This window comes from Pelodiscus sinensis, chromosome 20 (assembly GCF_049634645.1).
Source record: "Pelodiscus sinensis isolate JC-2024 chromosome 20, ASM4963464v1, whole genome shotgun sequence".
Classification (NCBI taxonomy): Eukaryota; Metazoa; Chordata; order Testudines; family Trionychidae; genus Pelodiscus; species Pelodiscus sinensis.
In genome coordinates this window covers 27,584,521-27,843,128 of record NC_134730.1, presented here as the reverse complement: position 1 = coordinate 27,843,128, position 258,608 = coordinate 27,584,521, and the positions used below count along the sequence as shown (strand labels likewise).

General features: G+C 58.9%; 5 protein-coding genes and 1 long non-coding RNA gene across 11 annotated transcripts; 2 read left to right on the top strand and 4 right to left on the bottom strand.

Annotated features, from left to right (window-relative positions):
• Nucleotides 1-45,294: 45,294 nt before the first annotated feature.
• Nucleotides 45,295-52,321, top strand: PVALEF (parvalbumin like EF-hand containing). Its single transcript, XM_075904066.1, has 5 exons — nucleotides 45,295-45,372; nucleotides 47,431-47,541; nucleotides 48,678-48,813; nucleotides 48,971-49,086; nucleotides 51,142-52,321. Exons 2-5 carry the CDS (start codon nucleotides 47,439-47,441, stop codon nucleotides 51,183-51,185), a joined length of 399 nt encoding a protein of 132 aa, XP_075760181.1. The 5' UTR covers nucleotides 45,295-45,372; nucleotides 47,431-47,438; the 3' UTR covers nucleotides 51,186-52,321.
• A 2,360-nt stretch (nucleotides 52,322-54,681) lies between these two features.
• On the bottom strand, nucleotides 54,682-65,796 carry LOC142819179 (alpha-N-acetylgalactosaminide alpha-2,6-sialyltransferase 2-like). The gene is given in 10 exon segments (XM_075904269.1): nucleotides 54,682-54,912; nucleotides 55,588-55,814; nucleotides 56,574-56,673; nucleotides 56,969-57,052; nucleotides 57,891-58,018; nucleotides 58,964-59,127; nucleotides 59,471-59,485; nucleotides 59,488-59,635; nucleotides 60,851-60,983; nucleotides 64,919-65,796. Coding segments are annotated over 9 exon segments (1,101 nt in total). The 5' UTR covers nucleotides 65,035-65,796; the 3' UTR covers nucleotides 54,682-54,912; nucleotides 55,588-55,601.
• A 4,175-nt stretch (nucleotides 65,797-69,971) lies between these two features.
• Nucleotides 69,972-103,712, bottom strand: CEP131 (centrosomal protein 131). The gene is made up of 26 exons (XM_075904065.1): nucleotides 103,295-103,712; nucleotides 100,957-101,158; nucleotides 95,874-95,968; nucleotides 92,784-92,898; nucleotides 92,233-92,360; nucleotides 90,682-90,795; nucleotides 89,641-89,793; nucleotides 88,953-89,070; nucleotides 88,031-88,150; nucleotides 87,163-87,331; nucleotides 86,905-87,005; nucleotides 86,339-86,521; nucleotides 83,797-83,988; nucleotides 83,153-83,296; nucleotides 82,422-82,547; nucleotides 81,802-81,918; nucleotides 78,324-78,426; nucleotides 77,098-77,299; nucleotides 76,618-76,725; nucleotides 75,866-75,983; nucleotides 75,545-75,619; nucleotides 73,207-73,349; nucleotides 72,168-72,345; nucleotides 71,869-72,065; nucleotides 70,409-70,469; nucleotides 69,972-70,300 (listed from the first exon to the last, which is right to left on the bottom strand). The coding sequence occupies exons 2-26, from the start codon at nucleotides 101,131-101,133 to the stop codon at nucleotides 70,226-70,228; spliced, it is 3,312 nt and encodes a 1,103-aa protein (XP_075760180.1). The 5' UTR covers nucleotides 101,134-101,158; nucleotides 103,295-103,712; the 3' UTR covers nucleotides 69,972-70,225.
• A 3,365-nt stretch (nucleotides 103,713-107,077) lies between these two features.
• On the top strand, nucleotides 107,078-109,750 carry LOC142819143 (uncharacterized). Its single transcript, XR_012896928.1, has 3 exons — nucleotides 107,078-107,479; nucleotides 107,581-107,861; nucleotides 109,209-109,750. It is a non-coding gene; the product is annotated as an uncharacterized LOC142819143 (long non-coding RNA).
• A 138-nt stretch (nucleotides 109,751-109,888) lies between these two features.
• Nucleotides 109,889-121,451, bottom strand: TEPSIN (TEPSIN adaptor related protein complex 4 accessory protein). Of its 2 annotated transcripts, none has more exons than XM_075904074.1 (13): nucleotides 121,349-121,451; nucleotides 120,233-120,305; nucleotides 118,529-118,620; nucleotides 118,121-118,214; nucleotides 117,799-117,866; nucleotides 117,564-117,642; nucleotides 116,742-116,813; nucleotides 115,807-116,010; nucleotides 115,218-115,392; nucleotides 114,058-114,159; nucleotides 113,641-113,719; nucleotides 112,605-112,739; nucleotides 109,889-112,134 (listed from the first exon to the last, which is right to left on the bottom strand). In XM_075904074.1, exons 1-13 carry the CDS (start codon nucleotides 121,388-121,390, stop codon nucleotides 111,592-111,594), a joined length of 1,758 nt encoding a protein of 585 aa, XP_075760189.1. In that variant the 5' UTR covers nucleotides 121,391-121,451; the 3' UTR covers nucleotides 109,889-111,591. The 2 variants fall into 2 exon arrangements, with proteins under 2 accessions (XP_075760189.1, XP_075760190.1); XM_075904075.1 differs by lacking the exon at nucleotides 121,349-121,451 and adding an exon at nucleotides 120,858-121,325.
• A 5,409-nt stretch (nucleotides 121,452-126,860) lies between these two features.
• Nucleotides 126,861-182,984, bottom strand: SLC38A10 (solute carrier family 38 member 10). Of its 5 annotated transcripts, none has more exons than XM_075904071.1 (16): nucleotides 182,483-182,984; nucleotides 178,746-178,863; nucleotides 175,009-175,054; nucleotides 172,025-172,118; nucleotides 167,714-167,857; nucleotides 164,446-164,570; nucleotides 160,740-160,842; nucleotides 159,561-159,743; nucleotides 157,297-157,408; nucleotides 156,465-156,571; nucleotides 145,503-145,659; nucleotides 136,700-136,873; nucleotides 135,921-136,379; nucleotides 135,249-135,365; nucleotides 130,766-130,942; nucleotides 126,861-130,099 (listed from the first exon to the last, which is right to left on the bottom strand). In XM_075904071.1, exons 1-16 carry the CDS (start codon nucleotides 182,585-182,587, stop codon nucleotides 128,931-128,933), a joined length of 3,390 nt encoding a protein of 1,129 aa, XP_075760186.1. In that variant the 5' UTR covers nucleotides 182,588-182,984; the 3' UTR covers nucleotides 126,861-128,930. The 5 variants fall into 5 exon arrangements, with proteins under 5 accessions (XP_075760186.1, XP_075760184.1, XP_075760185.1 ...); XM_075904069.1 differs by having other exon boundaries at nucleotides 135,249-135,389; nucleotides 182,483-182,983; XM_075904070.1 differs by having other exon boundaries at nucleotides 130,766-130,945; nucleotides 182,483-182,983.
• Nucleotides 182,985-258,608: the final 75,624 nt, after the last annotated feature.

Below are 258,608 nucleotides of genomic sequence, written 5' to 3'. Positions count from 1 at the left end.
GGCAGGCTGGCCCCCTCCTCATCTCCGCCCAGCCAGGCTGCGCCCCCCCCATCTCCCCAGCCTGGTCTCTCCCTCCCCTCATCCCCCCCAGCCAGGCTGCCCCTCCCATCCCCCCAGCCTGGTTTCCCCCTCCCCTCATCCCCCCCAGCCAGGCTGCCCCTCCCATCCCCCCAGCCTGGTTTCCCCCTCCCCTCATCCCCCCAGCCAGGCTGCCCCCCCATTCTCCCAGCCTGGTTTCCCCCTCCCCTCATCCCCCCCAGCCAGGCTGCCCCTCCCATCCCCCCAGCCTGGTTTCCCCCTCCCCTCATCCCCCCCAGCCAGGCTGCCCCCCCATCCTCCCAGCCTGGTTTCCCCCTCCCCTCATCCCCCCCAGCCAGGCTGCCCCTCCCATCCCCCCAGCCTGGTTTCCCCCTCCCCTCATCCCCCCCAGCCAGGCTGCCCCTCCCATCCCCTCAGCCTGGTTTCCCCCTCCCCTCATCCCCCCCAGCCAGGCTGCCCCCCCATCCTCCCAGCCTGGTTTCCCCCTCCCCTCATCCCCCCCAGCCAGGCTGCCCCCCCATCCTCCCAGCCTGGTTTCCCCCTCCCCTCATCCCCCCCAGCCAGGCTGCCCCCCCCATCCTTCCCAGCCAGGCAGGAACCCTCCTTCCTTGAATCCACCCATGCAGGCCGGGACACCCTTGTCTCCCCACCCCCCAGTCAGTGGGGTCCCTCTTTCCCCCAGCCGGCAGGGACCCTCCTCCCCACCCCCGGCCGGCGGGGAGCCCGCGTGCAGCGCTCACCTTGAAGCCAATGTCTCCCTTCTTGCAGCACAGACAGGCCAACATGAGGAAGATGAAGGTGAAGAGGCCGGAGAAGGAAAGCGCCACCACGGCGAGAGACGAGGACCAGGAGAGCTCGCTAAGGGGGGTGCCGTCTGCAGGGGACAAAGGCGGGCGGAGAGCTTAGGGGGCAGGAGACAAACGCCCAGCGTCTCCTGGGGGGGCTGAGGCGAGACAAGGAGAGGGGGCAAAGCCAGGGGCCCACGAGCACCCCACAGCCAGTCCAGGAGGGAGCAGGGAAGCGTGGGGAGGCCACGTTGCTCCCACAGCCCACAGGGTGGCACTGCTGTAGCACAGCGGGCAGCTGCCTGCCAGTTTGTCTAGGGTCCATCCCCTGGCCCAGGGGGGCGGGCGTGGGGCACAGTCACCCGCTCCACACAGAGAGCGGAAAAGCCTCTTTGGAAAAGCCTGAGCACAACTGGAGGGATCACAATTAGTTGCAGAAAAGCAAAGCAAAGCAAAGAAAAGAAAAGCAGCGTCCGAAGCCCAGCTGAGCAGCACCCAGCTGAGCGGGGCAGGAGACGCATTTAAAGAGCTGATTGGTCACTGGGGGGTCGGGGCGCAGTTGGCTGGCTTCCTACATCCGTGGTGCGCAGAGGGGGCGTGCGTGCATCGGAGTGTGTGCACGCCCTGGGGTGTCCACGTGCACATGCGTCCGTGTGCCTGCTCACAAAGGCGTGCATGCACCCACACGCACCTGCCTGTGAGTGCCCACTCGTGCGTGCGCGTGCGTCTGGGTGCACGCCCACCCATCAGGCCCACGCACGGGGGGAGAGAGAGATGGGGCAATTGCCCGGGGCCCTGGCGATTCTAAAGGACCCAGCGCCTCGGGCCCTTTCAGTCACCAGCGGAGCACTGTGTGGTGTGCTCCAGGCAGCGCTGAGGCCTAGGAGAGAGGGGGGCACAATATGGACTGATGGCCTGCTGTCCGAACTCCGCCCCTTCCACCTGAAGCTCCACCCCCCACCTGTGGCCCCGCCTTTCCAGGAGGACGGAGTCACTCTCCCCCCACACAGCTTGCCCAGAGGCCCGGGAGGCTGACAGCTCCCCTGCTTTCCAACACGCGTGTGCACCCATGGGCCTCTGTCCACGTGCGTCTGCCTGTGCGGGCGCCTGCCCGAGGGCGTCTGCGTGCACCTGTGTCCATGCGCCGCCCTGCACACCCCCGTCGCCAGCCCTGCGCTACACACCCCCTGGAAGGCCCAGCCGGGCCCGGGCGCTGCGCCGTTGCCATGACAATAACGCTCAGCGTTGCAGAAGGCCGTGCGGCCCAGCGCAGGCCAATCGCCAGGACTGAGCGTTCAGACCGTCCCCTCGGCCCTTGGCAAGCTGGCCCTGGCTGTGCCCAGTCGGGGCACCAGGGCTGGGCCGGAATGTCTATCATCTGCCACGTCCGCCCAGGCCTGCCGAGCAATCCCAGCACGACCCAGTTCCCCAGAGGACGAGGCAAAGAGCAGAAGCCGCCCCAGTGGCCACACAGCTCCTTGCCCCCCTGGAGCCAGAGGGGGTGTCTCCGCACTCCATCGCTCGCTGGCACCGGCTCCATGCGGCGTCAATCCTGCCAGGACGCCACGGAGACGCTGCTCATCGGGGCCCCACGGCTCTGCGCCAGCCGCCAGCCTGGTGGCTGTGGCCTGAGGGATGGCCGGACACGTCAGGGTTTGCAGCCGAGGGCTCTGCCACGCTATGTGCCTGCATCGATTGGGTGTCTCAAGCCACGTGTGTCGGTTCTGGGCTTGCATGCCATGTGTTTGCTTCTGGGAGACACCCCAGGAGGCCTGGCCAGCTACAGGGAAAGGGCTGCTAGCCACGTGGCCCCCAGGACGTGGCCGTGGCCTGGGGGGATGCTAGCCCACATCTCATGAGCGCTCCTGTGAATGTTCAAACGACCCTCGGGACAACGGCTCCTGGGCGTGACCATGCGCCATGTGACCAACTCCATCTTGGAGCTGTACTTTTCCACAGCCAGAACAACGGGGCCCCCTCCACGTGGCCCTGGGAGCCCCTCCAGTGGGTCTTCCCTCCCGTGGCTCACCTCCGGAGCCGCCTTGCTCTGGATGGATGTTCTAAACCAGGGGTGGGGAACCTCAGGCCCGGGGGACAGATGTAGCCCCTGGCTTGCCTGGATCTGGGCCCGTGACTTGGGGCTCCCCCCCAGCATTGGGGCGCCCGTGCTGGTGCCCCAGTCTCCCTGCTTCCCCACCATGAGGCTGGAGCACTCAAAATCTACTAGCCTGGGCCCCCCAAGCTCTGCTGTGGGAGGGGAACGTGGGGAGCGTCTTTCTCCTCCTCAGGGGCCACGCCAGTGAGGGCTTGTTCTTTGCTTTTGGGTTTTGGGGGGAGGGGCTCTTTTGCGTCTCACGTGTGTGCGGCCCCCGGCTGATTTTTCGGTGGGTCCCGGCCCAAAAGAGGTTCCTGCCCCTGCTCTACACAAAGGCCCAAATGACCCAGGCAGGGCCAATGTCCCCCAGAGACTTGACTTGAGCCAGAAGTGTATTCCATCTCCGCCACAAGCCCGAACCCAGGACGCTGCAATTGCTGGACTGGATTCCTTTCGTCGCTCACCCCGTCTTCCTGGCTGGCCCTCCCCCTTTCCCCCCTCCCGCCCTGCGTTTTACAGTCGAAAGGCCTGGCAACCGTGCACTTTGGGGGTAAACATCTACGTCCGAAATTGACCCGGGGCTGGTCCTTTGGGATGGGAAGAGCCTGGTATGTGGTGAGCTGGGTTTGCCCAGCCTCTCACCTGTCCAAGGAGGGGCTGGGGTTGGCCTAGAGAATGGGAGCATCTCAGGCAAAGGCCTGTGATGTCCTGGGAGCCAGTGCGGTGACCAGCAGCGCTCGGTGTGGCTGCTCTGGTGCCGGAGAGAGGTGGCCCCGCAGCCTTGGGCTGTAAGTAGCCCCGGCTCCGAGCAATTCGCCCTGGATACGCTCAGAAGTGCCTCCCTGTGCTACACCCACGTGGCCTGACACGGGCTGGGTCCTGTGTGATGTGAGGGGACAGTCCACTCGCTGGGCGCTAGGCTTGGGCTGGGGTGACCCCTACTGGCCTCGGTCTGTAAGCACAGCCCAGCCAGGGGGTCGCCCTGAGGTGTAGACCATGGCCCAGCCAGGAGAGGGAAGGAGTTGGAACAAAGGAAGGGGGAGTGTGGGGAAGGGTCAGTCTTGGCTGGGAAAACATGGAGAGAAGAGACTAAGCTGAGTACTGGGGGTTCGGGGGCCTGTGGAGCCCACCCCAAGGGGTCTGAGGCTGCCTGGCCCCTCACTTCAATGCCACATCGAACCCGGGCTGTGCTGTACCTCACAGAAGCCATGAACCCTCCCTGTTCTACAGGCTGGCCGACTCATCTTGCTGTAGACGGGTGCAGGACCGGGGGGTCCCCGACGTGCCACCACATCCTGCATGCCCACGGGATTTTTCTAATGCCCTCCCTGTGCGCCGGGGCTGGGGCCTCCCTGTAGTGTGTGTGTGGGGGGGGGGCTTGGCCTGGGCCCAGCGCCCAAGCTTCCCCTCCCCCAGCGCCCAAGCTCTCAGCGAAGTAGCCAGCGCCATGGCGGTACACACACAGGAGCCCGTGGAGCAGAGGGGAGGGGCGTGGGGGGAGCTGAGAGGCGGGGGGCTGCAGGATGTGCTGGGCCCAGCTCCTGTGGGCAGGCAGGTCCTTTGCTCAGGCGCCCACAACTCCAGACAGAGAGGCGGGAGAGCCCAGAGGGACAGAGACGAACGTACGTGAGGGGGCCGATGCGGCTGCCTCTGGGGTTGGCCACTGCAGCCGTTCTGCTCCGCCAGCACTGCACTGGGCAAGAGGGGGGAAGGAGAAGGACACGGCCTCCGACTCAAACCACAGGGGACATTCCAGGCTGGCAGAGCACAACAGCTGCAACAGGAATCCGGGCAGGGCCCGGACAGGGTGTTCTTCCAGCTGGAAAGCCCCATGCTGGTACACAGTGCTCCCGGCCTCGGGCACCCGCCCAGGGTCAGCTGCAAGGCCCCCTCCTCCAGGAAGGAAGCCTCTGCCCATCTCCACAGGCCCCGGATCCTCCTCCCGCCCCACGCAGACCCGGGCTGAAGATGGCTGGATGGCGCCGCAGCCCTGGGGGGCTGAGGAGAAAGAAGCCGGGGACCCAGGCACGGGCGGAACCAGGGCAGCAAAGAGCCGGGGGAGAGAGACGAGCTGTGGCTACAGGCCACGGGCCAGCCCCAGCTCTCCCCTCTGCTGCAGGCAAGTCACCAGGGCGGCCCCGGCCCTGTGTGTGGCTTTTCCCAGGAGGGTTCGGAGTCCCTCCAAAAAGCCCAGGGAGCCGGAGCATCGCTGGGGGCAGGGGGTAAGAGGCAGTGTCCTGCAGCCACCCAGGGAGCCCAGCTGAGCCCCCCAGCCCCTGCTGTGTCAACGGCAGATGGAAGGGCTCTTCGTGCACCTGTGGCCGGAGCATCGGTGGCTTTCGTCACGAGCTATGAGCTCGCTTTGTGCCCGCAGCTCGGTCACAGCCCCCTGCCCCCCCAGCCCCCACCCAGCAAGCTGAAGCTGAGCTATTCCGGTGCCGCTCCAGAGCCGCAGGGAACAAACGGCGCAAGGAGACCAGGAGGGAGCAGCAGGCCGGCCTGGGGCTGCTGGGGGGAGCAGCCGCGACTCGGAGCCCAGCTGGCTGAATTCAGGTGACGGGCACGGAAGCAAAACGCCACTGTGCGGAGGCTGGAGAGCGTGGGCACAGGAGCCAGGCCCCTCACCAGCCCAGGGTGCCCGGCGGGACCCACCTAGGGGGAAAGGCTCGGCCATGGGGCACTCCCCAAAGAGCACAGGGAGCCAGGCTGCAGGCCGACGGCCCTGGCAAGAGAAAGCTCCAGCCACGTTGGGAACAAGGAGAAGCTGGACTGGGCGACTCAGCAGGACAACAGCTCAGACTGGTTCCTGACTGGGAATGAGCAGGCAGGGCCGCCTGGAGCACCCGGAGACGATGGGGCCTGTTTGCTCTTTGGCGCCTAGGTCATTTTGCCTCAGGGGAGCTTTGGGGAAGGAGCGGGGCCCATGGCATCACTGTGGGGCAGTACCCACGGGACCAGGGACCCAGCTCGCTGTGGGGCAGTACCCACGGGACCAGGAACCTGGCTCGCTGTGGGGCAGTACCCACGGGACCAGGGACCCAGCTCGCTGTGGGGCAGTACCCACGGGACCAGGGACCCAGCTCGCTGTGGGGCAGTACCCACGGGACCAGGAACCCGGCTCGCTGTGGGGCAGTACCCACGGGACCAGGGACCCAGCTCGCTGTGGGGCAGTACCCACGGGACCAGGAACCCGGCTCGCTGTGGGGCAGTACCCACCGGACCAGGAACCCGGCTCGCTGTGGGGCAGTACCCACCGGACCAGGAACCCTGCTCTCTGTGGGGCAGTACCCGTGGGACCGGGGATCCGGCTCTCTGTGGGGTAGTACCCGTGGGACCAGGGACCCTGCTCTCTGTGGGGCAGTACCCGTGGGACCAGGGACCCTGCTCTCTGTGGGGCAGTACCCATGGGACCAGGGACCCTGCTCTCTGTGGGGCAGTACCCATGGGACCAGGGACCCTGCTCTCTGTGGGGCAGTACCCGTGGGACCGGGGACCCTGCTCTCTGTGGGGCAGTACCCGTGGGACCGGGGACCCTGCTCTCTGTGGGGCAGTACCCGCGGGACCGGGGACCCTGCTCTCTGTGGGGCAGTACCCGTGGGACCGGGGACCCTGCTCTCTGTGGGGCAGTACCCGTGGGACCGGGGACCCTGCTCTCTGTGGGGCAGTACCCGCGGGACCGGGGACCCTGCTCTCTGTGGGGCAGTACCCGTGGGACCGGGGACCCTGCTCGCTGTGGGGCAGTACCCGCGGGACCAGAGAGAAACCCTTCCTGAGATACATTTAGCAAGAAAACATTCTACAAATATATTAGAAGCAGGAGGAAGCCCAAGGACAGGGCAGGCCCATTGCTCAATGAAGAGGGGAAAATAACAACAGAAAACGTGAAATGGCAGAGGTGCTTAACGGCCTCCTTGTGTCGGTTTGCACCAGGAAGGTGGGTGATGATTGGATGTCTACAATAGAGAATGCTGGAGAAAAGGAGGTAGGTTCAGAAGGTAACATAGGAAAAGAACAAGTTAAAAATGACTTAGGGTTAAACCTCGTTCCAGGAGGAAGAACAGCGCATTCGAGTTAGGGCTTTACTTCGAACTCCCGTTTCACTGCCGCGTGTAGACACAGGCAGTTATTCCAGGCTAGTCAATTTCCAAAATGGCGACCGCCCGAGAACATGCTAATGAAACGCGGGATATTTAAATCCCACGCTTCATTTGCAATTTTGGTCGCCCACATTAGCCTCCCTAGTTCGAACTGGGGGCTAGTGTAGACATACCCGTAGAGAAGTGAGATGTCTGCAAGTCACCAGGGCCTGATGAAAGGCCTCCTAAAATACTCAAGGAGCTGACAGGGGACATGTGTGAGCCATTAGCTAGCATCTTTGAAAAATCATGGAAGACAGGAGAGAGTCCAGAAGACTGGAAAAGGGCAAACCTAGTGCCCACTTATAAATAGGAAAATAAGAACAACCAAGGAAACTATAGACCAGTCAGCTTTGCTTCTCTGCCAGGAAAGTTAATGGAGCAAATAATTAAGGAATCCATCTGCAAACCTCTGGAAGATAAGATGGTAAGTATTAATCAGCATGGATTTGTAAAGAACAAATCATGTCAGACCAACCCTATAGCTTTCTTTGATAGCATAACAAGTCTTGTGGATAAGGGGAAGCGATGGACGTGGGATACCGAGACTTTAGTAAGGCATTTGACACAGGCTCGTATGACCTTCTTATCAATAAACTAGAGAAATACAACCTAGACGGGGCTACTATAAGGTGGGTACTTTACTCTCTGAGAATGGTTATCCAGCCAGTTGTTATTAACGGTTCACAATCCTGCTGGAAGGGAATAACAAGTGGGGTTCTGCAGGGATCAGTTTTGGGACCAGCTCTGTTCAATATTTTCATCAATGATTTAGATATTGGCACAGAGAGGATTTTTATTAAGTGTGCAGATGATCCCAAGCTGGGAGGGGTGTGACGGCGTGTCGGGGTTCCCCCGTCTCCTGCACCCTCGTAGTGGCACGAACAGACTCCACTGGCCAGTAGAACAGAGGGAGTTTATTGCCTCTCCAGGATACAGCACAGCACAGATGGAATCTGGTTGCAGGGCAGGCCTAGGATGCCTCAGCCCCCCTTGAGATGGGGGAGTCTGGGCTCCTAAACCCCAGCCTGTTGCCTAGGCTGCCTCCTCCATGATACCAGACAGAGACCAACTAACTCTCTTCCAGCCCTGCCCCCCAGCCAGGGGCGGCATCCCTCTTCCTTTGTTTCTCCCCCTGGGGGGTAGCTGGTCAGACAGGTTTGGAGCCCCCTTTGCATAATGACTCACCCCCTGCCCTGCTGGGTCGTGCTACAGACAGCAGAGGTCGCCCACAGCCCCAGCAAGGTCCCCCCACTACATCACAAGGGGTTGCACGTTCTTTGGAGGACAGGGTCAAAATTCAAAATGATCTGGACAAACTAGAGAAATGGTCTGAGGGAAACAGGATGAAGTTTAATGAGGACAAATGCAAAGTGCTCCACTTAGGAAGGAACAATCTGTTCACACACAGAATGGGAAGTGACTGTCTGGGAAGGAGCCTGGCAGAAAGGGATCTAGGGGTCAGAGTGGACCACAAGCTAAATATGAGCCAACAGTGTGACGCTGTTGCAAAAAAAGCAAATATGATTCTGGGAGGCATTAATAGGTGTGTTGTGAGCAAGACACGAGAGTCATTCTTCCGCTCTGCGCCGATTAGGCCTCAGTTGGAGGATTGTGTCCAATTCAGGACAGATGTGGACAAACTGGAGAAAGCGTGGAGAAGAGCAACAAAACTGATGAAAGGTCTAGAGAACATGGCCTATGAAGGAAGACGGAAAGAACTGGGTTTGTTTAATCTGGAAGGGTACGTCTACACAGCAAAACTATTTCAGGCTACCGGAGTATCCCGAAGTAGCTATCTCGCGTCTTCACAGCAAGCCCGTTATTTCAGGCTCGCTATTCCGACGTCCCTGTAAACCTCATTCCACAAGGAGCAAGGGACGTTTCGGAATAACGCTTTATTTTGAAATTTGGCCAAGTCCAATGCCCTGCCCTCCCGCCCTGCCACACCATCTAGATTAGGGGTGGCCCACAGCTGCTCAAAATGTCTGACAGCTCCCTCCATGTGCTGCTCGCTGCTTCTGCCCCATGGGACTCGAGGACCTCTCGGGCCTTTCCAGTTCTAGGGCTCTGTGATTCCATGACCCTAAGCATGGAGAGGAGCTGGATGAGCCCGGTCCCACCCATGTCTCTCCCTGGCACTTTGTGGACCTGTCAGCCTATGCCCTGGGTTTCCTGCCGGAGTCACCAGCTGGACGAATTCCCAGTAGACAGCCCAGGTCTGGTGCGGCAGGAAAGCCGGGCAGGCGGTGGCCGCATGGTCCCTTCTCGGCTACACCAATGGCCCTGAAAATATCCCTCCTCCAAGGCTATTATCAGTCTTCGCTGTACGGGCCCAGAAACCGTCCCACTGAGGCAGAAACAGAGGGTCAGTTCCCAACCCTCCCCCCACAACGCTCCGCGATGGGGGGGACAGATACAAATGGGAGGGGGAAGAGCAGAAAACCCAAACCCGAGAGAGGAGCGAGGCTGCGGGGTCCGTTGGCGGCAGAGAGCCGGGCTTTTTGGGTTCTCATCCTCAGATCTCAGAACACCGTCAGCTTAAACAAAATTAACGCTTTTCCGTCCAAAACCTCTGGCACCAAAGGCTTTTGGAGACCCCTCGCGTGTGGGTGCCACAGGATTTTTTAATGGCTCTCTCGCCCACCCGTATGGGCAGGCCAAGTATCCCACTGTAAATGGGGAAACCGAGGCACAGCGAGGCTAAGGGACTTGCCCATTCTCACTCAGGAAGTCTGCGGTAGCGCAGGGTCCCCTCAGCGTCCTGACCCTGACCCACCTGACCCACCTCTGTCGCAGCATGTTATCTAGCGCCCTCTGACAAGGGGTATGTCTACACTACCCCGCTAGTTCGAACTAGCGGGGTAATGTATGCATACCGCACTTGCTAATGAAGCCCGGGATTTGAATTTCCCGGGCTTCATTAGCATAAGCGGGGAGCCGCCATTTTTAAATCCCCGCTGCTTCGAACCCCGTGTAGCGCGGCTACACGGGGCTCGAACTAGGTAGTTCGGACTAGGGTGCCTATTCCGAACTACCGGTACACCTCGTTTCACGAGGAGTACCGGTAGTTCGGAATAGGACCCTAGTCCGAACTACCTAGTTCGAGCCCCGTGTAGCCGCGCTACACGGGGTTCGAAGCAGCGGGGATTTAAAAATGGCGGCTCCCCGCTTATGCTAATGAAGCCCGGGAAATTCAAATCCCGGGCTTCATTAGCAAGTGCGGTATGCATACATTACCCCGCTAGTTCGAACTAGCGGGGTAGTGTAGACATACCCAAGGTGAGGTAACTCCACTGGCTCACAGCCGGCCTTGTCACTCCTCCCCTGCGGCCTGCCACCCCGGGCCCTTGGCTACCCCACGGCTTGCCCTGGAAGGGGCCCGGGGAGGAGCGCGCTCTCGCTCTCGCTTCTCAGCCTGTTTCCATGGAGAAGAGGCAGCACTTTGTGCCGTGTCGGTCACTGTGCACCTGGAGGGGGGGGGGGTGCATCCCACACACGCCCTGCTACCGCACCACGCTCCAGCACACGCCGTCATCGACAGGAGGGGCAGTTTGTCAGACAGGCCTGTCTCCTGTGGCCGCGCTCCCGGGAGCCTCACTTGCAGTGCCGCCTGAGCAAGGACTGCAGGATCGGGCCCATCATTTGCATTTTCATCTCGGACCAGCGATGGGTCGCTCAGTTACTAAACGGAAACGTTCCATGGAACGAGGTGAAAGGGCCCTGTTAGGGGCGGGCCAGGCCCTGAGGCCTCTGCCGGAGGCCCTGCCAAACCTGTCCCCAGAAAAAGGCCATAGACAAGTCCTCCCAGAGGCTAGAGTGGCGGTGGAGGAACTGGCCAATCAGAGCCAGGGACGCCTACAAAAAGAGCTGCAGGGCTCAGCAGCAGTTCAGTTGCAGTCCAGCCCTGAAGCAGAGAAGAGCAGGGGGAACCGACACGGACAGCTCCCAGGGGAGAGGTGTGACGGTAAAGCCCTGAGGTGGGCCAAGGGGAGTTGTCCCCACAAGCAGAAGGCCCCACTCTCGATCGGGGCAGGGTGAATGAACTGAGGGAATGGACTGAACTGAGAGAGATGGGCCCCTGGTAGAAATGCACCCCAGAGGGGTTGTAATTCACACAGGGTGGCGGAAAGGCTGACGAAGGAGGGCAGAGCAGGCACACGCCGTCGGGCAGATGGGGACGCTCGTGGGAGGGGAGGGCTGCCCCGTTACCCATGGAAACGGTGTCCCCACCCTCACAAAGCCCACGAATGCACCCTCCAGACAGGGCGAGCACAGGGCACGGAGCCCGGCACGTCGCTGGCTGCGGAATAACTCCTGAGGCCTTTCGCATTCACACCACCCCGGCCGGCTGCGCCTTCACGGCAGGGCGGCACAAGCCGAAAGAGCAGCTCTCCCACATCCCTCCCTTCCCCACTCAGCTCCCAAGCAGCCTGCTCAGGCAGCGGACGCGCATTCGACGGCCTCTGCGGCTCCCGTGCGCCCACCTCACGGCACGCTGGCCCGGGCAGCACGCACCGCCGAGGCGAGAGCTCCGATACCCCAGGCCTCTCCAGCACGCAGCTGTTCTCAAAGCCAGGCCAGACGCCTGGACAACAGGGCTACTGAGCACCGCAGCAAGACACCCTGCACGGCCCCATCCCGCCGCCCAAGCAGGGAAAGGTCGAGGCAGCCTGAGAACAGTCAGAGCCGGCTGCAGTCAGCACCATGGACAGGGGCCCGCGGGCCAGGAGGGGGAGCGGCTGAGCCCGGCCTAGCGCCTGCAGGGCTGGGGGGCTTTGGGCCTCGCCCTCCGTGCGCCAGTGGCTGGGAGAAGGCAGAGCCGGTCTCCTCCACGCTGCCTGGCCCTGGGGCGCCAGCCAGTGTGCAGGTCTGTGCCCCGGCCAGCCGCAGGGAGGGGAACAGGAAGGGGGACCCAACCCAGCTGCTCCTCAGGGCTCAACAGGGCCCTGGTGGGGATGGTAAGTATCCCCTCGATGGGCGGTGCTTACCGGGTCACGGTTAACCGTTACCTGGGAGCGGCCCCTGTCGGCAGCCCGCCGTGGGCTGGCTCTGCTCCAGGCCCACGCCGGCGCCCAGCTCCACACATCCTGCTGAGCTGCAGTCTCGGTGATTCTGTTCTGCCTCCCAGCGCTGCGCAGGCGGCACGTCCTCACTCCCCCTTCTCCCGTTGCCCTGAGCGCGGCCGCGCTTCGCACCAGAGCAGGCTGCATTTCTGAATCCCGGGGGAGGAGTGGCTTGCGACCGACGCCCGTGACCATGTGTGGCGCAGTGGGGGGGCTGTCTGCTCTGGAACCCGGGGTCGCCCTGCACCGTGCTGTGTGATTCCCACAGACTCACCCACACGTGCATTAACCCCGACACCCGGGCTCAGCCTGAGGCGATAACGGGATTCCCAGGGGGGGAGACAAAGGGAGGGAGGTGGAGACAAACATGAGGCTTCGGGGGAAGGGTCAGTTGCTGGCTGGGGAACAAGAGGGAGTGAGCCTAAGCTGAGGGCTGGAGGTCTGGGGGGGTGGACCCCCTAACCTAAGGGATCTGAGGCATTCTGGCCCAGACTCCTGTAGCGATCTCACGTCTGTGCGGGGCTGTATCCTGGAGGAGCAATAATCCCTCTATTCTCTGGCTGGCGGAGTCTGTTCTTGCTGCTACGGGGGTGCAGGATTTGGGGGAACCCCGACTCGGCGTCACACCATGCGACTGGCAGAAGCGTCTGGAGCTACGCCCCCAACGTGGGACAGCCTCTTGCAGGGACCCCCGTAAAGTGTCAGACCCACTCTTCCTCCAGGGCAGGCCTGCCTCCCGAGACTGACCCTCAGGGCTGCTAACCGCCGGGTCGCATGGTGCGCTCTGGGACACGGCCCTGCCATCGCCATGCAGCGTCTGCTAACCGCTCAGGGCGCTCCTCGCCCGGCACGCCGCCAGGGCCCCCCGAGCGTAGCACACCGCTGACGGGTAAAGCCTGGACCAGCCATTCTTGAATGGGGTCAGGACCCCAAAGTGAGTCATGAGCTCTTTGAATGGGATCCCCAGGCCTGGCTTTGACTTGCAGGGGCCCAGGGCAGCAGGACTCAGGGTGCAGGCCCCTGCCTGGGGTGCTGGGGCTGGAGCTTTGGGCTGTGGGGCTCAGGCCTCGGTTCCCCCTTCCTGAGGTGGTGAAGTGATGTGTTGTCAGAAGGGGGTGCAGAGCAAAGGCCTTTGAGACCCACTGATCACCCCAGAGCAACCTGCCCGCTACGCTGCCACCTCCGTGTGCAGGCTCGTCTCCGACGGCCCCCGGCTTCCTCCAGCAGCCGGCACTTCTCCCCCACCCCCAGCCCGTCATTCTCCCACTGGGGCCTCCGCACGGCCGCCTGCTGGGCCGCAGGGAAGCCCCCCTAGCTCAGCGACGGGCAACGTGGGCATGAGCAGCCTCCTTCCTCTCAGGCCGCCAGCTTGTCAGAACCAAGGCGCCTCCGGGTGGTTTTGCTCCCGGCGCTGGCGTAGCTAGACTGGTGCCGCTGGAATCGTCGCAGCGCTGGGACTGGCAGCGGAGGGGGCACCCGGCTCTCCCCATCAGTCCCTGCATGGACCCCAGCTTTACTCTTGTGATACAGAATGAACCTCTCTAGTCCAGCCCGCTCTGCTCCGGAAACAGCCGCAGTCCGGCACGAGCTGAGTGAGCCGGTTGCCCACGTCTCATGGGCGTGGCCAAGTTTCCCGCGGTCCCGTAAAGTTTGTTTGCAGCCACCAGGCCTGGCTCCATGCCCTCCAACAGCCCGGTACGCCGTGGCAGCGTCGGTCATGCTCCTAGACAACGTGAACCTCCATCGTCCGGCAAATTCTCTGGTTCGGCACCAGTCAGGTCCTGAGGGTGCCAGATTAGAGAGGTTCAACCTCTACCAGTCGGGAAAAAACGATGAGGACAAAACCCAGCAGAATCTGGCAACTCTGTGCATAGACAAGGGTGAACAAAATGTCTCGCAGGCCGCCCGCGAAACCCTGATGCCCGCAGGATGCTCGCCGCGGCTCTGGACGGCTGGTTGCTAGCTGTAGCTGTCAATGTTCTGGTGACTGGCCCTTCCCATTGTCTTGGATCTTTTTTTAGCCCCCTCTGAGTGCAAACGTAACCCTTTTCCCCCATGAGGAAGCCATACGAAGCATGGGGGAAACTGAGGCACACACCGCTGTCTTCAAAAGCATTACTAACCCTCGGTCCCGTGCGTTAGAAGCGCGATTCCCACCACCGCTGCTGGCCCGGCCTCCCCAGCAGGCACAGAGCCCACAGGCAAACAGCACGGCTCCAGAAGGCTGTTACCCCCGTGGCTCCAGTAACAGTCCGGCCCAATCCAGCCTGACATTTTAATCCCCAGGGAGATTAAGGGCCCAGAGCTGCTGGCTGCTTCCCAGAAATCAATTTTACACCTCGCCAGGCGTGATGACCGCCGGGTCCAGCCAGCCGGCAGGACAGCTGTGCCTAGCACTGAGAGGGCAGGTGGGGTAGGAGCCCGAGTCTGCTACCAAGCAGCTCCTCAGAGTCCAAAGGTGCATTCGAGACCCTCCAGGGAGCCTTGCAGCCCCCCCGCCTGGGCCCACAGAATGAGGACAGTGGCATTACCCCCACTGAACATATGGGGAAACTGAGGCAAGAGGTGATTCAGGACTAGAACCTAGAGAGCCTGGCTCCCTGTCCCGGCTGCAGTAGACACTCCCCTGTGCGGGGTGCCTGGAGGGAAGCCGTGAATGTCCCCTTACTGTTCCCAAGTTTGGCATGGGGCCCAGATGCCACGGTGAGGGGCCCGGGGTGCACCCCACCTCAAAGGTCACGCTCCCAAGCTTTGTTTCCCAGCCACTTCACTCCCATCCCAGCCGCAAGAACTGGCCGTGCTGGGGTTCTGCCGCGTGTTTCTTTCCCGGGAGGTTCTGAGGAGACTCTGGTTTCAATCCAGCAAGGCTGGGCCAGGGAAGGAGGCTGGTCAGAGTTAAGGGGGTGAAGCAACAAAGCCTCCCTCACCATCGAGCGCTTCCCCTCCCCCGAAAACCGCCTAATCCCCAGTGCACACTGGGAGGGGCCGGGGCTCTGCCTCGGAGGGAGGCGAGCGACCGGGCAGCAGGACCGCCAAGGAGCTGGTCCGACCCATCCCCCTCACACAGCAGGGCCACCGCTGCAGCCGGCCACGTGCACCTCGGCCCCCAGCCTGCTCCGTGGGCAGGGTGGGGGAGCAAAACCCCAGGGAGGACCAATGGATTTAACGCCAGCCCAAAGGCCCTGCCCCCATGGGCCACGTGGTCTCCCCCACGGCTCAGTCCTGTTCCCGGCCAGCAGGCGTCCGCACCTCGCAAGCCGCGCGGCTCGTCCCCTTGCCGCGGAGAACACAACCTTGGTGGCTGTGACTCGCTGTGCCCCTTCAGGGCTGTACTGAGCCCCCCGCCCCCCAGGGCCACCAGCGGCCCCAGCGTGGAACTAACACCCTGAGACGGCGCGTCGGGGTCCCCCTGCTCCTGCCCCCCATAGCAGCATGAACAGCCTCCGCCAGCCAGTAGAACAGGGGGGTTTATTGCTCCTCCGGGATACAGCACAGCACGGACGTGATGTGGTTACAGGAGTCGGCCAGGCAGCCTCAGACCCCTTGGGGGAGGGGATCCATCGCCCCCCTAGGCCCTCAGCCCCCAGCTTAGTCTGTTCCCTTCATGTTTCCCAGCCGGCAGCTGCCTCCCTCTCAGCCCTGCCCCCAGCCAGGTCTTCGTTTCTGCCTCCCTCCCTTTGTCTCTCCCCTGGGAAGAGCCTTGTTACCGGCCAGGCTGGGCCTAGGTGTCTGGGCCAATCCACGTGTGGGTGAGTCGGTGGGAATCTCACAGCACGGCACCGGGGAACCCCGGGTTACAGAGCAGCCAGCCCCACACCCATACAGACCTTGCTCTCTTGGCACAGAGAGGGGGTTCTGGAGACTGGCGAGATCTCTGCCTCGGGGCCATCTCTCTGCCCCCCCCCTGCCTTGGGGGCGTCTCTCTGCCCCCCCCTGCCTTGGGGGCATCTATCTGCCCCCCCCCCATGCAGCCACACGCTCAGGAGCACGCACCATTCCCGCAGGGGCAGGCCCCGACCTGAGACAACGGCAGGCCCTGTCCTGACCCAGGCAGTCAGGACAGGCCCCCCGAGTTTCCACGGTGCAGACTAAACTGGGCCCAAGCTGGGCTGAGGGAAAGGGCGGCTCCTGAAACGTGCTCTCTGGATTCTCAACATGTCCCCAAACAGCTACGGGCCTCCGACAAGCATGAGGGCAGCCCAACCACCACCTCTGCTCCCGTTCCAGAGAGTATGTAAGAGCCAGGCCTTCCCCATGCCCCAGCCAACTGCATGCAAAACAAACCAAAGGCAGAATTTCTTCATGAAACAGTCAACTTGTGGAACTCCTCGCCAGAGGATGTGAAGGCCGGGACTTTAACAGGGTTCAAAAAAGAGCTAGATACATTCATGAGGACAGGCCCGTCAGTGGCTACTAGGCAGGGATGGTGTCCCTAGTGTCTGTTTGTCAGAGGCTGGGACTGGATGACAGGCGAGGGATCACTTGATGGTTCCCTGATCTGTTCCGTCCCTCTGGGGCACCTGGCACCGGCCACTGTCGGCCGACAGGACACTGGGCTGGAGGGGCCTTTGGGCTGACCCCACATAGCTGGTACTATGTTCTTATTCCTATCCCTGACCAGCCAAGCCATCCCTCGGGGCCCAGACTCAGGGCTTGGACTCCAGTTCCCAACCGGGCAGTGTTTCGGGGTGTCGTGGTTGGGCCCGGCTGTGAATTCTGGGCGCACAGAGCCCCTGAAGAAATGCTCTGCGCAGCTCTAAAGCTCGTCTCCCTCCCCACCCGACGAAGGTCCGCTAGAAGCTCTGACCTCCCCCACCCCGGCTCTCCAACCACGAACCGTGGCTTTTAGCCTCGTGGCCCAGAGCAGAAGGCCCCTTGGCCGCTATCTGTGCCTCACTCCGGCTCCCAGCGGCACAGCTAAGCTGCAGACTCAGCCGGCGCGCTCCCCGCCCACGTCCCGGGTCTAAACCAGCTCCAGGAAAGGCCCGGGGGCCCCGGGGACGGGCGAGGGCAGAGTCTAAGGGCGACGGCCTTTGACACACGAGGTCCCGGAGTTCCCGTGCCCCTGCTCGATGCAAAGCGACGGCCGCTTTGGCTGGGGGAGATCAGGAGGAGGAGAACTGGCTGGCAGGAAGCAGGGCTGGCTGGGAGGGGGACAGGAGGAGTGCGGCTGGCCGGGAGGGGGTCGGGGGGAGCGGGGCTGGCTGGGAGGGGGTCGGGGGGAGCGGGGCTGGCCGGGAGGGGGTCGGGGGGGAGCGGGGCTGGCCGGGAGGGGGTTGGGGGGAGTGGGGCTGGCCGGGAGGGGGTCGGGGGCAGTGGGGCTGGCCGGTTGTGGGGACCAGGGGAGCGGGGAGAGGATCAGCCAGTGGGAAGTGAAACTGACCCGGGCACATGCAGATCCCAGGGCGCTGCCTGCCCCACGCCCGGTCCCGGCGAAGCACAAGTAGTCCGGCTCCGGCTCCACAACGCACTTGACCAGCGCTCAGGCGCATGGACGGGGCTTCTCCTCCTCCCCAAGGCGTCACTCCTACGGCAGATACAACCAGAGGCTCCCAGCGCCGATCGCGCCCCCTCCCAGCCACTCCCCCGCCCCCGCCAAGCTTCCGTCGGGCGCCCCACCGGAAAACCCGGAAATACCCGACATGGCACACGTCCGGTATTTTCTGAATTTTTTTACCGGACAGAGGGTCCAAAAAAAATTCAACCGGTTGAATCCCGGGCACCAGGCAACGCTGCCCATCGCCCCCAAATGCTGGAACTGAACCCCCCGCCCGGGGATCACACGCTGGTCCAGGCGCAGGGACGCTGGGAGGGACCCGAGGCAAAGGTCCGATGCAAACACCCATGGCTCCAGTGACTTACCTGACGAGCCCACCCCAGCCACGGGGCAGGGCCACGCCCCAGCCGCTCATTCGCCCCACTTGTCCAGCAGCTGCGTCTTGGCACTGACTTGGACCAATCTGGTTTATCTGTAGCCCTGTGGGAAGGCCTGTGCTAGGCCTGAACCAAAGCCGCCGTCTGCAGCCAGACTGACGAGCAGCAGCAGCAGCTGTAAGGCCTGGCCACATCCTCACATTCCACCTACATTGCATTCAAATAGAGACGGGGATTTTGTCCTAATAGCCCCCCCCCGTCACCAGATAACGCAACAGATCTCAAGATGGGTAAAGAAAACTGAAGTCCCGCCGTTCGGTCTGGCGAGAAACTGCTTCTCCATAGCTGTGGCTGTGGAATCCTCATTCGATGACCATTGTCATTACACTTTCCTATTGTCGACTGTGCGATCTCTGTCTGGTTTGTAACTGTTTCATTTTGCTAGGTGTAAATCAATTACGGTGGCGGGGTATGATTGGTTAGGTAATTTTGCTATGATTGGTTAGTAACATTAGACTAAAAGAATTGGTTACAGTCTAGCTAAGCAGCGCTCAGGTTTCATTATATAAACTGGGGTCCAAAAAGTACTAGAAGAAGAAGGAAAAAAGCCAAAGGCTGGAAGAAGATGAAAGGGAAACGCGAACAGGAAGAGACACCAAGAAAAAGGGAGAAGACCTGGAAGAACTACTCCCCTCCAACACGCAGCCTAACACCAGAGTGGCCAGGATGCTCCTGCACCACCCTGACGTGCAGCAGCTAAGATCCAGACACGCTGATCTTGCCTGGCCGACAGGGCAAGTCTGCCTGCTGGTATCGGGATTGGTGAGCATGACCCTGTGCGCTTAGCATGGGTATTCTGCTGGCTTGGGAACTGTCAATCAATAGAGGGTACGGATATTACTGGATGAGGCTCTGGTAGTGGCTCAAGAGCCTGCCAACCCATGGGAAGTTCCGCCCTGAGCCCTAGGAATTGGGTAGGGGTGGGTGTGTAAATTAATGGGGTTGCACCTCGAGCCCTAGGAACGGGGTAAAGGTGGGTGTGTCCCTGCAGAGTGGGAGGGATAGAGATATTTCTGCGGGGAACAGACTCACGGGGGGGAGGGGGACATAAAGCTGCCCCCTGGCACATGGCTGCCCACCTGCCACCATGCCCGCCCTTCGGGGGGAGAGAAGCCACCGTCAGGTCTAGGCTCCTGCAGCGGGAGCTCTGGCCCTGCCCGTCCTTAATGCACCGGCAAATCACCATCACGCCCCTCCTCCCCCACATGGGTTCCCCGTCCTGCCCCGCACCGTAGTGTCTGCGCTGCCCACGGCACACGGAACCTCAGCCCCCCAATGTACGCTGCTGCCCCACCCCCTCTTGTCTGAAATACCAGGGAAGGGGGTGTCAAGGTCCAAGAAATAAACCCCCCAGGGAGGCCCACCCCAGAAGCACCGTAGATCCCACGCTGCCTGGAGCACCGTGTGCCGCTGACTGCCGAGATCCAGGGGGCCAAGCCAGCCCTAGCAGCTTTCGAATGATGAAGCACCGGAAGGCCCCGAGCGGCCTGGACTCCCTCTAACATCTTCCTTCCGTGTGCGGATGAAAACGTGTTCTGTGCACCGCCACCGGCGCAGATGTGCACCACCCACAGAAGCACAGGCTGCTGGCTGGCGGCGCTGTGGGCGCTCTGCTAATCAGCTGGGTGGCACCTGAGTTTCTCCTGGGCGGCTTACAGGGACGCTGCTCCTGGCTGTCAGACGGGCGAATGATCCAAACACTGAGCCCCACGGCAGCGAGTGAGGGGGGAATCCCGGGGACAGGTGCTCACAGAGCATGGGGGGGGGGGGGTCGAGCAAATTCCTACCCGATTTCTAGCCCTCGCATCACCGTGGCCAAAGACTGAAAAGCACTGGCAGCCTCCCGAGCCAGCCCTGGCTGCTTCCTTGCGGGTGGCGAGGGAGCAATTTCACAGCCAGGAACCCGCAGGTGACAGAGCTCGGGGCCTTTCCAAAGGGCACCGTTGGCTCCTGAGTGAGGAGCGCTGGGGCTCCCGGGAGGGTGCTGCTTTGCTCCGGAGGATCACGGCACCCGGAGACAGCTGTGACGGGACCGTCACAAAGGCCAGAGCACGAAGAGCTGGCGGCACAGGCCGGCGGTGCTCTGCCCCGTGGACCCCCACAGACCAACGTGCATCCCCCAGTATCTGGACGCAGCTCTCGGCGCCTCAAGAAAATCCAGCGCACTCTCCGACATCCTCCGCCCCTCAGGCAGCGCTGCCCACTGCGCCCCGGAGCTCGTCTGGCAGCTGACCGACAAGAGGCTCCATCCAGCGGCTCAGACCTTTCTGCCGCCCATAAGGGTGTGGAACCTCCCGGCGCCAGAGCAAGGGAGCCCGGTCTTCTGCTGGCAGAAGCCACAGCAGCGCGCTTGCCGGGGAGTTTTTATGTAACATGCCGGGAAAAGCAGAGTGGAGGGGAGCAGCCTATGTTTATCAGACGTGATCAGCACAGTTACGAAACCAGCCCTGAAACAGAGCGGCGGAGACACGCAGGGGCCCGGCCAGACGCAAATCAAGCAGCAAACAGAAAATCTGGGTTAGAGGCCCAACCCCAGCCGAAGTCCCTGGGAACGGACACCCTCTCCCCCGGCATCCTGCACTAAAGGCTGCTGGCTACGGACAGAAGAGTGTGTCTGTGGAAACGGGTAACCAAGAAGCCTAAATCGCTACACGACTACACGCGGCTCCTGAGCCGGCTCCCGGGGATCTGGCTGCCTCCCCTCGCTGCTGCCCAGCGCAGGGCGGCAGGCGGAAGCTGTTACGCGTGGGAAGATGGCTTAAGCCGGCTCCCAGTGCACACCAGCTCTCAGGGAGCTGGCTGCTGCCCCGCATGTAACCGTGTAACGGCTGGAAGTTTCAGCTGTTCCACAGTTAGTCAATTACACACATTTGAACATCCTAGTGCTGGCCAGGGCGATGTGGCCCGTCCAAACGAAGGCTGCAAAGCAACACCCTGCTAGCCCCTTGGCTAGGGCATTGGGTCTATGTGCCATGGCAGCAGGGACAGTGTGACGGCGCGTTGGGGGTCCCCCGTCTCCTGCACCCCGAAATGGCACAAACAGACCGCACCAGCCGGTGTAATGGAGGTTGTTTATTGCCTCTCCAGGATACAGCACAGATGTAATCTGGTCACAGAGCTGGGCTAGGATGCCTCAGGCCCCCTTGAGATGGGGGAGACTGGGCCCCTAAACTCCAGTCCCCTTCCCTAGGCTGTCTCCTCCATGCTCCCAGACAGCCAACAACTAACTAACCCTCTTCCAGCCCTGCCCCCCAGCCAGGGCAGCATTCCACCTTCCTTTGTTCCTCTCCATGGGGGGTGTCTGGCCACTGGTTTGCATAGTGACTCATCCTGTTTTGCTGGGTCGTGGTACCCACAGCAGCCAGTGGGGGTTACCCCAGAGCCAGCAGCATAGAAACCAGCCAGGTACCCCCACTACGTCACAGACAGTCAATGGGTCGGGCACTGGATATGAATTAGATACATCCCTGGAGAACAGGCCCCTCAATAGCTATTAGCCAAACTGGGCACAGACACAACCCCTTGCTCCAGGCGTCCCCAACCCTCTGACGGCCCAAAGCTGGGAGTGAGTGAATCACTCGGTAGCGGCTTGTTCTGTTCCCTCCCTCTGCGGCACCTGGCACTGGCCACAGTCAGAGGCAGGCTGCTGGGCTGGCTGGACCCATGCTCTGACCCGCAGTGGCTGCTCTTATGGATTCCTGTTGCCTCTGCTTGCCCCTGCTCCGGAGCAGGCACGAGACTCACAGGGGCTCGCAGCCCGCTCTCCGGAAGGCGTCCAGCCCAGGGTCCCCACCGCCTCCTGGCTCGCCTGTGAAATGACCAGCACCGGCCGCCCCACACACCAGAGCGGATCCCCGAAAAGGAGGAAGGAAAAGGCTTTAGAGAGGGGCCAGAGGGACCTGGACAGATTAGAGGATTGGGCCACAAGAAATCGGATGAGGTTCAACAAGGACAAGTGCAGAGTCCTGCCCTTGGGACGGAAGAATCCCAAGTATTGGTACGGGCTGGGGACCGAATGGCTAAGTAGCAGTTCTGCAGAAAAGGCCCCGGGGATTATAGTGGATGAGAAGCTGGAGATGAGGCAACAGGGCGCCCTTGTAGCCAAGAAGGCTAGTGGCATATTAGGGGGCATTAGGGGCATGGCCAGCAGATCTAGAAGTGATTATTCCCCTTTATTCGGCTCTGGTGAGGCCACATCTGGAGTAGTGTGTCCAGTTCTGGGCCCCCCACTATGGAAAGGATGTGGACACATTGGAGAGGGGCCAGTGGAGGCAACCAAAATGCTGAGGGGGCTGGAGCACATGACCTACGAGGAGAAGCTGAGGGATTTGGGTTTGTTTAGTCTGCAGAAGAGAAGAGCAAGGGGGGATTTGAGAGCAGCCTTCAACTTCCTGCAGGGGGGTTCCAGAGAGGCTGGAGAGAGGCTGTTCTCAGTGGGGCAGGTGGCAGAACAAGGAGCAATGGGCTCAAGTTGCAGGGGGGGAGGTCTAGGTTGGATCTTAGGAAAAACTCTTTCCCTAGGAGGGTGGGGAAGCGCTGGGCTGGGTTCCCTAGGGAGGGGGTGGAATCTCCATCCCTAGGGGTGTTTAAGTCCCGGCTTGACCAGGCCCTGGCTGGGATGGTTGAGTTGGGCTGGTCCTGCTTTGGGCAGGGGGCTGGACTCGATGCCTCCTGGGGTCTCTCCCAGCCCTGGGATTCTAGGATTCTATGCCTTGCCCTAAGCCCAGAGGCCCCTAGGCCCCGCAGGGCCATGCTCTCTCTGCTTAGTGCGGGAAACGCCCCACCAGAGCGCAGCTCTCAGCAGGTAAATAGCAACGGAGACGGATTTTCAACTGTTTGGATGCAAATGGAGCAGCAAATGGGGGGGACACATTTTAAAAGGGGCCTGGGCCCGGCCTCCAATTTCATGCAACACCCAACGGAGGCACCCCGCCGCGGAACCTGACCACCTCATTGGCTGGCGGCCGTCAGACGCACGTTTAAACGAGGGCTTCAGCACGCCTGGCCCCAGGTCCACAGACCAACCCCGTCTGGCTGCAGAGCTCCTCAAAGCACTGAGCCACAAGGGCGGGTCACCTCTTCATCGGCTAAGCCTCGCGGCCCCGGGGTGCTGGGCAGCACCTCTCTGAGCACATGTCACACACAGATAACAAGACCGGACCTCCCCACGCCGCCTCCCAGGAATCCGAGCTCTTCGACACGTTATCCTTGTCACAGGCCCCCCAGTGATTTATGAAATTTGGCCATTCGGGATACTTCAGGAATACTCAAACCAACGACCCGGGACTAGTCCTGTATGCTCTATAAGCTGGTTCTCGAAAGACATGTGACCAGAGCCACTTGGTGTTGGACTTGGTGTTGGAGGCTAAAGCGACTGGGACTTTTCAGTTTGGAAAAGAGGAGACCGAGGGGGGATATGATAGAGGTCTATAAAATCATGAGTGGGGTGGAGAGGGTGAATAAAAAAAAGTTCTTCATTAGTTCCCATAATATAAGGACTAGAGGACACCAAATGAAATTAATGGGCAGCAGGTTTAAAACTAATAAGCGAAAGTTCTTCTTCACACAGTGCATAGTCAACCTGTGGAACTCCTTGCCGCAGGAGGCTGTGAAGGCTAGGACTATAAGGGTACGTCTAAACTACATGCCTCCGTCGACGGAGGCATGTAGATTTGTGTATCTGAAAAAGGGAAATGAAGCTGTGATTAAAATAATCGTGGCTTCATTTAAATTTACATGGCTGCCGCGCTGAGCCGACAAACAGCTGATCAGCTGTTTGTCGGCTCCGGGCGCTAGTCTGGACGCTCCCCTGTTGACATGAAAGCCTTTTATCGACATCCCCTGTAAGCCTTTTATCGGCATCCTACAAGGCATAAGGGGGATGTCAATAAAAGGCTTTCAGGTCGGCGCGGCACGTCCAGACTAGCGCGCGGAGCCGACAAACAGCTGATCAGCTGTTTGTCGGCTCAGCGCGGCAGCCATGTAAATTTAAATGAAGCCGCGATCATTTAAATCGCGGCTTCATTTCCCTTTGCCGATCAGCCTAATCTACATGCCTCCATCGACGGAGGCATGGAGTCTAAACACACCCTAACAGAGTTTAAAGAGAAGCTCGATAATTTCATGGAGGTTAGGTCCATAAAAGGCTATTAGCCAGGGGATAAAATGGTGTCCTTGGCCTCTGTTTGTCAGAGGCTGGAGAGGGATGGCAGGAGACAAATCGCTTGATCATTGTCTTTAGTCCACCCTCTCTGGGGCACCTGGCACTGGGCACTGTGGGCAGACAGGCTACTGGGCTAGATGGACCTTTGGTCTGACCCAGTACGGCCGCTCTTATGTTCTTATCTTGGATCTGGTAGTTTCCCGGGGAAGGGCAGTGCTAAACAAAGGGTTCCCACTCTGGGGGAAAGTCTGTTTAAGCCATGGGCAGCCATCGGGGCTTTGAGTTTGGCTGGCCTTTGAAGCTGCCTGGACCACTGTAAAAGGAGACACTTGTAGAAACCTGGCACCAAAGGACTCTGAAAAAGCTGTAGACCTGGTGCAGAGTAAAGATCAGCTCTGACTTGAAGCTATTACCCGAACAGCTGATCTTATCTGGGGTATGAATTTGCATGTGAGCAGTTAGTATATTCGGGTTAGCTGGCAGGGGGAGGGGGAGGCTATTTTAACTTAGTCACTTATTTTGATTTGACCATTTTCACTTCAATCCTACTTTTTATACTTAATAAAACACGTTTGTTTATTATCAAGCCCAGGTCATTGTTAGCTGGGTGGGGGGCGACCACCGTGCACCTCTCTCTTTCATAAAGGGGCAGACACGAGCTTGCTCGGTGGAAACACTGCCTCAGAAGAAGATGGATTTCTCTGGGGGGTTGGCCCGCTTGGGATCTGTGTTGCTCTGCCGGCAGGTGGAAGCCCCCACTCTGGGCCTTGCCGGGGGGAGACCAGAGGATCTGGCCCCGCAGGACAGGGTGGCGGGCGTCAGTGCCACGATCGGCACCCCGGGGAACAAACCCCAGGGGATTTCTGTGAACCCGCCCCCCACCCCCGCCACAGGCCTCTCCACACCCACCCAAAGCTGTAGGGCGCCTGGCCGGCACGCTAGAAAACCTGGTCCCTGCACCGCGGCGTTCCAGTGCCATGGACCTGTCAGATAAATGTGCTGGCATGACCCCGCCCAGCCACCGGACCCATGGGGGGAGGTTTTGCCTGTTGGACACCAGCCCCTCAGCTGGGACGCCCTGTGGACCATGCCAGACCCCCGGCCGGGCCCGCCCTCTGGCTCTCTCCTCTGATCGCGCCTCCTCCCCCCTCCCGCCGCAGCGCGTCCCCCTCGCCGGCCCACACGGTGCCACGGGAATGGGGGGTGTTTGGCGGCAGCACAGCGTGTCCGCGCCACGGGGCAGCCGGCTGCTGCCATTTGCCCCCAGGAGGGCAAATTCCTCAACAGCCAGGGAACGGGCGTGTGTGAGGCACCCTGGCCCGTGGGAACGGGCCCTTCCCTAGCTCTGGCTCCATTCACATGATACGGAGTCGAGGGGGGGGTCCCCATCTCCACCACCAGCCCAGGCCGGGCTCCGTGGGTGGTGGCAGAAGCAGCTTCGTTCCCACACTGCAGAAGAGAAGAGACTGGAGCCTGCACCTGCTGCACAGCCGGCCTGCTCCGCTTGCTCCCCCACCCCCCCCCAGGAGGGCCTGTCCCCACTGCAGCGATGTTCCCGGCCTTCCGTAGGGGCCTGCAGGGAGCAGAGCCGACGAACAACCAGGAAGCCTAAAACGCTGATGAACTCAGAGAGGTTTGTGCTGGAGAGAATTTCCATAGGCTGGATGCAGCTGGTCCCGCAGACAGAGGGGGCCACGGAGGGAGCCAGGACCCCTGGGTTCAAATCTCAGCTCTGCCATGGACCTTGCAGGAAATCAGGTTGGCACTCGTGCCTCAGTTTCCCCAGGTGTTAACTAGGGGCCCATGACACTAACCCCCTTTCTGAGAGGGCTGACGGTGCTGGATAACTGCTACGCAATACTGCAAGACGTCCGAGCTGCCTTGGGCCACAGTGTCAGGACTCCCCAGAGGAAAGCGCTCTCCCTGCCACACCAGCCCTGAGGGCAGGGGTAGGCAATCATTTTTGATGGGGTCGCACTTTTCTGTGGAGGGAGTTGCAGGGTCTGAGATGGAGGGTGGGTGCAGAAGGGAGCTCGGGGAGGGGTCTGGGGGGAGTTTGAGTGCAGGAGGGGGTTGTGATCTGGGGCAGGAGGGTGGGGTGCAGGCGGGGTGCTGATTTGGGGGTGCAGGACAGGATTCTGGCCTGGGGCAGGAGTGTGGGAGGGGGTGCAGGGTCTGGGTGGGAGTTGTGACCTGGGGCAGGGGGTGCAGGGAGTCTGGGTGGTGCCCTGGGGCAGGGAGTTGGGTGCCGGCAGCAATGGGGTGCCAGAGGCAGGCTGTGGCCGGGAGCCGCTTACCCGGGTGGTTCCCAGCCAGCAGCCCAGCGGGACCCTGCCGCAGCCCCAAGCCGCTCACAGTGGCTGGCTGCTGGGACCTTGTGGCTCTCTGCTCCGAGCACCCACCCCTGGCACAAGCATCGCAGCTCCCATTGGCCAGAAATCCCCAGCCCGCCCCCCCCCCCACACACGTGGCGCTAGCCACTGTGAACAGCCTGGGAGCCTGCCTGAGGGTCCCGGCAGGCCGAGGCCGGGCCCTGGCCTAGAGTCACGCCTGTAAGAGCCCACCGCCAGGCCCGGAACGCCCTGGGAGCTTCCACGGGCTCCTTCCCCCCCGGAGAAAGGCTCCGAGCTGCGTGTGCGCTGGCATGGCCCAAAGGGCAAACACCACACGCGTGCGAGCCCCACGACGTTGGTCCGCACAACCCCAGTCGCCATGCGCGTCGTGTACACGCCCAGTGCTGCCCGTGCAAACCCCAGTCGCCGTGCGCGTCGTGTACACGCCCAGTGCTGCCCGTGCAAACCCCAGTCGCCGTGCGCGCCGTGTACACGCCCAGTGCTGCCCGTGCAAACCCCAGTCGCCGTGCGCGCCGTGTACACGCCCAGTGCTGCCCGTGCAAACCCCAGTCGCCGTGCGCGCCGTGTACACGCCCAGTGCTGCCCGTGCAAACCCCAGTCGCCGTGCGCGCCGTGTACACGCCCAGTGCTGCCCGTGCAAACCCCAGTCGCCGTGCGCGCCGTGTACACGCCCAGTGCTGCCCGTGCAAACCCCAGTCGCCGTGCGCGCCGTGTACACGCCCAGTGCTGCCCGTGCAAACCCCAGTCGCCGTGCGCGCCGTGTACACGCCCAGTGCTGCCCGTGCAAACCCCAGTCGCCGTGCGCGCCGTGTACACGCCCAGTGCTGCCCGTGCAAACCCCAGTCGCCGTGCGCGCCGTGTACACGCCCAGTGCTGCCCGTGCAAACCCCAGTCGCCGTGCGCGTCGTGTACACGCCCAGTGCTGCCCGTGCAAACCCCAGTCGCCGTGCGCGCCGTGTACACGCCCAGTGCTGCCCGTGCAAACCCCAGTCGCCGTGCGCGCCGTGTACACGCCCAGTGCTGCCCGTGCAAACCCCAGTCGCCGTGCGCGTCGTGTACACGCCCAGTGCTGCCCGTGCAAACCCCAGTCGCCGTGCGCGCCGTGTACACGCCCAGTGCTGCCCGTGCAAACCCCAGTCGCCGTGCGCGCCGTGTACACGCCCAGTGCTGCCCGTGCAAACCCCAGTCGCCGTGCGCTCCGTGTACACGCCCAGTGCTGCCCGTGCAAACCCCAGTCGCCGTGCGCGCCGTGTACACGCCCAGTGCTACCCGTGCAAACCCCAGTCGCCGTGCGTGCCGTGTACACGCCCAGTGCTGCCCGTGCAAACCCCAGTCGCCGTGCGCGCCGTGTACACGCCCAGTGCTGCCCGTGCAAACCCCAGTCGCCGTGCGCGCCGTGTACACGCCCAGTGCTGCCCGTGCAAACCCCAGTCGCCGTGCGCGCCGTGTACACGCCCAGTGCTGCCCGTGCAAACCCCAGTCGCCGTGCGCGCCGTGTACACGCCCAGTGCTGCCCGTGCAAACCCCAGTCGCCGTGCGCGCCGTGTACACGCCCAGTGCTGCCCGTGCAAACCCCAGTCGCCGTGCGCGCCGTGTACACGCCCAGTGCTGCCCGTGCAAACCCCAGTCGCCGTGCGCGCCGTGTACACGCCCAGTGCTGCCCGTGCAAACCCCAGTCGCCGTGCGCGCCGTGTACACGCCCAGTGCTGCCCGTGCAAACCCCAGTCGCCGTGCGCGCCGTGTACACGCCCAGTGCTGCCCGTGCAAACCCCAGTCGCCGTGCGCGCCGTGTACACGCCCAGTGCTGCCCGTGCAAACCCCAGTCGCCGTGCGCGCCGTGTACACGCCCAGTGCTGCCCGTGCAAACCCCAGTCGCCGTGCGCGCCGTGTACACGCCCAGTGCTGCCCGTGCAAACCCCAGTCGCCGTGCGCGCCGTGTACACGCCCAGTGCTGCCCGTGCAAACCCCAGTCGCCGTGCGCGCCGTGTACACGCCCAGTGCTGCCCGTGCAAACCCCAGTCGCCGTGCGCGCCGTGTACACGCCCAGTGCTGCCCGTGCAAACCCCAGTCGCCGTGCGCGCCGTGTACACGCCCAGTGCTGCCCGTGCAAACCCCAGTCGCCGTGCGCGCCGTGTACACGCCCAGTGCTGCCCGTGCAAACCCCAGTCGCCGTGCGCGCCGTGTACACGCCCAGTGCTGCCCGTGCAAACCCCAGTCGCCGTGCGCGCCGTGTACACGCCCAGTGCTGCCCGTGCAAACCCCAGTCGCCGTGCGCGCCGTGTACACGCCCAGTGCTGCCCGTGCAAACCCCAGTCGCCGTGCGTGCCGTGTACACGCCCAGTGCTGCCCGTGCAAACCCCAGTTGCCGTGCGTGCCGTGTACACGCCCAGTGCTGCCCGTGCAAACCCCAGTCGCCGTGCGCGCCGTGTACACGCCCAGTGCTGCCCGTGCAAACCGGGGTCAAGCCACCCCATTGCCTCCTTGGCACGAACAATAAAAAAGACCCTCCCCCCCCAGGTTTGTATCTACGCCGCCCTACGCTGTGTCTAGAGCCAGGCCCGCAAGCACCCCCGGCTTGGGCTGCTTGCTGGTTTCAGAGGCGGGGGGCGGGGAGGCAGGGCAAGGCAATCAATGGATCAATTAAAAAAATAAATAAGGGGCTTCCCCCCTCCCCCACCCGCGGCATTTGCTTCTGATTCACACAGTTTGCTGCGCAAGAAATGCCAAGAAACTGGCGGTGCTGGATTCTGCGGCGCCAACGTGCAGGCAGCTCTCGGGGCCTAGCCGCCGGCCCAACCCAAGCACCAGCCAGAACATCTTGCACGAGGAACGTTCTTCCTCCTGCCCTCCGCAGCCACGTGGATCGGGCCCGGTTCCGCTCAGCCGGTGGTGAGAAATGCTTCCGACAATCCACTTGCCTGCCCCGGACTTTCTCTTCACTCCTGTCGCTGGGACGCCCCCGGCCCCAGGGAGTGACCAGATGTTACCAGAGAGAAACATTGTGGGTAGAAGGGAAGGAGCCGGAAAGCAGGACTCTGCTCCCAACAGCCTCGGCCCCTCTTCCCCTGCCGGCGGGGCTACGGCTCGCAGGGACGTCTGTTCCCCTCCCCAGCAGGCCCAAGCGGCAGGGTTTAAAGGCACCGACCGGGGGGACACGTAGCCCAAGTTTGCACCTTGAGCGGAACTGAATTCCCAGCCATGACGACAGAACCATCTGCGGCTCCCACCCCCGGCATCACCTGCCCATCAACCGTCGCCTCCCACGGCTGCCTAGCGGCACCCTGGCCAGCTGTCTGCCTGCTCACCTCCCCACGTGCCCCGAGAGCGAGCCCCACGCCGCACACGACCCCTGCGCAGGACTGGGAGAAGGCGGCGAGAGCCCCATTGACCGGAGAGGCTGTGAGCCGGGAGCTGCCATCCGACAGCCCAGCAGCGCCGCCCGACGGCCCTTCCCCCAGGCGAGCTCGCTGCTTCCGGCAGACTGAACGTCACTGGTTTCTTCCACGCGCGGATGTGTGCACCAGCCTGGACGGGGCAGGCGAGGCAGAGGCAGAGGGGAGCTTTTGCGGCAGAGACATTGGCTCCGAGCCCCACCCTGGCTAGGTCGGGGCATCATTGCGGGCACCCTGTGTCCTCCCCGGAAGGGGTGACCCCCTCAGGGTGGGCCCATGGGAGTCAGGCCTTGGTTCCATCTCTGTGCGATGCCATGGACAGGCTGGGGGAGGCTTCTGACCCTGTGTGATGTAGCGGGCAGGCCATAGCCTCTGGGCACCCACCGGTGGCTGTGTGTGAGCTGGGGGCAGGGCCGACGTATCCATTAGGCACAGCAGGCACAGTGCCTAGGGCCCACGAAAGTCATAATGCGGCCCTGGCTGGGGGTGACCCCTACTGGCTGGTACCTGTAGTACTGCCCAGCAGGACGGCTGCCTTAAGTCACTGTAGGCAAAAAGACCCAACCTGTCCGACCAGTTGAGGGCAGGCAGGGAACAAAGGAAGGGAGGTTTCAGGGGGAAAGGGCAGTTGTTGGCTGGGAAACATGAAAGAAGCAGCCTTAGCTGAGGGTCTAGTGATGACAATGGACCCCCTAATCCAAGGGGTCTGAGGCATCCTGGCCCTGACCCCTGAAACCACATCCCGTCTGTGCGGGGCTGTATCCTGGAGGAGCAATAAACCCTCTCTATACTACTGGTTGGCGGAGTCTCATCTTGCTGCAGACGGGGTGCAGGATCGGGGGGGTACCCAATGTGCCGCCACACCCTGCTCGGTAGGGGTGCTCAGTGGTACCCCCTTTATCCCCGTGGAGGTACCCACATGGGAGAACAGGATCAGGACCCAAATGAGCAGTGAGGGGCCGGGGGGGGGGGGGGAGGAGAATGACAGTGCAGCCCATCAGGTGGAAAACAAGGAGGGGAATCGTCACCCCAATTATCTGCCCTCTCCCCTGCATGGGGGAGTCGGCTTAAGGCTCCTTCCACCTCACAGAACACCCCACCCCGCAGTCAAACCTCCAGACTGGCACTGGCAGGGGCGGAGTGCCCCATGGACACGCCCAAGGAAGTTGCCGGCTGGGATTTGCAAAGGAGCCTGCAGTTCTCCCAGAAATCCAGTAGGAGGCAGGCACCGAACACCGGGGGCCCTGGGTCAGTCACAGCTTCAGCCTTGCTTGGTAAGAACCATCGAGTCCTCAGTATGGCGCTGAGTTTGCACAAAGTCTCTGCATGTCGACTGGGTGGGGCGTGATTACCGGGTCTGGCTTGGGGATGAGCCAAGCTAGAACGAGGGAGGTTTGGGAAGCCAAGAGGAGCGTGGGCGATACCTGAGCACTGAATCCCAAAGGGTGGAATATCTGCAGGCGACAGTAGGGGCCAGGGGAGAAGGGTCGTGGATCAAGAGCCAACAGTACAGGGAGCGGAATGGACAGAGGTATTCTGAGGCATTTCTGCAGCCAAACCGTTAGTGATGGACAAGCGGCATAACCCACCTGCAGCACATTCATAGGTGACAGCTTTAAGACAAACCAAAGGAGGCATTAACAGGGGTGTTGTGAGCCAGACACGAGAGTCGTTCTTCCTCTCTACTCTGCGCTGAGCAGGCCTCAGTTGGAGGATTGTGTCCAGTTCTGGGCACCACATTTCAGGAAAGATGTAGAGAAGGTCCAGAGAAGAGCAACAAAAATGACCAAAGGTCTAGAGAACAGGAGCTAGGAGGGGAAACTGAAGGAACTGGGCTTGTTTAGTTTAGAAAAGAGAAGGCTGAGAGGGGACATGAGAGCCGTGTGCAAGTATCTAACAGGGTATCACAAGGAGGAGGGAGAAAAATTGTTCTCCTTGACCTCTGAGGACAGGACAAGAGGCAAGGGGCTTAAATTGCAGCAAGCAAGGTTTAGGTTGAATATTAGGAAAAATGTTGTAGTTGTCAGGGTGGTGAAACACTGGAGTAAGTTGCCGAGGGAGGTTGTGGAATCTCCATCACTGGAGATATTGAAGAGCAGGTTAAACAGAGACCTGTCAGGGATGATCTAGACGGTGCTTGGTCCTGCCGTGAGGGGAGGGGACTGGACTTGATGACCTCTTGGGGTCCCTTCCTGTTCAAGGAGTCTATGATCCTTCACACAACACACCATCAACCTGTGGAACTCCTCGCAAGAGGATGTTGTGAAGGCCAAGACTATAACAGGGCTCAAAAAAGAGCTAGATACATTCATGGAGGATAGATCCATGGATGGCTATTAGCCAGGATGGGCAGGGATGGTGTCACGTGATGATTCTCGGTTCTGTTCACTCCCTCTGGCGCCCCTGGCATTGGCCACTGTCGGCAGACAGGACACTGGGCTAGATGGGCCTTGTCTGAGCCAGTCTGGCCGTTCTTATATTCACCGAGCTGGGGAGCCATAGTGAAGTTATCTGCTCAGGGAGGCCTGGAGCAGGAATACAGCCAGGCAGGCAAAACTAAAGGGGCAGTCCCAGCTGTGGCACGGCAGGTGCCCTCTGCCCCCGCAACGCCACCCTTCCCTCATCTGTGACGCAGTGAAACCAATGCCAGCGCTTAACTGCCCTGCCACGACCTCCCTCTGGGACCCGCTGATGACTTGCTTCCACCGGCAACCTCTTAGCTGTTTGCAAAGTTCTGACAGTCCTTGCTCCTGGGCCCAGTGCCCCAGCCTCCCAGCAACCCCTGGAGCTACAGCGCCGCATCCACCTGGAACCTTCCTGGGTTGGGGGCTGGTTTTTTAAAGGACCCCAAATTAGCTTCACCCAGCACCTCCCCTGCCAATTTTTGTGCGTTTACAACGACATTTGCTCACATGAAAGCCCTTTTATTCCCTCCCGTCCAGACCTAGCGAGACCCCTGGACCCCCCCGAGCCGGGGACTCTGCAAACTGACCAGACACAACAGCACCAAGCAAACAAACGGAAGGAACAGAGAACACGATTCCCCCCCCCCTTTAATGTCTTGCACTGACAGTAATTGTAGGTGTCATTTGTACCAACAAGCAAAACCGCTCAGACGCCAGCCAGGGTGCGATCGGTCTCCATGGTGAGCAGCGCAGTGCAGGGCGAATCCCCCAACCAGATAGATTTGGGAGATGACTGCATCCATTTAAGCTCGGCGGATGAGATTAGGGTCTCAGATGGGGCCTTTGCTATCACCAGCCGTACAATATTTCCGGTGCCAATAAAGGGAGCACAAATCAACCTCGACAAGAGGGTGCCGTCCCCTGGGAATCAACCTGCTTTTGTTTCTTTACAAACCCCCCAGCGTGGCGAGGGGAGGCATGGTTACAACTTGGGCTAGATGCACAGACATGTTATTTTCCAAGGGAGGGCGGGGGAGGGGGAGAGGGTCCCATTTGTAACAGGCAGGCTCTGGAGCAAGGCAGTCAGACCTGGCTGTGGCGATGGACCCTTTGCCAATACACTGGTTTTGCAGCTGCAGATGGATGAGCTCTTCGCACAAAGCCTGATGGGAGCCCATCTCGCCAACGGGTGGCTCGGTTGGGTACGTCAAGCGAACAGCACCCAGACGTGTTAGCCCCCTGGTTTGGTAAACGCAGCAATAGCTGCCCGGAGGGAGAGGCTGGTGCGTTGCTCCCCCGCCTGCTCCAAGCGCCAAAATCAATCTCTCCTGGCTGCAGAGTCGGCCCTGAGGCTGGGGCGGTTTCTGCCAGGCCCCCCTCGCTCCATCCGCGTCAACAACTCCCAGAGGGGCGACACGCACCACGGCGGGGGCAGCTTTGCGCGCTCCGCGGCCGGCTGGCTGTGCGCTCCCGCAGGCGGAACGCAGCCTCGGCCTTGGCACAGCTGCTTACATAACAGCCCACTCCCCAGCCTGCCTGCCGGCCCCGCCGCCAGCCCTGGGGCCGAGTCCCCTCCCGCACGCTAGCAAACGGACGCCAACTCACCGGCCTTTCCCTAGCGAGCCAGCCGCTCCTCGCTGCTCCTAGGACCCCGGCGACTGCCCGCGGACACCCCTTGGGAACCACATTCCTGGGGCTCCACGCGCGGCGCTCTCCGCCGCCACCAGCCCTTTCTAAACCCTCCAGAGGCAGCCCGGCCGCCCGGCTCCCGAAGCCCGGCTCCCTCCGGCTGCTGCAGACAGCGCAGGGCCGCGCCAGGCTCTCAGCGGCGCGGGGCGCGCCTGCCCGGGTCCAGGGGAGAGCATGGAAGTGGCACGGCAGGGGAGGAGAGGCCCGGTCCTGTTTCGTTCCTAGCGCGGCTGAGAAGCCCCGCACCAGCTGCAGCTGCAGCTCCGGCCGGGAACGCGCCCCCCCCCCCCCCCGTTCCGACAATACAAACAAATGCCCCGCAAGACTGTGCGGGGTGAAATCACGCGCACCGGACCCAGCCCGGCCCGCTGCGGGGAGAGCCGGTTTCTCCCTTCCAGCACCGACATCGCTCACCTGCCCAGGGGTCCGCGGGAGCCGAGCCAGCCCCGGCGCTGCTGGACCATCGCCCCCCCGAGAAGCAGGGACCCCGGCTCAAAGAAACCGAGGAAGGGGGAAGCCGCTGAGGTTGGGCTCCATCGCGGACAGAACGTCCCAGGGCCCCGGCTCGGCTCGAACCAGCCCCTCCCCTTAGGGCTGCAGAGCCACGCCACTGGGGGGGGGGGGGGGGGCGCTCCATGCCATCCCCCCCCCCGCGGCTCCCAGCCGTCGGGGGCAGAAACGCCCAGCTGCGCCCCGCACCGTCCGGCCAGGCAGCGCCCCGTGGCCCGCCGGGGAGCCCACCCTAGACACACGCCCGGGCTGCCCCGTTACCTCTGTCCAGGGAAGGCGCCCCCTCCCCGGAGGCTGCGAAATCCGGGGGGCCCCGGGCGGGCGCCAGCCCCGTAGCTCCCTAGCCCATCCCGGCCCGTCGCTGGCCCACTCGAGCGAGCGAGCCACAAACCAGCAATCAAGGCGCAAATAAAGAGCTAACGGGGGGGGGGGTCAGCGCCCCCGGGGTCTGCCGGGGGGTCAGGAAGGTGAATTGGGTGAAAGAAAAGAGGGGGGCCGAGCAGGCGGGGGGGGGGCTGAGCGGGGGGGGGGGGCGTGTGCCAAGCGCATGCACCTGCGGCGGGGCCAGGAGCCGGGCGGGGCGGGGCGCGGCGGGGGCACTCACCGGGCTCGAGGTGCGAGCTGAAGGCGAAGCCGGGGGGCAGGAAGGGGGCCGACATGGCCAGAGCCAGGCGCGCTGCAGCCATCGCGGGAGCCTAGCGGAGCCGCAGCGCCTCCTGCCCCAGCCGGGCCCGCGGGGGCGCGGGGAGCCGGGGCGGCAGCGGGGCCGCGGCGCGGGGCAGGGGCCGGGGCTGGGACCGGGATCGGCCGCGGGGCTGCTGCGGGGCTGACCCTGGGCGCGGCGGCGGCATCGCCATCTTGCTGCGCTCCCGGCCGCGGCTCCGCAGCGAGCGGGGCGGGGAGCGGGGGGCTCGGCCAGCCGCGGCCCGGAGCATCCTGCGCCCCGCCCGGCGCTGCGCGGCTGGGAGCGGGAGGAGGGGGCTGGGGCAGGGGGCTGGGGGAGGGGCCTAATGCAAGAGAGGGGGGGCTAGTGGAGGGGAGCTGGGGCAAGTGGGGGTTAGTGCAGGAGGGGGCTGGAGGAGGGGGCTGGAGGAGGGGGGCTAGGGCAGGAGGGGGCTGGAGGAGAGGGGCTGGAGGAGGGGGCTAGGGCAGGAGGGGGGCTGGAGGAGGGGGCTGGAGGAGGGGGGCTAGGGCGGGTGGGGGGCTGGAGGAGAGGGGCTAGGGCAGGAGGGGGCTAGAGGAGGGGGCTGGAGGAGGGGGGCTAGGGCGGGTGGGGGGCTGGAGGAGAGGGGCTAGGGCAGGAGGGGGCTAGAGGAGGGGGCTGGAGGAGAGGGGCTAGGGCAGGAGGGGGCTGGAGGAGGGGGGCTAGGGCAGGAGGGGGCTAGAGGAGGGGGGCTAGGGCAGGAGGGGGGCTAGGGCAGGAGGGGGCTGGAGGAGGGGGCTGGAGGAGGGGGGCTAGGGCAGGAGGGGGCTGGAGGAGGGGGGCTAGGGCAGGAGGGGGCTAGAGGAGGGGGCTGGAGGAGGGGGGCTAGGGCAGGAGGGGGCTGGAGGAGGGGGCTAGGGCGGGTGGGGGGCTGGAGGAGGGGGGCTAGGGCAGGAGGGGGCTAGAGGAGGGGGCTGGAGGAGGGGGGCTAGGGCAGGAGGGGGCTGGAGGAGGGGGCTAGGGCAGGAGGGGGCTGGAGGAGGGGGCTAGGGCAGGAGGGGGTGTACGGCAGGGGAGGGGTGGAAAAGCCAACAGCCCAGGTGACACCAGGTGCCCTGCAGACAAGCACTGACCCATCCTGCTCACACTCAGGGGCTCACTGGTGAGGGGCCACCCCCCGCCCCCCAGCATGGGTTTGCCCCCCTCTCCTAGGCCCACGGGCTGCACTCCCCCAACCACGTGCCGCGTCCCTCTCGCTGGCCCAGCTTTGCCCACCAAGCGCCGAGGCCCCTGCTGCCACCCAGCGCTCTCCCCCAGCCCCATGGGCCAGGGCTGCGCGTCCGCCGGCCCCCGGGCCACGTCTCACCCGGGCCTTGCCCGCGAGAGCCCAGCAGGGTCCAGGATTGGGGCCTCCGGGCCGTGCTCACACCAGGGGAGCGCAGCCCCCACTCCCCCCCCCCGGCGCCCCTCGCTGCGAGCGGACAGCGACAGAACAAACAGACGCCGGCGCCTGCATGCGCCCCTGCCCAGCGCCTGGGGGCTTTGGCTACAATGGGAGCTGGATCCCAGCAGAGCCCGCCTGGCAGCGTGCCCAGCACAGCCCTGGTTCGGAGCCGGAGGCATCTCCCTGCGGAGGGCGTCTCGCCGGGCAGAGCTGCACGGCTGCAGCAGCCCCAGACTTGGCTTCGGTGCCCAGACCATCCCAGTCTTGGCTGCTTCGGCCCTGCTGTGCGCCTCTCCCAGGGCGACTGGGCCTTTCCACTGGCTGTAAAACAAAACCAGGAGTCCGGGGGCCTGTTCCTAGCTCTGCCACTGACTTGGCGTGTGACCCTGGGGAAGTCCCTTCACCGGCCACCCTGCCTCAGTTTCCCTGACTGTGATGAGGGGGGCCTCAGTGACATCACAAAGACAGAGCAGGGGGGATCCCCCAGGTTCTTTCTCGTGGTGTCCAAAGTGCTTGGAGATGGCCGTGGCCACAGCTGGCGAGAGCGTTAGGAGTCATTTGAAAGCGGCCGCTTCCACACCCAGCAGCGCACAGGGCTGGGGTCCCCGGCATCACTCCCTCCACGGCCCGGAGCCAGGATGGCTTCCAGCACCCCAGCACCCACTGCCAGCTCAGCAAAGGGCCAGCCAGAAGCCAGCAATGCAGGGGGATGAGTTCCCATGGGGGGTGGCAGAAATACTCTCGTGTCACCCGGGCAGCCACAGGGCCTCCCTGGCTACCCTGTTCTCCCCTGGCGAGGTGTTGCAGCAAACCCAGGGAGAGGCTGTGACAGCACGTTGGGGTTTTCCCGTCTCCTGCACCCCCGGAATGGCACGGACAGACTCCACCAGCCAGTAGAACAGAGGGAGTTTATTGCTTCCCCAGGATACAGCACAGCACAGATGTCATCTGGTTCCGGGGCAGGCCTAGGATGCCTCAGCCCCCCTTGAGATGGGGGAGCCTGGCCCCCTAAATCCCAGCCCGTTGCCTAGGCTGCTTCCTCCACGATACCAGCCAGAAACCTAACTCCCTCCCTTCCAGCCCTGCCCCCGGCCAGGGCTCCACTCCCCTTCTTCCACTCCCTGGGAGATCACTGGTCAGACAGGTTCAAAGCCCCCTTTGCATAATGTCTCATCCCCTGCCGGGCCGTGCTGCAGACAGGGGAGGTCACTCACAACCCACTGCCCAGCATAGCAACCAGCAAGGTACCCCCCATTACGTCACAGAGGCTGTCTGGGAGGCAGCCAGAGCACACCTTCCCCTCCCAGCCTCCCAGGCATTTACGGAGGCAGCTGAAGGTCGAGGTGGAAACCACGCGGGGTTGTCACATGATGTAAGAACAGCCACACTGGGGCAGACTAGCCAGCCCAGCAGCCAATGCCAAGGGCCCCACAGGGAGTCATCACATGATTCCCCTCCTGTCACCCATTCCCAGGCTCTGACACACACAGGCCGGGGACACCACCCCTGCCTGGCTAGTAGCCACGGATGGGCCTGTCCTCCATGAATGTATCTAGCTCTTTTTTTTAGCTCTGGTCTTCACAGCATCATCCTGGATTTGAACCAGGGACCTCTTGATCTGCAGTCACAGGCTCTTCCACCCAGTTATGCTCCAGAATGGCCCCAAATGTTCCCTAGGTCCTGCCAACCCATCCCCAGGAGGTGCCCAGACTCACTACATCTCACATGCCCACTTGGCCCTGCCAGCCTGTGGCACAGTGGGGGGGTTGTCTGCTCTGAGACCGGGGTCCCCCTGCGCTGGGATGCGAGATTCTCACTGACTCTCCCAAATGTGGATTAACCCAGACACCCAGGCTCAGCCTCCCAGGGAGAGAGACAAAGGGAGGAGGGCGGAGACCCGCACCTGGCTGGGGGGCAGGGCCGGGGAGGGAGGCAGTGGCTGTCTGGGGAGCATGGAGAGCAGAGGCTAAGCGGGGGGCCTAGGGGTGATGGACCCCTAACCCTGGGGTCTGAGGCATCCTGGACCGGCCCCTGGAGCCACATCACGTCTGTGCTGGGCTATACCCTGAAGGACCAATAAACCCCTCTCTGTTCTACGACTGGCGGAGTCTGTTCTTGCTGCTACGCGGGTGCAGGAACGGGGGCACCCCGACTGCGTCGTCACACAGCCCCTGCTGATTGTCCTGTGCCAAGTTTGCTTTGGTCTGGTGCGGCCTGGCAGCCCTGGGGCAACCTGCAGCGGCACAGGGCGCTACTCAGCAGCTGCCCCAGCCCCATCCTGCTGCCCTGACCTGCCCCGGGCGAGGCGGGAAAGGCCACCACAGCCGGACACAGGACGACCACTGGGCCTCAGCCTCATCCGTGAGGTCAGACAGCTCCCAGGGCTGGAAGGAAGAACCCCCTTGCAAAGCCACAGATGGGCCCAAGCAACAGGGTTTGGTCCAGCCCAGTGTGGAGATGGAGGCATGAGAAAGGCCAGACCAGGTCAGCCCAAAGGTCCATCCAGACCAGTGTCCCGTCTGCCCACAGCAGCCAGTGCCAGGTGCCCCAAAGGGAGTGAACAGAACCGGGGATCATCAAGCGATTCCTCCCTTGTCACCCATTCCCAGCCTCTGGCTAACAGCTGATCGCCTCCGGGAACGGATCTGGCTCTTTTCTGAACCCTGTTCAAGTCCCGGCCTTCCCACGCTCCTCTGGCAACGGAGCTATTCCAACCCGGAGCAGGCTTCACCCACAGGCGTCCCTGGAACGTGGCGCAAGGCCGCCCCGGGTAGAAGCCTTCCCCGGAGGATGGCAAGTTTGCCCAGGCAGGTCAAGCACAGGCACCAGCCTCGCCTGCGCGTCCGGCACGGAAAGCCACATTTGCATCCGCTGTTCGTTGCTTGGAAGCCGGGGCCTTGCAACGCTGTCTGCACTGCAGCTGTCGCGCAGCCACAAATAGATCCTGCCTTGGAGGAAGGAGAGGCTCCTTGCAAATCAATGTTCTCCACAAAGGCAGCCGCCTCGTTTGCTTTCTGCCTGGGACGCGGCATGACCGTGCTTTGCCCCCAGCTCCGAGCAGCACGATCCCCCCTGTAAGCACCCGGGAGGAGCCAGGCGCCCCGCAGAAACCAGAGAGGGTTTTGAGTCAAATTCACCCCCATGTCCAAGCAGAGCTGCTGTGGAAATCGGTCACCCCCCGCTGCAGAGGAGAAGCTGTTGGTCTCGCACTCCCCAGGGTCTGCGCTCATAGAGCCGTGTTTTGAAAGGGCCTCTAGCCGCCGGCCCCCCCCATGCAGCCCTTTGCAGGCACAAATGAACAGCAGCTGCCCTTGCAAATGCAGAGGCGTTTGCAGCGGCTGACAGGGGAGGCTGCCACACCTGGGGTGTATCTGGCAGGTGCCCTTTGCACTGAGCTCAGGCCATGCGGCCGGAGAGTCATGGGAACACAATGTTCATAGGAACAGCCAGGCTGGGTCAGACCAAAGGTCCCGAGCCCAGCGTCCTGTCGGCCGGCAGTGGCCAATGCCAGGTGCCCCAGAGGGAGGGAATGGAGCAGAGAATCGTCACGTGATCCCTCCCCTGTCGCCCATTTCAGACTCTGACAAACAGAGGCCAGGGGCACCATTCCTCCCCGTTCTCGCTAATAGCTATTGATGGACCTGTCCTCCATGAATGTATCTAGCTCTTTTTTGAACCCTGTTCAAGTCCTGGTCTTTGCAGAATCCTCTGGCAAGGAGTTCCGCAGGTTTACAGTTTTGACTGCCCAGTGACAGGTTTTCCCCCACAATTCGTAAAGACAAAGATTGACAGCCTCTGGGCTGATGCTGGAGCAATTCACAGTGGCCTCGAGGGCACCGTTATCCTGCGCCGTGGAGTTGCATGGTGCTTTACAAACCTGAATGCAACCAATCCCCTCCCCACACCAAGTACATGCACTTTTGATGCTGCAGTTTTCGCTCTGTCCCATCCCTCCATGAGCCTGCTTCACTCCTACAGATTACACCTCCAGGAAGGTAGGAGTATTACTATGCCCATTTTTCCGGTGGGGAAACTGAGGCCAGAGAGCAAGTGCAATTTTATCAAGGTTACAGAGTCAATGGCTCAAAGAGAGCCCAGGAGTCCTGCCTCTCAAGTTCCCTGCTCTAGCCACTAGCCCACACTGTTTCTCTGCCCTCATGAAGGATAAAGACTGATGCGTTTGCTGTGCCAACAAAACCTACCCTGACACAAATAGGGACGTTATTTTTATGATGCCCATGTGTGCCTCAGTTTCCCCCATCCTTTGCATGGCTACCTGGTGTGATGGCACGTCGGGGACCCCCCGACTCTGCACCCCCGTCTGCAGCAAGATGTGACTCCATCAGCTAGTAGACTAGAGAGGATTTATTGCTTCTTCGAGGTACAACACGGCCTGGGTTCGATGTGGGCATCAAAGTAAGGGGACAGGCAGCCTCAGCCCCCTTAGGGTAGGGGTCCTAAAGGTACCTGGACCCCCAATACTCAGCTTGGTCTCTTCATGATCGCCCAGCCAAGACCGCCTCTTCTCCAAAACCACTAAACCTGTGGTTCTCAACTGGTGGTCCAGGGTCACTTTTTTGGTGGTCCACAGGAACACGGTGTGAGCAGCTGCCGCTGTTAGGCTGTTTTACGTCATGTTCACAAGCACGCGGCGCGTCATCCATAGCGTCACCTGCAGGAGGAATTCTTGGATCTGAAAAAGGATTTTGTGGCTCAAGACGTGGACCAGCCATCTACCCTGGAGAAATTTTGGGCCAGCGTGACCGGAGTTACCCAAATCTGTCAGCACACGCAGTCAGATTTCTTTTGCCATTTGCATCAGCGTCTATGTGTGAGACTGGATTTTCGTGTTTGTTGCACGTTAAGTCCAAACAGAGGAATCGGCTTGCGGTGGAAAGCGATATTCCTCGTGCATTAGCAAGTACCACTCCAAGCATGGAAAAGCTTGTCAGCGAGAAGAGAATCCAAAAATCTGCTAGTAAGAAATAAAGGTCAAACCAAAATGCTCTTTTGTATCGTGTCTCAAAAAGGAGGTGGGCCACGAAAACGTTTTGAGTGGCCTGGTGGTCCGTGGACTGACTTGAGTTGAGAACGACTGCACTAAACAGACATCCCCAGGTAGCCACACCCCTCCCTTTGTTTAAACTCCTCCCCCCGGTCAGGTGACAACTGGTTGGGCCATTGTCTAGGGGACATGAGGGCCCGCAGGGGCGACCCCCTCCCCAGGGGAAGTGCTTACAGACGCAGGCCAGTAGGGGTCACTCACAGCCCACCCAGAAACCAGTGAATGCCCAACAGAGTGGGTCCAAGGCAACCAGTGTAGATAGCCCCCAACTAGGTCACACCTGGTTAGGGGGTGGGAGGCCTTGTCTACTCTGACATCACTACCTTGCACGAAGGTGTGGAAAATCCACCCCCCTGAACGGCCCAGTGAAGCCAGCCTAAGTCCCTGTGGCCGGGCGGTGAGGGTGAGAGAGACCGAGACATTCCCCCAGCCTGTCCCCTAGTGCCCAGGGATGAAATTGGGGTGCGGCAGGGGGAGAGGGGAAGTGTTCCTTGGAAAACCACCTGCTGCTGCAAGCCAGCCCAGGCCTGCGTGGAAGGAAACAGCCGGAGCCAAGTCCGGTCAGGCCTAGGGTTACCAGGTGGCTTCAAAAAAAATATTGGACACACTTTGATCTCAGATGGGGGGGGGGGGGAGCCCGGCCAGGAGGGGAGCGGAGCTGGTCAGATGGATGTGTGTGTGTGGGGAAACTGGCTGGCAGGAAGCAGGGCTGGTGGAGGGAGGAGGTCGGGGGCAGCGGGGCTGGCCGGGAGAGATGGGGGGGAGTCGGGGGCAGCGGGACTGGCCAGGGGAGGATGGAGGGGGCAGCGGGGCTGGGTAGGGGAGATCGGGGGGGTCGGGGGCAGTGGGGCTGGGCAGAGGAGATCGGGTGGGGGGGGTTGGGGGTAGTGGCACTGGCCAGGTGAGATCGGGGGGGGTTGGGGGCAGCAGGGCTGGCCAGGGGAGATCGGGGGGGGGGTTGGGGGTAGTGGCACTGGCCAGGTGAGATCGGGGGGGGGTTGGGGGCAGCAGGGCTGGCCAGGTGAGATCGGGGGGGGGGTTGGGGGCAGCAGGGCTGGCCAGGGGAGATCGGGGGGGGGGGGTTGGGGGTAGTGGCACTGGCCAGGTGAGATCGGGGCAAGGGGACCAGCTGACAGGAGCAGGTCTGGCCAGGAGGGGGTCGGGAGGAGCGGAGCTGGCCAGGGGAGATTGGGAGGAGGAGGGGGGAGAACCGGCCGGCGGGAAGCGGGGCTGGTTGTGGGAGGCGGGGCTGGCCGGGGACCGTCCAACGGGAAGTGGGGCTGGCTGGGAGGTGGTCGGGGGGAGTGGGGCTGGCTGGGGGGAGAGAATCAGCTGGCGGGGAGCAGGACTGACCTGGGCACACGCAGATCCTGGGGTGCCGCCTGATCCGCGCACTGTCGTGGTGAAGCACAAGCGAGTCCGACCCCAGGGATTCCTTCCTGCCCCGGCCTGCCCCCCCTTCCCCGCATAGTTGCTATTGCCTGGCTGGTAGACACACTACACAGCCTGAGCATGTTACCAGCCAGGCAGCTCGCAACTACGTACTGCTGCTCCTAACAATAACAACACTTACCTCATTCGAAAACACCGGACATTTTATGAGTCTGTTATTTTCTTAATTTTTTTCCTGCACAGAACCCTCAAATACCGGCCTGTCCGGTTCAAAACCAGACAGCTGGCAACCCTAGCCAGGCCTAAATTCCGCTGGGGGGGCTGTGAGCACCCTGCGCTTGGTGCCTGCAAGGGGGGGGAGCAGGAGGGAGCCTGACACCCGCGGTGACGCTCCCACTGCCCCGTGTCTAGACTACACCTCTCTGTCGGCAGAGATGTAGATTAGGCACATCGAAATCGCTAATGAAGCAGGGATTTAAATATCCCGCGCCTCATTAGCATAAATATTGCTGCCACTTTTTTTCGAAACAGTTTTTTCGAAAAAACCCACAAAAACCCGGCAGTCTAGACACGGATCGGTGGAGAGTAAAGCCTTTCTCGACAGATCCTGTAAACCTCTGAATGAGGCCCAGGAGCCTGCCTGACTCTCTTGCTGGGCAGCAGGCTCTGGCAGGGAAGAGGAGCCTGTACGGCCCTGCGTCAGACTACGGGCACTTCCTGCCTTCGGTCTGCCACAGGGTCCTGAGCCAAAAGGGAGCTGCAGGGGGGAATCACGAGATTATTTTAGGAGGGTCATGGGGCTGCCGTCCTTACTTCTCCGCTGGAGAGGGGTGGTCGGAACGTGGCCGGGCGCCCAGCTCTGAAGGCAGCGCCCGCCAGCAGCAGGGCAGAAGTGCGGGTGGCACCACCACCCCCCCGTCGCCCTTACTGCTGGGCTGCTGCTTTCAGCGCTGGGTGGCCAGAGAGAGGCAGCTGCTGGCGCAGGACCCAGCCCTGCAGGAAGCAGTGCAGACGTAAGGGTGGCAACACCGTCCCAGAGCATCCTTCCTTCTGCGCTGCTGCTGGCAGAGGCTCTGCCTTCCGAGCTGGGCTCCCACCAGCAGCCGCCGCTCTCCAGCTGCCCAGCTCTGAAGGCAGCACCGCCAGCAGCAGTGTAGAAGTAAGGGGAGCAGCACCACAACCTCCCCTAAAATAAACTTGCAAATCCCCCCTACCCCCCCGCGCGCACACACACACACAACACACACGCGTGCGCACACACGCGCACACACACGCGCGCACACACACGCGCACACACACGCACACACACACACACGCACGCACGCACACACGCACGCACGCGCACGCACACACAACACACACACACGCACGCACACACGCACGCGCACGCACACACACACACGCACTCGCACACACACACACCCGCACACACGCGCACACACACGCACACACGCACGCACACGCGCGCACGCACACATGCACACGCACTCACACACACCCGCACACACGCGCACACACACACACACGCACACACACACACACACACACACACCTCCTTGTTGAGTCAGGCCCCTACAATGACACCCCCGTGACATTTCAAATCCAAATTGCTGAAATCTGGACTTTTACCATTTGAAAACGCCTACGGCTTCACAAGTGACAAAGCTGGAGCCTGGATTTGCCTGGGCTTCATCTGCAGGCACCAGGATCCTGTCCCGGGGTGCTTACAAGCCACTAACAGGACTAGGGCACCAGACACAGAGACCTTCCCGCTTTCCGACCCATGGCCAGAGAGGCAGGATGGTGCCACAGCCCCTGGCTCCAAAGGCTCCCATGAGGTGGGACCTGCCGCTTGTCGGTTCCGCTATTGCAAGAGCTTCTGCAGGGTCAGCCCTCCCCTCCCCCAGCCACCCCGCTTGCCCCTTGGGTGACGGAGGCTTTTCAGGAGTCAGGGTGTGTTCTGTGCCTCCCCTGCCCCCCCCACCCGCGCAGTGCTGTGACCCGGGCCCTGCCCCCTCCACAGGTGCTGAGATGCCAGCTGCTCCGGAGGCTCTGCTCATGCTAAGCTACGCCAAGAAAATCCAAGCCGCCTGCTGCCAGCCTCATGCAAGGGCCCAGGAGGGCTGCAGGGGCCGACAGGTGCAGCTCTCCCTAAATAGCAAGCCCAAGCCTGCCTATAAAACTGGGGACCAGCCTGGCACCTCCCGGGGAGCTTGCCGAGGGCTGTCAGGGAAGGAGCCTGCCGTGAAGACTGCACCAGGTAAGTGCCAGCCAGAGGCCCCGGCAGGAGAAACCCCAGAGGAGGCATCACCCTGCAGGGAGAGCCCAGCTTGGAATGAGCCCCCGGCTCTGCCAACGGGCTCCCCCGGGCATGGCCTGGTCCGCCCCAGGGGGATGGAGGAGGGGGCGAGTTACCAGCCTGTGGTGCCAATCCCGAAGGGCCCCCGCTGCCCCCGGGACTCTCTGGCTCAGTCCCCGCGAGAAAGCAGCGCTGGGAGCAGGGTGGCTGCTGAGAGCACAGCCAGCAGCAAGGCGCCAGGCCAGCAGCTGGAGCGGCCGACTGGGGCAGCTCTTTGGTGGGCGTCAGAGGCTGCCCGGCCCAGGGGAGGGGGAGAGGCCAGGTGCCTGGGGGTCCGGGCCCATGGGGTTACTCTGTGCATCCCTGCTTAGAGGCGGCTGGTGAGCTGGGGCTGGCCGGGGAGAGCCCCGCTGGGCATTAGCTGAGCTCTTGGGGCTGGTTCGGTTCCGTTGGGGGCAGGCTGCTGGGGGTGCTTTGCTCTGTGCTGTTAAAAGTTACAAGTCAAAGGGACCCCCCCCCCGCAGCCCGTGTGAGTGGGACTCTCCATTAACACAATGCAGGAGCCCCCAGGGGGAGCGGCAGACGAATACAACAGCCCACGCCGGCCCGGGGCGGAGGGGCACCCCCCGCCCCCCACAGAGCTCTCAGCAGCAGGACTCGGGCCTGGTGCCCACGCCCCGCCCGGGCCCTTCCCCCGGGGGCACCTCGTGCTGAGTCAGACGGGGCGCAGCGGGGCCAAGATTCCGCTGGCAGGTTTCGCGCCCCTTGCAAAGGTCACCCCGTGCCCCGGGGCTCGCTCGGGACCCAGCCCGGCGGCCCAGCCGGGGGGCCGGAGCCAGCAGGCGGGCCCCAGCCCTGCAGAAATAGCTGCTGGCGGCTCTGGCGAGCCCGCTGGGACGGCAGAACTATCCGGGCCGCGCGTAACTCTAGAGCGGCGGCGCATCACGCGGCGGGTCCCGGGGAGCAGCCGAGGCCGGGAGGAGGGAGCCTGCTGCCCGCCCCCGAAATAAACACCGGAGCTAGCGGGAGGGTCTGGAATTCCCAGCAGTGGTGAGGGGGGGGGTGGAGGGATTCCAGCCAGTGCCAGTCCCATAGTGAGGTCCCGGGGAAGGTCTTCCAGAGGGACCCCCATCCACAGCCAACCCCAGAAACCCAGGGGCCTCTTGGCAGGCATTCGGCAGCTGGAGCTGTCCTGCCTGGCCCCTTCCGGCCCGGGAGAGGCAGGGGCTGAGGCCGGCTGCCCACCTATGGGCGGACACACGGGGACTTGGACAGCAGGTCTGTCAGGAGCCGGGACTCCTGGGTCCTTTTCCCAGCTCGCGCTGTGGGCGAGGGGCTGCCCCGCTCCGGCCCCGGGGTAGAAATCCCAGCGCGAGGGCCCTTCGGTGACACCCGAGCATGCACCGAGCGCCCCCACTGGACCGGGCTGCAGCGAGCGACGGGACACGCCAGAGCCAACAAAACGGCTCCTTGGGGGGCCGGGCCGTTCGTGTGCCACCAACACACCAGGCCTGCGTGGGGGCCGTGGCCCTGGGGAGGCCGGGCAGGGGCCAGCTGGCTAAGGGGGTCGTGCCCATGTGCCGTGAAAGGGCCCGAGTGCAACGGAACCTCCCACCATGCCAGGAGCTCTCCCTTCGTGAGGGGCCCAGAAAGCAAGTGCCCGGGCCTGGCGCCGTTCCAAAGCAGCCTGACTTGGGGGGCTCTCAGGCAGGGGCTGTCCAGCCGGAGTCCAAGCCCAGGGTGCCCCAAGAGCCCAGGCAAGCCAGGCCTCAGGGTCCCCATGACAACGAGCCAGCAGCATCTCCATCACCTGGAGCAAGGGCCCAAATGCCATGGCGGGGATCCCGTCACCTCAGGGACACGTGGCCCCCCGGGGGCCGCCACGGGGCACTGCGGGCGAGGCCTGGCGGGCACGCTCGGGCGCACACGCGTGTGTGAAAGGGGCACGCCCCCAGCCGCCCGCTCCCAATCCCTGCGCACGGCTGGGCTCGCGGCTCAGCTCCCTCCTGCCCTCACCAGGGCACCGGATGGAGGATTTCTCCCGCCAAGTCAAGCAGATGGCGCTGGCCTTGGGGACGTCGCTGACGGACAAGGACCTCGACCTGCTGCCCGTGGAGATGCGACACCAAGGTAGGGAGGGGGCCGAGGCCGGGCCCACCCTCGGAGGGGGGCAGGCTCCGGCCCACGCCTGGGGCACAATGGGGGGAAGGTCACCCAGTTATAGAATCATAGGACTGGAAGGGACCGCGAGAGGTCATCGAGTCCAGCCCCCCGCCCTCAAGGCAGGACCAAGCTCCGTCTACACCATCCCTGACAGAGGTCTATCTAACCTGTTCTTAAATATCTCCAGAGAGGGAGATTCCACCACCTCCCTTGGCAATTTATTCCAATATTTGACCACCCTGACAGTTAGGAATTTTTTCCTAATGTCCAATCTAAACCTCCCCTGCTGCACTTTAAGCCCATTACTCCTTGTCCTGTCCTCAGAAACCAAGAGGAACAAATTTTCTCCTTCCTCCTTGTGACACCCTTTTAGATATTTGAAAACCGCTCTCATGTCCCCCCCTTAATCTTCTTTTTTCCAAACTAAACAAGCCCAGTTCATGAAGCCTGGCTTCATAGGTCATGTTCTCTAGACCTTTAATCATTCTTGTCGCTCTTCTCTGCACCCTTTCCAATTTCTCCACATCTTTCTTGAAATGTGGCGCCCAGAACTGGACACAGTACTCCAGCTGAGGCCTAACTAGTGCAGAGTAGAGCGGCAGAATGACTTCACGAGTTTTGCTTACAACACACCTGTTGATACAACCTAGAATCATATTTGCTTTTTTTGCAACAGCATCACACTGTTGGCTCATATTCAACTTGTGGTCCACTATGACCCCTAGATCCCTTTCCGCCATGCTCCTTCCTAGACAGTCGCTTCCATCTTGTATGTATGGAACTGACTGTTCCTTCCTAAGTGGAGCACTTTGCATTTCTCTTTAGTAACCTCATCCTGTTTCCCTCTGACCATTTCTCTAACTTGCTAAGGTCAGTTTGAATTATGTCCCTATGCTCCAGAGAAGTTGCAACCCCAGCTCGCCTGGGTTGGGTGCATTCAAAGTGGCAGGCGAGGGGTAAATGGGACCGGCGGGGGGCGCTGATTTGCGCCTGCCCCGGGCTGGACTGCAGGGCTGGAAGCCAGCAGCAAGGGGCTGGGGCTTTGCGGCCCCTTTGGGGGGCTGGAGGCAGCTCTGCTCACCCCTGCACCTTTCCGCCTGCAGGCGCCTTCAACTACGGCCGGTTCTTCGAGTACATGAGGCAGTTCCAGACGTCCAGCGAGCGGGAGGAGCAGGTGCGCAAGGTCTTCCAGCACCTGGACAAGGACAAGAGCGGCTTCATCGAGTGGAACGAGATCAAGTAACGGCCAGAGGCGGAGCCCCCCTCCCCACCCCCCCAGGCACACGCCTGCTCCCCGAGACTATCACCCCGGCCTAGCCCCGCGCCCCAGCTCTGCTCCGGGGGGGCTGAGCGGGTCCTGCAAACCCCTCCTGAGCCTGCCCCCTCTGCCCGGCAGGTACATCCTGTCGGCGGTGCCCAGTGCCGTGCCCGCCGTGCCCCTGTCCGACGAGGAGGCCGAAGCCATCATGCAGGCGGCGGACACGGATGGGGATGGGAGGATCGATTTCCAAGGTAGGGATGTCAGGCACGGGGGAGGGGGACTTTTGCCCCGGGGTAGCCGAGCGCTCCTCTTCCTCCGCCTCCTCCCCGAAACCCCGGCACCGAGCGCTCCTCTTCCTCCGCCTCCTCCCCGAAACCCCGACACCGAGCGCTCCTCTTCCTCCGCCTCCTCCCCGAAACCCCGACACCGAGCGCTCCTCTTCCTCCGCCTCCTCCCCGAAACCCCGGCACCGAGCGCTCCTCTTCCTCCTCCTCCTCCCCGAAACCCCGGCACCGAGCGCTCCTCTTCCTCCGCCTCCTCCCCGAAACCCCGGCACCGAGCGCTCCTCTTCCTCCTCCTCCTCCCCGAAACCCCGACACCGAGCGCTCCTCTTCCTCCTCCTCCTCCCCGAAACCCCGGCACCGAGCGCTCCTCTTCCTCCTCCTCCTCCCCGAAACCCCGGCACCGAGCGCTCCTCTTCCTCCGCCTCCTCCCCGAAACCCCGGCACCGAGCGCTCCTCTTCCTCCGCCTCCTCCCCGAAACCCCGGCACCGAGCGCTCCTCTTCCTCCGCCTCCTCCCCGAAACCCCGGCACCGAGCGCTCCTCTTCCTCCTCCTCCTCCCCGAAACCCCGGCACCGAGCGCTCCTCTTCCTCCGCCTCCTCCCCGAAACCCCGGCACCGAGCGCTCCTCTTCCTCCGCCTCCTCCCCGAAACCCCGGCACCGAGCGCTCCTCTTCCTCCTCCTCCTCCCCGAAACCCCGGCACCGAGCGCTCCTCTTCCTCCTCCTCCTCCCCGAAACCCCGGCACCGAGCGCTCCTCTTCCTCCTCCTCCTCCCCGAAACCCCGGCACCGAGCGCTCCTCTTCCTCCTCCTCCTCCCCGAAACCCCGGCACCGAGCGCTCCTCTTCCTCCTCCTCCTCCCCGAAACCCCGGCACCGAGCGCTCCTCTTCCTCCTCCTCCTCCCCGAAACCCCGGCACCGAGCGCTCCTCTTCCTCCTCCTCCTCCCCGAAACCCCGGCACCGAGCGCTCCTCTTCCTCCTCCTCCTCCCCGAAACCCCGACACCGAGCGCTCCTCTTCCTCCGCCTCCTCCCCGAAACCCCGGCACCGAGCGCTCCTCTTCCTCCGCCTCCTCCCCGAAACCCCGGCACCGAGCGCTCCTCTTCCTCCTCCTCCTCCCCGAAACCCCGGCACCGAGCGCTCCTCTTCCTCCTCCTCCTCCCCGAAACCCCGGCACCGAGCGCTCCTCTTCCTCCTCCTCCTCCCCAAAACCCCGGCACCGAGCGCTCCTCTTCCTCCGCCTCCTCCCCGAAACCCCGGCACCGAGCGCTCCTCTTCCTCCGCCTCCTCCCCGAAACCCCGACACCGAGCGCTCCTCTTCCTCCTCCTCCTCCCCGAAACCCCGACACCGAGCGCTCCTCTTCCTCCGCCTCCTCCCCGAAACCCCGACACCGAGCGCTCCTCTTCCTCCGCCTCCTCCCCGAAACCCCGACACCGAGCGCTCCTCTTCCTCCTCCTCCTCCCCGAAACCCCGGCACCGAGCGCTCCTCTTCCTCCTCCTCCTCCCCGAAACCCCGGCACCGAGCGCTCCTCTTCCTCCGCCTCCTCCCCGAAACCCCGGCACCGAGCGCTCCTCTTCCTCCTCCTCCTCCCCGAAACCCCGACACCGAGCGCTCCTCTTCCTCCTCCTCCTCCCCGAAACCCCGGCACCGAGCGCTCCTCTTCCTCCGCCTCCTCCCCGAAACCCCGGCACCGAGCGCTCCTCTTCCTCCGCCTCCTCCCCGAAACCCCGGCACCGAGCGCTCCTCTTCCTCCGCCTCCTCCCCGAAACCCCGACACCGAGCGCTCCTCTTCCTCCGCCTCCTCCCCGAAACCCCGACACCGAGCGCTCCTCTTCCTCCGCCTCCTCCCCGAAACCCCGACACCGAGCGCTCCTCTTCCTCCGCCTCCTCCCCGAAACCCCGGCACCGAGCGCTCCTCTTCCTCCGCCTCCTCCCCGAAACCCCGGCACCGAGCGCTCCTCTTCCTCCGCCTCCTCCCCGAAACCCCGACACCGAGCGCTCCTCTTCCTCCTCCCCGTGCAGAGTTCTCCGACCTGGTGGCGAAGGAGAAGATCCCCAAGAAGTAAGGCAGGAGGCAGAGAAAAAGCAGCAACCCCCCCCCCCGCCGCCGTTCCTGGCACCGGGCCGCCTGCTTGGGGGGCAGCCGCCACTGGCTGCCCCGGGACTGCGCTTGTGCTGCCTGTTCTGTCGCCTAGAAGCCCATGTGGAGGGGAAGGGGCTGGGGAGGGAGGGGAACGGTTGTGGCCTCCCCTGGCCTGAGGGGGAGGGGGGGCAGGTCCCAGGCTGCATGCCAGGCCCGGAGCAGGTAGGAGGCAGATCTGGGCCAGGGGAGGAGGGACCGACAGGGGGAATCGAACCCGCGACCTCAGGAGCCTCTACCGCAGGGGTGGGGAACCTAAGGCCTGAGGGCCAGACGCAGCCCTTAGCTTACCTGGATCTGGCCCTCAACGCTCAGGGCTCCCCTTGCCCCATTGGGAGCCTGCACTGGCGCTCCAGCCCCTTGCCCCATGCCGTCCTCTCGTGGGGCTGGAGCACAAAATCTCCTAGCCCAGGCCCCCCCCAGGCTCTGGTGCGCAAGGGGGGGTGCGGGGAGAGTCTCTCTCCTTCCCAGGGCCGCGTCAGCGAGGTTTGGGGGGTTTCTTTGCTTTTCACTTGCAGCCCCCAACTGTGGGTCGGACCCAAAACCGGTTCCCAGCCCCACGCTGCTGCATGAGCGAACAGCCAGCTGGCTCGCCGCTAAGGCCGTAGAGGCAAGTCCTTGTTCTCTCCGGGCAAGGTCTTGGTGCCACTCCCGGGGAGAGCAGGCGTGTGGGTCACCTGGGATGGTGCCGTGGTCCCACCGGCCTCCCAGCCCAGAGCATCAGGGCCAGCCTGGCCAGGGCTGGGAGCAGAGACAGAGGAAAACCAGCGCCAGAGCGGCTTGAGCCTTGGCCCGCCTGCTTCCCTTCCCCCTGCTCCTGAGTCCAGCACCGTGCCCAGGGCCAGCTGGCTGCTCTCTGCCCTGAGAAGGACCAGTTGGCCCCTGCCCCGGCCCCTGGGGCCGCCTGCCACATGCAGCAGCTGCTCTCGCGCGAGTAGGGAGGGGGGAGCAAAGAAAGCCCCCGGTTGCAGCCTCCGCGCCTGGACCGCAGCCCTAGTGCCGCTCGCATGGAGCGTGTCCGTTTCCTGCACGAGGTGACGCTCCAAATAAAGAATCTCTCCAGAGAGCCCTCCTGTGGCCAAGCCCTCTGCTTTCGCCTGGTGATGCTGGCCCAGCTCGGGGCAGGGGGAAGAACTCGTGCTGGGCCCCGGCCCCTCCCTGCAGCCGGGTATTCCTGCTGGCCCCAGGGTTCGGGGCCGCAGCCGGGCAGAGGGCAAGTCGCAGCAGAGAGAAGCCAGGAGGCCGGGCTCCGGGCCCAGGGAGAGAACCCCCCTCTTCGGCATGCAGCACCAGGCAGACAGCTAGGGCTTCAGGCAGCCCTGGAAACATCCCATGGCCCGGCCACGCTGGGCTGCGCCTGTTCTCGCAGCCCCGTGAGCCCAGCTCTGGGTGCAGGGGGGCCGGCCTGAGGCCACTCGGGCTGGCGAGGACGGACCAGAGAGACACGAGGAGCCAGGGAAGGAGCTGGCCCGAGGGAGAGGCGACCCCAGTGGGATGGGGAGGCTGACGGAGACCACACGGCCTCGCTGTAGGATGATCTTGCGCCAAGAGGAATTTGAAAAGGACGCCCAGAGAAGGGGCGGGCAGGCGCCTGTGCCGAGGTCACAGCCCTGGAGCGATTCCCAGCGCGGCGGCTCCGGCCCTGGATTGGAGAGGCCTGGCTGAGACGCAGCGGGACTCCTCCCTGAAGGGGGAGGCTGTGAAGAGCCTTGTAGGGCAGGTGCTGCGTCCCCGCTACAGCCCACGGCAGCCCAGAGGGAGGGGACGGGGCAGGAACTCTGGTCTCAGCAGGTGCAATGTACCAGTGGTCTGGGGGCACCGCTGTGTGGGTCAGCTCAGGGCAAAGTGCTTGGAAACAAGGCTACTTCCAGCCCCAGCCTGGGGTCCGCCCCGTAAGGCCCCAAACCAGCCCCAGAGCCGCCACTCTGGCCAGCAAGGAGTCACACAACAAAACCCCTCAGACACCCCAGTGCTCCCTGTGCCCCCCACCCCCCTCACACAGAGGAGAGGTTATAACCCATCCCCCACCTCCCCTCACACACCCCAGCGCTCCCTGTGCCCCCCACCCCCCTCACACAGGGGAGAGGTTATAACCCATCCCCCACCTCCCCTCACACACCCCAGTGCCCCCTGTGCCCCCCAACCCCCCTCACACAGGGGAGAGGTTATAACCCATCCCCCACCTCCCCTCACACACCCCAGTGCTCCCTGTGCCCCCCAACCCCCCTCACACAGGGGAGAGGTTATAACCCATCCCCCACCTCCCCTCACACACCCCAGCGCTCCCTGTGCCCCCCAACCCCCCTCACACAGGGGAGAGGTTATAACCCATCCCCCACCTCCCCTCACACACCCCAGCGCTCCCTGTGCCCCCCACCCCCCTCACACAGGGGAGAGGTTATAACCCATCCCCCACCTCCCCTCACACACCCCAGCGCTCCCTGTGCCCCCCAACCCTCCTCACACAGGGGAGAGGTTATAACCCATCCCCCACCTCCCCTCACACACCCCAGCGCTCCCTGTGCCCCCCACCCCCCTCACACAGGGGAGAGGTTATAACCCATCCCCCACCTCCCCTCACACACCCCAGCGCTCCCTGTGCCCCCCAACCCTCCTCACACAGGGGAGAGGTTATAACCCATCCCCCACCTCCCCTCACACACCCCAGCGCTCCCTGTGCCCCCCAACCCTCCTCACACAGGGGAGAGGTTATAACCCATCCCCCACCTCCCCTCACACACCCCAGCGCTCCCTGTGCCCCCCAACCCTCCTCACACAGGGGAGAGGTTATAACCCATCCCCCACCTCCCCTCACACGCCCCAGTGCCCCCTGTGCCCCCCAGTTCCCTCTCACACAGGGGAGAGGTTTTAACCCATCCCCCTACTTCCCCTCACACACCCCAGTGCTCCCTGTGCCCACCCCACACAAGGGAGAGGTTATAACCCATCCCCCACCTCCCCTCACACACCCCAGTGCTCCCTGTGCCCACCCCACACAAGGGAGAGGTTATAACCCATCCCCCCCACACACACCCCAGCGTTTCCTGTGCCCCACCCAGCCCCCCCTTACACAGGGGAGAGGTTATAACCCATCCCCCACCTCCCCTCACACACCCCAGTGCTCCCTGTGCCCCATCCAGCCCCCCCTTTACACAGGGGAGAGGTTATAACCCACCCCCCACCTCCCCTCAGACACCCCAGTGTTCCCTGTGCCTCATCCAGCCCCACTTTACACAGGGGAGAGGTTATAACCCATCCCCCACCTCCCCTCACACACCCCAGTGCTCCCTGTGCCCCATCCAGCCCCCACTTTACACAGGGGAGAGGTTATAACCCATCCCCCACTTCCAAACAGGTTCTCCCAGTCCCAAAGGGCCAGCCACAATCCCAGGTCAATTGATACCTCGGATCGGACCCAGAAGAGCTGCTGGGCCAGGCCTTTAGTATCTGCCGTGGGACGGTTTATTAATAAAAGGAAAGCAAAGGCCGAGAGTAGGCTGGTCACAGCAAGCCCGTCACGCGTCAGTCCCCATGCGCTGGATGCAGGCTCTTAGACAGGGAACAAACTGCCGGCTTAAAACTCTCCGGAGCACGTCCGATGTCCGGGTGGGTCGCCTGATCCTCCCCGGCCCTTCAGCCAGAGCAAGACGCTTCTGAAATCACAAGCAGGATTGAAGGCTAAAGAGGGAGGCGCCCCAGGATCCTTTGAGCCCCTTGCCCCTGTGGAGGGAGATCCGCTGTTCGCCTGAGTGATGGCACCTCCCAAAATGGAGCTCGTCCCCCGTCCGTGTCCTCCTTCGGCAAACAGCCCCGCGGTAGCTGCTGGTCCCTGTTCCTCGGTGTTATGGCAACAGCTGAGGGCCAGCGTCCAGGCGGCAGCACTAGTCCCTGAGTAGCCACCCTGCACAGGGCCTTGGGGACCCAGTGAGCAGCGCTGCTCTCAGCCAGTCCCAGCAAAAGGTTCTGCTGGCTGCTGGCTGCCACACGGGCCCCTTCTTGTGAGCTGCTGTGCTGGATACGTGGTTCCCACAGCTGCATTCAGCCCCCCCCTCCCCCAGGGCGACCGCCCCAATTCGTTCCAGGGATAGTCAGTCAGGGGTGACTGTTCCAGGTGGGAACCCCCTGGGACCAAGGCAGCACGACGCCTCCCCAAACAACTGGGCACTTCCCCCACGGCTGTGGAGCCACGGTGAGGCCTGACAAACTCGTTCCACCCCCCGCCCAGGCAGGAGCCCAGCGTAAAGACACAGGCTGGCCGGGGCTCATCCTCCCCCGAGGTCTAGGCCTCGGCTTTGCACCCATTGGAGGGCTTGTCCCCAGCACCCCACCTGAGGCGGGCGCGTCAGCCCCTTTGCACTGCCCGGGAGGGGGGCTCGGTCCCCGCACGGCCTCTCGTGTACAGCGTGAGGAGCCGGCTCTGGTGCAGCTTCTGCCACAGGTCACACTCCAGCCGCAGGTCGTGGTTGGAATAGAAACCCAGGCTCTTGTGCGTCGGGTCGAAGTAGTGATCCGAGTAGGCCTTGTAGTCGGGGGTGATGAACCCATAGGCGCTCACCTGCGGGGGATGGGGAGTTAGCCGGCTCCTGCCGGGGGCCCTGAGCAGCCAGACCCAGGCCCACCTAAAACCCCCCTGGGGGAAGGGCCAAAGGAAGAGCTAACCCCCCCCCCCCCCAGGCCTGTAAACAGGCGTGCGGCAGAGCCTGAGCAAGGAACCCGCGGCCTGGGGTATCCTGGGTGTAAGTTTGGGGGGGTCCTCTCATGAGGTCTTGCCAGCTCCTCAGGAGGGGGGAGCAGATTACTGGAGCCACTGGGAATGTGCAGCTAAGACTCGCCGGCAGCTCCCATTGCGCAGGGCAGGAGCCCGGCCGTGCAGCACCATGCACTAGTGCTGCACGGCTGGACACGGGGGCCATGTGTGTCTCACGTGGGGCAGAGACGAGGGAACGGCACACGCAGCCCAACGCTGCCGGGGGGCTCGCAGCGCGGCCAATGCACCAGGCCTGCTCCGGGCAGACGCCAGCGGGCACGGACCCACGGGTGCAGCCCAAAGCAGCGTGCGGGGGCCCAGACAGCACGGGGGGGCCCAGCAGGGCAGGTGGGATATGCCAGCTGGGTGCCCTGCCGAAAGCAGACAGCGCAGCACGGGTGCTGTTCCTCCTGGCATCCGGCACAGGGGCCGGCGAGGAAAGGAACCCGCATCCCTCCAGCCCATTAAGGCACCAGCCGTCTGGCGTGTGCCCTGTGACCAGCAGAGGGCACCTCCGGCCTCGCCATCAGGGCAGCGTGGCCAGAGCGGGCGATCAGCCGGCTCTACCTGGTCACAGGTGTGAAGAGCAGCCAGCAGCATCACTGCCCCGGTGGAGGGGCGGTACAGCCGCCACGACTGAGAGTCCAACACTCTGGAGCGAAGGAACCTGCCAGCGGGGAGAGGAGAGAAGGGACAGCGCTGACCCCGCGGAGCACGGGAAATCCACCTGCCTGGCACGTCCCACCAACGGGCCCTGCCAGAGGGCTCCCCCGGCTGCAGTTCCCTGTCTCCTGTGGGAACCAGCCAGCCCAGCCCCCCAAGGGGCTCTCTCCTGGCCTCCCCGGAAGCGATGGCACCATCTCTGCAGCGCTCGAGGGCTCTGGGGGCGGCAGGGGCCTGGACTCAGCCCTCCTCCCAGCAGGGCAGGCGCTGGCAGCCCGAGGCTCCCCGCAGATCCTTACCGGTTCCTGAGGTAGCGGATAAAATCCGGGTGCAACATCTTGAACTTCTCCGCCCTCAGGTCTTCCCCGAAGAATTGCTCCGGCCTGCGGGGAGGAGACGAGAGCTGGTCTGCGAAACGCCCCCCGGCCCAAAGGAACTGCCCACGGGCAGGCCCCCACCCCGCTCGCGTCCGCCCTCTCCCCAGCTCCACGGGTCTCGCAGACACCCAGAGCCCTCCCACCGACAAGGAACGGGCGGGGTCCCTTTCCTGAGCCGCAGCAGTGCCCAAACCGGCTGCTGCTCCCACCGAGCGTGACCGGATCCCAGCGCCCCCCGGCAAGGAAGCTTGGTTCTGTGCTTGTGCTAAGCAGGCCCCTGTGCTCTGTCAGGAGCCCCTCCGGGTCTACACTGGACCCCTAGCCGAGACCACCAGGCCTTGGCACGCTCCTCTTGGCCTCAAGAGTCTCCACAGAGACTGCCCCTCCCCGGGTTCCCTGCCCCTGCCCGGACCCCCTGCCCCAAGCCCCCTGCCCTACCCCAAGCCCCCTGCCCCTCCCCGGACCCCCTGCCCCAAGCCCCCTGCCCTACCCCAAGCCCCCTGCCTCTCCCCGGACCCCCTACCCTAAGCCCCCTGCCCTGCCCCGGGCCCCCTACCCCAAGCCTCCTGTCCTACCCCGGGCCCCCTGCCCGTTCTGTGGCTAAAGGAGATTCACCCACAACAAGATTTGTTCAGGAGCTCTGAAAAGCGCCCCCCTCAGTGAGCCCCATCACAGACACCGCCTCGTCCAGGTGCCTGGCCCCCAATTCCCAGGCATTACGGGGCTGGCGGGCCCCCGGCACCCTGTGTGGGGTGGACGGCGCGCACAGATCTCTGGAGCAAACCCCACACCTCCTGTCACACTGTGGGCTGCTGTGCACCCACCTCCCTGGCCCGAGACTCACCTGGCACCCTTGTCGGGGCCCCTGTCAACAGGGCGGTGGGTGAGGGCCGCCTGGAGCAGCAGGTAGTCGCGGTCGTGGTCTGGGAGGAAGATGTACCTGGTTTCCTGTGGCAGCGAACACGCCGACCATCAAGCCGGGCTGGGCCCCCAGCACAGTGCTGCCTTCCCCGCCCTACGGAGCCTTTGGCTGGGCTCCTCGCTTGCTGCTGCCTGAGCGGGGGGGGGGGGGGTGAGGAGGCAGCTGCCCTCGGCCGGGGCTGGGAGTAGGGATGTTAAAGACTAGTCGACTATCCCATAAACATTTGCTTATCGGATAGTCTTGTGACTAGTCAGCTAGTCGATTCCAAACCCCCCCCCCCCCCCACTGCTTCTACAAGATAAGATTCAGCAAAGGGGGGGAGGGGTACTTCAAAGTGGCAGCACCGCACCCCCAAGGCTCCGCACGGCATTTCCCCAGAACCCGGGGTCAGTTGGGGAGTCCCCAGCTGACCCCGGGCTCCATGGCAGCTGCCCCTTTGAAACACCACTTCTGGCATTTCAAAGGGGCAGTGGAACCTGGGGTCAGTTGGGGACTCCCCCAGCTGATCCCGAGCTCCATGCGGCATTTCCCCAGAACCCACGGCAGGTTCCAAGGAAGTGCTGCGTGGAGCCTGGGGTCAAGGCCTCAGCTGACCCCGGACTCCTAGCAGTATAGTACAGGTACGTCCCTGGGAGGCCAGCAGGGGGCGCTGTCACTCGGGGGTAGGTGCGATACCCACGGCCTGTCATCCCCAGTACAGGTACGTCCCTGGGAGGCCAGCAGGGGGCGCTGTCACTCGGGGGTAGGTGTGACCTCCACAGCCTGTCATCCCCAGTACAGGTACGTCCCTGGGAGGCCAGCAGGGGGCGCTGTCACTCGGGGGTAGGTGCGATACCCACGGCCTGTCATTCCCAGTACAGGTACGTCCCTGGGAGGCCAGCAGGGGGCGACGTCACCCCACATACCAGCACCTCCCCTTGCGCCCTGTGGCAGGGGGGGCCTGTCACCTGGGGCAGGTACGACCCCCCCAGCTGTGCTGCCCAGGCGAGCTCTCACCTGAAGACGTAGTCATGCTGGTCAATCGCGGCCCCCATGTGGGAGCCGTTGAGGATTCCTCCGTTGCCCACCACAGCGCAGCGGATGCAGGCGGTGCCGGGGCGGGCATCGAACATGCACCCAGTGGCCGACGTGTTGAGGAGGGTCAGCGAGTCCCTCACAACTAGAACCAAGCGGGGCAGGGGGTGAGCCAGGGGCAGGGAGCGGGCGACGGGCCCGGCAGGCTAGAACTGCCGCCCCGGGGGGCCTGCCTGCCTGGCAGAGTGGGAGCCCAGCCGGAGTGCTCCAGGGGCTCCCCATGTCAGCCGGGCTGGAGAGCGAGAGACCTACCCTGTTCCCCACGCGGCAGAGCAGTGCCGCCGCCGAGAGGCGCATGTCACCCCCGGGGCAGCGCCAGGACCCGGCCTTCCCGGGAGCAGGAGGCCACGCTCGTCTCTGAGGGCGACAGCCAGCGGCTCCCCGGCCCCGTCTGCCACTCCCCCCGCCCCCCGCGAGCGAGGTCTCACCGGGCCAGTCGACCCGTGCCAGCCGTGGGCCCCCCCGTAGCGCTGCAGGCGTCGGTACTCGGCCGGCTGGGCATGCCGGGCCCACTGCAGCACCGGGACGGCCTCCAGAAAGATGCTGCTGAACTCGGTGCCTGCAATCCGCTTCCTGAGGGCGCTGGGGCACCCCTGACAAAGCAACACCCGAGGGGCGGGCCATGAGGAAGAGCCAGGTGGCCGCACCCGGGGGGGGGGGGCTCCCAGAAGAAAGGGGGAGGGGAGTCAGCGTCTCTGAGCCCAGCTCAAGAGTCGGCACTAGGCACAGCCAGGAGGCCCCTGGTTTGGACAGCGACGCGGGGGAGCTCGGGCCGGCCCTGGGAGCAGGACACCAAAGGGGGGGCAGGAGCCGTAAGACGACACCAAAGGGGGGGCAGGAGCAGGGCATGGACCGTGCTGCACAACTCTCCCGTGTGCAAGCGGGCAGTGACTCTCCCCCTCCAGGGACACGTCCAAGGTTTGGAGCCCCCCCCCCCCGCTGTCCTGCCACCCAGTGGAGCAGGGCCAGAGGCCCCAGGGATCCGTGCATGGACTGCCCTCCACAGCCAGGCCAGCTTCCCCTCGGCCTGCCCCCAGGGAGGCCACGCCACGGCACCAGTAGCCGGGTGCCCCTGTGTGGCGAGGAGACCCTGGGGCCGGCCCCCTCCGGCTGTTTGCGTTGGGAGGCCAAGACACTTCCCTGCCCCAACAGCACTGGAGGCCTGGGCTGCTCCCCCCGCCACCCTCCTGGCTAGGGTTGCCAGATGGTTGAAACAAAAATACCAACCCCCCTCCCCACACACAAAAAAAAAAAAATCACAGGGAAAAAATTCTGTTGAAGGGAAAAAAAAGGGGGGGGGGGGGGGGGGGGGGGAGAAGGACCAAAGTTGTTGAGTTAAAAAAAAAAAAAAAAAGGACTCCAAGGACTTATTAATAAACCGGCATTAAAACAGCATGTCCCCTTTAAGAGTGAGTGCAGGGATAGGAACAGGGGAGCGGTTGAGCACTAAGACCCAGGGGAGTCATTGCTTCCCCTAGGTCTCTTGGCCAGCAGCCAGTTTGTGCCAGCAGCCTTGGGGAACCAGGTAAGCATGGGGGCTGGGATAGGGGGGCTGGTGATGTGGGGGGTTGGGAGGCAGGGAGTCTGGGCGCTGAGTGTTTGTAGGGTTACCAGGTGTCCAGCATTTTCGCCTCCTGGCCGGGGGAAAATTCAGAGAATACTGGACATCTCAGGGGTCCAGTAGTCTCTGAATTTTTTTACCGGACAGGAGGCGAAAATACCAGACTGTCCGGGTGAATATTGGACACCTGGCAACCCTACCCCTGGCTGACCCAGCCCAGCAGCCGCCCCCTCGCCGGGGCACATACCGAGTTCTGGTACGTTGTGTCCCGGCCATACTCGTCCCCCAAGAACAGTGGCAGCGTGGGGCTGGGGAGCTGGGGGCCCATCTCGGTCACTGTCACTGTGCTAACACTGGGCTGCTGAACTCCACGAGGGTCCCTGTGGGGGAAAAAGAGAATTTGATGGCACGTTCCCACTCGGCCCAGCAAGGCACCCCTCCTGCGGGGAGGATCCCCCCGAGGGTGCTGGGCCCTGCTGCTTCTGGCTGCACCTTCAGCCCCTGAGGCTAGGACTCCCCCCACCCCCTGGCTAGCTACAGGGTGGCACCTGCGGAGGGGACAGCCCGTGGCACTCTGAGAGGGCAGCTATGCAGGAACCAACAGGGCATTAAAAGGAGGCTCTGCCCCCGTTCCCACCCCCACCTGCTCCTGCCCATCACCTGCCCCCAGGCTTAAAGCCCAGAGTTTGCACAGACCGGACCCCTGCACCCTCCTGGGGCATGTGGGCTTGGAACTGGCCCCCGTGGGGCAGGGGAGAAGGGCAGGATTGGAGCAAGGAGAGCTGCTCCCCAGCCTAGAGTGGCACACACACAAGGGGGCAGAAGGCTGTCACGTTACTGGATTGTAAAGAGAGAAGCCAGATCATTGTTGTACTGATGGGGGGGGTATGCCCCAAAAGTCTGTACACAGGGGACCATTTGAGGTGTCACATGAAAGCTTCTGTTCTACTGCGTGGTGCATCTAGACTGGCAAGATTTTGCACAAAATGCTTTTGCGCAAAAACTTGCCAGCTGTCTACACTGGCCGCTTGAATTTGTGCAAGAACACTGACTTTGTAATGTACAAAATCAGTGCTTCTTGCGCAAATACTTTCACGCTCCTGCTCGGGAAAAAGCCTGCTTGCGCAAGAGGGCCAGTGTAGACAGGGAAGAACTGTTTTGCGCAAAAAAGCCCCAATGGCTAAAATGGCGATCGGGGCTTTCTTACGCAAAATTGCATCTAGACTGGCCACGGATGCTTTTGCACAAAAGCACTTTTTGCGCAAAAGCATCCGTGCCAATCTAGACGCGCTTTTGCGGAAATACTTTTAACGGAAAAACTTTTCCATTAAAAGTATTTCCACAAACTCATGCCAGTCTAGACACAGCCATTCTGTATGTGCTATTCAGGTACTTGTATGATGTCTGTATGTGGAGTTATAAGTACGTACTTTGTGTTGATGCTGGAAGGTTCTCTGTCTGAGGCAGAGCAATGGGCAAGGAATGCTCAGCCAGTGACGATGCTAATTAGCAAGGCGACAATGAAGCTCTAGGTGCCAGTACACACCTCAGGAACGTGACTGATACCTGCAAACCAGCCAGGGCCAAAGAGCGGCTAGCCTGGGATGCAGGGATAGGTCGTTGGACCATGTGACCTTCTCTGGCCAGGACGATGCCAGGGGAGGTACATAAGTGCCATCTGGCACCCTCCATCTTGTCTTGAGTTCAGCTCCTGATCCCAGCTGCAGCCTTGCAGGAACAACGAGCCGGAAAGAACCGTGGACCCATCCTGACACAGGATGTACACCAGAGACTTTTAAGATAGCAGTTTATATCACTGCTAAGAGCCTGCATCGAGAACTGGGTGATTCGATGCATGTAATGTATTCTCCTTAACAACCTTACTCTCAGGCTTTTCTTTCTTTTAGTAATAAACCTTTCGATTGTAGATTCTAAAGGACTGGCTCAGCGTGATCTTGTGGGTAAGATCCAGGCTGTGTCTAGACTGGCAAGATTTTGCGCAAAAGTGACTACTTTTGCGCAAAAACTTGCCAGCTGTTTACACTGGCTGCTTGAATTTGCGCAAGAGCACTGACGTTCTAATATAAGAATTCAGTGTTTCTTGTGCAAATACTTTGACGCTCCCGCTCAGGGATAAGCCCTCTTGTGCAAGGCACCTTAATTTTTTGCGCAAGAAAGCCCGATAGCTAAAATGGCCATCGGATCTTTCTTGCGCAAAAGCATCCGTGCCAATCTAGACGTTCTTTTGCGGAAATACTTTTAATGGAAAAACTTTTCCGTTAAAAGTATTTCTGCAAAATCACGCCAGTCTAGACGCAGCCCCAGAGTGTAAATTAATTGGGATCTGTGGCTGGTTTCTTGGGACCAGAAGAACCCATTCGGGGTAGGTGAGATTGGGTTCTATAACCCCTCACCTGTGTGTTAGGCCCGGGGCTGACTGGGGCACAGGGAGAGCTCAATTTTGTGTTAGGGGTGTCATGTTACTGGATTGTAAAGGGAGAAGTCAGATCATTGTGGCACCCGTTGGGGTGCGAGTACTCCCAAAAATCTGTACACAGGGGGCCATGCGAGGTGTCACATGAAAGCTTCTGTTCTACTAATTCTGTATGTGCTATTCAGGTATTTGTAGAATGTCTGTATGTGGAGTTATAAGTATGTTCTTTGTGTTGATGCTGGAAGGTTCTCTGTCTGAGGCAGAGCAATGGGCAAGGAATGCTCAGCCAGTGACGATGCTAATTAGCAAGGAGACAATGAAGCTCTAGGTGCCACGACACACCTCAGGAACGTGACTGATACCTGCAAACCAGCCAGGGCCGAAGGGCTGCCAGCCTGGGACGCAGGGATAGGTTATTGGACCATGTGACCTTCTCTGGCCAGGACGATGCCAGGGGAGGTACATAAGTGCCATCTGGCACCCTCCATCTTGTCTTGAGTTCAGCTCCTGATCCCAGCTGCAGCCTTGCAGGGAACGAGCCGGAAAGAACAGTGGACCCAACCTGACATAGGATGTACACCAGAGACTTTTAAGATAGCAGTTTATATCACTGCTAAGAGCCTGCATCGAGAACTGGGTGATTCGATGCATGTAATGTATTCTCCTTAACAACCTTACTCTCAGGCTTTTCTTTCTTTCAGTAATAAACCTTTCGATTGTAGATTCTAAAGGACTGGCTCAGCGTGATCTTGTGGGTAAGATCCAGAGTGTAAATTGATCGGAACTGTGGCTGGTTTCTTGGAACGGGAAGAACTCGCTAGGGGTAGGTGTGATTGGGTTCTAGACCCCTCACCTGAGTGTTAGGCCCGGGGCTTTTTGGGGCACGAGGAGAGCTGGGGTGTCAGAGGGGTTTTGCTTGTGAGGTTTCTGGCTGGACAGATTGGAAGCTGAAGCGCTCGGTGGGACTGGTTTGTGGCCTATTTGGGAAGGTCTCCATTCTGGGGCTGTAAGGAGGCCCTAGTTTGAGCAATTTGCCCTGAGCGGACGCCCTCAGCCATGCCCAGACCTGGCCCGGTCCATCACAGGGGCACATCGCCACAGCTTGGCCTGCTCCGCCCTTAACCACGGAGACACAGACTCGGCCCCCACTAGCACCATGGCGATCCCCGAGCCCAGTCACTGTTTTAAGGGAGGATTATAGCTTGGGCCAGAGACCAGAGCTAATCCAGAGGCAGCAGGGCCCAGCGCAACTGCAGGGAGGGGCCCAGGCAGGCCAGGGGAGTTGGGATCGCATCTGGCTCTGTAGGGCAGACAGAAGGGGGTGCAGGGGCCTGTGGCGCCCCACCCCCTGCCAGGGCCGCTGCTCCCCTAAACGAGGAGCTGGAATTCTGGAGCCCCTGCCCTGCAAACCTGTAACTGCTTCACCCCCAGCTGCCGTTCGGGGCGGTGGGCGAGCGCACACAAGGAGCTGGTGGCTTACTTCATAAAGCAAAACTCTCCTGCTCTGCACTCCCCCTCAGGGTCTGCTCCCCAGTGCCTCTGGCCCGGGCCCCGCCCAGAGGATCTGCTTCATGTTAAGGCATTTGCAAGGAGGGAAAGCTGTGCAGGGGGAGGGGGAAGCCATGGCGTGGGGAAGGTCCCCGGGTTTGTTAATCATTATCCTGCCTGCCAAGGACAAGACTGGCACCAAGATGTGATTTGGGTGGAGATGACGACGGCGCTGGCAGGGGCAGCTCAGCAGAGTCCCCAAGGCAGGGAAATCCCCCCCCGCCGGGAAGTCAGAGCCCTCGGCACCCTGGCCAGGCATTGCTGCCGCTCCCCTCGCTGGAGTCCACATGCCCAGCACCGTCGGAGAGCTGAGGGGGAGCGGCTGGTGGTTACCTGGAGAAAAAATTTAGGAAGCTCCCCCGGCTGCAGGTCCTGGCTTGGTACAGAAGGCCCAGGGTCAGCGCGCCCAGCAGTGCCCAGGGCAGGATCTGGCTCCGCAGGCGGGGCATGGCTGGCCCAGCAGGCACGGGAGCAGGGTCTGTGCCACGCAGCAGTTCTCACGGCCCCGCAGCCGCCCAAGCTCTGCCCTGTGGGTCGGGGCAGACACAAACCTGGCTCAGCCCATGTTCACCCCCAATGGAGGGCAGTGAGAGCACCCCCCGCCTGGTGCCTCTCCGCTCAAGCTCTATCCCGCTGCGTGCCTCTCCAGCGTCCCAGGCGGCACTGCAGCAGATAAGAATGTAACAGACTAGTCGACTACAGGGTAAGCATTTGCATACTGGAAATTTTTTTGACTAGTTGACATCCCCCCCCCCTTTGCTGCCTCCATAAGATAAGAGGCAGCAAGGGGGGGGAGGGGAAGAGGGCCAGCTGGCCAATTGCTACTTTGTGCACAGACCATTTTCAGAGCCCTTTAGCCCGAAGAGCAAAGGGCCGTCGCTGCACGGAGGCAGGCCGATGCTGGGACGCTGCTAGGAAAAGGGCGTTTCGGTGGCTGCATGATGGGAGAGCCAGCCAGGGTGTGGCTCCCGGGCAGGGATCCGGGTGGGGGGACTCACTCCCAGCATGGGCAGGTTGCTAGACTGCTGCTGTATCAGGGAGGAACAGCAGGAGGGTCCTGCCCCCAGGCCCGGAGCCGTCCCAGCCTCGGGCTGCCAGTCAGCACCTGGTGGCGAGCAGGCTGCTCTCAGGGGAAGGCAGAGCGCAGCCCCCGCTCACCCCTCCCTGCAGGCGGCCAGCGGACTCCCCTGTGCACCCACGGTGGACTCCCCAGCCACGCTCAAGGCCAGCCACTGACTCCTGACTTTGGCAGGCCCTGTGCACGGCGAGGAACCAAGAGCCCCCTCTCCCCCCGCACCTGCCATCCATCTCACAACCCCTTCTCCCTGCCTGGGGCTTCCCTGCTCCCACCGGAGTGCTCGGCCCCACGCAGGCCTGCGCCGAGTCCCCACTGAGCTAAGAGGGAAAGGCAGGGAAGTTACTTCAGGGGGCTCCTCTCACCTTCCCTCCCCCTTCCCAGAGAAGCTGCCCAGCTCTCCCAAACACCAGCAGCAGCCCCTCCCGCCAGCCGGCCTGGACGAGAGGGAAACGTCAGGGTGCTGGGCCTAGGCTGGGCTGTGTCCCAAGGCAGTAACAGGATGCACCACCCACAGGACCGGAAAACAGCCGTGAGCGGGACGGGGAGCACCGGCCTAGAGGGGAAACGACCAGACAGGCTGTAGCAGGCCATTTCCTGGAGCTTTCGCCCCCCCCCCCCCAGCCAAGGATCTGAGGGCGGAGAGAGCGAGACACAGAAATCCCTGTTCCCACACCTGGGGAAAGCCCCACGAAACATCAGGTCATCCTCGGGGGGAGGAGGAGTGGTAACTTGGCTGCACTTGTTGCCTCTGGATCCCAATGTGCTTTACAAGCTGGGATCAGCCATACCTAGATGGGGAAACTGAGGCACAGAAGGGCACCCAACACCGAGTGAAGGGAGGTTTGCTGTTTACTGGTTCCCTTCTCCTCTCAGTAGGCATCCGGGGCTCTTCCCCTCCCAGGTCAGTGAGGGGGGGGATCCAAGGTACTAGGCAGCTCTCCTGAGGCAGCGAAGGGGCAAGACTGCCCCCCAGGGGTTGGGTGGCAGGGGGGACTCAGGCCCGCCCACTCCACTGCGTCCCAGCCCAGGGCCCTAACGGCAGCAGAGCTCCAGACCGCAACACACTGACCGTGCTGTGACCCTGCTAACCCATGGCCAGCTGTCCCCGGGCTACTTCCATTCCCCCCTCCGTGGTTACCTGGGTCTCCGGCAGGGCCACCGGCTGGATGGGGCTTGTCAGCTCCAGCCAGGCTGCCAGTCCAGGCCACTCCTCAGTCTCGGGCAGGTGCGGAAGCACAGAGCAGACACCTGCCTCCTCTGCGTGCTGGACCCCTACTGAGCTCTGGGCTGGCTCTTTATAGCCCTGGCCACGCCTCCTGCCTTCCAGGCAGGTGAGAGGGTGGGGCCAGGTTCTGCCCGAAAGGGCTCACAGAGGGGCTCTTCCCCTCCCGACTCAGTGGGTGCCCACCCCCTTGGGTTTCAAATAGTGCCCCACCCCACTCTCCCAGAGCACGCTCTCCTCCCAGCCTGGCCAAAGCTTGGCTGGGGAGAGCCAGCTCCAGGGTAGAGGCCAACGGTTGGCAAGTCAGCCCTGGACAGGCCGCCCTGAGTCAGCAGAGCGCCCAGCAGCGCTAAGAAAAGGGGGCGAAAGCAAACGCCAGTCCACGCACGCACGCACGCCCACGGCAAGGCTCCACCAGCGCACGCAGCGAGTCCCTCCCAGCGGGATCCCGGCCATGGCCAAGGCCAAACAGCAACCCAAGGAGCCTTGCTCTGAAGAACCTCCAGGTCGGGCCAGGGACGTGAAGTATCGGTTCACTCAATGGTCGATGACCCTCATGAATTCTTACCGGTTAGTCGCCTCGTCTATAGTCCCTGGGGGGCCCCTGCCACCCCGTGCTCCTGCCTATCGGGTGCCAGGCAGGAGCTAGTTCGCGAGGGGAGCGTTCAAAAACCAGCTCCCCTCATGGACCGGCTGCCTGCCACCCTGCACTGCTGCCTCTGATACAGGAGACAGCAGCACGGGGAAGCAGCAAGCCCTGCCTGGGGATGGGGGGTCTGAGCTCCTACAAGCCAGAACGGAGCTGGCCTGCCTGCCTGGCTACTAAACACTTGAAATGCCGAGCTGCAGTGGGGGTAGGTCCTGGAACCAGCACGAGCTGGGACTGAACAGGGCTGGTGGCCAGCCTGCTACGAAATGTACTGGGGGGGTGGGGGGAATTGCACATCGTCTATACCAGTGATGCACAACCTGTGGGTCGCGACCCCCAACGGGGGGTTCCAGCACTTTGATCTGGGCCGGCCGGCATTTTCGTTTCCCGGCTCGGTGCCCGACGTACACGCAGCAGGGGCAGGCGGCGTGGCAGGGGAGCGGACTGGCGCTTTAAATTAAAGGGGCCACAATACAATGTTCCCAGCAGGTTTTTTTTTTTTGCTCAACAAAAACGTTCCCGGCTCTGGGGGTCGCAAATGAAAAGAGGTGGCACCACTGGTCTATACTAGAGCATTAGCCTAGGCCACACATCTCTCTTGAACCGGATGTGCAAGGCAGCAGCCGCGAGCAGACAGCGCGGCAATGCAGGGCTGTGCTGTGCGATGGGGAAGGAAAGGGAACAGCTGGACAATTTGCCAAGGTAAAGAAACCTGCTGGGCTTGTTTCACCGGAGCGAAGGCGGCTCGATGCAGCCTTTCCCCGCCGTCGGAAGGCAGCAACGCTGCCTTGACTCCACGTTCAGCTGTGCACCTTGGAAGGAACCCACAGCGTGTTGTTCAGACGTGCGGACGGCCTCCGCTCCCGCCACTGCGCTTCTGCGGCACGAGGCCTCCTCGCAGGCCCAGCAAACAGCCCAGAACCCAGCCCGCTGTCTTGGTAGATCCTGGCCCCGTTAGCACGCTGGTGGCTAATCCGCCGGGGAGGCAAGGGTGCTGGAATGGATGGAGACGGGAACGGACATGCTGAGGCAGAGGTGCCTAGCTACTGGTTCCTGGATCCTCCAGCAGCAGGGCCCCCCCCCGATGATTAAAGGGTGTCAAGCTAGTGGCAGGGGCTGGACTGTTGCTCTCTATGCTGCCTCCCCACTGCCCACGCCAGTTCCGGAGAAGGCCGTGGGTGAAGCGCCCTCCCACGCACAGCACGGAGCAGGACCCTACGACCATGCAGCACAAGTCCTGTGGTGAGCGAATGGCCAAGGAGATGGCGGCTCCAGGGGGACCCTTAGCTCGGGGGCTCAGGACTCTGGTGCGGTTCAAACTGCAGTTAACCCAGCTCCGACGGGGTGCGGTGCGGGCCGCGTACCACCCAGCAGGTCACAGCCCTAACCAGACCTGGAACTCGCCCCCCCCCCCCCCGAGTTCCCTGCAAGCTGCGCAGCTGCCCGGTTAGCACCACGCAAGGGCTCCAAGACGCCACACAGCAAACTGCAGCCGCCGGGCAGGGCTGCCGTATCCCTAGCCCTGAACCTAGCCAAGCCTCCAACTGCCCAGCAGTCCACCCCCGCCCTGGAGCTGACCGCCTAGGTGCTGCTGCAAGGAGAGCTGGGGGGAGTCCAGAGCGCCCTCCCTCACCCCCATCCCCTCCACCCTGCCCCACCCTGCAGCCTGCACCCCCAGGCAGAGCCCTCAGTCTCTGGCACCCCAGCCTTCGGCTCCAGGCCTGGGCCCCTTTTCCTCAACCCCATCCCAGAGCCCGCACCGCCAGCCGGAGCCCTCACACCCTCTGGCCGTCCCAGCCCTGAGCCCCTCATCCCTGGCCCATCCCATAGCCCCCCACACCCCTGAACCCCAAACCCACTGCCCCAGGCCTAAGCCTCCCTCCCCCTTGCCCCCACCTTGCCACATCTGTTTTAAATGCCCCAAGAAGATGTGTCACACATCACCTCTGTGCAGCACACACTGCCCCAGCGGTGCCCAGCACAACTTTCCCAGCCCTGCAAGGAACAAGAGGGAACGCTGCCTCCCACCAATCCCCGAGGGGCAGCGATCGCTCACTCACCCCCGTGCGTGGGCTCAGGGCAGCTCTGCCAGAGGTGGGAAACAGAGTCACTGTCCGGCGCGGCGTGCGGGCGCAGGGAGAGCAGAGGGGGCCGAGGGCTGGCGCGGTGATGGCTTATTTCCCTCTAAACTCGCTGCTCTACCCTTTGCGAGAGCGGGGATGCGTCCGCATTCACGGTGGGCAGCCGGAGCGTCTGGGTCACGCAAACCCCTTCTCGCCGGCCCAGAGAAAAGCCCGGGAGCAGCCCCAGTGCACGGCCCCACGCTAAGGAAGGGCAGGCGCATTTCCTGGTGCATATCCGGACGCCGTTCTCCAAAGAGCGCTCTCCCAGGTGCTGCCCGGCACCCGCCCGCCCAGCAACCACCGCTCAGCCAGCCTTAGAAACACGCAGTTTACTGGTAAAATACCACGCAGGCGCCGGACCTGGGAGTCCGCAGCAAGGGGTCGGGCTTAAGCCCCAGTCACAGACGGTGTAAAGAGAAGAGCACAGTCGGAGGGGGAGGGAGACTCCGTTTCCAGCCCCGTGCACCCGCACGGACGGAGCGCAGGCGCACACAGGCCATCTACCGGACGCGGAAGCCCTTGTTCCTGCCATCCTGCGGCAAGGCAATGGCACCCGGCAGCTGGGCTGTTATTTAGTAGCCAGCAGCTGTTTGCGCTGTTGCTCTAACAGGGCTTCGAGGTGGTCTGCCCGCTTCACAGCCGCCTGGAGCAAACGAGAAGACGGGAGGGAGCCGAGGTTAGACGCCACGAGGGCCGGAGGCGGGCAGCCCCGCGGGCCACGTCTAGCACTCCCGCCCGCAGGGACACTTACGTCATGCTGCTTCCGAAGGACGTTCACGGCCTCCTCTTTCTTCACGATGGCCACCTTCACTCTGCACGGAGACAAGGGGACCGGCTGAGCCTCGCGCCCCGACCGCCACGCCGAGGGGCCAGCAACCGAGGGAACGGCCTCGGGCCCCTCCTGGGACTCCCGCGCCCCGCACACGCCGACGGAGCCTGCTGCGCTGGCAGGGAACAGGCTAAGGAAACCCGTGCGCAGGTCCGACAGGAAGTGGGGGGGGGGCCTGGATCCAGCGTCCAGTGCTGGGGGAGGTGGTGACTCTGCTGTGCTCAAATGACCCAAAACGCACGGAGGCGACTGGCCTAAACGCTGCCTCTGCTTGCCAGGGTCTTTCTGGTCCTGGTCATGCTGCCCTGGCACTGCCAGCGGCCCGTCACAGCCCTTGGGGCTTCAGCAAGCCACCGTCTTCCCCGCTCCAGCTGGTGGCGACCTTCCCGAGCGATTTCAGGCAGCCGAGCCCTGGTCTGGTGACCTCAGGCAGACAGCTGGATGCAGGGTAGGGAAGCCAGCCGGCTGAGGGGGAACGTGGCCCAGCTAGAGCATGTCAGAATTGGAGCCGGGGACTGCTCCGCACCACAAGGCCGCTCCCCGGCCACGAACACGAGAGGCAGAGACGGGGCCTGCCTGCCTGTTTCTGCGCCTCCCTGGGACTAGCCACATTCCCGAACCTTTTACTTTATTCCACAGGGCCGTGCGAGGGACTGGTGCAGTCGCACCACCTGCATGGAGACACTAGCACGCCGCACGAGTGCCCGCTGCTCCCCGGGTACCCGCCCAGGTCTGGGCGCACAAACTGCGCAGTACAACGGACAACGGGAACGCCTGTGACTGCGGAGCTCACCCGCACGGCAGCTCACGAGCCCTTTGCCAGCCAGGGAACAGCCTTCCCCTCTACCTCCTGGCTTGAGGGTGCCGCCCCCTCGCCCCAGACTTCCCGCCTGAGCCAGACCTGCTCTTCTCCACCTCTCTGGCCAGACTGCCAGCGCTGCGGCTTGCCATCTTCAGCGCCAGGGCTGCTGCAGGGTGGGACGGCAAGGTCCCTGGGAGCACCTGACCGAGCCGGCTGTAGCCAGGGAGAAGCCAGGTGCTCACAGTGCTAGCCTGCCAGGGAATCCGAGCGCAGCGGCATGTCTGCCCACGCGTCACGCCTCTCTGCCCTCTCCGAAGGCCCCCTAGCCAGGCCAGCAAAGGAGCAGCCCCTCCGGTTTCCAGTGCTACCGAGCTGCTGCAGGGCGGGGGCAGGGATCAGGGCAGTGCAGCAGAAAGCCTGGGGAGACAGCAGGCTCCGAGGACACATAGAAAGCGCAGCACCGGGACCCGTGACAAGGGCCAGTTGGCGCAGGCTGGGGGGGGCCCCCGTGAGTGGCCTCCAAACCCCGGCCCTGCCACAGCTGAGCCCAAGTGCGGCAGAACGCGAGCTCAGCCCTCACCTCCTGTGCACCTCCTCCAGCTCTTCATCCTTGTCCCGCGCGACCCGGTCCAGCTCCAGGCGCTGGCGGGCTCTCATCTCCGCCATCTCGGCCTTCAGCCGCTTGTTCTCTTCCTCCACGCCCACCAGCCTGTCGGCAAACTCCTGGCGAATCACCTCCGACAGGCTGCTCCTCTCCTGGGCCAGCTGGTCCTTCACCTGCGGGGCACAGGGCATCCCTGGGGGCTCCGTGCAGGGAGGGGGGGCTCCTTGGGGAGCGTCCCACACACCTGGGCAGCAGAGCACCTGGCCTGCACTCACCTGCCTGAGGTCTTCCGCCTCCTGCTCCTTGAGCTTCACCAGGCCCTGCAGGTGCATGTTCTGGCCCTCCAGCTCAGCCAGCCGCCCCTTCAGCTCGCTGCAGCGCTCCTGCAGCTTCCGCTCCGCCCTCTCCAGCTCCTGCAGCTCCGCTTCGTACTTGTCGCGGACCCGCCTTATCCTGGGCAAACAGCCAGCCTGGGTCAGAGACGAGGCCCCGCCCCCCATCCCCCACCAGCGCAGGCCCGGGGTGACCTCACGCCCCTGGGGTCTCAGACCTTAGAGGTGGTTCAGCCCTTAAGCAGGTGGTTTCACGTCCCAGCCCCACGGATTATTGGCCTCAACCTCCTGTGGCCGCGGGCTCCACCGGCTAATCACACACGGGGCGGAAACACTTTTCCTTTCACCCGTTTTCACTTGCCTACTTTTAAGCCATAGGGACTGTCCTGTCCTTTGAAGGCCCGGGGCAGGCAAGGAGGGAGTCAGATCAAGGGCGGGCGGGCGGGCGAGGGGAGCAGGCAGCTCTGGGAAGGACAACCTTGACGCCCATCGCTGGCCCGCAGGGCATTGTGGGGAAGCCAGCCACCGGCTGTTGAAGGGAGCCCTGCCCAACAGGACTCCTGTTTGTCTAATGCTTTCCTAGCTGTGGGCGTGGACGGGCGCCAGCAGGGAAGCATCTGCTCTGCCATGCAGCGTGAGGCTGCAAACCTGCCCCAGGGGAAGGCGCACTGCACCACGCGGCCTGGCTGAGGCCAGCTCAGCCTCCCCAGCCCCGGAGGGCAGGCGCTGGGGGGCAGCAACACTCCGGCCCTAGAAGGCCCACGGCAGGCGTTCTGGGGGCAGAGCGTGGGCAGGGCCATGCCTGGCGGTTTGGGAGGGCAGAGCCTGCCCCGCCATACGGTTTGGACCTTCCCCAAACCTCTGCTCTAAGCCCTGGGCATCCTCCCACGTGCCGCTCAGCGTGGCCGTGGCTGGGCCCAGCGAGAGATTCCAGACTGGGCTGGGGGCTCGGGGTCTTGGCAGCCACCTGGCCCCTTCCTACCTGTTCTCAGCCACCCTCTCGCACTCTTCCTTGACGGACGTCATGTCGGCCTCCAGGCGCCGGATGACCAGCTCGATCTCCCTGTCCCGCTCTTTCCTCACCTCCTCCTTGAGCTCTCGCTCCCGGGACAGCAGCCAGGCCTCCTGGGGACAGAGGCCGACGGGCTCAGGTGGCAGGAGAGCCGAGTACAATTCGGCGAGGCGCTGCTGTGCTCCCTGGGCCCACCCCGCTACCCCGACCGCGAGCTCGGCTGGGGAACGCAGCAGAGGGCATGTGACGTAGTGGGGGTACCTGGCTGGTTTCTATGCTGCTGGCTCTGGGGTAACCCCCACTGGCTGCCGTGGGTACCACGACCCAGCAAAACAGGATGAGTCACTATGCAAACCAGTGGCCAGACACCCCCCATGGAGAGGAACAAAGGAAGGTGGAATGCTGCCCTGGCTGGGGGGCAGGGCTGGAAGAGAGTTAGTTGGTTGCTGTCTGTGAGCATGGAGGAGACAGCCTAGGGAAAGGGGCTGGAGTTTAGGGGCCCAGTCTCCCCCCAACTCAAGGGGGCCTGAGGCATCCTAGCCCAGCTATGTGACCAGATTCCATCTGTGCTGTATCCTGGAGAGGCAATAAACTCCCTCTATTCCACCGGCTGGTGCAGTGCATCCCACTTCTGACACCAGTGTGACGGCACGTTGGGGGTCCCCCATCTCCTGCACCCCAAAATGGCACAAACAGACTGTCTGGCCACTGGTTTGCATAGTGACTCATCCTGTTTTGCTGGGTTGTGGTACCCACGGCAGCCAGTGGGGGTTACCCCAGAGCCAACAGCATAGAAACCAGCCAGGTACCCCCACTACGTCACAGGGCACACGGGGACGACAGGCAGGACAAGGTGCCTAGGAAGGCAGAGGATCAGTCCAACCCAAAGGTTTCCTGGCACGCCTCCAGGGCTGTGCGAAGCGCCTGCCTGACGAACAGGAACAAGGCGAGACTGGAAATGGTGAGCCACCTCGTGTGCTGGGAATCAAGCCGGGGGGTAGAACGAGGGGACGGGCTTCTCTGCCCACCACATCTTCCTGAGGCTCCCCCGAACATGGCTTGTGGCTTAATTCAGGAAAGGGCAGGTGTGAGCCTCTTGTGTGACCCTGGATCTTAGAGCCGTCCTGAGCAGGCCGGGCTAGAGAGAAGGGCCCAGGTGAAACCAACACCTCCACTGGCTCCAGCCGAGTCCTGACCCCCACCACACTCCACCCCCAACCTGGGGTTTGCCTCCTTCTCTTTGCTGGTTCCCGTCTCTGTTCTCTCTAATAAGCATCTAGCCAAGACAGCAGATGTTGCCCCAGCGCTGTGAGCCTGTGTGACGACGTGTCGGGGTTCCCCGTCTCCTGCACCCCCGGAGTGGCACGGATAGACTCCCCCAGCCGGTAGAACAGAGGGAGTTTATTGCTTCTCCAGGATATAGCACAGCACAGATGGAATCTGGTTCCAGGGCAGGGCTAGGATGCCTCAGCCCCCCTTGAGATGGGGGAGATTGGGCCCCGAAATCCCAGCCCCTTGCTTAGGCTGCTTCCTCCATGATTGCAAACAGAAACTAAAAACTCTTCCAGCCCTGCCCCCCAGACGGGTTGGTCTCTGCCTTCCTCCCTTTGTCTCTCTCCCTGGGAGGTGACTGGTCACAGGTTGGGAGCCCCTTGCCTAGTGACTCATCCCCTGCCCTGTTGGGCCGTGCTACAAACAGCCGCCAGTGGAGGTCACTCACTGCCCAAGCCCAGCAGCCAGCAAGGCCCCCCCGCTACACCACAGCCTGTGACCGCAAAGGCCTAGCTCCCCCGACGCCGGGACGAGTGTGCCAGGTCGCCAGGTGGCTGATCAGCCCACGGGCTGGGCCGGTGGTTCTCCTGCAGTTGAGTGTTAACACCAGAGAGCGATGTGGCTTTCTCTCTCATTGCTGTTCGTCTCTCCCCTCTTTTCGGGGGTTTCTCTTCTCTTCTAGGAAATGGGTTTGCGGCAGCAGCTTCAGCCCAACTAACGACATCTCTCCCCCGCCCAAAGCCAGCTCTGACCATCTCTAACAGACTGGCAGGGTCTTGGCTCTGAAATCTCCCTGCAGCTAAAGGGGACGGGAACAAGGCTGCTGCTACCATGAAAGCTCGACTCAATCCCTTGTTGTAAAGGCTTCGGCTGTTTCTCTCTCTTCTCGGTTCCATTCACAAGGGGAAAAGGCCGTTGAACGGCGAGTTTGCCAGGGCGCTGAGCCGGCTAACACCTCTGGGCGCCCGGAGCAGCACTGGTCAGCGACGCTGACTCTCTGGGCTGTTCAACTACAGTCCCGGCCGAGCGCAGTTACCTCCTTCTTCACGTAGTTGGCCTCCCACGCCTGCTTCTCAATCTCCAGCCTGTCCTTCAGCACCTTCACCTCTGCCTGCGGGAGGGAAGAGGAGAGACAGAAACCTGTTCAAGGGAGCGTCACCACCCCCGGCCACCAGGCACCTGCTGGCAATGGCCAGCTGCTCCTCCGAGGGCAGTCTGCGTGTCAGTGCGCAGGGGCGAGGGCTAGCGGAGGGCTTGGAGGAGCCCTGCGTGCTGCATTGCACTGCAGGAACATGGGTGTCCCCCGTGTCAGCTGGCACACCGGGCCAGCGTCGGGGGGGAGGGGGAGGGGCAAGACCTGGTGCCGCCTCTCCTGCTCCTCTTTCGCTTTTTCGTACTCCTCCTTCAGGGCCTTGGCGCCCACGGCGCTGTTCTCCTCCAGCTGCCGCCTCAGCTCCTCCAGCTCCGCTCTCTGCCTGTCGGAGGCAAGGTGAGCGCTGTCAGACACGGTCGCGATGCCCCCTGCCATCCCTTGGCCCAGAGCGCCGGCAGCCCCGCTGCACCCAGCGTCGGTGACCCCCAGTCCTCAGTGCGCCACCTCCCCCCGCAATGCTGAGATCCCTCACTGCAGCCCGACTGGGCTGCTGGCTCCCAGGCCATTCCAGACGGGAAACAGCAGCTAGCTTAGCAGAGCCGCCACGCACCTGGGGAGCAGGAACTGGCCGACTCTGCCCCCAAGGAGTGTTGGGAAGAACCCCACAGCTGACCTCTCCGCCCACCGGCCAGGGTCGGAGCAGCTCTCCTGGCCCTTTCCTGAAGCAGGCTAGTGGCGGCTCTACCACAGCAGGAGTGACGCTGGAGGGAACAGCCCTGAGACACGGGGCAGCTGGAGGAGACGGGACTGGGCCACGTTTGCCCTCTCGCTGCCCTGACATGGTTCTCGCCAGTCGAGAGCCTCAGAGCCCCAGTTCCTCCCGGGGCTGGTACTGGCCAGGAAGGGGCATTCGCCTCCAGCAGCCCAGGGGAGCTGGGTGGCGCGACGGGGAGCTTGAGGCCCAAGGCCTGCCCGTGGCTGGGAGCCTGGCCCATCGCTGCACTGGCTGCTCTCACCTGGCTGCCTCCTGGCTGAGCCGCTCCTTCTCCTCGGCCACCTCGCCGTAGAGCCTGCGGCGCTGCTGCTGGAGCGCCTGCTGCTCCTGCTCCAGGTGCTTCTCGTACCTGCAGTGGGGAAGGCCCGTCAGGGACCTCGCCTGCGTGTGGGGGTGGGGCTCAGCTCTGCAGGGCCCCTGGTGCCTTGGCAGGCAGCTTCCATCTCCCGGCCTGCTGCCCGCACCCCTCACTGGGGCGGGGACGGCGGCCCCTGTGGGGAACCCCACCAGCAGGCCAGCCACAGCCCTTGCGAGGATACGCAGCTCATCTCCGGCTGGCCAACAGGCCTTGGTTTACCCCGATGGCGGGATGTGGGAAGACCGGAGGCTAAGCTGCAGCTGCCCATCCAGACTAGGGGGTGTTAAGATCCCCCACCCTGGGCTCCAGCACAGGACAGACGCAGATGGGAAGGATCCCACGTGAAACTCCATCCCCACGCACCGCTGCCTGGCTAGCTCCCTCTCCCGCTGGCTCTGCTCCTCCTGCTCCCGCTCCAGGAGCGCCCTCAGCTCCTCCGTCTGGCGGAGGTAGCGCTGGGCGGCCCGTTCGTCCGACTGCAGCAGCTCCGCCTCGTGCAGCGTCTTCAGCTTCTTGATCTCCTGCTTGTGTTTGGCGATGAGCTTCTGGATCTCTGGCTCCAGGCCTGGGGGCAAGGCGGGGGGTGAGGAGGCTCCGCGGGGAAGGACAGTGGCTCCACACAGCCTGGGCGAATGGGGCTCTCCAAGCGCACCCCCCCACACACCTCTTAGACCACTGTCCTCGGAAGGCAAGCAATGTCCAGAAGATAGGGCAGGCAGCTAAGGGGAGGGGGACTGATGCCCCATAACCTGGATGGGGGAAGCCCAGAGTCCTTCCATCATGCCCACAGGGATCCCAACACCACGCACTCCGCTGTACCCGACCCAGCTAACCCTGCCTCCGGCTCCCGGGCAAACGTAGCATGCAGCACCCAGCACAGCAGTGTTAACTACTGGTCAAGGGAGAGGTGGGGGAGGTCTTTGAGGCCAAGAAGAGCAAGAGCCAGTGACCTCATTGTCAGCTCAGCTGGGGGCGGGAAGGAGCCAAGCACCGGGCCCAGAAAGCGCAGCGCGGAAGGGGCTGGCTGAGCGAACAGGCCTTCCCTGCCCTCGCTGCTGGTGCGAGTCTACTGGGACACCTCAGTACTTGGCAGCTGGAATAAAAGGACAAACCAGCGGGGAACCGTCACTGCTACTGCCCAGCTGAGCTTCAAAAGGGAGAGAACAAAGAGACGTCTGGAAGTCTGGCCAGCGTACGGGCTGCGCCCAGGCCTTTTCCTGGCTCTCCCCACCCGCTTGTTGATTTCAAAGTTACTGGTCAGGGCCACTTGCCTGAAAACAGGATCTTGGCTCCACACAGGAGCCCGCTCTCAGCCCCTGTGCCTCACACCCCTCCCAGCCACAACTGGAGGGAGAGCAGAGCAGTTCGGTACAGGCCCCAGGCGAGGACGCTTGAGCACAAGGGGAGACTCCAGCTCCTGTTCTCCCGTGAGCATCCAGAGAGGCAGGAAATGTGGAACAGCCCTGACACGATGTCAGCAACTCCCTGCGGGCAGGGGGCGGGGTGCAGCGGGGGGGGGGAGGGGAGGAGATAGGGACACACGCACACGCTGGCTTTCACATCTCGCCAGGGACAGGAGCCCTTTGTACCTTTCACGGTGATTTCTTTGATCTTCTTGGTTTTCTCGTCGATCCATTTCTCCCGGCGGATCTTCTCCGTCGCACTCATCAGCTCCTTGAGTTTCTTGATCTCCTGTTTGGAAGAGAACGCCAAGCTTCAGGGACAAGGCGGAGGACAATACAGCTACCTTCAAACGCAGTGTTTCCACGGAGAGGAAAATCACTGGCCCCAACGACCTGGCCTACACATGGGCAACTCGGACAGCTGCAGCGGAAGTGTGCCCTCCCCAGCAAGGCACTGTCCCAGTCTCTTTACCCATCTCCTGTCCATTCCCTGTAGCAGAGCTGCGTTTGGAGCGCTGGGTTCGGCTGGGAAGCTGGCAGGAGTACTTCATTTCCCAAGTCCCTGCAGGCTCCCGATTCAGAACGGGCAACAGGAGATTTCACAGGATCCTCTGGACTCCACACAGCTCTTAGCGGGGAGCTTTTCTGCCCTTCCTGCAGCAGACTGTGCCCCGAGCAGATGTGCAGCTCTCACGCCTTCCTTGGGCACAACTGCTGGGCACGGCTTCCGATTCCAGGGGCACGGGTGATGCCAGGCACACCAGGTCCTACCGCTCTTACCATTCTTCTCTGGGGCGCTTGCTTGGGAGAGCCGGGATGCTGGGCCAGGCGTGAGAAAGGGATAAAGGGCCTACCCGCGTATGGAGGCCAGGCAAATGTAAACCATGAACAGCTGGCATGGACACTGCCACGGAGGTTCCAGGTAAATGCATCCTCTAGCGGCCGGCCTGGCCCACGCAGGCTGCACAGCACCCCGAAACCCTTGGCACGGAGAGCACTAAACTGAGAGGGTTGTAGGTCCTGGACACTGCTTGGAAGGGCAGAGGGAGAGAGCCATTCCATAGGTCTGTGGTGCGCTCTAGACAGCGCAACTTTCTCAGGGGAGGAGGCAGCGATTTGCACAGCAGCCAAGTCTGAGGAGGGCGAGAAGGATGGCTCGGATTCAGCTGCTGAGCCCAGCAACCCTGCAGGGAGGCAGCGTGGATCTGGCTGTTACTGCCTATGACCAACTCCTCTGCGTCGAGCTGCAAATCCTCTACCCCCCCCTCCCCCCCTCACGCAGGGGTTTGTCTAGTGCCTCCTTGATGCTTTCACAGCGGCGCAGCTCGGCCAGACGTGAACGGAACAGAGGGGGGCAGCAGAGAGAGGGGACACCCAAAGGCAGGTAAAGTAAGAGAGTGGGGGGGAGGCGAACCCATCGGGGGACCGTGGCGGTAACAGGGCCGTGCAGCCAAGCGGGTTAGCTCGCATGGACAGCGCTGTGACGGCATCATCTGTCTGCAGCATGGAGGACTCAACAGCTGGTCCAGCGCCAGAGCAAAACTGCCTCTGCTCACACCGGGGGCGAGGGCGAGTCACGGGGCTTCGGGCTCCCTGAAACGCTGCAGGGGCAGGGCTAACAGGGAACGCCGCAGGAGCAGGGAGCCCGGACGAAAGCTCATTCAACCCTGGGGCAGGGATGTCTGGCCCAGCACAAGGGGAGGCCTAGCTAGCTGGGCCAAGGCACAAACTTGCAGCTCTCAGAGCCGAGTGCAAGGAAGGTCCCATGAACCTGATGAGCGAGTCCAGGGACTACTGGGGGCTCTGCAGCTCGACTGGCCTTAGAGAAGCAGGGGGAGGGAATTTAACCCCCCACACAAAGAATGGGTCACCAGTGGACGTCTTGGGAGGCCTGGGCTGAACTCCCTGCTCCGCCACAGACGTCCCGTGTGACCTTGGGTGAGTCCCTCAGTCTCTCTGGGCCTCGGCTCCGCTCTGCACACAGGCACGCGGGGGTAGACTAAAGACCAGGAGGCCCCCAGATATGAGACGATGGGGGCCAGATGAGGAGTGTGTGGGGCAGACGTTGCGGCAGGAGCCCTCCGCCCGGTCCCTGCCCCACCCCCTCAGCTACTCTCTCGTCAGTCAGCGTCGCTGCTGCTGAATCAGCCCCTGGAGAACCCAGGCTGCTGCACGATGCGAGCCCCCAGAGGCTCTGCACAGCACACGTGCACTCTGGGGTGGGGCTGGGGAGGAGGGGTTCAGGCTGCCCCAGGGAGAGAGAGGACACCCCCAGCAGCTTGGGGCCAGGTGAGAAGCGCCTCTCCATGGCTACTGTCGCGGCACAGCCGGGGGAGGGGGCATGAAAGACACAGTAGCGAGTGGTCCCTTTCCCCTGCAGGCCCAAATGGGTTACAGCTGTCCCGGTCCCCGTGCTGTCCCCGTGGTCACTCTGCAGTGCAAATGCCCCTCCTTCCAGCACAGCCAGCCCCTGCCCTTGCTGTGAGCTACAGGAGGACGCTGCCTGCCACGTGTGGCGGCCCTCGCTCCTACCGTTCCGGACAAACGGACTCAGAGGGACGGACGGACAGATGCCCGTTTCTAAAACGTGTCGTGACGAAGAGTGAGACGCCGCCGCCATGTGACAGAGTGGCCATGGGGCGGAGCCAAGAGCCGTCTCCTTTTCCTAGCACTGCCTGGAACAGCCAGCAGGAGGCAGGACAGGTCAGGACTGCAGGCCGGCCGGCCGGGGCTAGGGACACCGGTGAGCGGGAATACGACCCGTTGTCCGTGTGTGCGGGAGCAGAGCGCACCCTGCCAAGGAGGCAGTTCCCAGCTGCTGAGCTTGGCGGAGAGCAGACCGTCCCCCTTACTAGCGAGGAAAGCGCCGCTCTGTTGTTTCACCAGCGCACAGCGACTGAGGCCCGGAGAAGACCTGGGCTGAGGGACACACGGGATGATCCTTCCTCCCAACAGGGCAGCACCCGGCAGCGGACGGACTGTTCGCCAGAGGGCGGCAGGGAGGGAGACGGACAAGCTGAGGTCTCAGAGGCCTTTTGCCATCGCTCCTTCCTAGGAACCCCGCACGCTGTTACAGCCCCGCTCGCCTGCACACTTCCAGCCCGGGGACAGGCTCCTCGGCAGCGCGTCCGAAGCAGCGGGAAGGGGGGTCGCTGTCCAATTCTCCTGCAGAGGCTGGTTTGTTACGGAGCCTGGCGTCCCCTGTGGCTGAGAGCGAGGCCTCCCCCCACCGCCCAGAGGCGCAGGGAGCCGCCTTCACAGCCTGGCCTCGGTCGGGAACCGCCCCACTCAGCAGTCTGACACTGGCAGCTATCCATGGCGTGCTCCTGCTCCCGTTCCCTCCGGACAACCAAGCCAGGATTCAGCCCAGGGCAGCTGCCCCCGGCAGTCAGGATGGAAGCCTCTACAATGCGTCTGCTGCTAGACAGACTGGGACCTGCCCGGAAGCCATAGATGCTTCTCCTGGGGAAGCCATGCTTCCCCCTTCCCTTCATCAGCAAAGAGGTGGCCAGGACCTAGAGGTCTCCGTCTTAAGCTCTACAGGTTGGAGGTCCTGCTTCGGGCAGGGGGCTGGACTCGACCTCCTGAGGTCTCTGCCAGCCCTGATTCTATGCACCCCAGCTTGTGCTCTGTGATGGTCCCTCCCCCCTCCACACCTTCTCACCAGCTCATGCTGCTCCTGCAGCTGGGCCATCTTCTTGGTGTACTTCTGGTCCACCTGCTTCAGCTCTGCCACCACGGCCTCGCACTTCTCACTCAGAACCTTCTTATCGTCAATCAGCTGAGAGAGGGGAGGGGAGGCAGGTGAGGTCACCCCGCTCGGGGCCCAGCGCCACGGCGGGGGAAGGGACGGCGCTGCAGGCCCACAGGTAGTCAGCTGACAGAGCAGCCCTGAACTACTCGGAAAGGTGGCCCAGGAACCTGCTCCCCTCCCAACGGGGCAGCAGCCGGCAGCGGACGGACTGTTCGCCAGAGGGCGGCAGGGAGGGAGACGGACAAGCCGAGGTCTCGGGGGCCTTCAACAAAGGTAGCCAGGACCTAGAGGGCCGTCAAACTCTACAGGTTGGAGGTCCTGCTTTGGGCAGGGGGCTGGACCTGCTCCCCTCCCTAATTCGACACCAGGCAGCCCCGTGCTGAGAACGGCAAGCAGGGTCCCCCCCAAGCACAAGGGCTACTGGCAGGAGTCTAGCTGGAGCAGACTCCAATGCTTCAAGGAGCATTTGGCGAGGTGGGGGGGCTCCTAGCTGCGTGACTGTAAAGCGTCCCACCCGGAGGGGAGGTTACCTGGTCGATGAAGGCCAGGTGTCTCTGGATAGCAGCCTCGTACTGCTCTCTCTGCAGCTGGAGCTGATGGCTAAGCTCCTTCTCGGTCTCTTTGACGTGCCGCACGGTCAGTTCCCGCTGCTGTGCCTGTCGGGTGCAGGGGAAATAACCACAGGACGTGAAGGAGCCGCCCAAACAAAGCTGAGACTGGCACAGGGCAGAGGCCAGGAACGGTGCCTGCCCACCAGGGTCAGCTTGGCAGGGGTTGAAAGCCACCATTCGAGCTCCTGGGGCTGCCAGGTCCCAGTGTGAGGGGCTGGCATGAGGAAAAGGGAGTGGAGTGGAGACTGGGCGTGGAGGCAATCCTGCATGCTCGCTAGCTCCGTTCCCCTGCCTTTGGCAGCACGGGGAGGGCTCAGAAGTCCTGGCCCGACTGGGCCTCTTCCGGGCAAGGGGGGTGGGGGAGATCCGTTCCTCAGCTGGGCTTTCCCAAATCGCTGTCAATGGCTCAGACCGTGTCAGGTCGGGATCCATCCCTCTGGCCCCTCCATGTTCGCTTGGCTCCATGGAGAGGACTCTGCCCCCCAGCTGCCGGCGGTACTCAGCCGGGCTAAACGCTCGCCCTGTGATGCAGGGCGCGGCACAGCTCCTGAATACGTGGTCAGGAGGGCGGGCCAGCTCTGGTTTGCCCTGCTGCAGGTCCCACGGTCCTCTCCCCCCACCCTAGGCTGGTGAGTGTCTGGGCTACGCACCAGTGCAGTCTGCAGCATGGTGATGGCTCGCTTCTTCTCCTCCACCTCCAGCTTCAGCCTCATGATGGAGCTGGTGACTTCTGTGGCTACAGCTGAAGCTTGCTCCAGGTGGGCGGCCACCTCCTCTTCAGACAACAGAGGATTCTGGGAGAGGAACACATCACAACCAGAGCCGGACACAGCTCGGTGTGGGACCAAGAGCCCCCTTTCTCCCCCACAGCATTCACACCCAGGTCTCCACAGGTAGGAGGACTCTGTCTCTGTACTGTCGAGCCCTTCAGACGGGCTCTGGAATGCCTGGTCTCTCACAAGCCCCCTGCAATGGAGCCAGCAGAAGCTGTATTCCCATTCTGTGCCCCAAAAGCCACACCCAGGCCCCCATTTGCCCAAGGCCAGGCCTTCTGGAGACTCCCCAAAGGAGTCAAGAGAGCAGCAGGATGTCGGGGTACATGGTCCCCAGGCCTCAGTAGTTTCCCCTTTTCCAGCAAGGACTCTGATGGATCCATTTTGGTCCCCACGACGCTGGCCTCATCATTAGGCCAGGCTCTCCTGTTCCGCAGCAGTGTCCAAGTGGAACAGCCAGCTGGCAAGCCCCCATGTGACACAGCCCAGAGGCTCCCCTAGCCCCCTGCCCCACGGCTCACCTCCGGCTGAGCAGCAGAGGCGGCAGACCTGGGCCGCTCCTGCTCCGACTTCTCCATCTCATCCAGGAAGGTGATGATGGTCTGGAGCTTGGCTTCGGAGAGCAGAGCCCCGTCCCCAGGGACGCCGGGGCAGTGGTTCAGCTTTCCAAACTTCTCCAGGTTATCGGCAGTCAGGGAATTCGAGTCGGCCTCCTGCCCGGGGAGAGGACGTAGGGCATTAAATGGGCAGCAGTGCAACAGCACAGCAGAGGCAAGGCCGTGAGTCAGGAACCAGCTGTCACCAATGCAACTGCATTCTTCCATCGCCCCCTACTGGCTGCTCCTCCCAAGGACGTGCTCACACACCAGGAATCCTCCCTGGACAAGCACGGCAGGCCAAACTCCACCTTGTCCCTGACGGATACTCCCAGAGGCACAGTATGAAACGGTGGCATTTCACAGGCATTGGCTTTTCATCCCTGCTCACTGCCCCCACCCTGACTGGGCACACATTGCCTCAGGCCAGGGTGCAGAGCTCAAGTTTGCTGACATGTTAAGTGACTGCTTCTTGGAGCAGTTAGTTCTGGCACCCACAAGAGGAGAAGCAATTCTTGATTGAGCCCTTGGACCAGATGCTGTTCTCTGCGAAGAGGTGAAGATAGCCGGATCACTTGGTAACAGTGACCATAATATAATGAACGTTAACACCCGCGTGGCAGGGAAAGTACCACGGAAGCCCAACACTGCAGCATTTAATTAAAAAAAAAGGGACCATGCAAAAAATATGCTAGTTAAGCAGAAATTGAAAGGCACAGCAGCCAAAAATGAAATCCCTGCAGGCTGCATGGAAGCTTTTTAAAGACACCGTAACAGAGGCTCAACTGAACAGCCACATTAAAAAACAGTATGGAACCAAAATGCCATTGTGTCATTCCCAAAATACATGCAACTTTTAAAATCAGAATGCTAGCCACTATGGCTGAGTGGAGACTGTGGCTAAGCAGCTGCTCCTGGGGTGGGCAGATGGACTCAAACCCACAACCTCAGGCTCCAGGGGCTGAGACCTAAGCCATTAGGCCAATGGAGTTCTCTTTGCTGAGCACTTGTTCTGCATTTTGATGTAGTTTGGCTCTTTGCTTTGAAAAGGTCGCCCACCTCTGCATTACAGGATGTTTTGGAACAAAATGACAAACTGAATACTAAGAAGTCACCTAGGGTATGTCTACACTATCCCGCTAGTTCGAACTAGCGGGGGTAATGCAGTCATCCGCAGTTGCAAATGAAGCCCGGGATTTGAATTTCCCGGGCTTCATTTGCATGAAGCCGGCCGGCGCCATTTTTAAATGCCGGTTAGTTCGAACCCCGTGCCGCGCGGCTACACGCGGCACAGAGTAGCTAGTTCGGATTAGGCTTCTAATCCGAACTAGCTGTACTCCTCGTGGAAGCCTAATCCGAACTAGCTACTCCGTGCTGCGTGTAGCTGTGCGGCACGGGGTTCGAACTAGCCGGCATTTAAAAATGGCGCCGGCCGGCTTCATGCAAATGAAGCCCGGGAAATTCAAATCCCGGGCTTCATTTGCAACTGCGGATGACTACATTACCCCGCTAGTTCGAACTAGCGGGGTAGTGTAGACATACCCCAGGACCAGCTGGCATTCACCCTAGAGCTCTGAAGGAACTCGCAGCGTGGAACTGCAGAACTATTAACTGTAGTGGGTAACATACCCTTTACATCAGATTCTGTACCAAATGCCAGGAGAATAGCTAATATGACAATTTTTAAAAAGGGCTCCAGATGTGATCCTGGCAATTAAGGGCCAGTATCATATAGATGAATATAATTTATTGGGGGGGAGGGGGGGAGAAGAGAGTCAGCATGGTTTCTGTGAAGGGAAACCATGCATCACCAAGCTACTAGAATTCTTTGAGGGAGTCAACAAACATGTGGACAAGGAGAATCCAGCGGATATAGTGTTGTTAGATTTTCAGAAGGCCTTGATGAGGTCCCTCTCCAAAGCTCTTTAGCAAAGTAAACTGCCTTGGGATACGAGGGAAGTTCCTCTCCTAGATTGGTAACTGGTTAGAAGACAGGGAAGAAGGGCAGGAATAAATGGTCAGTTTACAGAACGGAGTGAAGTAACTAGTGGTGTCCCCAGGGTCTGTTCTGGGACCCGTCCTATGCAACATATTCACAAATGAGCTGGCAAACAGTGAGGTGGCAAAACGTTACAAACTCCTGAAGATAGCTAAGTCCCGGGGGCCCAGGGAAGGCCGGAGTGTCAGGTGCTGCCAGCGAGTGGGTTCTGGCGGGGAGGAAGGAGGGGGCTTGCTGCCCCCCATGGTTATTCCACAGTATAACTGTGCCTCCTGCCAGACCCCTCCCTTTTCGGAGGGGTTCTTGGACAGACACACTCACAGATGGACAGACAGACGCGCGTTTCTAAAACACATGCACAGCCAGCACGCAACCCCCTGCTGACCTCAGGGCAGCAGAAAGTGAGCCCTTGGATGGAAGCTTCCTTGCCTGCAGCAGCCCTTGCCCATCCCTGAGCCCCGACATTACCCCATCTATCCAGGCATATTTGTCTTTCTTGTAGAGCTTAGGTTGGGGCAGCAGCTCCGGCTCCTCCTCCAGCAATTTGAGCGTGTCCAGGAGTTCGTTGAGGGTGACCTTGGAGTGGGCTCTGCTGCTTGAAGTGACCGCCGTCTGCAGCTCCTCGCTCGCCAGCTCTCTGGAGTTCACATCCTAGAGCGGGGGCAGGAATTAAGGAAAAACCACACATGGTAGGTTTCCAGGGCCTCCCCAGCTCCTAATCCGGGCAGGGGCCCCAGGGCAGCCTGATGCAGAACAGGGAGCTGAGTGGCCCTTTGATTCCCTCCCTCTGAAGTGAGCAAGGCCCATCTCTGGGGCTGGGTGAGCAAGGCAGTCACAACTTGCCGGGCCGTTGGGTCATGGCCACGCTCTCCTGCAAGCCTCCTGGGCCTGCTGGGGAAAAGGCTGAGCTCCTGCTGGCCCGCACTGAGCCTCCCTCAACTGAAAGGGTCTCGATGGAAGGGAGAGAGGCCAAATCCAGCCTAAGCTTCCTATAGCACCAGTGACTTTGGCACGAAGAGAAAGGCTGAGTCCACCTGAGGCTTGTCCTCTGCCACATTATCCCGTCCGGTGCCCGAACCAGGCCCTGGGTGGAAGCTTGGCTCTGGCTCAGTAGCCGCCGCTCGGAGATCTGCATCTGTAGGAATGAGAGCAGCATGCGCCTCTGTACTCCAATCCAAGAGCACTGCCCTGGCCCTCCTTTCGGCTTCCACGCCCCAACCCGCCGCCCCGCCCTCGGCTGCTGGTGAGAGGTGCACGTGAAGCTGGGCTCTGAACACCGGGGGGAGACTCACCTGCATTATTGGCTTTGACGATGCTCTGAGCCGGGCTGACGTTCTTCCCAGAGACCGGCTTCGTGGGCTTTTTCCTGCCCACCCGCCTGCTCTCCTTGGGCAGCATCAGCCCCTCCTCCGCGAGGCGCTTCGCCTCAGAGGCCTTCTGGGCTCGTTTCTGTTGAAGCTCCTTTAACAGGGGACTCAGCGTCAGCACCCTGCCCAGCACAAAGCCCCCTCGGCGTGGGTGACCAGCGGCTGGGGGAGGGGGGGGGGTGACAGCGTGAGCAGTGGGGAGATGCAAGGGAGAGCCAGTCAACTCGGCGCAGCAGGCAGCGAGGGGTTAACGAGCTGATGATCCATCCAGCAAGACAGGGGACGTGGCTTCCAAACCAACGCATCCGCGCTGTGTCAGCAACCCCCAGAGCCTGAGTCTTCCCGCGCAGGGCTGGCGTGGGAGTAATCCCATAGCGCAGTAGTGGGGGCGGGGCCAGTACGACCAATGCGCAGGCAGAGCAGCAGCGCCAATGCCTCCGGCCAACGTGCTTCAACCTGCCCTGCTGGGACCAGTCCCTCCCAAGAGGGGTGTCCAGTGTCTGGGGCCCCCGGGGCCGGGGCCTGCTGGGGCTGCCATTCCAGACGTGGAGGAGGACAGTCTCGCTGGTGTGGAACAGAGACCAGCTTCTCACACACGCTGCTGAACGGCGAGAGATTCCGGGCTGGCCAGGGCAGAGGGGAGTATCCCCGGGGGCTATGCCACTTAGTGCCCAACCCTTCCCCAGTTACGCCGCGTGCAGCCTGTGTGAAGGCAGGCAAACACCCCTCTCCCCTTGCCCCACATCCACCTCCTGACAGGCAAGCGCTCAGAGCCCACCGATTCCACCATTACCTGGATAGCCGCTCGCCGGGCCAGCTGGGCCTTCTCCTCCCGGATCCTCCGCCTCTCCTCATCCTTCTTCCGCTGCAAGTCCAGGACGTTCCCCTCCTCCATCCGCTGCTGCTGCCTTCCCTTCACACAAGCCCAGAGGGAGGTTACGGAGAACTATGGGTGCTCCTGGCCAGCACGCAGCCAAAACAGGAGCAAACCGCATTTCCCCCCTGGCTGGGGTTGCCCCAAACCCAGAAAGTTTCCTGTGTCCAGAGAGGCTTGCCTCTAGGGGGCATGCTTCTGAAACACTACAAGCAATTACGGGCTGGCTGGTGTGAAATCACTGATGAGACAGGCTTAAAAATAGACTCACATGCGAGAGCGCCACAGTTTCTCCCTATTTATCTAAATAATTAAATAGGAAGAAGTATAAAAAGCCGCAGGTGCCGCATCACTTCCTGAGGTGCCAATTATCAGCAGGGCACAGCGTGCCGACCCAGGGCATCACTGCTCTAGCCAGTAACCTTCAACAGGAGCTATGGCTGTTACTGCCAGTCGAGTGGCTGTTTGCAGCTACACCAGGTGAAGGGAGAGACACCAGCAGAGGCTGACACGAGGGGCTTGTGGCCTGGTTTTCAGAGGGACTAAACGCCCACGAATGGCAGTGTGAATGGGTGCCATGCAAACCCCCAGGCCAGCAGTGCTGCGCGCTGTCCCACGAGCCGCCCAAGCCTAGTGACTGGGCCCCGTCTCTGCTTCCATGACCTTGCAAGGGTTGAACTTGTCTCGCTCTCCCCTGGCTACCCTGCAGCCGGGTCCAGCTCTCAGCTGCAAGGGCGGATGGCCAGACAGGAAGCACTTCTCTGTTTCCAGGGGCAGCAGGCTGTGTCAGATTGGGGAGTGGGCTCTGAGCGAACACCCAGGAGACCTGCCTGTGACAGACCTCTCTCTTGGAAGCCAACAAGCTCTCGAGAGCAGCTGCACCCATCTTGTGCCTCTGCGAATGGCGTCGGTACCAGCGCTGGATGGTCACAGCTGCCAGGTTAACCCGATGAATGAACCTGTGAGGGAAAGAGGCAGCTCAGTGACCCAGCTGCAAGCACATGGGCGGAGACCCCCAGCCTGAGGGCTTGCCAACCATCTCCCCGCTCCGGTCACTGGTTTGGGTTGTCCAAAAGGGAACGGCTGTTTCTCGGAGATTAGTCAAGAGAACGGCCAGAGCGGGTCAGACCAAAGGTCCGTCTAGCTCAGTAACCCGCCTCCCTGTACGATCAGGCCGTACAAGCTCACCGGTAGGCTGAAGACAGGCCCAGACCACAGGCTGTGCTAAACTGATGTAGAAATGGGGACAGGCTGATTTCCAGCAGCTCACAGACGGACTCAGAGTACGCACGCACAAACGTCCGACCAGGCAAAACCTGCTCCTCCTCCCAACTCCAGCGTCTCCCTTTGCCTCTTCCTATTCATGGATTCACACTTGATTCATTCCCTCTCCTAACGCCAGAGCAGTCCCTTTCTTCTGTGTCCCAAGCCCTGAGCTGCCTGCCTTGCGACTTCCCAGGGCTGCCCCCATCCCCGGCACCCCATCCTCCGCCTCCACCAGCCCGGAGCTTCTCCCTCCCCTGCCGCACCTCTCCGCCTCCTCCTCCGTCACCTCCGTCCTCTTGAGCAGGCTGCTGCTGCTGTTGTTGCAGGGCACTGTGTTGTTGCTGGAAAAGTTCTTCTGAGACTTCTTGAAGCTGCTGCTCTCACTGTCCTCGTTCAAGGTCGCTTTGATCATGTTGCTAAGGGAGAAGAGGAGACGGTCTAGGCCAGGGGTCAGTAACCTTTGGCTCTCACTAAATATGACTCCGTCTGAACCAAATACGGGGACTCCAGCTGATCCCGGGTTCCTGCAGTGCTGCCCCTTTGAAACGCTGCCACCGCATTTCAAAGGGGCAGCTGCACTGAGCCTGGGGTCAGCTGAGGACTCCAGCTTGCCCCAGGCTTCCGTGGTGCTGCCCCTTTGAAACGCTGCCACAGTGTTTCAAAGGGACAACGTACACGATTAATGGCAATTCATTTTTTTTAGTCACTTGACAGCCCTAATATCAAGTTGTATATTTTCAGTCATGCGAATGGGCATTCTTATATGGCTCTTTGTGGACCATTTGTTCTGGATTTTTGTCGTTTGGCTCTCTGGTTTGAAAAGCTGAAAAAACAACCAATAGTCTAGTAGCACTTTAAAGACTAACGAGAGTGTAGATGGGATCATGAGCTTTCGTGGGCACAGCCCACTTCTTCAGAGGACAGAAGAGGGCTGTGCCCAGGAAAGCTCATGATCCCATCTACATGTTTTGTTCGTCTGTAAGGTGCTACTAGACTATCTGTTGCTGTCTAAGTTTTTCCTGTTACAGATTAACTCAGCTTCCCTCTGAAGCTAGGTTAGAAAAGGCGGCCTACCCCTGTATTAGAGGGTGTTTTGGAACAAACTGACACAGCTACAGGGCCTGCTGAAGGAGACCAGGCTGCCAGCTAGCATTAGCAGTCACGCTGGGGGGGGAGGGAGGGGAGGGGAGGCGAGGGGCGGGGCGTGGATATGTTTTAAGCACCACCTCTCATGCAAACCCCCCAGTCCCAGCCGGCGCGGCAGCAGAGAACTAGTCCCCAGCAGAGTGCTCACCCACACGTACTTGAGGGAGGATGCTGCCTGGTTGGAGCTTTTTGGCGTGGAGGCCTTGTCTGCGGTGGAGTAGTTGTTATGCACCATGGTGGTCACACTGTTGCCCATGGCCCCTTTGTGACTCCTTGTGTGGAGAGAAGGACGGCACGTTACGGCTGGCTGGATCAGAGCACAGACGTGGTCTAGATAGCTCAGGCCTGGTTTCCCGGCCCCCCACAGCTCCTCTTAGGCTGTCAGGCATGGTTGCCGGGTGCACTGCCACCCACAAGGCAGCTCCTAGACATTCACCTGTCACCCAGAACGTGCTCCTCCCCAGCACTGTGCAGAGAACTCCGCAGCCACCCCCCTCCCGCAGGGGGCGTGCGCTCACATGGGACAGCAGCCAAGAGTCCGTGAGTTTGCGTTTGCCCCGCACGGCGTTTCCAACGTGGCGCACTGGCGTAAGCCGGGCCTGGCCCAGCACGGGAAAGGAAGGGGCTGCCCAGCCTCGCGGTACAGCCTTCCTCTGCCGTTCAGCCACCTGCCCCTAGCGTGCACTCGCTGAGGAACGAGGGAGGAAGAGCCGTCACCCAACGCGCTGGACCTACTCTATCCAAAACGGCGCCGCTAAAGCCACCTTCCCTGCCTGACACAGCCTCCCCAAACTTCCTGTCTCCCCAAAACGGGACTCGGTCACCTCATCCTCACCTGTGCCGCTCCATCCCCGGCCCGTGTCCTCCTCTAGCCCTTCTAACGGCTGCTCCCTTTGCCGCCTCCTACTCAGGCATCCACGCTTCACTCAGCCCCTCTCCTAAAGCCAGAGCAGCGTCGCTTCCTGGGCACTAAGCAACCTTCTTTTCAGCCTTCCAATGACTCCCCTCCAGCCCAACCTGCTCTGCTCAGCTGCCTGCTGCATCTGACCCTTAGCGGCTGCACTGCAGCTAGTTCTGCAGCATCCCCCTGGGCTGTGAAGCATCGTGTAATCGCTCTGGATGGCCACTCACCTCATTCTCAGCTAGGGACGTAAAGATCCAGGCAGCAGGTTAACCAGCTAAACTAGTACAATTCTACCATTCCACCCGGGGGAGGGGAACCTCTTCTGGGTCGGGGGCTGCTGACCCACAGAACAATCACTCGGGGGCCACACACAAGTGAGACGCAAAGTGAGAAGCCCTGGCTGAGAAGGAGGAAGGCCCTCCCCATGCTCCCCTTGCACCCAGAGCCTAGCGGGGCCCAGGCTAGTAGACTGTGCGTGCTCCAGCCTCGTGGGTGAGCAGCAAGGGGCTGGAGCTCCAATGTGGGGAGAATCCCTGAGCCTCTGAGGCTGGATCCAGGCAAGCTGGGGGCCGGATTCGGACCCTGGGGCCAGAGGTTCCCCACCCGATTTAACCAGTTAACCATTAACTGAGGTCACAGTGGGGGCTGGGGCCTGCCAGCCCGACTCAGCCAGGGCTGCTTAACACTAACCAGTTAACCTTTTACATCCCTCTTCTCAGCTGACTCATCTCATCACCCCCTCACACAGGGGTCCCGTTCCCCGTTTTAGGGGGTCACCCCTGCCCTGCGGTGCCGCCTCCCTTACCGGTTATTGGCAGTGAAGTTGGCTGCCAGCAGCACAGTGGTTTCTTTCTTCCTCATGCCGGCTGGGGACTCTCGCGTGCTGGTGCTGCGGGTGCCGGATGGGACTGGGAAGGCTCTGGGCTGATCGTCCTAGAGGGCACAAGCGGAGACGTGTGTAAGCGCTCAGTCACTGTGCATTACAGACCCTTCCTGAGGAACGTGGTCTCCCTGCGGGGGCCGTGTCCCCCAGAAAGATTCACTGTCCCACCATCTCACGTGGTCTGAAAGGTCCAGACACCAGCAACCACTGGGAACGGGCCAGACAAATAGACCCAAGGTCTAACCCAGCTCAGGGGGCACCCGCATGGCTGTAGGCAGGCTCGGTAGGCATTTGTGCTGCAGCTCCAGAGTATTGGGGTGTTCAACCACCTCAGCCCCGAGCTGGAAACGGACCCGTCTCCAGAGAGACGAGAGGAAGGACCGAAGCATGTAACTTGAAGCCAATGGCTGCGCACAGGAGTACGGGGAGCATGCTGTGGCCCACAACAGTACAAATAGGGTGTTTTCCCTTACCAGGATATTCCATGTGGTTTTCTTATCTGGGGAGGTTTTGCTCAGACTTGCCAGCTTTTTTCTTCCCCCAGAGCTGCTGTCAAAGAAGGTCAAGAAGTCTCCAGGCTGCTCAGCACTATTATCCCAGAAGGAGGAAACCCCAAGAAAGGGAAGGAAAAAAAAACCCTTTTCAGGAACCTCACAGGCAGAACTAAGAGCAGTAAGACAGTGACGCCCTGGGGCTCTGTGCTTCAAGGGCTGCTGTGGTGCCAAGGGAGCAGTTTGAGTCAGATGGGAGCACTGTCCCTAACAAATCTGCACAGTCTGACACTAACCCATAGAGCTGGCTTGATAAAGCAGAGACTTGCCTGTCACCCAAACCAGGCAGGACAAGAGCTTTGCAGAAAGAGGGTGTTATGTAGTTCCTGGTACTGTGTGTAATTAGTTCTTACTAAGGATGTTAAAAAGCGGGTAATTGGATAACCATGTAACTGCTGAAAATCTCAGCAGTTACAAGGTAAATGTGCATCTGCAGCGCTGGGCCCACACCAGCTCCGGGCTCCCCGAGAGCCTGCGTGTAATTGTGAACAGTAACTGATGAGCCCGGTTTAAAGGGTTACACCTTTATACCCCTTGTTCTTACATGGTGCTTTGTATTTCAAAATCCCCATGTCAATAAACGTTATATTATGGGAAGGAACGAGTGAGGGACAGAGGCAGGACTCCTGGATTCCATCAGTGACTTGTCACATGACCCATGAAAAATCACCTACTCATCTCAAGCGGGGAGAATATCCCACTCACAGGGGTACTGTGAGCACCGTGAAATGCTTTGAGATTCCTGGCGAGGTGGAAAGCTTGGAGGAGTATGCATACAAGTACACATTTGTGTGTTCTTATGGCCTGCAGCAAAGGCTGTAGAGATCTAGCAAGAACGATAAGGCGGAAAACCTTTCACTGAATGCAGCATTTTAAAAAAATCTGAAAACCCAAATACCCAAAGTTGGACCAAACAGAAGCCTTCAGATAGCGGAAAGCACATGAGCATAACATCTGCCGTGCTCGTGGTACCCTGATGTCCACGGGGGCACAGTCTGGTTATGTTCCTAAAGCCAGACAGTTGATCAATTTCGCACAGTCCGCTGCAAACCTCACAGAGTCCAGTGCCCCAGAGCACTCACATATCTAACTCAGCAGTGGGCAGCCCAGCTCAGCACAGATCTGTGCTCAACATCTTCCTACGAACTTCCAGCTATACTAGGGCTCATTGTTTCTGAGCTACAATGTGGCAAAAACAGCATTGCAAGACTTTGCCAAAGAAGTGAGCCTGTTTATTCCCGCTCCCATCTTTCAGAAATGGTGCATATCTGCCTAAAACTAGCCAGGAGCCCTCCTCTAGCCACCAATCACAATGCAAAATCGGAAGGGCGGAGGGCCTTTAGTGAAGATTTACACAGTGGGAGGCAAAAATCAAGCTAATTAGAAGGAGCTTGATAAAATGGGAAGAAGCAACCTCCCCACACAAGCCCTGATTAATCTAGAAACCCCGCAAAGAACCTCACAAACAGCACACTAGTCTGAGGTGCCTGCTGTATCAGGACTTAAATCCCCATGGCATCTACTATTCTACGCCCAAAGCATTTCCCTCTGACATTTAACAATACATTCCTGGAGGTGGGGGGAGGCCTCGCTTTTAAGAGAAGCGGCAGCAGCAAGAAAAACAAACCTTCACTGTGCATCAGTTCCTAGGAACAGAATGTCCAAACACCCCATGTACCCCACTCTTACACGCTGAGGTTCTGCTCCCCCTTTCATACGGATCAAGAAATCAGAGTTCAGACCGTGTAAGAGGGGCCCTAAACGAGAGTCTGAAGCTGGAAGGGACATGGCATTTGTTTCTTTCATTCCTATAATTTCCCTCTGCCTCCCTCTCCCAATTCAGCCTTTCAGGTCTGTAACAGCAACAGTGAAGGAGCAGCGGGACCCAAGGCTGGGGGCAAATGTCAGTCAAACAGGAGAATGGCCTTTCACAATCAGAGACAGTGGAGAGTCTGCAATAGCAGAATAAAACCTTCCTACCTCTTGCGGGACAGGAGGAGGGAGGACAGGTCTCAGGGAGGTCACAACAGTTGACAGAAGTTTCTTCTCTCCTGTACTAATACGTGATGCTCTCTCTCCTTTAAGAGATGAAATCTCTCTACCTATTTATGAGTCTCTCTGGCTACGTCTACACTGGCCCCTTTTCCGGAAGGGGCATGTAAATTTCACTAGTCGTCGTAGGGAAATCCGCGGGGGATTTAAATATCCCCCGCGGCATTTAAATAAAAGTGTCCGCCGCTTTTTTCCGGCTTTTAAAAAAGCCGGAAAAGAGCGTCTAGACTGGCCCCGATCCTCCGGAAAAAGTGCCCTTTTCCGGAGGCTCTTATTCCTACTTCAAAGGGCACTTTTTCCGGAGGATCGGGGCCAGTCTAGACGCTCTTTTCCGGCTTTTTTAAAAGCCGGAAAAAAGCGGCGGACATTTTTATTTAAATGCCGCGAGGGATATTTAAATCCCCCGCGGATTTCCCTACGACGACTAGTGAAATTTACATGCCCCTTCCGGAAAAGGGGCCAGTGTAGACGTAGCCTCTATGTCTGAGCACCCAAAGGGCTGGGAAGTAGATCTGGTCAGCTCACCGGTCAGCTGTCCCTCTCCTTGCATTGTCCATCCTGCATGCACAATGGTTTGCTATTCTATGGTGCTCAGAAGTGCTAAGCAACACAAGTTGGATTGTTAGAATGGACATCCGTGCCTCCTGGAATTAATTTGGGGTGTGGTTTACTCGAGGCTCATTTCTGAAAGGGTTTTTGTGTACATTGCCTGTCTCGCCTAGATTCTAACCTCATGCTCCCCCAAGGAAAAGGACCATTGGTTTTCCAAAACTGAAACCCAGACATGATCTGAAGGGACAGGAGAACATGAGATATCACTGAGAAAGGAGGTCAGTTTCCATCTCAGGATTAAAAGTACCTGAACCTCAGACAAGGACCAGTTAGCTTAACCAAACCATGACACTGAGGGTTTCCTTGCTTTTGGGTAAATGTGGTGGGTAAGTATTCTTTTAGCCCTACCTGAAAGCACCATTCACCTGCTGGTTGACCTGGGTGGTACTGCTGGATCTCCGGAGATTGTTAATGGCCCTGGAACAGCCAAGTCCTGCATCTTCCTGCATAGGGGAAAGCGAAATCTGTGAACTGCGGCACTCTGTAGTCACACCCTACACACTACTACAATGATATTTGTACAAAATGTGCTTTGTGACGTGTCAGATGAAATCTAACAAAACACTGATTATTAATCTCATGGTCAAAGACATGTGTTGACCCTGTACGTGAGGCTACAAATTCCCTCTATATGATGGTCACGATAAAACAGCCTAGCCTAGACCACGGTGATAAACGGGTCAGTCCTACACCCAGAAATGTGGGTTGACCTCAATTTACATAGTAGCAGTAAGGACAGCTATCCAGCTAAACAGCAGGGGGTTATCCTGTTCTGAGCTGGAGGGACAGAGAATCAACATCGCTAGAGAGATCACTAGAGAGATGCAGACAACTGAGTCCCCAGAAGTCTTCTTGCCTTGTAAGATGGAGAAATCTCTTCACGGATACAAGGAACAGAGCCACACCCCACCTTTATCCTTCACCTCAGGCGAAAAAGAAACTGAGGGTATGTCTACACTACAGCACTAATTCGAACCAACTTCATTCGAATTAGTTAATTCTAACTAAGCCAATTCGAATTAGTGCATCTAGACCTAAAAACTAATGCGAATTAGCGTTTTGCTAATTTGAACTAGCATGTCCACATTGAGTGGACCCTGAACCGAAGTTAAGGCTGGCCAGAACAGGTGCCGGCAGGGCATCAGGTTAGGACTTAGAGTGTGGAGCTGCTGCCTCAGGCTAGCCGAGAGCTGTGCTTGAGGGACCCGACCCCCACCCCAGACAGACAATTCTCAGGGTTCCCTGCTTGCTTGTCTACCTCGATGAGGGACAGCAAAGCAGTCCTGGCTTGGAGTGCCTTGCGTGCTCGCACTCGGCACATCACAGCACTCGGCCATTAGCCTGGCTGCACTTGCCACAGGCTGCCATCCGGGGGAGGTCAATCGGGGGCCTGTCAGGATCCAGGAAACCCTGCAGGAGAGCTTCCACCCTGAGGAACCCGCAAAGCCACCCCAGTCCTCCCCATCGGGGGCTCGTACCCCATTCCTCCCTCACCTCCTTCCACTTATCCCTCCCTAGCCCCCCCTTCCTGATGTAAAAAAAAATAAAGGACACGTGTGTTCAAGAATAGAAACTCTCTTTATTTAACAAAACTGGGGGTGGGGGATTAACCTCTGGGGAGACTGGGAAAAGGAGGTGAGAGAGGGTGGAAGAGGGGAAGGGGAAACCTGAGAGGAGGGAGCTGGAAGGGGGAAGCCAGGCGAAGAAGGAGGAGGGGAAGTATAAAACTATGGTACGCCATATCTTCAGTACTGTGTACAGATGTGGTTTCCTCACCTCAAAAGAGATGTTTTGGTCTTGGAAAGGGTTCAGAAAAGGGCAACTAAAATGATTAGGGGTTTGGAACAGGTCCCATATGAAGAGAGGCTAAAAAGACTGGGACTTTTCAGCTTAGAAAAGAGGAGACTGAGGGGGAATATGATAGAAGTCTATAAAATCAGAAGAGGGTGCATAAAGGAAAGTTCTTCATTAGTTCCCATAAGAGAAGGACTAGAGGACACCAAATGAAATGAATGGGTAGCAGGCTTCAAACTAATAAAAGAAAGTTCTTCTTCACAAACCAAATAGTCAACCTGTGGAACTCCTTGCTGCAGGAGGCTGTGAAGGCTAGAACTAGAACAGAGTTTAAAGAGAAGTTAGATAAATTCATGGAGGTTGGGTCCATGGAGTGCTATTAGCCAGGGGGTAGGAACGGTGTCCCTGGTCTCTGTTTGTGAAAGGCTGGAGATGGATGGCATGAGACAAATGGCTTGGTCATTGTCTTCGGTCCATCCCCTCCGGGGTAGTTGGTGTTGGCCGCTGTCGGCAGACAGGCTACTGGGCTAGATGGACCTTTGGTCTGATCTAGTACGGCCGTTCTTATGTTCTAAGCTCAAGGGTCTCACTGGACCACCATGATTTTCATGCAAACCTGCTCCTGGGTTCGCATGTGGCCTTTGGTGGCCAGGCTGGCAGCTATCCTGCCCTAGACGGCCACTTTCCTGTGCCTAGTGCGGAGGTCGTGGACGTTGGAGGCCTCCCCCCAAACCTGGATGAGGTCCACGATCTCCACACTAGACCAGGTGGGCGCCCGCCTCTTGCGGCAGGCTCCTGGGAGCTGCCAGCCTGGTCCCGGGAAGAGGCGGAGGGCTGGATGGCAGCGGGTAGCTGGCTCATGCCGTGCCAGGTGCAGGGTCTGCTGGCTAGGTGCTGGCAGGATTGCACCTGGCACAAGCACCGTAGTCAGACCATGGCCCTTTAAGGGCTCCAGGGCCGGGAGGGGGGCTGAAGAGTTTCCCTGGTTTGACCCAGAGTGGCCACCAGGGCAAGCTGGGAAGGGCTAACCTCCCATTAGTTCGAATTAAGTGGCTACACAGCCCTTAATTCGAACTACTTAATTCGAAATAGGCGTTAGTCCTCATAGAATGAGGTTTACCTAGTTCGAATTAAGCGCTCCGCTAGTTCGAATTAAGTTCGAACTAGCGGTTTGTATGTGTAGCGCCTATGAAAGTTCATTCGAACTAACGGCTGTTAGTTCGAATTAACTTTGTAGTGTAGACAGACCCTGAGTTATTTGCTTCTGTGATTGGTCTGGGCAGAATCTGACAGCAAATGCTCGAAAGGAGACTGGAGGTAAAAGAAATCCTCTTGAACAAAGACTGCATCGTGCAAGACTAAGTTTTAGATTCTGAGATGCATGTTTTCACATTCATTTGTATGTAACCATCTCAGCTGTACTCTCTTTTACCTGGTAACACTTAATCAATGCTCTCGTGTTAATTAACTTGTTTTACTTTTATTATAAACCCGTTCAGTGCTGCGACTGAAGAGACAGGAATAGTTACCTCAGTTACATAGAGAAGTTAAGAGGGCCTGACTAACGTCTTCTGGGAATGCACAGGGGTAGGAGCTGTACGCTGCCAAGAAACCTCTCTGATGAGCCTGAGGGCTGGAGTTCACTGATTGTTACCAGCTGGCCCAGTCTGGACTGGGAAAGCCATGAAGCATTTGCTGGGATGACAGGGAGCAAACAGTCTAATCTCCAGCAAGTCCACTGGTGCAAAGCCAGAGAGGGAACACAGTGGCTCAGAGTGCTGGGTATCCCCAGCGGTGTGTTGCAAAACCCAACAATAGCTCTCTAAAGAAAATCTTAAAAAACAACAAGTAGACTAGTAGCACCTTAAAAACTAACAAAACATGTAGATGGAATCATGAGCTTTTGTGGGCGCAACACACTTCTTCAGATGACAGAGGTATTAGAAGTCCAGATCCAAGAATAAATAAGGGAAGTGCAGAGAGGAAAAAAAAAAAGAGAGAAAAGGAGGGGGAAAGAGAGAGAGAGACAGTGAGTAGATGGTTCAAATGGTTACAACAGGCTAAGAACAATTAGCACCTCCACAGTTGGGTTGGTAGGTTAAGTCAGTGGTCCCCAACCTTTTGGGGCCGCCCATGCGCCGAGCACCCAGGGCCAGCACCACCCATGAACCGCACACCCGGGGGTGGGGCCGCCCATATGCCGCGCACCCAGGACCGACACACCCCATGCGCCGCGCACCCGGGGCCGACACACCCCACGCGCTGCGCGCCCAGGTGCGAGGCCGGCCCCAATCACTCAGCGGGTGCACATAAATGGCCCAGCAGGTGCCATGGCGCCCACAGGCACTGCATTGGAGACAACTGGGTTAAGTCATAGGACGTGGAACGTAGTGTGGGAGCTAGCCCATGTCCTTGTTCATACCATTTGCATAAGAATTAAACATGTAAATGAAGTTAAGTTCCAATCCTTCTCTGTGTATTTGGCTTGTGGAATCAGCCTGACACAGGTTTTTGTATACTGCGTTTTCGGATATCTGATTTGTGTCCACTAATTCTTTCCCGTAACCATTTAAACAGTGACAGTGTTACATCCCTAGTCTGAAGATATAAGACAAGGCCAACATCTGCATCTTCTGCCAGATGCAGGATCATTGAAAGGAAGTCACCAAAGGGAAGAGCAAGGAAGGGATGGAAAGTACTGATTGACAGCTGCTGGCACCGCCTTGCCCTTACAGGACAATGGGAAGGAACAAGAAGAGAAAGGAGGAGGAGGAGACCCACAGGTCCACATCAAGACTTCAGCCTGTGTAGTCTAGATAAAGAACACGATCCCTCCTCCAGCAACCGAACCCCCTCCCCTCCAGATCCAGCTTGTAGCCGGCCCTTCCCAAACCCTTTCTTCTCCAGAAAAATGGCCTGGCCTCTATTAAATGAATTCAGAACACTTGCCGCACACAGCAGTGGTGCTTCAAACAGCAACAGGCCGTTAGAGGCTCCTTCTATCCCAAAGCACACACCCAACTTCTGCTCAGAGAACAAAAGCAAGGGGAACACATGCCCCAGGGGATGAAGTTAAACACTCAGGGACCCCTCTAGGGCAGTGGTCCCTAACGCAGTGCCCGTGGGTGCCACGGCGCCCACCGAATGATCTGGGCCGGCCCCAGGCGCCTGGCAGCCCCAAAAGGTTGGGGACCACTGCTCTAGGGTGTATCATGTCTGTCCAGATTCTCCCAATAATGCAGGGGTCGGGAACCTAAGGCCCAGGGGCCAAATATGGCCCCCAGCTTGCCTGGATCTAGCCCCTGAGGCTCAGGGTTCCCCCCAACATTGGGGAGCCCAGTCTGGTACTCCAACCCCTCTCCTCTCCGATGTTCCTCTGCAGAGCTGGAGTGCACAAAATCTACTAACCCAGGCTCCCCCTATGATCCGGTGTGCAAGGGGAGTGTGGAGAGTGTCTCTCTCCTTCTCAGTCGAGGGCCACGTTAGTGAGAGTTTTGGTCACTGGGGTTTTTTTGTTTGTTTTGTTTCTTTGCCTCTCGCTCGGGCGTGGGTCAGCAGCCCCCAACCCTGAGAAGGCTCCCCACCCCTGTGGTAATGGGAGGTTTTGGAGAAAGCACCTCCCCCACACAGTACTCACCAGAGCGTTCCTTTTGGGCTTGCTCTCAGTGATGACGGAGACGGAACGAGCCATGTGCTTAGCTGGAGAGGCGCTGCTTGGCCGCTGCAAAACTTGCAGTGGCAGGCCCGTCAGACTCAGGTCTATGCCATCAGCATTGATGGACTGGCAAGAGGAACAGCTGCGGGTGCTTTTCATTTTGGGATGGAGCGGGAGACAAATCCTGCAAGGGGATTGAGAAGAGATGAAGCACAGTGGGGTCAGGTAGCAAGTGACTGGCACCTGCAAATCTCAGTGGCAGGATAAGTCATCTGCTTCTGAGCTTTCTTCCAACAACGCAAATGTACAGGGGCTGACTACAGAGCAGCTCACCCCACGCTTGGCCTGGCTCTTTGCACCTGCAAGTACATGCTAACCATCCACGCCAACATTTTCAGAAGTGGCCTAAAATTTTTGAATGTCAGGCATCTTGGGCCTGATTTACTAAGCCCCTCCAGCTTCCGGCATCTTCAGCTGGGTTTGCAGGCACTCAGAACCTTTGAAAGTCGGAGCCTGAGGGTCTCAAGTTACACTCCCAAAATCAGTAGCTACTTTCTTGGTATTTTGGCCTAATACCCATACCTTCATGTCAGGCAGACATGTATCACTGTCGCCCTATGACAGATGGAGAGCTGAGTTCAGCCACCCTATACCATACCGTGTTCAATAGGGTTCTTTCACTTCAGATACCATCCCCCACCTCCAACTCTTTTCATTCAGGTTTTACAAGTTGTATAACTGGAGCATGCTGAGAAGGGCTGTGCGATGCATGAACTGATGCAATTTCTGTCCATCACTTCTAGCCAGGAATGCACAGCACTAGGGTCAGAGGTCATGAACTTGCAAAGAAAGTTTTGAGGGAGAGAGGCGCCCAGTTAACACCCTCCACTAGGGATGTAAAATCCCCTTTAATCAGCTAACTGGTTAAACATTGTGTTTAACGGAGACAGGCAGGCTGCTGGGCTGGAGCGGCACCCCGCCCATGGCGTGGCAGGTTGGCTTGACAGGAGCAGCCCCCACCTACGGCAGGCTGCTCCAGCTAGGCTGGGGACCCACCACGACAGTGCGATGGGCCTGGCCGGAACTTTAGCCCAGCCAGTTAACCGGTTAACCACTGACATCCCTACCTCCAACCTTAACAGCCAAAGTAGTACTTAAATTCTGTCCCTTCCTTCCCTTTGCACTGCAAAGCCCAGCTCTCAAGGACCTTACTGGCTCCTTTCCAACCTCCATGGCCTCAAAGCAGTTTCACAATTACTCTGCTATGTTGCTTTATTTCTTTCAATAGTAATACAATTCCTGCACAGCAGCTGAAATTGAAGAAAGCTTCAGTTCTTGGAGAGAAAGGGGGAAACTATCCAGCCTTCACATAGGATAGCCTAAGCTCTTTCCAGAGACATTTGCAATTCCCTTGGCACAAGCAAGAACAACAAACCAACCGCTCTCTATGGAAACCATCACACTCACACCAGGAAGATGGGTCACAGCCTCACTGGGCTTGGGAGTCTGGTATATATTTGATCAGAGGAATGTATAGTTAGATCACACGGAAACATATTCTTTGCGTGGATTATAAACTACCACGACTGCTCAATATTTCATGGTTCACTACTACTGAACCAAATCAGAAAAGCACAAAGATAATAGTTGGGTTACCTAAAAAAACCTAATAAAACCAAAAAGTTTGCTCCACACAGATATGGCAAAAGTGATTGCAGGGTTAAGGCCGTATACTGTAAACACTTTGAGGCAGGGACCTTGTCTCTTTATTTGTTTTACGAGAGGTGCCCAATTTATTTTGGGTGCTATAAAATAAGAACTACCAGGTTAGCAAAAGCGACGAGGAGTCCTGTGGCACCTTATAGACTAACTGAAGTGTAGGAGCATAAGCTTTCGTGGGCAAAGACCCACTTCGTCAGATACACTTCAGTTAGTCTATAAGGTGCCACAGGACTCCTCGTCGCTTTTGCAGATTCAGACTAACACGGCTACCCCTCTGATACTTGACAGGTTAGCAAAGTATGCTCTACAATCTGAAGGCTGCTTGAGTGTAACTCTCTATTTGCAAAAGCACCATAACATCAGCATTCTTATTCCAGAAGCTCCTTTTCCTATGCCAGACCCCTCTCCAGTACAGGGGCAAGTCAGGTTTGCATTGGGCCAGGATGGTTCTCCAGGCAGAGGAAAAACCTTGCACAAGGAATTAAAAAGAAAACCTGTGGTTTGTTGGCAAAACATTACTCGCAAATGGCCAGCAATCCCGGACCTGCGTGCACAAACAAACCAAAGGGGAAAAGAGGAATATAAAAGGATTCCTTACCTGCCTGAATTTCCAGCCGCCACCCTGCTGGGGTGCTAGTATTTAAACCTATTTTCCCAGCCTCTATTGGGGAGCAGGGAACTTGAGAGGAAAAGGCAACTTAGCCCAAATCTCAGAAGGATGCTCCAGCAGCCGAGAGGAGTCCAGGTCCCAAACCCTGTTACGGCCCGGCCCCTCTTTCCTGCAGGCCAACCCTGAGCTCCCCCCACCCTAGAGAAAGGGCGATACAAAGCCCCTGATAGGATGGTGCCCCCCCCCCCCCAGGTGACTCGGGAATGGAGTCCCCAGGAGTGATTTTAAAACAGGGGAGTTAAACTTCTGGAGGGCTCACAGGCTGGATACTGCCTGCTGCCCCCCACCAAGAACTATGGGCCAGAGGTCCCCCTGTCCCACCAGCAGGAGTTAGAGCGCTGAGTGCCCCCCAGCAGGAGCTATGGGGCCGGGGTCTCCCCCCCCCCCAGGAGGAGCTGTGGGGCCGGAGTCCCCCCCAGGAGGCGCTGTGGGGCCGGGTCCCCCCCCCCAGGAGGCGCTGTGGGGCCGGGTCCCCCCCCCCCCCAGGAGGAGCTGTGGGGCCGGAGTCCCCCCCCCCCCCAGGAGGCGCTATGGGGCCGGGTCCCCCCCCAGCAGCTGTGGGGCCGGGTCCCCCCCCCAGGAGGCGCTGTGGGGCCAGGTCCCCCCCCCCAGGAGGCGCTGTGGGGCCGGGTCCCCCCCCCCAGGAGGCGCTGTGGGGCCGGGGTCCCCCCCTATCAGGAGCTGTGGGGCCGGGGTCCCCCCCCAGGAGGCGCTATGGGGCCGGGGTCCCCCCCCAGGAGGCGCTATGGGGCCGGGTCCCCCCCCAGGAGGCGCTATGGGGCCGGGTCCCCCCCCAGGAGCTGTGGGGCCGGGTCCCCCCCCAGGAGGCGCTATGGGGCCGGGTCCCACCCCCAGGAGGCGCTATGGGGCCGGGTCCCCCCCCAGGAGGCGCTATGGGGCCGGGTCCCACCCCCAGGAGGCGCTATGGGGCCGGGTCCCCCCCCAGGAGCTGTGGGGCCGGGTCCCCCCCCAGGAGGCGCTATGGGGCCGGGTCCCACCCCCAGGAGGCGCTATGGGGCCGGGTCCCCCCCCAGGAGGCGCTATGGGGCCGGGTCCCACCCCCAGGAGGCGCTATGGGGCCGGGTCCCCCCCAGGCGCTCCGGGCTCGCCGCTCGGGTCCGGCCGGCCCAGGTGCATTGTGGGAAGGGCCCCTCGAGCGCCGCGCGCCCCAAACAAGGGGCCGGGGAAGCCGCCGTGGACGCGCGTAACCGGCCCCAGAACAGCCTAACGCGGGGCGCGAGCCCGCCTCCCCAGCCACCCCATTGGCCCGCTGCGCGGACGCCGGCCTCTCACGGGGCGGCTCGGCTGCCCGTCGCGCGGGCAGGGAGTTCGGTTGAGGCGGCAGCCGGCGGGCGGGGGCCAAGGGGGGAGCTCGCCGCGCGCTGGCCGGGAGGGGGCGGGGCCAGGAGAGGGAGGGGCGGGGCGATGTGGGGCAGGGGGCCGGGAGAGGGAGGGGCGGGGCGATGTGGGGCAGGGGGCCAGGAGAGGGAGGGGCGGGGCGATGTGGGGCAGGGGGCCGGGAGAGGGAGGGGCGGGGCGATGTGGGGCAGGGGGCCAGGAGAGGGAGGGGCGGGGCGATGTGGGGCAGGGGGCCAGGAGAGGGAGGGGCGGGGTGATGTGGGGCAGGGGGCCGGGAGAGGGAGGGGAGGGGCGATGTGGGGCAGGGGGCCGGGAGAGGGAGGGGTGGGGCGATGTGGGGCAGGGGACCGGGAGAGGGAGGGGTGGGGCGATGTGGGGCAGGGGGCCGGGAGAGGGAGGGGCGGGGCGATGTGGGGCAGGGGGCCGGGAGAGGGAGGGGCGGGGCGATGTGGGGCAGGGGACCGGGAGAGGGAGGGGCGGGGCAATGTGGGGCAGGGGGCCGGGAGAGGGAGGGGCGGGGCGATGTGGGGCAGGGGGCCGGGAGAGGGAGGGGAGGGGCGATGTGGGGCAGGGGGCCAGGAGAGGGAGGGGTGGAGTGGGGGGTGGGTTAGGGCAGGGGGCCAGGAGAGGGAGGGGCGGGGTGATGTGGGGCAGGGGGCCAGGAGAGGGAGGGGAGGGGCGATGTGGGGCAGGGGGCCGGGAGAGGGAGGGGAGGGGTGATGTGGGCAGGGGGCCGGGAGAGGGAGGGGCGGGGTGATGTGGGGCAGGGGGCCAGGAGAGGGAGGGGTGGAGTGGGGGGTGGGTTAGGGCAGGGGGCCAGGAGAGGGAGGGGCAGGGTGATGTGGGGCAGGGGGCCAGGAGAGGGAGGGGTGGAGTGGGGGGTGGGTTAGGGCAGGGGGCCAGGAGAGGAAGGGGCGGGGCGATGTGGGGCAGGGGGCCAGGAGAGGAAGGGGCGGGGTGATGTGGGGCAGGGGGCCAGGAGAGGAGGGGGCGGGGTGATGTGGGGCAGGGGGCCAGGAGAGGAAGGGGCGGGGTGATGTGGGGCAGGGGGCCAGGAGAGGGAGGGGTGGAGTGGGGGGTGGGTTAGGCAGGGGTCGGCAACCTTTTCAAACTAAAGAGCCAAACTACATCAAAATCCAGAACAAGTCCACAAAGAGCCAGAGGCATAGCGGCTGTTATGCAGCCGGGGGCAAAGGCAAAATTTGCGCTTGGCCCCGCTGCCACATGGCCCCGAACGTGACACACAGCTGAGCACAATGCTGGGATGGGGGGGGGGGGAGCTTGTACTGCCTCTTCCCCCGCCCCCTCCAGTTTGGGGCTGAGCCCCACATGCACCAACCCGCGGGTGGAGATGGAGGAGGGTCGGGCTAGAGGCAGGCAGGTGGTAGAGGAGGAGCAGGCAAGCTGAGGGATATCAGGGAAAGTGGAAGGGTTCGGCATGGTGTGGGGAGTGTACAAGCGAATAAGGAAACAGCTAAAGGTAGGGAGGTGAGGTGGGTCCTCTGAAGGCTAAGGCATCAGCCCCTGGAGTCTGAGGTTGTGGGTTTGAGTTTGCCTGCCCACCCTGGGAGCAGCTGATCGACCACCATTGGGGCGGGGCGGGGCGGCTTGCTTTGGAGCTGCTGCTGTGTGCCAGTTAGCAGTTTAATTTTAAAAGTTGCATGTATTATGGGAATGACAAAAGAGCCATATTTGGTTCTGTACTTTTTTGGTTCTCATACTATTTTTTAATGTGGGGTCTACAGTTCAGTTGAGCCTCTGTTATGGTCTCTCTCAAAAGTTTCCATGCAGCTTGTAGGGATGATGGACTCAGGGCACAGGGTTGGGGTAGGCTGGTGAAGGTAGGGAGGTGGGGTGAGGTGAGTCCTCCAGTGGCCTACTGGATAAGGCATTAACCAGCAGCCTCTGCTACTTGGGGCTGTGGGTCCAAGTCTCTCCCACCTTGGCCCAGGCTGCTATTACCGGCTTGCCCAGGGCTGGAGCTGACATCAGCTGAAAGTGGCACAGATCCTCCAGTGGCCTAATGGATAAGGCCTCAGCCCCCAGAAGCTGGGGCTGTGGGTTTGAGTCCACCAGCCTGTAGCAGGGCAAGCAGCTTGCTCTGGAGATGCTGCCAGGGTGGGGCCAGCAGAGCCCCAGCTTGCTGTGTGCCAGAGTTAAAGTGTATTTTGGGAATGACACAACAAGAGCCATATTTGGCTCAGAGAGGCAGAGGTTGCTACTAGTGGGGTGAAGGGAGGTGGAGATGGGGAGGGGCAGGGTGGGGTATGGAGTAGGCAGGGGGTGCAGTGAGGAGGGGCTGGGTGGTGTGGGGTGAGGAGGGATGGGGCAGGGTGAGGAAAGGCAGGGAAGGGGGACAAGGGGAGGTAGGGGTGAGGAGGGACAGCAGTGAGGTAAGTACAAAAAGGAAGCTTATAAGAAGTGGAAACTTGGACAGGTGACTATGGAGGAGTATAAATATATTGCTTGAGAATGCAGGGGAGTTCTCAGGAAGGCGAAAGCGCAACTGGAATTGCAGCTGGCAAGGGATGTGAAGGGCAACAAGAAAGGTTTCTACAGGCATGTTGGTGATCAGAGAGGGTGCGGGGGAGAGGGGACCCTTACTGGACGAGGGAGGTAACCTAGTGACAGATGATGTGGGAAAAGCTGAAGTACTCGATGCTTTCTTTGCTTCTGTCTTCACAGACATGGTCAGCTCCCAGACTACTGCACTAGGCAACGCAGTATGGGCAGCCCTCGGTGGAGAGAGAACAGGTTAGGAACTATTTAGAAAAGCTAAACCTACACAAATCCATGGGTCCGGCCGGATTTAATGCATCTGAGGGTAGTGAGGGAGTTGGCAAATGTCATTGCAGAGCCTTTGGCCATTATCTTTGAAATCTCATGGAGATCGGGAGAGATCCTAGATGATTGGAAAAAGGCAAATGCAGTGCCCAACTTTAAGAACGGGAAGAGGGACAGTCCAGGGAACTACAGACCAGTCAGCCTTCCCTCAGTCCCCAAAAAAATCATGGAGGGGATCCTCAAGGAATCCATTTTGAAGCACTTGGAAGAGGAGAATGTGATGAGGAATAATCAACATGGATTCACCAAGGGCAAGTCATGCCTGACCAATCTGATGAGCTTCTATGATGAGGTAACTGGCTCTGTGGACATGGGGAAGTCGGTGGATGTGATAGACCTTGACTTTAGCAAAGCTTTTAATCCTGTCTCCCACAATATTCTTGCCAACAAGTTAAGGGAATATGGATTGGAGAAATGGACGGTGAGGTGGATAGAAAGCTGGCCAGACCGTCGGGCCCATCGGGTAGTGATCTACGGCTAGATGTCAGGTTGGCGGTCAGTTTCAAGGGGAGTGCCCCACGGATTGCAGTGCTAGGACCGGTTTTGTTCAACACCTTTATTAATGACCTGGCTGAGGGGATGGATTGCACCCTCAGCAAATTTAAGGATGACACTAAGCTAGGGGGAGAGGTAGATACACTGGAGGGCAGGGATAGGGTCCAGAGTGACCTAGACAAATTAGAGGATTGGGCCAAAAGAAATCGGATGAGATTCACCAAGAACAAATGCAGAGTCCTGCCCTCGGGAGGGAAGAATCCCAAGCGTTGTTACAGGCTGGGGACCGACTGGCTAAGTAGTAGTTCTGCAGAAAAGGACCTGGGGATTCCAGTGGATGAGAAGCTGGATGTGAGTCAACAGGGCGTCCTTGTAGCCAAGAAGGCTAACGGCATATTAGGCTGCATTGGGAGGAGCATTGCCAGCAGATCCAGAGGTGTCATTATTCCCCTTTATTCAGCACTGGGGAGGCCACATCTGGAGTACTGTGTCCAGTTCTGGGCCCCCCACTACAGAAAGGATGTGGACGCATTGGAGAAGGTCCAGCAGAGGGCGACCAAAATGATTAGGGGGCTGGAGCACATGACCAACTCCTCAACCCAGAGCCCACATCCCTGCACCCCCTTCCCCCACGAAAACTCCCTCCCAGAGCCTATATCCAGTGCAACCTCCAGCCCTGAGCCCACACCCTGCACCAAAACTCCATCCAAGGCCTACATCCTGCATCCCCACCAAGGTTCCCCTACGCTGCACGGTAGCACGGCCCCACAGCAGCTTAACGAGCCCCACCCAGCCCGGGAGAGGACACCCCCAGCCCTCTCTCCCCGCAGCAGCTTGGGGCCAGGTGGGAAGTGCCTCTCCATGGCCACTGCAGCTCCAGCAGGCACAGCCGGGGGAAGGGGTGCATGTCCGGGTTCTTCTGTGCTATCCACCCAGTGAAGGATGCACTTTTCCCTCACTCCCTGAGGCCAGGGAACAGCCAGCAATGTCCCTGTACAAATCAAGGTGGGCAGAAGCTTCACCCTCCCCTCCCTAATGGGGTGGGGTCAGGCAGTCTCAAATGGGGGCGGGGGGTAAGAGGCGGGGGGGGTACGCTGTCCCCAGCCAGCCCCTTTCACCTGTCTGGTGATTCTCTTTTCTGTAGGGTTTTCAGAGGCGCAGTGCATCCCACTGTCCTGGCACAAGCAAACCCCGCCCTTGCTTTAAGTTACAAGAGGAAGCGGCCTCCCGAACGTGGTGGTCTTTGCTTTTCCTATTCAGGAGACGCTCTTGAGAAAGACGCCGACGTGCAACCTCTGGGTCTGGCAGTGCCAGGCACCACGCAGCGCTCTGAGTTCACGGGCTCAGCGTCATGCAAACACAAAAGCGGTTAGCGCGTCTTTTCAAAGGATCAGATTTGCTAAAGAAAACACCAGGTTACGGAACATGAGGAGACCGATTCGGAGGAGGTTTGGCTTTGTGTCAAAGGACAGAACCTGGGGAGATGTGACTTTCCAATGGGCCCAGAGCAAACAGCCTTTGTTACATGAGCACAGCTCTTTGGTGCCGGGAGTCTAGAAGCCAGCTGAGGCTTAGTGCCAGAACAAGAAACTCCAAACCACACATGCTCTCAGCAGACTGCGTAGCTCTGAAATGGGAGAGAAGAGAGTCCTCATGGGCCTTAGCAGGGGTCGGGGGTTCAGCGCGGCCCTGACTTCGCACCCACCACTGGGGCCAGGAAAGCCACCCCAGCGTGCTCTGCAGCAGAACGCAGAGGTAGCTGAGAGACAGGTTGTGAACAAGCACACCTTGGAAGCTCAGGCCGACAATGAGTCACACTTTAAATATACACAACGTAGTGTTTATTAACAGTGTTGTGTTAGCAACCCGCCACCGCCACACACACACACAGTCTGTAAACATGGACCGGCTTCCAGGAGGCTTTCTGAACAATGGACCATCCCGGCTCCCAGCCGAGGACAGCCTGGCTGCGGGAGGAAGGAGGCTGCGGTGAGTGGCTGTGATGGGGAGGTAGGATGTGCACCGGTACGCGCTGCAGGGGAGCCGGGCCGTGGCTGCTGGATGTTTTACACACAGCAGGAGCCCACCCACGCTTCTGCCCCGGGGGGCAGATCAGACACAGCTAGAAAGGAATTTTCCCCAGGGATTTGCCTGTAGTGGATCCCCCCCACAGATGGTCGGGTCTGGTTGGCCCGAACCCAAGGACGATACACAGACATGTACACAACCGACTCACAGCAAGCTCACCAGTGTGACGTGCAATCCCTGCATAACGTGTCCAGCTCCTGCCCAAGGCTGCCTGGGCCTGTAAGAGGACTTCCCTTTCCCCAGTGCGGCTTGGGAAGAGAGCAGGCTGCAGGTGAGACTGGGGCTGCTGCCCCACATGCCCCAGAGGTATTTTTGTGTGTGCGTGTGCGAGAGACAGACAGACAAACAGACGCACCTTCAGGTAAACAGCTACAATATCAGGAAACCAAACCAGCTCAGCCAGACTCCCACAGCAGCTCAGCCCAGGGCCTGCAGGGCGTGTAGGAGCCACTGATTAGGGATGTGGAAGGTAACCAGTTAATCGGTTAAGCATTAGCCACGCTTGCCCGGTAACTAGTTAACCAGAGGGCCGGCCAGCCGAGCAGCATGATACGGTAGGATCCGGTCAGAGCAGCCTGCCCCCTCGTCTGGATGAGCCCGCTGCCCACGGAGGGCTGGGTTGGAGGAGCCCCCCTGCCCTTGGTGGGCTGGCCGGCCCCGGTTAACCAATCAGAATGCTACCGTTTACCCAGTCAACTGTAACGAGTATTGAAGTTCCTGCCACGGCTGAGCCAGAAGAGTCACCTTCCTCGAAAAGGACTTTGCCAGACTGGCCTGCTCAGTGCCTCCCCGCCCACGAGCAAGGGGCCGGAGGCTGCTGTAGTCACTGCCCTGCGTGGGGCTACGCTGCATTGCTATTGTAGGGCAGCCCAGGGCCTTTCAAGGGACTCCTCAGCCCCTGAGGTTAAGTGACTGCTCTAGCAATCAGCTCGTTCATACACGCAGGCCAAGGCAGCGCCCGAGAGGTTGAGTCCAGCCCCTTCCCAGCATGCCTCTGGGCCTAGTCTGGGCCGTGCTACAGGTGGCCACTGAGAGGGCCTGAGCAGCCAAGGAGAAATGATTAGCCTGAAACCTGTGGCACAACCTTAACGGGGGGGCACAGTCAAGGGGATTCTCACCTCCCCGTGGCAGCCTGGAAACGGCTGGGGTGGCCCTGCGTGGGGTTACGCTGCATTGCTATCGTAGGGCTGCACAGGGCACCCCAGGGATCAAACTGAAGGGAGTGACCGGGGACTCCCTTCCCTTGCTGCGCCCCAGCCAGTTACTCCCCAGCAGGACGGGGCCTGTGCAGCGCCCACAAGGAGGGGGAAGGCTTGCTGTGGGCTGAGTCACCCGGTGCCCCGCAGCGCCAGTCGGGAGGGCAGCCCGGTGCCCCCGCAGCAGTGGCCTGGGAGCAAGACACAGCGAGGGAGGCCCCAGTTGCTCAGCAGGCCCAGCTGCTACATGTTGAGGAAGGAGAATGCAGAAGTTTCCTGGCTGCCCTCAGCGTCCCCGGGTCCCCTGCGGGTCCCAGTACAGGGCGGTGTCCATGGAACAGGAAAGCCACATCCCCTCTCGCCAGGGCTGGCTCCTGCTGGGTGGGGAAGGGCGACCAGCTCCATGCCAGCAAACAGGGAGAGGCTCTGAGGGGGTGCGGCTGCCCCCTGCCTGCCATGCAGCATCTGTGCACGCCCAGAATCCATCCAGGCCCCATCCGGCTGGGGCTCCTGGCACCGGCACTCCGCCTCCTGCTGGCACCGGCAGCCTGGCGCAGCGCCCCCCAGCCGCTCACACGTCTCCGCTTCCCTGCCCTGCTCTCTCGAGGGGAAAGGGGCTAAGCTGACGGGTTTGAGAACAGCCTCTCCTGCCGGAGGCGTGACATCCGTCAGCAAGTCGCACGTGTGCGGGGGGGAGCCCCCGGCAGGAGCAGAGGGAGCCGTGTCCGGCTGCGATCTCCTGGGAGAGGGGCGGCTCCGGCACAGAGCCTCAAACTGCCGCAGGAGCTGGCAAGGAAAGGGAGGAACAGAGCAAGGGGTCAGTGCAGCACCTGGGGCGGAGGGTCTGCCCCCCACTGATCCCGTCACACGGGGGAGGCCAGCAGCCGGCTCCTGCCAGCCTGCCTGCAAGGGGGCCGGACGGGATTCCGGAGAGGCCTTTTGTGCTGACCCCATGTTGCCCGGCACGAGTGCTGGAGCAGATGTCAAGCTGGTATCCAGCCTGGCAGGTTCGCTACCTGGTGCTCTGCCGGGGGTCACCACCCAGGAAGCCCTGGGCCTACTGTGCAAAGCTTCACGGGGGGGAGGGGGACGACCTTTCCTTCCTGAGCTGCACAGCCACCAGCTGATGCCCTGGTTTCCTCTAGTAGCCAAGTCTGGCCCAGCCTTGGGGCGGGAGGGGACCCTGCACCCCCCTGGGCTCTCTGCTGCAGGGGAGGGAGGCGGGAGCTGGCTCCGGCCAGCCCCTCGGGACTCACCTTTGTGGCTTTGTTGGCCACGGGGCCGGGGCTTCGTTGGCTGAGCTGCTGCAGGTGTGGCCGGGTAACGGCAAAGATCTGCTCGTGGGCCAGCAGGTCGGAGCACAGGAGGCAGGATACGGCACACATGGACCTCTGGCAAGGGCAGGGCAGGGTCAGAGAGGGGCCCGCCCCAGCCCAGGGAGATGGCTCAGAGTCGTGACATGCCAGGGGGACAGCGAGGGATGGAACAGGCCAGTCAATTAACCGATTAACGATAAGCTTATCGGTTAATGCTATTGAGTTTAGACCACATGCCATTTCTCCCACCAGGACATTTTTTAGCAGCCTGGCTCAGCCCTGGCTTGTGCCCCCCTGCGGCTCCGCATTTAAAGCGGATAGGAGCTGGCGGGCAGGCAGCCCGGCTCAGTTCCAGCTCGTGCTGAGTCCAGGAGCTCAGACCCCCCTGGACACGGGCTGCTGCATCTGTATCAGAGGCAGCAGTGCAGGGCGCCAGGCAGTCGGGTCCGCCAGGGGAGCTGGTTTTCACACTGGCTCCCCTCGTGGACCAGCGTTCGCCTGGCACCCAGCGCTGCTGCCACGGTTACGGAGTGGCGGGGGCTCCTCGGGAGTGGGGCTGCCGGCCCCGCCCCCAAGGACTCTAGAACAGTCGAGTAACCGATAAGAATTCACGAGGTGAACTGCCTGTTCCATGAACCGATACTGAACATGCCCAGCGACAGCCCGTGGAGCTGGGCTCCCCGTGGGCCCTGCGCAGTTTCCCCAGCCCAGGCGGGCCCCGTCTCCAGGGCCCAGTCACAGAGCCCAGCCATGGGGTGCGGGAGCCCTTCCCCCCCGGGACTGGGCTGAGCCCCTGCAGGGCAGGCAAAGGGCGGCACGAACCAGTGCACAGCCCCAGCTGTGACCCGCACTAGACCCCGTCAGCCCCCTCCCACAGGGAGCCCCCCAGCCCTGAGGCGTCTCAGTGGCTCTGGCCAGTCTGCTGTCCGCCAGCACCCACCCTCAGGGGATGCAGCCCCCCGCCCCCCGCACCCACCATGCAGACGAGCTCGCTGGGGTCCTGCAGCGTCCGGCTCAGCAGCTCCAGCACCACCTCGCAGTTCAGCAGCCCGCACCTGGCGAGGGGGCATTGCCGCAGGCTCAGCCTCTCCCACAGGTGGCGGGGGACAGAGCCGCCCCAGCCCCCCTCGTTCCTGCCACGCCACCTCAGGGGCTGGCTGAGCCCTCCAGGGACTCTCCTTTGCCACACGCTTGCTCTCAGCTCTGGCCCAGACCCAGAGGGAGGGCAGGGACCCGCCCATTGGCCAGGCCCGGTTGGGGGTCTGGGGCCACACAGCTGTGGAGAGCGCCCAGCCCAGCCCGTTCCGGCACGCCTGCAAGGGTGGGAACGCAGCCCCCGCCCTGCCCCCGCTGCACCCCTGGGCGGGCAGGAGGGGAGGCGACGGACTCTTACTCTTTGACGAAGTGCTGGGTCTCGTCCCGCGTCAGGAAGACCTTGGAGCCCCGGGTCAGCGTGCTCACCAGGCTCAGCTCTCTCAGGCAGTCGCCCTCCACCCTGCCGGCGAGAGCCAGCCCGTCACCTCGGCCCGGAGCCCCGCTCCCGAGGGGCAGCACGCAGGCCGGATCAAAGGCCCCGCTCCCGAGGGGCAGCACGCAGGCCGGATCAAGGGCCCCGCTCCCGAGGGGCAGCACGCAGGCCGGATCAAGGGCCCTGCCCCGAGGGGCAGCACGCAGGCCGGATCAAGGGCCCCGCTCCCGAGGGGCAGCACGCAGGCCGGATCAAGGGCCCCGCTCCCGAGGGGCAGCACGCAGGCCGGATCAAGGGCCCCGCTCCCGAGGGGCAGCACGCAGGCCGGATCAAGGGCCCCGCTCCCGAGGGGCAGCACGCAGGCCGGATCAAAGGCCCCGCTCCCGAGGGGCAGCACGCAGGCCGGATCAAGGGCCCCGCTCCCGAGGGGCAGCACGCAGGCCGGATCAAGGGCCCCGCCCCGAGGGGCAGCACGCAGGCCGGATCAAAGGCCCCGCTCCCGAGGGGCAGCACGCAGGCCGGATCAAGGGCCACGCCCCGAGGGGCAGCACGCAGGCCGGATCAAGGGCCCCGCCCCGAGGGGCAGCACGCAGGCCGGATCAAGGGCCCCGCCCCGAGGGGCAGCACGCAGGCCGGATCAAGGGCCCTGCCCCGAGGGGCAGCACGCAGGCCGGATCAAGGGCCCTGCCCCGAGGGGCAGACAGCAGGGGGCAGCCGGCACAGGGCAGTCCCGCCTTCCGACCCACAAGCCACTGACCCGGGGCCCAGCACACAGCCCCAAGTGCCATCATCGTGCGAGGGACTCCCGGGCCCCCCAGCAGGGGTGGAGCTCAGACAGACCAACCCCCAGCGTCTGCCCGACTGGCTGCCCCTGCAGCGCGCTGACCGAGCCGCTGGGAAACGGGGACCCAGCACCCACAGGGGCACTGAATTACCTGGGCGAGAAGCTGGGGGCACCACAGGAACTTTGGGGAGACTGGAGAAGGGGCAGCCCGCTGGTTTTAACTCCAGCCGCACCCCCACCGCCACTAGCTCGAAGCCCCCTTCCCTCTCTCCCACCCGGCTCCGGGCCCTCTCCGGCTCACCTCTCCGTGACAGCCCCCAGCTCCCGGCTGGCTGCCGACTGGCCGTCGCTGCCCGACTTGCTGAAGGAGTCGGAGGTCCTGCTCTGCTCCCCGTTCTCCTGCGAGGAGTTCTGGGAGCTGTGCCCGCTGTCCGCCTCTTCCCAGCCGCCTCCCGCCTGCCCGGCCTGGTGGCTCCCTGCAGGAGAAGCCCCCGAGAGAGGCACTCAAAGCCCGTTTCCCGCTTCAGGGATCAACCGACAGCTGACACGCACCCTACAGGCCACACTTCGCGCTCCTTAGAAACCAGGGTCTTGCTAGTCCTGCCCTGGACTGCGGAGCAGTGTTCTATGCTGCACAACGGTGGCTGTATCTCACCCCAGAGGTGGCTGCATTGCAGGGCAGCGTGAGGCACTTCCTAGGGTTTGCTGAGCATGTGGCGAGCCACTTTACAGAGAAGCATCCTCCCGTGGCAGGCGCCAAGACCCCAGCACGGTCACTGCATGGGACAACCTTCCCCTCCCTGCCAGGACACGCGAGGCCCTAAGTCCGCAGGGGCCACACGGAGCTGCCTGGGGGAGCCGCTTTGCTCTGCCCGGCCCCGCGCACCTACCTCGGACACTGTGGGCCGCAGCAGCAGGGGGCTTCCCCGGCCCCGCACGGCTCTTGCCAGGAGGCGGCGCTGTGACGGGCTGGTAGGCATCTTCCTGCAGCTCCCTGGGGCGGGGAGGCGGGAGCTGTGGGCCGGGCAGCACGGCGCTGGCGACCACCTCGGCTGCTTTCTGTATGCTGGAGAGCAGGGCCTCGCCGGCCGACGCTGGGCAAGGGCAGGAAAGGGCCGGGTGAGCGTCTGTGCTGGGCTCAGCCCGGAGAGCAGCCCGTAGGCCAGCAGGACTTGGGGGGGCGGGGACCAGGCTGGGCCCCCTTCCCGGCTGCGCTGCCCAGGGGCTGTCCGGGCTTTGGGCTGCAGGGTGGGGACAGCTTCAGGGAGGCCCAAACTTCTCCCAGCCCAGCCCAGCACCCCCCCCCCCCGACTCCTCACCAGGCCTGAGCTCCTGCCACAGGCCCCCAGCTATTTCCCCAGGGCGCAGTCTACGATTGGATCCACGCCCGGTGGCATCTCGGCAGGGACCCTCGGGGGCTGGGGAGACTGGAGCGCTGTCACCCGCCACCAGGGACCCCGCGCTGGGGCTGGGGCGTAGGGGACGTGCCCCCTGCCGCTGCCGGGCCGGGCCCGCTCTGGGCACAGGGCGCATCAGACCAGGCCCCTGCGCGGCGCGGCGCTGCCAACCCGAGGTGCAAATGCCACAAGCCCGGCCCCTGAAGCCACCAGCTTGGCGGGAAGCCCAGGGCTGCAGGTCCCAGAGTTCACACGGGGCCCGTGCTCCTTGCGCTCGGGCGTCCGGCTCACGATTTGCTCGGCCCGACCAGGGCTAAGCGGGTGGCCGGTGCCGGCGGCTGCGGAGCCCCCCGGAGGCGCCAGTCGGGGCCCTGGGGTGAACCCCGAGAGCTGGCGACGTGGCCGGGGCGCGGGGGAGGGGCACTTACGGGAGCCGCGTCTCTCGCCGGTGAAGCCAAAGCCTTGCAAGGAGCCGCAGGGGCTGGGCTGGGCGCCCATTCCTGGAGGCAGAGACATTCAGACAGACCGACCCTCGCCGGGCCGGGCCCCCCCGCCCCTTTCTGCACCCGGGGCTGGGCACAGCCAAACCCTCCCCTGCAACGAGCACTGGGATAGCGGCGGGTGCTGCCCGCTGGTGGGGACACGCCCGTGGCGCTGGGAGGCGGCGGAGCCCTGCCCAGTCCCTGCGGAGCGCAGCCGGGCTGGCCGGAGGCTGGTGCCCTTTCGGGGTAGGATTTTCAAAGGGGCCGTAGGGAGCCCGGTGCCAACGCCCCCTGGCAGCTGGGCAGGGGCGCCTCATGCCCCTTGGCCCCATCCCATCCCTGGCTCTCTGTTTGCTGCAAGGGCAGCTGCCCCTCCCGGAGTTGTGCCCGCGCCTCCGACAAGGGTGCGTCCCCCGCGGGGCGGGAGGCATCGCCGGGTTCCCGCCCCAGGCTCCCTGGGCAGGCTGCTGCAGGGGCCAGCAACTCGGGCCATGGCCCACAGCCGCGCCAGCAGCCGGCAGGAGCAGCGACGGTCTCCCAGCCCCTGGCAGAGGGGGAGTCCCAGGAGGCAGTGACGTGACAGAGCCAAGCGCAGCACAGACAGCGATGCCCACGGGGCCCGACCGCCTCCCCGGACTCGCCTCATTCACAAGCAGCATGGGGGGGGAGCTGCACCCGCCCCGGGGAGAAGGCACAAGCACCGGTCTCCAGGGCTGCCAGCGCAGCACCTCTCGGGGGGAGGGGGGTGCACAGTGGGCTGGTGCTTACCTGTTGGGGGAAGCGGCCTGCAGGGCTGAGCAGTCGCCAGGGGCAGCAAGGTATCGGAAAATAAAGCACTGGTCAAGTCCTGCAGGGACAGGACAGAGCGTCACAGCCAGGAGACGGCCCCGGGCCCCAATCCGGCTCCAGCCAACCCTGGCCAGGGCTTGGAGCCAGGGCAGGAGGGTGCCTCGAATTCCCCCGGCCCAGCAGAGTCCTATCCCCTGGCCGGGGCGCCACTCACCTGTGCTGCTGCTCGGACCTTCTGGTACATGCTGTTGCCGTGCAGGGGATCCGGCGGCCCTGCAAACACTAGGAGGCAGAGGGGGGGACGGGCTGGGCTGGCGCAGGGGCGTAAGGCCTTCCACCACCCAGGCACAGCTAGCAGGGTGCACCAGGCCCAGCAATAACCCCCCACAGCTCGCAGCTGGCAGCAGGGACGTCAGGAGCACCAGGGGGGTGGGGGGCCCTTCCCTCCTCAGTGCACAGCGCTGCCCTGGGGCGGCCTCTCTCCAGGTAACGGCGCTGACCCAGCCCATCCCGGGGCCGCCCAGGGGCCCGGCTACCTGCTGCTTCCTGGATGAAGGCGGAATTCCTTTTCAGCTGCTGGAGGAACTGCGCCGAGCCGTGCGTGCACATGTACAGCAGGATCTTCAGCACCTGGCGACACAGCAGAGGCTGGGGCAGCGGAATCGGAGGCCTGGGGACTCGCTCGGCGGCCTGCACTTAGCCAGACCAGAACTGGGCAGGGGCGGGTGGAAAGCACCAGAGCCCGACAGGCAGAGCGGGGAGCCAGGTGGAGGCTCCCCAGCTCCTCTCCAGTCACACCAGGGTGGGCAGCAACCGTGCAGCATGGCCTGCGCCCCCTTTTCCTGGGCACGTTCAGTCCCACTGCCCCCGAGCTCTCGCCTCCCTCCTGCCTGCACCCCAAGGACAGACCCTGGGGCTGTGCTGCCCCAGCAGTGCCCAGTTACCTTCAGCTTGACGTGACAGGAGTTATTCTGCAGCCGGTTCAGGAGATGCTCCAGGAGGCACTGGCTGCTCCCGGGGGAGTCGTGGGAGATCTCTGGGACATTACAGCGTCAGGGAAGGGACACTCACTCCAGGAGTACCGGGGCAGGGAAGAGAACCCAGACCACCATGCTGCCACCGCCACATGCTCTAACCACTAACCCACGCTCTCCCTAAGTGATCCATCTTAGTAACTATTACACAGGGAAGGAAATACCTGACACTGGCCTCGAAACCCGCCCTGGTTTCTTTCAGCACCTCTGCCAAACTTCTCCATCTCTGCATTCCCAGCCTGACACTGGGGATAATGGTTAATGGCTCTTAAAGGGTGTTAGAAGGAGGAGGGAGAAAAACTGTATCCTTAACCTTTGAGGACAGGAAAAGGAGCAAGGACAGGCTGAGGGAGTTGGGTCTGTTTAGTCTGGAGAAGAGAAGAGTGAGGGGGGATTTGAGAGCAGCCTTCAACTTCCTGAAGGGGGTTCCAAAGAGGCTGGAGAGAGGCTGTTCTCAGTGGTGGCAGATGGCAGAGCAAGGAGCAATGGTCTCAAGTTGCGGTGGGAGAGGTCCAGGTTGGATATTAGGAAAAACGATTTCCCTAGGAGAGTGGTGAAGCACTGGGATGGGTTCCCTAGGGAAGTACAGGCAGTCCCCGCCTTACGCAGATCCAACTTATGTCGGATCCGCACTTACGAACGGGGCTTTTCTCGCCCCGGAGCTCACGGGCGGCGGTTCGCCACCCGTGTCCTCCGGGGTGAGGAAAGCTTCTCCTGGTCTCCCTGGTCTGCTGGGGGGGTCCAGCAAAGCCGCTGGACCCCCCCAGCAGACCAGGGAGACAGGAGCAAAGCCACACGGGCGGCGGGGTCCCTCCGCCTGTGCGGCTTTGCTTGGGTCTCCCTGGTCTGCTGGGGGGGAGGGGGCACAGCTAGTGCACCCCCCCAGTAGACCAGGCTTTTGTTGCGGGACGCCTCGGGTAGAGCAGCTGGGGTGCTGCCGGGTTGGTCCTGTGGGAACCTACCGGGCAGCGCCCCAGCTGTTCTGTCGCAGGCTCCAGATTCAGCAGCTGTTGAAACTGATCAGGCTGATTCCAGGAAGCCGAGGGCAGAGCAACTCTGCCTCCTGCTTCCTGTAGTCAGCCCCTGGTCAGTTTCAGTAGCAGCAGCTGAATCTGGAGCCAGTTCCGACTTACATACAAATTCAACTTAAGAACAAACCTTTAGTCCCTATCTTGTACGTAACCCGGGGACTGCCTGTAGTGGAGTCTCCATCCCTAGAGGTGTTTCAGTCTCGGCTTGACAAAGCCCTGGCCGGGTTGATTTAGTTGGGATTGGTCCTGCCCTGGGCAGGGGGCTGGACTTGATGACCTTCTGAGGGCTCTTCCAGCTCTATGGTTCTATGATTCAATGGGCTTAAATTGCAGTGAGGGAGGTTTAGTTTAGACATTAGGAAAAACTTCGCACCTGTCAAGGTGGTTACACACCAGAATAAATTGCCTAGAGAGGTTGTGGAATCTCCATCACTAGGGATATTTAAGAGCAGGTTGGACAGACACCTGTCAGAGATGGTCTAGATGGGGCTTGGTCCTGCCATGAGGGCAGGGGACTGGACTCAATGACCTCTCGAGGTCCCTTCCAGTTCTAGTGTTCTATGACTCTATGAATAAAGGATACTTGCGATTTCTTCAAACAGGTACCCAGGGCATGGGACGTTATCATCGGAGGTGCCTTTCATCAGAGTGGGCAGCTGAAAGAGACGAAACCAGCACTGTCCAATGAGGGATAGAGAGGCAGCCCCATCCCCAGGGAGCCCCCAAGCTCCCTTTCAACACCTCACCCCTGTACACACCCGCAGCTGCAATGCTGAAGGCACCATCCAACTAGAGCACCTCCCTGCCCCACACATCACAGTCCTGGGGAGAAGCATGTCCCTCGCTCTTTGGTACCTCTTCAGGGCAGTGACAGCGTTAGGAAGACATTGCCCTAAGCTGCAAATGATTCCTTAAGCAGCCACTTCAGAGCCATGGTCAGCGACAGGGCACTGGACCAGACAGAGCCGGTTGGGCAGTGCCCAGAGCAAGTCAGAGCCATCATTAGCCACCTCCTAGGGAAACTAGGACAACTGTTTGGGGACGACGTGGTACCCGTACAGCAGGGTGAGATGGGAAACTCAGAGACTTCAGGACCCAGGCTGAGCCACTTGGCTCCAGAGGGAGCAGCACACGCTGAGCCTGGTCACCTCCAAGCTCTTGCCCCCGGGGTGAAAGCTGCTGCCTTGTGCTCCCGAGAGGCTTGTTACCGTAGATCCAGACACGCTGGCAGCTCCAGCTCCCGGTGGGGCCCGGATCACAGCGCCTGGCCTGGCAGGAGAGCCCAGGAGGAGGCAGCCCCTGCCGGTGTCCAGCTGTCACCTGCCGCCTGGGGCGGGGGGAGCCGACCCCCCCCCGAGGGACCGAGCGCCCCAGGCTGCTCCCAGCGTGAGGGCGGAGCTGGGGGGGGCAGGCGACCCCACCTCCTGGGGCAGCCCCGCGGGGGGAGGGGGCGAGGTCAGCGCCACACGTCACATCACTGCGGCAAGGTCACCGAGTGACATCATCCCAATCGGGGTGACGTCATACCAACTTGGGACGACGTCATCACAACGGGGTGACGTCACACCAACGGGGAGTGACGCCACGGAGGCTTCGGGTGTCGTGGTGACGTCACCACTCAGCTCCCACCCCCACCCCCTTCCCGGGTCTACCCCAGTGTCCCCGCAGGCCGGCCCCCAGCCCGCCCCGGCCCCCGTACCCGGCTCAGGAAACCCAACCGATCCCGCAGCGGCGCCGCCATGATTCTCTCTGCCCTCAACCCGCCCGGCCGCCCCTGAACCCGGCCTCATCTGCCCGCCCCCGGAACGCCCTGCCCGCCAATCAGAGCGCGGCTTCCTCCCAGCTCAACCAATCAGCACCAGAGGAGGACGAGGCCGCAGGCGGAAGCTGCCGATATTACTGTCGCCACCAGCAGAGGGACGAGGGAAGGGAAGTAAATCACCGGCATCTCGTCCAATCAGAAGCCCCCATGTGCGAAAGGGACCAATCAGAAGTCACTAAGGAGGACGTTGTGCGTAACCCACCCTACGTCTCGTCAGGGTGGGGCCGGGCTATGAAAAGGTTGTTGGTTGGAACCAATCCAGAGCCGAGCGCGGTCTGACGGACAGGAGGTTGCCCCTATCACAGCACACCAGTGGGCGGGCGTTATCCGGACCCAATAGGAGAGCGTCGGGCTGTTTGACGAGCAGCGCCAGGAGCCTACCGGAGCCCGGCCCATCATGGCGGCGCCCAGCGCGTAGCGAGGCGGCGATGTCCGGCCAGGGGGTCTGGCTGCGAGCCCGGGAGCGGCTGCGGCGCTTCCCCGAGCTGCTGGCGGGGTGTCGGGACCAGGTGGGCGCGCGGGGCTGCCCCCCCATACCCCGCCCCTTCGCTGGGCCGGGGGGGGGGGAGTGTGCGGGGGGGGCGCTCTGGAGGGGGGGGAGTGTGCGGGGGGGGCTCTGGAGGGGGGGGAGTGTGCGGGGGGGGGCGCTCTGGAGGGGGGGTGTGCGCGGGGGGGGCTCTGGAGGGGGGGAGTGTGCGGGGGGGGCGCTCTGGAGGGGGGGGGATGTAAAAGGGAGTTTGGGGGCCGCACTGGTCAGACCAAAGGTCCGTCCAGCCCAGTGTCCTGTCTGCCCGCTCCAGCCTCTGACAGACAGACACCATTTCTACCCCCTGGCTAATAGCCTTGTATGGACCCAACCTCCAGGAAATTATCCAGCTTCTCTTTAAACTCTGTTCTAGTCCTAGCCTTCACAGCCTCCTGCAGCAAGGAGTTCCACAGGTTGACTTCACGCCGTGTGAATAACTTTCTTTTATTAGTTTTAAACCTGCTCCCCATTAATTTCATTTGGTGTCCTCTAGTTCTTCTATTATGGGAACTAATAAATAACTCTTCTTTATCCGCCCTCTCCACACCGCTCATGATTTTATAGACCTCTGTCATATCCCCCTCAGTCTCCTCTTTTCTAAACTGAAAAGTCCCAGTCGCTTTAACCTCTCCTCATGTGGGACCCGTTCTAAACCCCTCATCATTTTAGTTGCCCTTTTCTGAACCCTTTCCAAGGCCAAAATATCTTTTTTGAGGTGAGGAGACCACATCTGTACACAGTATTCCAGATGTGGGCGTACCATAGTTCTGTACAGGGGCAGTAAGATATCCTGGGTCTTATTTTCTATCCCTTTCCTAATAATTCCTAGCATCCTATTTGCCTTTTTGACCGCCGCTGCACGCTGTGTGGAAGTTTTCAGAGAACTGTCCACGATAACTCCAAGATCTCTTTCCTGATTTGTCGTAGCCAAATTAGCCCCCATCATATTGTACGTATAGTTGGGGTTATTTTTCCAATGTGCATTACTTTACACTTATCCACATTAAATTTCATTTGCCATTTTGTTGCCCAGTCACTCAGTTTGGTGAGATCTTCTTGGAGTCCCTCACAGTCTGCTTCTGTCTTGACTATCCTAGTTTGGTATCATCTGCAAACTTTACTACCTCACTGCTTACCCCTTTCTCCAGATCATTTATGAATAAGTTGAAAAGGACTGGTCCCAGGACTGACCCTTGGGGTACACCACTAGTTACCCCTCTCCAATCTGAAAATTTACCATTTATTCCTACCCTTTGTTTCCTGTCTTTTAACCAGTTCTCAATCCAAGAAAGGACCTTCCCTCTTATCCCATGGCCATGTAATTTACACAAGAGCCTTTGGTGAGGGACCTTGTCAAAGGCTTTCTGAAAATCCAAGTATACTATATCTACTGGATCCCCCTTATCCGCATGCTTGTTAACCCCTTCAAAGAACTCTTATAGATTAGTAAGACAGGATTTCCCTTTACAGAAACCATGTTGACTTTTTTCCAACAAATTATGTTCTTCTACATGCTTCACAATTTTATTCTTTACTATTGTTTCGACTGATTTGCCCGGTACTGAAGTTAGACTTACTGGTCTGTAATTGCCAGGATCGCCTCTAGAGCCCTTTTAAAATATTGGTGTCACGTTGGCTACCTTCCAGTCATTAGGTACGGAAGCCGATTTAAAGGATAGGTTACAAACCACAGATAATAGCTCAGCAATTTCCCATTTGAGTTCTTTTAGAACCCTTGGATGAATGCCATCCGGTCCCGTTGGCATACTTCCCATTGGGTAGAGAACAGAACCCCTCTTGCCGCCAGGGATGATGCTACCGTGAGGGCGGCCAGGGGGCCTGGTTCAGCTCTGCCAGGCTCTTAGCGCCCAAAATCTCCTGGCTGGGCTGCACGATTCCAGAAGGGTCCTGGCGAAAGCAGGTGGGCGGGTTGGGACCCTCCCTCGGGCTCCAGCAGAAGTGGAATGGAAGTGAAGATGAGGCCACTGCTCAAGATACTGTCACTGTTGGGGGGGGGGGGGCGGGTGTCCCCCACCGCTGGAGACAGTGCAGGGATATTGCTAGGGCTGCCCCTGTGAATGATAGAGCCACAGTGGAGCTTCTGCACCCAGTCACTTTGCTGCCCCTCTCCCCAGCCCAGGAAGGGAGCAGGGATAGTAATAAGAGCCCTGGGCAGCCCCCTCCTGCTTCACATGTTTAGGCCCAACTGGTGACTTTGGGGGTAGGGTGCCCGACTCAGACCCTTTTCACCCTTGGGGCTGGAGACATTGTGAGATCGAGGCAGCGTGTGACTGTTTCTACGGCTCGGTGTGATTTTCAGGCAGCAGCCTATGGAAAATGTGTCGCGGCAACGACAGCTGGCCAGGCCGAGCTGAGGAAGGATGCGTGTGCAAAGGAGTTTGAGGCCTTGAAGGAGTGCTTCACAAAGGCAGTACGTTGCAGGGAGTATCTGTACGCAACAACTTCGGTGCCACCCTTCTGGATGCATCCTGGAAGGGGACTCTGGCCTGGGAAGTTCAGCGCTATTCATGCTTATGCCCCCTTAACGCAGAATGTGCATGGGGAAGTAATTCTCAAACCTAGGACCCACTCCCTGAAGTCTAATACATCAGAATTGTCCACTGTAGAGTCTTTTCAAGCTGAAGGATAGTTTTGTGGTTAAGGCATTGGATTTGGGATAAGGAAACCCTTAACTTTCCCCTCTGACTCGGTCACAGTCTGTGTTACAGGATAAGAGCAAGGAAGTTGTGGGAATGAATGAATGGCTGAACCACTCTGAAACAGCGGAGTAGGGCCATCTAAGTACAGAGGTAGATGAGGGCAGTTTTCCCCTCCACTTAGTCCCTGTGAGTGTCTTATCTGGCAAAGTCCTCACCCCACACCGGGAATTGTATTTTGGAAAAAGAAAACACCAATCCTCGTGGCTTATCTGACTCGCTTCTTTTTACAGGCGAAGAGGACAAGGAGGTGAAAGCACTGGGAACAATTCAGGGGACTGGAGCTTAGATGTACAGTTTCTTGCTGGTGGCTGTGCAGCTGTAATCAGGTAGTTCCACAACATGAGGACCCACATAATGTATAATTGTTAAATCAGAAGGCACCAGGAGTTTAATCATCAAATAATCAAGCTCCTCCCCAAGGTCTTTCCCACCATGCATGTAAATACATTTTCAGAAACTTTGTAAATAAAACTCCAAAATGGGAGTAAGTGTTACAACCTGCTCTTTATTCTACAATTGCAGTCTGGACTGGGTAGCAACGCTGCTTTCTAACTAAGCTTCTGGTCTAACGACTGGCTATGCTCTGAGGCCCAGTCTCACTGCCCTTAGTGGGAGAGCTGGCTGTTGGCCCGTGGCTGTCCTGGGAACGGAGGAGTCTATCTCCCTTTCCCACACGGTCATAGGAACTGCTGAGGGGCAGAAACACAGAATCGGTCACTGGAGAGAAAGTTCTGCGTTCGCTGCCAGGATTTCATTAACTTTGCCCTATTGCCAGTAACTGGGAAGCAGCCAGAATGGGCTGACCTATGACTAGTGCTTGAGTTCAGCCAAAGCAAGGGGATGCTAAAGAGCTGGGCCCCTTGCTGCTAGCTCTCCACTTCCCATGCAAATACAGGCTTTCGGATGGCAGCTCTGAAAACCTAAGCCCAGAAACTGCTGAGAGGGGGGGAGAAAGGAGCCAAGGTTACAGAGCGTGTCTGAACTCCGCCTAAGTGGGTGGCACTGTATGCTCCTCCCCAACCCCTCCTACGTTAACCTCAGGGCACTGGGGCCCGGAAGGGTAGAATAGTGAGCACAGGGCTACAGTGACAACACTGGACCACTAGCATGAGTAAATCCAAGCTGCAGCTTGATAAAAGGGAGGGAGGCGCTAGCTCATGAAAAGCATGCTAATGAGAGCAGGTATCCTGTCCCTGCTTAGGGGAGAGCATACTGGAAGCTGCATCCCCCTTTACACTTCAGTGCAGTCACCCTGAAGCTAAACCAGGGATGGGCAATAATTTCAGGGGGGGGAGAGAGACATGCCAAGATTTTGGTAACTTTTCTATGGAGGAGGTGTGGGGTCCGGGATGGAGGCTGGGTGCAGAAGGGAGGTTGGAGTAGGGCACTGGGTTGCAGCAGAGGGAGTTTGGGTGAGGAAGGGGGTTGTGACCTGGGGTAGTGGATTTAGGTGCAGGAAATGATTCTAGCCTGAGGAAAAGGTCTAGGAGGTGGTGCAGTGGGGTCTGGGAAGAGTTGTAACCTGGAGTGGAGGGCAGGGGGTGCTGAGGGTTTTGGGTGGTGACCTGGGACAGGGAGGTGGGGTGTCAGATTCTAGCCAGGAGGCGCTAACCGAGGTGACCCTCAGGCTGGCTCCCCTGCCTGCCAGAAGCCCCAGGGCTCAAAGTGTCTAGCTGTTCCATGTGGCTCTATACTGTATGCCTGCCCCCAAAACAAGTTCTCAGTTCCCATTGGCCAGTTTCCTGCCAATAGGAGCTAAGAGATTGTGCTGGGGCGTCAAGGGCAGCATGCTAAGCCTCCCCTTCCCGTCCCTGGCAGTCACATGGAGCAGCCAGCCACACTGAGTGGCAGAGAGTAGTGGTAGGGTGGGCCGGATCTTGCTCGCTCCTGAGCTGAACAATCCAAGTGCCATTTTATGAAATCTCCCATTTGGGGCCCACAGGGCGACCCTCCCTTCTCTCCAAGCAAAGGGGGAAAGGGGCCTGCTGTTCTCTCCTGCCATGGCTGGAGTGGAGGTGGAATGAACACGGATCCCTGAAGGAGAAGTGCAAGGATTGTCCCAGCCTGGCTAGCAGGAACCGTGGCCCGAGGGCTGAGAGCTGCTGACGGGCACTTGTTATAATTAGAAGAACTCAGATCAAAATGCTTTGAACGTATTTTATTGATTTGCCTGGCTTGGCCCCTCCTCCCCTTTCCCCTGAGCACTACAAACCCAAGCTGGTCCTCGCACGTAGAGGTAAGAAAGTTCCCTGCTTTTGTCCAGCTGGGAATGTCTCATTCACAACAAAAATCCATCAACACTGGCCCACTGCAAGTGCTGAGGAATGTCTAAAATATCTTTGGTCCCTTTGTGGTCAGCAGGCATCCCCGCAGCAGCACATGGTCACCGCTCCAGGCCCGTCACCCTAGCCTGCTGCTCACGTGGAAGAGAAACTGCTCCGGCACCAGGCAGGTTCCCAACAGCTGACAGAGGCCAGGGGAGATCCCTGTGCACACGCTAGGTGCAAGCAGGGCCGGGCAGGGCACTTAGTTCCCCTCCAGAACTCCTTGATAGCTGTGAAGGGCTAGTTCTTGCACAGGGGCTGACTTTAGAGTTGGCCGCTAGCAGAGGCGACTGCCGCACTGAAAGCATGTGCCAGGCCGGCTAGGGTCTCCTGCATCTGACAGTCCCAAACAATCGCAAGGAGGCCGCCTGCCCCGGAACAGAATTTACAAGAGTCCCCGCTACAGGTTAACTGTGCTTTGAGACGGGGTAGCGGAGACTGGCTATGACAATCTTCTCTACAACACCCCTCCTGACGACATACCGCTGCCCCCGGGGAAGATTTAAGCACATCAGATAACAGGCTGACTTGAAAGACAAGTCCTATGTGCTCCCGCCATTTTCAGAAGGCAGTCGCCCCGAGTGGGTTTCTCTCCTGGTACCCAGCTCCCATCACAAGTTACTTACTTCCTGCTTGCGGGAGGTTGATCTGCTAAGGACTAAAAGAGGCTGTTGCGGAAGGAGCAGTGGGAGGCCCCCAGGCTCGTGGCAGGGGGAATTTCAATCATTCTAGTGAAAGCTTGGGGATTTTTTCCTACATTTGGCAATCAAGGGATCTCATTTACCACACTTCCAAATGGACGACTGATCCCTGTCTCTTGGACTCTTGCCACAAACCACTTCTCTCAGGAAGTGTTCACTTCCTCTGCTCGTGACTACGTGACCCAAGTAACTTGATTACCAGCCTCAATGGATTTAATCACACATCAAAGAGCTGCTCTGTCAGATGCAACGAGACCAAACGTTCCGTGCACTCAGCCGGGGGAGACGAGAGAGGTACAGCTGAGCCAGCCCTCGTGGAGACGGCCCCTTTCAATCACACAGTTTCGTTTCCTGATATCCGCTACTTTGTGTAGCGCGGCTCACGCTGTTTTGGAGGGGAAGATGGGAGCCTGCAGTTCCCAGCCTGCGCCCCTGGGTGCGCGTTGGGCAGGAATACTCGTGTGGTGGAAAGCACAATGGGAATGTTCACATGCGGCGAAGGTGAAGCGCTCGTTAGTGCTAGGAGGTGGCCAAATGAAGGATCCCTGGGAGGAAGAGGCAGCACAGTGGTTGCTGTTGTGCCGCTAAGGCAGCATCTGACAGCCCGCACGGATATTCCACGGGCAAGGCTGACGGGGACAGCTTCCCACTGAGGAACACGTACCCCAGCAATGGGCTAGCCCAGGCCTCGTGGACGTATTCCCCAGGCAGATGGCCACAGTCCAGGAGAAGTGGAGCCGTGGCGAGTTCCCCCTCAAGGCCTACAGACGTTGGACCAAGCAACTCAGCACATTTGCCAGGAGAGGGTTTGAGAAGCCCAGGACGTGCCTTGCTACTGAACAGGGAAATGGGGGCTGGACGAACAGGGCAATTCACCAGGAAGGAAGCACCGGACATCCTCTGCAAACGGGGAGGGCCATGGAAAGCCGGAGGCCGTTGGTGTGTCTCTTTCGGGGCGCTGACTAGACAGACGCCCCAATGACCAACACAGGCAGGACGTTAGCACTGAAGGAAACGGACAGGCCAGGGTGGCCCCCGGTTCCCTGGAGAGCACAAGGAGGTCAGAATCCGCCCCAGGGCTGCTGGGAACCAGTCTGAGTTAGACTGTCAGCAAACGGTCGCGTTTGCTAGCGCGGATGTCAGCTTGGCACGGGGTGACAATGCCTCGACCACCACCGGAGTAAGGCTTCACACCTCCTCCGCCATTTGTTTGATCTGCCGACTGTGAACCACCTGCTGGGCGCCTCCCACTGCCTGGTTGAAGCGCGTCTCCAGGGCGCTGCGCAGGTCGTTCACTCTCACGTCTGGGAGGGGGTTGAGACCAATGAGGACGCCCTCAGTCTCCTCCCGCAGGGGAGGCGGCAGGTCCCGTCTCCTCCTCCGCAGGTCCGTGTCCGCTTGCAGTTTCAAGTCCCGGTTTGGTTTGACGTTCTCCTGCTCCGCTTTCTGATCCAGAAGGGGGGCAGCTCCCTTCTCACGCTTTAAGGCACCGTCGTTCTCCAGGGCTTTCTTCTCGGCGGGATCTTTGAGAAGTTTTGCATCCTTCGGCTTGTCCAAGTGGCTGCCCTGAAGACCCTGCTCCACATCCCCCGCCCTTTGCCGAAGCACCTCTCTCTCAGCCTCCGTCTCGCTGGCCTGCTCCCCCCGGGCGGCCGGCCGCTGTCTGCTGCCAGCTCCATCGGCCCCGTCGCCATTGCCAGTTCGCGGATGTTCCTGTTGAGGCTGCACGTTCTCCACCCCCTGCCCTTTGTCTGAAGGGTGACGTGGAAACTCCAGCTCTTTGGGCTCCTCTTTACTTGCTGGTTTGGCTTTAGAGTCTGCACCGAAGGCTCGCTGCGGTGCCTTTCCTGCTGCCTCCTGAGCTTTGGCAGCCCTCGGCAGCTCTCTCTGGGTGTCAGCATCTGCCGCCACTTTTCCAGCTTCCAGGGCTTTCTTCTCTTGGGGCTCTCCCGCAGCTCTGACTTCATGGCCTCCTCCTGCCTCCTTGGCCGAGGGCATCTTCTCTGGACGTCCCATGGCATCAGCCTGCTGCGAGTCATCGCTATGAAGCGGCTCCTCTAAGCTCTCTCGAGCGTTAACATCTTTGGTCACCTTTTGTGGGACCTTCCCACCGTTGGGCGGGGCCTCAGGCACGCCAGGCCCGTCTACACTAACAGGAACTTTGTGCCCAGCCTCGTCCGGAGGATCGATATTCCCTGGGTGCTGCTCTGAGTGAACAGGCTGATTACCCAGCGCTGCCTGAGGCGGGTTCAGAATCTGCTTTGGAGGGTGCTGTGCAGCAGCATCGGCGTTAACATCTTGGTGCTCTTCCTCCTTGCTCTTCGCCTGCGGCAGGCCAGGCTCCTGCGGTATTTCTGCTGCAGAAACAAAGGACAAACCTCTTGTAGCACAAGCCCAGCAGCCAGGCCCTGCACGTTCCTCGGCCCTGCCAATGTGCTGGCGCCAGTGGCCAGCACGTCTAAAGAAGCGATTATTCCCCTTTATTTGGCACTGGGGAGGCCGCATCTGGAGTCTTGCACCCAGTGCTGGGCTCCCGTGACAGGAAGGATGTGGACGCACTGGAAAGAGGCCAGTGGAGGGCAACAAAAAGGATTTGGGGGCTGGAGCACACGACTTACAAGGAGAGGGAGTTGGGCTTGTTGAGTCTGCAGAAGAGAAGAGTGAGGGGGGATTTGGTAGCAGCCTTCAACTCCCTGAAGGGGGTTCCAAAGAGGCTGGCGAGAGGCTGGTCTCAGTGGGGCAGAACGAGGAGCAATGGGCTCAAATCACAGTGGGGAAGGTCTAGGTTGGATCTTAGGACAAACGATTTCCCTAGGCGGGTGGGGAAGCGCTGGGCTGGGTTCCCTAGGGAGGGGTGGAATCTCCATCCCTAGGGGTGTTTAAGTCCCGGCTTGACCAAGCCCTGGCTGGGTTGATTGAGTTGGGTCGGTCCTGCCTTGGGCAGGGGGCTGGACTCTGGAAGAGACCTCAGGAGTCAGCCCTGGGATTCTCTCATTCTAGGTGTTCTCTGGCCACGTCCTTACCTGGTTTTGGCTTCTCGTCCCCTGCCTCCTCCTGCCTCTGCTGGTGGATTTCCTTGTGCTGCTCTTCAATCACAGCCAGCAGCTTCGCCTGCTGGTCCAGTAGCTGCTTCTGCTGCACCTGCTGTTCCTTAATCACTTGCAGCAGGACGGCATGATCGAGCACCTTTGCCTTCCCAGCTTCTAGCAGTAAAAACATGGGGGGGGGGGGGGGGGATGAAGCTTGCTGGGAGCAGCAGAACAGCTCCTCGCGCTTCGTGGGTCACTGGGCAGGGAGGGATGGGTGGGCACATGCTGCCCCCGGAACGCCTGCCCGCGGTCTGACCAACGCTCTGTCCTTCTCCATGGGCCTGCTGAGACCCTCTCCTGTGTCTGTGTCCCACCTTACTCGCTGGCGTGCTTCCTGGCCAGGAGTCCCACTGCGCCACCCTGCCCCACCCTGAGCAGTGCCAGCCCCACGGCAGTCGGGTAGCTGGGCATCGCCATACGGCCCTCGATCGGCAGCACAGAGGCCCACCGCAGCCGGAAGCAAGCGAGTGTACGCGTCAGGGATAGGAAATCCCGTTCAATTGGCTAACCGGAGAAACGGGATGTTTAGCCAATGGGGGAGGGGGCAGGCAAGAGGGCTCCTCCCACCTGGCTGGGCTGGAGCCCCCACCTGCCCAACCAGAGCAGCCCTTGCCTGCAACATGCCCAGGCCCTCCATGGACAGGGCCTACTCTGGCTGCCCAGGGCCCCTCCCCACAGTGGGCAGGGAGCTGCTGTAACCCCCACCGGTTAACCGGGACCGACCAGTTACCCTTTCACACCCCTGGCGTGCGTGTGTGATGGGGGAGGGGAGGCTGCCCCAGGACAGGGCTGGCTGCTCCCCCCCGCCCCAAAGGAAAGCCAGGGGGCTGCCGCTAACGTGCACGGCCGGAGCAGGCAGTGGCAGAAGCGCCCATGGGCAACATTGTGGAGGCAGGTGAGACTGAGCCGGGCGCTCGGATTTACCCTGCCAGGGCGAAGTCTCTGAAGCAAGCTGGTCGGGAGAGAGGGGGCAGTCACCCAAGGGGACTTCTGATTTTTGAAACCCCGAAGCGGGCAGGTCTGGCTGGGGCTGAACACACAGATCATCCCTCCCGGCTCCAGCAGAGCCAAGACAAAGCCTTCTGGGGCCTTCTGATGCTCAGGAGTCCGGCAGAGGATCCTGCGGCCAGCCCGGCCCAAGGAGCCTAGCAGAGTGTTTGCACCCAGACGTGGGGAATGGCAACTGGGTCTGGCCTCTCAAATGGACAAGGGTTGGGGTTGAATGCTGCCCCCCCATGTGCATCTCCCCCATGCTTTCATCCTGATCCGGAGAGCAGGGCCAACAACAGGCGCAGAGGCTAGACGACCCCACCCCACTACCCCACACCTAGGGCACAACTGAGCAGCAGCCACCTAACCCACAGCTGCGCTGGCACCACCCATGCGCTGGGTGCTCAGGCTGACGCTCACAGGCGGCAGGAGCCACGGCATAGCGCCGCGCAGGGGGAACAGGGCCATCTGGGCGGCAGTTAAGTTCCATCCAGCCAGAGCTGAAGCGAGCGAGAGCGAGGTGAGCTGAAGCGAGCGAGAGCGAGGTGAGCTGAAGCGAGCGAGAGCGAGGTGAGCTGAAGCGAGCGAGAGCGAGGTGAGCTGAAGCTTGCAAGCCTGCTAAGTGAGGTCACAATTCTGGGTCACAGGACATTGTATGTTACCAAACCAGGGCACTGGCCCTGCAAAGCACAAACCCCGGGAAGCTCTGGGGACCAGGCCGTGCCGGTTGGAATGAACACGCTAGTTTAGTGCTCACAGGTCAGGGCCTAGCACCACGGACTGGGTGTGAGCCAGGCACCGTGCAAGCTACATGCAGTGCGCAGAACATGCAAGCACCCTGTCTGGAGACACAACCGTGCACCTGCTGCAGATACTGTGCAGGGCAAAGCTCTCCCCTGCTTCCCCCGTCCTGACACAGCCAGTGGCATTTCTCCAAAACTCGCTGGGAGTTTCCAGCTGCCTACGCCCACAGAGACTCCTGGCAAAGCTAAACGGCCTGTAAAATGCCACTGGAATTAAAAAGGGAAGTTGTCCTGCTACTACCCCCCAAGGGGAATGTTTCCAGTGCAGGGCAGAGCCCTGTAAAACAAGCAGCGACTCTGGAGTTTCCCCTTCTGTTCCGGTTGACAAAAGTGGCGTTATGGGCGGGGGAGTGGAACCACTCGGAGTGCAGGTCCCCTCCCCCTTTTGCACTTTGCTCCGCAGTCCATGCCACCGGAGCTCCGTCCGAGACTCACTCGGGGGGCGGTCGGGGCGGGGAGCACTGCCGAAGGAGGTTTTGAAAAGCCTGCGGAACTCCTCTCTGAACCCATTCACACACACAAACCCACCGAGCTACAGGGGCTCAGCTACCCCACCAGAGGGCGGGGGGGGGGAGGGTTAACACGCCTCGGCTAACAATACCGTAAGCAGTGTAACACCAAAACGCAGGCGGCCTGGGGCACCCCGAGAGGCCGCTGGGAAAGAAGAGCCCAGAGAGAAGTTACCGTCAGGAGGGGGCATCCGGGTGGGGGGAGGGGAGGGCAAGCTGGGGCTGGAAACACCATTTCCCCCGCTGCTTTGGACAGGAGATTCAGCCCTGTACCGCAGGACAGCACAAGCCCCCCCCCCCCTCCTCCGTTGCACCGACGCCCCCAAGGCCTACGCGTCACTTCCATCTACGGGCCCTGTGCTGCCTCTCCCGGGGGGGCGGCTAACACGCTCGTGCAATGCAGTCACAAGGCCACACGTGCAACTCGCACTCAGCTCCTGGGATTCTCAGCCCTCCTTGCAGTCCCAGAGCCCGTCCCTCGAGGTCCATACCTGCTACTAGCTTTTTAATCTCAGCTGTGTCAGTCCCATTGAGAGGCATAGGGAAGAGAAACAGATTAGGGGGACAGTGATTTTCCTTTGAAAGCAAATGAGCAAGTCAGAAGCATCGAGTGACCTTTCGGGAGCACACTAGGGGGAAGGCGCCTTCAGGAACCTGCCAGGGAGGGCCGGAATGAATGCCAGGCTCTGCAGAAGAGTCGCCTACGCGGCTGCCCCACACACGCACAGCGCATGGGCCTCCTCTCCGGACAGGGCGTGTGGCGACAGGCTGTTACCGGGACGGAGATCCCCAGCAGTGCATGGGGCCTGCGACTCACCGGCGCTCGGGGACTCTGGCCTGTGCCCGTCATGGAGCTGGGATCACGGGTTACGGGCCAGCGGATCCAGCGCCCCTGGGGCTGAGTCCTGGACTTTGCCTTCCCATCCCAGATGGACAGAAGCTGGGAGCATTCCGGGGCGCCTCTCCACTGCAGCGGGGCACGTGCTCCCCAGGCAGGTAGCCAGGCACGCTAGCATTAGCCCGGTGGCTATTGGGCGGTGGCTTTGACTAGCCCCCCGAGTACAAATCCCCCCGAACCCCAGCTGCTGTTAGCACACCAGCTTAGCCAATGGGGGTGTCTACCTGGAACGGGAGAGTGTGGCTTTGCGGACATGCGTGGCCAAGGAACGGCATGCCCTGCAGGGATGTTAACCAGTTAACCACTAGGCATACTGGTTAGCATGAGGCTTACTGGTAAGCTTCCCGGTTAACCAGCCCTTGCCCATGAACTCTGGTTATGGCCAGCCGCACCGGGCTAGAGCAGCACCAGCCAAGGAGGGGCCAGGCGGCGGGACCTGGGGACCGGGCAGCAGGCTTTAGGTTAAAACGGTTAACCAGTGAAGCGCTATCGTTAACTGCTTAACGGTTTTCAGCTCCCTAGTGCGCTGACGACCCCAGAGCGCCAGGGGCAAGGCGACAGGTTCCAAACCCCTGCAAACAGGAGAGCGGGGTGGGGCTTTCGGGGGCCAGGACTCTCCTCGCCCACCTACCCGTGCATCACGAGCCGCCCTGCGGCCACGGGGATCAGGCACACAACGTCACGCAGCCACTTCCCGCGGGGGGAAGGGCCAGGAGGCCAGGATAGTTTTATTCCGGCGCCACTCTTGTTCCCCCAGGGCCCTGCTCTGGGCTCTATGTTTGCGTGCGGCTGGGGGGGAGCCGGGACAGAGGAGACAGGTGTGAATCCTGGCACCGACAGGGCTGGCAGGTCTGCTTTGACACATGCCAACCTCTGCTGGCACACCCAGCCCTTCCGGAGAGACACTGACCACTGGACCATGTAGCAGCGGCTCCCAACCCGTCTGGTACCGCAGGGGGATTCCAGGGGAGTCACAGGGCCGGGCTGGGCCACAACCTCACCACCCGAGCCTGCCCTCACCACCCGGCTGGGATCAGCGCTGCGGTGCCAGGGCAGAGGGGGCCCGCCCTGGCGGGTAGCAAAACGCCAAAAGGGACCACAGGATCCTGACCACCAGGCCCGAGCGGTCTGGGCTGCACACTCCTCCCCTGCTCCCCGTCCCTCACACGCTGCCTGTGGAGACTGTGAGTCGGTGCCCGGCGCAAGGGCAGACTCACCCTCCAGCTTGCTGTCGGCATGCTCCTGCGCCTGGTCCTCGGCGTCCCGGATCTCTCTCTGCTCCGGCTGCGGCGCCAGGCCCAGCTTGTCCGGCGGGAGCGGCTCCTGCTTCTCACCTGCGGCCCGAACCACAGAGTGGGCTGGGAAGGAAGACGCGGCAGATGTTCTCTACAACCAGCTCCACGCGGCCCCTCCTCCCCCCCAGACACCACAGTTTATATTCAACCTGACAACTGCAAGGGAAGTAATAAAAAAAATATTTAACAATCTTAGAGACTCCTGGCTGCGCGCCAATGCTAACTACCTTCGCCAATTAAAATGCAAGAGCCATCCTCGCCGGCTTAGATGGGCACTTAGCAATGTGTTACCTGTCAAGAGCTCCCAACGCCACGTCCCCGGTGAGTTGTGAGACACATAACAACAGCACGGCACCTGACATTTAGTAGGCTAGCAAACAATTGTTTGACAGATATTCTAGTAGCTGTCAGAGACACCAGATTCCTCCTTTCCCCCAACAGCTGCCGAAGGGGCGGTGCTCACTCTCAGGCTCGTCTTGTGAAATTCAAAGGGGAGGCTGGAACGTAGGCAGGAATAACCAATCGCCGCCCCGCCCACCCCCCTCGCTGCGGGAGGATGGGCCGAGAGGAGAGCGCGCTCAGGAGAGAACTTACCTGGGTCCGTTTCCTTCTCTGATTTCCCAGCCTCCGGGATGTTCCCAGGCTGCGGCAGATTCGCATCCTCCCTTCCTGCTGCGGCCTCTGCCCTCTTCTTGCCCTCCGGCGGGACAGCTGGCGACCTTGCCTCGACCGGCTGCTTGCCTGCCTCCAGATCTTTGTACAGCGGCCGGCCATCTCGGCGCCCCTCCGGGGCATTCTGCCGGTGGTCGAGGGGACTGTCCTGTTCTTTCTGGGGCAGGTTCTGGTCCCCAGCTTCCTTTCCTGGCTCCGCGTTGGGCTCCTCTCTCTTGGGCTCCAGCTGGGCCGCCTTCTCGGGCAGATTTGCCTTGGCGTCGTCACGTGGAGGTTTCTTCTCCTCGGATTCCTCCCGGTCCTGCCCCTCGTCTACTACCACTGCGTCATGGGGGACAGGCGGCTCGTGGCGGTGGGCTTCTCCCACAGGTAAAGCGATTCCTAGGGAGAAGGGGAGGGGAGAGAGTCAAGGGGCCCCTCTGGTGGGAGTTGGGGAAACTCCCCCCAACATCTGTGTGTTACCCCCACCACGATACAGGCCCACCCCGCCAGCGAGCGGCCCCTGCTGCCTAGCCAGGGACCAGCAAAGCTAGCGAGCCGCAGAAGCAGTCTTGCTGGGCCAGGGAGGGAGGGAACCAGCCGGGACGGGGATGGATCATGCCAGTTCTCTGCAAGAACACTGCCCACCACCCCTTCTGAGGCTGGCACGCCACCTCTCCGGGCTCCAACGCCCTCGCCCCCTCCCCAGCCCACAGAGATACCCTGGTCGGGCCGGTCGAGCTGCACTTCCTCCTGCTGCTGCTTTTCCTTTGGTTCGTCTCTCTTGGGCACGTCCATGGGCACCTTGATCTGCGGCTGCTCCAGCTCCTCCTTGGCATTCGGCAGCTTGGGCTTGTCGCGGCCGTCCCCTGCCTCCTCGGCAGCAGGCTCCTGCACTGTAAGCACAGCACCGGTAACCTGGCGGCACAGCCAATCCATGCCAGGCAGCGGGGCAATTCCCGTATCAATTTGGCGCGCCTTAGCCATTGGGAGGGCTTCGTTCCCTTTGCTAGCCACCGCCCTTACGCGCCCCGGCAACACAGCCAGCGCCACGCTGCAGGCCCAGCCCCGCCTGTCGCCCAGCTTTGCCACCAGGTGGCAGCCTTGCTCTTGCGCGCGCTTCCCTGAGCGGCGCCCCAATTCCAGACCCTGTGCTACTCTGCACCTCTCGGGGTCCCGCGCCTGCAGCGCACTCGCTCGCTGGGGGTCCCTGCCCGCTGCCAGGCTGCACTCTAGACAGGGAAACCGGTTCCTAAGGTTCCTTCTTTGCAAGGCCGGCGGCTGCAGCTGGCAAGGGTGATGTTAAGGGACCGAGGGGGACTACGTGACCACAGATCAGGCACCGAATTTTAACCGGGAGGGTGATTAAGCCCTGGAACAAACTTCCAAGCAAAGTGGCCCCTCCATTCTTGATGCCTTGGCGGGAAAGCTGCCTGCCCTTCCGAAAGCAAGTTGTTGGGACCCACGGCGAGGTTACCGAGTGGAATTCTCTGGCCTGCGTCGTGCTGTCAGGCCAGATGTTCAAAAGGTCCCCTGCGGGCTCCATCTACGAATTGGGAATGTAGGTGCCGCCCAGCAGCGGCCCCCGCTACGGAAAGGCTTGAGAACTCGGGCCAGAGGCAAACCTGAGGGGTTTTTCAGCTTCTGGGAGATGAAATCACACAGAGCACTTTCCGGCCAATGAACTCTGAAATTGTTATGTTCTCTATCACGAAAACACCCTTCTCCACCCCTCCCTCCCCTTGCCTTTGGGGGATTCATTCTGCAAACATCTTGCCACGCTCCCCGCCCCCTCCCCGGGGCAGCCGTCTGTTACCGGATGAACTCATGGGAAAGAGCCTGCCACCATTTCAGCTGTGCGGGGCTGACGCAAGAGGTGAAGGAGACGGAGCACTGCAAGATCCAGGCCCGGCTGGAGACTGGGGATCTTTGCCCTAGCGCCCTGCCCCACGTTGAGAAACTAGGTCAAGTCTGGGTGGCTTTCAAGGTTGCTTTGGTTAAGTAAATATCAGAGGGAGAAAAGCAAGGGGGGGGGGGGGCAGGCTTGCTAACGCGCCCCTTCCCGGGAAGCTGTCGGGCCCTGTCACTGCCGGGTGAAGCCCTGATTGGCAGGAGAGTTTCTCTCCCAGTGGCTACAGAACGGGGGATCTGGCATTTCTGAGCTCCCTCTGGGAGGGTGGCAGTTCCCATGGGGAGAGGCCGGGCCCCGGGAAGACAGCGCTCTGCCCAGCCAAGTTCTAGCCTCACAATCCACAGGTGCCTCGGTCTGCCCAGCAAAGCTGCGGTGGAATTGTTACGGGGTCCGGGTAGCTATGCCCCCGTCCTCCTTGCAGCCACAGAGGTTTGGCTCGTCCAAGAGAAGGCTCAGAGGTCTGCGCCGACAGTGTCCTGGGGGGTGAGGTGAGGTTTCCTTCGACAGGCCCCCCCCAACATTTCCTCAGCAAAACCACAGCGTTCAGGGGAGCCAAACACACCAAGCTTCCTGTCTGATGGGGAGGAACCCGTTAAAAGAAAGCAGAGCTCCTGCCTCTCTCAGAATGACCAACCGACCGCCCGACCCTTGGCCCAGCGACCTTCCCAAACAGACCTGTGACTGTCCAGCAGGTGAAACGCCCAAAGTCTCCCCCTACCACGCAACCTCTGGCGGAGGCCTCACAGCTGTTGCGGAGGCTCCGTCGTAAATCACAAGCCAGCTGGCACGTTCCACACATTTCAAAAACCCACACAGCCAAACACAAAGGGAGAAAACCTCCACTCGGCAATAAGACCAAGTTGCCTCCAAGCCGTCATTTTCGCAGCAGGAAAGAAAATTAAGTTCATCATCTGGGCGTGAATTAATGGCCTTGCATGCGGCATGGAAACCTGTAAGGAGCTCTGTGCGGTTTGGAGAGAGCAGTTTTGCTCAGGATGTGTAATAATCACTAACTGTACAGTGGCCGCTCAGGCCCCTTTGGATACCGTTCCAGTAATGCTGGGCCTCTGAATGTTTTATGAGCGGCGCTGGACTTTACAGGCAGAGGCCGAGAAGCTATAAAAGCTTCTTGGCTTACAACAACAACATCTCCGTGGCAGACGGCAAGAGGGCTGTCTTTGCTGTTCCCTGGCCCTTCCAGAACCACCCCAGAACACAATGCCCCCTAGCTACTGTCCCTGCTGGACAAATACGTGGGTTGGGTGGGGGGGAGAGGCACCCAAGACCTCCTGAAACGGAGTTTCTCTCTCTCTGAAGTGTTCTGCCAACAATGTCTCCAGGCTGCAATGAAACGGCATGATTAGCCACCTCAGCGCTTCTCTCCCGCCCAGCTTCTGCTTGGGGTTCCAGCAACGGCACCAGAGAGACAGAACCAATTACTCCTCACGCGCTTTGCGTCTCGCTCTTCCCCACCATGTGAACGAGCCCGCGTCTCTGGAGGGAGAGGAGACCGCTTGGCCGCCGCCTGAGGGAAGGGGGCCAGATGTGGCGAGGCACAGCAGCCAGCGGATGGGGCAGCAGGAAGGCTCTGTCGCATTGAGCAAGACAAGACATTTTTTGGCCATGGTGTCATTCCCAGGGCCGGGCTATTTTAAGTCCTTGACTTACGTTCCTGTGTCACGAGGCGCCGTCTCCCCGGCTCTGACCGCAAGAGGGCGCAGCCAGCTGCAAAGCCCTGGGTTTTCAATGCTCCCTTCCACAGTCCGCTTTTTGAAGGGATCAAGCCTGGTCCTCAGGTGGCGCGAGGCCCTGCTCTGGAGACGGGGGCGAAGCCTTTGGGACCCCTCCCAACCCCACATTTTGAAGCTATTTGCACAAGTTTGACCCCCCCCTCCCTCCGGCCACTCCTGCTGCTCCCCCGGCCCTCCCTAGGCAAGAAAAGGAGACTGGGCAGGGATGGGCCTGGCCTATCAGCAGAACACGCAGCCACGGGGGGCGCCCCGCGATTTGGGACAGTTTGGGGCCCCAATGTCATGGGGCCCTATGTAGCTGCGTGCGGCCTATGGGCTCCGGCCACCCCCCTCCCCCATCCCCTAGCCACTCCCGCCCTGGGTCAGCCCCTGTCCAGCCACCTCCCGCTCCCGCCCCCCGTCAAGTGCCCAGCCCCTGCTCACCAGGCAGCGGCAGAGCGGCCCTCGCGGGGGCAGCCGCGCAGTGGGTGGCTGGGGAGACGCGGCGCTTTACCTTTAGAAGTGCCACTCCTCTCCAGCCAGCTGCACGGCCGCCCGCTGCTCCTCCAGCCCCTGCCTCCCTCCCGGCCCTGCTCCTGCCTTGCCAGCTCTCCCAGACCACTGCAGGACGCGGCCTCCGGTCTGGGGAGCTGGCAACCCCTTTCCCCCATAGCTTCGGTGGCCATTCCCGGGCGGGGAGGAGTGGGCTCGCGCCGGTGCCGGGCTGCGTGGGGCAGGGACGGCCCTGATTAAGAAAGAAGTAGCTGGCACATTTAGGCATCTTGCTGAAATGCAGATTAACGGGGCGGGCGGAGGTAAGAACAAAGTAGGCTCCGCCTCAGCAAGATCTCAACGACTTGACTGGCCTGGAAGCCTGACCAGCTGTGCCAGCAGGGGGTTCCTTGGGCAGGGATCCTCCAGCCCGCTGGAGCGCCAACAGCGCAGATAACAAGTCTCCAGGCGCCTGGGGAAAGAATCTGTCCACGGACAGGGCTGCGGGGCATCAGTGCTGAGCGTTTACTCGCTCTGATCCAAAGCGGCTCCGTCTTCACGGAGACCGGCAGACGGCGCCACGAGGGAGCAGGGCAATGGCTGAATGGTCCCGAACACTGAGCCACGGTCTCAGGCTTGAGTTTCAGAGGCGCCGGGGGCTCAGAAGCACCTTCTGAAGCCAACAGACGCTACGGGCTCTACTCAGAGTCTAGCTCACGGCCCAGCCCCGATCCGGGCAGGGGGACAGGCCCCGCTATCTCCAAAACCAAGGCGACCAAGTAATTATCCATTAAAAATAAGCGAGAGCGAGCGAGCACACCGCCCCTCCCCCGAGCCCCACACCGGTGACAGATTTCACAAGGTTATCGAATGGCATCGGTGAAATTAGCTCACAGTCGTCTCCTGACGCCCCAGCCGTAAAAACAAACCAAAATTACACCGGGGTGCGAGTTCCTTTTCTGTGTCACAGGCGCTATTGAGAGCGCGGCAGCAGAGCCAAGCTGCTCCTGCCGCCGTCAGGACACAAGGAGGGCTGCACGACGCACCCCGACGGGGGCTGTGCCAAGCATGTCTGGCAGGGAGAGGCGCGGGACCCGGGCAGGTGTCTTCTGGGGAGCGCAGGTGCGGGTTCGAGTGGGCAAGGTGGCCATGAACATCGGGGTGGAGAAAGGGACCGAGGAAGAGCTATTTACTCACAACACAAGAGCAAGGGGCCACCCCCCGGAATTCCTAGGCAGAAGGTTTAAATCAGACCACAGGAAGTGGGTTTTCCACACAACGCACAGCCGACCCGTGGAACCCCAGACTCCATGGCTGGGAGGGGCTGGCCAGCAGCTGCAGGGGTGGGGCGGGTGCCCACAGCAGAGGTCCAGCTCCCCCATGCTCACCAGCAGCAGTGGGGAGGAGCAGAGCAAGGCGGCCCCAGCTGCTTTGCTGTCCTGCCATGCTGCTCTGGGTGGAGACAGGCCTGCCCCACGCTCTCCGGTGAGAGCAGAGCAACGTGGCTGGGGAGCAAGGCAAGCTGGGGCCGCATTGCTCCACTTCCCCCTGCTGCTGCCGTGGCGTGGGTGGGGCTGCAGAGGGATCACATGGCCAGTGGCCCTCTGGGTCCAGTCACCTCTGTGTGGGCTGCTCGCCAGAGGACGCTGTGGAGGCCAGGGCTGTAGAACAGGGTTCAAAAAAAGAGCTAGATGCGTTCAAGGAGGATAGGTCCACCCACGGCTCCTAGCCAGGCTGGGCAGGGGTGTATGTCAGAGGCTGGGAATGGGCGACAGAGGAGGGATCACTTGACGGTTCCCAGTTCTGATCATTCCCTCTGGGGCAGCTGGCGCCGGTCACAGTCAGGAGACAGGACACTGGGCTGGGTGGTCTGGCCCAGTCTGGCTGTTGTCGGGGACCCTGTATGAAATATGAAAAGGCCGCGGTTGGCTGGCACAGGATGAGCCTGCCTGGATACCCGATCCCTACGCTCCTGGGGGCAAGGGAAAGAATCCAGCTCGGTGCACAATGCGCTCGGTTCCAGCCACGTCCTGTTAAACGTGAAACAGCAGAATCCACGGGGGTGCAGCAAGTGAAATCCGGGCTCAGACCCTCCTGGCTACAGCCAGCCGAAGCGCGGCCGGCGCCAGGGGCTGAGGGGCCAGGCTGCTGTCACACAAAGGGCACGAATCAGACCTCCGTTACCAGATATTGCACAATGAAAAAATAATCAAACGAAGCAGCAACACTCAAGTAAGGAGCTGAAAAATATTACAAAATCTTAATCCTCCCCAGGAGACCCTGGGGGGTGCTTGCAAATACGGAGAGAAATTGCCTAATTAGCTTTTTTTTTTTTTAAACGGATAATTGCCTTCGTGGGCTTTCCAGGCAGCTTAGCAACCTTTTAACACGCGTACGCACTGTATGTAATAGCAGAACATTTCTGAAAGGGGTTTTATACCTTCCCAAAGAGCCGCTGACAGTAAACCTCACGCAATACAGGCAGGGACCGTAATGGGCACTTGGGTGTCATTAGTGAACACACGATTCAGAGTTCACTGGTCAATACGTGTTCACATAAAAGGGCAATGCTCTAATATTCATAATCCCAGGGCCCACAGGGCAGGGGCTTAATGAAAGTCTGTACAGTTCTGGTCTCCGCAACATCAAAGAGACCAATAAAACAACTCTCACGCGCTGACAGGCGAGAGTCAGGCGGAGAACGCAGAACGGTAAACGGGGTTTGCCTCCACCAGGCAACCCATCAATTCAAGGGGGTGGGTGGGAGAAAAGCCCCAAGAACATGCTCAAAACAAAGGGCGTGCTGCCTGGAGAGAAGCCATGTGGTTCTGGTAAGGGCTCGTGCAAGAAATAAGAACCAGATGTGGCCAATGCAGGGAGCCCAGGTGACAGCAGGGCAGCCCCCAGCCCTGCACAGATTTCCAATGACAGGATGCAGCTGCTCTGGGAGGCTTCAGGGCTGCAGACTAGCCCCTTCCCATAACAAGCCCGGGCAGGACCAAAGGGAGGGGGAGGAAGGTGTTGATTAAAGCAGGGTAATTAATCGCCAGCCAAGGCTGCGTCACATGGAGAACACAGAGCCCAGGGATCAGAAGGCAGGATGGGCTGCGCCGCGTGGCCAGCACAGGCGATTCTGGGATGAGAGCGCCTTGGTTCCCAAGGAACGCAGCGTGCAGCTTGCTTCCCAGGGCTGATGGCCGGTCTAGTTCATCGCTCTCTTTCCTCTCCAGAGTCTGCTGCACGTCATGTCCGCCGCCCACAGGGCCAGGCTGCAAAGCGAGTGCCGAAAAGCACCCACTCAGCTTCCCAGAGACGGCCTTCTCCTGGCTCCCCCGGGCTGGGGCGAAGCAAACTGGAATCTGGCCCGGCCCGGCTGCAGGGCTAATTCCCAGGGCAATTTCACATCTACAAGTGTCAGCCTCCGAGGTAGGGTCATTTAATCCACCATCAAGGCGGCCAGTGAGCTGGGCTAGTGTGTGGAGAGGAAATCCAGGATTCACGAGATTATGGCCGAACACACCCTGCTCTTCTTCCTGGCTAAGGCAGGGCTAGAACGGCGGGGCGACTGACAAGCTCCCACAGATTCATTTTCCCTGTGGCGAAACGTCCGCAAGATCCTTATGCCCCAGAAAAAGGGGCTTTTGTGCAAAGGAAACATCCACAATGCTTGGTTTTGCGCAAAAACCCCAGCGCAAAAATGGATCGGCAGAACATATGCAAATGAGATTGTGACTCATGCAAATGAGTCCCTCATTAGCATATTTTTTGCTGAGAAAACTCGTAGACGTAGCCCGCGGGGGGGGGGGGGGGAGGAAAGAGCGCACCGGGCTCCACGCACTGCCCCGCCCTGAGCACTAGCTCCGCCCTTCCATTGGCTGGGAACCTGCTCCTGGTGGCTTCTAGGGCGCAGCAAGGTCTGCGGTGCCAGCGGAGGCAGGATGCTGCCTTAGCCCCCCCGCCGCCCGGGAGCCGCTCGAAGTAACCCCCTCCTGCCCCCGCCCTGACTCCCTCAAAGCCAGAGCCCCCTCCTACGCCCCAAAGCTCCTCCTCAGCCCCACCCCGGAGCCCACGCTCCAGTCACATTAAGTTGGGTCCCAGGCATCAAAAACGTTCTTCAACTGGATCACGAGAAAACAGTCTGAGAACTGCCGGGCGAGTGACGGTGTGCCGCGGAGGAGCCGTCAGCCTGACGGTGTGACACCGGAGCAGCGGGAGGGAATGTTATCACAACCAGCACCAGGGTCTTAGAGGCACTCAAAGCCAGGGGCAGGGAACCTTTCGTGGGTCGGGGGCCACTGATCCACAGGAAAATCAGGCAGGGTCGCATACAAGAAAAACCCACCAACCCTCACTAGCCTGGTGCCTGACGAAGGAGGAAGACGACGCTCCCCACATTCCCCTCGACACCAGAGCCTACGAGGGCCCAGCCTAGTAGATTTTGTGTCCGAGCCCCGCAGTGGGGGGCTGGAGCGCCAGTGCGGGCTCTACAGTGCTGGAGGAGGCCCTGAGCCTTGGGGACCAGATCCAGGCAAGCTGGGGGCCACATCCGGTTCCCGGGCCTTCAGTTCCCCACCCCTGCCCAAAGCTGTTCACCAGGAACAGGGCCAGCGACCAGAAGGGAGTATAATCCCCAGCAGAAAAGCCGGATTTTTATTTCTTTTTCGCTTCCATTCTCAGTATCCACAACATTTCAAAGCCCCGAAGATCAGAAAACCCCAAGCAAAACCAAACAGGCCTCAAGCCCCCCAGAACACAGCCACCGAGGGGTGGGGGGGGGGGGTGTCACTCCACACCTGCTAGCGATGGCCTTGCAAAGCAGGCCCGCAGCTGTGGAAGCGAGGTCAGGCCATAATTCTATCAACAGCCCCAGTAAACAAATAATAAATAACACATACCAGCAAACAAAGCTGAAGCATAATCACAGGCTTGGGCAGGGCTCAAACTGGCTCCAAATTTATATCTTCGCCACCAAAAACAAGCCGGCGCCCATAAATTTACATACCTTTGAGCGCAATGAATGGCCTGTTATTGAAACCTTGTACAATGCGCTGGCAGCAATGGTGAAAGCAGCCCTGTTCTGGCTCCTTGGGCCCTGTGTACAGGTGGCCAGTACAGTGCTATCTCTAGTCTCCTGCGCACAGAGCCCCTTTTATTGCGGCCTTGTGTAGTTCCAGAGTCCTGTCACTAGGGGAGGGTCGCGGGCCGCCCCCCGCGCGACAGAACAAAACACAGAAGCCACACCGCTGGCAGGGGCCCAAGCGGCGTTTTGGGAAGCGATAACTGCGCCCTTTCTTGGAAACCTCCTCAGGAGGCCGTGGAGATGAAGGGGCTGGAAAAGGCATCCAGCCACACAACAAAAGGGGCTTTGAAGGGCAGACGCAGAACACGTACCTGGTATTTTGACAGAATCTGGGTCAATTCCATTCTTGGCTTCTTTCAGCGGGTCGGTCAGTTCCACGGCTGCCGTTTTCCCGGGCGTGTCCTCCGTCACCGAGAGGGTGGTGTAGGTACTGATCACGAGGACCCCCAGGCCGATGCCCAAGATGATCTGCACAACACGCACAATGGAGGCCAAGTCACTGTTCGGAACCGCATCCTTCCCGCACGCTGTCCCTCCAGAGCGCGTCAGAGCACCGGGCGGCGACCGAACTAACCGAGCGGTAGGAAGGGAGCAACGCGGCAGGAGGCAAATAAGCAAGGAAGGGAGTTTCCAGCGGGGCACAAAGGCCATTTCAGAGGCTGTGGAGAAGAGGGCCCTGGCGCAGGAGTGTTCAGATTGTGGCTAGAACGAGGGCCGAGGAGCGGAGGGAGGCCAGAGAACGTCCGGACAGGATTTTAAAAAGAAGGCTCATTTTGACTGCGCATGGCGACTGTTACGTTCCAATTCCATTGGCTCAGTAACCAGGGCCGTCAGGCCAAGCCTGGCTTAAGCATTTACAAGCTACAGAAATCTTTCCAACCAACTCTTCTTGTTTTCCTCAGAAAAACACGGATTTCCAGCACCCCTCTCCCTACACAGCCTGAACACTGCAGCCTGGTAAAAGTGGCCGAAAACCTGACCAGTCTGCCTCCAGCAATGCACAACCAGGAAACCAGGTGGTGTGTGTGAACTGTGGATGCACTCCCCGGCAAGGGGAGAGCCGCGTGTATCGTGTGAATTGGGGATGCCGCGTGTCTTGCTTTCCAAAGGGAAAGCGAACAACATGGAAAGACGTCTGTGCTAGGCAGGCGATACCATTCGCCACGGCAGAGCTTACATCCCCATGGGCCAGTATTGGAGATAAGAATCTCTCCGCGCCTTTGCTTGGGATACTTTGGAAGGGGGGAGAAAGCACAGATGGTACCCAAAAAACAACAGATAAATACACACAGGCCTGGGGAATCTTCGGCTTCCATGGGCACTGAGCTGCTAAGAGACCGGCAGCTGCCCTGCATGGAAAAGGTACCAGATGAAAGACCCAAGTGGGTGGTCCGTTGGCCGACAAACAGACAGTTAAGGAGGAGATTTAATTACACGCCAGCGTATTATTTTTACCTATTTAATTACAGTAACTGTCACTGCACCCGCTTCTCCTGGAACTGGGCCTGCAGCTCAACGCCCCCACTGTGTTCAGAACCACTGGGAGAGGGGACAGAGCCTGGAAAAGGCTGCGCCAGAGCCACTGGCCAGCAATTACAGGGAACTGGACCCCACAACAGAGACCTGTTTGGCCCCACGGGGGACATGAAAGCTAGGGGAGTAATAGGATGAAGTTTAATAAGGACAAATGCAAAGTGCTCCACTTAGGAGGAACAATCCGTTCACACACAGAATGGGAAGTGACTGTCTAGGAAGGAGTCCTGCAGAAAGGGATCTAGGGCCCACAGTGACCACAAGCTAAATGAGTCAGCAGTGTGATGCTGTTGCAAAAAAAAGAGCAGTGTAGATGTACCCTCAGAAAAGAAGCAAGTTTCTTCTGCAGGTCAAAACACTGTCTTCAGCTATTTACAAAGCATGCCTAGCATCGTCTGCAGGAGAGGAGCAGCGCTTTCTGTTTTGCACATAATTAGAATAGAGAAGAATAGAATAGAACAGAACACTAAACAGGAAGGAACCTCGAGAGGTCATCGAGTCCAGTCCCCTGCCCTCATGGCAGGACCCGGTACCACCTGATCATCCCTGACAGGTGTCTGTCTAATCTGCTCTTAAATATCTCCAGAGATGGAGATTCTACAATCTCCCTAAGCAATTTATTCCAGGGCTTAGCCACCCTGATAGGTAGGAAGTTTCTCCTAGGGTACGTCTACACTACATGCCTCTGTCGTGATTTAAATGATCGCGGCTTCATTTACATTTACATGGCTGCCGCGCTGAGCCGACAAACAGCTGAACAGCTGATTCTCGGCTCGCCGCTAGTCTGGACGTTCCCCCTGTCGACAACAAAGCCCTCTGTCGGCAGCCCCGGTAAACCTCATTCCACGAGGAATAACGGGGCTGCCGACAGAGGGCTTTGATGTCGACAGGGGGAACGTACAGACTAGTGGCGAGCCGACAAACAGCTGATCAGCTGTTTGTCGGCTCAGCGCGGCAGCCATGTAAATGTAAATGAAGCCGCGATCATTTAAATCGCGGCTTCATTTATCTTTGCCTACAACCCTAATCTACATGCCTCTGCCGACAAAGACATGTAGTGTAGACACAGCCCTAATGTCCTACTCTCCGAGGCCAAGGAGAAAATTTTTTCTCCCTCCTCCTTGTAACACCCCTTTAGATACTTGAAAACCACCATCATGTCCCCTCTCAGTCTCCTTTCCAAACTAAACAAGCCCAGTTCTTTCAGTCTTCCCTCCTAGCTCATGTTCTCTAGACCTTTCATCATTCTTGTTCTTCTTCTCTGGACCTTTTCCAATTTCTCCACATCTTTCCTGAGGTGTGGCGCTCAGAACTGGACACAATACTCCAACTGATGCTTAATCAGCGCAGAGTAGAGCAGAAGAATGACTTCTCGTGTCTTGCTCACCACACTTCTGTGAATCCCTCCCAGAATCATGTTTGCTTTTTTTTGCAACAGCATCACACTGTTGACTTGTATTTCGCTTGTGGTCCACTATGACCCCTAGATCTCCTTCTGCAGGTCTCCTCCCTAGAGAGTCGCTTCCCATTCTGTGCGTGTGACACGGATTGTTCCTTCCTAAGCGGAGCACTTTGCATTTGTCCTTATTGAATTGCAGCCAACTTACCTCAGGCCATTTCTCCAGTTTGTCCAGTTCATTTTGAATTATAATCCCATCCTCCAAAGCACTTGCAACCCCTCCCAACTTGGTGTCATCCACCAACTTAAGACAGAATCATAGAACCATAGAGCTGGAAGAGACCTCAGAAGGTCAAGTCCAGCCCCCTGCTCTAGGCAGGACCAATCCCAACTAAATCAACCCAGCCAGGGCTTTGTCAAGCCGAGACTTAAACACCTCTAGGGATGGAGACTCCACTACTCCCCAGGTAACCCAGCCCAGCGCTTCACCACTCTCCTAGTGAAACAGTTTTTCCTAATATCCAACCTGGGCCGCTCCCACCGCAACTTGAGAATATGCAGACTCTCTGGGCCATTAGTGAAATTGCTGATGAAGATATTGAACAGAACTGGATCCCTGCAGACCTCACTTGCCGCCTTCCATCTTGACTGTGAACCCCTGAGAACTACTCCCTGGTATCCAACCAGTTCCGCCCGCTGGATGTGTGGGCGCAGAAGGAGCAGGACACCCTGCCCTGCGGCGTACAAACACAGAGCCAGCAGGCTTTGCCATTTCCACCATTGCCCTCTGTTTTCAGGTTGGCTGGTTCCCCCCGAAGTGCCTGCACGTGCTGCATTGGGGCTGGGGCTCCAGAACCACAAGAGGGGAAAAGGAGCGTTTCTGGGAAAGGGCGCCCACGGCCCCCGCACAGTAGCGATGGTAAATATCGGTTAACTGAACAGTCGTGAATGCCTAGCGGTTAGTCAACTGTTCAACAGTCCGCGGGGGGGGGACTGGCAGCCGGTACGCTTCGGCCCCACTCCTGGGGAGCCCCCTGCTCCTGTATCAGAGGCAGCAGCGCAGGGTGCCAGGTGCTGCGCTGTTCTGCGAAGGAAGTCAGTTTAAAAACCAGCTCCCCTCGCGGACTGGCTGCATGTCACCACACACTGATGCCTCTGATACAGAGGCAGCCACACCGGGGGGGGGGGGGGGGGGGGAAGAGCAGCCACACCGGGGGGGGGGAGGAGGGATCTGAGCTCCCAGCATGAGCCAGAACTGAGCCAGGCTGCATGCCCACCTGCCTCCTAATACACCTCAAATGCAGAATCACAGTGGGGGTAGGTCCCGGACCCGGCACAAGCCAGGAGTGAGCCAGGCTGCTGGCCAGCCTGTTAAAACATTTAAGTGGCCGGGGGGGAGGGGATGCATGTAGTCTATAGCATTAACCTACAGGCTTTTGCTTATCGGTTAATTGGTTAATCGACTGCACGGTTAGATCCTTAGCGCACAGGCCTGAGAGCTCTCTGGGGAAACAGCGGAGAATTTGAACAGCAAATGGCAGCTGGGTTTGTTTCAAAGAAAATTCAGTTCTTACTGGGCATTGGGAGGCACCTCTCAGCCCTGATTCAACGCCCGGGGCCTCGCATCCCTCCCGCTCGGATGCTCCGAGCCACGCTGCCTCTCAGGGCTTTCAGAGTCCGTCTGGGCTCTCCAGGAGCCAACCGCTCTCTGCCTGGAGCCAGGCGGAGAGTGGGGAGGGGGCTGGGCAAAGCTTCCCATCACTGCCTTGCCAGCGCCTGCAACCCTGACCACTCCAGACAGCTGTGGAGGTGCCAGGGACAGGACAGGAGCGCGGGTCCACCACGTGGTACAACTGCAGAACAAAGCTCATTGGTCACAGGCTGAACAGCCGAGCGGCAGGCAGCAGGGACCAGCTGAGGTCTCTGTCCGGTGAATTCGTTGTTGCCTGAAAAGGGCTGGCAGGGCATTAAAGCACTTCTTAAGAGCTCCCGTGGAGTCTCTCGTTAATTATCCCCCTCCAGAGGGGCTTGTTTTATAGTTCCCAGAATAAAACATTGTTCCAAGCAACATCACTCAAAGGGTTAAATTTTAAAACACCCTCATTTGCAGGTGACTACCCAGGAAGGTAATGGATCTGACCCAGCATCTGCAGGCAGCCAGTCAAACGGCAGAAATGACCTTGCTGGAACGCGAGTGAGGAGGAAAAGACATTTATCTCCCTAGCTGGGCTTCCCGTAATGCCAACGGGGTAATTAGAAGATCGTAGCAAGAACACGGCAATAAGGAACTTCGTCTGCTCCTGCATCACTGCAGGCAGGGGCCTGCCAGAGACGACAATGAAGAGAAGAGACTCAAATAGCTGTCTCCATGTCACATGACACCAAAGCCCAAATACACCCCCGAAAAAATCGCTTCCTGCTGGCCTCAGCCAGGCTCTGGGAGCTCGACTCCCCTTCCCATCCCCGAGGGAGCCTTCTCCCAGAGGGGGGCACCTCTGGTTAGCCGCCCTCTGCAGCGTCCCTTTGTGCAGGCGGACGGACAAAGGGTCAACACTGGTGAACGAGGGACCCTCGACCCTCACCTGCCGCTGAACAGCCGCCAGCAGTGGCGCAGCGGAGTGCTATGGAGGGGGCGCACCAGGAAACCTCACAAGCGGCAGGCCTAGCCAGGGCCGCAGAAACCCGCGTCTGGCCACTAAGGCAGAGTCAAAAGGCCTCACTTCCCCCAGGAGCAGTCTAGCCGTGGGGGGCTTGGCCGTGAAGAAGGGAATGTGCTTTGCCCTGCCGATGTTGCTTAGTGCTCTGAGCTCCCCCTATGCCCAGAAGCTGAAGTATCCTCAGGTGCCTCCTGCAGACATGGCAGGGATCTAGGAAGCACGTGGCCTGGGAGAAGGACTGCAGCGTATTTTCTAAACCCTTTTGTTTTGGACCCTGAGCAGTGTTAGGAAACACCGAGAGCAGGGCTGTACATATCGTTCAAGACCGTTAACTGGATAAGCGATTAAATGGGACCGTTTAGCCCGTCCCCCGTGGGAGTGCCAGCGCAGAGCCGCCAGGGCGGGTGTCTCACAGGGCTGTAGGCAGGCATGGCATGGACACCGCGCTGTGACCAGGGTCCCGCCTGCTCCTGCATGCGGGGAAGTGGGCCGGGGTCAGGGCTGACCTGTCCAAGTTCCCACTACCCGGCCCATCTGGTTAACCAGATACCTATCCAGTAAGCTTAATGCTTACTGGGTAACTAGTTACCTGTTTACATCCCTGATAGGGATGGAACATCCTGTTAATTAGTTAGCCGGTTAAGCGTTAAGTTTAACTGGTTAACAGATTAAATTGGGCTGGAGCTGCTCCTCACACAGGACTGCCAGCTCCCATGCCGCTTCCAGGGCCACACAGCTCTGCTCACCCGCTAACATCCCTAATCCCTCACCAAGAGGGGAGGCGGTTAACTGCAAGCAGACTATCTAGAGAACATGCGCTAGGAGGGAAGACTGAAAGAACTGGGCTTGTTTAGTTTGGAAAAGAGATGCTCCAGGAGGCACTGGCTGCTCCCGGGGGAGTCGTGGGAGATCTCTGGGACACTACAGCGTCAGGGAAGGGACACTCACTCCAGGAGTACCGGGGCAGGAAAGAGAACCCAGACCACCATGCTGCCACTGCCACATGCTCTAACCACTAACCCATGCTCTCCCTAAGTGATCCCTCTTAGTAACTATTAGGGTGCGTCTGCAAGGCACCCTAAACTCGAAATAAGATACGCAATTTGTGCTACGTACATTGTGTATCCTGTTTCGATTGTATTTTGAAGTAACGTGCTATTTAGAGACATCCCTTAGCCCTCGTGGAACTAGGATTACAGGGACAGCGTGCCTGTTATTTCAAAATAACGGGCACGTTTATCCCAAAATAGCCCCGTTGTCTGAACGTATCCTTACACAGCCAAGGAAATATCGGACACTAGCCTCAAAACCTGCCTCGGTCTCTTAGGGCACGTCTATACAACGGGGCGAAAGCAGAAATAAGCTACACAACTTGAATGACGTCAAGTGCGTAGCTGAAGTCGAAATAGCTTATTTCGGCTTTTGGCGCTGTCTACGCAGCAGGAAGTCCGAGAAAGAGCACTCTTCCTCCAACCTCCCTTACTCCTCGTACAATGAGGGTGCACGGCGCATGCATCACGTGCTCGCTTCCCGGGGCGCAGGAATGGCTCGAGCCGGCCCTGGTCATACTGGAAGGGCATAACAAGTAGGGGTCCTGTTTTGGGACTGGTCCTGTTCAATGTCTTCATCGACGATCTAAATATTGGCATAGAGAGTACACTTATTAAATTTGCAGATGATCCCAAGCAGAGAGGGGTTGCAAGTGCTTCTCAGGGTAGGGTCATAATTCAAAATGATCTGGACAAACTGGAGAAATGGTCTGAGGTAAATAGGGTGAAGTTCAATAAGGACAAATGCAAAGTGCTCCACTTAGGAACAGTTTCACACACACGGAATCGGAAGCGACTGTCTAGGAAGGAGCCCTGCAGAAAGGGATCTAGGGGTCAGAGTGGACCACAAGCTAAATATGAGCCAACAGTGTGACACTGTTGCAAAAAAGCAAAAAAAAAAAAAAAAAACCCAACATGATTCTGGGCTGCATTAACAGGAGTATTATGAGCAAGACACGAGCAGTCATTCTTCCGCTCTACTCTGCTCTGGTTAGGCCTCCGCTGGAATCTTGTGTCCAGTTCTGGGCACCACATTTCCAAAAAGTGGAGAAATTGGAAAAGGTCCAGAGAAGAGAAACAAAAATGATGAACAATCTAGAGAACATGACTTATGTGGGAAGACTGAAAGAACTGGGCTTGTTCAGTTTAGAAAAGAGAAGTCTGAGGGGGGACACAATAGCAGTTTTCAGGTACCTAAAGGGGTGTTACAAGGAGGAAGGAGAAAAATGATTCTCCTCGGCCTCTGATGATGGGACAAGAAGCAATGGGCTTAAATTGCAGTGAGGGAGGTTTAGGTTGGACATTAGGAAAAGTTTCCCGCCTTTCAGGGTGGTTAAACACTGTTGTAAGTTGCCTGGGGAGGTTGTGGAATCTCCATCACTGGAGATATTTAAGAGCAGGTTGGACAGACACCTATGGAGCATGATATAGACGGTGCTTGGTCCTGCCGTGAGGGCCGGGGACTGGAATCGATCTCTCGGGGTCCTTTCCGGTTCTAGTGTTCTACGATTCTATCGAGAAGGCCAGACGCCTGTGCAGTCATTGAGCTGCAGAGACCAAGAACGGTACCATGCATGAGAGATGACGGGGTCTGGCCCTGGTAAAGCCAAGGAGAGCCACTTTCCAGCCCCACTACCTCAGTAGGGATGTGACCATATAACCGTGTAAACGGTTAATGGATGATCCTGGGCTTACTGGTTAAGGTTCACGGTTACTCATAGGCTGCTGCCTTGTGCTGCTGCCTCGGATAAAGACGGATGTTTTAAGCTGGCTTCCGGCAAGTACGGGCTCCCGCCTGCTGGCCCTGCTCCCTGAGAGCCAGTTGCCACCCTGCGCTGCTGCCTCTGACACAGACAGTGGGGCCGGCAGGCAGGAGCCGGTACTCGCCAGGAGCCAGCCTAAAAGCCAGCGTGGGGAGCTTGCTGCCGCTGCGGGTGTGTGTAACCACGGAGATTTTCAGTGGCTATGCAGTTCCCCACTTTTTAACATCCCTTCACCTGGGTATAAACAGGGGTCACCAGACGAGGGTGGGGAGCCTCTCTGTGCCTCATTTTCCCCATGTGATGCCTCACCCAAAAGGGCCTCTCAAACAAACTTGTGTCAACTCCGGGAAGCCAACACCTTCCTGTCAGAAGCTAACCCTTTTGTTTACAGGCCTCACCCTGACCATTAACAGCCCCTGGCCAAACCTCAGAGTTTGTCCCGAGCTCCCAGGAGGCAGTGTTACATGCCATCGCCCTGTCGCCATCCCGTGCCGAGCCAGAGAGCACCCTGCACTTTACAAGCCACACTTGATGGCGCTGACCACAACAAAGGGGAGAATTTCTCGATTCATTCACACCTCTGTGAGCCTGGCGTTAAGCTTTTCCACTTCCCCTCGTCGCCGTTACCTGATCATCTTTCCAGCCCACGGAGCCTTTTAACTAAGCCACCCCCAGAGCTTAATCCAAGCTGCAATTCCCAGACTCTGGCTCGTGGCCAGCTGTTGACTGACCGGCTGTCTGTAATAATTAACAACTCCGGGGCAGACTTAGACACCCTTTGCTGGCCAACAGAAACATCTGGGGATGCAAACGCCCTGCCCCCTCGGAAAAGAACTTCTCAACCCTTCCTCCGACTCCTCCAGGCTCGAGTGTAAACGGTGCCACCAGTTCAGTGTTCAGGCACGTGAAATTCAGTGCTACCTGACAGGGAGCTCTCCAAACGCTCGCAGGCATCCAATAGACTCTGGGCATGGTAAACAGCCCAGCCCTGGGAAAGAGAAGCGCTCTCCCTAGAAGAATCGCACCATGATTGTTTTAGGCAGATGAAGATGCCCATAAAGATGGATTTCAAATCTTTTTTTTTTTTTTTTTTTTTTAAATCAGCAGAGCTAGTAACCAGCTAGCAGCTGGACCCATGCATGCCAGGAGAGCGGCAGCAGGTTTATTGCCCGGGGTTGGGAAACAAGTCACAGTCGTAGAATCACAGGACTGGAAGGGACCTCGAGAGGTCGCAGAGTCCAGTCCTCTGCCCTCACGGCAGGACCAAGCCCCATCTAGATCATCCCCCATAGATGTCAGTCTAACCTGCTCTTCAATATCTCCAGCGATGGAGATTCCACAACCTCCCCAGGCAATTTTTTCCAGTGTTTAACCACCCTGACAGGTAGGAAGTTTTTCCTAAACCTCCCTTGCTGCAGTTTAAGCCCATTGCTTCTGAGCCCGTCCTCAGAGGCCAAAGAGAACAATTTTTCTCCCTCCTTTACCACTCTTTTAGGTCCTTGAAAGCTGCTCTCATGTCCCCTCTCAGTCTTCTCTGTTCCAAACCAAACAAGCCCAGTTCTTGCAGTGCCCCTTCTCCTGTCACTTATGGCTGCACAGGTGGAAGCAGGAGGAAAAAGCCAGTGGAGTGGGAAAGAGCAGGCATCCTGCTGGGAACTGGGCATGGGAGCATCACGGGAGACAGGAGGGGGAATCGTGCAGAAGTGGAGCGAGCAGCGGGCGGGCAGAAAACCCAGCAGCCAGGCTGGAGGCCCGGGAGCAGGCCTGCAGCTCCTTGTTTTTTTCGGCCAGGGGGAGCTCCCCGCTGGAACACTTCCGAGCACGGGTCAGAGCAAGTGTGCAGACCTGACGGGAGCAGCTCATTCGCGGGCAGGCTGGATGAATCCCAGCTGAGCCGATACTTTATTTAAGCCTCTACGCCGTGGCAGGGATTTCTGTACCATACAACCATCTGCCTTGCTGCTCCTGTGCCCAGCAGCTCAGGCCCTGCGGTGCGAGACACCCACAGCTTGGCTGAGGGCAGCTGACAGGCAGTCTGTCCAATAGCGCAGCCCATCCTGAGCCCTGGGCCACCTGCCTCAGAGGCCTCTGCTCAGCCCGAGTGAAAACCCACCATCAAAAGGGCTTTCCGTTCCCCGGAAAATTCAGGAGGGCCTTCCCTCTGGGGCATCTGCCTTGCCACAGCCGGACCAAGGCACCAGCAGACGGACAGGCGTGTCAGACAGAAAAGGAAAGCAACAGCAAAAAAAAAACCAAACCCCACTCCGCTTTCAAAGCCTCACGGGTGTTTGTAAACCCACAAGCCATTAAACAGTAAAGGCCATTATTTCTGTAGGACCCACAAAAATGTCTTCTGCCCCCTGGGGACTGTGCAGTTAAACTAACAACTCTGATTCCTGCTGACTGACAATGCTGGAGCCCCAACGGACACTTGTTAAACAGCCGAGGGTCAGCAGCAGGGTCCGCCCTGCTCCCCAGCTCAGACAGGCTGAGAGTGAAGGCTTACGAAGCTTGTATATGCTGCCTGGATTTCTCATTCTGGGGCAAACTCAGGCCCACTGGAGCGTCAGGGTTAGGGTCTGGTAAACTGGATTGGGTTTGGTAAACAACATTTCACATGGAAAGTGAATGCTTCACTGGCCCCTACAAGGATAAAAAGCCGCTGGCATTGCAATGTGACACACGGAGCAAGCACCTCCTCCGCTGTCCACATGCTCCAGAGGGATTCTGATCCGTGCAATGGACCACAACGGTTCCCACCTGAATCGGGGGAAGGGGAGGGTGCGACAGGTCTCCCCGCGGCCGTGAAACCAAGCAAGTTCCCAGGCTCTCCAGGGAGCTGGGGGAGAAGTCAATTAGCGTCAGCACTGACCTGTGAGCAAAGGACATTCTTGTGGATTTTCCTGTAAATAAGAGCTGGGCAGATAAAGCAGATGAGGCTTCCCATGGTAGCACCTGTTAGGCCCAGGACGGTCTCCACTGGCGAGAAAGAGCAAGAACAATAAAGACATGAGTGTGTGAAAAATCCTTGGAGGGAGGGGAAGGATCTGGGGAGGCTGGCAGGGCGCCACTTATGACCACAGCACCGAGCAACCCTAGAGAACGTGAGACCAGCCTCCAGCCAGCAGAGAACCAGAACTGGGGTAAAATTAGTCACTGCAATGTATGCAGCGCACAAGGACTTAGTCACCTTCTAATGACTTCGCCCAGCTGCAAGTCCCTGCTGGGCTCTCTCTCTGCAAGGGCACCTCCTCCCAGTCCCCCTCCCCGCAAGTCTCCACGTTCCTGCTCGCAGCCAGGCGAGCTAATCACCCCACCGCGGGCTCGCCTTTTCTGCAGCCGTGTGTAGGGAGCACGCAGACACAGCCAGTGCTAGCTGGACACGCCGGCGCGCGGGGTCCGTAGCCATAAATAACGGGCATTCTTGTGAACAATGTTCCCACTGATTCTTTCCTTCCGTGTGTGGAATCAATGTTGTTACGTGCACCGAGGCACAGGGTTATGTGCACCACCATGCTGCTGGCTGGGGGCGCTCTGCTAATCAGCAGGGTGGCACGTGAATTTCTCCTAGGTGGCTGCCCGAGTGCACCGCTTGCAGGACACACGGCTGGTGAACACAGGCGTGAGCGCGGCACAAACGAAACCTGGGTAACTAACAACCACTCAGCGTGCCAGCCTCCATTCGCTCCCACGCCTGCACTTACCATTCGGGATCATGATGCCTCCGACCATGGTTCCAAACACGACCGCCAGCGTGAGGGCTTTAAATCGAAGGGGCGGCATGTAACCCCCCGCGGCAAAGGTGCCATCTTTTTGCTACGGAAAAGCACAGACACAGCACGTTAAGCTCCAGCTTCGCGCCCGCAGGACCCCACAGCTGCCAGTCCAGCGCGCCCTGCGAGCTGAGCCGGACGAGGCCGTGCAGTGCCGGGAGGGCCTGCCAACGCGCCCCCCTCCCTAGATACGCAGGCAGAGGGCGAAGCGAAGTGGGGGGGACATTTTGATGTGCAGGGCACCCAAAGCTGCTAGTTCTCAGCGTCTGGTTGACGACGGCAGGTAGCACCACAGCTCCCTCCGTTGCCCGTCCCGCCGGCCAGGCAACGCCGCGGGGAGCAAGTGCCGGAGAAAGTGCAAGCGGTGGTGACAACGCGAGGGCACCTGGGCCCAGGGTTACTAGGGAAACAAGCTGGCTGTTGCTACAGCTCGTGGGCTCTTGAGTGCAGCTGGGGAAGCAGGGGACCGCTCCACGGCCCTGGCTCACAGCTAGCTCCACGCCTCTGCAAACAGCCAACGGCATTTGTGGTGCCACTTCCAAACCACAACAGGCTTCCCTGCCCGATCCAGCCCCCCCCAGCTGAAACACGCCCCTCCCCACCCTCGGGCAGAGCCCCGGGGCGCTGCCTCGACAGCAAGGCTCCTGTGATCCAGGCTCTGGCGCGCCCAACGACTCGCCATTTACTTCCTGCCCAGAAGGCTTCTCTGCGGCTCAGCACACAAAGGCCTCAGCACATCCCCACGGTATCTCCCTGCTCTCTGCTCTCCAGGGCATGCCTCGTGCTGAACACCACACCGAGGACGACATGCTCTTGCCACAAGAGATCTACAGTCTAAATCGGGCGGATGGTGCAGTCAGGGGTGGGCAATAATATTTGAAGGGGGGGGCACTTAACAGATTTTTGAAGCGGCCCTGGTCTGCCCCAGAAAGAGTGGGGCCAGGACAATTCCCGTGATCCCCTGCCCACAGACCCTGATTGGCCTGGGGGCAGGGGAGCATGTGAAGTGTTTCCCCCCCACACCCCTCCACTGCCTACAGAGAACCACCAACTGTTCTGAACAGCCGGCGGTTCCCTGTAGGCACCATGTGCCTTTGGAAGTGGGCGGAGACTTCCAGCACTTCCCCTCCCCGCAGGCCAATCAGGGCCTGGAGGCATGGCAGTGCACAAAGTCTCTGGCCCCTTGCCCCCACCGTGCCAGGAGTGTGTGGTGCCTAGAGTGAACCACCAGCTGCTCAGAACAGCCAGCGGTTCAATCCAGGCGCTGTGCACCCCTTGCCGGGCAGGAGGAGACTTTGTGCGCTCCCCCGTCCCAAGGCCTCGATTGACCTGGGGGCAGAGGAGTGGCAGGGAGGCAGCAGGCCGCATCCAGCCTGCGGAGGCTCTGCTGCCCACCCTGGTGTAGTCACAAAGTACACCTAAGGCCAGAAGACGACCTGCTTCCAGGCATGGTGAAAGCGCCTGAGGGAGCGGGGTATTTAAGCTGTATTTCTACAGCTGGGCATCCCTGAACTGTTACGAGGAAGCGGGACGTGGAGCGGAAGCATCTGAAGGAAGGAAGGAGCCGTCTGGCCTACAAGAAGGGGAGGCAAAGCAGGAAGTGAAAGCTAAAGATGCAAGACCGAGCTAGAGAAGCGAGCAGGAAGGCGCAGGTGCAGAGATGTCGGGAGGAGGGGACCGTGAGCTTGAGCTAGATACGGCTGTGAGATGGGACGGCGGCTGGAGGAGGCAAGGGGTGTCCTCGGTTTCTAACGGACAAGTCTCCCTCTCCGGCTCCTAAGGGAGAGCGCACCCTTACGCCGCTTGGCATACACCGGGTGTGAGAAGGGCTACTGGAGCATGGAGCGAGCACTGCACTCGGGCTCTAGTGAGGGGATGGCAGAGCACACGGTGCAACCCCGTTAAACTATTCCGTGCTGTGCAAGGCCAAGCCTTCCGAGCGGCTGCATGTCAGCGGGCGCGTTTCCAGAGCCAGACTCACAAGCAGCTCTGCTCAGAGCCTCCTGCTGCCCCTCTTGGGGCACCCCAGGGGTTCCCATTTCACTGGCAGCTGCAGGGCTGGGGCTGGGGGTTCATCCTCTCTCAACACCAGGGACCTGCTGCTCTTCAGAAATACGGCGGCCTCGGCCGAGCTGGGCAGGCCAGGGGAAGAGAGAAAGCGCGCCCTCTGGCGGCGCGGGGCGGGAGGGGCTTACCTGCTGCTCAAATAGGAGGGTGTTGAGTGCCTGCCGGCAAGGCAGAATCATCATGGGGAACCCAACAGCGACCGACATCATGAACCCCACGCGAATCATCTCGGTCACCAGGTTGGAGGGGAAGTTCATGAGCACGTTCCCCGCGATGGCGTCAGTGTAGCTCACGTAACCAAAGAAGCCCACCTGTGCAATGGGGAAAGGGAGGGAGTGCTAGGCCGGGGGGTGTTTTCTTAACAGCCAGCATACAAGCCCAGGGCTCCCCCTAGACCTCCCTTTGCGGCATTGGGACACTTGTATGACACTTGGCTCGCCAAGCCAGGGAGGGCAGCGGGGAGAGACTGCAGGAGTGCAGTGCTTTGAGCTTTTCCAAAAGCAACGCCCCACTGGCAGAGTGTGTCAAATGAAACAGGGCACTGCCCAGCTAAGAAACCGGGGGAAACTTCCTACAATGCAGATCTTCCAGGAGACCCGGCTATGGTATCGTTCCTAATCAAGCTAGGTGGCTGCAGGTGCTTTCACCAAAAAGCCACTAACATTATTAGCTGGCGATGCCTGGGTTTAACTGGGGACCCCCTGGAATGGGTGAGGATGGGAGCTGGGCAGCTGCCTTCCCAGTACCCCACCTTGCTCCGAGTTTGCTCGCAGGCTAAGCATTGCAGCCGAGATGGCTGCCGAATGCCGTGAGCGAGGGAGGCTGTAATACAAGCCCGTGCCGCAACTTCACTCACATGGGAGGCTGTCCGTGGGAATTATTAACTGGATTTTATTAACTGGAGTTTTATGAGGCATAACTTCCTTTGTAACCTTCCAATGGCAACAGGCTGACGGGCAGCCCTCTCAAAAGACAGCAGCTCATTGGACGGCATCGCCACGTCCGGTTACACGATTGGAAGATGGGAGACCCAGCCACTGCACATGGAAAATGGGAGACTGAAGCCCCCACTCCAGCACTGCTCAATGGGATCTATTGTTCCAAGACCCTGGGCTCTCTGAACACCTCCCTGCATGCGCAGCCCCCTTCCACTTTATTTTGCTTTCAGCACCAGGACGCCTGATCCCCAAGAGCGGGGAACGCCTGGCCTATCATACGATAGTTATGCTCCCGACTGCTCATCCCACAAGACACTTTGTGGGGAGCAGGGGACAAAGGGGGAGTAAGGCAGGGTAGAGGTTGCTCACCGTAACATAGAAGGTGGTGACCACGTTTAGGGAAGAGGCAAATATGGAGCTCATTATTTTAACGGACGGTTCATCCAGGCTATCGTAGGTCGGCAGGACCTGGCTGCAGAAAAGCAGGTTCACATATTAAGCAGTTTTAGGAAACCGTCCAGAGAGATGCAAAATCAAGTGCATTCCCAAAGCTGTCTTGCAGCAGCCCAGCAGAGACAAATCTCTGACGCCTCCCCCCCGCCCAGCGTAAACAAACACGACCAGTCCACAATTTATATTGCTAGTGCCAAGAGATTTCAGAACACTCACCATGTTAAGTGCTGCAAAAATATTCCCCCCCCATTCCCTCCCACCACGTGGAGTTCAACGTGTGATGTAAACATCTCGGTTCAAAAGTGTTACAAAGTGAATGACCGTTTGTTCCGCTGATACACCAGTGGCACAGGTCCAGGCAGCACATTGGAGATTATTGTTCTTGGAGCGCGCCATGCCGATAATTAAAGCAGCGCAGTGTTTACAGAATGAAAGCGGGAAGAGGACTAGAGCATCGCACTGTCTCAAAGAAAAGTTAAACAAACAAAATTAAATACAGCGCCTGTCATATTTCAGCGCTGCTGCTAGAACCCAGTTCAGAGAAAGCCAGAAGGGCCAATTACACAGGATTTGGGGGTATTTATATCCTTGGAAAACACATGGAACCTACTTTTTCTACACCACGAGGTGCATATTTTAGCAACTTATTAACCTCTTGCTGCTCTCGTCCCTGTGGCCACCTCCTGACTGCATACTACAGAAAGAGACGAGGGCGAAAGAGACGAGGGAACGGGTAACTCAGAGGGGAGGGGGTATCCCCACCGCCAACGGACATTAAAACAAAAGCGTGTGAAACTGAATCAAAGTCTTCACCTTTGGTGCACCAAAATGTTCTGCACAGGGCAAACTGGGCTGTGACTTTAAACTGCATATTGCGACCTAGGCAGGAGAGCGCGCGTGCGTGTGTGTATATATCTATCTATCTATCTATATCTCGCACTGTGACAGTCATGTATTTATGGGACCCAAGAGGTAAATGTTCGTACAAGGCCATGTAGGATTTAAACTTCTTCACGGATCTTGAAATAAAGCCCCTTAATATAGCAAGTGCCAGACCTCCTGGGCTCTCCTCTGAAATAGCAGCAGGCCCAGCAGGGGGTGGAGCGGCGGCAGAGCCATCCGAGAATGCGAGGAGACCACTCTCTTGTCCAGGCTCCCATTTTGTGGGCACAATAACAATGCAGCAGCATAGCCCTGGGGGGAGGGGGGGAGTGCCACGTGAATTCTAGCTGCCTCCAATCCCTCTGTGGTCGAACAGCCATGCCCATCTGGTCAGCCTGGGTTCCCAGTCCCTGCAATCCAGACCACATGCCGCCGTGACCTCCCTGCCAGTCAAACGCCCGTCTGGGTGGAGCAAGAGTACGACACGCACGCAGCAAGCAGCACACCCTGGCATGCTTGGGTTCTATTTTTAACCCAGAACAGGCGTGTGGCAGGCCAGTGACAGACCAGAAGCCTTCTCCTGGCAAATGCCTGGTGTAGGAAACTCCACATCACTTGCAAGCCAGTAAATCGAAGACCCCAGGCTGGAGCGGAGAGGAACTGCTAGACCTCCTGCGCTCTACAGTCACCGTAGTCCTGAGAGGAGGGCACAAGCGAGGCGGGTCGGAGCCTGCGAGACGGAACCCTGGGCGCATGGCAGAGGTGGCTGAAACCAGTGAGGTCGTCTGTCACTCAGTATTCCCCCACCCAACCCCTGTGAAGCCCATCTCCTGTACTATTTGTAGTGCAGAATACGGGTGCTGCGTGAGCAGTAGTCAGCAGGGAAACGCGGGATTAAAGAGATACCACACAAGAGCGAGAGAATCAATGTAGGGTCACTTTGTGCCTAGACGCCAGGCCCAGTCTGAAAAATGAGCACCCACAAGCCGTCACTGACATTACAGCAAGTGACATCTTTAAGCACCCCTCTAAACCCAGAGTAGCCAAGGGATCACATTCTGACTTTGCTGAGTGGGTGACCTCAGTGGTATGACACCAGTGTCACTGGCATCAGAACCTAGGACAAGGTGCAGGTTATATATTAATCCTCAACCCTCCTGTCAAATATGGTGTGCCCATTTTACAGTTGGGCAAACTGAGGTATGGAGGCTAAGAGACTTGCCCAAGGTCACATGGAAAGAATGTGGCAGAGCTTGGATCAGAACTCAGGGGTTCCGAGTTCCCAATCTCCCCAGTGAATCTACTAGACCATACTGCATAATGGTGGAGAGGGAGATTCCTCTTTGAGTTGAGCAACACTAATATACATTTCAAAGCGCAGGGGAACCGAATCTACAAGTATGATCATGCATTTAAGAGAGATGAAAATAATGGTGCATTCTGCTTGTCACCACTGCATGTTGCATTTGTGTATCTGGGGGGGAAGAATATGGCTTTTTTAGATATTATTCATATTTATTTTTCAAAAAATGATTGGGAGGCCAGCAAAATTAAATCTCCCCAGTCAGAAAATGATATGCCTGTGACATCACATGGACTGCATGTTTTTCTGATGCTGGGGGCGGGGGAAATATAGGTTTTAGCTGTAGGTTTGGCTCGTTCTTTCAGTGGCATAACAGAATCTATATTTAGATAGATATATGCACACACTAGTCCAGACCATATAATTTTGCTGGGTTTCCAACTCCCTACAAATGTGCACTGGTTACTGTGAGGCTACCACAAGAAAAGGACAATTTTCTATTTAAAAAGAAAACCCTACAGTGGTAACTAGGTAAAGCTGTAAAAGAACACAATTTCTGTCGCCAATTACAATGGAGACATTAAACAGCAAGACTGGAGCGTGTTCTGCTAGAAACAAAGCTGCCAAGAGAGACGATAAGTGGGAAATGATGATTTGGATCTCACATGTGGGTGTAAACACAGCAGTATGAACAAATTTTATTTGTCACATTAATTTACTACTGGCATGCAGCACGTTTGCTAGAACTACAGGGGGGAAGGGCCCATTCTGCCAGCCTTCCTAATGCTGAAGGTCTTGTTTTGTGTCCACAATTGGATTTACACATCTATTTTGACCTGGCTGCTGCTTCCACCAGGCATGAATCACTTGCTCTTGTCATTTGGCTGGGGAAAGTAACGCTGCTGGAGTCATGGAAATAACCGGGTCTTTGGTACCATGCCTGTGTGCCCCAGAAGCTAGCCCTCATTAAAAGCAGTGGGCAACTAGAAGCAATGAGCTGAAGCCAACGATTATGCAAGTGTCTTTTAAAAATTCACAGCTGCATTTGGGGAGGCTGCCAGCGTGGATGTGCCTGGGGAGGGGGTTCGGATGACGGTTAGGATGGAAGCAGCCACGTCTCTTTTCCTGATATTGAACCACGCTTTTCAAGCACTGGATCAAATTCGTCATTGGTGTAATGCCAACGACGTCACACCAGGGATTAATCTGACCCAGTGCATTTTATGAACCTGTAATTGCTCGAGTGCAGGAACTCCTGAGTGAAACATAATTCCCTCCCCCCATCTGCGTAACAAAAGCGGCTGCACTTCCGTGGGCTGTAAAACAGTGTGATTAAACTGCAAGAGGGAACCAGACGGCAGCTACCCCAATCAGATCCCTGGGACCCTCTGCTCTCCCCAAGCTAACGCCACGATCGCTGGACCGGTGGGTACTTACGACTGGCAGGCAAAAGACATGCCAAAGATGGGAATGCAGCGAAAAAGGCCTTCCCAGCGCACGTAGCTGACCCGTTTCAGCCACTGTCCACCGAAGAGGCCATGTTTGAGAGAGGAGAGCACAATCTGGAGCCAAAGGAAAGAAGAGGTTAAGAGCCACCCAGCAGAGGCACGGAGCCAGAGCGGGCACATAGGCAGGAACATCACTAAGGCAGTGGTGGAGGGCAGATAAGGCGGCTCTTGTTGAAGAAGGAAGAGGGGTGGAGTAACTTACCCCGCACCTCACAACTGGATATTTACTCTGAAGCTTTCCCAGTCTCAGCCCCAAACCCTCAACCCAGGTGAGTCAACCTTCCAGCTCCTCTGATCTGTACAGGTCACTGCTGGCTGCTGGGCAGCAAAGGTCCTTTGAAAAGGCGCATCCCTTTCCCTGGTCAGCGCCATGCTGCTAGCAAGCACCATGACTCCCTCCCACCACACATCCTAGAGTTGGAACAGTCCAACTCGGCAGTCATTTGCATTGGGGCCAGAGAAACTGGAACTGGCAGATACAGGAAAATTGTCCTTATAGATGACGGGCCATAGCGCACCCAGATAAGACAACACCTGCAGAGCGTCCAACCAAGCCCCCCTGAGGATGAGAGTGCTCTGAAGACCACCGTCAATGCCAAGGAGGTAAGCAGAGGCACCAAAAATGGCTTATGAGAGGTACACGTATCTGAATCCATGTTCCCTATAAGCTGGGCGCATGTGCAGCTGCTCAAGAGAAATTCAAACGTCGCCTACTGAGCAGCAGAGCACCACGGCTTAGGCTGTGTGTTTCCATTGGTGGTGCACATGCCTCAGTGCACGTAATTATTCCACACATGAATGAAAAATCCACACGTCTGGAAAAGATTAGCGGGAACATTGATCCAAATGCCCATTTATGAACTAGTCTAAATGCTTCTAGAGATTCTGTCAGTGTCACTAACTTTAGGGACATTTGGTGTTTTCCTTAAGGCCCCCCGCTCCAGCATCTCGGGATTGTAAAGATCACAGCTTTCATTTTGAGCCCTCCAGCTCACAGAGAACAGCTTGAGTGACTAAAGCGCATCCTAGGAGCTCAGAAATCAAGTGGCCAGATAAAAAGAACTCAGAACCTGAGGACACTCTGAGGGCCTGACATGATTTTGAACCAGGTGGTGGGAAACCTGCAGCCTCTTGGATGTTCCCCTAAAAGATCTGCTTTGGGAACGCCTGTGCGTGGCTCACGAGACTTTTTGTTCCCATTGCCCACGCACGGGGTTGCCAGATTCTGCTCATTTCCATACATGTCGGCGTTTTCCTACCAGTACGACTGAAGTGACACGCATGTAGAGCCAGGGCACGTGAAGGGAGGTGCGGGCTGATTACAAGCCAGGTGCCCCAGAGGGAGGGAACCGAACAGGGAATGATCAAGCCGTCTCACTCCTGCCATCCATCTCCACCCTCCGACAAACAGAGGCTAGGGACCCCATTCCTTACATCCTCCCCCCCACATACGCTCCCTGGCAGTCCTCTTCCACACACTGAATCCTGACTGATTTTTCTTTGGGTCCGCTGCTACGGCTCAGTCAGCATGTGCAAATTCTAGCTACACAAGCACACTTATTAAAACTACCCTGTCCCGGGAGACCATCTTAGTTACAGAAATCTTGCGGCCCATGAAAGATCGCTAACGTAGGTTGCCCCGCACTGTATTGAACACTTGGGGCTAGCAGTACCGCTGTGCATTAAGTGAATTAAAATCTCCAGTGCCAGTTAACAGTGTCATTTAACGAGTGTCCTGAAGAAATACTGTAATCATCCTGTTAAACTTCCCGCATAAGACACACCGCAGAACTTCCCCAAAACAGTTCCTGGAGCAGATCTTTTAGGAAAACATCCAATCCTCACCTAAAAATTGCAGGGGATACAGAATCCACCACACTCCTTGGAAGTTGTTCCACTAGTTAGTTACCTTTAATGCTAAAAACATGTTTATTTCCAGTCTACTCTTGTCTAGCTTCAATTTCCAGCCACTGGACCATTGCCTGCCAAACTGAAAAAGCCCATGATCAGTTTTTGTTCCCCATCTTGGTACTTAGAGATTGGGATCAAGTCACCAATGTTCCCTCTAATTTTGTCCATCCATGTGCAGAATAAATTTTGTTATATGCACTGAGGCATATGTGCACCACCAATTGAAAAGCATGCTGCCGTCTGTGGGCATTCTCCTAAGGTGGCATTTGAATCTCTCCTGGGCGGCCGCCCAAGCGCTCAGCTGACAGGGAACACTGCAAGTCACTCCTTAATCTTCTCTTTGTTAAGCTAAATAGACTGAGTTCCTTGTGTTTATCAGTACAAAGTATATTTTCTAATGCTCTAATCATTCTCACAGCTCTTCTCTGAAACTTCTTCAATATATCAACCTCCTCCTCTAGGTGGAGTACAACTTAGTAAGCTGTAGAAACTCATCAGTGCTGCCTACTTAATCAAACTGGCAGTTTCTTCAAGGTAAAGCTTTTCCATGAGGCCTAAAACAAACTTTTTTCCCCACCTTTATGTGGCCATGAGCTCTTGACTGCAGAAGCAATTTAAAGCGCGACCATTTAGGAAGAAAAACGCTGATTGGCTCCATGACATTTACCACCGATCCAAATCTTGCAAGCAGTGTAAAAACTTGTGTCCTTAAAAATAATCATTTTTCTCCCCAAAGATCAAGGCTTTATGAGTTTTAAGGGAAAAAGCTATTACATTACAGAATTCATTTTGCAGCCGTGTACGTCTTCCCTCGTCGCCTGTCTCCACATTTAATCAGAAATTCAGAATGTTACAAGCCGCACAAGCACTCGAAAGCACACCGTGTAATACAGGCCACAATGTGGCTCAGCCGCCACAATGTATAGTCTTCACAGCGCCTGACAGACGTGCTAGCCAATTCCTATACAATAGGGCTGTATATTCTTACTTCCATGTGGATAAGCGTGTGGGCATCAGGGCGACAGTTCTCCCATGCGGCGTCAGCAGAATGTAACAGAAATGAGTACTGTGTTTCAAACTTGGACCCCGAACCGGCATGCTGTTCCCGGTGGGCAGCCCCTGTGAGCACACAGTCCCCCGCTGGGCTGCCAGGCAGCGGGCCCTCCCACACGGAACAGCTGGCAGGGTCAGGGCCTCAATCTGCATAGAGTTTTCTTTCAGAGGAATTAACCACGGATGCTCTCCCCGCTAAAGACGCAACATTTTCCCGCGCCATCGATACTCACCACAAACATAAACACCGTGTAGAAGATCAGAGCCATGGCACTGAACGACTGTATGGAAGCCATCATATTCCTCTGGAGGCTCAATGGCAGGACGATGCACAGGGAGACAGCAAACAGCAGGATTATGCGGAAACTGCCAGTTACCTGAAAGATCAGCATAAGGGACAGACGTACAGAGCTGGCTTAGATCTCCCCATTTTGTGAACTGGGACTCATAGGCCAGTCTTGACAAAAAGAGCGGATTACCCCAAGGAGGAGACAGGAGGCAAAGAGAAGAGGCGAGGAATCGGACGCTTTGGACAAGGCTCCTAGACCGGGAACTATTATTTCCTCAGTAAGGTCTGTGATTAACCTGTGCAGTCACTGGGTGCCACTGTTGCTCTCTACAGCACACGCCAACCCACTCTCAAGCAGCTTTGCTGGGGGGTTAAACGATAATCCAAACACAGACAAGCTGAATATTTTGTATGCACTTCCAGCAGCCACATGAAAATTAACCTTGCATCTCAAAAAAAGAGGAGGGGACAGGAGAACAGAAATGGAAGTCTTGAAAACTCCGATCCAGAGAATTAATCAGAAACACATATTGGTATTTATGATAGCAGAACATTCTGAAACGCTTGGAGATATTTAATCACTCATTTAATGCTTCTTTCTAACTTCACAGTTCCTTAATCTGAGCTTCGCAGCATCAGGCTGGCGCAGATATCAACCACTCCAAGATCCAGCGACACGTCCACGTCACTTCCCCTGCCTGCCCCATCCCCATCCGAAAACCGCAGGTTGTTCCTTTGGAGAGCAGTGCGCCAGGGAAGAACGCGTCTGTCCCATCTGTGCCAGGGAGAGGCACTCCCCAACAGTCCCCATCTAAAGCGGGGTGGGGGAGGAGTACGGGGTGTATTTCAATTGGAAGGGGATTGGCGGGTGGCTGAAATACCCTGGTCCGTCCTCTCTGCACCCCAAAGTACTCCAGTTGGGGCGCAGGAGAAGCACTTCAAACTAGAATGGTAGATGGGGAGGAGAGTCTGAGCAAAGGAAGAGGGACAGAACGTACCAACTCCCGCAGACACTCCAGGTGGAATTTGTTGCAGGCCACATATTTCACGAGACTCGCATTTTAAGAGAGTTATTTTGTGGCACATGCTGTTTCCTATGTCAGGAGTTTTTGGCATCCTACTGTCTGACATGCTTCAGGACTGGTAGGTGCTGACATGGCAAGGTACTCTCTTGTTTCAGTGCAGAGGTGAGGAAGCTTCTTTGCATCGGGGGCCATGGACCCAAAGAAAAATCAGTCGGGGTTCAGTGTGCGGGAGAGGAATGCCAGGGAGCCGACTGGGGGGAGGGATGTAGGATCTTGGTGGGAGGGAGGGTGCAGAAGTGGGCTGGGATGGAGCAGGTAGGGGGTGCGGTGCCCAGGGAGGAGGTAGGGTGCAGAGGCAGGTTGGGGGTGCAGTGCCCAGGGAGGAGGAAGGGTGCTGGAGAGGGCTGGGGGTGCGGTGCCTGGGAAGGAGGCAGGGTGCTGGAGAGGGCTGGGGGGGCGGTGCCCGGGAAGGAGGCAGGGTGCAGGAGAGGGCTGGGGGGGCGGTGCCCGGGAAGGAGGCAGGGCGCTGGAGAGGGCTGGGGGGGCGGGTGCCCGGGAAGGAGGCAGGGCGCAGGAGAGGGCTGGGGGGGCGGGTGCCCGGGAAGGAGGCAGGGCGCAGGAGAGGGCTGGGGGGGCGGGTGCCTGGGAAGGAGGCAGGGCGCTGGAGAGGGCTGGGGGGGCGGGTGCCTGGGAAGGAGGCAGGGCGCAGGAGAGGGCTGGGGGGGCGGGTGCCTGGGAAGGAGGCAGGGCGCTGGAGAGGGCTGGGGGGGCGGGAGCCCGGGAAGGAGGCAGGGCGCTGGAGAGGGCTGGGGGTGCGGTGCCCGGGAAGGAGGCAGGGCGCTGGAGAGGGCTGGGGGGGGGGGCGGTGCCCGGGAAGGAGGCAGGGCGCTGGAGAGGGCTGGGGGGGGCGGTGCCCGGGAAGGAGGCAGGGCGCAGGAGAGGGCTGGGGGGGGGGGGGGGGTGCCCGGGAAGGAGGCAGGACGCAGGAGAGAGCTGGGGGTGTGGTGCCCGGGAAGGAGGCAAGGCGCAGGAGAGGGCTGGGGGGGCGGTGCTTGGGAAGGAGGCAGGGCGCTGGAGAGGGCTGGGGGGGCGGGTGCCCGGGAAGGAGGCAGGGCGCTGGAGAGGGCTGGGGGTGCGGTGCCCGGGAAGGAGGCAGGGCGCTGGAGAGGGCTGGGGGGGGCGGTGCCCGGGAAGGAGACAGGGCGCTGGAGAGGGCTGGGGGGGGCGGTGCCCGGGAAGGAGGCAGGACGCAGGAGAGGGCTGGGGGGGGGGGGTGCCCGGGAAGGAGGCAGGGCGCTGGAAAGGGCTGGGGGGGGCGGTGCCCGGGAAGGAGGCAGGACGCAGGAGAGGGCTGGGGGGGGCGGTGCCCGGGAAGGAGGCAGGACGCAGGAGAGAGCTGGGGGTGTGGTGCCCGGGAAGGAGGCAGGACGCAGGAGAGGGCTGGGGGGGCGGGTGCCCGGGAAGGAGGCAAGGCACAGGAGAGAGCTGGGGGTGCGGTGCCCGGGAAGGAGGCAGGGCGCTGGAGAGGGTTGGGGGTGCGGTGCCCGGGAAGGAGGCAGGGCGCTGGAGAGGGTTGGGGGTGCGGTGCCCGGGAAGGAGGCAGGGCGCAGGAGAGGGCTGGGGGGGCGGGTGCCCGGGAAGGAGGCAGGGCGCTGGAGAGAGCTGGGGGGGCGGGTGCCCGGGAAGGAGGCAGGGCGCTGGAGAGAGCTGGGGGGGCGGGTGCCCGGGAAGGAGGCAGGGCGCAGGAGAGGGCTGGGGGTGCGGTGCCCGGGAAGGAGGCAGGGCGCAGGAGAGGGCTGGGGGGGCGGGTGCCCGGGAAGGAGGCAGGACGCAGGAGAGGGCTGGGGGGGCGGGTGCCCGGGAAGGAGGCAGGGCGCTGGAGAGGGCTGGGGGTGCGGTGCCCGGGAAGGAGGCAGGGCGCAGGAGAGAGCTGGGGGGGGCGGGTGCCCGGGAAGGAGGCAGGGCGCAGGAGAGAGCTGGGGGTGCGGTGCCCGGGAAGGAGGCAGGGCGCTGGAGAGGGCTGGGGGTGCGGTGCCCGGGAAGGAGGCAGGGCGCAGGAGAGAGCTGGGGGTGCGGTGCCTGGGAAGGAGGCAGGGCGCAGGAGAGGGCTGGGGGTGCGGTGCCCGGGAAGGAGGCAGGGCGCAGGAGAGGGCTGGGGGGGCGGGTGCCCGGGAAGGAGGCAGGGCGCAGGAGAGGGCTGGGGGTGCGGTGCCCGGGAAGGAGGCAGGGCGCAGGAGAGGGCTGGGGGTGCGGTGCCCGGGAAGGAGGCAGGGCGCAGGAGAGGGCTGGGGGTGCGGTGCCCGGGAAGGAGGCAGGGCGCAGGAGAGGGCTGGGGGGGCGGGTGCCCGGGAAGGAGGCAGGGCGCAGGAGAGGGCTGGGGGTGCAGTGCCCGGGAAGGAGGCAGGGCGCAGGAGAGGGCTGGGGGTGCGGTGCCCGGGAAGGAGGCAGGGCGCAGGAGAGGGCTGGGGGTGCGGTGCCCGGGAAGGAGGCAGGGCGCAGGAGAGGGCTGGGGGGGCGGGTGCCCGGGAAGGAGGCAAGGCGCAGGAGAGGGCTGGGGGTGCGGTGCCCAGGAAGGAGGCAGGGCGCAGGAGAGAGCTGGGGGGGCGGGTGCCCGGGAAGGAGGCAGGGCGCTGGAGAGGGCTGGGGTGCGGTGCCCGGGGAGGAGGTAGGGTGCAGGAACAGGCTGTGGGTGCAAGGTCCGGGCAGGAGGGGGCAGGGATGGAGCACCTACATTGTGCATCTCCTGGAGGAGGCCACAGGTGGCTCTGCACCACCCAATATTTGCAGATTCCACCCCCCAATCGCTCTGACAGGCTGGGATTCCCGGGCAATGGGAGTGATGGGGTTGAGCCTGCAAGTGAGCGCAGGGAAAAGATGCTTACTCCCCCTGCCAGGCAGAGCCTCTGGGCCCTCACCACCACCCCCGTATGGCTAGAGCAGCAGCACTGGCTCATTCTGCTGTGGTGTGGAAGAGAGCCCTGAGCACTGCCAGTTGGAGCAAGGCAAACGCAGCCCCCGGGCCGTAGGTTCCGCATCCCTGTTCTGGTGCATGAGGCTTGCCATTAAGCTTTAACATGGGGGAACAGTAAGTCACCTGGATGCAGCTGGTTGATATTATGAAGGCGGGATGCTCGCCGCGGCACGGTAACACGCGCTGCAAGAGGGACTTAGCCAACAATCGCAGCCTTGTCTTTAAACTGCTGGACGCGCACACGCGATTGTAAGTTTACCTGTAGTCCAAGCAACCGGGCAAAGAAGTTTGATCCCAAGTCACCAATCACAACGTAGAAAGCAATGCAGGTTCCCAGCATCAGCCCAATCATGCTGGAAAGAAACACGCACAAATGAAAAGGCTGAAATCTAAATTCCAGTCTGGAGCTGAAAACTCCCCTGGAATGCAGCACTTACCACCTACCTGCAAGTAATAACTGCGGCATTCCTAGGGGATTAGCATTGTGCAACCCTCACCATGGTTATATCTACACTGGACTTCTCTGCTGGAAACTTCTTGCTGTCGCTACCAAAAATGCAACTACACTGGTGGCAGCATCAGCGTAGACCCAGCCGCTGGCCTTTTAACCACTGTGTTGTCTGTCCCCAGCACAGCGGGGGCTGGAGTAGGGATGTACATATCCATTTAAACACTGAACTGACTAAGCGATGTAATTGTAAATGTTTAAGCAGTTAACCGTGCGGCCGGAGTCCTGCTGCAGGTGGGGGACTGTTCCAGCCAGCTGGGGTCCTGTCATGCAACAGGCATTGGATTGCTCCAGCCGGCCGGGGTTCTGTCAGCTGGGCCGCAACGGGCGAGGGGCTGCTCCCCACACCTGGAGCATCCCTTGAAGAGGACAACTATGCATCTCAAACACTGGGCATGACAGTAAGGGTACCGGGAGTTCTTTGGAGCCCAAGGCTAGCCCAGTCTGCAACTAACAGTGAGGGACTGTGCTTCAATTACATACTGCAGCCCAGGGGTTTGCAGGCATTTGCACAGGGTCGGCCACATTTTAACGAGGAGACTGTCTCATGAAATGCTTCCCCTTCCCAGTCCCGGCTGCATGGACCACTTCGCCCCTCACTTCTGTTCATATAATATCCCCGTGGTAATTACGGCAATTGCTTGCGTGGAAACGTAACATTAAAAAAGTCCATGGCGTGTTTTTAGGTGTCTTACGGCAGTTTAGCAGCTGGGAATGAGGAGGAGGGCCAGAACCAAGACATCAGTCAGACCACCACGGATCCTAGTGCAAGACCCTCTGCTCTACAGCAGGGTGGGCAACGTTTTCAAACCACATCAAAATCTAGAACAAGTGCTCAGCAAAGAGCAGCATACGGATGCCTATTTGCATGACTGAAAATATACAACTTAGTATTATTGGTAATTGACATGATGATTATCGGTAGCACAAATGAGACATGGGACTCGCAGACTAGTTTATGGGACTTCTGCTGCTGCATCTTTTTGCACATTTCTTTGACGTTTACATCATAACTGGTCAAATCCAGCTTCATGCAGGTATTCAGGCTGTCTTCTGTCAATCTTATGGCAGGGGCTGGGGGTGTGGGTTGGGATAAATGAGGGGCTCAGGGCAGGGGGGGTGGGTGTATGATGGACTCAGACACAGGGTTGGGGGGGTGAAAGTAGAGAGGATAAGAGAGCACCTGGAGGTAGGGCTGGGGGGTGGGTCCTCCAGTGACTTAATGGATAAGGCATCAGCCTCCAGAGCCTGGGGCTGTGGGCTCAAGTCCTCCCCACACCCTGGCCCTGTGCAGCCCATCCTGGCTGTGCGCCAGAGCGAGGCCACCACCTGCTTGCCCAGGGCTGGAGCTGGCATCAGCTGACTGTAGGGAGGATAAGGCAACCAACTGCTGGAGGCAAAGTGAGTCCCCCAGTGTCCCAATGAATAAGGCCTCAGCTCCTGGGGTTACAGGTTTGAGTCTGCCCACCCACCACTCCAGGAGCAGCTGGTCAGCCACCACCAAGGAGGGGGGAAAGCAGGGCAAGCAGTTTGCTCTGGAGCTGCTGCCAGGGTGGGAGCAGCAGGGCTCACTGTGTGCCAGAGTTAGCATTTCTCATTTTGATTTAAAAGTTGCATGTATGTGGGGAATGACAAAAGAGCCAAATTTGGTTCCGTACTGAGCCATAGGTTGCTGACCCCTGCTCTACAGAATGGGCTGTGATGCTACCCTGTGCCCGGTACAGGGACTTTAGACCAACTGGACTTCTGCATCTCTACTCGTGTCCTTCGAAGCTTTGTGAATGGCATTTTTCAGAACAGAAATGTGATACAGTTGAACCTCTCTAGCCCAGCAACAGCCACGGTCCGGCATGATTTGAGTTAGCTGGATGTCCACTAATTATGGATGCGGCCAAGTTTCCCACGGTCCCATAAAGTTTTATAGCCACCAGGCCTGGCTCTCAGGGTTTAGCTCTAATTTACCCCAAATGTCCTCTAAGAGTCCAGCAAGCCGTGAGAGTGTCGGTCATGCTGCTAGACAATCCCGACCATCCGTGGTCTGGCAAATTCTCTGGTTCGGCACCGGTCAGGTCCTGAGGGTGCCAGATTAGGGAGGTTCAACTGTAGTTACAAGAGTCAGAGGTCTTGGCTTTTACTGTCATTCAATGAAATCAGAATTCCAGCCCACCATCACCAACAGATACTGCTCCTATTTACCTGCAGCTCAAACAGCTTTACCAACACAAAGCAGTGTTACTCCTAGTCTACAGAAGGGGAAACTGAGGCATGAGGCAGGCAAATGGGCTAATTTTCAGAGGTACTAAATGGAGCTGCACCCAACTTCTGTGACTTCAGTGTTAGGCTCCGTGTGTCTGTAAATCACACCACAAGTTTTCTGACCAAGGGCTCACAGTAAGTGTAGCAGAATAGGGAATGAAACCCAGGTCTCCTCCATGCCAGCCCTTCACTAACTAGTATGCAACACTGCCTCTCCCTTCGAAAATATAGAGGTGCACAGGGAGCGCCCATCCCGGGTGGTTTGCAAAGCAGATGGCAGAAACAAAAGAACAGGTTAAGTAGTTTAGCTCGTCATCAGCCCAAATTCGAGGTGACAAGGGAGGCTTTCAGAAGGAGAGCAGAGGGGAAGAAATCAAGACGTGGTGAAGCTGTCATCCTGTACAGGTTTGGAGAAAAGCCTTTTAATAATCAAAATAAACTAAACAAACGATTTAGATTGTAAATGAATAGAGCTTTACCTGGTCTCCACCAGCATTTTCCCTGCTTTTCCATAGGCATGAAATGCTAGCAAAAGAGAAAACACACCACTGTGAGCTCAGGGAGGGTGCAGCCTGTGACATATACATCAGTTAGAAATTAACAATAATAGTGATGAAGGGCAATTTGACAGGAATCTGCTAGCTTTGCATTTTGGGGCTGGTTTCCCCTGCCCACCCTCCCATTTTCTTTTTTCAGACATACCATCTGAGTATCAAAACCCACATAAGACAAGAACAAAGATGAGGGAAAGATACAAAGCAGGTTCTTTTTTTACTCTGCTGAGGGGGGAAAAAAGCAGCGCTAAGTAGCAGTTACACATGGCAACCATTAGAAGAAGAAAGCCAGCGTGGAAGAGAAAATATGCATGGAGAAGATGCTGTGTGGCAAAAAGTTACTACAGTGCAAAATTTCAGTCAAGTTCCCATTTTTATTTTTTCCTTCCCATTATAACTGAACTGCCTGATGTTGCTGGATGGGAGATCTGGAATGCTGCCCAGAATGCTCAATTCCATTCCCAGAATACCCGGCATTCACAACCCACACCATAGGGATTTTGCCAAAAGCCTTTTTTTTCCCCCCAGACTTTGGCCGTGGCTGGTAGCAGAAAATAATCAGTATCCTTTAAATGACTGGGCGTTCTGAAAAGAAAGAGCCAGGAAAGTTCTGCTTATACTTTTGGAGACCTCTTACTTGGGGTAGGGGGACTTAAGACCTCCAGTTCTAACACAGACCACATTGTTTGTGGCATTAGTCCTGGGTAGCTAACTCTAGCTGAATCAAGCAAAGAACGGCCTGTTTTCTCCCCGCTGAGCATCCCTAGAGGTAGCTGTACACTACACGTGCCTGAAGGCAGCCAAGAAATAGTTTGTCCATCTCTGGAAGCGCCTTCTGTGGCCTTCACTGTTATCGCACAAATGCCGTATTTCCTTGGCACCTCCCCAGTCTGAGAATGAAGGAAATCAAATGGCCATCTCTACAATGGGAAGGAAAGCGTGTGGGAAGACACCACTGGAAAAAAATAAGTCGAGGCTCCTGTCATGTGAATAACCCAGAAGGCAGGCAGCTTGGTAAAGTGTTCAGTGAAATCTGGTTGTGTTAGATCTCTGGGCTCCTGCTCGCCGCTTGTCTGCGCAGAGAGGTTGCAATATTAAAATGGGATGAGCAAGCCATACCTCTGGACTTCGTCTTGCCTGCATGGAGGATCCTGGCTAAAAAGGGGAGTGGCTGTTGAGTGGGCAAGCTACGTTCTGTGAACCTGAGGGCTGGGCATGCAGGAAAAGAAAAAGCTCCTTCCGGGGATGATGGGTTCAATGACCTGATCTCCACAAAGGACGGCTGTTACTGCATCATCCCAATAAACCTCTTTTAATGTCATGTAAAAAGTGCAGGCACCTCCAGGCAGTAGCGACAGTCCAGGCTCCGGATTTTATGAAACGATCAGCGTCCTTGGCTACTCTGAAATAATGTTTTAATGAGAATGAGTCTTCAAAAACATGTTACACCAGATGTCCCCATCTGGGGCTGCTAGGAAAATTGGATCTTTTATCTTTTCGAAGAGAAAGGAGGAGATGGACTGTACAAAATTACTCAGCCAAACCACTTCACAATGTGATCTCCAGAAATCTCACCAGCTGAGCACAGCTGGATTTGGTCAGTACTTGGAGGCCCTTCCACAATAAACTCCATGACTGCTGCACAGTGGCCTTGGCAATTCCGCACATGGCTTTCTTCTCAGTGCCATGTGCCCCGTCCTGCTTTCCGGAGCACCAGTCATCTTTCCGAGCCCACAGCCCTTTTGGCAGCAGGAAGGAGTTGCTTTACCTCTTGTCCTGATCAAACTCGAGCTGCGGTAATTCCATCCCACTCCCAGCATTCCCACGACAGACTCACTTGGATAATATATTCATTTCTTAAGATCCTAACGTGCTGCACACCATTGCTGCGCAGTGACAGCTGCTAAATGAGAGAGCAGGGGGAAAATACTTGGAAAAGCTAGAATATAGATTCTCTCAGCTGGGAAGTGCTGCATAAATTAAGGTGTTTATGGTAGACTGCCCTGACCCTGGCTCTTTTGTTACTGCATTTACTGATCTGAATGTTCTTCCGGAAGGGACTGGCTGGCTGAAGTTAATTTGCAAAACTTTCCTGCATCTTTCAGAGCTGCCAAAGCCTCCCACAGAATCAGCTGCTGGGGCTGCCAGGAGCTCGCGCAGATGTACGGCGTACAAGCAAACGGTGACAAAGACTGTCTGTGTAGAGTCGCTCAACCTTGATGCATTAGGATGCATTGTAGGAGTGCGGCTTTCATTCGCCCGGAGGATGTCTTTCCTCTCAGCTCTGTCCCTCCTCTGGCTGCCCGTGGTGGCACCTCTCCCAGGACAAAGATGAGGAGGAAGGGAAGGCGCTTCTTTCAGTGCCAGCGTTTGTGGGACAGGGGGTGCCAGGAAGTTTGGAAGCACAACTGGCCTCTGTGTCTTTGAGCTCTTGGGCTTTGGAAAGAGCGGAGAATCTAGTCTTCCTGGGAGACACTCCAAGGTGAAGGGGGACTCTCTGTATTTCAACAAGAAAGAGGCAGCACACAAAGGCTTTCTGTACCGAGGAAGGGGGTGGAAGACCCGCGATGGGCAGCTGCTGCAGGGGACGAGGGGCCATGTGAGACTCCACCTGAGGGCTCAGCTATAACTGAACCATCTTTTCAGTACCAGAGGAAGAACCTTGGAGACCACAAGAGTTTCCTAATCATCTCAGCTTTTGAGAGATCCTGAGCAGACTGCATATTGCTTTCAAGTCTTTTCTAGATGGTGAGCCCAGCCAATTCTCTCCACTGACTCCCCGAGAGGAGGTATCCAACTGGGGACACACAGGATGGACTCAAGGGCAAAGGAAGCAACTTCCACCAATGAGAATCTTCCATCTCCATCACCTGCAGGAAGAAATCCCACCCCTGCAAAGGTGAAAACTGAAAAGCACAGGGCAGGATTTGCAACCCTTGGTACAGCAGCTCAGCTGACCCCTATTCCGCCGAGATCTCTGTGGAGCTCTACTTTCAATCCGCGACTCTCACGTGTCATCTGAAGAGTTCAGGCATCTCCTCCCCCCAGTATCCTTGGGAATCAGAGGAGAGGTCACAAACTAATACTGGCACCAAACAATAAGGAAGAGGGATGGAGAACTCTGCCAAAAACCCACACATGAATCTTGCACATGTTTTTATTTTCTTGGCCACTTTGTGCACCATTTCCTCTCACCTCCCCCTTGCTCTGCCATAAACATTCGTACAGCTGAAATCCAGGAAGCCGATGCTCTATGCCAGGCACTCAACTGGCAGAACCCAATGTCCTCGGTAGCACACTGGGTGGGGTAGCTAGCGGGTTTCATAGCGAGACCAATAATTTACAGCAGACACCCACTATGCTAGCTCCTGAGAACTTGTGTTTTGATCATCCAGAAACCGCATCTCCTCCTCCTGCAGTGCCGAGTCAAAACAATTCTGTGCCTATTAACTTCACAATCAAAGGCAGAATTAAACCCTCAGATTACTCTGGTGACAAGAAGCAGAAGGAAGGGATAAACAAGGTAGGCAACACACAGTAAAAACGAGGCCAAAAATAACGTTAATAATTCAGCAATATTAGCATGAAAGTTGTAAATTAAGAGGCCAGAGTAAAATTCCTTTTAAAAAAAAAAGGGAAGTCCCACAGCAGAAAATTCTCACCGAGTCCTGGGTAGGTCCTACGCTTGCTAAGATTGGCCGATTTCACCAGGTACATGCAGGATTGATGAGTCATCCAGGAACAGAAAATCAGCAGCAAGGCTCCCAGGACAATGCCACACTGCACGGGAATTTAAAAAAATACAAGCACAAGCTGGAAAGCAAGCCGTTTTTCCTGGGGTCTCTCTTACTTCACAGATTCTTACCGCTCCCCCATATCACCTCTAGGCTCCCTTGCACATTGCCAGGCACATTTTGCCCTATTAAAGGAGTTCCCCTGCCTTCAACGGCAGCCAGTAGAAATGTGACATATTCATTCGATTTGATTCACTTGCCTCAGTTTGAGGCTGACACAAAGCAGCCACCTGTTTCCTAGATGGCTGGGTTGCAACACTGTAGTGCAGACAAGTAAAACCAGAGCAATTTACAAAACGGAACTTTCAAGCTGTAACACTGTTTGCGTCTTGTCAACCAGGCGTTTTCAGGGCGCATTCCAGCAGAATTCCCTACCATTCGTAAGAGAATCGTGTACAGCAAGTAGTTATTTTGTAGATCTAGGAGTTAAAAATCGCCGTAACACCTATCCACAAGCATAAGGGGCCTGTCAATGCATTTACAGCACAAAATATGCAGCCAGCGATCTACCCTCCCGCATTGCTTGGATGGTTGATTTATACCTGTTTGCAGAGAACAGTGTTAATCACTGAACACTGATGACAACATCAAGAAACTTGAAACAGACATGAGCAGAGATGGATTTGAGATCTGGGTGTCCCTGTGGCCACTCCTCCTGCTTGCAGTGCCCTGCGCACCGACTCCCCAGAACTCCTGCCAGAGAAATGGGTCAGGCTACGGGGGCTAAGGATGTAAAAAAGCTTTAAAAACAGTAACCATGTAAGTGTTAAGAAATCCAAGCGCTTACATGGTTAACCATTTTGGGGGATTAGGGCGGGAAAGATGCACCCTGCTGACTGCCGCTCCATGCAATGGGCTCTGCAGAATAAGGCTTATATTGCAGAGCCCACAGAGCAGCCAGCACCCAGGAATAGGGCTAGCAGCCAAGAGCCGGTGCATGCCAGGAGCCAGCTTATACTGGCTTCCCACTCCCCAGCAGGAGTGCCAGGCAGGTGATGGGAGCAATTGGAGCATGGGGGCAGCCTTTTTTCTACCACTGGGCACGAGTGATGTTAGATCTCACTGCAGGTACAATTTGTTCTATGTTACTCAAATTAGGTGTGTGACTGGGGCTGCTGCCAGCCCAGGAACAAAAGGCTCATCTCTTTGCATACAAAGCTGGATGACTTGTGGGGCAAAGCCTTTAAAACCGAGCTTGCTTGACAGGTTGCACAGCACTGGCAATGATAAGGTTGTCGACTTCCCATTTTTTTATTCACAGTTGGGGAGAAGCTACTGGGTGGCAACCTTGTTCCAAAGGAGAACAGAAGTTGGGCAAATAAAAATATCAATCTCAGTCAGTCGCTGGAGCATCCCCTCACTTTGCAAGTGAACTGTATAATGGGTAAACTAGTACTGAGAAGATTGCAATATTAGGTAGGGATTTGAAAGTATAACCATGTACATGGTTAATTGACGAGCTTGTGCTCATTGGTTAACGTTCACGGTTACATGAAGGCTCCTAGTATGTGCCAGGCAGTTCAAATTACATTTAAAAGGCAGCGCCGCAGCAGTCTGGACCCAACACGAGCTGGGGCCCGGACCTACTCCGCTGCGGCACTGCTGCTTAAATGTAGTAGGAGACGGGCTCCCTGCATGCCCAGTTTCCACTACATTTAAACTGCAGAGCTGCAGCGGCCCTTTATCAACTAATTGTGAACTCAATACAAATTGTACCGAGTACACGATTAGCCATTTACTCAATATGTCACATCCTTAGTGACCACACCTTTCTGCCTGTTCTGCAAGGTGCCCAGGATGCTTGTGGGCATTGTTACAGCTTGTGTTAAGATACATCACTTTTTCTACATCTCAAAGACAAGTAGATACAACAGAATCTAGTCCCGGTAAGGAAAAGGTGAAAATGGAAAAGTTTCTCTGTCTCCTCCCACTCCTGGTATCATGCTTTTCTAACACTACCTGCAAACTAGAACATGTGCCATATAGAAGTACATCAGAAGCCATCTTCTCCTCTTGGAAGTCACTGCTTATAGCCCTCTCCTCGCACAAATCCCGCCAGCGACAATTGCTTCATGGCACCCTTGGTTACCAGTGCTTTCCCACTTGCACTTGGATAGTAATACTTTGCTCTTCAAGACATAATCTCAGTGATGAAATACTTAGGCTAGTGACGTATCAGAGGGGTAGCCGTGTTAGTCTGAATCTGCAAAAGCGACGAGGAGTCCTGTGGCACCTTATAGACTAACTGAAGTGTAGGAGCATAAGCTTTCGTGGGCAAAGACCCACTTCGTCAGATGCATCTGACGAAGTGGGTCTTTGCCCACGAAAGCTTATGCTCCTACACTTCAGTTAGTCTATAAGGTGCCACAGGACTCCTCGTCGCTTAGGCTAGTGAGTGGGCCATATGAGTAGCCCTCCATCACAGTGGGCCATAAGATTGCCGTAACCAAGGCAGGGCGTCCTGGGATAGGGCAGTTTTTCTAACTGTGCTTGAGTACCTAGAATTTGTGAGGTGTACCAATCAAACTGTAGCAGCGCTCTGACTGGATGCAAAGGAAGGGCACAACTCTTACCTCACTTCACGCACCCTTGCTTCATGTGCGTGTCACTTTAATACTGGTAGGAAAAAAATGATGCAGACAGAACCAGCGGAATCTGGTAACCCTGTGTGTGGGCAACATCTCCTGAGATATGCATAGAACACAGATGGGCCACAGGTTGCCCACCACTGCCTTATTATCACAAGCTATATTGGGAAACCTCCTACGATTGCACCACCACTGCTACTAGCAACAGTGAGAATCCTGATAGGCACTGGCTGATGAAACCCTAACCACTAAGTTATCTACACTTGCTAACGGTAAATAGTCAGAAGCAGTGCTCCTAGTGTAGTACCCACCGGAGAGTTGCACCTAGTGCCAGTGCAGTGGTAGGCAATTTCCCCAAATGTGCGTATACAGCCACACTCGAAGGCTACGTCTAGACTGGCATGATTTTGGGGAAATACTTTTAATGGAAAAGTTTTTCCGCAAAAGAGCATCTAGATTGGCAAGGATGGTTTTGCGCAAAAAGTGCTTTTGCAGAAAAGCCTACGTGGCCAGTCTAGATGCAATTTTGCGCAAGAAAGCCCCGACTGCCATTTTAGCCATTGGGGCTTTTTTGTGCAAAACAATTCTTCCCTGTCTACACTGGCCCTCTTGTACAAGTAGTCTTGCGCAAGAGAGCTTTTTCCCGAGCAGGAGCGTGAAAGTATTTGCGCAAGAAGCACTGATTTTGTACATTACAAAGTCAGTGCTCTTGTGTAAATTCAAGCGGCCAGTCTAGACGCACCCTTGCAGTGCTTGCCACTCAAAAATGTTAGTGCTTTTTACACCCCTCCGCGATGCAATCTTAACAACCCCCATGACGCCTTAAAAGGCAAGGAAACTGAGGCACAGAACGGCAAAGCGACACACATCAAATCCATGGCAGCGCGGAGACCTGAACGCATCAGTTCAGGTTTCCTGCTGTAACCACTAGATCTGTTTCCACTCTGCAGGGCAGAGAACTCACTTTTCCACTTTGCACCCCCACGCCACGAGTAAGGTTCTGCCCCCCCCACTCACCTGTTTGAAGCAGAAGGGCATGGTGAGCACGCTCACCCCCACGATGCTGTTCACAATGTTCATGATCAGGCCCCAGTTGGACTCTGCCGCTGCGGCGGACGCCATGGCGCGCGGGGGGGGGCCCAGCAGGACGATGACCCCGGAGCGCGCGGGGTCGGCGGGGGGGGGCTCCCCCGGAGAGGGAGGGACTGCGCGGGGGGGGACAAGCGACGGGAGGTCGGATGCCGGGGGCGGGGCGGGGCAAGCAGGGGGGAGGGGGAGGGCTAATGAGGGGAAAGGGCAGGACAGTCGAGGGGGGAGGGGCAAGGCGAGGGAGGGGGAGCGCTCTGCCCCCCGGAGAGGGCGGGGCCTGGGTTCAGGCGGGGCCCCGAGTCTGGCTGTGCCCTCCCGCCCCGGCCCGCCCCATGCTCCCCGGGCAGGCCGTCCGGCTCGCTCCCCGGCCACCCGCCACTTCCGGGTTCGCCTGCTCCGCTGGCGTTTCCGGGAAGCGCGGGGCCAACCAGCGAGACGGGAGGAGAGAGCGGGCCCCTGGCGCGCGCGCCGCTCTTGCCCGCTGGGAGGACCCGCGCGCAGCTCGCTGAGCCAGTACGGGGAGGGAGGGGCCGATTCCGGAGGGGTATGCCTCCCCCGCTCCGGCGCGGCGATGTCGCCATGGCAACGCCGGTGGCTGGGGTCGTGTCACTACGGCCACGCGGCGTGACGTAAGCTGTGACGTCACGGTGATGTGTGACGTCACGGCCCCCATGGTTGCCCAGCTCATCCCATTATTCCCCTGTCTAGCCACCCCTAGGCAGGCTGGCAGCCAGTGTCCTTGCATCATGGCCCAGCACCACGTCAGCCCCCCCCCCCCCCCCGGGGAGCTTGTCCCCCCCTGGCAGAACGTGACCACGTCTCCCCAGCAGCCACGTCTGTAACGACGTCTCCGGCTCGTCAGCCCGTCAGCATCTCAGGCCACAGCAGCCTGTGAGCCCCAAACGTGGCCCCTTCCTGGACACGAGATCCAGGGTAGGGATGTCACTTCCCCCCGCCGCCTCTATCAGACAGAGGCAGGAAGAGGAGGGTACTTCAAAGCGGCAGCGCTGCATGGAGCTGACCTCCGGCTCCATGTGGTGCTGCCCCTTTGAAACACCGCCTCTTTGAAACAAGACCCCAGCTGACCCCAGGCTCCTATCGACTAATCGAATAGTCGATGCAAAAACGCATTGACTATTTGATTAGTGAATTAAATGATACTTAACATCCTCAATCCAGGATCCATTACTGGATGTGAGCTCGCCCATTAAAATCAGGGCGAATCTAGAAAACGCAGACCACTGGCCACACGGGGGTAACTCTGCCCTTTATAACTCTGCCCTTCATAACGCTTTTCTCCTCTGAGTCAGTTCCTCTGAACACTAAATGCAGAATAACTTTTTGGGGGTCACCGGTGTGCGGAATGGCTCTGGCATGGGATCGTCTCTGTTCTTGGGTACATTATGGTATTGGGCAGCACTGGTGCAGATTAACCATCTCTACTGCTGAGAGGGCTAAAGACTGCACACAGACCAAGTGCTCGGTTCTCATTATACCTCAATGATCAGGGATATCCCATACGTGTGTCCAATCCCCCCCCCCAACTTCCGGTAGCCTCCTGTTTCCTTCCCCATGACTGTGCTGTCCTGAGTGCAATGCACGTGTGTGTACCTGCCCTCTACTGGATGTAAATAGAACTGCTCCGCTGTGAGTCACATGCCTTGTACTGCCAGACAAATGCTCCGTTAGCTTAAGTGCTGGAGGCAGTAGGACCTGAGTTTTACCCCCACTGTCTCTGCAAAGTGTAACTGGATAATGGAGTGCAGCAGATGGCCAGGAGTGGAATATACCTGAAACAGCCTTGTAGCTGATATCTGCCACTGGCCACACTCCTTCCTGCTCCTCCTTCAACAAACTCCTGTTAATCCTCCTTTTGTACACAGCATTCCCGCTACAATGTCCACAGAACCCTTGTACGTTTATCTATACTGTCCCTGTCCATCCTGTTGCGTATGATATGGCACTTGGTCATGCCTTAGCTCTTTTGGGGTAAAGAATCTGGTCTATGTTTAGTCCAGCCTATCTCCGAGAAAGCACTGCATCCAGCTATGGTTCAACATAAATCATAAAAACAACCAATATTCCTGTGGCGCCTTATAGACTACGAAAATATATAGTATCATGAGCTTTTGTGGGCAAAATCCACTTCATCAGATGAGCTGGAGTAGAAATATCAGAATCCAAGATTTATTAGGACCTGTGTTAATGAAGCTAATTAAGTGAGCTGGATGTGTCCCATTCATAGCTCTTGATGTGAAAATCTTGGATTCTGTTATTTCCACTCTGGAAAATTTGGATATGGCTCCTGGAGAGTTGAGCTATGTTGTTCTCTGTGAGCAATATGTCTAGGAAGGTTTAAAATTTAGGAAGCGTGGGTCCAGTTTTTAATATTTGTTGAAGAGTTGTTTTCTGACAAAAGCAAATATTAGAAAAGTCTTTGTGGCATTTACTTGGGCATTGACTGAAATTATTAGTTGGTCGGAGAGAAACATTCCTCTATAGGTCTCAGAGCGGGTAGCCATGTCTGTCTGTATGTCCAAAAACAATTAGCCCGGTGGTACCTTAAAAATGAACAGATTTACATGGGCATACGCTTTCATGGGCAAAAACCCACTCTGTCATTATCACCTGAAGTAGGAATTTACCCACGAAAGCTTATTCCCAAATGAATTGGTTAATCTTCAAGGTGCCACAGGACTTCTCATGGTTTTTTCTCTTGCAGGGTTTGCATGAGAGCCACAAAGGGAGGTTGGTGAAAAATATACCTTAAACCAAACTGAATGTGATCAGAGTCTATTGCCTGAGTGAAATGCGCAGAGCAAACGAGTTGTGGGAAGAGTGCACATTTGAGGCTTTACAATTGTGTAGGCCGACATTTTTAAATAGTGACTAGTGATTTTGAGGGCCGTAGTATGTCATGCCCGATTGGCCACCTTAACAGGGACTGATCTTCAGAGGGTGGATGCTTCACGTGAGTGCATGCGTGCTACTCCCACGTGTTCTCAGGAAGCATGTGCATTTACTGAGCGAAACTAGTTCCCGATGCAGGGAACCTGTAAGGAAAGTGCCTTTAGGGCACCCAAAGAAATAGCAGTCCAGCCAGTGCCCCAAAATTGGGGCCGAGAGCCGGGGTGAGAGGGCTTTCAGTGTAGCTGGGTCCCGGTTACAAAGTGACAGATTAGCCGAGGAAAAAACACACATACCTGAACTGTGCCTAGCTAGCTTGTCAGTGTGGGAGAGCCCTTCCAGGACTGTTTGCATAACGATAGCAATCTTATATTTATACAGGGACCTTTCATCCCATAGGATCCCAAAGCATTTCACAAGCCGGATAAAGCACACAGGCATCACTTTGTCATGAAGCCATAGCCACTAAGAGAGCAGAATTGTGAACTTACACTGTACATATGCCTTGTCTGGAAAAGAATTTATAACACTGGGTTCCCAAAACACATGCAACTATTTGAGCTAATGGAGATTCTCCCTTAGCCCTCACCAGAAGTAGGGCTTTTATCTTCTCTGTAGCCTGCAGAGAGTAATCAATAACCATTACAACTTTACCCAGCATTTAAATGCAGCCACCTCTGAAGTGGAACATCTTAGCTATATTAACTACAGTACAGCTGAAAGGAGGAAATGAAGAACAACGTATCCAGTTGAAACTATAAATGGGAATTTCGTGGAGCAAAATGTAGGCATTTGGCTAAGAGACTCAGGAGAACTTTCCCCTCTATTTATGGGAAAAAGCCCTGCCCGATCTAGGGTGACCACACACTTTTCCATGATGCTGCGGGTCAACCAAAAGACCTTAGCTGCAGAAGCACAGTGCCTCTGAACATACTAGTTCATGATTCAGAAGATGGTGCTCTTCCTATTGAATGCTTCCCAATGCCCCAGCTAGCGTTTTTCCTTGCTGATCTCCGGTCAAATCACAGGTCTACCCCACCTCACTCCTCCTTAGCTGGTGAGTTTGCATTGTGTTACTACCTGGAGAGCAGTCTATGCTACCTCCTAAGAAGACTTCCTACCACAGGGACCTCCAAGGCATGGATGTGTGAGCAAGGCAGAGACCAGTTTCCAAAAGGAGGTCACAACAAAAAAGGGCAAAAAGAAGAAATGGTTACAGAGCATTTCAATTGCAAACACTGGGAGATTTCCCTGCCTGCCTCCCAGAGCTGCCACAGGGTCGGCAGGTGAGCAAAGAGGCAGCATCCTGTGGACACGGCCAGATTCCCCCTCCCCTCCTGTCCCAAGCTCTGCAGGGTGGTGAGGGATGGAACTGGGGTTTGCTGGCTGGCCCGTACTTTCATCATGCAGCCCAAATTCTTGATTGGAGTCCTCCAAACTTGGGGAGTTCGCGGTAAAGTCGCGGTTAATTAGCTAATTGAGTAGTCGATGGAATTCCCATTGACTACGTGAGGAGTCGATGGGGGGAGGGGAGGTGCTCGCTACCCCAGCTGCGGCTCTGCAGTTTAAATGTAGTAGGAGCCGAGTGTGCAGGCAGCCCGGCTCTTACTACGTTTATAATGCAGAGCCACAGTGGGGGTAGCTCCCAGGGGCGGGGCGAACTGGGACTAAGCAGTCCCAGCTCGTGCCAGCTCCAGGCCTGCTGCCTCTCTAGCCCCCTTCCGCACTGCAGAGACGGTGCTGGGGGGAACCGGCTTTTAAGCTGGCTCCCCCCAGCACTGGCTTCTGCTCCCTGCCCCTTGCTGCCTCTGATACAGATACTGATAAAGAACTAGATACATTCATGGAGGATAGGTCCATAAAGGGCTACTAGCCTGGATGGGCAGGGATGGTGTCCCTAGACTCTGTGTGTCAGAGGCTGAGAATGGGCGACAGGGGAGAGATCACACGACGATTCCCTGTTCTGTTCCCTCCCTCTGGGGCACCTGGCATTGGCCCCTGTTGGAAGCGAGGACCCTGGGCTAGCTGGACCTTTGGTCTGACCCAGTGTGGCCGTTCTGATGAGTAGTCAAGGAGTGACTCACCTAAGCTTATCGGGTAGTCGACTACCCAAGCAGTCGCTTACATCTCTATTCCCCCCCCAACCGCCACAGCTCAGTTCTGTGTTACCTAGAGAGCCATGCACGTGGCTGGTGGGACGGGTCGGGCTCCGTGGGTCACTGTTGAAGTCTGGGTACGAACAGACCCTCTGGGCAACCATCACTGGCCGAGCAATTCAAAATATAGACAGCAGCCAAAGAGTTAACCATCCCTCATACACACACACACACACACACACACACACACACACACACACACACACACACACACACGACTATAATGTAAAAAATCCCCATGTCGCTTTCGTCCTTTGCCACAGGGCGTAGGAGCCCACGTCTCACAGCCCTCCCTCGGTTTTTTTATTGTAATGGTTCCCCTTTGGTTTTGACACATGTTGAAAGCTGTTTGCTGTGTGCTTGCAGGGTTTGTGTTCCAAGCCCCAGCGCAGTGCTGCGAGCAATTCTGCAAACCAACCAGCATTTAACACTCAGAAGGAAAAAGTAAATGTAGCAATTGTGGGTTAATGGGCTCCCCCTTCTCGGCTCCTCCCGCTCCCTTTCTCTCCTTCCCCTGTTTATATAACCCCAAAGTCATAAAAATGACAACACATCCAATCACAGGGAATGGATCTAATTTACCATCCGCAGCCCCTATAAAACCGCAGATGGGCCAGCGGGCAGCAGTCTGGGATGCCTCTGTTAGAATCTAGGCTAAAATGAAATTCCAGGAATATTGCCCCATGCCTGATAAATGAGGGTTAAACCTCCGAGTCCCAAATTATCTAGGTTTCTGAGCCAAAGCCGGGGAGCTGCTCTCAGACACCCTGGTAATGAGTAGCTTCATAGGAGGTGATTTCTCATCACTTTGAATGTCAGTGTCACAAGGTCTGGCGCAGAGACTCCTTGATCCTGCGGTACAGTGTGGCCTGGGGGTTGTGGGGTTTCTTGACCTGTGTGTAATGGCAGCGGAGAGGCGTCCTGTTCCAAGACACGTGCTCAGCGTTGGTATTCGCTCGGCGCGCTCAGGGCTGTCACATTGCAGAGGACGTTACAGACGGAGTAAAGGCCCTCGGTCCTGGGAGAGTCCAAACCCTGCTCCAAAGGGGGTGAACTGCTGTAGCCGACAAGTCAGGACAGAGCTGGGGTCAGGCCAGTAAAGCAGGAGCGGGCCCCTCAGAGGTGGGCCAATCAGCCGCCCAGAGCCCATTTCTGGGGCTGTTTTGATTTCATTCCTTGAACGTTTCCTTTGTCCCTTGCCTCGTGCTTGTCCCAGTGAGGGAGAGCTTTGCGTGTGTTTGTGGGCAAGCGTGTGCACGTATGTGGGTGTTACACGAGCAGCACGCCTGGTGTGCAAACCTGCTTCCCCCGCCCAAGAGCCAATGTAGCAGGCTGACAACTCTGCAGCAATGAGAGAAGGCAGCCCGCCAAACAACGCAGGGACCAGTGCAACTTGGGTCGGCGCGTGCCAGGGATAGAGGACCCTGCGCAGAGTTCGCGAGGAGACTCTGTCCCTGCTTCTCTTGCTCCTCACTCCCGATCTGTCCCAATCTCTCACCCTCTTTCCTCCTGGTCTCCTCTCGTCGTCTTTCTCCCCTCGTGTGCCTCTGATGGGTGGCCGGGGTGCGCTCGGGCTTCCGGCGAGATTCTTGGGGAGGGGGGAAGGGATACTTGAGATGAGGCTGACAGACAGAACCTCCACTCCTGCACGCAGCACGTGAGCCAGCCTGCCAGTTACCTCTCCCAGGGTGACCCCGGCGTGGCCCTGCCGCGGGATGGCTGGAAACACCCTGACAAGCCGACGCAGGCCTGGCTTTCCTCACCGCCATCATCCCAGCCTGTCAGACATTCCCCAGAGAGGAATCCCGGCCTCCCTGCGCCTTCCCCTCCCCTTCACTTTTCCCCTACCAAGGCCTAGGCCAAGGCAATGAGTCCCTGACACACACACCCCTCGGCTTTCTCCCCCTACAAGCCGGCCCTCTAATGAATTGCAGCTGAAAGGCCTCTGGACATTAACACGCTTGGAAGCGAGCCCATGCTAACTGCTGGCCTTGCACCAGTTCCTGTTCCTGGCAGCTCAGTTCGGGGCATGGCGGTACAGGGTCCTGGTGTATTTATTGCTAGTTTAGAAACGGGGTCATTTGCTCTAAATCTCAGGCAATAGGTGTGTCACGTACGTGGCAGCGCTAACGCCACAGGGCCCTCGTTACTGCCGGAGACGCTGGATGGGGACGCTTGCGAGTTGCGCTCTTAGACTTCAGTTTGCCTCTCTTCTGCAGAGGGGCTTCAGTGCCTGGATCGGGAGCAACCGCAAATCTTTGGGGTGAACCCAGAGATGGACCAGCGTGCCCACTGCTGGTACAAATTCCCGTACCCAGAGCCAGGCCAGCGTACCCACCGCCGGAACAAACCCCCACACCCAGAGACGGACCAGCGCTCCCTCCGCCAGTCTGAACCCCCACACCCAGAGACGGACCAGCGCTCCCTCCGCCAGTCTGAACCCCCACACCCAGAGACGGACCAGCGCTCCCTCCGCCAGTCTGAACCCCCACACCCAGAGCCGGACCAGCGCTCCCTCCGCCAGTCTGAACCCCCACACTCAGAGACGGACCAGCGCTCCCTCCGCCAGTCTGAACCCCCACACCCAGAGCCGGACCAGCGCTCCCTCCGCCAGTATGAACCCCCACACCCAGAGACGGACCAGCGCTCCCTCCGCCAGTATGAACCCCCACACCCAGAGACGGACCAGCGCTCCCTCCGCCAGTCTGAACTCCCACACCCAGAGACGGACCAGCGCTCCCTCCGCCAGTCTGAACCCCCACACCCAGAGACGGACCAGCGCTCCCTCCGCCAGTATGAAACCCCACACCCAGAGACGGACCAGCGCTCCCTCCGCCAGTATGAACCCCCACACCCAGAGACGGACCAGCGCTCCCTCCGCCAGTATGAACCCCCACACCCAGAGACGGACCAGCGCTCCCTCCGCCAGTATGAAACCCCACACCCAGAGACGGACCAGCGCTCCCTCCGCCAGTATGAACCCCCACACCCAGAGACGGACCAGCGCTCCCTCCGCCAGTCTGAACCCCCACACCCAGAGACGGACCAGCGCTCCCTCCGCCAGTATGAACCCCCACACCCAGAGACAGACCAGCGCTCCCTCCGCCAGTCTGAACCCCCACATCCAGAGACGGACCAGCGCTCCCTCCACCAGTATGAACCCCCACACCCAGAGACGGACCAGCGCTCCCTCTGCCAGTCTGAACCCCCACACCCAGAGATGGACCAGCGCTCCCTCCGCCAGTATGAACCCCCACACCCAGAGACGGACCAGCGCTCCCTCCGCCAGTATGAACCCCCACATCCAGAGACGGACCAGCGCTCCCTCCGCCAGTCTGAACCCCCACACCCAGAGACAGACCAGCGCTCCCTCCGCCAGTATGAACCCCCACACCCAGAGATGGACCAGCGCTCCCTCCGCCAGTCTGAACCCCCACACCCAGAGACGGACCAGCGATCCCTCCGCCAGTATGAACCCCCACACCCAGAGCCAGGCCAGCACTCCCTTCGCCAGTATGAACCCCCACACCCAGAGCCAGGCCAGCGCTCCCTTCGCCAGTATGAACCCCCACACCCAGAGACGGACCAGCGCTCCCTTCGCCAGTATGAACCCCCACACCCAGAGACGGACCAGCACTCCCTCCACCAGTATGAACCCCCACACCCAGAGACGGACCAGCGCTCCCTCCACCAGTATGAACCCCCACACCCAGAGCCAGGCCAGCACTCCCTTCGCCAGTATGAACCCCCACATCCAGAGCCAGGCCAGCACTCTCTTCGCCAGTATGAACCCCCACGCCCAGAGCCGGGCCGGCGCGCCCAACACAGGTACGAACACCCGCACCCAGAGCCAGGTTAGAGTCTTTTAGGCCATTGTGTGCTTAAGACTCCGGTGAGGTTTCTGCCTGATCGCAGAAGACCCGGGTTCAGTTGCTGATTTTCTATCCATCTCATGGAGAACTTGGAGCTCCTGTGTAAAGTCTGGTAAACTGTGGCCTCAGGGACTCCCTTTGGGCCTGTTTAAAGCAAAACCCCGTTGGGGAGAAGAACAGAAAAACCGGTCTTGCAGTTAAAGCAGTGGGCACATTTTACACCAGCTCTGCCATAAACTCCCTGCAACCCACTTACCCTCCTGGTGCTTGTGTCTAGTTGGATTAGAAATGCTTCAGGGTGGGGCCTGTCTCACTCTATTTGCATATATGGCCCCTAGCACCATGCAGCCCTGATCTCAGTTGGGGCGTGTAACAACAATATTAATAATAGATGCCTCTGGAATACAAATACGGCATTAACGGTTTCTCTTGCACTGCGTGCTCTCCCCCCACGTCGAAACCACTTGGGCCAAGCTCCCCAGCAACCCCGTGCCATGAAACGAGTGAGTTTCTCACAGCTCCACCTGGCTCCGCTCCAGCATTCAGTCCATTGTCTGCCTCTCCTAAGAACGGCCAGACCGGGCCAGACCAAAGGTCCACTTAGCCCAGTGTCCCGTCTGCCCACAGTGGCCAATGCCAGATCCACCAGAGGGAGTGAACAGAACAGGGAATCATCAAGCAATCCCTGTCCTGTGACCCATTCCCAGCCTCTGATAGAGGCTAGAGACACCATCTCTACCCATCCTGGCTAACAGCCAATGATGGACCTAACCTCCATGAATGTCATCTAGTTCTTTTTGGAATCCTGTTAGAGTCCTGGTCTTCACCACATCCTCTGGCAAGGAGTTCCACAGGTTGACTGTGCACTGCGTAAAGAAAAGCTTCCTTTTGTTTGCTTTAAACCTTCTTAGTATTCATTTTATTTGGTGACCCCTAGTTTTTATATTTGGGAACAAGTAAATAACTTTTCCTTATTCACTTTCTCCACACTAGTCATGATTTTATAGCCCTCTATCATATCCTCCCTTAGTCTCCTCTTTTCTAAGATGAAAAGTTCCAGTCTTTTTAATCCCTCTTCATATGTGACCTGTTCTAAGCCCTTAATCATTTTTGTGCCATTTTCTGTACCTTTTCCAATGCCAAGATATCTTTTGAGATGAGATGCCCACATTTGCACGCAGTATTCATGATGTGGGCATACTATGATTTTATACAGAGTCAATAAGATATTTTCTGGATTATTCTCTTTCCCTTTTTTAATGATTCCTAACACTCTGCTTTTTTGACTGTCGCTGCACATTGAATGGATGTTTTCAGAGAACTATCCACAATGACTCCAAGATCTCTCTCTTGAGTAATTATAGCTACATTGTACATATAGTTGGGATTATTTTTTCCAATGTGCATTACTTTACATGCATCAACATTAAATTTAATATGCCACTTTGTTGCCCAATCACTTAGTTGAGACCCAAGCAGACTGAAGAAATTCAAAAATATCATAAAACTGTCTTGAACAGTTTGGATCATCTGCAAATTTTGCCACCTCACTGTTCACACCTTTCTCCAGATCATTTATAAATAGGTTGAATAGGATTAGTCCAGGTACAGACCCTTGGGGGGACCCCTCTAGTTACCTCTCTCCCTTCTGAAAACTGACCATTTATTCCTACCCTTTGTTTCCTATCTTTTAACCAGTTATCAGTCCATGAGAGGACCTTCCCTCTTCTCCCATGACAACTTACTTTAAGAGCCAGCCTTTGGTGAGGGACCTTGTCAAAGGCTTTCTGGAACTCTAAGCACACTATATCCACTGGATCCCTCATGTTTGTTAACCCTCTCTCAAAGAACTTTAACAGATTAGTAAGGCATGATTCCCCCCTACAGAAACCATGTTGACTTTTCCTCAAATTATCTTCATCCATGTGTCTGAATTTTATTCTTTACTATAGTTTCAACTAATTTGTTAGACTTACTAGTCTGTAATTGCCAGGATCACCTCTGGAGCTCTCAGAATCAAAATGATCTCAACTCTCAAAAATCAAAATGATCGCAACAGCAGAAAACCCGCTGGAGGTGCTAACCCGGCAACCCCGAGCCTTCTGCCCTCGTCGTCCTGCAGGGAGCTCTCTTTTCTCTTTCTAGCCATAAACAAAAATCCAGCATAATGGTTTGGGCAGGCGTGTTCGCATGTGAACACACACACAGAGGCAGATCAGACTTACCAGCTGCACGCGCCCATTGCAACAAAACTACACGGCGCTTGTATAATTTGCAGCAATTGCAATGGGTAACCACAAGAATTTGCTCTACAAAAGGTTTGCAAGGAGGTGGAACCCTTCTGCCTAATTCCCTCCAGGTGCCACTTGCTCTCAGAGCAGCAGTTTTCTGACTCCCTTTCTGCGGGGAGGTGTTTGGGCACCCGCCCTTGGCAGGGCCTAGCCCCCGTGCAACTTCAGTGCTCCAGAACCTGCTGGAAAACAGGTTGGCCATTCACTGCCCTGCCTCAGGGGAAAAGATTAACAGCAGCTGGCCCTCCCTTTTCCTTCTCTTCTTCACATGCTCCTGCTCGCGGTCTCGCCTCTTTCTACTCTCTTGCAGGCAGCAGGCAGGACAGGACTGGCACCACGGCCCTTTCTGACCGGTCTAAAGTTAAATCAGGAGTGAAAACTATCCTCAGGTATAAGAAGGCTCCTTCTCCTGAAGGACAGTGACACAGCCTCACACGTGGGCTAGGCTACAGATCTAAGCTGACCCTTGGAGACAGCTCAGCACGGCCAAAGGAGACACCCCCGCCCCCCATATGGGCCGAGTTGGCCTGGTCCTGCCTGAGTCAGCTCAGCCAGGGGAAGTTCCTGTCCTGTTTAGCAAGCCACACTGTTGCCTGCAGACCACCCACGAGGCGTGATTAATAAGACTGGGACTTTTCAGCTTGAGAAAGAGGCGACTGAGTGGGGATATGACAGGGCTGTATAAAATCAGGGCTGGTGTGGAGAAAGTAACGAAGGAAAAGTTGTTTCCTTGCTCCCATAACACAAGGGCTACATCTAGACTGGCATGATTTTCCGCAAATGCTTTTAAGGTAGAGTTTTTCCGTTAAAAGCATTTTCGGAACAGAGCGTCTAGATTGGCACAGATGCTTTTCCACAAAAGCACTTTTTGCAGAAAAGTGTCTGTGCCAATCTAGACGCGGTTTTGCGCAAGAAAGCCCCGATCGCCATTTTCGTGATCGGGGCTTTTTTGCGCAAAACAATACCGTGTTGTCTACACTGGCCCTCTTGCACAAAAGCATTTGCGCAAGCGGGCGTTTGCCCAAACGGGAGCAGCATAGTATTTCCGCAAGAACACTGACAATCTCACATGAGATCGTCAGTGTTCTAGCGGAAATTCAAGCGGCCAGTGTAGACAGCTGGCAAGTTTTTCTGCAAAAGCAGTTGCTTTTGCGGAAAAACTTGCCAGTCTAGATGCAGCCAAGGACTAGGGGGCACCAAATGAAATATTTAAAAACAAACCAAAAGCAGTATTTCTTCATGCAGCGCACAATCAACCTGTGGAACTCCTTGCCAGAAGGTGTTGTGAAGGCCAAGACTTTAACAGGGTTCAGTAAAGAGCTAGATACACTCATGGAGGGTGCATCCATCAATGGCTATTAGTAGGGCTTGCCAAGCGGCAGCGAGCCCCAGCCGCAAGGTTTCACGCAGTTCTGCGCATGTACAGATCGCTCTGCGCTGGCTCTTCCGGGTTGTAATCTACTCGCCCGTGGTGAGTAGATTACATTATTTGCTGAGCCCTGGCTATTAGCCAGAATGGGCAGGAATGGTGTCCCTACTCTGTCAGAGGCTGGAAATGGACAACAGGAGATGGATGACTTGATGGTTCTCTGATCTGTTCACCCTCTGGGGCACCTGGCAGACAGGACACTGGGCTAGATGGAGTTTTGATCTGACCCAGTCTGGCTGCCCAATGATACAGCAGACAGAGGGAAGAAGGGATTGGGTCCCTACCAGCTGACTGCTCCCTGGGGAACTTGACCGGCTGTGGATCCCTGGGGATGAGAAGACTGTATCTAACCCATGGCCCACTCAGCCCAGTATGCATCTGATCGGGGCTTCAGAGGAAGGTACAGAAGGTCCCGTATTCCATAGATGTGGGGTAACCTGTCCCACAAATTAACCCCTAATAAAACTATCGCAATGGTGAGAATTTGCTTTTCCCAACCCTGGGCAGCGGGACGCCCGGATTGTGTGCCTGGGTCCTGGCCGCACCTCACCAGGGTTGGGTTTGAGTTCGCTGTCAGCAGGCCTGCGGGCTGTCCCCTAGTGACGGGCATCCATTCGGGAAGGAAAGGGCGAGGCCAGGCTCCGCCATCTGGAGCTCTTCTCTCCCCCAAGGCAGATGTGCCTGAGGTCTGGCACGTCGGACCAAGCACAGTCGTGAAGGCTGTGGGCACGAGGGGGCAGTCAGTGCACTACCAGCGTGATTATCATCCTCACACACGAGCACGATTACATAGGCATGGGAACCAGAGGTTGGGGAGTGCTGCAGCACCCCCAGGCTCCTGGCCTAATGCCCGGAAACCCAGCTGCCTCTCCACACTCCAGGGGCTCAGCTGCTGGCTCTGCACCCAGGGTCCCGGCTGCTGCCCCATAACGCTCTGGCCTCAGTTCTGGGGTGGTGGGGGTTCTGCTTCCAGCCGCATGCCTGGGGACCCAGCTGCTAGCTCCGCACATTAGGGCTTTGCTCTCAGCCGGGGCAGGACAGGGTAGTGGGAGGATATCAGCACCCCCCCTCTTATAAGTGTTCCCACGCCCCAGTGTGACTAGCTGTCAAAAGCTTCAGAGGCGTGAACACCAGGATCGGAGCCTCAAGGTCCACTCACTCATGTGATGAGCTGTACTGCGCTCGAGGAGTCCTGTGGCACCTTAGAGACTAACTCAAGCGTAGAAGCATAAGCTTTTGTGGGCAAAGACTCACTTTGTCAGATGCATCTGACGAAGTGGGTCTCTGCCCACGAAAGCTTGTGCTCCTACGCTTGAGTTAGTCTCTAAGGTGCCACAGGACTCCTCGCCGCTTTTGCAGATTCAGTCTAACACAGCTACCCTCTGATACTGTACTGCACTCGGGTATGGTGCCCCCCATCTGCACCAGAGCCCAGACCCACCTGGTGCTGCACAAACACCCTGTACAGGCCTGGCTGCTCTGTGACAGCTGTGAACAGACAAGCCAGCGGGCGTTGGCCTGACTCCAGCTCCGTGGGAAGCTACAAAGCAGCACATGCCCGGCACAGCCCCGGGGACCTACTCCGCTTGCCAGCTCATGGGAAACCCCACGCTGTTCCCTGCGCTAGCTAGAGGCAAGCTAGCCCACGCACAGCTTTGTGCAGCCAACCCCCGGACACAACTCCTTTACCCTTTGCCAGGGTCAGGGCTGGACTTCCCCCTCTCACTCCTGGGGTGAGCAGGGGGTCCCTTGGAGTCCGGGATTGTTTGCATAGTTGCTGTCTATGCCCCACCTGGTCTTCCAGCCACCCAGCAGCTTTGCCAGCCCTGCCTAACGAGAGGATCAGACCCCTCCTCTAACAAGGAGGAGCGGTTTAAGAGCAAAGCTCAGGCCCTGGCTCAAAGGCTGGCTCCATTCGCTGGGTAATACTGGGCATTTCCTCTGGCTGGTCGTCCCATCCGGCCATCCTGGCTGCGGCTGCGTCTTTCTCTTACCACAAATGGGTGCCGAGCGCCTCTAGCCAGCCCTTGGCAGGCTCCTTCACCCGCAGGCTCTTCTGCACAGGCCCCACTGTGCCTGCACTGAGCCGCACCTCCAGGACTGGCTCAGCTCAGCCGTGCCCCGAGCAGCCCTGGCACAGGTCTCCCGGCCGTGCTGCCCACCTGTGTCCCTGGGACCTCCCGCAGGGGCCGGGCTTTGTAACTGCATAGGCCCCTCGCCTGCCCTCGTACGGACACGAGGCAATGCTGTCGGTCATCACGCTCGCTGGCAGTCCTATGGAAACAGACCCGGGTCTGACACCTGAGCCCCATGGCCACAGCCATGGGAATGTCACACTCACCTGGGAATGCCACACCCCCCACATGTCACATACCCTCCTATCACAGGGCAGACTCACCCCCACAGCACCTCCAGTTGGTTACTTGGGGAGTCAGCTCCCCCACCACAGAGCACCCTCTGCTGTTCTGTGTCCCAGCCTCTGGGGCAGGTCTTCTGCTGGGACAGCCCCATGTCCTTTCCTAGGTCAGTGCCCCTGCACTCTAGGGTTGAACCCCAATTCCCCTAGACCCACCTTGCCTCAGTGACCCCCATCCAGTCCTCATCTAACCCCTTACCTCAGGGGCAAAGTGCCATCTGACATGGCCACTCAGCAGTGGCAAGGGGGTAGACTTGCTGCCTTTGCCTGTCCCGCTGTGGCCCTACAGCTCTAGTACCCTCAGGCCCTGCAGCATGGGAGCAGGGTCAGGCCAGTACACCCCAGCTCCGCATGCCTTTCCTCAGCCTCCTACTCCCCAGCTGAAGCAAGAAGAGCCATTCTCCTCCCCACCGGGAGCCCTTATTTATACTGCCCTGGGCTGGGCCCTAAGTGGCTGTATCTGACTCAGCTGCGGGCTCTGCTCTCTCAGCCCTCTCCCAGGGCTGGGTTCTAACCCTCAAAGGGCGGACGCCCCGTCACACCTCCCTCCTGCTGCCCAGCTAGCTCAGCGGTCTGGCACAGCCCTCACAGTGCTCTGCACCCCCTCCTCTCCCCCCGGTCAGGTCCCAGCAAAGCCCTTCTGGGAGATGCTCTGCGAATCCTCCCCAGCAGAGCCAGGCAGTCGCAGTGGGGTTAACAGGAAGGCAGCCAAGCAGGCGCTACCTCTTGCAAAACACCTGCCAGAAATTGACTGGCTGCCAGAGACTGTGCTGGAGCAAGCCCCGCCTGGCATCCCCGCCTGAGGGGGCACCTTCCGCGTGCTCTGGGCCTGCTCCACGCAGGGCCCTGTGCTGCCCCGCACCCTGGGAGTGGCTGACGCCCTGTGGGGCTAGAGGAGCTGAGCCGGGCACAGCACGCTGGCCCCTGAGAGACAAACGTGGCAGAGCAAACTGGCATCCCCACGGGCCCTTTCCATCCGCTTGCCAGGGCCACAGAAGAGCTCACCCCATCTGTGGCTTGCTGGGTGGGAGGGCCAAGCTATTCCAGCCCGGGGGCACACACTGCCAGTCCCAGCAAGTGTCAGGGGTCTGCAGAACACCCTGGTGTCACCCCTCTGTATGCAGCCTGGCCCCAGTTTGCACAAGCCCCCCCAGCTCTGTCCCCCAAGGCCAGGGACCGCTCTTCCTCCCCACAGGACCCGGCGTTCCCCAGGCAGCTGGTGCAGGCGCAGAATGAAACAAGGCAGCTCCTGGTGTGTTTTGGGCACCCCCAAATCCTGGAGTCCTGTGGGGGTGCAAAGCTGACTGGACACACCCCGCTTTCCAGAGCCCTCCCAGCCTGGCCCTTCAGGGGCCCAGCAGCAGGCTCAGCAGGAAGCCAGTTCTCAGAGGATGGCTGAGGGCGGTGATGTGCTCCAGCTCCCTGGGGCCAATGGGGCTAATGCCACGGGGCTCTACCTGGGTCGCCATGGCAACAGCCCAGCGCTTCCCTCAACCGGGCCCTGAGTCCTTGCGGGACATCTGAGGCCTGCTGCTTTCCCGCTGTCAGGCTGCAGTCTCCTCGGGACAGGCCCTTGTCTCGGGGCCGCGCCCACTTCCGCGGGAGCCTGATTCCCGCTGGCTGTGGCACTTAGCTCCCCCCCCACCTCCAGGGACAAGTCTTCCTGGGAGTCTTCCCATGCCATGCCAGGCCACGCCACACCACGCCATGCCGCTCCATGCCACGCCACGCCACGCCACGCCACACCACTCCACGCCACGCCATACCACGCCACGCCACGCCTCTCCATGCCACGCCACACCACGCCACACAACTCCATGCCACGCCAGGCCACGTCAAGCCATGCCTCTCCATGCCACACCACTCCATGTGATGCCAGGCCATGCCACACCACTCCATGCCACGCCAGGCCACGCCACGCCACACCAGGCCAGACCAGGCCACAAGGCATCGCTGCCGAGCAACAAGTCCACCCCCCAGGGCAAGCGAGCTCCTTGCCCCACACTCCCTGCCTCCTCCTGGCCAGCTGACCCCCAAGCCAGAACCCGGCTGTGGGGTTCCTACTGCACAGTGCACCCCTGCATTTAACCACTGCCATGGGCTGCACAGGGCTGCAGGGCAGGGGGGAGCGACAGTTGGTGCTGACACTGAAGAACCGGAGCACTGGGCGTGAGGATGGGAGCCGGCGGAGTTTCTGCCCTCCCCTGACTCCCCGGATTGCGCCTAGCACTGTGAGCGCCCATTCACACGTGGCTAATGCCTGGTATAACGGGCGGTTCTGCTCGGGAGCAATCCTTGTCTTTCCCCCGCCGGTTCCCCACAGGGCCTCTCCCGTGTGCCAGGAAGCAGGCTCTCCGTTCCTGCGCGGCGTTCCTGCTTACGGAGCCTAATCCGCCGTGGCGCAATGCCGCGGGCCTCCCAGGCCTCTCACGTCAGGGGTGGCTGGGACCGAGGGTGTCGCGTGGAGGGGGCTGGTTGTTCCCAGTTTCGCCCCTGCCTTATGCAGCTTCCCCTCTCGTGGGGTGGGGGAAAAGGTCCTTAGGCATCCGGGCGGCACATGAGGGAGGGCCGGTGCAAATGATTTCAAACCTGAAGGTGCTCTGGGATGAAGATGCCCCCTGGTTCTTGTGGAGTCGTCATCTCCTAGGGACTTTGGTGGATTTGGGCCCACCCCAGATGCCCGGTTGGGGAGGGGCTGTGGGAGCAGGCGAAACTCCCAGGGATTAAAGATCTGGTTTCCATGCAGAAGCCCTTCCCCAGTTCACAGCGGGAGAGGAGATGACGGAGTCGCGGCAGGTCTATTTCCTGAGCCTTGCCCTGGGTTCCTAGAAAGGTCCCTGTTGGAAGAGGGAGAGGGGCCGTGTCCCTGACACGTCACACCAGCCCCGAGCTCGGCACACAGCAACGCCGTTAAACAAAGACCAGGTAAGGGAATAAATCAGCTACAAGATCAAATTTCCGGTGCCCCAAAAAGGTCCCGTAAAATCCAAGAGAAAATTGACCTGTCAAGGGAATAGATGGCCAATGAAACCTGGAACCACCCTCCTCAACCCAGGACCCCCTGTGTCCACCGTCTCCATGCTGGCACCCGCTGCTCCCTACAGCCGTGGGCTTGCCTACCTCGCTGACACCTGACAGAAGGAACCCCAGGAGAGGGGATGCTGGCCCACGAAAGGTGGTTTGTGAGTTGGCCAGGGAGTACCAGGCCTGAGTTCCTGCCTGCATGGCGGCAGCACAGCTGCTGGAAAAAATAAGACAATAAAATGGATGAAGACCAGGCAGCCGGCAGTTAGAGGTCTTTTTTTTTTTTCCTTTTTAATTTAATCTCTTTCTTTTTTTTCTCCCCTCGAACCAAGGAGGGTAACCTCTCGGTAACCCCGGCTCTCTCTCCTGTGCAGGACGCTGCAGATGATAGCACGGCCTTGGAGCTATGAAACTTAGCATGTAGGTGTAAGCTTTCAGAAACACCCTCCTTAACCTTGACCGTGCCTGGCTTCAGGAAAGTGATGAACATATCAGGGCTGGCGAGGGGGACGGGCTGGGGAAGCGAAACGGCCTCCTCTACCAAATATCTTTTAATTGTGGTAAGACACAAAGTCGGAGGAGGAATGGAGCATGGCAGGGTTGGCAGTAACTGTAGGATTGTAGAGAGTTTGCTTGGGACGGGGAAGGGGGTGGATAGGAAACCAGAACCCACCCAAATCTTCTGCTACAAGCCTCCCACCCAATCCTCTGGGACTTTCTGCCTTGCCTCAAACTCAGCAAGGCATGGTGAACTCTCTTGGCAACCTCCCCTCCCGTCGCTGGGTGTCTCGGCTCTACTGGGTTTCATCTGGAGCGGAAGGGCCAGCACGGCCCCTAGATGGGCTGTTCTTGAGAGATTTCTGACCCAATCCCCGGACTGAAGGTCCAAGCCAAGCCAAGACTCTAACCCCCTGCCAGGTCACCAAGCTCTCCCTAGGAAACGGTGCTGGAAGGAACTGCCATGGAAGGAGAGGAAGGAACTAAGCCTGTGTGTGGCTCTCCTTCTGGAAGTCCCCAGCCATGCTCGGGGCCTTCTCCCTGGAAACGAAAGGTCTGGGGGTGACCAGGAGCTGAGTCCCTGCCTCATGGAGTTCCACAGATGTGGTGGGGCTAGCATGCAGGAGGACGTTTGTGGTTCCGTGACCAGGAGCAGGCTGCCAACAGTTTCAGTGGGGCACCCTGGGTGGCCAGGCCCTACAGCCCAGCCCACACTGAATTTAGGGGCTGCTCTAGCCCCTTCCAAGAACATCCTGCAGGGCATTTAGCACCTGCACGGTGGATGGGAGCTGGACGAGGTCCCATTGCTGGAGGAGGAGTATAGGGAGGGATTTCCTGGATCCGTGATTGCCCAGCCGCAAGGCTTCTTAGGACGTGGCCGGCTCACCAGTCCACTTGCAAATGCCAAGCTGTGTCCGTCACTCCCTCCACGAGCCCTCGTCTTCACCACTTGGCGCCACGCCTGCTCCCTGTGGCCTGCACTGGAAGCCAATGGGCCACAGAGCCTGCAGGGGAGACGTTCCACAGCCGCTTGCCGGGCCATTCCCCAGGGGGCTGCACACCGTGGGCCGAAGTCTGGAGGTCTGGATCAAGCCACACTCCTGTGCGAAGTGGCGTAAAGGGCCCTGGGGATTTGGCCCAGGAGCGCACGGATCCAAGCCCTCTTGGGGCAAAAGCTCCAGCCAGCTCCTGCCTGCGGGGCGGGATGGGGGCAGGAGCAGGGAAGCCTGTTCTACTAGCACACAATCCCAAGCGGCCTGTCCGCCGGCACTCTGGAGTGAATCTGGATTAACCCCATTGGCTCTAGTGGCGTTACCCTGGACTCACTGGCCTATGAGCCTCCACAAGAGCCAGGGGCACCCTGAGGGAGCAAGGTGCCTCTTGACGCGAGTCTGAGACCGTCCACCTGCCAGACCCACCCGTGGGTCAGGCCCCAGCAGCTCAGGTTGGCCTTGCGAGGTCTCTCGGCAACAGGCCTCGGCTGCAGGTCCAGTCGCCGCCAGCAGCTGCCTCTCTCCCCCGGCGAGCTCCACCTGCTGAGGTGATCTTGGTGCAGCAGCTGTCGGGGCGTCGGAGGGAGGCGGCACCTTGTTCCTGCTCTGAGGAGACATCTGCACTGAGTTAAAGGGGAGCCATGTTTATCCAATTAGTGTTACACGGCCCCGAACTCAACACGGGCAGGGAAAAGGGCTCAGGTGGCTTCCCGGTTGTTGAAAGGCATTTGGCAGCCAGGACTCCGCGCCGACGCTGCAGGCGCCCACTCGCTCGGAGCCCCGGCCGCCGCCTCCCCAGCATCAGCCTGTCTGGGGAGGGAGAAGATGGGCCGCACGGCTGGGAGCCGCCACCTGCTCTGGGACGGACAAACAGCCCCGCACCCTGCCTGACGCTCCCCCTCACCAGCGCTGGCTGCCGTCCCGCCTGCCCTCTCGCAGCACCAGCACAGCCTGACCGCAGCTCCCTGCCGAAGCCCTGCCTAGCTGCTCCGAAGGACACGTCTAACCATCCCTCACTGGAGCCCCCATCCAGCCCTGCGAAGGGCTAACGAGGCCCAACTCCCTGTGCCTGCTGCTGACCTGTGCCCTCATCAGCCCACCCCAGAGACTAAGGGGCTGCCCCCAATCACCCTTCCCCCAAGCGGGTAACACCCCCTATCCTCAAGACATGTGGCAGGCTGGCTTCATTACCTGGCCTTGCCCAGTGCGGGGGCTGCTTGGCACCTTCCTGGAGAGCCAGGCCTGCACGCTGCACCTGCTTGCATGCAGTGAGGCAAACTGCAAGTCCCCTGGGCGCCTTGGCTCGGGTGGAGCCTGCTGGGCTGGCCACTTGGGCCTAGGTGCTCCTGGTGAGGGTGATTTCCTTCCTGTTGGTAAAGCCCAGGGACAGCCCAGGACGGATGGTGGTGCTGAAGGGCCAGAAGGGATTTTCCCAGGAGTCTTTGCAACCAGCAGGCCGCTCCTGCAGTTACTGCTAGTGATGAGCATCATACATAGAGCAGCCAGCCAGACCCTGCAGGCCCCCTCTCCAACCTCCCCACCGTGTCTGCACTACAGAGGGGCAGGAGGGGCAGGAGCAGCTTCCCCATGGCACCCATCTGAAACGGGAAATCTCCCTTTGCCGTATTGGGCCTGGCGGGCACTATCCAATGGCGGCTTTGCCCTTTATCCCTGGGCAGAGCCACGGCGCCACCTGACTGGCAGGGTCTATGCCTGGCCACTTGACGTCCACGGACACAGAGCCCCCCTCCTAACCCGGAGGAGGAATGCAGTTTAGAAAAGAGGAGACTAAGGGGGGATATGCTAGAGGTCTATAAAATCATGACTGATGTGGAGAAAGTGAATAAGGAAAATTATTTGCCTGTTCCCATAAGATCTAGGGGTCACCAAATGAAATGAATAGGTAGCAGGTTTAAAACAAATAAAAAGAAGCTTTTCTTCATGCAACACACAGTCAACCTGTGGAACTCCTTGCCAGAGGATGTTGTGAAGACCAGGATTTTAACAGGGTTCAAAAAAGAGCGTGATACATTCATGGGGGATAGGTCCATCGTGATACCAGCTACATGTTTCGTTAGTCTATAAAGTGCTAGCAGACCGTTTGTTGTTTTTTCGGTAACAGACTAACTTGGCCACCCCCTGAAGCTTCTAGCCTCTGTTTGTCAGAGACTGGAAATGGGAGACAGAGGAGGGATCACTTGATGGTTCCCTGTTCCGGGGCACCTGGCACTGGCCGCTGTGGGCAGACAGGACACTGTGCTGGATGGACCTTTAGTCGGACCCAGTGTGGCCACTCGTATGTTCTTATAAACGCAGTACTGGTAATAACAGAAACCCACCCTCTTTCAACTTCAGAGCTCCAGCCCAGGGACTGGGGGGATGCAGACACGCTCCCCACCTAATTGTGGTTTCAATTCCCAGATTCCCGCTCCCTGGGAAACGCCCCTGGGGGGAGATTTGTGCTCGGGCCACGTGTCCTGGCGTGGCAGGGTTTGCGAGCTGCCAGCCACGGAGGAACAACTCCTGGCCTGGTGGGAGGCTGCAAGTTTGAGCCATGGCGTCTCAGGGACCTCGTGGGCAACTAGCTGGAGTGATCTACGGGCCTGCTGGGCTGTTCCAGCCAGGCTGGGCAGGGCAAGGAGCTGCCACCGGGGCGCTGCGAAAAAGGAGCCAAGAAGAACCCCCTCACCAACGCTGCCCCAGGGCTGCCTGAGAGCCAGCGCCAGGCGAACCGAGGGGCGTCTCCACTTCAATCAAACCCCCGCAGCTGGGCGGGGTTGGCTGACCCGGGCTCGCCGGGCTACGCACTGCAGTGTGGCTGTTCGGACTCGGGGCTGAGCCTGGCTCTGGGATTGCCAGGGTCCCAAAGTCTGGGCTCCATCTTCCGCTGGAACATCTCCACTGCTGCCCCTCACTCCCGCCCTGCAGCCCTGCCAGCTGTCCTAATCCTGGGCGCGCAGACAGCTGATCTGCAGCAGCTCCACTGCCTCTGCCGTGGGCGTCTCATGCACCGGAGACCGGTCACCATGTCCCGGAGCCACGGAGCAGACTGACCTGCCAGCCGCCTTCCACTCCTGAGCCCAGCCACACTGTCCCCACGCCCACCGCACAGACAGGCCTCAGGGCAGCTCTGTGCGTTATGCCCGCGCTTCCCAGAGCAGCTGTGAAACAGGACCTCCTCCCGTCTCCCCCTCCTGAACGCCAGCCACCCCCTGCCAGTCTCACAAGGGTGCCTCTCCCAGCGGGCAGCGTCAGAGAGCAGAGCGGGCGTCTGCTGGAAAAGCCCCAGCCCCAGCACGGATGGAAGCACATCTTTCCTCCGCAAATAATTGTATGCAAGTTAATGGCTTGGAGTTGATGTAAAAATTACGCAAAGTACAGTCTGGAGAGAGAGGAGGGGACCCTTTAGAAAATATAATTGAGTTAATGGAACCTATAACAGCCCCTCGGTTTTTTGGTAATTGGCTGCTTTGTCACTCCCGGCCATTTACATACTTCTATTTTCTTTTTGTTATTGATTTTTCTTTATAAAGTGGAGCACTTTAAGGCAATTTTTAAAGCCCAAATGATTAATAAAACCCCATTTTCGCTCTCATTAAGACAAAGAAATGAGAAAGAGGTGCAGTCCGGCCACTCAATTTGCTTAACAATCCCAGGAACGCTTTATTTTGGTCAGCCAGGAGGGTTCTCCTGTTTATCCCGCCTGGTTCACCACGGGTCACGCACAGCGGCGGAACCCAGGGGCGAGGCGCCCCGGGAGGACGGAGAGCGATGCAGCTCCATCGGGATGTGCCGGGTAAAAGGCGGCGCAGTCGATTAGCTGCATGGAGAAAACGTGTGAGGGCCCTCAGCCAGGAGGACTGCAGGGGGAAGCTGCGGAAAGAGTTCCAGCAGGGGGCGTCTTTCCCTGGGCAGGGGCCCGGCCTCAGACATGGGGCGGTAGCCCAGTTTGGGAACATGCATTGGGCCCCACTGGCTCCCACCACCCCAGAGGCTGCCCCCTCCCGGCTGCCTGTCATGGAGCCAGGACGGCTGCTCCAGCAACCTCTCCCTGCCTTCCCCCTAAGCCCGGGGGGGAAGGCAGCTGTCGCCAGACAGCCCCTGCTTCCCATAAACCAGGGCTGGGGAACCTTTTTGGGTCGGGGGCCACTGGCCCACAGAAAAATCAGTGGGGGGGCCGCACACGAGTGAGAAGCAAAAAAAACCCCAAAAACTCAACCCCCTCACTGCCGTGGCCCCCAGCTGAGAAGCAGAAAGACCCTCCCCACATTCCCCTTGCACACCAGAACCTGGGGGGCGCAGGCTAGTAGATTTTGTGGGCCTCCCTACGCTCTGGGGTGGGCCAGAAATGAGGGATTCAGTGGGTGAAAGGGGGCTGCCAAGAAGCAGGCTTGAGGTGTGGAGGCTTGGTGGATCTGGGAGGGTGGTAGGGTGTAAGAGCAGGCCGGTGGGGGAGGACTGGGCAGGCCATAGGGTATAAGGGAGGGCCGGTGGGGGAGGGCTGGGCAGGCCATAGGGTATAAGGGCGGGCCAGTGGGGGAGGGCTGGGCAGGCCATAGGGTATAAGGGCGGGCCGGTGGGGGAGGGCTGGGCAGGCCATAGGGTATAAGGGAGGGCCGGTGGGGGAGGGCTGGGCAGGCCATAGGGTATAAGGGCGGGCCAGTGGGGGAGGGCTGGGCTGGAGGTAGGGGGCAGGAGCAGAGAGGGGGCTGGCAGTGGGCTGGCAGTGGGGGGGCAGCAGGGTTGGTTCGCCAGCGCTGGCTCCTTGATGCCGGGGAGGGGAGCCCTGAGCCTCAGGGGCCGGACCCAGGCAAGCCATTGTCCGGATCCAGCCCACAGGCCGCAGGTCCCCCACCCCTGCCATAAACGCTCTGGGCTGTGTCCTACCGGGGGAGAACGCCTGACCCTGCCAGCAGCATTTCTCCCCTGCATGAAGAAAGGCCGGTGGGGGCGGGGGACAGAGGGGGCGCCCGGGGCTCTGGCAGGGGGGAGTTGGCATCTGAGTTTCCCATCTCCAAGGGAGCTCCACCAGGCCTGAGGCTGCGGGAGGATCCTGTCAGGCAAGATCAGCCGGTCTCCCTGGGCAGCTGCAGGGCCCCATTCCACCACAAGCCGTCCTGGCAGGTGCGAGCTGCTCAGGGGAGGGGCAGGGAGCCGGCCTGGCAGAGCCAGGGGGCGGCGCGGGTCAGGGACTGAGCGACAGAGCAGAGCTCTGCGTGGAGGACACGGGCAGGCTGCCCGCGCCGCACCTGGCTCTTGCCAGCACCTGCAGCCCCCCTGCGAGGTCAAGCGCACGCCAGACGAGGAATTCCAAGCCCGCGGCGTGTGCGGTGGGGCCCAGGCCGGTCCTTGTACAGTAACCAGCTTCCAGCTGGCTGCCGGCTGGGAGCTCAGCCCCAGGGCACTGCCAGCGAGAGCCTGGGCGCTGCACCTCTCCGTCCCCCGCTGGGTTCCCTTCTGCTTTTCCGTCCTGCCCGGCCCCTGCAGGAGCAGCCCTGCAGGGGTGCAGGGCAGGAATTCACCCTGTCCCTAAGAGCAGCCCAATTAGCCCGTCCCTGGGAAGTGGCAAGATTACAGCCATTTGCGGAGGGATGCTCAGGCCACTGCTGGAGGGGAATGCTCTGGCTGAGTCCTGGCTCCCGGCCTTCCCTCCGTACCCCAGTGCCCTCTCCCTCTGCCAGGGCCTTCCAGATTCAGAGCAGTCAAAATGGGGCAAGCAAGGCACAGAAAGGAGAGACTGGTGGTGGGTGTCTCCCATGATCAGCGATTAGCGTTGGCCGGGACTTGCTAGGGGTCGAGTGTCATAATGCCCCCAGCCTCAGCCACGGATAATCCAGTGAGCTGGCAATGCCACTAACAGCACAGATGCCAGCTGGCCCTGGCGGCATGATGCCCCCCTTGGGAACTTACTGGGCACCTAGCCTGGGCATAGTAGAACAGATTCATGCTCCAGCTGGGCAGGCCGGTGCTATGCAGGGTGGGTATGGACTGATGGGCCATATGTGATGTGCAAAGAGAAGCCCCCAACCCCTATATATGATCTGTGCAGGTTGCTGCCATGTTTGGATCTGAGCAGCATAAGCAGGTGACTAGATACCAGGAACCTGCCAAGGGTTTATATAGAGACTGGTCACTATAGTGTATAATGATTTAGATATTGGCATAGAGAATAAACTTATGGCTGTGTCTACACTGGCCACTTATTCCGGAAAATCAGCCACTTTTCCGGAATAACTTGCCAGCTGTCTACACTGGCCCCTTGAATTTCCGGAAAAGCACTGACGATCTACTGTAAAATCATCAGTGCTTTTCCGGAAAAACTATGCTGCTCCTGTTCGGGCAAAAAGTCCTTTTCCGGAAAACTGTTCCGGAAAAGGGCCAGTGTAGACAGCACAGATTTCTTTTCCGCAAAAAAGCCCCGATCGCGAAAATGACGATCGGGGCTTTTTTGCGGAAAAGCGTGTCTACATTGGCACGGACGCTTTTCCGGAAAAAGTGCTTTTCTGGAAAAGCATCCTGCCAATGTAGACGCGCTTTTTCCGGAAATTCTTATAATGGAACACTGTTCTGTTTTAAGCATTTCTGGAAAATCATGCCAGTGTAGACGTAGCCATAAACTTTGCGGATGAAATCAAGCTGGGAGGGATTGCAAGTGCTTTGGAGGATAGGGTCATAATTCAAAAAGATCTGGACAAACTAGAGAAAGGGGCTGAGGTAAATAGGATGACGTTTAATCAGGACAAATGCAAAGTGCTCCACCTAGGAAGGAACAATCAGTTTCACACTTACAGACGGAAGCGACCGTCTAGGAAGGAGCCCTGCAGAAAGGGATCTAGGGGTCAGAGTGGACCACAAGCTAAACATGAGTCAACAGTGTGACGCTGTTGCAAAAAAAGCAAACACGATTCTGGGAGGCATTCACAGGAGTGTTGTGAGCAAGACACGAGAAGTCGTTCTTCTGCTCTACTCTGTGCTGATTAGACCTCAGCTGGAGTATTGTGTCCAGTTCCACGCATCAGGTACCACGCATCAGGAAAGATGTGGAGAAATTGGAGAAGAAGCAACAAAAATGATGAAAGGTCTAGAAAACGACCTCTGAGGGAAGATTGAAAAAATTGGGTTTGTTTAGTTTGGAAAAGAGAAGACTGAGAAGGGACATAACAGTTTTCAAGTACCTAAAAGGTTTTTAGAAGGTGGGAGAAAAATTTATTCTCCTTGGCCTCTGAGGATAGGACAAGAAGCAATGGGCTTACAATGCAGCAAGGGAGGTTTAGATTGGACAGTAGGAAAACCTTCCTGTCAGGGTGGTTAAACACTGGAATAAAGTGACTAAGGGAGGGTGTGGAATCTCCATCATTAAAGATCTTTCAGAGCAGGTTAGACGGACACCTCTCAGGGAGGATCTAGATGGGGCTTTGTCCTGCCGTGAGGGCAGGGGACTGGACTCGATGACCTCTGGAGGGCCCTTCCAGTTCTAGTATTCTAAAAGTCTAGGATAACAATGGAAGATCTTCACAGCCTGCTGCCTTATATAGCAGCTGTACGAAGTGGTGACCCACATAAGCTTTTCCCTTCCAGTAGTTGTCTGGGATGCCCTGCAGCACCAATGCTGATCCCTGATGCTGTAAATCCATTTCTTCCCAGCAATATAATTAGCCCTGTTAATTTACAGCTAGCATGAATAACCGTCCCAGACAGAGGGATATAAAACCGAGAAGAACGCGGCAGCAGCCTCAGCAGCGCTACTCGAAAGCAACACAAAACCCAGCTGGGAAGCATAACAATTAAAGGGAATAAGATTGCAGGCTAGATACACTCACAATGCACATGTGTCTTGGCAGGGGGAGAGACCAGTGCGGGTCTAAATAATTAGTCCTCGCTCAGCAGACTTTGGGGGGGATGAGAGTGGTGCCCTTTGGGGAGGGAGGGAAGAGGAGAAGTTAGGGAGCGGAGAAAGAGAGAGAGTGGGGTGAGTGGGGGAGAAGAGACCTAGGGGACAAAGGGGGGGGGGCCTAAAGACTTTTGTGGGAGGGAAGGAAAGAAACAAGCTGCAAGGCGCCACTAGGTGGCAGGGTCCTGCTCTGAGGCTCAAGCCCTAGCCAATGAAAGTTGGTTCTGATGATGTCATGCTTGCGCTGCCCTATCCTGACAAAGAGGGGGGGTGGGCGGAGCCCTGGCAGGCCTAGAACTGGTGTAGTTGAACTGAGCGAGCCTTCCAGCGCAGTGCCCCCTACTGGCCTGTGCCCCTGGCTGGGCAGGACGCGGAGGCGGTCCAGGTCCAGGGACCTCACCTGTAGGATGCCTGTGCCCAGGGAGGATGCAGGACAGGGCGTGCAGGCAATCGCTCTGGGCTCGCCATGGCTTGGACTGTGTGCAGCAGAGGTGGGGGCCAGGGTGGGGGCCTGATGGCCCCTTGGGTGTCCTTCCCCCTGCCCCTCTGGCCTGGAGACTTGCAACCTCACCGGTCTCATGCCCCTTCCCATAGAGCTAGGGTTGCCAAGTGTCCAGTTTTCTACCGGAAAGTCTGGTTTTGGGGCCCTCTGTCCAGTAAAAAAATCCAGAGAATACTGGACATGTGCAATGGGTCAGATGGAAGCCTGGTGGGGGTGGGGGAGTGACTGGGAGGGGGGCGCGATCGGCGCTGGGAGCCCTGGTTGTGGGGGGGGGGGGCAGCTCGGTCCATGCTCCTGTGCACTGGTCAAGAGCGTGGTGGAGCCGCAGCCGGACTGACTCGCGCGGGACGGGAGCGCCCTGGGATCTGCACAGCCTGGGTCAGTCCTGCCCCCCGCCGGCTGATTCGCTCCCCCGCCCCCTCCTAGCCCCCCTCCTCCCGGTCTTCCTCGGCCAGGCCCCTCCTCCCCTCCCCTCCCGCCGCCAGCTCTGCCTCCCGCTGGCCGGTTCCTGCTTCGGATCTTCCCCGGCCAGAACCGCTGCACCCCCGCCAGCCCTGCTTCCGGCGTCCAGTTCTCCCCTCCTCCTCCTCCTGAGCTCCCCTGGCCAGCTCCACCCCTGCCAGCCGCCCCCTCCCGATATCCCGCGGCCAGCCCTGTTCCACCCAACCTCCCCCCCCACCAACCAGCCCTGCTTCCCGTCGGCCCCCCCATCTCACCCGGCCAGCCCCATTGCCCCCCCCCCCCCCGTTAGCTCTGTTTCCCGACCCTCCCCTTCCCAGCCAGCACCGCTCCCCTCCCGGCCAGTCCCTCCCCTTCTCCCCATCCCCCCATGAAGCGTGTCTGGGTTTTGGGGGGGTTTTTTATGACTACCTGGTAACCCTAACAGTGGTCCTATCCCAACTTGCCTCTCCCGCCCTCGAGCCCCCCTCCTCCCCGGCTCCCAACACCCCCAGCCCCCATGCTTACCTGGTTCTGCAAGGCTGCCAGCACAAAATGGTCTTGGAGTCTTTTTTTTTGCTCAACAACTTTGGTCTTCCCCCCAGCTTTTTATTTTTCCTCCAACAGAATATTTTCCCGGTGGTTTTTTTTTGGTGGCGGTGGGGGTTTCAGTATTTTTGTTTCAACCATCTGGCAACCCTACATGAGGCAGCTGCTGTGGGCACCTGGGGGTTCCAGACACACAAGATGTGCCGTGTCCCTCGGCCCTCCACAAGGGCACATCCGAGCATCCAGGGCAGCGCCCGGGCCTGTGGGGCTGGAGGAGTTATGTGTGCTTCCCTGGCCACCACCCTGGACCCCCATCCCTCCCCCACCTTCCCACTCCCATGAAAGCAGCCCCTGCCGGGCAGCGCCCTCTGCCCTGGGGGGATGGAATGGAGGGCAGCATTGGGGGTGCTTCGGGGAGCCCCGGACACAGGTCTCTGCCACGGGCAGTGATGGGGCACAGGGGGGGAACCCAACCCCCCGCCCCATCACAGGGGAGAGCAAACGGCGCGTAATGACCCAGCCGCCTGCTCCGAAGTGCCCCCGCCCCCGGAATGCGCCTCCGCGCCCGGAAGCCTCCGGAATACTAGAGCCGCTAATAATTGTGATTGAAATTAAAGCGGGAGCCGGCTAAACACTGTAATCTTGTTGCACGGAGAAAAGTCCCCACTTAGCGCGTCGCTCCCGCTGACAGCAGCCCTCTCCGGGGGCCGCGGCGCTAGTCAAATAATTGAAAGCTTTTAGAGGCCTGCCAGGCGGATTCCTGCCTCGGCACCGAGCCCCAGCACAGACAGGCGGTGCCTGCCGGGTGAACAGCACAGCCTGGGCCAGGCGTGGGGTGAGCCAGGGCTGGGCAGAGCTGCCCCGCAGCTCCCCCAGTGCCCCCCAACCCGACCCCGGGCCTCTAGTGCGACTCCAGCCCTGGCTTCCCCTCGCGGCTCCCCCAGAGCCCCCCCAACCCGACCCCGGGCCTCTAGTGCGACTCCAGCCCTGGCTTCCCCCCGCGGCTCCCCCAGTGCCCCCCAACCCGACCCCGGGCCTCTAGTGCGACTTCAGCCCTGGGTTCCCCCCGCAGCTCTCCCAGTGCCCCACAACCCCGACCCCGGGCCTCTAGTGCGACTCCAGCCCTGGGTTCCCCCCGCGGCTCCCCCAGTGCCCCACAACCCGACCCCGGGCCTCCAGTGCGACTCCAGCCCTGGGTTCCCCCCGCAGCTCCCCCAGTGTCCCCCAACCCGACCCCGGGCCTCTAGTGCGACTCCAGCCCTGGGTTCCCCCCGCGGCTCCCCCAGTGCCCCACAACCCGACCCCGGGCCTCCAGTGCGACTCCAGCCCTGGGTTCCCCCCGCGGCTCCCCCAGTGTCCCCCAACCCGACCCCGGGCCTCTAGTGCGACTCCAGCCCTGGCTTCCCCCCGCAGCTCCCCCAGTGTCCCCCAACCCCAACCCCTGGCCTCCACTGCTCCAGCCCTGGGATCCCCCCGCTGCTTCGCTGGTGCCCTCCAATCCTGACCCCCCCCACACACCATTGCAGTCCTGCAGCCCACCCCCTGGTGGGGGTCTCTCTGGCCTGGGCGCTGCCCATCTACACCCTGGTCTGTGTGCTTCAGAAAATGGCGAGGAGCCTGAACCCCACAGCCATTTCGCATGTGGCTGAGACCCTGGGTCTCAGCTCCCAGATGCGAAGTGCCAGCGCACCGGGTCCCTGGCCCCTCTCCCCAGGGCAGCCCAGCGGCTCTCCATGCTCAGCCCTGGCTTGCATGGGCGGATGGGGCTGAGGGGCCGGCTGGAGGAGAAGCACGCCCCCTGGGTTTTGCTTTACCCTAGCGAGCGAGGGAGCAGGGGAGGGCGGCTGGGGTCGGATTTTACCCGACTTCGCTAACAGCGTTAGCTGCGCCTTTCTCGCCAGCCCGCGGGCCCTGAGCGCAATGTGTTTCCAATAGAACTGGCCCGAATGTGCCTGCAGCCCCGACCACGTGCACTCAGCTCACCTGCAAGTCATCAGCTCCCAGCTACTGAATAAATAGTTTCCACCCACCAGCCCCCCTGCCACGTCATCCCGCACAAGGGGAGCACGCCGGCCCCCGGTCGACTCCCGTCAGATGCTTGGGAGCCCGGGGGTGGGGGCTGAGCAGGGAGACATAGGGCAGGTGAGTCCCTGGGCCGGCCGGCGCCAGTCCGGGTGCAAGTGACAAGGCTGCCCGAGGCCGTGTGTCAGGTACGGGTGTGTCAGGGTGTGTGTGTGATTCATCACAACGGGAGGCCACTGTGGATGATTCCTGCCCTGAGGGGGACACCGGGCCCTGCCTAGGACCATGTGGTTTCCATAGAGATGCCTGTTGCCAAGAGCAGGGATGACGCAGGGCCCTTTGGGGCAGGTGGTGTCTCCCAGCACCACCCCATGACTGTGCAGAGGTGGGGTGCACCAGGGTGTGTGAACGGGATACACCACGTCCCTGCCAAACGGCCGCTGAGGCCTGGCCACGTCCTGGGCGGGGGCGCGCTGGTGACTCACTCAAGAATCCACGTTGGGAGGAAGGCAAACAGCATCGGCTCCGTCTGGTTTGCTGTCCACCGTGCCTGCTCCTCTCAGCCCGCTGCCGCCACCCCAAAGCCCGCGGAGCTCAGCTGCCAGAACCCACTGCTGTTTCCACAGCCCCCCCGAAACCGCATCAGCCCCCTTATCGCTTCCCAGAACCCCCAGCCCCTCAGAGCCAACTCACCCTCCCATAGAAACCCTGTATCGTGGGTCCTGCCCTCGGCCCGGTGGGCAGCCCCGCGGCACAGAAAGGCCCTGCTAAGCCCCCAGTGCGAGGCTCTCGGCCCCTGTCCGTGCGGCGGGGGGAAGGGCGTTCCTCCCACTCTCTATGGCTGCAACCCGGGGTCATGAGGGGGGGTCTCCCGGCACTGGTCCTGCTCCCTGTCGAAGCAGGAGCCTCGCCCCAAAATTCCCAAGCCCTCAGCTTCCAGCCCGTCCCAGGAGAGGCTGCTCTGCCTCCCCGGCTCCCTGACAGGAAGCTGTTTCTGACAGTCAGAGACCGCCTGTGTGAGGGTCGGAGACTCCCGGAGACTCCAGATTTGTAGGTTCAAGGCCTGGTCCAGGCAGCGCCTGGGGGGTGTGACTCAAACTCTCTGAGCCTCAGCTTCCTCTCCGCCCACCGGAGAGAGCAGCCTTGCCCCGCCTCCCCGACTGCGCCCATCACCGTGGCCTCTGGGCACCTGCGCCAACCAACCCGCCAGGCCCTTGGCAAACAGAGTCCGTCACAGCTCGACGGCCTGAACAATCCGCGTTCACGCCCTTCCGACATGTGCAGGCAGCTTCCTTCCCCCCCAGCCAGCGTGGGGCTAACTCCGGGGCTGACTCACCTCCAGACTGAGGGATTCCCGGCAGCTTGGATGCCTGGGGCCTTGGGCAGCCAACTCCTTAAGCAACTCTGGAAACGCCCCCCCGCCCATTGCCTTCGGCTGGGCAAAGCCAGTCGGATGGAAGGAAGTTCGCTCTTGCTGTGAAGGTTTGAGTGGGCGGGTGACTGGGGGGGCCCTCCAAGCCAGGACCCCCCTCCTGCTCTGCCTCTCTCTCAGCTGGGGCCAGCAGAGCCTCCCCTCCCCCCGAGGCTCCAGGAAGAGACACCAGAGGGGAAGGAAAAGCCAGAGGGGCTGGGCAGATCCTACTAGACCTGGGGACTCCCACCCCACTGTGGGCAACTGGCCATGCCAGGTGAATCTGCAGGGGTGAATAACGCCCACCAGAGGGCGCAGGGAGCCTCCTGACATGCAAAAGCCGAGCCCCCGTCTGCTCCTCTGGCCAGGTGCCCCTGGAAAGCGGCCGAGGCACTGGTGCCTAGTGGGCACAGCTGCCAGGCCTGGGGAAGGCGACACAGCCTGTCTCCAGGGGTGGCTGAGAAGCCTGGCACTGCCTCCACTGCCCTGCCACCCGCGAGTGGGGCGCCTGGTGCCCCGTCCCCCTACGGAGCCAGGTGGACCCAGGCCGGGGTCGGCATCTGCAGCTGCTTCCCTGGCGGGGGCTGGGTCTCCAAGCGGCTCTGTGTTCAGCCCCCGACTCCGCTGCCCTGGGTTTGGAAGAACGGAGCCCTGCCCTGAGGCATGGGTGGCGGGTAAAGGAGGGAAGGCCTTCCCAAAACTGCCCACTTCCCGGGAAGGCCGGGACCGCCCGACAGCGCTGGCCCCCCAAGTGGTCAGGAAGGATCAGGCTTCAGGGCTGGGGTTGGGCGGGGCTTGTGGAGTGTTGAAGGGGCGTGGCTTCAGGTGGAAGGGGTGGGGCTTGGGTTTGCCTTCCCCAGCTGAGCCTTCACCTGTGGCCCCATGCCCTGAGGAGGCTGCAGTCCCACTTCCTAGCCACCTGGACTGCGGAGGCTGCCATGCTGTAGCTCCAGGCCCAGCCTTCCCAGTGGCCAGAGCATGTAGGCAGTTTTGGGAAGGCTATGCCTTCTCTTGCCCTCATTACCAGCCGCCCATGGTGCTCTCCCCCACACCTAGGAGCCGGGCCTGCTGCCGTCCACTTCTGGGGCACAGCGCAATTGGCAGTGCAGGACAGGCACCCCCACTGCTTACCTGACCCCCCAGCAGCCATAAGACCCAGGGCCTGACATTCCACGGCCCAGCACTGGCTTGCGGCCCATTATTTGCAACCCCCTGCGTGAGACTGTCACCTTTCCAGAGCAGAGATGCTCGTTCCTTAGGAGTCTGTGCCACACCTGCCCCGGGGGGGTCTGGGCGCCCCATAATGTGGCGGCTCCACTGGAAATATTGCAAGCGTCACGGAACTTGAGGGGCGTTTTGGATGCTCAAGGAACATGGCCAGGCCACTCCAGTGCCCGTATGACTTACGCTAACAGTCTGGCACCTTTCCCGCCCTGGGGCGAGGCTGAAAAGCTTGTCTCTCTCACCACTAGAAATCGGTCCAACCACAGATATTACCGCCCCCTCGCCATGGCAGCGAAGGGCAGGGGGCCACCTACCGCCTGCCGGAGTCTCGGGCCTTTTTGCACAAACTTTGAAAAGGCCAAATAAAGAAACGTTGATTTTGAAAAGTCGAAGATAAGAGCAGAGCCAAGGGCTGTGGGTTCTGATAAGAAATTCCAGGCAGTTTGGGAGCAGGGCAGCTTTTCCAGTCCTGCCTTGTGGACCAGATTCCTTTTTGGTTGGATTTCAAGTGCGAACGAGAATAAATACACCCCAAAGGGCTGCTGGAAGGCTGTCATTATTTTAATTAGAAAAGGTGGCCTCGCACACGCTCCGGCTCCCGGTCTAGTTTATGAAAATTCAAGAAATCACCAGGAGGTCCGGCACTCAATAAATGGGAACTGATTACAGCTTTTCCCATTGACAGACGGCCTTTGTCTTAAACAGCTTACTACTCTGTGTGCATGTGTGTGCTTGCACATGTGTGTGCGTGTGTGCGCATGTGTACATGTGTGTGTGTGCACATGTGTGTATGTGCATGTATGTGCACATGTGTGCGTGCATTATGTGCACGTGTGTGTGCACATGCGTGTGTGTGTGTGTGTTACCCAGAGGAGAAGAGGGAGGGTACATCGGTTGAGGAAGTAAAGGTAGATTTGGAATTTTAACACTGGAAAACAACTCGTTGTGTCTTCTGCTGGGCAGAATCCAATTGCTGGAGTTTGGAATTCTTGTCTAGGCCAACCCTTCTGTCCAGCAATTGATTTCCTTCCCATGGCTGACATTTTTCACTCTAGGAATTCATCTTGTTGGCAGTTCGATGTCCAATTGCTTTTGGCCTCCTCCCCCAGCTCAGATATTATAGGTTTCCGTTCCATACAGCTCTCCTTGGGCAGCTTTGCTGAGGTCAGCAGCAGGGCTCTGAGAAACGACCCGGGTGAAAAGCACGAGGTTTTCACAAAGGTCTGTGAGCCCCAGCCGAGGAAGACAGATTCCCACAGCCAAAGAAAAATGATGAAATCCCTCCCTCCCCTCAGGCAACAGAGAATTTGCCCAGGTGGAAGGAGGCCCTCTAACAGCTCTGGGTGGGGAAATGACTATTTTCCACATACTAAGAAATTCCAGGCCAGAAGAGGGAAAGGGTTTGACTTTTTCCCCAAGCCTCCAAGAATGTGACTTTGTGCACTGCCATTTTCCATGCAATGGAGAGCTTGCTACGCCCAGTTAAAAAGATTGGGACTTTTCAGTTTAGAAAAGAGGAGACTAAGGGAGGATATGCTAGAGGTCTATAAAATCATGACAGGTATGGAGAAAGTGAATAAGGAAAAGTGATTTACTTGTTCCCATAATACAAGAACAAGGGGTCACCAAATAAAATGAACAGGCAGCAGGTTTAAAACAAACCAAAGGAAGTTTTTCTTCATGCAGCATGCAGTCAACCTGCGGAACTCCTTGCCAGAGGATGTTGTGAGGACCAGGACTTTAATTAGGTTCAAGAAAGAGCTAGATAAATTCACAGAGGTTAGGTCCATCATTACTTATTAGACAGGATGGGTAGGAATGGTGTCCCTAGCCTCTGTTTGCTGGGAATGGATGACAGGAGAGGGATCACTGGATGGTTCCCTGTTCTGTTTCCTCCCTCTGGGGCACCTGACACTGGCCACTGTCGGAAGACAGGACACTAGATGGATCTTTGGTCTGACCCAATCTGGCCTTTCTGATGTTCTTATGGAATGGAGCGGCGGGGGCAGGGGGAAGGGGGGGTGTAGAGCCGGGTTGTGGCACAGACCATCTGACCTACACCAGGACTTCTCGCTGGTGGCCAGCCAGGTGGAGGGTCTGTCCCCAGGCACAGCCAGGGTGGCGTGGACTGAGCATGGCAGCTGGGTTCCAATCCTGACCTGCTGGGTGATCCTGGCACATGCCGCTCCAATTCTCCCGGGCTCCGTTGGGGATGCTAATTAGCCGTGTGTTTACCCCCCTTGGCGGAGCACCAGCAGGGCGAGGGATTCCATCCCCCGACAGGAGGGGAAGCGAAAGCTAACAGAAAATCAAGATTCTCTCTGGGGCGGTTAAGATCCCTCGTGCTGTTGGTAAAACCAACCGTCTTTCCTGATACCCCAGGCCAGAATGAGCCTTCCACTCCAGACAGGGGACTCCTGCGCCCCTCGCCCACAGAGGCGGCATTTCCGTGTGGACCCCCCCAACACAGTCTGTGGAACATCGCTGGGGGGAGGGGGCACTTTGGAAGAGACGGGGCTAAGTCGCTGTTATGCCGGTAGCATTCCTCATGGTGATTTCTGTCACACTTGCATGCCCAGCCCCAGCGGAGCCCCAGGCCCTGCTGTGCTGCTCAAACACAGACTAGGAGAAAGTCCCTGCCCCAAAGGGCCTACAGGAGAACACGATGGAGGAAGAACCGTTGCCTGTTTTATCCCGTGGCCCAGGGCCGGGACGCAGCTGGCCAGGCTGCAGCCCAGGGAGACATCTCTGGAGGCTTGCGCCCGAGCCTCAGAACCGCCGGCCGGTCTCCCCCAGCACCAAACCTGCCTTGGCAAAGTGTTTCCCAGCCCCTTGGTGTGGCCCTCAAAGCAGCAGGAGACTTGAGCCCCGCCCTGCGCCAGGGAAGGCAGGGGCCCGGGGCTGGCCGCTGGGAGCACAGCTGTCTTTCCAGGCCTTCGGGCAAGTCTCTCGGGTCACCGCCCAGGAGCTGATGCGCCGAGGCCCTGTCTGGATGTGCCGAGAGGGGGGACAGCGACAACCCCCCCGGAGAGGCGCCCCCGGCCTGCACTGGAGCGCTCTCTGCAGAGCAATCCGGCCTCTCCCTCTAAATCCACTCACTGGCCTACTGGCTCCATTCACGCTGGGTGGCTTCCTGGCCTTCAGCGGGGCTCTGGTGTCCCGACCCCATGTTCCCTTTCCTGCTAACTGCTTTTTCGTCCCCCGCCCGCTGACTCTTCCCCCCCCCCTCCCCCGTCCATGCGGAGAGAGCCTGCCACATGATTCATTTCCACCCGGCAGTTAGCTCCACGGCAAGTTTAGCCACTCGCTTTGCAAAGGATGCTTTCACAACCCCCCGCCCGGGAGTAGGGGGAGGGGGCAGGGCTGGCAGGAAGAGCAGTGGCCTCCGGGTGCGGGTGGGGTGAGCCCTGAGCCAGAGGCATTCCACACACTGGCGGGGGCTGGGGCTGTCCTGGGTGGGGAGGGGAAGGGCCCATGGGACAGGAGCAGAGGTGCTTCCGTCCAGCCCCTCCCTTCCCCTTCTCCAGGGCAGAGTGTGGGGCCCAGGCTGCCGGAGCCAGGTCTGTGTCGGACACCGGCTCAGCCAGCTTTCCATGGGGTGCTCCGAAGGGACACTCCAGTTACGTCTTCCCCCAGGAAAAGCTGCCAAGGCAGGGGCGCGAGGCCTGTTCTGCAAACGGGGCGCCAGGGCCCCACAGGAGAAGGCAAAGCTAATCCTTGGGGCTGGTCACCAGGACGGGCCGCTTGGGGGGGTTAACAATGATTGATTGATTGATTGACAGACAGGGGAGGGCATCTAAATGGATGTGGCACCCGACTCGTCTGGATTCAGCCCCCGAGGCTCGTCGCTCCTCCCAGCGTTGGGAAGTTCAGGCTGATGCTCCAGCCCTCCCACCATGTCCCTATGGGGCAGGAGCACATAACATCCACTAACCTGGGCCCTCCAGGCTCTGGTGTGGGAGGGGGACCCGGGGAGCGTCTTTCTCCTCCCCAGTCTGCAGCCGCAGCAGTGAGAGTTTGGTGGGTTTTTTATTATTATTTGCTTCTCACTTGTGTGCGGCCCCCGACTGATTTTTCGGTGGGTCAGCGGCCCCCGGCCCAACACAGGCTCCCACCCCTGGGCCCAGCCTTCCCAGGCATGTTAGACGGGCGTCTTCCCCCCAGTCCTCGGGGATGGTTTCCAGCAGGGCGGTTGGCCTCTGCGCGAAGAGCAGTCCTGGGGTCTGATTCAGCTCTCGCCTGCCTTGGTGTAAATCAGGCGTGATTCCGCGGGGGGAGGGAGAGGGCGGACGATATCACAGGTGAGAGCAGACTCCTGCCCTCCATTTGACTCCTGCTCATCCCCCCAGCCCTGGGAGAGGGGACTGTGTAAACCCAGCCATGAGGAAGCCAAAGCGGAGTCCACGCAGCCTCTCCCTGAGCCAGCATCTGGGAAAGCCCTCTGCCAGGTACGGCCCAAGGGTGCCAACAGCTCTGCAGGAGGAGCTATAGCGGGTACCTGCCACTCGGGGCAAGGCAAAGCTGTCGAGGGCAGACATGGGCACCCCATTCCAGACGGAGCGCGGCTTCTCTTCCTCTCCCCCCATGGGGGTTCGCCCTGACATCACCCCACTCCCGAAAGGACTCCATCCACGTGGGAACTCCCCCAAACATGGGCGCCTTAGTCAGCTCTTCTTGCCGCAGGGGGTGGGGACTTCATGAACTCTGGAGGCCTTTGCACCCCTGACAAGCACCCAGGACTTGGAAGGTGACGGTCCGGAGATGGAGGTGAAGGGGTCCCCCTGGCTTTGGGGAGAAGGAAGGATTTGGGGCGTGGGAAATGGAGCTGTTCTCCAGGCCCCCTTTGCTTGAACACTGTCAGCCCCCACCCTTCACCACACAGCATGGTCGGCCCCTCACAGCTGTTGCTCTGGGGGACATTTTTAGAAATCTTGCCCCCTCTCCCCAACATTTCCATGAAGAGTCATCCCAGAAATGTTAAAAGCGCCCAGGTCCGTGTCTAATTTTTCCTCTACCCTTTTCTTCCGCGCCCAGCCACGGAGACGGATGCCTGGCAGGGCCCGCAAAGAAACGGAGCAAGTATTTAAAAACATAAATTAAAACAAATTGCATTTTTATATCACAAATAAGGGCAGTTTTATCGTTTTTATTGCATAACAACCATTAATGAAGTGCAGTTTCAGGCGCCTTAATTGCTCGGAGACTAAAGTTCAATTCATATCTTTAGTGCACACGGGAAGATGCAATGTGTCATGTTCACGTACCTGGCATATTAGAAATGTAAATAAATTTATGGTCACTATTAGGAAAATGGAAGAGAGGGATCTTATTTATCCAATCTATTTATATACGAGGGAACTCTTGGAGGTTAAATAGCAGAGGGATAAAGAGGCCCTATAAGAAAATCAAAGATATTCACAAACGCGGCCCATAATAACCCTCCGGTTACAGCCAGCCGGCCCCATGCTACCTATCTAGATTGCATGGCCTCCATCTTAATGAACTTACACCTCTGCGAGGCTGGGAACGTTCCTTCCTCCCCATGCATGTATGGGAAGCTGCAGCACAGGGGAAGAGCTGGCAAAGCTAGGACCCAGCCCCACGCTCCTGAGCCCCCAGGCTTGTGCCGGTTCTCAGGACAGAGCTCACAACCTACCACACAAAACACGCAATTAACCCAGGAGGGGAAAAAAATAAGTGCAAAACTCAGTGGCCCCTGGTGCTGCTCCGCTGTTCCAAAAATACACCCCTCCCCTAATATTTCCCCCCTTAGCGATCTTCCCCACCTCCGGGCCCTGCCCCCCATTGTGGAAGCAAAGGCACTGGGGGCAGGGCAGGTCTCAGCTGTGGGAAACTCCTGTAATGTTTAACATGGGAACAAAAGGGGCCTGGGTTTTTTTCTTCAGCTGTAAAGGCAGGCACAGCCCCCAGGAAGGTTAACTACTCAGCCCTGTTATCTGTGCTCCCTAAAGAATAACCCCAGTGCAGCAGGAGCCAGGGCCTGACCCGGGCTCTTTAATTTTTAACCAATTCCAGTTGTTGTGGCTTGGGAATGGAGCTGTCCTGCCTGGGGATGGCGCCTGTGCCCGAAAGACACCCTGCTCCCCGTGGGACAGGGTGGCTCCTGCAGAGCGGACTGAGCCAGGGGGGCCTGTCACATGCATAGCTGGAGGGATGCCCCAGCCCCCATAGCAGGGTGGAAGTAACAGTGAAAACCCTACAGGGATCACTCAGTGCGAGGAGTGTCCCAGCTTTGCAGAACCTGAGCTCCCTGCCCAGCTTTGGGATGCAGGAGGGAGGTCGGGCAGTCTGGGGCATAAATCCAGCTGCAAATGAAGGTGGCCGGAGGCAGCTGTCAGGAGTCTTGGCATCCCCCTGTGGGCAAAGGGGCAAGCCCCCACCCCTGCTTTTCGTAAGAGAGGTGCCCAGATCCTGCAGGGTGCGTGGGGGGGTAGGTCCCAGAGCCTGCTCCCAAGTGGGGCAGGGAATGTCTGGGTGTCTGTGGGTCTCTGCAGCCTCAGCCCTTCCCCCTCTCGCCTCCCCCCCCCCCCCCCCAGTCGTGTTCTCCAAAGCTCTGAGCAAAGACAACACTGTGCTTCGGACAGCAGCTCCCTTTCCTGTATCCCCCAGCCAGCACCCGCAGGACCTCATCTCCGAGGCTAGAGCAGGTTGGGTGAAAGGAAAATGCCTGAAGCCTGGGGAAAGGGGGTAAAAAGGGCCCTTGGGAGCCGCGTATAGGGCCAGGCCCCTTAAAGAGCCAACCATTCTCTAGCACAACACACACAAAGGGGTCGCTGGTCTCCGCAGCTCAGCCCCCTCCCCAGCAGAGGGGGAGGGGAAGGGAGGGAATTCAGCCCTCCATACCCCAGGGCAGGTGAGTGTGAAATGCCCCCATCACCAGCCATACAAAGCACCGGCACTGGGGCCAGGTGCAAGGACACCAGGCAGGCCAGCCGCAGGGCGGTGCTCACGGAGGGGCTGCTGTGGGTGCGGCCCAGCATGGGTGTCCCTGGCCCTGCTCCTTCCCCCTCCCCTGCCGGCCAGGAAACGCAGCTGGGTGTTAAAAAGAACCTCCCTCCCCCCGCCCCCCAACAGCAGGAGGAGCGAGCGAATGCGAAAAGCACAAGGGCCCTGCCAGGGTCGTGCCATGCGGTTGTGTTAGCCCGTCAAGGGGAGCCGGGGAAAGGGGCCACTAGTAAAATGGAGCAGAGGCCAGAACAGGTGTGCCCAGCCAGAGGCAAATCCAGCCAGTTCCCAAAGTGAAACGCAGGCCACGGCCAGCAGCAGAGCCAGGAGCCTCCCCAGGAACTGAAATAAGGGGGGGTCGAATTTACAAGGCCGGGTGTCAGGGCCCATGAGGGGTGACACCGTGAGGGTGAAGGTGGGCTGTATGGCACCATAGTTCACAAAACTGGGGGGGCTGTTGGGGAAATTCGGGGGGTGTACACCCCCATGGGGGTGTAGGGAAATCCCTGGACAGAGCCCCTCGGGCAGCGCAGACGCAGGGGGACTAGCTGGCCCAGCAGGGAAGGTTTCTTGCAACTGAGCCAAAGGGCTGGGGCTTGGGGGGAGGGGGTATTTTGGGGGTGTTGGATGTGACTTTTGCTTCTTCCCTGTGTGGCTGGAGGAGGGCAAGGTGCTTCCAGAGGGCTGGAGAGGGGTAGTGGCCGGGGAGGGGCGAGGGAGTTGGGGGTCCTGCTCAGTGTGACCTCCCCCAGAGAACTTGGGTGCCCCTTTGTGGTGGGGGTCGGGGGCCCCGCGGGAGCTGAGCGCCCAGCCCCAGGCCGGTTCAAGATGGCTCTGATTAAATCGCAACAGCCAGTTGATACAAATTCAGGGGGAACCAGAGGCCGGTTGGCTGCGGCCTTTCGCCCAAAGCCTCCTGCCCCGGCCCCTGGAGAGGCCCCAGCCCCCCAGGCGGCCAAATTTGCATTCAACAAGCCACCAAATACCCGGGGGGGGGGCTGACCCTAATCAGAGCGCAGCGAGACCTTAACGAGGCCTGACAGCAAAATGGGGGTTGGAGACAGGGGACAGGCTGCTGGGGGGAGGGGCAGAAAATCCAGGGCGGACCAGGGGGCAGGCCCGGGCCAGTCCCGCGCCCGGAGGCGCATCCGCGGCGAGGACCTGTCCACGCGGGCTCTGCGGCCCACGCAGCAGCTGGGAACAATGAGAAAGGCCGCTCGCGGGAGGCGCGCGTGGAGCACCGGGGGGGGGGGGGGCGGGTCACTAGCTGCGGGGGGGCACGCAACCCTCCGTCCACCCCCCCCCCAAGCCCGCGGAGACCCGCCAATGCTGCGCGCACCCCCCTGCGGCCGCCCGGCTCCGGTGAGACTCGCTCCCCAGCCCCCGGCAACGTGGGGCGAGCGCCAACGTCTCAAACTCCAGGGACTCTGCAACTGGCCGCCGGGGCCCCGATTCGGGGCCGGGCCCACAGCGTGCAATGAATGAGCCGTTGGGGGAGGGAGGCACTGCGCCCCTCCCCCTCCCCGAAAAGTGGGGGGAGAGAGCTCTGGGGGCGCACCGCTGCCCCCCCCCCCCCAGCACCAGAAGGGGAGGAAGCAGGTAGGCAGCGCGTTCCCCCTGCTTGGGGGAGGTTTTGCTGCCCCCGAAATTCAGGGATTCCCCCCCCCCAGCATCGCTGCCTTTCCCGACCAAACCTTAGCGGGCCGGGTACTGGCGGGAGAGGGGCCGAACCTGCAGCCCTCGGCGAACAAAGAGCCGTGGGGAGCCAGCCCCGCAGCTCCGGGGGGGGGGGGGGGGGGGAGGAGGCGAGTCCGTTTCAGCGAAAGGCGAATGCGATTTCCCAGCAAAGTTTTAGCATGGGTAGGGGGGTGTGTGTGTGTGTGTGTGTGTGTGTGTGTGTGTCGGCTACCCTGGCTGGCGATCCCAATTCGCTGCCTTTTCACTTGAAAAATTATATATCTTCATGTCACAACCGTTTCCCTTTAAAAGCACAAACATCCAATTTGGCGGAGTGTAATAAAAATCAGTCGGAGCTCCTTAAACGGTACCATTCGGCTGCAGCAAGTTGTGAAATCTAATCTATTATATCCATAAAGGAGACTGCTTTCATTGTAAATTCGGGTTATAAAGAAAACTATACCTGGAACAGTCAGCCGCCCCCCCCTTTCGGATTTGCTACTTGATGGCTTATCAAATTACTTCAAAATGCCGGGCTCCCCCTTCCATATCTCATTGGAACAAAAATGAGATGTGGCAAGACATTCCTTTTAACAGCATGAAAAGGTCATAAACTGGCAACAACAACACAGGAGAGAAGAATACACACAACGCAGCGCCCGCCCTCTGCAATCCGGGTTCTGTCATTAATTTGGGAACTCTTTAAAAACTGCATTTCACCCAGAGATCCACGTGCAGCCAGCAGCCCCGCAAACACTCCCAACAGGAGACCCCAGCCACACGCCTGGCGCCCGAGTTTGGGGCCGGCCTGCAAAGATTCGCCCCACAGAACTTGGTAGATGCGTTGTCGCTTGAGGCAGGGTCTCTTCCCCGGATCTGCCCGGGCGCTGGCGGAGATAGGGGCAGGAACGATTTAAAAAAAATGGGGCGAATTTTGTTTTGGCTGTGGCGAAAGGAAAACCGTCTCGTAGGGCTGATTCCACAGCCCCTTGCAGGAGAAATTAAGCAATGCACGAGAGACGCACCAAAAAAGGGAGGGTGGGGGGGGGGGGAAGCTGGGTTCAGGGAACAAAGCATGAGAAACAGGGCAGAGGGGAAAAATATCCTAAACCAGACCCACTAAGTTTGGATGCGAGGGAGAGTTGTGGGGAGGGTCCAGCTTTTGTCAGAGCTCGGGAGAAAGATTTATTAATGGCTGGCTAATGCCCCCGCTGCCACATCCGCCCAAAGCTCTCCCCGATTTCCTAGACTAATCTTTGATTTCCAGCTAATTATTTTCTCTGCTACTTGCAACCTACTGTCTTGAAGGGGAGAGCGACAGTGTGTGTGTGGGGGGGGGGGGGGGGAAGCTGCAAATTGGACTCACCCCCTTCTTAATACACTGCGGAGAATTTGCAACCCGTGGGAATTTTCACGCAGCCCCAAAACCGAGGGAGAGGGTCCACACAGGTCAACAGTGAAGGGCGGTTATGGGCGCTAGAAACCCTGATAAAAAACCTCCCCATAAATCCCAGCTACAAGCCTGAAGAAGCCATCAACTCCCAGAGACTGTGTGGTTTCCTAAAGGATATTGTTGGGGGAATATTTTTTTGAGGGGGGGGGGAGAATATTTGGCATGAGGACAAGAACATAATGAAATGTCAGTAGAGAATGAGCGAAAAGGGTGGATTTGGGAACAGTTTTCTAATTAAATTAAATGTTTGGAAGGCAAATAAATATAATTAGCTAAATATTATTAGGACATCCGTACTAGTCTAAGCGTGCACCACAGGCAGAAAATAAAAGCGTGTTGGCCTGGGTTCATTTGACTGTCTGTAGTTGGTTTCTGGTCCTGTGCTGTTCGGGGAGCCGCTTGGGTTGAGCGCAGGGAAAATTCGATGCAGTTGGAAGGGGCGAGAAACGAACCTAGAGGATCGATCCGAATGAGAAAAAATTGAAAGTAAATTGGAGCGAAGGGGACTCCAATGCTCCGGCCTGGAAGAGCCGGAGAAGCAAGTTTTCCCGGGGAAACCCCCCCCCCCCGATAAAAGCAGCCGCTTGACCCGTGCCAAGAGATTTCAAACGGAATTAAGAGACTTCTCAAAAAATGTGAAAACGGAAAAAAAATGGCAACCCTGACATCCATAAACAAACTGAACCCGGCTGATTGCAGGGCTGGGAATTGCCGAGAACAGAAATCTACAGAGACGTTTTTTCAATGAAATCATATTTTTATGGGTTGCTTGGGTTTTATTCAGAGAGCAAAAAGTTTTGCAGGTTTGCGGGAAGGAGGGGACCGGGCAAAATTCGGCCACCACATTCCCCGCCCGCGTGCACGCCAACAAAGTGCCTTTTAACCCAGTCTAAGGGGGGAACAAAACCAACCCCGGCTCCGAACGTAAGGAGAGTCACCTCGAACCAGCCGCTTTCGTGGAACCCTTCCCGTGGCGCGTGGGGTTCCTTCCCCCGCAATCCAGATTAAAACCCCAATTCCTAGTCGCCAGGACACGCGTCTTTCCAGCGCGCCAGACGCTGCATCTCGCCAGCGGCTCCGGTAACTGAATGGGACATTGTTCGGGGAGAAGGAGGAACATTTTAGTCATGAAAACGTGGCCCCAGAAGTCTCAGGTGTGGGCAGCGAAAATCGCGTTGTCGGCATTTGTTGCAACAATGCAAACATCCCCCTTCCCCCCCCCCCCAAAAAAAAAATCATCCTAGACGAGCCGCAGCGCGGGTCCTGCATGGCCGGGAAAGTGGGTAGGGCGAGATTTTTATTTTAGTGAGGGTTACCATATTTGAACACATTAATACCCAGATACTGATACACTCCCGAAAGTTCAACTATGCTAACCCTAATTTTAGAGAGGCCACAAAAATAGTCTAAACAATTCAAATCCCCTCGTATCTAATTGGAACAGAAACCGGAATAATTTAAGGGGAAACCTCAGGGCCTGATTTTCCAAGAATCCAAATATCCTTAAATCTAGAGGGGGGGGGACCCTAGATTTTCCTTCTCTTGTTTTCAGAGAACAATTTTTTTAAATGCAATTTCGCTCTTTTTTTTAAACAAAGTACACAATTTAGCATTCAGTTATTCCATAGATTTTCCCCCTCGCCCTGACTAGAAAACAAATGACTTTTTCTCTCCCCTCATTTCAAAATAAAATTTTATGTCTAGTCACTCGGCGATTTTTTTAATCTGTTGGTAAGTAGTTTCAAGGGGGAAATAAAGCCGGTTGAAAACAAGCACAGGACTGAGATTTCTAGGAGTCAAATCCAATCCCCTTTGCCTTCGTTTTAAACGCAGATCCATCTGATATCGAAAGTAACAATGTATTATAATTAGCACAAGGCTATTCAATGAGTTTTCCCTTCCCGAGCTTTGAATGTTTTGCTCCGATTCAGAAAGAGTCGCATGAAATTACTTCTCTGCCTCTTGCTATAGCGTTTTGTGGAATTTTTGATGTAGCTAAAACCAAACCGGCAAGCGAAGACTGGAGTCCCCTTTCGAAGATTCGTTTCTAATCGGGATTACAAAAGGGGGGGGGGAGGTTTGTCTACCATTTGAGTGGAGAGTAGCCCAGAAAAAAATGGCTTTCAGGTCTTTCCCTAGCTAGATACAATTAAAAACCAAAAGCCAGAACAAACCTCACCCTAGAACAAAGACGTCTCATATTCTGCAAAGCGGAGCAGGCGGCAGCGGAAAATCTGAATGGCCGTCGATTTATTTGCTGCTTGGAAGGGAAATTCTGCCCAAACCCCAGAACCACAAACCACTGGTGTGCGGTGGAGGAATCCGTGTAGCTGCAGCTCACCGTTTTATTGCTCGAATTCCGCTCCTTCCCCCTGCAGGGGCTAACTCCTCGCTTCACCCTTTTTGTCCTGCCCTGAAAGGACCGTTGTTGTTTTTTTTTAAATAGCCAAAAAGTTAATTTTTTGATAGGGGAAGGGGGGGGGAGCACATACCTGGAAATCCAGAAATCCAGCCTCTTCCCTCCCCAGAAAAATAATTCTCCCGGGTTTGTCGCCTAGCCCTCCCCGCCCGCCGGCTGGAAGCAGACGCAGCACAAAGCCAACGCCAGCCGCCTTCGGTCCTGCCAGCCTGGCTGGGACCTTCCTGCTGACATTTTGCCTTTGGCCAAAAAGACAATTAAAAACCGCGGTTACCTTCCAGGAACAAGCAGTCGCCGCCGAAATCAAATCGCCCCCAGATCAGAAAGAGACCCCCGACCCCCCCCCCCCCGGCGCTGCAGTCCTGCCCAGGGCCCGCCGCTCCGAGACTCCCGCAGCCGGGCGGCCCCATCCTCGGCGCCGTGGCACTGGAGGGGGGAGCTGGCTGCACCCCCTCATCTTCCGGGGGGGCCTCCGGAGCGGCCCCCTCCCCTTCGCCCCGCCGCACGTGCGAGCTCCGCGCCGGCGATCCGGGCTCGGCCCAGTGCCCAGGGGCAGCGAGCTCCGGCCCGGCCCATGGGGCCTCCCCGGCTCCCGGCACCGGCTCGGGGCTCGCCCCGGGGAGCAGCAGGCGCGGCCCGGGGAAGGACGCCCCGGGCGGGGCGGGGAAGGGGGAGGGGAGACTCCACGGGGGGAGAGCCGCCCCTCCCCCCGCTGCCTGTGTCACCGGGATCCCCGGGCCCAGCCCCGTTAAGGTGGAGCGGGAGGCCACCTGGCTCCGGGCACGCCGCAGAGGCCCATATGCGCCCGGGGCGGGGTTGGGCTCGCCCGGGGCGGGGGCGGGGGTTCCCTTAGGCGGCAGGCATCGGGCGCGCGCTGGCTGGGTGTCACCGTAGCCCGGGTAGTTCCCGGGCCACCTTAAATGCGTCGCATCCCCCCCTCCTCCGCGCACCCGCGCGTCTCGGCCAATCAGAAAAGGCGCTGCTGTTCTGTGAATGATTCCCTCTGGGCTGGTGGGAAGCGCGTCCGCCAATAGGAGGCGGGGGCGCAGCGGCCTGCGGCTCTCGGACCAATGGACAGGCGGCTCTCAGCGGAGGCTGGTGTGCGCGCTGCTGGGGATGCCGCAGGCTCGCCACGTGCTCGCTCCGCCAGCTAGCTCCGTGTGCCTGGGCGTGGGGCGCCGCTTGGCCGTGGGGGCTGGACGAGCCTTGAGCCTGGGCCGTCGGTGCTGGTGCTGGAGCCTGGGAGGTGCTGCCTCCCCCCGCCTTGGTTTCCATTGGACACAGCGTTTCCGGTTGGATGCTAATGCAGTGGCTGTGAGCTGCACCCCCAGTCCCGGGGTGGGATACAGAGGATATGGGCTGAGCTGTGCCCCTTTAATCCAAGTGCTGCTTGCTGGCCCTCGGAGCAGACCGGCTCCCTGCGGAAAAGGCCAGCCACAAATCCCGAGCCAGCCAGGGTCTGCTATGGTTTCAGCTGGCCTCAGCGTCGGCCTGCCAATCAGCTGCTTTCACGAACACATTTAAAAAACAACAACGTTGTTTTTCTCTTCCTGGGTGTTGTGTGAAAGACCCACCCAAACAGAGGAGGGTTACTAGGTCATGGGAGAAACTGAGGACTCACAAACTGCTGGCGAAGGCACAGAGTCAACAAACTGAGTCAACGGGGAAAAAATGTTTTTAGTTGCTTGTCAGCGGAGCCTGTACTTGTAAGACTGCGAGGCACAAGGCAAAAGCATGTTTTTAAAGTTGACAGCGCCCCTTTAAATCAAATAGTTATTACTAATAGAGCCTGGGATGACTAAAAGTGAGAGCATTTTATGACTGCACTTTACTTTGCAGCCTGTATGCTGTTTGTCCTTGATGGGTGAATTGGCAAAAAGCAGAGAGCTACAATAGCCTCCATCACTTTCTCTCTTGTTTCTACTTGATTTCCTTTCTGGTTCCCATGCCCTAGCACAATGCTGCAATGTCTGGGCGGCCGACACAGCATGAAGAAAGTTTGCTTCCAAACCAATCAAACTGTTCTTATTGGAACTTATTTTTAAAGTCATGAAACATTTCTGTGAAGATCCTGTTTTGGGGGAAAAAAAACCCTTCTGAGATTGTTATTACTGTTGTTACACAAATCTTAACTTTTGTGCCCCAACTACTTACCACGTCTCTCTGAAGGGCAATATTGAAGTACTAAGTAGTTCATTGGTTACTGTCTTCTCCAGCACTGCTAGCCTTCCCTCTGATCTGCCTTGCTTTTTATGCATTTATGGATAAATGCATTTTATGGACTGACAGCCTCTTGAGACTGAAGTTTTCCATTAATTCACGGAACCGTTACAGTGCAAGCAGCAGCTGCACTAGAGTGCCTTACCCCAACCTGCAGGAATCCATTCCGCAAGGCAGAGACGGGGGAAATTTCCATGCCTCTTTTTGCTGGAACTTTTGTCAGCTGGAACCAGTGGGGATGCTGTTTCCATGTGACAAGGACTCCTGATCACTAGGAACTGGGCTGAGATCCACTGCATACAGGCCACTCAGCAGCAAATCCGCAGAGATCCGGTTTCTATCCTGTCCGCGGCTGTGGATGAGAATCTCCGTGGTTCTTTTTTGTAGATGCAGATGTGGATACCAGTTATGTTACCGCGCACGGATAGACCAGATAGACACAGGTAGGCACTGCTCTATTCTGGTTTCCCTGAGCACAGCAGTTGTAGAAGCAAGATGCAGACGGTGTATAACACAGTCGGCCTTAAAACAGAAAAAGCGAATATAGCTTTATAATTGTTGTTTATTGTCCTTTTGCATTAGGTGTTTGCACATCAGCTAGCAAAATGGGGGGCCCAACCTGGCTGGAGCTTGGTGACAGTGCTGCAATATCCGTCATCAAGGCAAGGCAAGCTATCGTGTCTCCCCAGGGATGGGTTATTTGGGAGTGACACTTGGGGAGCCAGCGGTGTGAGTCATTGTACCAGGGAAAGGTGAGAGAAGAGGGAGCACAGCTTTGTGTGGGGCACCAGATCTAGCGTGCTGTGTCCACCCATGCACAGTGAATGCAAATGGGGTGTGAATCTTTACCCTCTGGCTTCACGGCATCCCACACCCGCTTTGCACTGGGGCCGACAGTTGCACAAGGTGCAGAGTCATGGAGAATAGAGGCCAGTAGGTGCAGGTGGGATGTAGAACTGAGTGGCGGGGGAGGGTGCACAGTGCTGCCAGCCAGTAGCCTCCCCAGGAATTGCAAATGGTGGGGGTGTTCGAATTTACAAGCGGGGGTGTCAGGGCCGATGAAGGGTGACACCATGAGGGTGAAGGTGGGCTGTATGGCACCATAGTTCACAAAACTCGGGGGGTATACACCCACATGGGGGGGGGTGTAGGGAAATCTCTGGTGCCAGCCATGAGTACAGGTGGCAAATCAGAAGATGGCGCTGGGGCGTAGGCTGTGCCAGTCCAGACCCTGATGTCGGCGTCGGGTTGTGTAACGCTTTGGGGAGTTACATTGTGAAAGACACGAAGTGCCGTCAATGGGAGCAGCAATGCATCTGTTTCCAGGGGCCACTGTGAGCAGCCGAGTGCTGGTGAAATTGCTAGCCTTGCTACAGCCCATGGGAATCACACACACACACGCCCCCTCCACCCCCGTGCGAGGTGTCAGGGCAGCTTTCTAGGGAAAGTTTATTCTAGAAAGTGAAACTGGGAGCTGATCCAATGCTCCCAGTTCACCTGAAGTGGAAAACTAGCCCAGCCCCACTGGACTGGGGACGAGAAGGAAGCAGATCTGGCTGCTTCCCTAGCCAGGGAAAGTCTGTGGCCCTTTGGCCATTGCTAACTCACCATCAGGCCACAAGTGGTGAAGAAAACAGCAGCTGAGCTCTTAGTGGGCCCCTCGTGAGTCGAAGGAATCTGGGAACCAGAGGGAGAGTGGATGGTAAAAAGCTCCCCTACAAAGAATCCAACTGGCAGAGGGACAGGAAGAATGTCTCCTCCCGCCTGACCCAATTCTAGGCCCTTTGCTTTCTGCTGAAGACTGTGGGACACGAAAGCCCCATCCAAGATTTGATCTTGAACATTGGAAATGAAACATCAGCGCTAATAGCCAAAAACCACTGCAGGGTAGGCAGCATTGGATCTTTGACCAGCTCTTTGCCCTCTTGACGCAGAATGCACCAGAAAAGCTAGAATCACAGCGAGAAGGTGGGAGTAAGAGGCATGTGTCAAGCGGCCAAGACTTCCTCTGATCTGGTTCCTTCCCAGCTTCGTTCCCTACCGCAGCCGGGTATTCGCTCACGGGCGCCTGGGCTGTGTTTCCCTTCCCCACCGACTCAGAGGCCGCCTGTCCTCGGGAGCACCGATATTGTGATAGTTTGTCTCCTTCCAACCGCAGCAGCAGGGTCCTCCTGCAGCTCTGGGCGCCATCCCTCAGAAGGAAGTTTCCAATCGATTGAACGCAGAAACGTAATCTCGTTGAAGGTCGTTTCCCCTGGACGGTGAATAAAGATGGGAGAGGCTGGCACGCTGATGGGGCTGTGCTCGGCGTTAAATGGAAGCCAGGGTGACGCTAAGTCTGGCTCCAGCACGGAGAAATGAGCTGCCTCATCGTTAACATCGGGGTTATAACTGGCTTTAAACACATCAGTGTTAATTTCTTCACACAGGATGGAGAAAAGGCCCTATGTCCCTAGCATCCTCTATTGATGGCTCATGTCATCCCAGTCAGCAAATGTATTTCAGTCAGAAGGTTCGCTCTTAGGCTATGTCTACACTGGCGCGATCTTGCGCCAGAAATATGCAAATGAGGGTAAGCGGGGAATATCTGTGAGCCTCATTTGCATATCTAATTAGCCGCCATTTTTTCAGAAGAGGCTCTTGCGCAATGCCGTTATGCTGATTATTTTCAGGAATAACAGCATTGCGCAAGAGGGTTTTGCTTGTGCAACAAGGGGCAGTGTAGACGCTCCTTGCGCAAGAGCCTCTTCCACAAAGATGGCGGCTCATTAGATATGCAAATGAGGCTCGGCCATATTCCACACTTAGCCTCATTTGCATATTTCTGGCGCAAGATCACGCCAGTGTAGACATAGCCCTGGAGTTTCTATGGAGCAGAAGAATGCGTATCGTTAGGAGTGTAAATCCTTGGGCAAGCTGACGGACAGCTTGAAAGGAGACATCAGCCATGCGGCTCCCCGTCCCCTGAGAAACACCGGCACGGTTCGTTCCTGATAGAGGGACAGACGGAAACCGAGGCAGATCTGGAGATGGCTAGAGATACCTGCACACAGAGGAGGGAGGAGGCAGAGACCTGCGCCGCCAGCCATTCCTGGCTGGAAAATGGTGACTTCTGGCCCCCTCTTGTTTTCCCTTTCCCTGCTCAATTGTTATCTGGGGCCGTTGTCCCTGGGAGACGGGGGAAGGGAAAGCCGGAAGTGGACTGTCACCCATAAGATGGGCTGCAGTGGCTGTCAGGTCCCTGCTCAGCCGGGAGCCATCCTCTGGCCCTAGGGAATAGCAAACCTGCAGTGCTCATCTTTCCAACCTGGCCAGGGCAGCGACTCGAATTCTTGCTCTTGGGATGCAGGAAGGAGACAGAAGCCGCCCATCTCTACGTTGCCAGCTCCGTACCGGAGAGGCGCTGTCACGGTCAGACAGCTGCGGGGTCCCAGGCCTGTGGGCAGCTCGCAGTAACCCCTTTCTCACCACGCACCAGTTGTGGGGGGGCCAGAAGCAAAGCCAGGGACCGAACAGGCTTTGGAGGGTGGACGAAGAGCAGGTGGGGTTGGTTTCGCTCTCTGCTGGGAATACCGGGCTGGTCCATGGGGACCTGCCGCTTGCTTGGGAGACAGCTGGGCAGTTCTGCGTTCCGCATTGCAGAGCCTTGGGTTCACAGCCGGTTGCACGGAGCCGGGACGGCTTCTCCTTGTCTGGGCTGGGCCAGCCCCTCCCTTGGCAAAGCTGCCCCGGAGGGTTGCTCGATCATCTCTTCTCATAGCACGCTTTGATGTGGCCTGGATCTTGAGGCTGTCACCTCAGTGGCTGGCAGGGAGGGTTAGTCCCTGGTGGGCTTCCGCCTCCCTCCCGTAGGCACCCAGTTGCTCTTCAGGACTCTCCTTCCTTCCCCTCAGCGTGGGCCTGGTTCCCTTCGCTCTCCTGGGACCGAGGTTTCCTTCAGCAGCTTCCCTCTCTCCCGGGGGGTTCCCCTCCAGGGCAGCCCAGTGACACAGGCCCAGTCCAGCTGCGGGGACAAGTCCCGGTCATTTGGACGTGGCCTGTCCGCAGACACTGCCCAATCGCGTCTCCCTCGGGGCTGGCGTCAGTGGCACACGAAAGGCAGCCTGGCCCCACAGCCACCGGTTCCCAACCCTTGTTAATCACTGGGAAAACCAGCCGTTTTCCCAAACCGGAGCCATTTCCCCACAGAAGCAGAGCCTCCTCGCCCATCCCGCCTTCCCCAGCCCTGATGGACGGCAGGAGAGCAGCTGGCCCCAGGACATGGCGCTTAATGCGGGCACATTCCATGCCCTGCGCTGCCTGGCAAGCCGGGGTAGCAGCCAGGATAACGCCTTCCGGGCTGGGGGACTGTGGGCGGGCAGGTGCTGCTGCTCGCGCTCCTGGGAAGTGCCTGGTTCTCTCCATTGGCAGCTGAAAACAAGAGGCCGGCGCCATGTCTTGCTGGCTGGGATGTTAAGGGAGGGGAGTTCCAACCCCCCCCCCCCAAGAGTTCCATGTCTGGCAGGGGGTCCATTTGGAGGTTCAGAAGGGTTGTTATTGGAGAGCCGTGGGCCGGGACTTTAAAAACTGGAGCCCTTGGATTCAGTAGAGGCAAAAGACCAATGTCTTTGCAAAGGCCGGTGTACTTCCGCCAGCAAGCAAAAGGGGAAAGTAGTCCGGCAGACCTGCTTGCTGCCTGAGGTTCTAGACTAGCAGAGGGCTGCCAGGGAGAGCAGCCTCTTTGTGTACCCGGCAGGGCCCAGAACTAGGAGGCGACAGGGGCAGGTTAGTGACTGGACAAGAGCAGACAGCACCCCATTCTGCAAGGTGCCGAAGTCCCTTAGGCTGCAGGGAAGCGCCCAGGAGTGGTGGGCACGCCGCATCTTGTCGGGGAGCCCATGATGGGTGCACAAAGAGCTAACTGGCACAGTATCTCTTGGGGAGTAAGCAGGGTGCATGCTAGCCAGGAGGCAGGGGTAGGACCCCGCACTCTGGATCCAGCTCTCGTGCTGACAGCAGGCAAGTCGTATAGACTCTCTTGCCTAGGTCCCCCTCTGTAAAATGGGGGTCCCGCCCTGTCATGTTACTGGATCTTGAGGGAAGCAGCCAGATCACTGATGCATCCATAGGTGGGGGTGTTGGCCCCAAGAATGGTATAGAAGGGGGCCATGTGAGGTATTGAATGGAAGCTCACTGTCTGCTAATCCTATGTATGCTGTTCATGGGAGTGTATAATGACTGTGTGTGTAGGTAGGAATCTGTAATCTGTGTGGAAACTGAATATTTCTCTGAATGTGGTTGAGCATTGGGCAGAGCTAATGCTAGCATGGACATGCTAATTAGTGAGGCCCTGTGGGACAATGGCACTCGATGGGCCAAGGACACACCTAAAGCATGAGGGCAGAGGCCTAAGAGCTGCAGCAGAGAGAGGCTGACGGCCAGGTGACCGGCTGCGGCCAAGGAGAGGCCAGGAAGGAGGTATAAAGAGGCCATGTGGGGGACTCCATTTTGTGCTCAGCTCAGCACTTCATCCCAGAGGCAGCATTGCAGGGATCGAAGAGCCCGGAAGACCTGTGAACCCATCCTGAGCCTAGGATGTGCAACAAGGACTTTTAAGCCAGCAGCTGTGACATCTCTGCTAGAGCCTGCATTGAGAACTGGGAGATTCGGTGCATGTAACGTACTATTCCTTTAACTACCTTACTCTCGTGCTTTTCTTTATTGTAATAATAAACCTTTAGTTGTTAGATGCTAAAGGATTGGCCCAGCGTGATTTGTGGGTAAGGTCCAGAGGGTAAATTGACCAGGGATCTGTGGCTGGTTTCTTGGGACCGGACAGAACTTGTTCGGGGTAGGTGGGATTGGGTGCTAGGACCCCCCCACCTGTGTATGAGGCCCGGGGCCATCGGGGGCACGGATATTGCTGGGGTGTCGGAGGGGTTTTGCTCGTGAGGCTTCAGGCAGGCGGCTGGAGCGCTCTGTGGGACTGGTTTGTGGCCTGTTTGGAGAGGTCACCAGTCTGGGGGCTGTAAGGAGCCCCGGATTGGAGCAATTCGCCCTGAGCAGACGCCCTCAGCTGTGCCCAGACACGGCCTGGTCCGTCACACGCCCTCCCTATGTTTGTCTCCTCTTGGCAGGCTGGGAGCTCTCTGGAAGAGGGTCTCACACCGCGTTGGCCGCGCCTGGCCCAACGGGGCCCCTCTCTCGCGTGGGGGGTCTGTGCAGCGCCTGGCGCAGTGCGGCCATGACCTCAGCTGGGGGCTGGGCGCCCTGCACAACAGGGCCCCGGTCTTGGCTGGGGCCTGTCCATGCCATTGTACTGCACATCATAATGATAAGCCAGAAACATGCGCTGGGGGGAGGGGAGCGATCCAGCCTGGTTTTCCCTTATGAAGTCAGCTGTCCGACAGTCATCTCTTTGTCCTCCCGTTTCCTGTCCCCTTCCTTCCCCCTCCCCCATGAGCTGGGGCCCCTCTCGCCTTGCCCTTGCAAACAATCGGGTGCTTTGAGCCGCCAAACAGAAGGGGAGGGAAAAAAATCTGCTCCCCCCCAACCCCTCCCAGATCTCAGCTGCTCCAGGGAAGTCTCGCTTCTTCGGGGCAGCTTTGACTCCTGCGCCCGGGCGAGTAGCCCTCGTTGCTGGGCGGCCCATGGGAGGAGACGGAGCCCTTGGATGGAAACAAGCCTGGATTTCTTGCGGCGGCAGACGACCGGGTCCGGGAAACACCCCGGAAGAGCCCTTCCTCTTGCTGCGGTAGCCGCAGAGCTTGTGTGGCCTCCGGCCTGCCTGCTAGAGCTCCGCGGTCGGAGCTGCCGGCCGGCCCTCTGGGATGGGGCCCTGGGAGCGCCGTGCCAGGCCTGGCTGCTCAGGGTCCTCCGGGCGTGGTGGCGGGCGCTCTTCTCCCAGCCTCCTTTGCTCAGGCGGAGCAGCGGTTTCTCTGTGAGGGAGCCGCTCCCTCCGGGCCCAGGGGCGGCCTGGGGGGCACCCCACTGTGGGGAGCCCGTCTTGGCCTCCTCACTGGTCCCACTCCTGCAGCGCTGCCCCACCTTCCATCTCCCCTTCCCACGGCTGTCAGCGGCTCCCTCGCCTTTACGAGGCCCGAGGCCCTGTCTGACCCGGCAGGCTTTGTTCCACGCCTCGCTCGGCTCCCGGCCCTCCTGGGGCTGAGCCAGACAGAGCCTGTGCGCAGCCCACCCCGGAGAGCGCTGTGCCGCGGCACGGGGGGAGGGGGTCACCCCTGGCCTCGCCCTTCTAGTTTTATAGACAGTGAAATCGGGGCCGTCTCCCCTGCCTGTCCGTCAGTCAGGCCTTCCAGAATTTATGGGGCGCGTGTTGCCAGGTGGCAAAGGGCACTGTGCTGAGGCTGAAATACTATAGTGGGCCCCGTCCGTGTCCCTCCCTGTCCCCCCGTAAGCCTGTGGGCTCCCTCCAGGCAGAGCATCCGTGCCAGGCCCGGGGGACCAGCTGCTCGCTGCACGCAGTCCTGGCCGCGTCGCCTCGCCGGGAGGGGAGCCCAGAAGGGACCCAGAGGGCCACTGAGGCGCATCCAGCTCCATGGTCACACCGGCCAGCGGCCCCTGGAAGGAAGGGGCTGCCCAGGACGGGTGGGGCTGTGGTTCCCGGTCTGGCCAGGTTGGTCTGCAGCTCGACCGGTTCCCTGAATTCAGCCCCAATGCCCTGGACCGGGGGAGGGGGGCCTTTTTGGGTCGGGGGCCAAAGAAAAAATCACTCGGGGCCCGCGCACGAGTGAGAAGCAGGAAGGGCAGGAGGGGACAAGTTCTGGCTGCTCAGTGCAGCAGAGGTGCTGGGACGAGGGGTGCGGGGGCTGCTGCAGCCCCCCCCCCCCCCCCCCCGCCTGGCCTGAAGGGCTTTCTGCTATACACAGGGCTGGCTCTCAGCGGAGCAGGCCGGGCTGCCGGGAGTGTTTGGGTCTCAGCCCAGGAAGGATCAACCGTCCCACGCAGCATGGGCCACACCGCCTGTCCGTCGGGACACTGCCGGGGCAGCGGCGCAGGCTGCGGGCTTTCCCCCACCTGAGTTCACGGGAGGCCCCGGGTTCACGCTACCGAGCGTAAGCAGGGCTGGCGACAGGAGCCGCAGAATGACCCAGGTGGAAGGATGGGGGAAGCAGCTGGAGCATCAAGGGCCTGGAGGTCTGATCCGCATCCCAGATGCAGGCAGGTCTGCCCGGTGCCCTCTCGCCGGTTCCCATTATGGGGCTTCTGACCAGAGCCAGAGGCCGTCTGGGAAAGCAGGAAGGGGAGGGGCAGCGAGCTTGGGCCATGGGGCTCTCTGGTGCTATCCGCAGCCTCCAGGCCGGCTGCATGTGGAACGGTGGCAGGGAGAGCCCAGGGAAATGCCTGGAGTTCCACGTCTGCCTCTTTCCTGAGCCCGTCCGGAAGGGATGCACAGCTGGGCTGGGGTCAGAGTGCCCGAGTCCTGCCCCTGCTGCCTCCACGTCCTGGGGTGCATCACTTCATCCCTCGCTGACGTACCTCCCTGGGGGTACACACCTGTCAAAGGCTCCATGATCAACCAGTCGATGCCGATCAACTGGTTGGTGTCCAGTGGGCTAGATAACTGGCTGGGGGTCACTGAGGCAAGGTGGGTCTGGAGGGTTGGGGGTTCCCCTGGGGAGGACTCCAGAGTCTGGGAAGGGGCCGTGGGCCTTAGCCAGTGCTTTTTTTGTTTAAAAAAAAAAAAAAGTGCCAGTACTCCAGGGGAACAGTTGTTGAGCAAAAAAAAAAAAAAAAGGCATTGCTCTTTTAAGAGACATGGCCCCTTTAAGTCAGCCGATTGTTGGACATTTGCATACAGGGGTGCCGTAGGCTCCGTTCTTTCCAGGTAAGTTCTGACCGGAGGTGCCGATACTGCGTCTGGAGGTGCCGGTACTGTGTCCTGGGCAGCACCATCACAAAACAAGCACTGGCCTTAGCACGCGGTGTTGGAGAATAGAAGGAAACAGCAGATGAGACACCAGCTGGAAGGGGGCGCTCCAGGGCTGAATGATAATTCCCGAGTGACCAGCAGGAGGCGCTGTGGCGGTTGGTCTTGCCATGTTTGTCGGAGGGTGGAGATGGATGGCAGGAGAGAGATGGCTTGATCGTTCCCTGTTCGGTTCCCTCCCTCTGGGGCACCTGGTCACTGTGGGCAGACAGGACGCTGGGCTGGAGGGACCGTCGGTCTGCCCCGGTGTGGCCGTTCTGATGTTCATGCTGCAGGCTCCCTCCGTATGACTAGACTAGCTGTGAGCAGTGTTCCCGGTAAGCCCGGGGGACGCGCGAGCAGCCTCGTTCATCTCAGTGGCCGCTAGACTGTCCTCACCACAACGCCCTCCCGGGCCAGGGCGGTTTTGCTGCTGGCGCTGGCGTCGCTAGACTGGCGGGGGGTGCTGCTGGAACCAACACAGCACTGGGATTGGCTGCAGAGCGAGCGCCCGGCTCTCCCGGTCACCGCTGCGTGCAGCCAGCCCGCCCCTGACGTCGCTTTACGTGCGGGTCACGTTACTAACACCGGTGGGAAGAAAGCGGCGCAGGTGGAAACCGGCAGAATCTGGCAGCCCAGTGCACGGGCAATAGTAAACTAAGTGTCTTGTGGGCCAACGCACACAACCCCGCTGGGCTGCTCTAAGTGGGGGGCAGATTCCAATGCTGGCCAGCTGATTAGCAGAGCACCCCCAGCGGGGTGCTGGTCGTGCGGGTGGTGCACGTTTGCACATGCCTTGGTGCGCAGAAAAAAAATCATTCTGCACACGGATGGAAAAGATTCAGGGAACGCTGCATCCTCGCCCTGCTCCAGGAGCTCCCAGCACAGCGGAGCAGCTCTGTGCCGCCAGACTCCTGAATCTGTCAGTCACCGCCGGGGCTGGAGGTACGCCCCACGCAGCCCCTCCCAGCTCGGCCGGGCCGGGCCCCAGGATGGCAGCAGAGAGCGTGTTCCACTTTGCCCTCCGCTGGCTTCAGGCGGCTGCTCAGGTGGCGTGGGAAGGAGGGACGCAAGAACAGCTTCACACCTGCTCCTCCGTCAGGCCTGGATGGACGGGCTCCCCGCAGGCCCCGTCTTTTGGCCGGGATTCCCTGGCTCGGCGAGCAAAGCCTCTCCCTGCGGCGTGTGCGCAGCCTCACCCGGCTGAGGGATGTGTCAGAACTTGAAAGGGCCCCACTGTCAGCATCACCGGGGCAGGTTCGCTGGGATTCCATCCGCATGCGGCTGGAGGGCAGCCCATTGAGCTCCCTGCTCCCTGGGGGTCTCTGGGGAATGACTAAGCTCGGGGGGGTCTCCAGATGCCGGTGCAGGGCCCTGGAAAGATGTCTGCAGCCCCTGCCGCTCCCTGCTTCCTCCCCGAGCGGCTGGTGAAAATGAGTCCCGGAGCCCTGCGCACAGAACGGGGACCTCGCTGGGTGGAGGGGCGGGAACCGGGGGGACCCTCCGACCCTCTATCCTCTGGTCCAGCTCCCAGAGCGTGCCGGCTTGGGTATCCGCCAGCAGGGAGCCAGGGGGTGGGATGGGGGCAGCTGTTTGCACGGGGGTCAAACCCACTGCCCACTGTGGCCCTGGAGATGCCTTGAGGAGCGCGCCGCGGGCCCCGCAAGTGAGGCTGTGAATCGCGTGACTGGCCGATGACACGACACGGAGAGGTCGCCAGCCGCTTCCTTTCAGTCCAGGGTGGGGGGATCCGAGGGGGCCCCGCTGGCAGCCGAGTTGGATCCGATCCAGGGAGCTTCTCTCCAGCCTCAGCTGCTCCATCTTGCCAGCCCTGCCCGGAAGCGGCCACACGACCGTCCTGCCGCAGAGGCAGTGGGGGGGCTGCCTGGCAGAGGCAGGTGGCAGGAGACGCAGGCGGAGAGATGCAGCGTTTGCATTAACTGAACTCAGATGAGGCTCCTGAGCTTCGGCTTGGGCCCTCCTCTAGGAATCCGCAGCCTCGTTACAGACCCCAGCAGCCCGTGGGCCGCGATGGGGCTGAAGGAGCCAGGCAGACGCGGGAGGGGAAAGCTGCGGTACAGGCAGCAGGCTGGGGAGTTTCCGAGGGCTGCACAGGACAAGGCCAGGTTTCGGGGGGGGAGCCCAGGAAGCAAGACCCAAGGCCTGTTGACAGCCCATATTCCCGCATCGATCTCCCGCCCCGAGCAGCGCGCCGCCCCGGAACAAGCGGAGCAGAGATTTACAGCGGCTGGCGCGACACGCCGACCCTTCCACTCCGCTCGTACGGCAGCACCTTCATCGATCTCCCGGAAAGCTGACAGCTCGGCTGAAGAATGAGCCGCTTGTTTCCACCGGCTCTGCCGGGGGATCCCGCGGGAGAGACCGAGACAACAGCCAGCCGCCCCACAACCCGCCTCCCCTGCCCCTGCCAGGCAACCCCCCACCCCCCCGCAAACACCCAGAACCCCCAACTGCTGCAGCGTCACAGCTGCCACCCGCCATCACACCCGGCTGCGTCACCCTGTCCCCTCCACTCCGGACTGCCCCGGCCGTCACAGCCCTTTGCTGCCCCCCCCCAGCCCAGCTGGAATCAGGGTCCCCCCCCACACGACAAGGACTCACCTGGGAATGGGAGTGTTCAACAGCCGCACACAAATTCCTTCCTGCTTCTCAGTCCCGGGCTCTCTGGGGAGCTAATACCAGCTGGCGGTGAGTCCAGGAGAGGGGCCGGGAGAGAAGGAAATTCAGTTCACAGTGCCTGGGAGCGAAGGCCCCGATCCTGCGAGTGTTAAACTGGGTGGAGCTCCCTTGATTTAAGGGAGGGTCCGGCCTACGGTGACCGTCCGGCTATGGCTAGATCACGGCTTGGCAGTCCCAGCTCAGAGGTCCAGGCCTGGCACGCCCCCCGCTCCATCCCAGGTAGTAATTACGATGACCCTAAAAAGTCCTTCCTCTCCAGCCCTTTCCATCAGCGGGCGGTAACCATCTCAGCAGACACATCTCCGGGGTCGCACCGGGACAAACCCGAGTGCAATCAGGCCCGTGTTCGGCGTTTGGCGCCTGCCCGTCTCCCGTTCATCGCAGGCTGGCGCCAGCCTAGCACATCACTCCGCCTGCTCTGTCGATGGCGAGGCTGACGTCTGGAGGAGCCGAGGCTGCCCGGTGCGCACTGGCCCCGAGGCTGGCCCAACGGCCCGGAGAGGTTGGCCGGGAATCTCTCGGCTGAGATCGAGGAGCGCAAGCGCTGAACGGTGCAGCTCCGTGCCCGGCCGAGCGAAGCCAAGGAATCTAGGCCAGAAGGGATTGTCACATTGGGCAGAACTGCTGGGGGTCAGCTCCAGCCTTGCTTTTTTCAGGCCTCTCCATGGCAGCGGGTTTCAAACTTGGTTTCTCGTGACCCCGTTGAAGAGAATCGCTGATGCTGGCACCCGACAGAATGTGACTGGAGCGTGGGCTCCGGGGTGGGGCTGAGGATGGAGCTTTGGGGCGTAGGAGGCGGCTCTGGCTTGCGGGGGACAGGTCTAGAGCCGAAGGGGGTTACCTCCTGCAGTGGGGATGCTAAGGCAGCTTCCTGCTTCCCCCAGGAGCAGCCTGCAGCAGGTTCCCAGCCAGTGGGAGTGCGGAGCGAGGGCAGGGGCAGTGCCCAGAGACCTGTGTGCTTTTTTCTCCCATCCCCAGCTAGGAGCCGGGCCTGCTGCGGCTGCTTCTGGGGCGCAGCACAGTCTGTGGAGCCAGGGCAAGCAGGGCTGCCTTAGCACCCCACGGTCACCTGATCCCCCTGCAGCTCTGAGCCCAGTCCTTTGAAAGCCACTGCTGTGATACATCCGCCAGGCAGCCACATTCGCGGTGTTTGCCGGCTGCACACGGCTCCTGCGAGAAGGTGGAACGTACGCCGTGGCCGGGGACTCTCCACTCCACGAAGAACACAAACGAGGCTCCGTGACGGAGGCCAAGGTCAGCGCCGCAAAGGGCAGTTTCTGCCTCCGGCAGCCAGACTCCCTGCCCCTGGGGCAGGTTCGGTGAGCGGCCCGCAGGACGGCCGCTCAGCGCTGGGAACGCAGCCCTCCTGACGCTGCTCTGACAGGTCCCACAATGGAACCCCGCCTTCCCAGGGCCGCCCTGACGGAGGTGACCTCTCAACCCCCAGGAGGGCGCATCTCATTAAAAACGGATCTGTCCAGGCCTGTATCGACGGCCGTTACTTGCTGTAATTAAAAAAAAATTGTAGTCCTGGAGCGCTGGCCTCCTGGAGCAATTACCTGGCAGTCAGTATAGACTATGGCATAAATGTGATATGTAGCCCATCCAGCCCCGGCATAATGATGGACTGTAGGCTACAGAGGGCGAGCAAAGCACAGAACAAGTGCAGCAGCCTCCGCTCCAGGGAAAAGGAATCCCTCCGACGGTGAGATCTCATTGGACTGGGAAACGATCCTGTTTCCTCTGTTCTGGGAGAGTCTCACACCTGGGCCAGGCCCCCACTCGGTCGTCAGCCCGAAGCTCCGTTTTCGCAAGGCTGTAGCATCCTCCGGAGGTCACGTCGGGTCCCTGTGGCCTCCCGGGGTGGCTGGCCAATGCAGACACCGTGTGCGGCAGAATTCAAGCCAAGCCTACTCTGATCAGCTGGGCCAATCTGAAGGCACGAGGGGCCCCTCACCCGGAAGCAAGCGTGCCTCCCCCCCATATGGCAGGAGGAAGAGTCCAAGTGAGGAGGCCATGTTTCTGCTGTGGCGTAATCACGCAGGGAACTGTCTTGATTTGCGTGGGGTCAGTGAGGGCTCTGGGGTCCGAGACCCCACCCCGCTCAGTGCCAAAGGACACACAGTCTGCGCACACTGGGGAAAAGCCCAAAGGCCGGTCCGAATTATGAAATGACCTTACATTCCGAAAGCTGGTTTTGGGCGGGCGCGCCTGCCTCGCCAAGGTGACCCCTTCCCGGAGCAGCTGGGAGGCTGGGTGGGTTTCAGTGGAATGACGCGGCCAGTCTTGCTAGTGGTTTTAGTATCGTCTGCGCTGGGGAAAGTCTGTGAGGGCTGAACGCTCACGACCCGGCTTGCCGTGGGCAGTTCCACATGCGAACTCAGACCCCAGCGTGCCGCTGCTAACAGGCTTGCGCTTCTCCCCTCCGATAGAGGCCTACACATCACGCAGGGCCCGCTCAAGCCCCCAAGGGGCTGCTCCGGGACTGGGGTCATTGACCTGAGAAGTTACCAGGGCGAGGAGGCCGGAATCGGGCCCCGTGCGTCTAAAACGCAACGTCCAGGGTGTTGTGCGCGGGAGCAGAACTTTTCCAGACCCCCTTGTTTCCTGGCGAATGGCGGCTAAGGAACAGCTCCGCCCAGCACACAGGCAAACCGGCGAGATGCTGTTTGCGGCTCTCAGCGAGGGCCTCTCTTGCGCCTAATCCAAACCCGGCGACGTGTCGTCGGCTCCCGTGGCGCAGCAAGAGCGCTCCCTGCCCGCCTTGCTGCATAATGGCCGGGCCCACGTGGGGAGGGCTTTTCTGGAATTTCCCACGCCCATGGGAATTAGTGCGGCAGGACGCGCGACTGGTTCCCGTCATGTTGCCGGCCTCTGCTCTGGCCTGGGCCCCCCAGCACAGAGGTAAACACGCGGGTGCTGGCGCCACTGCATGGGCTGCAGGACGAGCAGGCCCGCGAGGCACGGAGGAAGCTTGCCCAGTACGTCACATTCATGCACCTGGAATTCACCCGCATTTTGCAGACTCGCCACAGAACTTAGCCAGGGCAACGACGACATGTGGCGCTCCCTGCTGGCCGGCCCCGGGAGGCGGGGAGAGGCTCCCAGGATGATGCGGGTTTCACCCACGAAAGCACATGGCCTACTCAACGTGTTAGTCTCTAAGGTGCACCAGGACTGCGTACGGGTCTTCCTCGCTCGTGCTTCTGAAGTCATCAGCGTGGTTCCCGCGGCCACCCCCAGGGTGTGGGTGTGGGGCTGTCAGGAGGGGAGAGGGGAAATCAAATCAGTACACGAATTCCTGAAACACCACATGCAGGTGCCGAGTGAGCCAAGCCGTGAGTCCCCAGGGGCCTTCAACGGGGTGCGTGCGAGCAAGAGAGTCTGCTGGGGGATTTGTCAAGGAGTCTTGGCGTGGGCGTCGGATGCAAGCTCAGCTTGGGAAGGCAAGGCCCCGCCCCTGGACCCAAGCCCCACCCACTTCCAGCCTGATCCTTCCTGGCCATGTGGAGAGCCAGGATAGCCATGCTGCGGCCCCAGCGCTCCCTAACAGCTGGGGAAGCTAGGCTGCCACGCCGTGGCTCTATTCCTCCCCCGAGGGCGGGGCTGCTCAGCTGGGCTGCCACGCCGTGGCTCTATCCCTCCCCCGGGGGCGGGGCTGCTGAGATGGGCTGCCACGCCGTGGCTCTATCCCTCCCCCGAGGGCGGGGCTGCTGAGCTGGGCTGCCACGCCGTGGCTCTATCCCTCCCCCAGGGGCGGGGCTACTGAGCTGGGCTGCCACGCTGTGGCTCTATCCCTCCCCCGAGGGCGGGGCTGCTGAGATGGGCTGCTACGCCGTGGCTCTATCCCTCCCCCGAGGGCGGGGCTGCTGAGCTGGGCTGCCACGCCGTGGCTCTATCCCTCCCCCGAGGGCGGGGCTACTGAGCTGGGCTGCCACGCTGTGGCTCTATCCCTCCCCCGAGGGCGGGGCTACTGAGCTGGGCTGCCACGCTGTGGCTCTATCCCTCCCCCGAGGGCGGGACTGCTGAGCTGGGCTGCCACGCCGTGGCTCTATCCCTCCCCCGGGGGCGGGGCTACTGAGCTGGGCTGCCACGCCGTGGCTCTATCCCTCCCCCGGGGGCGGGGCTACTGAGCTGGGCTGCCACGCCGTGGCTCTATTCCTCCCCCGGGGGCGGGGCTGCTGAGCTGGGCTGCCACGCCACAGCCCTAGCCTTCCCCAGCCTTAGGCCATCGGGTGTGTAGGCAGTTTGGGGAAGGCCGTGCCTTCTTTGCCTCCATTACTCCCCGTCCATGAGTCTTGGCGCACATGCTAAGGCAGCGTTGGCAGTATTGCTGAACTTGCTAATCAAAGTGGCATCAGACAGAGAATAGTGCATGGACTTTTTTTTTTTTTCCAGATCTGCAGCCAGGAGCAGGTCAGCTGCCCACTGGGTCCTGAATTATACCCCAGCAATTGGTATAATTCAGAAGCTGCTACCAGCTCAGTCTGCAAAGTGCAGCCTCTGGTTTGGGAGACATCTGGCAGGGAGGGCGAGGGCCTTGAGCCTTAACAGAGCCAAGGGTGGGACCCAGGTGACTTGTAGCAGGCAAAAGGAGGGGGGATAGGAAAGATTTTACACCCTGCCTGGCTCATGACTGCAGGCTCATGCCCTGAGCAGAGGGTGGGGTGGAATCCTGCCCCCCCCCAGGCAACGACATTTGCCATTCATTCCGATGGCACCTGGTCTTTCTCTGCCCGTGCGGCCTGCATGTGCAGTGCCTGCCACGGGGAACACATGCTCCGGAGGGAGAGGGAGCCCCAAGGGCCAGGAGACACAGCCCAGAGACGCAGCCACAAATCCCAAAGTCAGCACTTTGCATTGAACTCAAGGACAAAAGTGACATCAACCTTGATGGGAAAATTGCCCCGTGGCTGCGGGAAGAAATTGCCCCGTGGCCGGGGGAAGAAAAGCCCTATGGCAAGGGGAAGAAATTGCCCTGTGGCTGCATGGACCAATAAGGGACCCATGTAACCTCTCTCCTGGCTGCGGACTGCGCACCCCCCAAGTCAGGCAGCTCCGCCCCTGGGCTGCACGTTGGGATTTCCATGCTCCTTCTCGCTGTCCCGGGGGAACGGGCCCCGAATCCCTGTGGAGGCCGACTCCTCCACAGCATGCACCCCCGTCTGCGAGACCCCCACATGCAGCAGCACCCTCTCGGCCAGGCCCATTGAGACAAGCTGCCAAAGGTTTCGGGCAGGGTGGAGCAGGCCTGAGCCCCGCAGGGGTTTCTCCATTTCTTCCTGCTGCCTCTGCCCGCAGCCACTGACCCTCAGGGGCTCGCCTTGCCTAGCACTGGATCCGGCTGGGTGCCTTGGCTGGCTGCGGAGCAGACCGGGCCGTGCGCCCGCAGCCGGCTTCCTTCTGCGTGATACGCCTCGTGCTTTCTCCCCCCAGGCCCTGCAGAGCCAGGAAGTGGGGACAGCAAACCAGACAGCCTGGGCTTCCCCCCCAGCACAATGCAGGGAATTGATCGCGGGGGCTCCGAGCTCGCAGGCCGTCTGATGTCCCTCCCCGGTCCAGAGCTGCCTCGGCCTTCCATGCCAAACGGGCGAGGCGGTGCTGGGCTAAGCCTGCAAGAGGCCGCTTCTCCGCAGGCATCGCCATTCTTGGGTCCACTTACGCCAGGTCGGTGTCCCCCACAGCCCCAGCACTCAAAGAGACTGCCCCAAATGCAGGCCCATTGGCCTCCACAGCAGCCCATCGGTAACAGCTCAGACATGGCCCAATGGCAGATGCTTTTCGGTCAATTCAGATACGAGGCCACTGAGTTAGAGGGACGGTCGCTGGAAGGAAAGCAACGGCTTAAGGGTTTGTACCCAGCCAAGAGCCAAACAAGGCCGCCCGAGAGGAGCAGCGCGCCGTTATTTAGACCGTGAGTTCTTCGGGATGCGATGTGTTTGTACAGCACCTTGCACAACGGGGCTCGGCCGGTGGTTGCGGGCAGGAGGGGCTTGGGAACAACAATAGAATACTAGAATACTAGGACTGGAAGGGACCTCGAGAGGTCATCGAGTCCAGGACGCATGAGGATGAGCTGGTGGGAAGATTAACTCTTGTCGGGCTCCTGTTTTGCCGTTTTTTTGTGGGCATGTCTACACTGCTTATTTCGAAATAACCCCTCTTATTTCAATATAATAAGCACCACGTCCACGCGACCAAGCCCGCTATTTCGAAATCTCTCCTCCTGCTGTCCTCGGGGGATAATGCTTATTTCAAGGCGGTTATTTCAGGAGCTATTATTTCAAACGGAGTCATTTCAAAATAACTTTCTAGTGTAGACATGCCCTGTCTGAGCTGTTGCCCAACACATCACGTAGCCGGGTAGGACGCTGTCAATCACATCGGTTGGGGGAGTCAGAACCCTTTAATCGGGGGTCCCAGATCAAAATAAAGAGCAGCCGCTGCAGCAGCAAAAAATCATTCTGCAGAGCGCCTCGCTTCACCTGATGTTACCTGAATCCCAAAGAGGAGGGGGGAAACTGAGGCACATCCCGGTGAAGGGACGCACCCAAGGTGGCTGAGGGCTCAGTTTCCCCCATCCTCACTTGAGGCTGAGTGGTGTGTTACTCCTCCCACCACAGGGATGGTGCAGAGTGGGCTGCAGGAGACAGAGAGAACCGAACTCCTGCTAGAAAATGAAGGACAAAGCTATGGACTGGGACGTCCCTTCCCATGGCTTTAACGCTACCACTGGCCAGGAGTCACACGTTTCTTTGCACTGACTGGCCTCGGCTCCCCGCTCAGACTTGGGAACTTGGTGCTTCATTCTGCCCGGCCTCCCATCTCTCTGCTGAAAGCCATTTCCTTCCCGGATGGTGGAGAGAGTCGTGGCGCATGGACGCTGCAGTAGCTGCTCTCCGGGGCATCTGGCTGGGCGGTTTCCCCAATCCCAGGGCTACGACCAACCAGCTTTACTTTAGATTCTAATACAGGCTGCACCTCTGAAGTCTGGCTTCAGCCACACTCCCCGTCCAGGACCCGTGCGCCGTCTCTCATTGCTCACGGCTGTGGCAATGGCACGCAGAGCAGGTGCACTGATTTGCACCCATGTAACTATGAGGTGTGGGGGCCCAGGAGATCAAATCGGGCCCATAGTCTCCACTTTAAGCACCTTGTAGCAGTGGATCGGGATCTACTGCTACAAGGTGCATAGGTAGCATATGACCTATGAGGGGCGGCTGAGGGATTTGGGTGTTTAGTCTGCAGAAGCGAAGAGTGAGGGGGGATTTGAGAGCAGCCTTCAACTTCCTGAAGGGAGGTTCCAAAGAGGATGGAGAGAGGCTGTTCTCAGTAGTGACGGATGGCAGAGCAAGGAGCAATGGGCTCAAGTTGCGGTGGGAGAGGTCCAGGTTGGATATTAGGAAAAACTATTTCCCTAGGAGGGTGGTGAAGCACTGGAATGGGTTCCCTAGGGAAGTAGTGGAGTCTCCATCCCTAGAAGTGTTTAAGTCTCGGCTTGACAAAGCCCTGGCCGGGTTGATTTCGCTGGGATTGGTCCTGCCTAGAGCAGGGGGCTGGACTTGATGCCTTCTGCCGTCTCTTCCAGCTCTATGGTTCTATGATTCTACTGGTAGATTTTGGCACCTTTGACAGGTGATCCTGGCAGGTTTGGTCGGGAGGCTGTGAAATGTCGGCACTTCAGCTGCTCCTCTCAGCACTGCCGTGCGGCGCCTACCCTCTGCCTTGGAGCTGGCCCCCACCCCCAGGAGCCTCTTGCTTGCTGTGCAGGGCACAGGAAGAAGAGGAGGGGGTGCTGATGTCAGGGTGCCCCTCCCTCCATCCTGTACCCTATCTCCACACAGCAGGAGGGGAGGGGGGCAGGGATGGAGAGTTTGCTGGCTGCTTTTGGGAGTGGTGCAGGGCCAGTGTAGGGATGAGCCTGCCTTAGCCCCCTGCACCACCACCCAAAATCCACCTGTGACAAGACGTGCCCAGCTGGAGCCAACATTCCAAACCCCAGCCCCAGTCCTGAACCCCTCCTGCACCCCAAACGCCTGCCCTAGCCTGGAGTCCCCCTGCACACAACTCCCTCCCAGAACCTGCACCCCTCCTGCACCTCAACTCCCTGCCCCAGGCTCAGCCCAGAACCCCTCCCCCACTCCAAACCCTTTAACCCAAGAGCAGGGTCCGCATCCCCCTCCCCCGCAGCCCAGCCCTCTGCCCCCAGCCTGAGAAAAGTGAGTGAGGATGGGGGAGGAAGGGAGGATGGAGTGAGCAGGGCCAGGAAAGAGGCGGGATCCCGGAGGTAGATGGGTTTGGGTTTGAGGTAGATCCCAGATTGCACTTCAGTTCAAAACGTGATCTTGTGCTAAAAAGGGTGGAGACGCCTGTTGCAGAGAAGAGGCTGATTCCAGGAGCCCGTTCAGCCCCCTTCAGCCCCAGAAGGAAGCCTGGATCTTACCGGGCATACACCAAATGAGAACAGACCATGGTGCAGAGAGAAGGCAGGGAACAGATCACTGGGAGTGGGGGGACCCAGCTGTTGATTGCAGAGATCAGCTGGTGTTGCTGTGATGTGTCTCTTTTGCATTCGCTAATTATTTTCCTTTTGTTCCCCGCGTGGCCCTGCTCTGGAGCCGAGAGGGCTGCAGAGACTGGGGCTGCGGATCAGCTCTGGGTTTTCCTTCTCCCATCAGAGCACAGGGTCGCCTAGGCCAAGGGCAGCCAGCGGAAATGAGTGCCGCGCAGCGCGTGTGCAAACAGGATTTGACAACTGCCTTTGTGCTTCCTTTCTTTTGCCTGGCGATGACACACATCCATGCCTCCCACCCACCTGTTGGCCAGCCGTCCCCAAAATCCTTGGAGCAGAAGGACGTCCCAACAGCTGCACCAGGCAGTGAGACGGGGAACCGACTCCTCTCTGCCCAGATCGCACTATACAGGAGGCTGTGTGAACAGGGCAGAGAGGCGGGGGGCGTGCGGCACTTTGGAAATGGGACAGACAGAGCCGTCTGTGCCAAAGGGTCAGAGCCAGCGGTCCCCGTAAGCTGAGCACTTGTGCGGCTGCCTAGGAGAGATTCCAATGCTGCCCAGCTGGTTAACAAAGCGCCCCCAGCGAGCTTTGTGTTTCTACCGGTGGTGCACATTGGCACATGCCATGGTGCACATCAAAAAATTATTCTGCACATGGAAAAGATTTGAGGGAACATTGGTCAGAGCAGCAGCTCTGCTATTTTAGATCCTTTAAGAGCAAAGGAAGAATGTGCATTTCAGGAAAAGGGAAATGCCACTGGATATTCCAGCCCTTTCCTACCCTGCAATCCAGCCTTCCTTCTCACCAGGCCCCTTTGATCCCAGGAACAAACAGAGTTGTCTCTTGAACTCATTTGCGGTTCTGGCTTCTGAAGCATCTTCAGCTCAGTGTGTTTCCGCTTAGTCCTTTGGGCCGAGTCGGTGCAGTTCACTTGACGACGTTCGCAGATAGCACTTTATCTGACCAGCTTTCATATCTGCTTGGCTCCTTCGCAAAGGGGCCATGGCTCCGATTCGAAATGCAAAGGGCCTGAGCAGGAAGAATGGATCAGGGAGGTTAGCCTCATGCCACAACGCAGCACTCGGCCTTTCGGGACAGCTCTGACCTTTCGAATGTCTGATGGAGGCGCACATGCAAGGGACACGGGAAAACAATTGCCTGGCAGCGGACTGGAGGAGAGAGCCAGCAATGATGCCAGCGTCACTGCTTTGATGGCTGTAAAGTTTGCGGTAACCCGTTTCCCTGATCCACTGTTTCTGCCGTGTGTAAAGTACAGTCATGTCCAGGGAGACGGCTGCAGCTGTAGCACAGGCACATTTGGATCTAAAATGAGTAACCAACCAGCTTTACTTTAGATTTTAATACAGGTTGAACCTCTCTAGTCTGGCACCCTTGGGATCTGACTAATGTTCTCTCTGGTTCCCCCCCCCCCCCCCCAGTCATGTGCAGAATAAATTTTGTTAGGTGCACCGAGCTATGTGCAGATATGCACCATCAATAGACACACATGCTCCTGGCTGCACTGTGAGCACTCTGCTAATCAGCTGGGCAGTGTTGCAATCTCTCCTGGGTGGCCGCCCAAGCGCTCAGCTTACAGGTAACACTGGACCTGCCTGGCACCGAATCAGAGAATTTGCCAGACGACGGGAGGTCAATATCGTCTAGCAGCATGATCAACACCTCCACGGCTGATTGGGCACCGAGAAGACATTTAGGGGACAAGCCGAGGTAAATCAGAACACTGAGCACCAGGACGGGTGGCTGTAAAACTTTATGGGACCGCAGGAAACTTGGCCACACCCAGGAAAAGTGGCCATCCGGCGAACTCAAATCAAGCCAGCTCAGAGTGCCAAATTGGAGAGGTTCAACCTGTACCAGGCTTTGGCTCTCAAGCACTAGGCCTGTTGCTAGAAAGGCCTCCAGTTCATCATATGATTGACCGTGTAAAGCAGGGGGCTCCAGCCCTTGTAAGCATGACATCACTTTTTGAATTTAAGTGAAATACAAGATCAACCTCAGACCCAAATACCCTGGCCCCGCCTCCTTCCCTGAGGCCCCGCCCCCTGCTCACTCCGTCCTCCCTCACTTTCTGGTGGAGTGCAGGCTCTGGTCTTGGCTTAAGGCAATTTGGAGTGCGAGAGGGGCTCTGAGCTGAGCTTGGGGCAGGCTGTTGAGGTGCTGGAGGGGCTTCTAGGTGCAGGCTCTGGGAGTGTTTGGATGCAGGGGCTGGGGCAGGGGCTTAGGGTGCATGAGGGGGTTAATGGCTGGGGTAGGGGTTTGGGATGTGGCTCCAACTGGGCCCTCCTTATCTCAGGTGGCTCCTGGGTGGTGGAGCAGTGTCACCCCTGCCGTGGCCCTGCACCACTCCCAGAAGCAGCCAATGAACTCTCTCCATCCCAGAGCCTGTTGTGCCCCCTCTCTGCTCTGTGCAGAGAAGATACAGAGTGGGAGGGGGCAGCCTGACATCAGTGCCCCTCTTCTCCCTCCCCTGCACAGCAAGCAGGAGGCGCCTGTGGGGACAGCTCCAAGGCAGAGGGCAGGAGCTGCACAGCAATGGAGGGAGGAGCAGTTGAAGTGCTGCACTTGACAGCCTCTTGGCCAAACCAGTCCGGATCCCCTGTCAGAGGCTCCAAGATCTACCAGCCGATCCCCAGGGCTGTGTCTAGACTGGCCAGTTTTTCTGGAAAATCAGCCGCTTTTGCGGAAAAACTTGCCAGCTGTCTACACTGGCCGCTTGAATTTCCGCAAAAGCACTGACGAGCTCATGTAAGATTGTCAGTGTTCTTGCGGAAATACGATGCTGCTCCCGTTCGGGCAAAAGTCCTTTTGCGCAAAAGGGCCAGTGTAGACAGCCCAGATTTGTTTTGTGCAAAAAAGCCCCGATCGCGAAAATGGCAATCGGGGCTTTTTTGCGGAAAAGCATGTCTAGATTGGCACGGATGCTTTTCCACAAAAAGTGCTTTTGCAGAAAAGCGTCCGGGCCAATCTAGATGCTCTGTTCCGCAAATGCTTTTAATGGAAAACTTTTCCGTTAAAAGCATTTCCGGAAAATCATGCCAGTCTAGACGTAGCCCTGGTTGGTGACCACTGGGGAACAGCGTCTCCTTCCTTGTGGAGCCCGGCAGTGGCCAGCAGCTCCCGCGAACGCACCCGGAAGATGCTCCGGGACCGGGCAGAATCATTGCAAGTTTCTGTTTGATCTCCTTAGACTTACTTGGCAGCATGTGCATGTTCAACCCCGGCTAATACTGCACCATAGAAAAAGTCTCATGTTAACGACTTTTGTCACCAAAGTCATTAACATAATAGGACTTCCACATCAAAATTGAATATTAATGCTACACCGGGCTGCGGCGGAAAGAAGGATAATTGCTCTAATACATTTTCCAGAAGGATTTTCGCATCATAGTAGCAAGTGCATTAGCAAAACCGATTATTAACACATCTGATACAATGGGACGGGCTCACAGGAGTGAAGCTGGCTCCTTCTTCCTCAGGACTGCAGCAGGGCTGTTGAGGTCCCCCCCCCCAAAGAAGAGTACCCACACCCCAGCCCAAAGACCCTGCCTGAATGGGTGCTAGTTGCTACAAACCATGGGAAGCAAGCATCCAACCAGAAACGTTTATGGATACATAGGAGATGGGGCGGCCCGAGCCAAGGTTGGTCAAGAGAAAAATTCCCATTCATTTCTGGGGGCTCCCCTGGCTTTGTAGGTCTGCGCAGCAGCAGGCATGTTTTGCTGATACGCAGGCAGCTAAGTGACAGTTCTCCTGCTGGATGGTCAGGGCAGACCCCACATGCAACAGCTTTCCTGTGTTGCTTTCCTGCTGCACCCCCTCCCACTAACCCATCAACTAAATGCAGTGTGGCAGGACAGAACTGTGGCTCATTTTCCAACGCAGTGTTTGAACTGAAGAAAGTAATGGGGGGGGGGGGGTGAGTTTCTGTTGCCTTTCAGGAGTTTCATGCAGCTTTCCCGGATCTACTCACTCCTCACAACCGGGGTGAGTTGCCCTCTGGAATGCAACGGATGCCACGGACATTTATGTACACAAGTGGTGGGGGAGAGAGAAAGAGACACTTTGAGCATGAGAAAGAGACACTCTTGCAATGGGACGAGTCAACCAAACAACTCAGCCGTTGCAACTCTGAGCTGCACAATGAGTTGAGCCCTGCAAATCCACAGATATCCCCCGTGTCTGCCTCCATGGCCGTGTCCAGACTCAGGGGTTTTTTCGGGAAAAGTAGCCTTTTCCCGAAAAAACTTCCCCTGCGTCCAGACTCAAGCCGCGTTCTTTCGAAATTATTTGGAAAGAACGCGGCTTTTCTTTCGATGTCGGTAAACCTCGTTTCACGAGGAAGAACGCCTTCCTTCGAAAGTTCCTCTTTCGAAGGAAGGCGTTCTTCAATGTAAAGAGGCCGTCTTCGAAAGAGAGCATCCAGACTCGCTGGGTGCTCTCTTTCGAAAAAGCGGATTTTTCTTTCGAAAGATCCGCGTGCAGTCTAGACGCGATCTTTCGAAAGATGCTCTTTCGAAAGATGCTTTCGAAAGAGCATCTTTCGAAAGAAGCCTGCAGTCTAGACATAGCCCATGGGTATGGATGCAGATATCCATGGCTCATTTTTGCAGAGGCGGATGCAAATTTTGTATCTAGACCCCTGCAATTGTGTGGCTATCCCCATCCACAGCTCAGTGCAAATATCCACGGCTCATTTTTGCAGATACAAATTTCATATCCATGCAGGGCTTTACTAAGGAGAGATATCACCTCCCTGGGAAGAGAGGAAGTGATCCTCTCCACGTCTCTCGTACATCCCAGGACATCACCGTAGCTGAGAAAGCTGCATATCCAGGATTAGAACTACAACATGCCCCTTCTATTGCTCCTAATGTGCACCTCCTGATCTTTGTCAGCCTTTATAAGTGTGGGTGGACAACACATCCTAGGAAGGAAGGCTTTGTCCCATGAGTGCCAGCATACCCGAACCTCTGGAACCATAGGCCCAAACCTTTGTAGCACCCCCTGCTCTTCACTCAGGGCGTGGGAATGAGGCCTTTCAACCGAGGCCTTGTCTCTTGTGTGTAGACATTACAGCAGGTCCCTGATGTCCTTGACCCAACCTCCTCTTCTCATGTGGGGATGTTTTGTCCATGTGACTCCCTCCCTGCATTTGAGAAATGGCAGAATATATGTGGCTTGGATGTAGTACATGCATTGGCCTATACAGTGTGGCTGTGTCTAGACTGGCAAGATTTTCTGCAAAAGCAGACGCTTTTGCAGAAAAACTTGCCAGCTGTCTACACTGGCCACTTGAATTTCCGCAAAAGCACTGACGATCTCATGCAAGATTGTCAGTGTTCTTGTGGAAATACTATGCTGCTCCCGTTCGGGCAAAAGTCCTTTTGCGCAAAAGGGCCAGTGTAGACAGCCCAGATTTGTTTTGTGCAAAAAAGCCCCGATCGCGAAAATGGCGATTGGGGCTTTTTTGCGGAAAAGCGCTAGATTGGCACGGACGCTTTTCTGCAAAAAGTGCTTTTGAGGAAAAGCGTCCGTGCCAATCTAGACACTCTTTTCCTCAAATGCTTTTAACGGAAAACTTTTCCGTTAAAAGCATTTGTGGAAAATCATGCCAGTCTAGATGTAGCCTGTGTGTCTAGTGTATGTGTGTACTGAGGATAGATAGACAGGTGTGTGGGGATAGAGAGAGAGAGATTGTATGGGAATAGATAGTGTACGGGGATGGAGAGATGGATGGAGAGATAGAGGGGGGATGTATGGGGATAAAGAGAGAGAGAGAGAGAGATTGTATGGGGATAGATAGATAGATAGATAGATAGATAGATAGATAGATAGATAGATAGATAGATAGAGGGGGTGTATGGTGATAGATAGATAGATAGATAGATAGATAGATAGATAGATAGATAGATAGATAGATAGATAGAGGGGGTGTATGGTGATAGATAGATAGATAGATAGATAGATAGATAGATAGATAGATAGATAGATAGATAGATAGATAGATAGATATTTCCTGTGAGTTTCCTATCTATCTATCACCTCGGAATGAGACCAAACCCTGGTGGTGGGAAACTGATGAAACATCCAAAGTAGAAACTCATTCCACAGGTGAACATGTGGCAGAAACCACATTTGCAAATGATCCAGCAAAACGCCTGTAATTAAAAAGCCTGCAATAAAACAGCCCACGAGGCTGCATCCTCCCGGCCTTAGAATAGAAGTTGTGCCCTCCTCCAATGCCAGGCCTTGCTGCGGTGAAGGGGGAAGGGCTAGCAAGCAATTCACGTACAATGCTTGGAGCTATGAGAAGGGGATATTTGGACCATCCCGAGGACTTGGCCATGCCTGTCACTGTCATGCCAGAGGTCTCTGAAATCCTCACTGAGAAGCTGGAGGGGATATTTTGGGTGGACCCATTGGGACTTGTGGATTACCAAGTGAGAATGAGAAAGGCTTTCTTGTGCTTCTTCCTAGAGATCTGCTGGGCTCTGGATGCTTTACAAGCCAGCCCCAGGAGGTGGTCTCTGCCCCAAAGAGATTACACCCTAACTGATTACTGCCGCTCTCTCAGCGTCCAGACACATTCTTATCTCAAGCTGCTTGTACACCAGTCTCACGTCAGCGTCTTCGCCTTCCTCCTGTTTTCAGCAGGGTAAGTGAATTCAGAAGCCAGATCTCGCTTTTCCTGCCAGGCTACAAAAGGGGAACATATTTAATCTGCCAGATAATTAATCAATAATGACTAAACTGCCAGGGGCCTGTAGGTAGGCACAGGGGGGCTGCTCTCTCTAGGGCTGGTTTGCAGGGTTGGCATCTGAAGATTCCGTTCTGGGGGCTCCCCGTGTGACCTTGTCTGGTCTTTTGGAGGTGAGTGCCGGGGCCCTGCCATGGGTGTCAGACCACACCCTGGGTAGGGCTGGCACTTGGTAGAGAAACAAGAACAATAAAACTTGCCCCAGGCATCTTGCAGGGAGATCCTCTGCCATTGGCACCACAGGGGAAAAGTTTACCCTGCTGACCTTGCACAGCGGGGGTCCAATGCAGCACAAGGTGGGTGTCTGTACAAAGTAGGGGGGGCTGCAGGGCTTGTGACAAAGGCACCGGTCTGGGACCCGGTTGGATTCTTGCCCTGCCACCGCCTCCCTGTGTGCATTGGGCAAGTCCCTTACTCTCCCCATACCTGGCTTGCCCACCCACGCAATGAGGGGGTGACGCTGCCCCTCTCCCTCTAGGTGCCTGCCTTGCCCAAGGCCTGCAATAGGCCTCCTGGGGCAGTTGGCAGAGGGCCATAGGGCACTGATCCTCCCTGAGCCTGTGTCCAGGGGCTTAGGCCTTTGGGGACAGAGGCAGCCCCCTGCAGGGCCCCCTAGTGTAGATACCTTCCAGCCACCTAGGGCGGTTTTCCTGCAGGTGCAGATGTGACCGGAGCCTGCTCCAGCTGTGTCTACATGGAGGCTGCATTGGTGGGTCCTGGCGTTGTACCTGCCTCCAAGTAAGTGCAGCGCCGAGCACGGCCAGATCTGGCCAGATCGCCTTTTTAAAGCCAGTTGGCT

Coding starts and splice junctions, on each gene's coding strand:
- SLC38A10 (XM_075904068.1), bottom strand. CDS start 182,587: ATGGCGTCCGCCGCAGCGGCAGAGTCCAACTGGGGCCTGATCATGAAC. Junction 172,119..175,008: donor AAAATGCTGGTGGAGACCAG/GTAAAGCTCTAT, acceptor GTTTCTTTCCAG/CATGATTGGGCTGATGCTGG. Junction 164,571..167,713: donor ACACGGTGTTTATGTTTGTG/GTGAGTATCGAT, acceptor CTTTGGCTCCAG/ATTGTGCTCTCCTCTCTCAA.
- CEP131 (XM_075904065.1), bottom strand. CDS start 101,133: ATGAAAAGCACCCGCAGCTGTTCCTCTTGCCAGTCCATCAATGCTGAT. Junction 72,066..72,167: donor AGGCGGAAGACCTCAGGCAG/GTGAGTGCAGGC, acceptor TGTGCCCCGCAG/GTGAAGGACCAGCTGGCCCA. Junction 70,301..70,408: donor TCCTTCGGAAGCAGCATGAC/GTAAGTGTCCCT, acceptor CGTTTGCTCCAG/GCGGCTGTGAAGCGGGCAGA.
- PVALEF (XM_075904066.1), top strand. CDS start 47,439: ATGGAGGATTTCTCCCGCCAAGTCAAGCAGATGGCGCTGGCCTTGGGG. Junction 47,542..48,677: donor CGTGGAGATGCGACACCAAG/GTAGGGAGGGGG, acceptor TTCCGCCTGCAG/GCGCCTTCAACTACGGCCGG. Junction 49,087..51,141: donor TGGGAGGATCGATTTCCAAG/GTAGGGATGTCA, acceptor CTCCCCGTGCAG/AGTTCTCCGACCTGGTGGCG.
- TEPSIN (XM_075904074.1), bottom strand. CDS start 121,390: ATGGCGGCGCCGCTGCGGGATCGGTTGGGTTTCCTGAGCCGG. Junction 117,867..118,120: donor CTTCATCCAGGAAGCAGCAG/GTAGCCGGGCCC, acceptor TCTGCCTCCTAG/TGTTTGCAGGGCCGCCGGAT. Junction 116,814..117,563: donor CAGGCCGCTTCCCCCAACAG/GTAAGCACCAGC, acceptor CTCTGCCTCCAG/GAATGGGCGCCCAGCCCAGC.